This window comes from Podarcis muralis, chromosome 8 (genome assembly GCF_964188315.1).
Source record: "Podarcis muralis chromosome 8, rPodMur119.hap1.1, whole genome shotgun sequence".
NCBI classification, from domain to species: Eukaryota; Metazoa; Chordata; class Lepidosauria; order Squamata; family Lacertidae; genus Podarcis; species Podarcis muralis.
Window position 1 is genome coordinate 12,366,404 of NC_135662.1, and position 288,358 is coordinate 12,654,761.

The window sequence follows — 288,358 nt, forward strand, 5'->3', positions numbered from 1 at the left end:
TCCTATTGTATTGATCTAGAACTTCATCTCTGACCACAACTGTATGCCTCAGTTCCTCGGACTTTCTCCCTGATGCTCTGCATCGTCTGCTGTGAAGACAGATGTCAATAATTCATTCAGCAGGGCTCTTTTGCTGTCCCTATTCACTTATTACTGTAATTGCTTTAAAAAACAACAAGGAAGTTGAATTACCAGCTTTTGGCAGCAGAAACATAATTTTGTTCCATCGTGTCTCTAGCCCCGAGCTTGATGGATGCTGCAAATCTGCAGGAGCACAGAAAAAGCTACAGGGTACATGTGGTGCTTGGTGCGAGTCCAGCTGCTTAAGAACCTCAGCTTTAAAAGCTAAGTTTCTAGCCCCTGTGGCTGAAAGCTGCAAAATCTCAGAAGCCAAACCGAATTTTCCATTTTCCAGGGGGTGCAGTGCCAATGCCCTGATTCACTGTTTCTCTATTTTGATGTCTCAGCTATGGAGAATAATTTATGCAGAGTAAGAAATCATGCACTGAGATGCCCTTAGCGGTTCTGCAAAAACGGAGCGTTGCATTTCCGTCACAATTATGTGATTAGACCAGAGAAGAACAGCAAGCAACCAACAGCCGGCTAAGAGGGTGGAACAAGTTTGTCTCATTTTTCAAAACTGTGGCAGCATTCTGTGGCTGAAAAAGAATCTATACAAACAGCATCACATGCAGAAGGCAAAGGCAAATAGTCCAACTTGAAGAGGGCAATTGTTCATGGACGAGAGAGCTATCAATGGCTACTAAGCCATGATGGCTATCCTCTGCTTCTACATTTGAAGGCAACAAACCTTCCATATAGCAGTTCCTGTCAATCCCAAGAAGGGAGAGTGCTCTTGCATCCAATCTGCCACTGTGAGAACAGGATGTGGGAACATTTGGGCTGTGGGTCTAGGGAAACCTGCTCCTGGCCTTGCACGCTTTCCTCCACCTGACCTGTGAAGCTGCAGCCCCAACTCCCTCCATCTGCAGAAGCTGCTACACAAACTCTTGGGCTGGAGGGTTTGTTGTGGGATGAGGGTGCTGTTGATTTTCTGTATCTTTAGATCTTGCTGTGATTTGTGTGGCAATACTTGTGCACTTTTTAATGTTCTTTGTTGTTTCTTGTGGTGTTGTGGGTTAAACCACAGAGCCTAGGGCTTGCTGATCGGAAGGTCCGCGGTTCGAATCCCCGCGACAGGGTGAGCTCCCGTTGCTTGGTCCCTGCTCCTGCCAACCTAGCAGTTCAAAAGCACACCAGTGCAAGTAGATAAATAGGTACCGCTCTGGCAGGAAGGTAAACGGTGTTTCCGTGCACTGATCTGGTTCGCCAGAAGCAGCTTAGCCCTGCTGGCCACATGACCCAGAAGCTGTACGCCAGCTCCCTCGGCCAATAAAGCGAGATGAGCGCCGCAACCCCAGAGGCAGCCACGACTGGACCTTTACCTTAACTTTACCTTTAGTCAATGCATTTTTTTCATGTTGTAAACTGCCTTGGGTATGGTTTGAACTGTGCATGGGTGGCGTGCAAATAAAATTAGGTCTGTATATAACAAGTGGGCCTTTGGCCTGATCCAGCAGGCTCTCTTTGTGTATTTATTTAATTTATACTTACCTTAACACAGGTACACAAGAAAACTAGACGCTTGCAGGCGAGGGAGAAAGGGCATGCAAGCTAAACCTTGCTTCTTTATCTGCACTGTCCTCTTCAAAAACCCACCGGCAAATACATGAAAAGTAAAACTTAGAAGCTGGAGATGTCCTCTGATCCACTTTCAAAGGATGAGGGATCGAGCATAATTTTCTTCCCTGTGGTGAGCAAAATCACCCTGGTTAGGGACAGAGGTAGTAACAGCTCCCAGCTGTAATGAATGTTATCTTAATGTTCTGAACCTCCCAGCACCGATGTTCTGCCATTCCTCCACCACTAATCCGATTTCCCCAACCGTGGTCCGGCTTCCTAGACGAGGCGCAGACAGCCCTGCCTTTGTGACTGGCAGGCCTCCACCCCACATGCTCCCCTGAGTTGAGAGCCAGCCGGCGATACTTTATAGCGCGGTCTGAAAGAAGGTGAAGGATGCTTTGTGTCTGGGCAAGCAGCTCACCCGAGTGTGCAATTACCTGAGCGGCACCGAGTTACAATATGTTAATTCACGGGGCCCATCTGAAACGACGGATCATGCAGCCCCGTGGGAAGAAAAGGGGGAAAGGGAAAGCTGTGTAAGGAGCATCAGAGAAGCTCTTGTGCAAGGCTGGTCCTCAGAGCCAAAATAAGGACAAGCCATTTGCAAAGACATCGTGGGTTTTAGAACATAATTAACACCCAGCTCCCTCTAGTTTCCTTCCTTTGGGTGTAGACTGGGCAACACAAGTGTTTAGACCAGGGGTAGGCAACCTAAGGCCCACGGGCTGGATGCGGCCCCATCGCCTTCTCAATCCGGCCCGCCGACGACCCAGGAATCAGCGTGTTTTTACATGAGTAGAACGTGTCCTTTTATTTAAAATGCACCTCTGGGTTATTTGTGGGGCCTGCCTGGTGTTTTTGCATGAGTAGAATGTGTGCTTTTATTTAAATTGCATCTCTGGGTTATTTGTGGGGCATAGGAATTCGTTCATTCCCCCCCCCCCAAACAACAACAACAACAACACCACACAATATAGTCCGGCCCACCACATGGTCCGAGGGATGGTGGACCAGCCCACGGCTGAAAAAGGTTGCTGACCCCTGGTTTAGATGCAAGGGAGGCTATTCAAGGAGCTAAGATGTGAAGGTTTTCATTGAGCCTCAGTTACAGTAGCACATATACCCAGTTACTGCAATAGATGTTATAACTCACACAATACAGAGGGAACCTAACTTTGTATTTATTTGGGTTTTTTAAAAAATGTTTTGTGTTTTGCACACAATGCAAGGATATGACGTCACCTGTATTCCGACAAAGGGATATAGTTGCTCTCTCTAACAGCAAATTCAGGTGGCAAGCGCTGGCAGGATCGTAACCAAACTGGGTCTACTAACAAAAAAGTGTGAGGTCTTAGTATGCTTGGGTGAATCTTGAGGTTTGCGGGTTTTGTTTGTTTACTTATTACCTAGCTGCTGCCAAACATATTACTCTGCTTTCCTTTGGGTAAGGACTATATTAAATTATATTACATATTAATATGATTGTTATTATTCACTATTATTTAGGAAACTCACCCTGTCCCTTCCATTGCTACACCCATTGCTCTCCATGAGTCAGGAGTGTGTCTACTATTTCTATCCCATCTGATTGTTATAAGAACTGGTACCTGAGCTTGCTTTTTTCCTCCTCCCTCCCCATTCCCTTTTCCTTTTGTGTCATGTTGCTTAGATCGTGAGCCTGAGGGCAGCGACTGCCTTGTTTCCTTTTGACCTGCAAGCTTCCAAGAGAGCTTTTTCCTTTGTGGAGAAGGATAGGAATACACCTTAAATAATAATAAAAAATACCTAGCACTATGAGAAACGGTGTGTGCAGTTTGCACTGAGGCAAAGGCACAGATAGGTAAAGGCTGGGTGTATGCCATGATTTCACATCGTCACAGAAAATGGAAGGAATGCGGTATCAGACCCACAAACCACCTTCTGGAGAATCTGTTCCCGAGTTCCCAGCTTTATGAGCTATATGAAGTTATGCTTGGAATGTGTGTGGGATGAAGTTTCAAGAAGACAGAGCGGTGGCTCATGATTCTGAGTGGCTTCATAGCTCCTTGGCCCTCCCCATTAAAAAACAGAAATCAGGATCAACCAGGGAAGGCCTGTAACTCAGTGGTTGTGCAATGCTCTGCGCATAACACCCTCAAAATTCAATCCTTAGCATCTCCAGCTATGGTGAGGCTGAGAAAGAGACATTGTCAGTCAGTGTAGACCAGCGGTTCTCAACCTGTGGGTCCTCAGATGTTGTTGGACTACAACTCCCATCATCCCTGAGCTCTGGCCTTGCTAGCTAGCGATGATGGGAGTTGTAGTTCAACAACATCTGGGGACCCACAGATTGAGAACCGCTGGTGTAGACTATGGGTAGGCAAACTAAGGCCCAGGGAGGGGGCTGGATCTGGCCCAATCGCCTTCTAAAACCGGCCCACGGACGGTCCAGGAATCAGCATGTTTTTACATGAGTAGAATGTGTGCTTTTATTTATTCTGGGTTATTTCGTTGTCCCCGAGAGGGGGCAATGACAATAAAGATATTATTATTATTATTATTATTATTATTATTATTATTATTATTATTATTTGTGGGGCATGGGAATTCATTCTTTCTTTCTTTTTTCAAAATATAGTGCAGCCCTGCACAAGGTTTGAGGGACAGTGGGCCGGCACCCTGCTGAAAAAGTTTGCTGACCCCTGGTGTAGACCGACAGTCTTCTTCTGATCCAAGACGTACCTTTAACCCCGACACACACTGGGGGACCCATTTCTTAACCCTTTATTTGTATGAGGGTGCAGCTGCTGTTGCAGGCCCTAACTCAGGCCCTAACTCAGTGGAGAGTCCCAGCCCAGCAGCTGAAGTCCCACAACCCAGACAATCCTGAGGTAGATGGAGAGCAATGGTCTGGCTCTACATAGGCAGCTTCTGATGCTCCAGTGCAAAATCTGCTTGATTTATAGAGTTTTCAGCCTTTTTAGAATATGGATCACTTGAGCACCTTGTTTTACCTTATTTTCAAGTTTTTATTAATTTTCTGTTACGTGAACAAACGTATAGACCAAACCCTCCAACATTTCTCCAATAAAAATAGGGACATCTTATTCAATAATCATAATACCCCACCAATCGGACTGGGTTGCCCCAACTACTCTGGGCAGCTTCCAACATATAATAACAATAACAATAAAACAATAAGAATAACTATTATTATTATTATTAATACCCCGCCCATCTGGGAAGCATTCACCACCACACAGAGCCCATCACCCAGCCCTTTCCGGTTCGCTTTTATGAGCCAGGATGGGCAAGGATCAAGGAGACAGGTGGTCGGTTTTACTCGTCTAAGCACATATATAAAAGCATAAGAAAACATTAAACATTAAAAGAAACCTTCCCTGTACAGTGGTACCTTGGGTTAAGAACTTAATTCGTTCTGGAGGTCCATTATTAACCTGAAACTGTTTTTAACGTGAGGTACCACTTTAGCTAATGGGGCCTCCCACTGCCACCATGCCGCCGGAGCACGATTTCTGTTCTCATCCTGAGGTAAAGTTCTTAACCCGAGGTACTATTTCTGGGTTAGCGGAGTCTGTAACTGGTAACTCGAGGTACCACTGTACAGGGCTGCCTTCAGATGTCATCTAAAGGTTGTATAGTTACTTATCTCCTTGGCTTGGGGATCGCATAACTCTGTACCCTCCAACATTTCTCCGATGAAAATAGGGGCGTCCTAAGGAAAAGCGGGACGTTCTGGGATCAAATCAGAAACCGGGACAGCTTCTGTGAGTCAGGAACTGTCCCTGGAAAAGAGGGAGACTTGAAGGGTCTGACAGACACTGAATAAAGCAGGCAAGTAGCAAAGTAAAAGAAAGAAAAAGTAATGTGTATTTGCAGCAAACCAGTATGACACTTCGCTGAATATCAAGTGGTATGTATATCACCTTGCCAACAAAGGTCCGTATAGTTAAAGCTATGGTTTTCCCAGTAGTGATGTATGTGGAAGTGAGAGCTGGACCATAAAGAAGGCTGATCGCCGAAGAATTGATGCTTTTGAACTATGGTGCTGGAGGAGACTCTTGAGAGTCCCATGGACTGCAAGAAGATCAAACCTATCCATTCTGAAGGAAATCAGCCCTGAGTGCTCACTGGAAGGACAGATCGTGAAGCTGAGGCTCCAATACTGTGGCCACCTCATGAGAAGAGAAGACTGCCTGGAAAAGACCCTGATGTTGGGAAAGATGGAGGGCACAAGGAGAAGGGGATGGCAGAGGACGAGATGGTTGGACAGTGTTCTCGAAGCTACCAGCATGAGTTTGACCAAACTGCGGGAGGTAGTGGAAGACAGGAGTGCCTGGCGTGCTCTGGTCCATGGGGTCACGAAGAGTTGGGCACGACTAAACAACTAAACAACAACAATCTAAATAACCCAGTCATAACGAAGGATGAAAAGCCAGAGGAGTATGGGAATACCTCTCCTGGTTGACATGTTCACAGAAGGTAAGCCAATCGGCACCGAAATTTTCAGATTTTGCCTCCCCCCAAACCACCCTCCTGTCAAGCACTCCCTCTGCAGAGGCCCATATGGAAACAGAGCATTCTCATAGAAACTGGCCTCTCACGCCTCAGGGCTTTTGGAGAGTCCTGGGCATGCATACAACCTCTCTTCTTTGGCTCTGGGGATCTTGTAGGCCAGTGGTGTCTTTTTAACTTCCAAGGAATCCTTTTGATAAAGGCTTGCCTATCACAGAACTCCTGCATATTCTGGGAATCGTTCCAGGACACACACAGAGTTCCATGGATGAGCCGGGAGTGCGACCTCAGAGCACACTCGCAGCCGCTAACTGCGCACAAGCTGTCTTTTGGAGAGGGAAAGCTTGCCTGCGATTACTCATCTTCTCCATGAGGAATCCCTGATAAGCTTCCCAGGCTTCTCTGAAACACAAAAAAGTGTATACAGTGGTACCACGGGTTACATACGCTTCAGGTTACATACGCTTCAGGTTACATACACTTCAGGTTACATATGCTTCAGGTTACGGACACCGCTAACTCAGAAATAGTACCTTGGTACTTTGCTTCAGGATGAGAACAGAAATCGTGCGGTGGCAGCGGGAGGCCCCATTAGCTAAAGTGGTGCTTCAGGTTAAGAACAGTTTCAGGTTAAGAACAGACCTCTGGAACAAATTAAGTTCTTAACCCGAGGTACCACTGTATGTCGGGGTCATATTAGCCATACAGTGGTACCTCGGATTAAGAACTTAATTCGTTCCGGAGGTCGTTCTTAACGTAAAACTGTTCTTAACCTGAGGTACCGCTTTAGCTAATGGGGCCTCCAGCTGCCACTGTGCCGCTGCCACGCGATTTCTGTTCTCATCCTGAAGCAAAGTTGTTAACCCGAGGTAATATTTCTGGGCTAGCGGAGTCTGTAACCTGAAGCGTCTGTAACCTGAAGCGTATGTAACCCGAGGTACCACTGTATATGGTGGGGCTCTCTCTCTGTCTGTCTCTCTCTCCCCACATATCTCATGAAATTAAAACTTTGGTAAAACTGGGTGGCAGTTGATTTAGGGCAGGTGGCACACCCTTAATCTGTGGAACTCGCTGGCACAGTTTACCCCTTAGTTTTTTCTTCTCCCGAAGATATCCTACAAGGCAGCAGAGTTTTCCGTCTCCTAGAGAGAGGCTACTTTTGCAGGCTGACGGGCCCCATCTGCCCCTCACCTCTGAGCCATGTGCATAAACAGCCTTCTTGACCGTTGGACCCACTACTGGTCTTTTCTGCTCCATCTGTTGGAGTGGGTCTTCACATGCAGGGGAAATCCCTAACTCACCAAGGGTCTGAGACTCATCGGCTACCCTCACCTGGTTTAGCTGGCCAGTACCTAGGGTGTGGCTGCTGTTACATGCTGACAGCATCTTTCTAGGAGCTGTAGTGAGAGCTGAGTGCAGGGTGAGGACCAAAGGTGGACAAACTACCCCGGAAGGAGCATGATGTGTCCCCCACCAGAGGTACTGTTGTTGTTGTTGTTTAGTCATTTAGTCGTGTCCGACTTTTCGTGACCCCATGGACCAGAGCTCGCCAGGCACGCCTGTCTTCTACTGCCTCCCACAGTTTGGTCAAACTCATGCTGGTAGCTTCGAGAACACTGTCCAACCATCTCGTCCTCTGCTGTCCCCTTCTCCTTGCGCCCTCCATCTTTCCCAGCATCAGTGTCTTCTCCAGGGAGTCTTCTCTTCTCATGAGGTGGCCAAAGTACTGGAGCCTCAGCTTCAGGATCTGTCCTTCCAGTGAGCACTCAGGGCTGATTTCCTTAAGAATGGATGCGTTTGATCTTCTTGCAGTCCATGGGACTCTCAAGAGTCTCCTCCAGCACCATAATTCAAAAACCAGAGGTACTACCCCTCCCCTAATACCCCATATACCTGATTATCATCTTCTAAAGCAGCGGTTCTCAACCTGTGGGTCCCCATATGTTGTTGGACTAAAACTCCCATCTTTCCTGAGCTCTGGCCTTGCTAGCTAGGGATGATGGGAGTTGTAGTCCAACAACATCTGGGGACCCACAGGTTGAGAACCGCTGTTCTAAAGCAACTACTCTATTCCGAACTTAAAAATGGAATGCATAATGCTGCTGGTCAACAAAAGAGGTTTAAAGACTGTCTCAAGGCAAATCTTTAAAAATGTAGCATAAACACTGACAACTGGGAAACACTGGCCTGTGAGCGCTCCAACTGGAGAACAGCCTTTACCAAAGGTGTCATGGGCTTTGAAGATGCTCAAACTCAGGATAAAAGGGAGAAACGCGCTAAGAGGAAGGCACGCTTCGCAAACCCTCACTGTGATCTACTCCCACCCGGAAACCTATGTCCCCACTGTGGAAGGACAAGTGGATCCAGAACTGGCCTCCACAGTCACTTACAGACTCACTGTTAAAACCGTTTTCATGGGAGACAATCTTACTCGGCTACGAGTGATCACCAATGACAGCGGTTCTCAACCTGTGGGTCCCCATATGTTGTTGGACTACAACTCCCATCATCCCTGAGCTCTGGCCTTGCTAGCTAGGGGTGATGGGAGTTGTAGTTCAACAACATCTGGGGACCCACAGGTTGAGAACCGCTGGTCAAAGAAGAATGAGATACTCCAGGGCTCTATGTATACCTGTAATGCTACCACAAGGTACAACTCGGGTCGGCCCTGGTTTAGGCATTTGCAACTATGCAGTTTCTGCGTCCCTTTGCGGCCAGAGAAATCCCGCTCAGAATCAACTCGGCTACCCTGCACGCAGAGAGCGCCTGAGCTCTCAATGCAACCCGCTGACTCGCCAAGGTGCTCTGTGCGTCCCCGCGCATGCGGGCAGCTCCACATGGGGGAACCTCGCTTGCATTTGATGATCAGAGGTGCGGATTTTCTGGTTTAGCCTCAGGCAGCGGGGGAGATTAAAAGCAGAGAAAGCTGCGTGTGCATGAGAGAGAGAGCCAGACAGACAGAGAAAAGAGGAGGAAGAGTCGGAGCTTAGTGTCTATCCAAGAAGAGCTTTAAAAGGCGATCCCTTCAGATTTGATGAAAGTAGGTCAATTTTTCTGCTTTGCTGGGTCTTTTGGCAGGTCAGCGCCCGCGCTCCACCGATGCTTGCGACTCCTAATTTGTGCGTCACGGCCGACGCGTCATTTGCAGAGGGGAGGTGGGGAGTTAATGAATTCAATGCAGCTAATTAAATCAGCCTTGGCAACCATTCAAAAGATGTCTCGCGCCTCGCCCCACCCTGCCTTCGCTCTCTTCCCAACTGCCACCTCTGCTGCACGGGCAAGAACTGGGAGGGGGTTTCAGAAAGAGACAGACAGCAAAGACAGACAGAAAGAAAGAAAAACCGCCTAGAGTTTCCCTCAACAACTGCCCCCCCCCCTTGCGCCAACCCCTAGCTTTCATCTTTCTTTCTTTCTGTCAGATTTTTGCCCCGGCAGACACTCTCTCCTTTCATGAAGGAATGTGACAGGGCCCGTGCGGTCACACTGTTTATGAGCCTGCCTTGCCCCCCCACAACCGGCGGCCTTCAGGAAAACGACCTTTTGTGCCCTCCAAGGACTTGGTAAACAGAGTTAAATGCCAGTCAACGGGCCTTTGAATTCTTGCCTTGACGCTTTTCACGAGAAGAGGGGTTGCAGAGAAGCCTCTAGGGGGAAAAGCAGACATGCCATGCACAAGCGCCGCTAACAGCACCCTCCCTTCCTTTTGCGCAGCGTATTCACGCAACTGGTCCTTGGCTGCTGTTGCCGTCCCATGTGGCAGCATGGATGGGGGGGCGAGGTCACAGGCAGCCGGAGGGGCATATGTCATGCCTTGCTGCCCTGGTAGCATGTCAGACTCTGGAATGAGTCGGCTTTCTGGTCTCCAGAGCTGTGCTGCGTGCCCAGGGCAGAGAGCTTGTGCAGCAGGGGTCAGCAAGCTTTTTCAGCCATGGGCTGGTCCACCATCCCTCAGACAAAGTGGGAGGCTGGACTATAAGACACACTTTTCCCCTCCTAAAAAGTAAGGGGGAATGTGTGTGCGTCTTATGGAGCAAATGCAGGCTGCGCAGCTTTCGCTGAAGCCAGGAGAGCAAGAGGGATCGGTGCGCACCGATCCCTCTTGCTCTGCAGGCTTCAGGGATAGCCACGCAAAGCCTCTTGAGTGCAGCCGGAGCGCTCCTGCCTCTTCGCTCAAGAGGCTTTGCGTTGTTTTCTTGTTTCTTGTTTCCCTCCTCTAAAAACCAGGTGCGTCTTATGGAGCGAAAAAATATGGTGCTAAACTACTACTACTACTGTTGTTGGGACACGGGTGGCACTGTGGGTTAAACCACAGGGCCTAGGACTTGCCGATCAGAAGGTCAGCAGTTCAAATCCCCACGACGGGGTGAGCTCCCGTCGCTCGGTCCCTGCTCCTGCCAACCTAGCAGTTCAAAAGCACACCAAAGTGCAAGTAGATAAATAGGAACCACTCCGGTGGGAAGGAAAACAGCATTTCCGTGCGCTGCTCTGGTTCGCCAGAAGCGGCTTAGTCATGCTGGCCACATGACCCGGAAGCTGTACACCGGCATCCTCGGACAATAAAGCGAGATGAGCGCCGCAACCCCAGAGTCAGCCACGACTGGACCTAAAGGTCAGGGGTCCCTTTACCTTTACTACTGTTGTTGTTGACTGGGGGTTGCTGGAAGCTAAGTTTCCTCAGGTAATGCATGTGAAGATTTTTGAACAGTATAAAACACTTCATAGAGTTGGAAGAGAACCATGAGGAACATCTAATCTAATCTCCAGCAATGCAGGAATAGGCAGCTGTCCCATAGAGGGATCGAACCTGCAACCTTCGCATTATCAGCACCACGCAATAACCAACTGAGCTATCCAGTGCTAATATTATTTGTCAGGGTAGGATTTCGTTACATCCTTCCCGTGGGCCCAGAAATTAAGTTATCCAATGCCCTGGGTCCCTCAGGACATGCAGACTCCCATTGTCATAACTTTATATTTACAAGACCATCAATATTTCCCCTACAGAGCAATGCCACAAAGCCCTGACGGCTTGGTTGTGTGGGGAATAAATTTAGCACAGCCTCCCCCCCCCCCCCCCCGCTTTGATCCACAGGCCAAGATTTGCTTGGGGTTTTTCTTTAACTTATATAAAAACGTTTCGCTGTCTTCGCCCGCCAGCTCATGCTGGGATTTGCATCTCGCAGGGCCACCGTTTTACCACAAGGACTTCCAGCCTGGCAGACCCAACTTGGCTTCCTGGCAAGCGTTCCAGAATCCAGTGGCTTTTTTCTTCATAAAGAGCCAACGGCGAAATATGGGATGGAAACGGAGAGGCGTTTTACGCCGCTTTTAATCGAACAAACTTGCAGTGCACAACCGCAACCCAGGCGTATTGAAATTCTAGGGCACACCCCCTCCACTGCGTTCAGGGGAATGATGCCAGAATACTGACCTTCAAATACGTTGGATTAAATGAGGCATGGAGCTGGCTTTTAATAAGCAGACATTATGGACCTCACTGTGGACTGCGCATGCAATGAGGCAATGGGCTTCTGTTGTAGGCCGCTAGGTAGGTGGAAGAAACTACTTGTTTCTCCCTTTCCTGCAATTCCATGACGTTACTCTGTTAACAGAAGCAGCCAATGTGGTTTCCTCCAGCTACAGTTGTCCGCCTACAACTCCCATCAGCCCCAGCAAGCATGGACAATGGCCAGGGGTGGTGGGAATTGTAGTGGACAACGTCTGTAGGGTGCCATATTGGTTTGTGCTCCTCTATGATCCAGCTCCCCAAATGATAGGGAAAATGGCAGCAAATTTGAATACACACCCAATGGACATCAATCGATCTCAGAATGTCCTTGGAGGAGCCTATGTTTCAAAATAAATAAAATAAAATAATATTGTTATTACTACATTGTTGTTGTTATTATTTCTTACCTGCCTTTCATTATAGTAGTAGTAGTAGTAGTAGTAGTAGTAGTAGTAATATATTATAATTATTTATACCCCGCCCATCTGGGTGGCACCCAACAAAATATTAAAAACACGATAAAACCATCATATATACTTCTGGTATTGAACACTATTATAAATCTTATAGAGAAGAAATTTAAAACTGACTTCCAATTAATGAATATGATGATAATTATATTAATCTTATATCTTATAGTGTAAAAAGGGATGCGGGTGGCACTGTGGGTTAAACCACAGAGCCTAGGACTTGCTGATCAGAAGGTCGGCGGTTCGAATCCCCGCAACGGGGTGAGCTCCCGTTGTTCGGTCCCTGCTCCTGCCAACCTAGCAGTTCGAAAGCACGTCAAAGTGCAAGTAGATAAATAGGTACCGCTCTGGCGGGAAGGTAAACGGCGTTTCCGTGCGCTGCTCTGGTTCGCCAGAAGCGGCTTAGTCATGCTGGCCACATGACCCGGAAGCTGTACGCCGGCTCCCTCGGGCAATAAAGCGAGATGAGCACCGCAACCCCAAAGTCGGTCACAACTGGACCTATTGGTCAGGGGTCCCTTTACCTTTATCTTATAGTGTGGTGGTTTGTTTGATTCTTCTGTTATTTGTTCGTTTGATTGTATGTTTGCTTACTTGTATGTACATCTGTTTTTTTTCATAAATGTATTTATTTTAAATTAATATATATTAAAAAATAAAACAGGAGGGCAAAAAGAAAGGAGAAATGGCAATACATGGTGTTGGACGCCTAAAGGAAGGAGGAGGCAGTCAAAAACGCCTCAGAAAACAACACGCCTCGTTGGGAGGAAGGCAAATTCCAAAGCAGAGCGGCTAACTGTTAAAAGCTGTGCTTTTGGCATGTTATTTTTACATTCCCCATGGTGGTCTGTCAGAATTGCACCAAGCCAGGAATATCAATCAGGGAGGAGGAAAGCAGCTGGAGGCTGTGTCTGAGGATTCCCTCAAAAATCCAGGAAGCCCGAGCTGTCGAAATGGTGGAAGAGGGGGAAACAGCAGCTAGGGGACGCGGGTGGTGCTGTGGGTTAAACCACAGAGCCTAGGACTTGCCGATCAGAAGGTCGGTGGTTTGAATCCCCGCGACGGGGTGAGCTCCCGTTGCTTGGTCCCTGCTCCTGCCAACCTAGCTGTTCGAAAGCACATCAAAGTGCAAGTAGATAAATAGGTACCGCTCTGGCAGGAAGGTAAACAGAATTTTCGTGTGCTTTTCTGGTTCACCAGAAGCGGCTTAGTCATGCTGGCCACATGACCCGGAAGCTGTATGCTGGCTCCCTTGGCCAATAAAGCGAGATGAGCGCTGCAACCCCAGAGTTATCCACAACTGGACCTAATGGTCAGGGGTCCCTTTACCTTTACCAGTGCCCCGGTACATCCCCAAAGCATGTTGCCACCTTTGGGATCAGAGCAATGCTAGCAGCAGCTCCCCACAGGTGTAGGGCCCATTTCTGGGTGGAAACAGGCGGTGTTCAAAGGGTAAGGGAGGCTGGAAGGAAGAGAGGGGGGGGGAATGAGGAAATGGAGCACTTGGGCAGCTGGCGTGTGAGGGAATTCATGCCGTTTCCAGAATTCGCCCTTGCACCCAGCTGCTAAAACGGCATGCAAGGCCTTTTGCACAACTAACAGCGCCAGTCGTTAGAAGTGTGTGCTTCTCAGCTGCTTTTTCTCGAGGGAGTCTGCACTCTGCAATCGAAAAAGTGCAGGAATTGGAACGGAGCTCAAAAATTGAAAGGATTTCGCATTCGTTTTTCTCCCCTAAATGGGGGGCAGCAAGCTTCTAGTATAAAGATGGGTGGGGAGGCCAAATGAACCATCAGAAGTGTGTCAAAGGAGGGGCAAACCTTCAACGCAAAGCAATCCGCCCCTCTCCTTTTTGCAATTTGCAACAATAATAAAAAAGGGCACAGATAAATGTTCTTTGATTGCATAATTTATGCAGGTCTCAGAATTCGCACCTTGTGCAGAATTTAGGGGGAAGCAACTGCGGCTCAGTCCGTGCGCTGCATGCAAAACCTGCCATATTCGATTTGCGGCGTTTTCATGCGGGGCTCGGAAATACCTCTGCCCCTAGAGAGCTGCTGCCTGCCTGTGTAAACAGTACTGTGCTGGATGGACCAATGATTTGACTCGTCTCAGGCAGCTCCCTGTGTCCCTTGCATATTTTATTTATTTTTAGGTCGTATATCGCCTTATGATTATTTTTATACAGAAACGCGGTTTACAAGTATTCCAAATAAATAAATAAATACTCTTTTCCTTTCTTTCTTTCTTTCTTTCTTTCTTTCTTTCTTTCTTTCTTTCTTTCTTTCTTTCTTTCTTTTTTAAAAAACCTTAAGCCCACTTACTAGGGAGTAAGCCTCAGCTTTGAAAACTGGGCGATTAGTCCTGAGCAAGCATGCACCAGACAGTGCTGTCAGCGAACGGTTTGCTTGATTCCACCATTCCAACCAAACCGCCGCAAACCGCAGACCGCAAAGTGCTTTGAGAATCGAGACAATGCACCGCAACCCCCAAACTCTCCTTTAAACCCCTTTAAAGAGCATCGTGGAAAAGGGGCGAGGGCGAGAGACTTTCTTTCTTTGCTCTCTAAGAGGTCCAAGCCAAAGAACATTTGATCACCTGAGCGATTTTTCATTATTTATTTTTTTTAAATGTCTTTTGTTTTCAACCACGCTTGGGGAAGTTTGCTACGCTTCTCAGAAACCAACCTGTCAAGGATGCCTCTCTTTTCTGCCCCCCGCCCTTCTCTTACAACCAAGGTTGCTAAGCCACGAGGTATCTATTTAAATGGTGGCTTACTAAGATCAGCCCACGGGGCTGGAAACTCCCTTTAAAGGGAGCCCGCAAATTTGCAACAGGGTGAGAAACCCTGCTGGCAGATTTGAATATCTGAACCTCCTGAGAGTGCAGAGGGGGAAGTACCTGTCAATGGGCTTTGCCATGCCCCTGAGAAGGGTGGAAAAGGCCAGAAGTGGACTTTCCTTTCCACTGTTCAGACCGAAGACCAAATGACTAAGAGGCTCCCACGCATCATATCTGCATCATTACTACGACTATGACAACTGATAACACTCTCATGTCAACTGTGTTAACTGTGGACGGGGAGCGGGAGGCCACAGGTCTCTCGTGGTAGAGCACCTCTTTTGCATGCAAAAAAGCACCGGTTTCAATTCTGAGCATCGTCAGGTTAGGAGCTGAGAAGCCGCCCTCTGTGAAACCCTGGAGGAACGTTGCCAGCCAGTGCAAAGTGCTGGGTGGCTCAATATTCTGACTCACCACTTTTCTCTCTAAACGAAAAAGACTCAAATACTGCGGGTTTTCTTCGTAAGGGAGCTACCCTTCATCATCTTGGTGATCTGAACCTTTTCCAACTCTGCATTATCCTTTTGGAGCCGAGGTCACCAGAACTGCAAACATCATCATCATCACTTTGAATTTGTATACCGTCTTTCTATCTTGCAATATCCAAGGCGGTTTACAAACTGAAGAAACAAAGAATGAGAAGAGGCAGGAAAGAAGATATTGGAGATACACTTCAGAGGTCCAGACTATGGGGAGGCCCCCCCCCCAATATAATTAATAATTTGGACTGTAATTTGGTCGTTGTTTTTTTTTTTTTTAGTTTATTGTTTTTAACTGGATTATGATATGGATATGTTAATTGGCTGTTTGTATTGGAAAATCAATAAAAATGATTTAAAAAAGAAAAGAAACAAAGAACGTACACCTTATAACAATCTAATGCAATACGAAAATGTGATGATAAAACGTAACTTTGAAATAAGCAACCTACATCAAATAAAGTAACATTCAACAATCATTAGAACAGTATAGAATAGAATCATAGAATCATAGAGTTGGAAGGGACCACAAGGGCCATCGAGTCCAACCCCCTGCCAAGCAGGAAACACCATCAGAGCACTCCTGACATATGGTTGTCAAGCCTCTGCTTAAAGACCTCCAAAGAAGGAGACTCCACCACACTCCTTGGCAGCAAATTCCACTGTCGAACAGCTCTTACTGTCAGGAAGTTCTTCCTAATGTTTAGGTGGAATCTTCTTTCTTGTAGTTTGGATCCATTGCTCTGTGTCCGCTTCTCTGGAGCAGCAGAAAACAACCTTTCTCCCTCCTCTATGTGACATCCTTTTATATATTTGAACATGGCTATCATATCACCCCTTAACCTCCTCTTCTCCAGGCTAAACATGCCCAGCTCCCTTAGCCGTTCCTCATAAGGCATCGTTTCCAGGCCTTTGACCATTTTGGTTGCCCTCCTCTGGACACGTTCCAGTTTGTCAGTGTCCTTCCTGAACTGTGGTGCCCAGAACTGGACACAGTACTCCAGGTGAGGTCTGACCAGAGCAGAATACAGTGGCACTATTACTTCCCTTGATCTAGATGCTATACTCCTATTGATGCAGCCCATAATTGCATTGGCTTTTTTAGCTGCCGCGTCACACTGTTGGCTCATGTCAAGTTTGTGGTCAACCAAGACTCCTAGATCCTTTTCACATGTACTGCTCTCAAGCCAGGTGTCCCCCATCTTGTATTTGTGCCTCTCATTTTTTTTGCCCAAGTGCAATACCTTACATTTCTCCCTGTTAAAGTTCATCTTGTTTGTTTTGGCCCAGTTCTCTAATCTGTCAAGGTCGTTTTGAAGTGTGATCCTGTCCTCTGGGGTGTTAGCCACCCCTCCCAGTTTGGTGTTATCTGCAAATTTGATCAGGATGCCCTTGAGTCCATCATCCAAGTCGTTGATAAAGATGTTGAATAATATCAGCAGATGGAAATTAAACAGAAATCCACACTTAACAATTACAATAAATAATTTCTAAACTACAATCAACAAAACAATGGCAAGGAAATAAACAACTATCTGACAAGGAAATAAGCAACTGTCTGGCAGCTCCCAATCGAGTGTTAAAAACAATACAGCATTAAATATTAAAAACTTCCCTAAACAGGGCTGCCTTCAGATGTCCTTTAAAGATAAGATAGCTGCTTATTTCCTTCACATCTGATGGGAGGGCGTTCCACAGGGCAGGCGCCACTACCGAGAAGGCCCTCTGTCTGGTTCTCTGTAACCTCACTTCTCGCAATGAGGGAATCGCCAGAAGGCCCTCGGCGCTGGATCTCAGTGTCCGGGCGGAACGATGGGGGTGGAGATGCTCTTTCAGGTATAGAGGACCGAGGCCGTTTATATACCTTCTGCATATCCAAATTCCTTTAATTTGCTCATTTAATTATCTACTTTAAATATATACTCTTATGAAACTGCAGGTTGTTACAATAATCCTGACAATGTTTTTATCTGTTTGCAATTTATCTGTATATATTCAATAAACCATTTCCATTCTTTTATAAAAAGTTTGTTATCTTGATTTCTTATTCTTACATTTCACCATTTCTGCATATTCCATAAGTTGTTTTGGTTTTTTTAAAAAAAATCTATTCTTCCTTTGCTGGGACTTCTGCTTCTTCCCACTTTGGGGCAAATAGCATTCTTGCTGCTGTAGTAGCATACATGAATAAGTTTCTATGCAATTTAGGTAGTTCTATCCCTATAATTAGGGACGCGGGTGGCGCTGTGGGTAAAAGCTCAGCGCCTAGGACTTGCCGATCGCATGGTCGGCAGTTCGAATCCCCGCGGCGGGGTGCGCTCCCGTCGTTCGGTCCCAGCGCCTGCCAACCTAGCAGTTCGAAAGCACCCTCGGGTGCAAGTAGATAAATAGGGACCGCTTACCAGCGGGAAGGTAAACGGCGTTCCGTGTGCTGCGCTGGCTCACCAGATGCAGCTTGTCACACTGACCACGTGACCCAAGAGTGTCTGCGGACAGCACTGGCTCCCGGCCTATAGAGTGAGATGAGCGCACAACCCTAGAGTCTGGCAAGACTGGCCCGTACGGGCAGGGGTACCTTTACCTTTTATCCCTATAATTCCCCAAAGAAAAGCTTTTGTGTTTTTTTTTTTTACAAGAGTTATTTTGAAACATCATTTTCAATTCATTGTATATCATTTCCCAGTAAGCCTAATAGGGCTGGGAAACATCTTCTTTTCAACATTGAGATATATCACCAGTTAAATACCGATATAGCACAATGTCCAAAATATGGATGGAGCTACGAATGTAGAGGCTAGCTTCACGGTTTCCCCTGCATTGTCATTTTCGCAAAACACAAACACAATTCACAAAATTATGAAGCTGATATCACAATATGGACTTCAAACCGGTTTGCGATGGTATATTGATAGATCACCCAGCCCTACGGCCTAACCCACTTCGCAGGGTTGTTGTGAGGATTAAACTAACAATTGAGGCTCTTTTACAGTAAAGGTAAAGGGACCCCTGACCATTAGGTCCAGTCGTGGCTGCCTCTGGGGTTGCGGCGCTCATCTTGCTTTATTGGCTGAGGGAGCCAGTGTACAGCTTCCGGGTCATGTGGCCAGCATGACTAAGCCGCTTCTGGTGAACCAGAGCAGCGCATGGAAATGCCGTTTACCTTCCCGCCGGAGCGGTACCTATTTATCTACTTGCACTTTGACGTGCTTTCGAACTGCTAGGTTGGCAGGAGCAGGGACCGAGCAACGGGAGCTCACCCCGTCGCGGGGATTCGAACCGCCGACCTTCTGATCGGCAAGCCCTAGGCTCTGTGGTTTAACCCACAGCGCCACCCGCGTCCCCCTCTTTTACAGTAGTCAACTGGAAAAGTTTTGGCATGGGGTTATTGCTGCCTTCTGCATCAAAGGCTGGGCAGGTGTGTGCTGGAAAGACAGCTGCTCTGTTGCTTCGCTCAAGAATCGAAAGATCACATCAATAAGCATTTTTTCCAAACAGTTTGAAAACCTTAAGCGTTAAGCTAATTGCAGCATTCGTTTTTCTTGGGTCTTGGTTACTTTTTCTGCGCTCGCTGCTTCAAGAAGACGGATCGAGGTTCTGTAAGAGCTGGGAAACGCTTTCAAGCAGGCGTGACATGGAAACATTTGAAGCACCTTCTTCTCTGACCATGGGGACCTGCCATCTGAGCTGTGAATCCACTGTGGGAAAATGCTGAAAGCAAAAAAAAATCCTCTACTATCAGCAGAAGGCCGCCATGAGATCTGTGAATGGCACTAGGAATTGCACCAGCTGCCAACTGAGCTAAGTTGAAAGTGCCGATACTAGTGTCCAAAGCTCTATAAAGCTAGGGGTTGTTTTTAACATATGAAAACAGTGCAAAAAGAAATTATCAGGGAATCGCTTTGGGAAATTTAACGGGTAGCGATTAGTAGAAAGAGAAAGGGGTGATGTTTGGATGGAAGAGGGACGTGTCTGGGTGGGAAGGTGCGCATTTCGGCGTTGTGCCTCGCTTGTGGCCTGCTGTTCCACAGGCCCAAGGATTTTTAGGAACCGCTTTTCAGATTGCTATCAAGCTCAGCTCAGAAACCTCAGCTGATTAATCATGCTGCATTTTCGTTAGACGGTTCCGTTAAATTTGCATACATCTGGATATGAGTCAAACAACGGTTCTGAAGCAAAAGAAGCAGAAGCCTACTTTGTGTGGCTGTGTGCGCATGCACACACACATATCCATATCGCACTGCATTTAAACCTCACCTGTTTCTCCAAGGAGCTCCAAGTGGTGAATGGGATTAGGGAGAAGAGTTGGTGGAAGAAGATTGGAAGAAATTTAAAGACTATTTGCAGAAATACTGTAAAATTAATGAATGTTAAAATGATGTTGGATTGAAAATAAGTGGTATTGGTAATAAGATTAACAAGAATATGCAAATACGGATTGATAATGGATGAAAATACATAGTTACATTAGGTTAAGATATAGAGTAAAGATAAATGAAAGAGGGTAAGGAATTGCTGAAATGATTTTCTATACGGGAATACAAAAAGGGGAGGTGTGAGGAGGTCAAGGAAATAAGGAAACGAGCCTAAAGATATTGAAAAATAGATTTATTTTTTTAAAAAATTCTATTTAGCTATTAGTTTTTTCTTTGCATTTTGTATCTTTTTTCTTCCTCTTTCCTATGTGTGTTTTTTTAGTTTGCTAATTTTTGTTTTAACTTTCTTTATTCTGTAATCCTATGTTTTTTGTAAAACCTCAATAAATATTTCTTTTAAAAAAAAACAAGCGGTGAATGGGATTCTCCTTTCCCCCGTTTAATCCTCTTAACAACCCTGTGAGGTAGGTTAGGCAAAGAGGCAGTGACTGACTCCAAGGTCAACCAGCACGCTTCAATGTCTGAGTGGAGATTTGAAGCCTGGTCTCCCACGTCCCAGTCCGACACTCTTAACCACTAAGCCACACTGCCTCTCATAAATGTGTGGATTGAAGCACCCCATTGCTGTAGGACAGGGTGGGGAACTTGTGGCTCCTCCAGGTGTTGTGGGACACAGGCTCCCATCAGCCCCAGACAGTGTGGCCAATGGTTAGCGACTCTGGGAGTGGTTGCCCAGCAACATAAAGAGGGGTCACAGGGCCCTCATCCCTCTTGTGTGAGAACTACGAGGCAACAACAACAACAACAATAATACTACAGTGGTACCTCGGGTTAAGAACTTAATTCGTTCCGGAGGTCCGTTCTTAACCTGAAACTGTTCTTAAACTGAAGCACCACTTTAGCTAAGGGGCCTCCTGCTGCCGCCGCGCCGCCGGAGCACGATTTCTGTTCTCATCCTGAAGCAAAGTTCTTAACCCGAGGTACTATTTCTGGGTTAGCGGAGTCTGTAACCTGAAGCGTATGTAACCCGAGGTACCATTGTAATAATAAATAATAATACCCTGTCCATCTGGCTGGGTTGCCCATGCCACTCTGGGCGGCTTCCAACACATAATGAAACATTTAAAAAACCCAAACACCTTCCTAAAATAATAATGATGATGATGATGGTTCAGTAATTCAATAACACTGAAGAGGGTGCCCACAATCCAGGTTTTACTGATTTATTTACCACATTTGTATCCTGCAATGCCTTAAAAAAGCTCGGTGAGATGTAGATGATTCCTCCCTGGTCTATTTTATCCTCACAACAATCTATGAGATAAGCCTAGTCTTCAAGATTGTGACTGGACTGAAGTCACCCAGACAACTTAGTGGGTGAGTAAGAATTTGAACTTAGGTTTTCCTAGTCTTAAGTTTGCCACTTCAACCAGTATACTGCACTGGGTTTAAGAATATATCATCTATCATCTATCTATCTATCTATCTATCTATCTATCTATCTATCTATCTATCATCTATCTATCTATCTATCTATCTATCTATCTATCTATCATCTATCTATCTATTTATCTATCATCTATCTATCTATCATCTATCTATCTATATATCTATCTATCTATATCTATATCTATCTATCTATCTATCATCTATCTATCTATCTATCTATCTATCTATCTATCTATCTATCATCTATCATCTATCTAATCTATCTATCATCTATCTTCTGCCTGGTTAACCAGGGCACATTCGCAGTAGGTCATCTTTATTTTTTTATTGATGACTCCGACCCAGAAGTAGCCAACATCTGGTGGCCTCTAGTAGTTGTTGAGCTACAATTCTAGCCAAGCTGCCATGGACTTCTGGGAGTTGGAGTGACACCTGGATGGCACTAGGTCGACTCACCTTGATTTAACCGATTAATTGGATAAAGCATTGTATTTCTGCTGCCAACCACCTCGAATCTCCTCAAATCGAACTTCAGCAGAAGAAGTTGGTAGCCCGCTACTGGAAAACAAAGAAAAATAGAGGAAAGCCACTAACTGCATAGATAAGAAGCACTCACAGCATTCTTCTTTGAAACCCAGAAGTTGGAAATAAAACGGAAATAAAACCATTTTATACCCGCCTGAATCACCCCAGAGTAAGCGGCTTGTAATACTTATCTAATAGGTGCCGTTCCGTCACCCAGTTCTGTTCCTCTCAGAGATCTGTTAAAAGCAAAAAAGGGGGATTTTATTGTAAAAGCATCAACAGGCAGCCTGAGCTCAAGGCTGTTGCTTAGCAGTTATTCCTTTCTCTTCAGATCAGCACTCCCAACCTTTCCCCACTAAACTCCTCTTTAAGGTCACAGCCTCCTTTCCTCTCGGGCCGAAGGCAGGCGAGAGAACTGAACCTGTAACTGCTTGGAAAAGGTGAGTCCCACGAAAACCAGGGCACAAACAGACACAGATAAAAGGGAACCTTCCACCACTGACATTCCCTCAGTATCTCTGAATATCTTTGTGGCCATCAATGTTTCTTGGGTTTCCCCTCTTTTTAACGCAAGGCTGCAGGTCCAAACAATAGAATATCTACAGATGGCCATGATGACAGGGAGAATTAGAGGGTATCCAAAACAGAAAGTACAGAAAGAACGGAAAATCTTTAAAGAGTATTTGGAAAAGTATTGCAATAACAAATATCTCCTGGCAGAAATAGAATGATCCTTGTAAAACAACAAATATAATGTTTTTTGATATCTGACGAGAACAAAGAATACAATACAATACAAAGAATACAAAATACAATAACTTGGAACTGTGTGGAAAAAACTGTAGAAATAATAATACAATGAGTCTAATCGGTTATGGTAAGAAAACGATAAAGAGATAAAAGTGTAATATGAAAACCTCAGTAAGTTAAAAGTGATGTTGTGTGATTTCTTTATTAGTATTTATATATTGTTTAAATTGGTTAATTGTAATGATTTGATGTAGCAACTACTGTGGTTTTTTTCCTTTGTTATTGTGTAACTCTAAATAAAGTTTTATTCTGTTTTGGTTTTTTTAAAGTTACCTGTTAAATACCATGAGCATTGCATAATGTAAACATACTCTATATTGATTGTGTGCTCAAATTAAAGTGTCTACTTTGTGGCAATAAAGTACAGTTAGGTAAAGGTAAAGGTACCCCTGCCCGTACGGGCCAGTCGTGTCCGACTCTAGGGTTGTGCGCCCATCTCACTTAAGAGGCTGGGGGCCAGCGCTGTCCAGAGACAGTTCCAGGTCACGTGGCCAGCGTGACGAAGCTGCTCTGGCGAGCCAGCACCAGCGCAGCACACGGAAACGCCGTTTACCTTCCCGCCAGAGCGGTACCTATTTATCTACTTGCACTTTGATGTGCTTTCGAACTGCTAGGTGGGCAGGAGCTGGGACCGAAGGACGGGAGCTCACCCCGCCGCGGGGATTCGAACTGCCGACCATACGATCGGCAAGTCCTAGGCACTGAGGTTTTACCCACAGCGCCACCTGCGTCCCTAAAGTACAGTTATGTGCCCTTAAAAAAGAAAGATAAGGAAAGACTGGAGAACTTCAGACCTGGCAGTCGAATGATGCCCTCCAAGCCCCTCTATCTGGCCCTCAGGACTCCCCCAAACCACACCCTTTCCCCAGGCCACACCCCTTTCCCCAGGCCACACCCTCACTATCTCTGCTATGCACACTCTGGTGTCGCTTCCTGCCTGGGTAGAAAAGGCTTTGCAAGCGTGCAAACAGATCAGCTGGCTTGTTTTTCGATGGCATCCATCTGTCTCGAAAAACAGTGGAGTGCGCCTCTGGGGTGAGGTCAAACCACTGCATTAGCAGTGCTCAAGTGACCTCTCCGGGGTGCAAGCCTGAGCAGTGTGTACGGAGGTCCTGGGCTGCCCAGACAACAAGACCACTCCTCTTGGCCTGGCTGATGGGGTCCAAAGGAAAGCAGAGCAATATGATTGGCAGCAGCTTGGCTGCAGAAGTTGCCGGACGGAGGCACACAAGACGCCACCCAACCGCCTTAGGGACTCCACTCCGTATTTGTTTGGGGTTTTCTCCTTAACTTTTCTTCTCCTGTAGCTATTCCGCAAGTCCGAGGAGGTTTAGGATGGGAGATGTCCTTCTCGTGGATGGGCTCCCATCCCAAGTTGATGTGCCCCATCTGCCCCTCACTTCCCTCTATGTGGCATGTGTTGAAACCACATTCTTGACCTTTGGACTCAGACATCACCTTGCCAACAAAGGTCCGTAGAGTTAAAGCTATGGTTTTTCCAGTAGTGATGTATGGAAGTGAGAGCTGGACCATGAAGAACGCTGATCACCAAAGAATTGATGCTTTTGAATTATGGTGCTGGAGGAGACTCTTGAGAGTCCCATGGACTGCAAGAAGATCAGACCTATCCATTCTGAAGGAAATCAGCCCTGAGTGCTCACTGGAAGGACAGATCCTGAAGCTGAGTCTCCAATACTTTGGCCACCTCATGAGAAGAGAAGAGTCCCTGGAAAAGACCCTGATGGGGGGAAAGATGGAGGGCACAAGGAGAAGGGGACGACAGAGGACAAGATGGTTGGACAGTGTTCTTGAAGCTACCAGCATGAGTTTGACCAAACTGCGGGAGGCAGTGGAAGACAGGAGTGCCTGGCGTGCTCTGGTCCAGGGGGTCACGAAGAGTCGGACACGACTAAACGACTAAACAACAACAACATTGATAGAACACCCAGCCCTATGGCCTAACCCACTTTGCAGGGTTGTTGTGAGGATTAAACTAACAATTGAGGCTCTTTTTCAGTAGTCAACTGGAAAAGTTTTGGCATGGGGTTATTGCTGCCCTCTGCATCAAAGGCTGGGCAGGACACGACTAAACAACAACAACAACAACATGGTTCTCGTACGCTCCAACTGCCAAAGCCCTTCTTTGCATGCAGGTGGAGGTTGTGAGACCCCTATGTCACTGAATGCCAATCATATTAAGAGAGGCTTTGGGCCTCTCCTAGCAAACATACGTTGCCCACAAACGCAGCATTGTGCTGACGGCCAGAGGGTCTGTTACTTAGCTGGCTGAAGCGGCACCTGTAACAAAAGAACAGGCCTGGCTTCTCCTTTCCTGGCAGGGAAACTGCTTGGCCCAGTTCCTTTGATTAACGAGCTATTGTTCTTCAGGAAACCGGGCGCAAGCGGCCGCTCAGGTAGCTCTCGGCACTGTGTGAGTGTCTGGAGGCGGTTGGAGGATGGATGGCGGCTAACAGATTGAGGTTGAATCCTGACAAGACAGAAGTACTATTTTGGGGGGACAGGTGGCGGGCAGGTGTGGGGGACTCCCTGGTCCTGAATGGAGTAACTGTGCCCCTGAAGGACCAGGTGCGCAGCCTGGGAGTCATTCTGGACTCAAAGCAGTCCATGGAGGCAAAGGTCAATTCTGTGTCCAGGACAGCTGTTTACCAGCTCCACCTGGTACGCAGGCTGAGACCCTACCTGCTCGTGGACTGTCTCGCCAGAGTGGTGCATGCTCTAGTTATCTCCTGCTTGGACTACTGCCATGTGCTCTATGTGGGGCTACCTTTGAAGGTGAGCCGGAAACTACAAGTAATCCAGAAAGCTCCAGCTAGACTGGGAGTGGCCACCGAGACCACATAACACCTGTTTTTAAAGACCTACTTTGGCTCCCAATACGTTTCCGAGCACAATTCAAAGTGTTGGTAATGACCTTTAAAGCCCTAAACGGCCTTCGGCCCAGTATACCTGAAGGACTGTCTCCACCCCCATCACAGCCCAGACACTGAGGTCCAGCTCCAAGGGCCTTCTGGCGGTTCCCTCCCTGCGAGAAGCGAGGTTACAGGGAACCAGGCAGAGGGCCTTCTCGGTAGTGGCGCCCGCCCTGTGGAACGCCCTCCCATCAGATGTCAAGGAAATCAACAACTATCTGACTTCTAGAAGACATCTGAAGGCAGAACTGTTTAGGGAAGTTTTCAATGTTTGAAGTTGTACTGTACTTTTAATATTCTGTTGGGAGCTGCCCAGAGTGGCTTGGGAAACCTAATCAGATGGGTAGGGTATAAATAATAAATTATTGTAATATTATTATTATAAAGGCAGCAAACGGCCGTGCGGTGTTTTGGCGCGCTGTGGCGCACTGCTCGACTGCTACAGAGAGAGGTGCCAGAACGCAAGTGTGCACTTCGGCGACATTTACACTATGCATCTAAAGCACTCTGGGTGCTACTTTAGGAATTGGCTCCTTGGGAACTGTAGTTTGCTAATGGTGCTGCTTTAAATGCAGCTGGGCCTTCCAAGCCATCTTAAAATATGCAAGGGGTTTTTAGCTGATTTTTTTAGGAGGGCGGTGAATCCCCTTATTAATATAATATTCTTCAAGCTCACACCCCCAGGAAGGTGAAACTTTTCAGTTCACTGGTCTTCTGCAACTTCCAATAAACCGTGGGTGGGTTTGGGCACGTGTGGGTTTTTAAAAAGCATGACCTCTGGAAAAAAAGAAAACCTCGCCTCAGGTGTTATCTACGAGATGAGGGCATCCCCAAGGAGTTCCCCAGAGGAGCGAGTTCACACGATGCTGGCCTCCCCCTCTTAAGTTCTCACAGAAGAAGAGCATTGCTCACATTTCCACCTCTGTCTTCACCTCCACCCCAGGAACGGCAAGATCAAAAGGCAATCCACTACACTTCTGAAAGTCCGGGGGAGGGGGAATGCTTTTTTACAATAAATAAAAAAAAACCCACCAAAAGCTACATAGCAATCGTATCGGCTGGATTTTCCTGTACTACTACTCTGTTTGCCCTTAATTTTTTTTTTTAAAAAAAGCTTTCACTGAGAGTTTACTGAACCATTTCTTGAAAGCTAAATCAAAAGCGCAGAACCGCCCCCACAATAACCTTAACGGGCTGAAGGCATACGAGGTAGATTTCTATGCAGTCGTTGCGTTTTCCTCCCCTGAAAGACTGCTGCATCCATTATTTCTCTCCCCAGAGGAAGCCATGCATGTTGAGGAATCGATGTGTCTAATACTACCACACAGACACACACAGAGAGAGACACACACATTGAGGGGGGTGAAGTAATAATTTTTGTGTCGGGGCTGTTTGCCACAGTGATACAATTACAGAAATCTGTGTCAGGTTCAGAAATTTGACACCCAGGGAAAGACGATTTTTGATTTTATTTTAAAAAGAACAGGTTTCTGGTCCTCAAGGGACTGGAAATTAATTGAATGCCTGGTGAACAGCTGAGGGGGGAAAGGGGAAGGAGGTACAAGCAACATTTCAGGGAGTGGGGCTCCAGCATAACTTTGTAGCTCTACCCATAACCAGCATAATTTACCATAACTCATATATATAAATGTTACCATATATAAACGTACACTGAACATGTGTTTTTGGGGGGCGGGGGACAGCAGGACACATGGCCACAAACTCTGCCCCAACCTACCCACGAACCTTACTTAAATTGCAAGCATAACGTCTGTATAAGGCTGACATTTGATTAAATTGAATGAATATTCTTTGAAATGTTGTGAGCTGCTTTGGGTAGAAAAGCAGCACGTAAATAAATAGATGATGAGTCGCTATGGCTTTTACATTCCCTGTGCTTATTTCCACAATCTCTGTGCATTGTACACCTTTTGTATGATTCCCCAAGACCATGCGTGCAAATAATTTTAAGCTGTTTTTAATATGGCGCCTCTAAATTTCAATTACTTCCCTAGGTTCGTATTGTAAAGGGCAGGCCAAAATAATAATAATAATAATCAATTAAGTAAACAAATGATGGTGTTGGTGATAAAACCACATGGATTTATCAGATATGCAGATGACACAACATTGATGGCAGAAAGTGAGGAGGAATTAAAGAACCTTTTAATGAGGGTGAAAGAGGAGAGCGCAAAATATGGTCTGAAGCTCAACATCAAAAAAACGAAGATCATGGCCACTGGTCCCATCACCTCCTGGCAAATAGAAGGGGAAGAAGTGGAGGCAGTGAGAGATTTTACTTTCTTGGGCTCCATGATCACTGCAGATGGTGACAGCAGCCACGAAATTAAAAGACGCCTGCTTCTTGGGAGAAAAGCAATGACAAACCTAGACAGCATCTTAAAAAGCAGAGACATCACCTTGCCAACAAAGGTCTGTATAGTTAAAGCTATGGTTTTCCCAGTAGTGATGTATGGAAGTGAGAGCTGGACTATAAAGAAGGCTCATCGCCGAAGAATTGATGCTTTTGAATTATGGTGCTGGAGGAGACTCTTGAGAGTCCCATGGACTGCAAGAAGATCAAACGTGTCCATTCAGAAGGAAATCAGCCCTGAGTGCTCCCTGGAAGGACAGATCCTGAAGCTGAGGCTCCAATACTTGGGCTACATGAGAAGAGAAGACTCCCTGGAAAAGACCCTGATGTTGGGAAAGATGGAGGGCACAAGGAGAAGGGGACGACGGAGGACGAGATGGTTGGACAGTGTTCTCGAAGATACCAGCATGAGTTTGACCAAACTGTGGGAGGCAGTGGAAGACAGGAGTGCCTGGCGTGCTCTGGTCCATGGGGTCACGAAGAGTCGGACACGACTAAACGACTAAACAACAACAACAATCCTGCCTACCATTACAATGAGGACCATTTGAAAAGTGCTATGTTCTCTATAGCTGGGATGAGGAACTCCAGGTTTTGTTGGACTTCAGTTCCCATTAGCCTGGCCACTGGCCAGGATCATGGCGGTTGCAGTCCAAAACATTGAGGCCACCATGTTTGGGATGCCGAATTTATGGTCTGCCATACTTTGGTTTACACTTTATCCACTGTAAACAACGGGATTTCCTTTGCTGGTAATTAGGATGGTTCTTTATGACTCTGAAAAGTCAAGTTCCGTATCTGAAACCGTATCGACCACCATTCGTTTATGCACATTTAAAATATCTGTGAAACCGGAGTCTCTCAAATTTGGGTCTCCAGCTGTTTTTGGACTACAACTCCCATCATCCCTAGCTAGCAAGACCAGTGGTCAGAGATGATGGGAATTGTAATCCAAAAACAGCTGGAGATTCAAGTTTGGGAAACCCTGTGTTAAACAGTAAAACAGGCTCCAATGAGAAGTGGTGAACTCTCCTTCCTTGGAGGTTTTTAAGCAGAGACTGGATGACCATCTGTTATTTATGATCTAGTTGAGATTCTTGCATTGCAGGGGGTTGGACTTAGAAGATGCTTGGGATCCCTTCCAACTTACAATTCTATGTTGTTGTTGTTGTTTAGTCGTTTAGTTGTGTCCGACTCTTCGTGACCCCATGGACCAGAATATGCCAGGCGCTTCTGTCCTCCACTGCCTCCCGCAGTCTGGTCAAACTCATGCTGGTAGCTTCCAGAACACTGTCCAACCATCTCGTCCTCTGTCGTCCCCTTCTCCTTGTGCCCTCCATCTTTCCCCCCATCAGGGTCTTTTCCAGGGAGTCTTCTCTTCTCATGAGGTGGCCAAAGTATTGGAGCCTCAGCTTCAGGATCTGTCCTTTCAGTGAGCACTCAGGGCTGATTTCCTTCAGAATGGATAGGTTTGATCTTCTTGCAGTCCCCTTCTCCTTGTGCCCTCCATCTTTCCCAACATCAGGGTCTCTTCCAGGGAGTCTTCTCTTCTCATGAGGTGGCCAAAACAGCAAAATTAACTGGGAAGCTCAGAAATCAAGAAGACAAGAGCTTTAAAAAAAATAAAATGGGAAAAGTTTGTAATTTATATACGAGATCACTGTAAGCAGGTTAAAACATTGGCAGGATTTTAACCACACTTGTAAAGTAACAGAATGTATGGATAATTTAGAAAGAGAAAAATTGGAGAAGTATTGATATGCAGTTGAAAATATTATCAATAGCACCCATGGAATGGATGGGGGGGGGGGGAGTCAGGAGATTCAGAGTAATCTCAATGTTTGGATTCTGAATTGGTTTTTGTTGTATGTTTATATTTTTGAAAATCAAATAAAAATTTACAAAAAAAGAGAATAAAACTGATGTTGGAAATGTAAAAAGCTAAATAACTTGTTAACCTGTTAACAGTCATCAACAGGTTTACGATAACCCATTGTGTCAATCACCCATCTCCTACTACCCTTCTGAGAAAAACCCCACCCCACCCTCCCATTGTATATAAGGGTCTGGTGACTTCTGTTTCAGTGTATCTGAAGAAGTGTGCATGCACACACGAAAGCTTATACCCAGAATAAACTTAGTTGGTCTCTAAGGTGCTACTGGACAATTTTTAAATTTTTAAAAATTTATCTCAACTGCGTCAGACCAACACGGCTACCTACTTGAAGCTAAATAACCATTAAGCATACACAGAAATAGATGCACTGTATGAGTCAGCGCACCAAAATTCAGCAGAACTCCAATTCTTGTACCCTGAGCTGCTTATGCAACTCGAGAATGTTCAGGCACCCATGCTTAAACGGACATAAAAACCCCAGCCACAGAATTTGAGTCTTCAGGGCTACAGTTTGTGCCTGCACTCTGTCGGTCTCTGGTTGCTTTTCCCCTTGCAAACATCAGAGTTGTGAAGTAGTTTCTAAACCTGCTGCGCTGACAGTGTAAATATAGCTCTCACCCAGAAGTTTGCAGCCATTTATTAATTTCCGCCTTTGGTTAATGAGAGATGCTTATCTCCCAGTCAGCAGCCTTGATTCAGCAAAGGCGCAACGTGCCTGTCGCTCATTTTCTTCGAAGGTCGGCAAAGGAGCGTCCCGGAAAACCTTCCATGTTTGGAGAGTCTAGCGTGCATAACCGAAGCGCTGAAGCACTGAGCAGCTTGTTCACGAGAGAGAGAGAGAGTTTTGTGAAGGCAGGAGCCGAAATGTACAGAAATTCAGACAGATTAGATATTTGCCAGACAGCTCCTGAAACCTGGGCTACAGGTGCCACAAGAGAATATCTAGTCTCAAGATGTCCCCCATTCCCCACCCCCCAAATAAATTCGGTCGCATTTTCTATTTGTTTTTTCAAAACATATGAACTAACGCAAAATTCACATCAGTGACACATGGCTAAAGTCATGTTTTAAGTAGCAGTTCTTAACTGGAAACCACAGACATAAACGGGGCTCGGCCCCTGCAATAGTGGCCAAATCCATACGTCATTTGAATAATTATTACTTACAAATGCAGTGGACGCTCGGGTTGCGAACGTGATCCGTGCAGGATGCACGTTCGCAACCCGCAGCATTCGTAACCCGCGTCTGTGCACACGCAGGTTGTGATTCAGCGCTTCTGCGCATGCGCAAAGTGCAATTTAGTGTTTCTGCTTATGCGCGACTCCCGAAACCCAGAAGTAACCCGTGCCAGTACTTCCGGGTTTCGGCTGACAGCAACCTGAAGCGGACGCAACATGAAGTATGACTGTACCAGCATGTATGTAGAGAGATCAAGATCGAGACAGATAAGCACATGGGAGGTCAGCAGCCAGAAATCTCATTTTGGGGGCGCTTGGGGGTGCAGTCCTCCTCCTGGGGGAAAGCAACACTTGGCAACAGACATCTCACTTTGGGGTCAGGGGGGAGAGGCGTTTTCATCTCGAGTCTCCGTCGCCATACACGAATTGCCTCTCGAATTGCTTGCAATGGTAACACCCCTGTTGCAAAATGCAACTGATAACTGGTGGGTTTTGAATGCTAGTACAGTGGTACCTCGCAAGACGAAAAACTCGCAAGACGAAAGAGTTTTTGGTTTTTTGAGTTGCTTCGCAAGACGAATTTCCCTATGGGCTTGCTTCGCAAGACGAAAACGTCTTGCAAGTTTGTTTCCTTTTTCTTAAAACCGTTAATACCCAGGGTGCATTGCTTGAAGAGGTGCAGTTGCGACTTGACTTCGAGGAGCAACTCATAGCACGCGGTGTGGTGCTATGAGTTGCTCCTCCTATGGGAAACTGTGCTTCGCAAGACGAAAAATTCGCAAGATGAAAAAACTCGCAGAACGAATTAATTTCGTCTTGCGAGGCACCACTGTAGGTTGTAAGTCACTAGCTGGAATCGGGGCGAACCACCTGTGGTCCTCTAGATACTGTTGCACTCCAACACCCATCAGCCCCAGTCTGAATGGATGACGGTCAGGGGTGATGGGAGTTGTAATCCACCTGGAGGTCAATTGGCTATTTTGGACCACAACTCCCAGCTGGTAAAAGCTGCAGTCCAACACATCTGGAGGGCACCAGGTTGGGGAATTCTGGGCTAGAAGGACCAAGGCTCTCACTCTGCGTAAGGCAGCGTCGCATGACTGGAGGAAATTCTAAACTCAGCTTCCATCCGTATTAAGTTTTCCACACACACACACACACACTTGTACGCAACATGCCGCCCACAGTCAGAATCAGCAAATAGAAACCGGCAGGAGCTCGCGGTTTGAAAGGCGCAGAGTGTTTTTGTCCTGCGCTTCTTGCGGAAATGATAAAAAATGTACTTGTGCAACCGCCAGCCCAGCCCGGTTAAGTTAGATGAATTATGCAAAGGTGTGAGGGCAGAATAATACTTTCATTTTATGCAGGGTGGTGTAACGCCCAACCCGAGTAGCGAACTGAGTCATGTTTTTGTCAGATGAATTGCCGTGCAACTTTCACGGCTGCTGGGGCAGGTCCCGGCTAAAAAAAGCATAAAGAAGAGCAGCCTAAGAGCCAATAGCCTAAGTCAGTGGCTTTCAACCAGTGTGCTGTGGCACCCTGGGGTGCCTTGAAGGATGGTTGGAGTGGCGCTGGCAACACTTTCCTTCCCGCCCTCCTCACATCTCTGCCTCCCAAAGGCTTGCACAGCTGTTCGTTGCCGCAGCCCCGGCTACAAGCTCCCCAGGCGAATGGGGCCTCTTGAAGGCACCCCTTTTAGGGACAGAGGGGGGCAGCTCAGAGACCAGAGATGGCGGCAGCAGCTGCCTGGAGGACTCCCAAGGGGAGAGGAGAGGAGGAAGAGGGGACACTTCCCAAGAGAGGGTGTTCAAAAGAGGGTGAGGCTGTAATCTCTGCAGGCAACGGGTGACACAACTTGAGCCCCACAGGGGTGCCACAGAAAGAAAAGCTGTGGACTTAAAAAGGTTGAAAACCTCTAGCCTAAGATGCAAAAAAGCAGTCCTGTTCTTCCGTCCTGGCCTCTTCTGTCTTCTCATTATATAACCTTGACTCTGGAATACAGGGATAGCAATTCTAGACGATGACACAGCAAGTGAAGGCAATGCAAGCGAATAAGTGAACAACTTTGCAAGGAGTTTGTGTCGAGGAGAGACCCGCTCTTAAACAGCAGCCGTTCAGCACTGACAGAAAAGTTTACAAAAGACAGGGGGTTGGATGGACTGGACTCAGCTGGATAGCTCAGTTGGTTAGCGCATGGTGCTGATAACACTACAGTTGCAGGTTCGATCCCCGTATGGGACAGCTGCATATTCCTGCATTGCAAAGGGTTGGACCAGATGATCCACAGGATCTCCCTTCCGACTCTAGAATTCTATACTCTCTACAAACGAACTGCCTACCTTCTGGCACAGAGCCAATGCTCAAGGGTGTCTTTCGTAAGGTGCCCAACCAGTTATAACTCTCAAATGGAGCAAGGGATAAGCACAGGATCATAGAACTGTACAGCTGGAAGGGACCACAGGGGTCATCGAGTCTCAAGCCCCTGCAATGCAGGAATCTTTTGCCCAAGGCAGGGCTCGAACCCACGACCCTGACATTAAGAGTCTCATGCTCTACCGAATGAGCTTGCGAAGTCTCAAAGTGAGCAGTCGGTGCAGAAATCCCATCAAGTGCTTCGTGTACACATAAGAAAGAGAGACAGACAGACAGACTGCACATTCTGGTCATGTCTCCCAGCAACACAGGGAGGGACTGCTGCTGGCCACACCCCCACGGCCACCATATGCTTTCCGCATAAATGGGGAAGGAGCAAGCTGTTGTTAGGATATAGATGTTCCGTTCCACCTAAACAGATATGTGTGGAGCTGTTGTATGTCACATGCCTGTTTACATTCCAGCACAGCTTGCTGGGAACTTCCGTTTGTGTATTGCTTTTGCTTTGTGCTTCCTGCTGCTTGGACACGAAGGGGAGCAGACATGTTCTTCCTTTGCCCTGATGCTGAATAAAATGCTTGTAAATACACTTTACATATGCCACTTCTGTTGCGTGAGATTCACTCTGCTGCTTATGGCGTGCTCAAGTTTCTGAAGGCTTCTGAAACTGTGTGCTGCTGTTTTGATGCTCTTCCAAGGGAGACCGGAGTTCGCCTGGCTGCCGGCCGGTGGGCTGGAGCCAGCTGGGGGCCTGCGTGATGCCCCCGTTCCCTTGGACACATCCCAACAGCTGTACATGCTGAGCTTAGCTGGCCAGTGGGGTGAGGGCACAGGCAGCGGGCACAGAGGCAGTGAAGTGCGTGAGCAGGGGGTATGACCTTGTTCTCCCCTTGTGCGCATGAGGGGCTTCATCTGTGAAAGACCCTGTGGGCTCCATCATCAGAATCCTCCATCCCTCCCAAAGGGCGGCCAATGAGCAAAACGACGTCCTCCCTAATTAACACTCCACAGCCTTTTAAATATGTTTATGGGGGTGTTTACTGTTCGGTTGTTTTTTGCTTAAACTATTTGTGTTTTTATCTTGGGGACCGCCCAGAGATCTTTTGATGAAGGGCGGTATATAAAACAAAAAAACCAATAATTTAAAAACATTTTCCAGGAGTGCTGTCAAACAAGGAACAGCAAACCCCTTCCAGCCTGCAAAATAAAGGGTGCAACTGCACTTCTCTGTGCTTGTTTATTGTGCTATAGGGGGAGCCTGCCTCCTTTGGGCCCCCCGATTCTCGCCTCTGACGCTCATTTGTTTTCACCTTTCCATGCAAGGTCAACAGGAAAGTCAGAAAATTAAGGTTTCTCCCCCCCCCCCCAACCCGATCTGCTTGCCCTTTTGCCTAGGCCCACGCTTGCTGGATCCTTCATTCGGAAGCGGAGAGCACTCCCCGTCGTGGAAAACCCTGACCCCAACTTCTCAACACCTCAGTCGCTTGCTGCAGATCGTACAAGGGGAAGAACGCACTCAGAGAAAGGAAGCGTGCCTCACTCGCTCCTCTGATACTTTATCATTTCTATTAAAAAAAAGAAAGAAAGCACAAAGCCTTGTGGTTTCTATCTTCTCGATCCAGTTCATAAATGCATGTTTGTTTCAAATGCTTCTATGCACGCCTCTTACAGATGCTCAAAGATCTCTGCGCATCTCTGGAGAAGAGAACTGTGAGTTGCACTGATCCTGAGAATGAACAATGCAGTCAGCCGGCACTTTTCCGGATCCGTCATGTAGGGTAAGCTGCCAGGGCTCCTTCACACACACCAGCAATGTTGTGGTTTGTGGATGAATGCCACTAGCAGCTGAGCAGGGCTGACCTGTGGCCTTGCAGAAGCACCTCAGATAATAGTAATTATTATTATTATTAATATTATTATTATTATTATTATTATTATTATTATTTATACCCCGCCCTCCCCAACCAAGACTGGGTTCAGGACGGCTAACAACCAATAATAAAAACAAGTTGATTGAAATACAACTTTAAAAACAAAATTAAAACACAACATTAAAACATTAAAATGCAACCTCATCACAGGAGGAGAAAGGAAAAAAGAAAGAAAGAGGGGGAGGGAGCCAAACTGGTTCTAAGCCAAAGGCCAGGCAGAACAACTCTGTCTTACAGGCCCAGCGGAAAGAAATCAGATCCTGCAGGGCCCTGGTCTCATGAGGCAGAGCGTTCCACCAGGCTGGAGCCAGTGCTGAAAAGGCCCTGGCTCTGGTTGAGGCTAATCTGACTCCCTTAGGGCCCGGGACCTCTAGGGTGTTGCTATTTATGGACCTTGAGGCTCTCCGTGGGGCATACCGGAAGATCCCTGCAGGATCAGGCCAGTGGCCCATCTACTCCAGCATCCTGCTCACACAGTGGCCAACAAATGCCTTTCGGAAGCCCGGAAGCAGGACCTGAGTGCAACAGAACTTTTGTGGTTTCCAGCAATTGGCATAACAGGTGCACACTCCCTCCAACATTGACCCGCTCCCTGTAGCACAACTACCAAGACTGAACTGTGATTTTTAAAATCCATTGCCGCAGTGCCTCAGGATAAGAGCAAGAGGCTCTTAATCTCAGGGCCGTTGGTCCCCCACGTCAGACAAAAGATTCCCAGCGAACAGCCCTCATCTGTCGGGCATCTCAGCCTCCCTGCGGAGATCCGCAGTGATCTGGATCTGCTAAGGCTGTGAGCTCAGGGACAACTGTGACCGACTGTAAATAACAAACAGAACAGTGTCCACTCGTTGCTTTTAGCAGAATGCAAGCAGAGGGTTGCAAACCTCCACCCAATTTGGAATGAGAAGGTGAAATATCACACGCAAAAACGTTTTCTAATTTTGCCCCGTATTGTGTCATATATATTCCTTTCTGGGTGACTCCAAAAGCCAACTTTTGATACCCAAGTTAGGGAAGATTCCACCACTATTTCCTATTAATTGGGAATCAGTAACTCAGGAATTAATGGCTCAGCGGTGGAGCCCTTGTAGAAGGTCCCAGATTCAAATCCCCAGCATCTCCAGGTAAGGCTGGGGGCGTCACCTGCCGGCAGCCCTGGAGAGCCACTACCAGCCAGAGCAGGCACTATTGAGTGAGATGCAGCAACAGCCTGACTCAGCTTAAGGCAGCTTTCCAATGTTTGCCCGCCCAGTTTTAATTGAGGGCTACGGTTTTAACATTGTAGGTAAATGGCTTTATTGGCCCTTTATGGATGGGAAAGGGCTCTGCTTCAGATGGTCATAAATGCAAGGATTCACATCCATGCAGCCCTTAAAAATTTAAGAGGAAAGCCCCATGCGTGGCTTAGTGGCAGAGAATCTGCTTTGCATGCATGCCCTGGAGAGTCATTGCCACTCAGTGCGAATAGCAATACTGAGCTGGATGGTCGGATTCTGCATAAGGCAGTTTCCCAAGTTACCGGCAAAACGACTTTTCTCTTTGGCGATCACTCGTAGCTGAGTAAGATTGTCTCCCATGAACAAGGTCTAAACAGTGTGCCATTCTCCCACAAAAGAGTCCACATTGGGTTCTCGAAATTTTGCTGTTAGCTTTGCCAATTCCGCAATTCTTCTTCGGTGGGAACTTCTTCCTTCCTTCCTTCTTTGTGCACAGAGAATCCTAGCTGCTGTCAGAACGTATCCTCTTGTTTGCATTTTGTGGCTATGACCAGGCATGTTTTCCCAATGAACTCTTGGATCGGAAGCTCTGCCGCTCTGAAAGGGCAAGGTTCTCTTGGCAGCACAACTTCCTGGAAATGGGCACCAGATTCCAACACACACACACACACACACACACACAGCCCTACACCACTTCTGTCTGATTCAGCAAAGGCCTTGATAAGAAATGTCATCCTTCACTGGGTAATTTTAGCCCTGGAAGATAAGCATCTCTATCAGGCTCAAACATATGGCAGGCTGCAGGAGAACTCCCAGCAAATGAGCAAGGTAATTCATTCGCTGAAGCTAAGCGTACCTGGGGAACAGGGCAGGGAGGAGGGTGATGGAGAGGGAAAGGTGATGGGGTGTGCGCGTGCGCACCCCCCCCCCCCCAATTTGATGCAATAGCAAGTGCCACACTATCCGTCATGGGGAGGAGAGGCACAAACTGAAAACTCAAACAGGGTTCGAGCCAAACTGTTTCACCAAGGTTTTGACACCACAAGATTCCACAGCCTTGAAATCCTAGCTAGTCCAACCTCATGCAATGCAGGAATCTTTGGCCCGACGTGGGGTTAGAACCCGCAACTCTGGGATTAAGAGTCCCATGCTCTACTGACTGAACTATCCAGCCTCACATAAATAAGCAGGGTTTAAAAGTGAATTCATCATTGCTGCATGCAGGCGGTACAAATTTGGGGCCTTGTGGGCAAAAAAGCTCAACTTAACTTTTTGCATCTACCTTTGCTTTGCATGATTTATTCCAGGTTTTGCTCGTGACGACAAACTAAATCAAAGTCAAAGAGCACACAGAGAGTAACAGAGCAATGGATTTAATAAATGATACCAGGTTCTGTGCAAGAGGTGAAAAACCCCCGAACACTGAAAGTTTGCACAGAACCACGGTGACATTCCCCAGTTGTATCTTGTTAGAAGTTTCCCTGTATTTGATTATTACAAGCGCTCTTGAGGGCTATTTGTCACACTCCAAATTACTTCTTTTTTTTAACTGCACATTACTTTTAAAACTTGGGTGGCGCTGTGGTCTAAACCACAGAGCCTAGGGCTTGCCGATCAGAAGGTCGGCGGTTCAAATCCCCACGGCGGGGTGAGCCCCTGTTTCTCTGCCCCAGTTCCTGCCAACCTAGCAGTTCGAAAGCATGTCAAAATGCAAGTAGATAAAGAGGTACCACTCCAGCAGGAAAGCTAAATGCCGTTTCCATGCGCTGCTCTGGTTTCGCCAGAAGCAGCTTAGTCATTCTAGCCACACGACCCAGAAAAACTGTCTGTGGACAAACGTCAGCTCCTTCGGCCAGTAAAGCGAGATGAGCGCCGCAACCCCAGAGTCGTTCGCAACTGGACTTAACTGTCAGGGGTCCTCTACCTTTACCTTTAACATTTAAAACACTCTGTTTTTTAAGGGCTCAACCTTGTAGCATTAAAATTAGCAAACAATAGACTCAACAAATGCATTTGATTTAAGACAATCAATAATGGTCTACTCCATCATTATCTCCCATCCTATGAAACTTCCAAACTGTTGTATTTTCATTATATTCATGTAGGACGGACAGAGTCTAATTGTCAGGGAACTGCCATCGGCTCAGGGGCGAGAGGGGAAAAGCTGGATGGATTACAGAGAGCCCCCAAAGATCGTGGGAAGCAGCACCTCCTCAGCGGAGTAGAGTAGCCACGCCTCCAGTGGAGAGGAGCTTCAGGGCTCCGAGGAGGCGAGGTGGTGCCAGGACACCTTGCCTGGGCAAAGCGGGGAGGAGAGAGGTCCTCCGTTACCCACGCCTTCCTTGCGCAGTAAGCTTTCGCGCTGAGAGAGGAGGTGCAGACTGGGCGTCAAGAAATTACTTTGCTGGGGAAGGTTTAAGGACCGCCCACTCACGGATTCTGCCAGTGAATGAGCCAGCCATGGGAGAGTGGCGCTCTGGACAGATTATTTTGGCATCAAAGGCAAGGCTTCACAGCCGAGCAGGGAGGCATTTGCCTGCTTCCTCTTGAGCAACCCCTTGGAACCCTAAAACTAATCTTTCCTTCAAAAGCAGGCTATGGCATCCAGGGTCAATGGAAGGCTTGCATTCCAGCAGTGATTCCCCATCCAAACCCAACAACAACCTTTGTTCTGTATCCTAATTAGAATCACTGGAGGCGGCAGGATGTGTGTGAGAATTTTGGGAGCCTCACCTCAATTAACTTGAAGAGCCCATTTGTTTCCTCCTGAAACTCTATTAGCTGAATGTGTTTATAACTTCCCGCCTCCCAGAATTTGCACAAGCAACCCATTCTCACGTCATCAAGTCGGTTTTATCTAAGGAAAACATAGGCCACCACCAGTGCCGGATTTACGTATCAGCTAAACAAGCTATAGCTTAGGACCCCACTCTCTTGGGGCTCCCGACAAAATATACTTCTTAATTGCATTTCACTATTAATATACAGTGGCAACTCAGGTTAAGAACTTAATTCATTCTGGAGGTCTGTTCTTAACCTGAAACTGTTCTTAACCTGAGGTACCACTTTAGCGAATGGGGCCTTCCGCTGCCACCAGGCGATTTCTGTTCTCATCCTGAAGCAAAGTTTTTAACCCGAGGTACTATTTCTGGGTTAGTGGAGTCTGTAACCTGAAGCGTCTGTAACCCGAGGTACCACTGTACTGAAATTGCATTTCAGTTCAACAATTACTTTGATAAAATACATATTTTGTTATGTGCAAATGGCTTTAGATACCCATTAGGTCCATAAATTACCATATAGCATAGATTCAACAGAAAACAACAGCGACATTTTGTTGTTGACAGAGGACAGCTGGACATATAAAGGGCCCCATTACCTTCAGTAGCTTAGGGCCTCATTAAACCTAAATCTGGCCCCGGCCACCACACACACACACACACACACACACACACACACATCACCTACCCATAATTTCCCAGCAGGTCAAAGACAAAGAAATGCAGGGGATATATACAAAAATACAGAGTCACATCACTGGATCCATCTAAGCTTGTCCACAATGACTTGCAGCAGGTCGCCAGGGTTTCAGGCAAGCAGCTTTCATGCTCATAACAACCTTCTGAGGTAGGTTGGGCTGAGAGGTGGTGACTGGCCCAAGATTTCCCCCAATGAAATTTATGGCTGAGTGGGGATTTGAACCCTGGCCTCCCAGGTCCTAAGTCCAACACTCTAACCACTACGCCACACTGGCCAGAGACTGAACGTGGGACCTTCTGCCTTGAAAACAGGTCCTCTACAACTGAGCCACAGCCCTTGACTGCGGAGGAACGGTCAAAAGCCAGAAGTGATTAGGATGCAAAGTTTCAAAGAAATTCTGCCTCAGGACGGATATTAATGATGCCAGCGTAATTAAACTTTCAGTTATTTCTGCCATTCTCTAAGTCCTTTTAATATTGTGTTTCAATTGTTGTAACACGCCCTGGGACCTTAGGGGGAAGGGAGAAAATATAATAATAATAATAATAATAATAATAATAATAATAATAATAATAATAATAATAATAGTCTACAGTTCAGAGTGTGGGGTCCTTAATGAAGAAATATTCCACAACTCGCATTTTCATTCTGCGTCCAACCTGTGGGGAAAAGGGAATGTACACACAGCCTTAAATTGATAGATCTGTGGGCGCAGGGGGGTCTCTGCCCTCTTCCTACCAAATCGGTACTTTCCCCCTGCCTGCTTCCTTTGGACTATCTGACCCAGTAAACCTTGCTCACGTCTCCAGCACATGCTTTCTGCATTCGCTGAAAGCTGCTAAGTTGCTCGCTGGCTTCATCGCAGAACAATCTGCTGCGATCAGCTGTGAAGGGTCGTTTGCTGGGCAGCAAGTGAACCAGTTAACCTCTGAGCTATATAAACTATCCTTTATAAACATCTGAGCTATATAAACTACCCTTGAAACGTCGCGGGGTCCCATCCCTCCAAACTTTCTTGCAAAAGGCTTCTGGAAAACACGGCAGGCTTAAAATTGCAAGCGGCAGCTGTGGAAAACTGCAGCTACACTGGTCAGCCCCAAACAGGAGACAAAGGGTGTGTTATCTATCGATGCTACTTTTCCGAAAGACCCCAGGCCCGTTCCAAATTTGCCTTACCAAGTGAGCGTTTTTGCAAACTCCAGGCGCCTTATTTATTTGTTTGGTTGTAAGAATATTTCCAAACCAGAATGGGAGAATGATCGCGGCTGTGTACATTAAGGTGAGGCGTTGATGGGGGCGGGGAGCTATTTATTTGCAAAACACAGAGAGGATAAAATGAGGGTGAAGGATATGTCTGATGCCTTAAGCATCTGGGCGAAAGGGGCAAATGAAAAACGTTAACAGAGGCAGCACCACAACCTGACAAAAGGTATGGCCTAGGACCCACGTACCTACGGGACCGCCTCTCCTGGTATGCCCCGTGGAGGACCTTAAGGTCCACAAATGACAACACTGTGGAGGTCCCTAGTCGGAAGGTGGTTAGACTGGTCTCAACTAGGGCTGGGGCCTTTTCAGTACTGGCCCCGACTTCGTGGAACGCTCTGTCACAAGAGACTAGGGCCCTGCGGGACTTGACCTCTTTCCGCAGGGCCTGCAAGACAGAGCTGTTCTGCCTGGCCTTTGGTTTGGACTCAGTCTGACCCTTATGTTTCCCTCCCCTTATGGTCTTGATCTATGGGCTACTCTTAAAATGAGGCTGCATTTTAAATTGCATTTTAACCTATATTTTAAATTGGTTTCCCCCATTATGTTTTTTACTGTGATTTTATTGATGAGCCCGGCTCTGGCCGGGGAGGGCGGGGTATAAATAAATTATTTATTATTATTATTATCTTCTTCTTCATCATCATCATCATCATCTAGCCCCAGGTGTGGGGCTAGAGATGCGCCGTATAAATTTGGGAGGAACAAGGAGTGGGGTTCAGATTCTGTTACCTGCAAGGATAATCTTCGCTCGCTGGTTTGGCGAGGGCCTCCAAATTCACACAGGTGCTTCTGAGTCCTCTGTCATTTCTGTCACACGCACTTTTCTGCTTTCCCTTTCACCGCCCTTGATAAGTTTTTCCGATTTCAGCTTTGGATGGGATTTCAAGAGTTCCCTTCTTTGCCTTCTTGACGCCTCCAACCAGCAGCTCACTGCGATGCCTTTGGGGGCCCACTTCTTTTATCAAATAATGACCATTAATAATATTTTTTCTTGTAGAAAACAACCACAACCACCAAACCCTGAAGATGCACACCCATGCAAAATTCTTCTCGTCTCCAAGAACAACCGATGAACATCTCCAAGGCTCCAGAAATACTTTCCTCAATGGAAGCCGCCGCTAGGTTCGTCTTGGCCACCACACCTGTGAAGAAGGGAGAGGACACACTTACTGAAGGGGAAACAAAACCAAAGGCTTGTACACTGGATTAAGTAGCTTCACGCAACCAGCCCTATTCAGCCATTACAGCAATCTGGAAGCAGGACAGAGGAGTGGGGCTGAGAACGCAGGATCCAACCAACATCCTGCCGCAGTCGAAGACAGATTTCTGAAGCAGACAGCTGGCTTCTACTTGCGCAAGCTTCCCACACGACGTAGACCACATCCACACCATAAACTTAAAGCGCTATCGTACCACTTTAAACAGCCCTGGCTTCTGCCCAAAGAATTCTGGGAATTGTAGTCTGTTAGGGTTCTTAGGAGACATCCATTCCCCGCCCTGAGCTACAATTCATGGAGGGAACCATCAATCCTTCTTCAAAAGGAATTCTGGAGTTGTAGTCCTGCGAGGGTAATGGGTATCTCCTAAGAAATCTTGTGTCCCCTCTACAAACTACAGCTCCCAGAATTCTTTGGGAGAAGAAGAAGAAGAAGAGTTTGGATTTGATATCCCGCCTTTCACTCCCTTTAAGGAGTCTCAAAGCAGCTAACATTCTCCTTTCCCTTCCTCCCCCACAACAAACACTCTGTGAGGTGAGTGGGGCTGAGAGACTTCAGAGAAGTGTGACTGGCCCAAGGTCACCCAGCAGCTGCATGTGGAGGAGCGGGGAAGCGAACCCGGTTACCCAGATTACGTGACTACCGCTCTTAACCACTACACCACACTGGCTCCACACTAGGTTAGGTTCCACTTTATTAAGTTCCCTCAAGGTGGAACTTAAATGCAATTAATAATAATTATAATAATAACAATAATTGTGCTAAGGGGCCTCCGCAGATATAGTCACACAGGGGCACTAACTGGCGAAATCTCAGAAGCCAGGCGGCAGCTAAACATGAGCTTCCCCATAGCCGCTATGAGGCTTCAGCGACATGCGTTATTTTTGCTCCGCTCCTCCCCGCAAGACGCATGGTAATTGATGCAAAACACGGCGGGGCGTGCCAATTAATCTGCATAATTTATGCACGCCGATGCACGTGCTGGATCTGCTGCTTGCAACGGGCATGTCTGCAGTTATGTGCAGCTACAAGCCCACAGCATGTGATAGCAGGGTTTGGAACCGCCACTCGCAGAAGCTACAGGCAAGGGTTGCAGTTTGCAGGCTGCTCAGTCAGAGCTCCTAATCCCAGAGTGTGGAACGTGCTCAGCATGTAGCATGCAGGCCACGGTTCGGGTTACCTCTGCCTGCCTGCCCGCCCGCCCTCCACACCCCCATCCGCGACCGCTCACGGCAAATGAGGAGCCCAAGGTCTCACGCTGGGTCTCCATATTTTTCTCATGTAAGGAAATCGCCACCCAGGCGCTTTCGATCAGAATAGGGAATCTTATCACCTGGATCAAATTTAAGAGCCTCAAGCCTCACGCAATACCCCTGGGAATGGTGACGGTGACGTTTCGGAGGAAGCGGGGGGGGGGGCAATTTATCCAGGCCATGTTACACGGGGAGCAGGAAAAAAACCACTGGATCTTACACAAAGAGACGTAAGAAGACATAACAGGAGGAGCTGCTTGCGAAATCCTTGAAATGATAGCATTATTTGGGGGCATAGCTTGGGGTGGGGCACCCATTCTGCATGCAGAAAGAGGAGGAGGAGGAGTTTGGATTTGATATCCCACTTTATCACTACCCTAAGGAGTCTCAAAGCAGCTAACATTCTCCTTTCCCTTCCTCCCCCACAACAAACACTCTGTGAGGTGAATGGGGCTGAGAGACTTCAGAGAAGTGTGACTGGCCCAAGGTCACTCAGCAGCTGCATGTGGAGGAGCGGAGATGCGAACCCGGTTCCCCAGATTACGAGTCCACCGCTCTTAACCACCACACCACACTGGCTCTCCAAGCCTTGGCTCCATCCCCAGAACCTTCAGGTTAAGGCTGGGAAAGAATCCCTGTTTGGAAAGCGCAGAGAGATGCTGCCGGACTGCTGCGGACGATGATGAACCAGGAGGGCCAATGGTCTGATTCAGTATAAGCCCCTGTTTCTGCCCAAGTTAAGCATCTCTGAAACTTGACTCACGGGTTGGAGCCAGACAGGAAAAAACTATCAAGTGGATTGAGAATCAGGGACAGGAGGATGTGGGGCCTGGGGAGATACTCAAGGGCCAGATGGAGAGGTTTGGAGGGTGACTTTCGGGCCACCGAGTCTGAGGTCCCCCACCCGACTAATAATAATAAAAAATTATTATTTATACCCTGCCCATCTGGCTGGGTTTCCCCAGCCACGCTGGGCGGCTTCCAACAGAACACTAAACTACAATAACCTCTTAAACATTAAAAGTTTCCCTAAACAGGGCTGCCTTCAGATGTCTTCTAAACGTCAGATAGTTGTTGATTTCCTTGATCTAGTGGGAGGGCGTTCCACAGGGCAGGTGCCACTACCGAGAAGGCCCTCTAACTGGTTCCCTGTAACTTGGCTTCTCGCAGCGAGGGAACCGCCAGAAAGCCCTCGGTGCTGGACTTCAGTGTCCGGGCAGAACGATGGTGGTGGAGACACTCCTTCAGGTATACTGGGCCGAGGCCCCAACAGTTGTTAAACTATGAATTGTGTCAGAATATGAAGCTACAGTTTGGTTGGTTTACAGAGCCATCGTTTCCTGGTTTGGATGTAACAGGAAACGAAGGTTAACTACGGCTTCCTGGTGTGGTCGGTCACCTGTTGGCTTACAGAGGCTGGTTTGTTTGGAAAGTATTCACGGTGGTTTCCTGGTTTGGATGTAGAAGGAAATGGTGGTTGGGGCAGCTTTATGGCATGGCTGATCACTTTTATGAAGGGGGAATTTGACTATGTGAAGGCAAGCGGTAAAAGGGGGCGCCGTATTTTCCAGAGACGCCCTTCTACACCTCTTGCACGAAGCCTCACCTTTTTCCATTTTGCAGATACAAGACTACGATGTGCTTTTGTCAAGATTCACTCCCCTCCCCCCGACTTTGCCCCTTCTCTCTGAATCACAGAACGGACGTAAACCCATTTAGCAGCTACCTGCATTCAGATAGGACGACGTCAGGATTAAAAGCTTTGGTGCCGAAAATAGAACCAGGGTTGTAAGCACAGAAAGATATAAATAGGGGGGGGGGGAATATATATCAAGGAAATGACTCAGGGATCGAAGGTTCAAATGAATAATGTATTTGTTTTTCCTGCCGCGGTGTTTTCCTCAGAGCTATCTCTGTGCAAATAGAAGCCGTTGAACACTCAAATTATTCCTGTGCTGGTTTTCTGAGAACTGCGACGTTATGAGGAGCGCAAGCTGGGTGAAGCGTACTGCGGAGCGAGGGAAAACACTTGCAAGTGTGATTTCCTACGAGCAGCAGAGTCTGTCAAGCGCATGAGTGCTCAAAACACCTTGCACATTTGCGTCACACGCTGGACAAATGCTTCCCTCCCCAAGCCTCTGCTCTTTGGCAGGGTGAGAAATTCAGATATATAAGCTAATCGCCAATTGGCACTTTAAACCTAGGCTGCAGTCATCTATAGACTGTAGTCTAGCCAAGGTTGGGGAAGATCCATAGCTCAGAGCCATAGTTGAAAGGGGTTGGGCTAGATGGCCTTTGGGGTCCCCCTTCCAACTCTACAATTCTGTGGTTCCGTGACTCTAATGGGGATGAGCCCATACGCATCTGAGACAAAGCCCCAGGGCAGAGGATGAGGCTGCTGGGCAGCTTCCAAGCTCTGACAGCTTTTACCCAAGAAACCAGAATACCTGGGAAGAGGAGGAACTCAGAGCTGATATGACACACCCGCAGAGGCAGTCAGGCCTAAGAGTTGCTTTTCGGTGAACTGAAAGTTCCCTGATCAGAACTGCCTATCAAATCAAGACACACCCTTGCCCCAGGACGCCATCCACTGTAACAAGTTGTCTCTGGGTTACTGCAATACAGTGGTACCTCGGTTTACGAACTTAATCTGTTCCATGAGTCTGTTCTTAAACCGAAACCCTTCTTAAACCGGGGCGAGCTTTCTTTAATGAGGCCTCCCGTTGCCAGTGCCCTTCCACCGTTCGGATTCCGTTCTTAGACCGAGGTAAAGTTTGCAAACCGGGACACTACTTCCAGTTTTGCGGAGTTTGTAAACTGAATCGTTGGTAAACAGGACTGTTCTTAACTGAGGTAAAGGTAAAGGGACCCCTGACAATTAGGTCCAGTCGTGGCCGACTCTGGTGTTGCGGCGCTCATCTCGCTTTATTGGCCGAGGGAGCTGGCGTACAGCTTACTGGTCATGTGGCCAGCATGACTAAGCCGCTTCTGGTGAACCAGAGCAGTGCACGGAAATGCCATTTACCTTTCCGCCGGAGCGTTACCTATTTATCTACTTGCACTTTGACGTGCTTTCAAACTGCTAGGTTGGCAGGAGCAGGGACCGAGCAATGGGAGCACACCCCGTCGGAGGGATTCGAACCGCCGACCTTCTGATCGGCAAGTCCTAGGCTCTGTGGTTTAACCCACAGCGCCACCCGCGTCCCTATAACCGAGGTACCACTGTAATAATAATAAAAACCACACAAAATGATTAATTCTGGAAATGATCTGCATAAAACCAAGGGCGACAGTAGCCTTGTCAAGAAGGTATGTGCACATGCATTCAAACACAAACAAACACACACACACACACCTGTAATTCCTGGTGGTGAAGCTCAGTTATGCTGGGCGCAGCCTTGCAAAGAGGCAATTTCTCGCAGACAACTCAACTCACAGAAACTTGCTTTAATTAGAGTTCTGGGTCTGCAGGGCACCGGCCTCCGGGAAAATTCAAGGAGAAGGCGATGGTGCTTATAAAACTCCAGGCGGATCGGCGCACATATAAACCACATTACAGGCCGTAATCAAAAGAGGATCAGGTGGGTGGGGGAACCATCACAGAAAACTCTCCTCCGCTCTGCTACGGAGGATCAAAGAGCAGAAACAAGTTTTTGGGTCCTCCCAAAGACTCTGCCTTGGGTTAGGTGACGGGGTTGGGAAGGCTGCAGTTCAATTGCTTCCATTCCCCACTTTTCGAGCCAAAGGCCACACCCAACCCTCCTGTCTTCTCCTCCTCTGCTTGCAAAAGCACTTCCCCAGCAGAGAGAATTAGCAAAGCATGCGAATGACTTCATAGCTGCTCCTGCAATAGGAACCGGGGTGTGTGCCCCTGCGCAAGGCCTGGAACTGTTTTTTAAGGCAGCAGCCCCATTTGGGGCAGGGCGTACGGCCAGTCAGGACTATTTCCCAAACCCGCGGCGTTTTTGACGCTGCTCATCTCCAGTCGACGCCAGTCACCCAAGGACAGAAAACGGACAGAGGGATTATTGAGAATTACAACTCGGCTAATCGCACACACAAGTCCCGGGCAAGGAAGGTCACGGGAATCTAGGTCATGCACGCCAGAGTGTGACACTTCCAAGTCGGCGCTTGATGCTACCTAACCCATTTACTCTGAGTATGTAGGAACACAAAGCTATGGTTTTCCCAGCAGTGATGTATGGAAGTGAGAGCTGGACCATAAAGAAGGCTGATCGCCGAAGAATTGATACTTTTGAATTATGGTGCTGGAGGAGACTCTTGAGAGTCCCATGGACTGCAAGAAGATCCAACCTATCCATTCTTAAGGAAATCAGCCCTGAGTGCTCACTGGAAGGACAGATCCTGAAGCTTGAGGCTCCAATACTTTGGCCACCTCATGAGAAGAGAAGACTCCCTGGAAAAGACCCTGATGTGGGGAAAGATGGAGGGCACAAGGAGAAGGGGACGACAGAGGACGAGATGGTTGGACAGTGTTCTCGAAGCTACCAGCATGAGTTTGACCAAACTGCGGGAGGTAGTGGAAGACAGGAGTGCCTGGTGTGCTCTGGTCCATGGGGTCACGAAGAGTTGGACACAACTAAACTAAACGACTAAACAACGACAACAAAGGGTTCTTAAGAGACATCCATTCCCTGCCCTGAGCTACAATTCATCAGCTACAACCATCACGACTAAACAACTAAACAACAACAACAACAACATGTAGGAACACAAGAACCTAGGCTTGATTTGAGATTCTGGGCATTTGACTAGATGATGCTCAAGGGTCAACCCTTCCAATACTAGGGGGTTCTATTATTCTATGTTGAGACCACCCACCTCCTTTGCTCAGCAGTGTCTGACTGGCAGTGGCTCCCCAGAGTTCCACACGGTATGAAATTAAACACACACAGAAAAACGAAATCGCTGGACAGAACAGCAGTTAAGAAACCAACGAGTTTGCAGCCAAAACAAACAGATAAATCAATAAACTCAAAACAGCCAATGGCATTCAAAATAGATAAAGCTATTGTTGCCTAAATCACACACACACACACACACACACACTTCCAGGTTTGTGGCGTTCGGGAGCCGATTTGTTTGGGAGCTAAGCCATTCGAGAACCAAGGTACCACTGTGATTGTTCATTTACCCCACATGGCTGCCCTGCTCACAGCTGTGAAGAATATTCTTACATTATGTCACCACTAGGAAAAAGAGCATAGAACAGGCCAGTACAGTGGTACTTCGGGTTACAGACGCTTCAGGTTACAGACACCTCTGGTTACAGACTCCACTAACCCAGAAATAGTACCTCGGGTTAAAAACTTTGCTTCAGGATGAGAACAGAAATCACGCGGTGGTGGCGCGGTAGCAGCGGGAGGCCCCATTAGCTAAAGTGGTGCTTCAGGTTAAGAACAGTTTCAGGTTAAGAACGGACCTCCAGAACAAATTAAGTTCTTAACCCGAGGTACCACTGTATATAGGTGGACTGTCCCAGAATCAGCTGGCTTTTCTTCTTTTAAGTTCTCAAAGCTCTTAACGCAGATCAAGGTTGTCATCTGAAATAGCCAGATGTTTAACTGATGATCACGGTCAGTCCTTCGTTTATTTTTCAGCAAAGCCGCCTTGGCCAAAAATGGCAACTAGATCAGTGTTTCCCAACCGGTGTTCCGCGGCACACTAGTGTGCCGCCGGACGTTGCCTAGTGTGCCGTGGGAGTAGTGGCGTAGCGTGGGGGGTGCCAGGGGTGCCAGTCGCACCGGGCGCAACATCTGCGGGGGGCACGAGTCCAGAGGGAAGGGACAAGTTCCTTCCTCCGCCGGGCTCCCCGCCGCCACCGCCAGCCTTGCGCCCTAGCGCGCACCCCCCCCCGCCGCTGCGGCTGCGCTCCACTCACTGCTCGCAGGAGGAGCAGCCACTGCAGCAGCGCTGACACCGCCACCGACGCCTGGCCGGGCACGGGCAGCCTCCGCACCCCGACGCCGACGCCATCCCCTTCCCCCTTTTTTTCCAGAGCTGGGGGAGGGGGAGGTTTTAAAAGGGGGTCTTGCATTGGCGATCCTGCAGCACTTTGGGCCGCACGACGCGAGCGCGCAGCACGGATCAGCCACGACCCCACCCCGTGCATTTCCCGGGGAAAAGTGCTCCACATGGGAGGCGCGTTTCCCCTTCATTCCCTCTCGTGCAAATCCTCCTTGGGTTCCCTCCCCCGTCTTTCCTCTCCCTACCTCACAAAAGCCTCACCTCGTCGCCTCCTCGCTGCCTCTCGCCTCCGCAGGAGCGTTTCCCTCCGCGGAAGAAGGAGCAGGGCGCTTTTGCAACTTTGCCTTCCCCGCCCCACCACGGAGCACATTTTCCTCGCCCCCCCAACCCCCGCATGTAGAATAGAAGCCCTCCAGCCTCCACGGTGCACAAACTCTCCCCTCTGCAACGAAGCGCTTTGTTGCATATCTTTGGTGAGGTTTTTAGGCAGTCTTGGTGCACCTTAAATCAGCGCTAATTGCGCCTGGACGCAGTATTTACTTCTGAGTAGGCCCCCTTCTCCCCCCCCCCCCCCCCCGTAGCACCTGACGTTGCTATTCGTATCATCAGGTTTGTTTGTTGATAATTTAATTGTTTTAAAAGCATCATGCTAAAGAGCTCTCTCCCACCCTCAGACCCTTGGGCAAAACAGAAACACACACATACACAAACACAGAGATTGAGCCCTGCAGGTTTTATGAAATGAATGGATTCTGAATGCCTGTTTCAGTGGCTTGTCCGCCTTAGGCTGCTGGGCCAGACACCTGTTACACGGTGCAGTCCGTAAGCTGTGAGCGCTGCTACCTGCCGCCGAGACCACGTAACGACAGTCTTGAAAGACCTACATTGGCTCCCAGTACCTTTCCGAGCACAATTCAAAGTGTTGGTGCTGACCTTTAAAGCCCTAAGCGGTTTCGGTCCAGTATACCTGAAGTAGCGTCTCCGCCACCATCGTTCAGCCCAGACACTGAGATCCAGTGCCAAGGGCCTTCTGGCAATTCCCTCACTGTGAAAAGTGAGGTTACAGGGAACCAGGCAGAGGGCCTTCTCGGTAGTGGCGCCCGCCCTGTGGAATGCCCTCCCATCAGACATCAAAGAGATAACCATTACCTTCTATGCTGTTACTATTTTTTTATTTTTTTTTTACATAAGTAAAAAGTGACTTTTCCCCATCTGGCATGGTGGTGTGCCTCGAGATTTTTTTCATGAAACAAGTGTGCCTTTGCCCAAAAAAGGTTGGGAAACACTGAACTAGATGTTCGATTTGGTGACTGCAACCCTGGTTTAAGGAGCCATTTGGCGCCTGGCTTCTATATCTGAGTTCTTAACACTGGGCACACGTCTTGCGCACTTCACTGCTGTGATGTGCAGGAGACAGAGTGGCTGTGACTGGACCCCAAACAGCCAGTTGAGCCCGGGGGCAGAGTTAAGGACTTGAAGATATTCTCTCTCCCCCCCCTAAAGGCTCGGCGCAGATTCCACCACCATTAGGGAGGAGAGATTGGGTAATCCGTCAGCCCCATTGAAAGACAGCAAACTGGCAAATAAGGGCAGCAAAAGACCTGCCCATGGTTCCAAAGGATGCTCTCCTTTGAGAAGGCAGACACGCCTGAATCCATTAATGCTCTTTAATAGGCGAGCGAACGCCCTGCCAATAAAGCTGTCTGAGTTAACTAGCTGCCTACTCTGACAAGTAACTCCAGGTGAAAGGGCCAGGGGAAGGAGAGGACAGGAAGATGGGAGGCTGTCATTTGCTCCCGGGAGTTGCAAGACTGCTGATGATGGCTCAGGAGAAATTCCTAACTCAATGGCACGCCTCTTGGGTAGCAAAGCAAGCAGCATTTCCAAAACAGAAAAATAAAAAGAGTCCCCAGGCAACGCGGCCGATTTGATTGGCACAAGGCATGCAAGCTCCACCCCCCAGTTGTTCTTAGACTCCTTATTGGGTGAGCAACGCAGCCAAGCAACACAGTTGGAGCCTCCCTCCTCCCTGGCCGGCAGGGAGGGAGGGAGAGGAGCTGCTTCCTTTGAAACCCGGGAAATTTAAGGGACATCATCAATAAGGGACAGCAGCAGGACACGGTGCTGGGATAAGGGACTTTCCCGCCAAATAAGGGACAGTTGACAGCTATGTATATCAGTTTAACCATCCCTAAAAAATAAAAAAAAACACCCAAGGAAACCTGAGGTTGTTAGTTTTATGAGGGCACTCAGAATTTTCTCTTGAAAGTCCATATCCGCATCAGAAAACTACAGTTCCCAGAAATCCCTGTGAAGAGTGAAGCAGAGAGTTAAATATTCCAGGTTGAATTTTAATTGGGTTGCTCCGGAACGGATCCCGTTCGCATCCAGAGGTACCACTGTACAGACTCTTCTAACCCAGAAATAGTACATTGGGTTAAGAACTTTGCTTCCGGATGAGAACAGAAATCGTGCAGCGGCAGTGGGAGGCCCCATTAGCCAAAGTGGTGCTTCAGGTTAAGAACAGTTTCAGGTTAAGAACAGACCTCCAGAACGAGTTAAGTTCTTAACCCAAGGTACCACTGTATTGTTCCTTTTTAAAAAAAAGAAACAAGACATAGCATAATTTCCTTTTACCGCCAGTTGCTTTGGTCACCTGTGCTAGCATATGAGTAAGGCTGAGTGAACTCTCAGGGCCTTATACCCAGCTGCTCATTCCTCTTTTTTTGCCGCTAATCTGCCTTGCTATTGGCTGATGTTGTCTTTACACCCACAGTGTCCTTCGGTGTCGGCCTATTCCGTTTGATAACACCCCAGCCTTTACCTGCTCTGCACAGTTCCTTATCGCACACAAAGTGATGCCTTTCCTTTAGTTTGGGTCACTTCTCCTCCTGCTAAGTTCTGTGTTCTTTATTTCATTCCTCTGTGCCCCTGCGGCTTGATTGAGGCAGAAACTGTCTCTCATGCCTTGTTACGCTGCCGTTTCTACGGGGATATACGCTCGGTATTTATTACCCCTGCTATGCAAAAATCTCCAAATGAATCCAAACTTCAATGTCTAAAATCCCTGGTAGAGGACAAGGATCCTGAGATCACGTTAAGGGTAGCCAAATTCTGTGTGATTGCCATAAAACTTAGGGAACAAGCTCTGCTATCGTAATGATTAAGGTTTTAAATGATAATTTTAGGTTATATGTTAGTGACTAAGTTTTAATTTATATATTTTTAAACTGTTGCTATATCTTTATTGTGCCTGTTATACCTAATTGCAAACTCAAATCTATCCCTATTGTGTTTTATGACTTCCTTGATATTGTATGTGGGCTGGAACTGGTCTGTGACCAAAATAATAAAATTCATTCATTCATTCAGCATTCCTGTGTTTTCCAGAAACGGGTGAAATTTGTAGCCAGCATTGTCTACACGGACTGGCAGCAGCTGTCCAGGAATTCTGACAGGAGTCTCTCCCTAGCCTACCTAATATGTCAGGAATTAAACCAAGGCCCTCCTGTATTTTCTTTACTGGCATTTATGGATAGAATTGTAGAGTTGGAACGGGACACCAGTGGTCATCTAGTCCAGCCCCCCTTGCAATGCAGGAATTTCTGCTAAAGCACCCCTGACAGATGGCTGTTTGCTTAAAAACCTCCAAGGCAAGAGAGTCCACAACCTCCCGAAGGAGACCATTCCACAGTCGAACAGCTCTTACTTTCTTGTAGCTTGTAATGAGTCACCCGGAGTGGCCGAGTGAGGATTCGAACCCTTGTCTCCCAGGTCCTAGTCTGACATCTAACCACTGCGCCACCCCGGCGTACAGCTTCCGGGTCATGTGGCCAGCACGACTAAGCCGTTTCTGGCGAACCAGAGCAGCGCACAGAAATGCTGTTTACCTTCCCTCCGGAGCGGTACCTGTTTATCTACTTGCACTTTGACGTGCTTTCGAACTGCTAGGTTGGCAGGAGCAGGGACCGAGCAACGGGAGCTCACCCTGTCGCGGGGATTTGAACCGCCAACCTTCTGAACGGCAAGTCCTAGGCTCTGTGGTTTAACCCACAGCGCCACCCGCGTCCCTTACTTAGGCTTGCCATATTTTGAAGAGCAAAAAAGAGGACATTTGCCGACTCCTACTTTTATCTATGGATCGCTATGACGACTCTCATTTTAAATACCCCTAACTATATGTCGGCTATAGAAGCTGTGATACATTGCTAGTAGTTGTTCTTAACTTTCAACAAAATAATAATAATAATAATAATAATAATAATAATAATAATAATAGATATTGCTCCCTCACTTGCCACACGAATGTATTGAGGCTCATCTCCACATCTTTGTGAACATCAGTGTGCACAGAACAATTTAATTAAACTGTTTAAAATGTACATATGGACTCTCCTTAAGGGCAGGAGGGATGTTAACTCTCACCCTTCTGGACTCTTTCTCCAAAATCTTGTAGCTGAGCCAGCGTCCTTTGAGTTTCGCCACAAGAGAAGGGATTTATATGTGATGTAGCTAGCTTAAGATGCTGCTCTGTTGTGATTCTCTGCTTAGCTGGGTGCCTTACATCTGAGTATAATGCACTAGAATTTTTTTCTTGGGTTACTGTAAACAAATAAAAAACCCCCAGACAATTTGCCAAATTTTGAAAATATACCCGGACAGAAACTTTGATCCTGAAAAAGAGGACGTGTCCTGGAAAAGGAGGACTCATGGCAACCCTACATAAGCAGCCATAATTAGATGCCTGGTGTCTGGGACTTGCCAAATGACATGGCTATCTGTCTGTGGATCAGGCCAGGCCTGTCTCTCCCTGTCTTCATGCAAACCTCACAACCCTTTTCCAGACTCAAGGTATCCTGGTACCTAGGGAAAAGGGAGACCTGCCCAAAGTTTTGCCTTGCAAATCAGTGCTGGTGTGAAAAGAGCATTACACCTAATTAGCTGTGATGGTTAGCTGTGCTCTGCAGTTAAATCCTTTCATCTGAAGTGATACAAGATGAAGAGGCATCTTAAAAGGCCTCCGTAGATGCAATCAGCATCCCTCAGCTCCACTTTTCATGAAAGAAATAATTCTGATGTTATCTTCAGATATGTGCTTTGCAGACCACGCAAACATTTAGAGGATATTAAGAAAGTTTGCCTCATTGGAAAAAAAAAACCCAGATTCACCAAGGGCTTTGTTCTCACAAACAGTTACTCCAGCTTTCAAAGGACTTTCACTGTGGTTTGGACTCCTCAGAAGGAATTAAGGGAGGAAACAAACAGGAGTGTCGTGAGAGAGGAGAATGCACCCATTTCTAAAATGCTTGTAGCGAAACAAGGGAATTCTCAATGCATTCGGGGGGAGGAAACAGGGCTCACGATCCTATATAATAAAGGCATTTTATCCTACAAACTCGTACCAGTTTTATACCGGATTTGCCAGTGCTTCCCTCCAAATAAGGCTGAGAATTAGTCTGGTGAGGGTGATCTGAATTCTCTGTTAGAATTCCTTGTCGACTTCCACTCGGATTTCCTGTCAGAGGTGCATTCTGGGATAGCCACTTGCAGACTGGAGCCATCTGGAGCAAATTGTTCGGCTAAACTCTTTGCCCCTGCAGGTATCTCACTGGTGTGGGCTCGTGCTACTTGCTCCAGATCTCTGCCTATGTTGGAAACAGGATGCATTTAACTGTAAGGGGTTAACTTTCGGTATAGGGTACAATAAGGTAAAGGTAAAGGGACCCCTGAACATTAGGTCCAGTCGTGCCGACTCTGGGGTTGCGGCGCTCATCTCGCTTTATTGGCTGAGGGAGCCGGCATACAGCTTCCAGGTCATGTGGCCAGCATGAGTAAGCCGCTTCTGGGGAACCAGAGCAGCGCACAGAAACGCCGTTTACCTTCCCGCCAGAGCGGTACCTATTTATCTACTTGCACTTTGACATGCTTTCAAACTGCTAGGTGGGCAGGAGCAGGGACCGAGCAACGGGAGCTCACCCCGTTGCGGGGATTTGAACCACTGACCTTCTGATCAGCAAGTCCTAGGCTCTGTGGAGCACCACCCGCGTCTCATATAGGGTACAATATTTTCCCCCAAAACACACACACACTATGTCAACAGATTGCCCTTGCGTTCTCAAATAATATAACTTTGATCTGTGATCAATAATGCAACTTCCCTGCCAACCGCACTTATTTAGCAGACAAAATACAAGCCGTTCTGAACGGCATACAGGTGAAAACACAGGACCTCGGTGCGAATTCCGTGCATTGCTCTTAACGCAGAAACAGGTTCCCACAACTTTGCTGTGGGTTTGAAGTTCTGAATGTTTCACAGCACAGTCTGCTCAGAGGTAAATCTGACCGACTAGACTGCTGCTAGTTGGGTGTACTCAGGATTGCAATTTTAAGCGTGCGCCTTAGGAGTGTGCATTAACTACAGCATGCAAAGCGCAGGACATGTTAATGAGAAGGTGCTTTCCTGCATTGTCTGAGAACGTATTTTCTCTTCCTCCAAGCCGCCTCTGGGGAGTCATCTTTCCTTGGAGGAAGACGGCGCTGGAGATTATTGTAAATAATCTAATTGTTCATCCTGAGTTGAGCAGGGTTACAGAAGCAAGCACACAGGTGTCAGGCAAGTGCTAGCATTCACAGGGACCTCACTCGCTCTGACTCTGACAGGCAGCCACTTCTTGTTTTTAACCGGGCATACCAGGAACAGAAGGGAAGCGGGTGGTGCTGTGGGTTAAACCACAGAGCCTACGGCTTCCCGATCGGAAGGTCGGCGGTTCAAATCCCCAAGACTGGCTGAGCTCCCGTTGCTCTGTCCCAGCTCCTGCCAACCTAGCAGTTCGAAAGCACGTCAAAGTGCAAGTAGATAAATAGGTACCACTCCGGCAGGAAGGTAAACAGTGTTTCCCTGCGCTGCTCTGGTTTGCCAGAAGCGGCTTAGTCATGCTGGCCACATGACCCGGAAGCTGTACCCCGGCTCCCTCGGCCAATGAAGCGAGATGAGTGGCGCAAGCCCAGAGTCGGTCACGACTGGACCTAATGGAACAGAATCCGGGACGATTCTGCATCCGAGGAGCACCTCCTCAAGCACCAGAAATCCTGTAAGCGCAACCTGGTGCCCTGCTGATGTTGCTGGACTCCAGCTCCCATCAGCCCCAGCCAGCACCGTCAACAGCCAGGGATGATGGGAGTTGTAGTCCAACCAACTTCTGGTTGGCTGGGGAAGGCGGCACTAAGCATTTATGGAGTAAAGCTAAAGCCGCTGGTCTTTTATCTGTATGCTGCCTGCAAAACTTCAACTCCTCTGCAAGAAAAACAGGCAGAATTATGCTTTCCCACCCATGCTCTAAACTTTTGGCACACCTCTCCAAGTCCCAATATCCTACTGTAACTAAGCCAAAGTACATTTAATTGAAATTAATGATCTAGCCTTTCCCTGTTCGCCCTGCCTTTCTCTTCAGCCTCCCTCATGTCTATTTCTAGATTGCAACCCCCCTAAGGACCTACCCTCTCGCCCTTGGATACGTGTCATGGACAGGACTGGATCTGCATTAACGACAATGGAGGCCATGTGGGATAAAATGTCGGACATCATAGAAACGTTGAGTTGGAAGGGACCATGAGGGTCATCTAGCCCAACCCCTGCAAAGGAGAAATCTACCCAATGTGGGGTTCGAACCCACGACCCTGAAATTAAGAGCCTCGTGATCTACGAACTGAGCTATCTAACGTGAGAGATGCATAACAAGGAACACAGGAATTCACCTTATACTGAGTCAGACCACTGGACCATCTAGCTTGGTATGGTCTACACTGACTGGCAGCAGCTCTCCAGGGTTTGGGGCTGGTGACCACTCCCAGTCTTCCTGAAGATGCTGGTAATTCGAGCAAAGCAGCTGCTCCACCTCTAACTGATTGCAGGTAAATGTGCACTCACTGGGTCGCCATTGTCAAGTTGCCATCTTCCAGCTTAGCTTAGCTCAGAGAACTGATCACTCAGTGGCCAAGTCAAGGGAAGGGGTGCAAGCTCAGTGGGAAAGGACATCCATTACATGCAAAAGGTCAAAGGTTCAACCCATTGCATCTTCATTATCGATGAAGGGTTTGAGACAACTATGCCACTGAATGCCAGGATTTTGAGTCCAGTATTCCATGCCCAGGGATGCGGGGGGCGCTGTGGTCTAAACCAGAGAGCCTAGGGCTTGCCGATCAGAAGGTTGGCAGTTCGAATCCCCACGACGGGGTGAGCTCCCGTTGCTCGGTGCCTGCTCCTGCCCAACTAGCAGTTCAAAAGCATGTCAAGGGCAAATAGATAAATAGGTACCATTCCGGCGGGAAGGTAAACAGCATTTCCATGCGCTGCTCTGGTTCCCCAGAAGTGGCTTAGTCATGCTGGCCACATGGCCCGGAAGCTGTACGCCGGCTCCATAGGCCAGTAAAGCGAGATGAGCGCCGCAACCCCAGAGTTGTCCGCGACTGGACCTAATGGTCAGGGATCCATTCCATGCCCAGAGTGGCTGAACAGATGCCTAAGGGAAGGCAGAAGTTGGGCATGAATGAAATAGCTTATAAAATCCTGGCATTCAGTGGCATAGTTGTCTCAAACCCTTGGTGAGTCAGGGACTCTCCCTACATGCGAAGACAGGCTCTGGTGGATTGGGCAGAAGAGACTAATAGTGAGTCCAACGGTCAAGAAGGTGGCTTTCTAAGTCTCCCAACATTTGATTCCTGCATTACAAGGGGCTGGACTCACGAAATGACCCATGGGATCCCTTCCAACTCTACCATTCTCTGATTCCATTCAGCTTCATCAGATGACTGCTGGACCTAGTACGATGAGGAATGGAGGAAAAACCTCTTTCTGTTCAGGCTCCTCAGTAAAACTCTGCTGCCGACCCAACAGCCTGACTCTGAATTAGGCAGCATCCAGTCTTCTAAAGCACATGCAGATGGAGCCCTGATCCCTCGGCCTCCAGGGAGGGAGAGCTAAAGTGCTGCTTCTCACGCTCTTGTCCGTGTAGACGCCACCTCAATGCGGAGTGACTTCTGGCAGCAGATCAGGATTCTCCCAGCAGAGAAACCCGCCTCTACTGAGCAAGCGGGAAAGCTGTCATGTCACAGTGTCTGCGGCCAAAAGTCATTTCCGTGGAAAGGGAGAGGGAACCAGAAGGCAAGACTCCTCCTTTTTTCCCTGGAAGGATGCGTCTGGGAAGTTAAGAGCACACAGCTTCCGTCTGGCTTCTCAAAGCACCCCAAAGGCAGATAAAAGCCTGGGAACGTGGGTGTATCCCAAGCAAGCTCTTCTGTAACCTTAGCCAGACTACAGTCCCTTAACCTTAATCTACTCAAAGCCAGGTTAGCCAACACAGTGCCCACCAGCCCTTTTCTAAAACTAATCCAGAATGCGGCAGCTAGACTGGTGACTGGGAGCGGCCGCCGAGACCACATAACACCGGTCTTGAAAGACCTACATTGGCTCCCATCACGTTTCCGAGCACAATTCAAAGTGTTGGTGCTGACCTTTAAAGCCCTAAACGGCCTCGGTCCAGTATATCTGAAGGAGCGTCTCCACCCCCATCGTTCTGCCCGGACACTGAGGTCCAGCGCCGAGGGCCTTCTGGTGGTTCCCTCAGTGCGAGAAGCCAAGTTACAGGGAACCAGGCAGAGGGCCTTTTCGGTAGTGGCACCCGCCCTGTGTAATGCAAGATGTCAAAGAGAACAACAATTACCAGACTTTTAGAAGACATCTATCTGAAGGCAGCCCTGTTTAGGGAAGCTTTTAATGTTTAACAGACCACTGGATTTTAATACTTTGTTGGAAGCCGCCCAGAGTGGCTGGGGAGACCCAGCCAGATGGGCGGGGTATAAATAATATTTTTTTGTTGTTGTTGTTGTTGTTGTTGTTGTTATTCTAGACTATAACTTTCATCATCCCTGGCCACTGGTTGATAGAAGCCGTGATCCAACAAACGACTTCGCTACCCCTGACTTACAGGATTTTCCCTGTGGTAAAAAACCCGTAAAAGCTCTTTGTATGGGGGAAAGGACATCAACATGATACTAACAGCAGACTCATACTCAGAGTATAGATTTTAATATAGCAAAAGGTGCTGCCACCCACAGACTTGAGAGCGAGAAAGAGGTGCATGCCTGCCTGTGGGAACTCCAAGATTTGCAAATGCAATCATCATCATCTTCTTCATCATTTGGGGGGGGGGAGGGAAATGATGGGGAGTGTTTGAGGGTGCCGGGAAAGCTCAAAGTAAACTGAGCCTGCTCAGCGGGCAAGGAGTAGTGGCTGGGCCTTTGGGGGAGATGGGGGAATGGAACGAAGTTTCCCGCGAGACTGCACGGCTGTCTGCCAACCTGAGAAGAGTTCTCCCCGATCCCGAACACCCGCTGCCGTTACAAGTCCGCCTTCAATAACAAAATTCTGGTAGCCCTGTGGCAAGCAATTTAAGAAGTGGAATGGTACAAAGAGACATAACTTGGAGGACACCCCCTGCGCCCAAGATATGCAAAAAAAATTATGCTTTTAAAAACAATCTCCTTTTAAAAACAAAAGAACACCCTGCAGACAACATCTATATGTCTGGCAGATTCCTTTCATGGGAACGGACCATTAAAAGCGTGAGAGAATGGGTCCAAGGAACAGAAAGGAAGAGGAAGCCGCCTTAGATCGGATTTTAATATATGCCAGAAACTGATCCTTGCTTATCATCTCTTCCTTGGTTCTTTTTAATAAGGGATGGCAGGGATTGAAGTTGGGACCTTCTGCAGGAAAAGCATGTGTTTAACCTACTCGGCTCCGATCTACCTTCTGTTTCTTTGGCTCCCCCTACCTGTGGGGTGGTGCAAGAAGATCAAACCTATCCATTCTGAAGGAAATCAGCCCTGAGGCTGATCTGGAAGGACAGATCCTGAAGCTGAGGCTCCAATACTTTGGCCACCTCATGAGAAGAGAAGACTCCCTGGAAAAGACCCTGATGTTGGGAAAGATGGAGGGCACAAGGAGAAGGGGACGACAGAGGACGAGATGGTTGGACAGTGTTCTCAAAGCTACCAGCATGAGTTTGACCAAGCTGCAGGAGGCAGTGGAAGACAGGAGTGCCTGGTGTGCTCTGGTCCATGGGGTCACGAAGAGTCGGACATGACTGAACAACAGCTACACCTGTGGGGTGGGGGGAATGATGCTACTACTGTGGACAACCCAGGGAGGAGGAACCCAGGGAGGAGGTGGCACAATTCTTTCCATGCACTCAACTCTCAAACTTTGCCCCACAGGGTTCACAGCCTGCTGTACACCCAGCCATTAACTCTCTGATGCAGCACAGAGGTGAGGGGTTAATGCCCCCATCTTTCTGCAGAGCACCCACTAACCCACCACTCAGCTCCCTGTAGCACCCATTTGGTTTCTGGGCCACTGAGACAGGTGAGCACCTCAATCCACTTCCCCTACTCACTTTTGGCCACCCAAATCGCCGCCTTTCCCGCCCCTCCTTGAGACCCTCCCCGAGTCCTCACGCTCCACTAATTTCAAAAAGTCCCAAGATGAGCTTTTCTTTGAGGGCATGACTGATTCAGAAAGTTTAGAAGCGCGCCGGTAATAGCAGGGTGCAAGTTCAAAACTGTTCCCGCCTGTGACTAACGCCGGTGCTATGCATCTGTTCAAAGTGGTTCACACACTGTATCTTGGCAATCTGTAAGACTAACCCTCTTGTTCGGCAGGTCAGCATTATCCCCATACTGCAGACGGGGGAACCGAGGCCAAGAGATTATAATGACTTATCTAAGAAACCACCCTGGGAATTCACAGCTGAAAGATTCGAATCAGGGGATTTCCCACTGCGCAGCACACACACTCTCTTGGCTGAGACAGCCCTCCCCACAGCCTATTGCCCTCCAGGCCTTTTGGACTACAAATCCCATCAGCACAGCTGCATTAGCTGGGGCTGATGGGAGTTGTAGTCCAAGGCAACAAATCGGGGAAGAATGGACTGGACTGTGTCTTCTGCATCTTTAGGACACAGGGTGCCTTGCTTACAAGCTGGGGCAGGGCAGGTTACGCAGCAGCTCTTGAACTCGGTTCCAGCGAAAAGCACAGGCCTACAATCGCATCCCCGTTCCCTGGATCAGCCGCAGCTGCGGTCGTTCACAAACCGCAGACCCTGATCTTTCTGCACGACGCTTCCTCGCGTTATGCTTCTGCTACATGGGAGCTGTGCCGGCCAACCATTTCGCCCCGGTTATCAGAAAGCGCCAGATTAATTGTTATTAATGGATATTACCTACAAAGCGGCACCCACTTGCATAGCGCTTGGCAAACTCGCAGTAAAGGGACAAGTCTTGTTCCTAGTGAATTCGATCTGGGAGCAGGATACAGAGGGATGGGGAGGGAGGTGAAGGTGAGGATGATTTGCTGACTATGCCTTTAACCTATGCACATGTATACCTGAAGGAGCGTCTCCACCTTCATCGTTCAGCCCGGACACTGAGGTCCAGCTCCGAGGGCTTTCTGGCAGTTCCTTCACTGTGAGAAGTGAGGTTACAGGGAACCAGGCAGAGGGCCTTCTCGGTGGTGGCGCCTGCCCTGTGGAACACCCTCCCATCAGATGCCAAATAAATAAACAACTATCTGACTTTTAGAAGACATCTGAAGGCAGCCCTGTTTAGGGGAGTTTTTAATGTTCAATGCTTTATTGTGTTTTTCATATTCTGTTGGGAGCCGCCTAGAGTGGCTGGAGAAACCCAGCCAGATGGGCGGTGTATAAATAAATTATTATTATTATTATTATTATTATTATTATTATTATTATTATTATTATTATTAACTGAGAGCCTTTGGTAGAGCATTTCCCATCCCGTCGATTCATAAAGCCCAAAAGTATGTGTCTGCTTGTTTGTTTATGAATTCCCCTTCCTCTGAAATACAAAGCACATCAAGCACTGATGGGAAGCATGTACAAACTAAATATTAAACAACAAAATCATATATATATTTTTAAAAAATGATTCATGTGTTTCCCTTCTTTATTTAACCTGGGACAATTTCTTCTCTCCCTCTTCTAATGGCTTTTGCCATTCACCCTCTCTCCTGAAGACCAGTTAGCAAAGCACACCCGGAATCGAATTCGCTCCCCCAGGCAGGCAGGGACGCCCACCAACTCAGATGGCTTTAAAAGAAGATTAGAGAAATGATAGGAGTCAAAGCCTACCGATGGCTATTAGCCGTGATTGTCTATATGCAACTGGTTGGCCACTGTGAGAACAGAATGCTGGACGACGGGCCAGGGGCCTGACCCAGCCAGGGGTCTTCTAATGTTCTTAAGCAATCACATACATGAGCACACTGGCGCACAATGCCTCCTGCGCCTCAAAGAAACCTCAGTACTTAGTCAGCGCACTGCAACAAAGGAGAAGCTTTTGCAAATTCACAACAAGAAGCTGACACCTGAACAAGATTGCAGAAGAGCGGCAGCTGTTTGCCTGCCAAAGCCAGAAAGGTATGATGAAATGGACTCTTGTGTTTGGGAATTCATGCTGCGATAAATCTGCCTTTAATGTGCCTGAGTTCCCTCTGCCTTTTTCACGTCCAAAGATTAATTTAGACCAAAGAGGCGGGGGGGGGGGGGGGGAGAGAGAAACTTGCTTTTTCTTTCTACTCATTATGGCACGCTTGGGTTCCAAGACTGCTCCACCAATCTCTCCCTCCTTAAGAGATCATCAAGCACCTTCCCAGCTTCATGCAACCCAGTCACATGGGCGGGGTACAAATAATAAACTTGTTATTAAAATATTATGCAAATCAGGTGCTCTACCGCTGGTCTATAGCCCTCCCTTACCCTAATTTAGGGCAGGTTACACCTCCAGAGGGGGACGTGGGTGGCGCTGTGGGTTAAACCACAGAGCTTAGGACTTGCCGATCAGAAGGTCGGCGGTTCGAATCCCCGTGACGGGGTGAGCTCCCGTTGCTCGGTCCCTGCCCCTGCCAACCTAGCAGTTCGAAAGCACACCAGTGCAAGTAGATAAATAGGTACCGCTCCAGCAGGAAGGTAAATGGCGTTTCCGTGCGCTGCTCTGGTTTGCCAGAAGCAGCTAAGTCATGCTGGCCACATGACCCGGAAAAACGCTGGCTCCCTCGGCCAATAAAGCGAGATGAGCACCGCAACCCCACGGGCACGACTGGACCTAATGGTCAGGGGTCCCTTTTACCTTTACACCTCCAGATGTTGCTGAACTACAACTCCCATCATTCCTGACCACTTGCCACGCAGGCAAGGGCTGATGGGAAATGGAGTCCAACTTCTGGAGTGCCACAGGTCATTTGCCAATTGTGATCTCGAGTCTGCTCTCTAAAACAAGAGGTGCAAATAATTCTTTGCAATGCATGAATCTCAGTCGGATATACAATTCTGAGAAGGGGCAGGTGGGCAGTGGGTGGAAACAATAAGCAGTTCAAACTTTAATTTTCTGAAAAAATATAAGTTCCCAGCTTGGTTGCTGGGCTTCCAAAATCCAAAGTTTTAAAAATGTGAGCTGTAACAGATTTTGAAAACATGCCCTGGCCGTGCAAGAAAATGTCTGCTCTTGGATGTAGGAATTATTTTCACCTGCCATGCTTAAGAACGCAAATTGCTACAGCCGCACACCCAAACATAATCATCTCGGGAACAAACATTGCTGAATGTTATCAGTCCATCTCAGTGCGACTGGAGTTTGCTGCCTATTCAGCACCTGTGAGGAATGTTAGTATCAGACACAAAGTTCAGCATTATGAGGGTGTCAGCCGCCTAGATTGCTTGCTTTTCATAAACAGGTTTCTAGCCCTTATAACAATGGCATGGGGTATGCCTGAATAGCTATGGCAACATCCCAGAAACCAAGTTGTGCTTAAGGCCTCATAGTTCCCTGGGAAGAGGGGCTGATGGTTTAACCACTCTGGGAACTGTAGCTCTTTGAGGGGAGCAGGGGTCTCCTAACAGCTCGCAGCACCCTGAGCAATCTACAGTTCCCAGAATTCCTTGGGGGGGGGAACCATGGCATTTTGAAGTGGTACGATACTGTTTTAAAAGAATGGTGCAGACTGTGCCTAACAGGGACCAGAAATGATCACTCTTTGGCCTGAGGTGCTCTTTGTTCTTCAGCTATGGCTAACAGAACAAATCGTGCAAAATATGTGAATTTAACAAACTGAAACTTTTAGGTCGCATGCTTTTAAAAATAAATAAATAAAAGGATCAAAAATCAGATACTTCTAGAGACAGAATGTGCACAGGTAATTTTTCTCCATTTCTTCTGAAATAACATTGGAAGTACCGGTATATTTCATTCCTACACCTGAGTTTATTCTAGACTACGGAAGAGTAATCTCTCTTGTGTCTCCATGTGAGTTTGTGATTAGGAGGTCAGGGCGTTGACTCATAAAGAGAAGCAACAGGCAGCCTCCCCTGAAAGCTCTGTTGGGAATGCTTTAATACTGAAATTATAACCAGTGCAGAGGTGGGGATAGAATCACCTGCCTCCAGTGGGGACAGACTGAGTCACTGATTCAGCCTTCCTTCCTTCCAGGAAGTCATGCAGAGAGACCACAGGCAGCCTCTTCTGTGATTACGAACTTCCGCGGAATATTTGTGCTTATTTTAGGGCTGCCATATGTCTGGAATTTCCTGGACATATTTGGAATACAGCAGTGTCCGGGCGGAAATCAGCAAAAATGTACAGGAAAATCCGGGCATATGGCACCCCGGTTTTGCCCAAAAAATCAACAAGTTTGGGCAAAACAAAAACAAAACAAAACACCCAGCTCAACAACTGTTTGAAATATGCAAACCTAACTTTCCTCCTTGATTTCAAGGCATCATGCATTGCTCGCCCTCGCATCATTTCCCCTGCAAGGCTGAGGGATGGGGCCTCATGGCTGAGCCGAGATTTGAACCTGAGTTTCCACAATCCTAGCCTATAACCCAACCTGGTGCTCTCCAGATATTCTGGACTACATCTCCCATCATCCTCAGCTGCTCTAACCACTACACCATGCTGCCTCCTCCTTTGGGTCTGTTTCCCAGTGTTATGTACAGAGTTGAATAGGATCCAAAATGCAGCAGTCTGATTGGTCCTAGAACAATAGGATCCAAAATGCAGCAGTCTGATTGGTCCTAGAACAATAGGATTCAGAATGCAGCAGTCTGATTGGTCCTAGAACAATGCAGCAGTATGATTGGTCTGCAGGAGCCACCGAATCCAGCTCCAGATGGAATTGAATCTACAACCTGATTGGCCTACAGGAGAATCCCGGAATTAGCCAATCACGTGCAGCCCATTGTGTAAATAATGTATATAAAGCAGATACTGTGGGGGAACTTCCATTCCTCCTCACCACTATGAGCTGAATATACTATGGATATAGCTGAATATACTATGAGCTGAAATATACTCGACTCCAAGTACATTTCACCCAGGCACAACAGCAAACCTTCAGGAAGCGCTCAAATGTCCAGATCGCTGCAGGATTCCTCCCCTTATCCCTGACCTGGTCGGCTCGCGTTATCTGCAGAAGCGCTGAGCAGAGGTTTCAGTCAATAAACCCAGGGCCGTCACACCTGTGCCTATGGAGAGGCCCGGCCATTCATCTCTTTCTGTTACGTGCGCTCAACACCCGCAACGGCTTTTCTCCTGCATCTTCCTGGGCGACGGGCCCTGCCGTTTATCGCGGTGAGTCATGCAAGCCTCACGTAACCTTCCGCCGGCCTCTTTGATCCGAGGCTTTTCTGAAGGGCGAAAGGAAGGCGCCGTCCCCTATCAGGGCGATAAGAGAGGCTCCACTTCATTTAATAAACACAAACCTTTGCTTTCTGTGAAATGACTATATTGCTCTTGAAAAAAGAAACCGCGCGCACACCTATCTCGTGGAAGCGTGTGGTGTGCCGTGCTAATTTGCAGGCACTGGGAACAGAACAACCGAGGCAGATAAAAGCCCACTGACGAGATGACACCTTTGAGACGGAAATGGCACTCGATTAACGCAATGAGTCTGTTGGGCTTCTGCCAGCCATGGAAACCCAACTCTGCCTTCTCTGACTCAGTCCACCCTAGAAGCCCTTTGACAACCGTGATTGAGAAGTACAGAGAAAACAGGGTGGGTAAAAATCAATGGTTTTTAAAAAATAAAAATCGGATTTTTTTAAAAAAATTATATCGGATTTTCAAAAAAATAATAATCAGATTTTTAAAATAAAATGCTTTTGGAGGAAAAATCTTTCTAGAGATAGTTTTCTGTTTAAGTTACATTATAGTCCAAAGGCTATTCCATCAGGAAATAGATGTACAGTGGTGCCTCGCAAGACGAAATTAATTCGTTCCGCGAGTTTTGTCGTCTTGCGATTTTTTTCGTCTTGCGAAGCACGGTGTCGGGAAAGTTTTGGAAAAGCTTCAAAAATCACCAAAGTCTTCAAAAACCTCAAAAAAGGGCTACCACACCGCGTTCTATGAGTTGCTCCTCGAAGTCAAGTCGCAACTGTATTAACGGTGTTAAGAAAAAGGAAACAAACTTGCAAGACGTTTCCGTCTTGCGAAGCAAGCCCATAGGGAAAATCGTCTTGCGAAGCAGCTCAAAAAACAAAAAACCCTTTCGTCTAGCGAGTTTTTTGTCTTGCGAGGCATTTGTCTTGCGAGGTATCACTGTAACAGGGCTTAGTGCGCTGGGAGAGTCTGTGGCAGAGAGAAGTCCAGAATTAGAGGGAGAAGCTGAAGCAGGAGAGAAGGGAGACCAAGAGGCAGGGATGAGTCCGGCTGGTGAAGAGTCAAGGGTCTCTGCCCCTCCTGCTGTGACAAGCTCCCCTCCCCCTTGACTCCCAGAACCAAAAGAGGCATGAAAAGGGTGGAAGGGAAGCTGGCTGCATGCAGGCACAGTCTCAGATTTCTTGGGGGAAAGCTCTGGTAAGGAGGTTGGGGTTTTTCAGTCTCAGCAACTGATTGCCATGGAGGAAGACCATCGGAAATAGGCTGATCATTACACCTGACGCTCAACCAAGTCTGTGGAGGTTGTGTTCTTGCAAATACTCCGTCTCTGAACTGTGTGATTACTGACCGGCGCACTCCTGTAACACTGGCTGAGAATGGTTATAATGAAGGTGTCTGCTTGGTCAATCCTTTTTATCCACCTAGATCAACCCTATCTTTTCTGATTGACAGGGTTTCTCCAGGACCTCAAGAAGAGAACCTTCTACATTCTGCTCATTTTCTGAGTGGGACATACCGTATATGAAGCTGTTTCAGACAGAATTATAACCACTGGTCTATTTGTCCAATTACATTCCACTGACTGGAAATGTTGGGCACCAGAACTATTCAGGCCTCTGTGAGCAGGCACTGAGCAGGATTATTTTAAAAAAATACTAAATAAATCCAAAATATGAGCTCCAATCGTGCTATGCATCCCTCTCTCCCAGGAACGATCAATACCCAAGACTGGGGGCATCCATCATCATTGCGGCCATATGAGAACAAACGCCTCCCTGGTGCAAGAGATCGATTGCTCTGGGGAAAGGCAAGCAGAATGCGACCGCTTCCATTTCAAAAGCTGGATCCAACATCCTTTTGCTTACAAGAGGCCTTCCGGCGAAAGGAGGGGGGCCTAAGAAGGCGCAGTGAGGGTTTCGCAGTCCACGCAGAACCTCAGAAACAAGCCCAAAGATGCATAACAGCATGGACTCTGCTGAAGGGGCCAACCAGGAAGCTTTCAAGGAGATGCTGCACAAAACTGGCACCAGAGTTGGCATCGTAGGGCACTTGCCGAGGTCCAATCCCCAGCCAGGGTCCCTCTGTTGATGTCAGAAGAAAGTCAGCAATAAATCATATGTCATAAGTGAAGTTAAGTCTTTATTCAAGGAACCAAGATCTGCTCATAAGGCCAGGCCTAGTGAGCACAGCAACCTGTCCCAGTAGATCTTGCCCCTATGAGGGAGTTGTGAGGGTCTCCTCCTCCCTATGGTCCTTCCTAAGCAATCTGAGACTACACCGTCGTACCTGTCTTTGCTCCTCCCTCTTCATACCTCTTCTGGTTCTGGTCACAGCAGGAGGGGGAGACACCCTGGCTTCTTCAGCAGCCTGCATCCTCTCTACCTCTTGATCTCACTTCTCTCCAGCTTCTGCTTCACCTACTTCTGGACTGCCCTCTGCCACAGACTCTTCCTGCTCACTAAACCTGGTTACCTTTTCAGCTTCCGACACCCCCTCCCACTCCCAGTCTTCTCCCTCTTTTCCCTCAGGCCACTCCCCGTTGTCCCACCACCACTCCCCAGGTTCTGAGCCCTCTTCTCCTGGGGGTTCCCTTGGGGGTTCCCCAGCTAGTACCTCCCACCGCTCCCCAGCATCCAGCCAGTCCATGACATCTGATTCCCCAGACCCCTTCTGGCCCTCCTCCCTGTTCTTGCTGCCTCCCCCCCACACACATGCCCTATTCTGGCCTAGGACTCACGTACCTATGGGACCACCTCTCCTGCGGAGGACCTGAAGGTCCACAAATGACAACATTTTGGAGGTCCCAAGTCGCAAGGTGGTTAGGTTGGTCTCAATTACGGCCAGGGCCTTTTCAGTACTGGCCCCGTCTTGGTGGAACGCTCTGTCACAAGAGACTAGGGCCTTGCGGGACTTGACATCTTTCCGCAGGGCCTGCAAGACAGAGCTGTTCCGCCTAGCCTTTGGTTTGGACTCAGTCTGACCCTTATGTTTCCCTCCCCTTATGGTTTTGATCTATGGGCTACTCTTAAAATGAGGCTGCATTTTAAATTGCATTTTAACCTGAATTTTAAATTAGTTTTTTTTCCCTATTATGTTTTTACTGTCGTTTTACTGGTGTTAGCCACCCTGAGCCCAACTCTGGCTGGGGAGGGTGGGGTATAAATAAAGTTTATTATTATTATTATTTATTATTCCATCCCATGAAAAGGCGGACAGCAGCAAGGAGCAACACTCACCACTGGACGATCGCCCCGAGGGAAATGCAGCCCCCCCCCCCGACTGGAAAAAGACCCCCTCCCCAATTTGCAGAACTGTATTCCAGATGTAGCATTTGTGGAATATGGCAATGGGTGGAGGACATCTTTGCAGCAGAAAAACAGACATAGGATAAAAGTGGAAGACCCACAGCCAATGGGCACGAAAAGGGGTGCTGCATGTGTTTATGGATGGTTGCTTATAGTGCTCCTGAGCATACACAGAGGTCTTATTTGTGAACATCAGTATGCGCATAGAGCCCCTTCTCCCATGCGCCAAACAGCATGGCGATGGAGCAAGCCTGAAACCCTCCTCTCACATTATTTTAATGCATGGAGGAATCTGTGCACCCCTGCAATGAGAGGTGTGATTTTCTCACCACGAAGGAGGGACTTTCTGTAGCCATGATCACAGAGCTCCTTCCATCAAATAACAGAGATGCCTAAAGGGTGGGGAGACAACAGAGGCGTTTCACAGGAACTGGCACAGGTAAAAACTGCGGGAAGCTGCGATAAAGAATCTTCTGCATTCTTTTTATTTTTATTTTTCAAAGTGCATGATACAAAACCAACGCCGTTCCCTCCTGCCACGGAATTTGCATGGAGCCCACATCAAAAGGCGACAGGGAAAGGGCTTCAAAAGCTCAACAATGCGCCCCACTCTGAACAAAGCAGCAGCAGCTACACCCCTGGCTCCTGTCCCCGCAGCCAGGAGGAGCTCGCTTCAAGCCGGGCTGCCTCGTTAACGCCACAGAGCAAACGGAGGAGAACTTTTGAACTCCAGAAAAAGAAAGAACCGCAAGCTGCGTTGCAAGGTGTTCCCATTCTCCGGGTTCTGACAAATCGAGCCTGGGGCTTGCCTTGAAACCCAAGAGAACATCCTTAGCAGATGGGACAGAAGGATAAAACGACTGCCGTGGATTAAGAACTGACAGTTCGCAAGGCACATCTTTCTTGGAAGAGGAAAAGCCAAGGCAGGGGCGAGCTTCAACCCCAGACTCTGACCTAGCTGTCACTAGGGACTAGTGTCTTGCAAACTTGTACAAACCTTGGATCTCGAACGACTTGTGAGTCAATCGTTTTGGGTCCTGAACGCTGCAGCCCTGGAAGTGATTGTTCTGGTTTGAGAATGTTCTTTGGAACCCGAATGTCCATCGCAACTTCCGATTGGCTGCAGGAGCTTCCTGCAGCCAATCGGAAGCTGCCTTGGTTTCCGAACTGTTTTGGAAGTCAAACAGACTTCCGGAATGGATTCCGTTCGACTTCCAAGGTACGGCTGTATCAGGGGTTGTATGCTCCTCCATACAACACCCCTGCCCCTTCTTACAGAGTGGAGAACTGGCCCCCTAGTTGTTATCAATCTATAATCTATCTATCTTATTTCATTTATTTTTATTTAGAGTAGGATTTCCCACACTTGGGTCTCCAGCTGTTTTTGGACTACAGTTCCCATCATCCTTGACCACTGGTCCTGCTAGCTAGGGATGATGGGAGTTGTAGTCCAAACATAGATGGAGACTGGGAAACCCTGATTGAGGTCACTGTTTCCCAAAGGAAACTCGGGGGGGGGGGGGATTACCTGGGACAGGACACTGGAGGTATAAATCACTATAGGACTTTGAAAAGCTGGTGTCACAAGACTAAGTTCGTCAATTCCGCTGAACTGATTAGTTTTGATTGAATTTTGAATGTATGTGTCCCTCATTGTTACTGACCACTGTGAGAACAAGATGCTGGACTGCCCGCGAGACTGACCTGAATCAGCAGCGTTCTCTTTGTGCTCCTAATAAAAGCAAGTCATCGGAATATTCATAAGAAAATGCTGATAAAATCAGCAGACGGTAGAAACAAGTAGGCACCAAATTCTTTTTAGCATGTCTGGGGACATGTCTAAACAAAAACGTTTTCAGCAGGCATCAGAAACAGAACAACAAAGGAGCCTGCCGATTATCAATAGAGGGCTAGTTCCAGAGGAAAGGTGTTGCCATGTTAGTACAGTGGTACCTCTGGTTAAAGAGACGTGGGTGGCGCTGTGGGTTAAACCACAGAGCCTAGGACAGGGGTCAGAAACCCACGGCTCCAGAGCCGCATGTTAGTACAGTGGTACCTCTGGTTAAAGCAGGGGTCTGCAACCTTTAAGACAAAAAGAGCCACTTGGACCCGTTTCCGAAGGGAAAAAAACTTGGAGCCGCAAAACTCGTCATTATAAAAATACATTTTTTGTCACTTTTTATTATTATTTCTTTGTTTGACCCCTCTGAATTACTCCTCCTCATAGAAATAAACGTTAAATTAACAAGTTACCTTTTTGTGTGTGTGTGTGTGTTCTACACTCCCCTTCAAAACAGTGACCAGCGTACATGCCCCCTTTCAATGCAGTGACCAGCCTACGTGCCCCTTACAATGTAGCGGGCGGGCGGGAAGGTGACGTCGGGACGGTGCATGACTAATGCACGCACCGCCCCCATGCGACGTCACAGCCAGTACAGCGCCCGCCACAGTGGGGAGTGTCGGGGCGCACAATGTGCCTCCTCCCCTCGATAGTATCCGCCCCGGAGCCGCGGCAAAGGTGTAAAAGAGCCACATGCGGCTCCGGAGCCGCGGGTTGCTGACCCCTGGGTTAAAGAGACGCGGGTGGCGCTGTGGGTTAAACCACAGAGCCTAGGACTTGCCAACCAGAAGGTCGGCGGTTCGAATCCCTGCGATGGGGTGAGCTCCCGTTGCTCAGTCCCTGCTCCTGCCAACCTAGCAGTTCGAAAGCACGTCAAAGTGCAAGTAGATAAATAGGTACCGCTCCAGCGGGAAGGTAAACGGCGTTTCCGTGCGCTGCTCTGGTTCACCAGAAGTAGCTTAGTCATGCTGGCCACATGACCCAGAAGCTGTACGCCAGCTCCCTCGGCCTATAGAGTGAGATGAACGCCGCAACCCCAGAGTCAGCCACGACTGGACCTAATGGTCAGGGGTCCCTTTACCTTTTACCTCGGGTTAAGAACTTAATTCGTTCTGGAGATCTGTTCTTAACCTGAAACTGTTCTTAACCTGAGGTACCACTTTAGCTAATGGGGCCTCCCGCTGCCACCGCACAATTTCTGTTCTCATCCTGAAGCAAAGTTCTTAACCCGAGGTACTATTTCTGGGTTAGTGGAGTCCGTAACCTGAAGCATCTGTAACCCAAGGTACCACTGTACCATCAATCGCCTACACTCCTGTTTAGAGGAAGAGGAAGGTATTAACATCTTGAAAGAAGGAAACTCTTGAGGACTAATTTGGAAGCAGCAGCCAATGTCCCAAAAGTGTGGTGCTACCTTTGACTGGCCAAACCCTTCATATTTCCCTTTGCATTCTTTCCCGAAGCTAACAGCACTTCATTTACCTACTTAATAGCTGCCCCACAGCAGAAGGACTCTAGGAAGCCAGTGTGGTGTAGTGGTTAAAGTGTCAGACCAGGACCTGGGAGATCTGGGTTCAAATTCCCCACTCAGTCATGAAACGCACTGGGTTTCACTGAAGTTGGTCACAGCATCTTCGCCTACCTCGCAGGAGGGAACCATGTACTCCCTGGAGGGAAAAGTGTGATATAGATGCAGCAGATAAGCTTACCTGCTTAAGAAAGAAAGTCAGGGGTCATCCCCAAAGGTGTTAATCCGGGAAGAAAAAGAAGTCCAAGCAAAATCTCCACATATGCACAGTCCGCCTTGGGCCTCATTTGGGAGGAAGGACGAGATAAAATTTTGATAACTGCAAATAAAAGAAGATTGCTGCAGGAACAACCATTGACTTTGCACGTGTAGCTCAGCCAACACAGATAGACCGTGTGTCACTTCAAACACAGTGCAATTATTTCAGAGTCATGAAGCAACAGGGGGTGTTTAAATGACACATTTGTAGGGAAGAACTAGGCCTACACTGATGCATCCAGAGATTTCGGGTTGCTCGGTTTCTCTGGATCCCATCAGACAAAACTCTCCAAGCAAAGCTTTGCAGATTTGCCCTAGCCACCAGCACAAGTGCAAATGATGGAGGTCTTTTAGGACTTCCGAAAGATGCAAAAACAAGTCTGAAAGGGAAGGAGCTCCACAGCCATCAAGAACACCTAGCAGCTCTCTCTGCAGAGGTAAAGGTAAAGGGACCCCTGACCATTAGGTACAGTCATGGCTGACTCTGGGGTTGCGGTGCTCATCTCGCTTGATTGTCCGAGGGAAGCCATCATACAGTTTCCGGGTCATGTGGCCAGCATGACTATGCCGCTTCTGGCGAACCAGAGCAGCGCACGGAAACGCCATTTACCTTCCTGCCAGAGTGGTACCTATTTATCTACTTCCACTGGTGTGCTTTTGAACTGCTAGGTTGGCAGGAGCAGGGACTGAACAACGGGAGCTCACCCCATCGCGGGGATTCGAACAGCTGACCTTCTGATCGGCAAGTCCTAGGCTCTGTCCACAGCGCCACCCGCGTCCCTCTGCAGAGGTACACAGAGCAAGTAGCACACCAAGAAAAGATGCTTTGCCGTTTGTTGTGCACCTGGAAGGGAAACCTCCCTCTGAGCAAGGAGCCGAGTGGCCGGCAGAGGAGCTCCATGCAAAGGCAGCTGTATCACTCCATCCTTTTCCCCTAGCTTGAAGGACAGGAAGAGGAGCAGGTGAGCTAGGGTCTCTTCGTGGAAGGGGCAGCGGCATGCATGCAAGCCCCATCCATCCCCAAAGACCCCCACACCCAGCCCCACCCACCAACTCCACTTCAGACCTTCCCATGCTGAAACTGGGGTGTAAGGAAGTCCTTGGGACCCTCCTCTCGACTGGGACCCCTGATAAGGTCCAGTTCCCAAGCATGGAGATTTCCAGTAAGTTCAGTGGGGTGACAGGCCTTGCATTCACTCCCCACATATCCTTTGGGGAAAATGCCTGAATCTGTTTAAAGTCTCAACATCCCTTGGCAAAACTGGGTGTTCCAGGAGACGGGCTGCTGCTGTTGACGATGGTTTCTTTGTGAACGTAATTAGCGATGCCATCTTACCGCTTTGGGGAAGGAAAAGAAAAAAGATGTTGTGACTTGTGTTATGTTATTTATTTTGCAAACTGCCTCGAGTGAGATTTCTATCGCGAGGGAAGCAGGGTGCAGACACCCAAATAAAACTAAAAACGAAGAATAAAGGCACATGATGCCATTGTTGCCTTTGTATCCTCGTGACTCGCCTCTTTGATTTATGCCTGCAAGAGTGAAGGACCTTAAAAGGAGATATGATAAAATCTTGCTGTTCGCCTCTATAAAATGAGGAGGAAAACCTTCAAAGTTAGAAATAAAGGGAGATGATGGACAGCAAACAAGCAATTTCCGATCGCCAAGCCCCTCTAAGGCCACCGGCCTCCTCCGAAAGCAAAGACTCCTCATTTTTTCCCAGGGCTGCATCCCACATTCCTGACTTCATTATTCTGCCCCTTCTCTTCTCCAGCATCTCAGGCACACAGCCAGACTTCCATCCTTCCCTTGACCCCAAGTCTATTTGAAATCTTTATTCATGTCTTAATCACTTCCTGTCTGGACTGCGATTTCTGCTTTTTTAAAATAAAAAAATAGAAAACACACAACCGGTATTTAAAAACATCAGGGGGTCCTGTACAAGAGACTTCCTTCCTCCAAGGAAAAGGGGGAAACGCAGCTTCCTGGTGACTGTATCACTTCAACAAACGGAAAGCTTAAAAAAGGGGGGGTTTACTCAGCTTCTCTTTCTCTCTCACAATCTTTATCCATTTAGACGATGCTGCCCTGGCCGCTGCTTTTGAGCTTTACATGGTTTGCGTACTGTTAAGTTGTGGGTGAACATATCAGACGACACAGCGATTCTTCAAACAGCTCTTGTTTATTCACAGGCCAGAACAGAACTGAACTGAAGGGTTCAGTCAGCCTGCTTATATAGAGCTCCACTACAACGCAACAGTAACCACTTTCTGTAACTATCCAATCACTGAACGTCACTTTCAATCCCCTATTTGCATATGTGGACCTGAGTGAAAACTATCTACAGTATCCGTCTGCTGGCCCAGGGTGAGAACTTCAGTACATAACATGCAAAATCCAGATGCCATGCTAACATGTCCTACATGTGAGACACCTCTAGGCCTGGGCGATACATTGCCCAGGACTGGTTTGAGGGCCAGAGTACAATGGTGCCTTCACCTGGCGATATATCTGGGGCTGGTAATGCAGTACCTTGGTTCTTGAACGCCTGGTGACTCAAACATTTTGGCTCCCGGATGCCGCAAACCTGGAAGTGAGTGTTCTAGTTTTCGAACGTTCTTTGGAATCCAAACGTCTTACGCGGCTTCCGATTGGCTGCAGGAAGCTCCTGCAGCCAATCAGAAGCTGCGCCTTGGTTTTCAAACGTTTTCGGAAGTCGAACGGACTTCTGGAACAGATTCCATTCGAGAACCAAGGTACGACTGTACATCACAATGTTGAGAAGCTGACATCGCCCAGCCCTGGAGACCTCCCTAGGGAGCTGGGTATTGCTTGCAAGTTGATGCCTTTCCAGGTGTGCCTGGAACAGCCAAAGAGCCGTACAGGTAAGGAAGGTGTCTTGTAGCTGCAGAAACAAGCGACAGCCAGACCAGTTCATTCTAAGACAGAAAAGAACCAACAGAGGAAGCAAAACCTCAAATTTATACTGATTTTCTTTTATTATTTAATGACCTCACTCCATTGGTTAATCGTCATGTACACCACCATGAGATCCTTGGAGGAAAAAGTGGGATATAAGAGACATATATTTTGAGGCTTGAAGGAGCTGAGATTCCTGCACTGCAGGGGGTTGGACTAGATGACCCACAGGGTCCCTTAAAACTCTACAATTCTAGGTCCTCGCCGCCCTTGCTACACGTGGACGTATTTCGTATGAACATTAGCCTTGTTTGAGCACCTCTTTGGAAATCTGGAAGGCTTATACAGACATAAATGTCCCTGAATCCTTCATGTGAGCTGATGGTTTTATTTGATTTCCCCCCTTTTCCGTTCCTTGTGCAATCAGATGTGTAAAAATTCAGCTTCTGATTTCAGTTTCTACTGAAATGAGGCTGCATTTTGATGTTGTATTTTAATCTTGTTTTTAAGTTGTATTTTAATCAATTGTTTTATACCTGGTGTTAGCCGCCCTGAGCCTGGTCTTGGCTGGGGTGGGCGGGGTATAAATAAAAATTATTATTATTATTATCATCATCATCATCATCATCATCATCATCATCATCATCATCATCATCAAATATATAGAAAGCCAGTCAGTCAGGGCAAGCATTTGGCAAGGAAAAGCGAAGGGGCCAAGCTAAAAATTTGCCCGAACTGGAGGCAGGAAGTCAGTCCATTGTCTGCAGCAGTTGAAATGTCTCTGTGTTCCCCATTCTGGGTACCGAACTGAAATCCGAAGGTTCTTCCTGGCCAAAGGCACCAAAAGCCAACCAATGGGCTTTTGAACTTGGCCTGGGAGGAAAGACATCCCATCCCCATCGCCTTGGGCAACCTGACTGCCCACATGGAGAGGCTCTTCTCTTCCTTCCCTACTTCAGATGAGCTTGCAGAACGAGGTGCTGGAGACAGCAGACGAGGAAGTGGAAAGAGTTCGTTCCCTCTCCAACTTCTCCATGCAGGGAGGCCCTTTGGGTGCACGCTGTTGACAATGCCTCAATTACGACAGCCAAACAAGGCGCCTCCTATTTGCATGAGAAGGCACCGCGTAAAACATGTACCAACAGGAGCTGCCCTGCCTATCTTGCAAGCGAACCTACAGAGACAAGGACATTCCCAGACCCAGGAAGATGCAAAGAAGGTGTATTCTGGAAGCTGCACATGGTTCGTACGAGGGGATAACTCTTGAGGGAGCCTGGACACTGAGGTCCAGCTCTGAGGGACTTCTTCTGGTGGTACACTCACAGCAAGAAGTGAGGTTACAGGGAACCAGGCAGAGGGCCTTCTCCTGCCATGTGGAATGCCCTCCCAGCAGATGTCAAGGAAATAAATACAGTGGTACCTCGGGTTAAGAACTTAATTTGTTCCGGAGGTCCGCTCTTAACCTGAAACTGTTCTTCACCTGAGGTACCACTTTAGCTAATGGGGCCTCCTGCTGCTGTTGCAATGCCACCATGCGATTTCTGTTCTCATCCTGAAGTTCGTAACCCGAGGTGCTATTTCTGGGTTAGCGGTGTCTGTAACCTGAAGTGTCTATAACCCAAGGTACCACTGTATCTGATTTTTAGAAGACATCTGGAGGCAGCCCTGTAATGTTTGATGTTTCACTGTGTTTTTATATCTGTTAGAAGCCGCCTGTTGCATGGTCGGGCAACAAAGAAGAAGAAGAAGAAGAAGAAGAAGAAGAAGAAGAAGAAGAAGAAGAAGAAGAAGAAGAATTCAGGACGAAGAGATAGTGGCATGTATTTAGGACCTTATACTGAGCCAGACCATTCGTCCATCCAGCTCAATGCTGTCTCCAGCAGCATAGCAGCATTCCGGGGTTTTAGAGATGCCTTAAAGGTAAAGGTAAAGGGACCCCTGACTGTTAGGTTCAGTCGCGAACGACTCTGGGGTTGCGGTGCTCACCTCGCTTTATTGGCTGAGGGAGCTGGCGTACAGTTTCCGGGTCATGTGGCCAGCATGACTAAGCTGCTTCTAGCGAACCAGAGAAGCGCACAGAAACGCCGTTTACCTTCCCACTGGAGTGGTACCTATTTATCTACTTGCACTTTGACGTGCTTTCAAACTGCTAGGTTGGCAGGAGCAGGGACCGAGCAACGGGAGCTCACCCCGTCGCGGGGATTCGAACTGCCAACCTTCTAATCAGCAAGCCCTAGGCTCTGTGGTTTAACCCACAGCGCCACCCACGTCCCTTCAGAGATGCCTTAACTGTTATTGGTGGGAAACGCAGTGAGGGGAGAGAATATGCAATGCCGAATTGGAACTCTTGTTGTGAGAGCATCTAGCAGTCTGGATAGCTCAGCTGATAATGCAAAGGTTGCATGTTCGATCCCTGTATGGAGCAGGTGCCTATTCCTGCATTGCAGGGGGTTGGACTAGATGATCCTCAGGGTCCCTTCCAGCTCTACCGTTCTATGGCCTTTAAAAATGGAAGGTGCAGCAAAGTCTTAACATCCTATGCACCTGAAATCTTTGATTTTCAGTTTCAAGAGTCCGGCTTCTATTTTCTTTGGAGAGCAGAAAACCTGAATGCAAGTCAAGAGGCGAGTTTAGCCTTTCGGAGAAAAAAATAAAGTATCAGGAGTCCTCTCTTACCTTATTACCAGTTTGTTTGGAAAACCAGTACAAGGAGCGATTTAGTTACACAAAAACACAATGCAACTAGGTGGCCTCACCTAACACAAATGCCTTAGTGGCAGCTTCAAACGGGGTTTTAGCCTTGGTTATTTTATCCTCTTCACTTTTTTTAAAAAAAAACTAACTTCTCCCAGAGATTTCAATTTCAGCCCAACTTTGAACGCTACTTTCAGGTTTCCTGGTGTAGCATCTGGAATAAAAATAAATTGCAGCAATATTACTAGTTTGGAAGTCCATCTGCTACCATGTCCTTGGCTGAATGGTTCAAACTTTCTAACTCTCGAAGAGGAGCTTTTCATCAAATGTACCAAATCAGGTTCTGCAAAGTGGGGCAATCTGCATGAGAAAAAATCCAGTTTGCATCAGAGATATTTCTGATGTGTGTTTATTTTACTCGCATTTAGTGAACAAAGTGAAACACTTCAAAACTGCCATATTTGATTAGCATTTTATTTGCAACTGACATCCATTCTTGCTTATTAATGAATTTATAAATTGAGGAAAATTCCCACCCAACCTCACTGGTGAAGTTTAGGTACAATACGATGCATGCATCTTTGAGACTAAAATCCTATTCACATTGACCTGGCAATGAACGACCTACCTGGCCACTTTTTTCCCTTTCTTTCTTCGTTTTATTTTCAAAATAAAACAAAACAAACTTTTACAGTCCCACAACTCACCTTCAACCCAAACACATGCAGAGATCCTTTATTCCTTTTAATTCCGCCACATCTACTTCTTTGGTAGCAGTCTTGCTGTCCTAACCTACCTAAGATCAGGCTACAGCTCAGTAGCTCAGATGTAGAGAACCTTTGGACCTCCAGATGTTGTGGGACAACAAATCCCATCAGCCCTAGTAAGCATGGCCAATGGGCAGAGATGATGGGAGTTGTAGTTCGGCAAACATCTGGAGAGTCACCAAGACCATATAAAACCGGTCTTGACAGACTTACATTGGCTCCCAGTACATTTTCAAGTACAATTCAAAATGTTAGTGCTGATCTTTAAAGCCCTAAACGGCCTTGGCCCAGTATACCTGAAGGAGCGTCTCCACCCCCATCGTTCAGCCCAGACACCGAGGTCCAGATCCGAGGGCCTTCTGGTGGTTCCCTCATTGCGAGAAGTGACCTTACAGGGAACCAAGCAGAGGGCCTTCTTGGTGGTGGCTCCCACCCTGTGGAACGCCCTCCCATCAAATGTCAAGGAAATAAAGAACCATCTGGCTTTTAGAAGACATCTGAAGGCAACCCTGTATAGGTTTTTAACGTTTGATGTTTTATTGTGCTTTTAATTCTGTTGGGAGCTGCCCAGAGTGGCTGGGGAAACCCAGCCAGATGGGCGGGGTAGAAATAATAATAATAATAATAATTATTATTATTATTATTATTATTATTATTATTTCCCTGCGTTGTGTAGCAGTGTATCATGACACATCATTTGAAGACCAATGGTCTACACCAAACTTCCTCAACCTTCAGTCCCCGGATGTCCTTGAACCACAACTCCCATAATCTCTAACCACCGGACTGCTGGCTAGGAATGATGGAAGTTGTAGTCCAGCAGCATCTAGGATCCAGAGGTTGAGAGGGGCTTTCTGGCATCAGCTGACAGCAGCTGTCTGGGATTTTCAGATGTGTCTTCCACAGCCTGACACCTGGAAATGCCAAAGATTGCATGCAGCTGGTTCCTTCTCCAACGCAGGTGATTTCTTGTAGTACACCATCCCATGTTTCCACCTGTTTCAGAAGTATAGCATAAAATCCCCAAACTTCCAAGTTGTCATTATGGCTTTTCCCCAAGCACAGGGAGAGAAATACATGTAAATAGGAACATTCACATTGCACAATCTCACGGCTGGCGCACTCGGCTGGAAAAGAAAACCACTGGCTTTTTGGAGCAGCTGCACCTCAATGTGTTTTCTTCCACCTCACAGTTCCTTCTAACCGCCCTTGCCTCGTGCAGAGAGGGGCATTGTCTCCCTTCCTCTTTGATATCCGATCGCTTTCTTTGCCAGCCTCTTTGAGCAAGAATCCTCGCCCGTGGGTCTCTTCCAAGCAAGCTGGGCCGGCTGCCTCCTTCTTCAGCTGGCACTGAACCTGCCCACCCCCACCACCCGGCCGATGATTACAAAAGGAGCCGGCAATTATTACGCAAGGTTATTAACAGCGCAAGGCTTATTCCCTCCAGGCCAGATCTCAGATCAAGCAAACTGCACACCTTCAGTGCATCAATGCAACAAAAGAAAGCAACCACTATTAGAATCCTGTTTTTCGTGAGAAGATAAAACACAGGAGTAAGGTGGACTTTTTGCCAGCACAGTCCTGGAACCAACCTGCCGTCAGATCAGAGCGACATGTGGTCTTCTGGATTCTGCTGGACTACAACTCCCATCATCCATGCAGGCTGCGCCTGATGGGAGTTGTAGTTCAAAACATCCAGAGGGCCACAGATATAAATTTTGAGGGCAAGGTGTGAAGGGAAGCTCAGATGCTCGAAGAACAGGTTAAGTGTTTGCAGCAACCACGGAGCAGGAACAAACTTCAATTCAGCGGTTCTCAACCTGTGGGTCCCCAGATGTTGTTGGACTACAACTCCCATCAGCCCTGAGCTCTGGCCTTGCTCGCTAGGGGTGATGGGAGTTGTAGTCCAACAACAACATCTGGGGACCCACAGGTTGAGAAGTGATGCTTTAATTGCTTTCACCAGATGAATGCTACAAACCCGTTGTCACTTGCCACAGAGACTGGACGTAGCTAGCATGCTATCTGGCGTGCTCATTCTGGAGCCTTACCGGTTAATTTGGCTGGAAATCATCTCCTCGTGGCTTTCCGTGCAAGCATCTTGCACGGTTCCCACATCACCCCCCCCTCCCCGCCCTGGAAATGATCAACAGGTGGTCCGGTGGATCGCAGCCAAAAGCATCGTTGGCAGCACATCGATATGAGAAAAGGATCGGCTGGAGGCTTGGGTCGGAAGAGGGGTCGCCAAAGACAGCAAGAACAGCCCAGGTGTACCTGAGAAAGAGAGGTAAGCCATTTTACAGCAGAAGTGGAAAACCTCAGGCCTGGGGATGTAGGACGTGTGGCCCTCCAAGTCTTGTTATGTGGCTTTCAGGACCCTCCAGAGGCCACACTCTCTCTTTCTCTACAAACCACAGCCCTCACCTCAAACATTTCCGCCTGCCCTTGAGCTCTTGTTTGCCAGCTTAGAGGGCAGAGAGGGCTGTGTGAGCCTGCACAGAAGCTCACAAAAAGTAAAAATGACAGACATTGCTTCGCCCCTAGCCCCATCCGCCATTGGCATGCGGCCCCCGGAAACCTGCGGGGACCGGAATGTGGCCTCTGGTCTGAAAGACATCCCTCCCAGGTTACAGAAAACTCAGAACCAAGGTTGGGATGAAATCGTGTGGATAACGCAGGCTGCCACTGACTGAACAGCGTTCTCATAGACAGTTTTCTCTCCCCTCTGGAACATCCTGAGTTTTCCTGCCTCGTCCCCGTCAGGAGAGAGAGAGAGATAAAACTTTATTCGCAACAGTTCGAAAGCACGTCAAAGTGCAAGTAGATAAATAGGTACCACTCCGGCGGTTTCTGTGCACTGCTCTGGTTCACCAGAGGTGGCTTAGTCATGCTGGCCACATGACCCGGAAGCTGTACACCGGCTCCCTCGGCCAATAAAGCGAGATGAGCGCCGCAACCCCAGAGTCGGCCACGACTGGACCTAATGGTCAGGGGTCCCTTTACCTTTTACCTTTACAGCAACAGTAAAACATTACAGTATACGCAGAAAAGGAAATTTGATATAAGAGCACAATTTAAAGTCCTGAATCAGCAGTCAGTTAGTGGCCCTTATTCTGATTGCCCCTGCTATGAACCTAGCAACCTTTGCTGTTATCTGCTCATTTTGATCTGATAGAAGAAAGGACATTGTGGCAGTGGTTGGGCGCCCTGGGATGGTTAGTACAAGTGGGGTGATGATCTCGTTCCTCAGGTCTTTGTAGAGAGTACAGGACAGGCGGACGTGTGCCGATGTTTTGGTGCTACCATCTCCACACGGGCAAAGACGTTTCTCAGGCGGGATCTTCTGGAATCAACCCTCAAGTACCGCAGATGGCAAAACATCCAGTCTTGAAAGTGTAAAAGCACGTCTGTATTTTGGGATGTTAAGTTGGTGCAGATATAGGGCCAGAGAATCAAAATGGAGAGGTGGAAAATGAACATACCAAGGGCAGAACTTCCTTATAGTGGCCAGGTTGTTCTGGTGCTCATATCTTTTAGACGTTGACCAATTAGACTGTTTACTTTAGTAGGGCCCATAGTGAGTAGGTGTTATGGGGAGTGAAGTTTTTGATAGACGGTTTCCCCCGGCAGGAGACATGGGCCGGGCAAGAGAGGTGGGGGACATCTAGACAAAGGGATGTTATTTTCCTCAGCCGTCCAAACACCTTCCATTTTGCGCAGAGGAGAGAGACCAAGAAGAGGAACAGTTGAAGGAGATGGGTGTGTTTTGCCTGGAAAAAGAGGAGATATGATAGCCATCTTCAAGTATCTCAAGGGCTGCCACCTAGAAGATGGCGCACGCTTGTTTTCCCTTGCTCTGGAGGGTAGCACTCGAACCCATGACTTCAAGTTACAAAAAAGGAGATTCCGACTAAACATCAGGGAGAACTTTCTGATGGTTAAGGGCTGTTCGACAGTGGAACAGTCTCCCACCAGAATCTCCTTCCTTGGAGGTTTTTAAGCAGAAGCTGGGTGGCCATCTGACATGGCTGCTTTAGCCTAGATTCCTGCATTGCAGCGGGTTGGACTGAATGACCCCTGGGTCCCTTCCAACTCTACAATTCTATGATTCTACGATCCACAATCCCAGGGAACAACAAGAAGAAAATAGAAACCCAAGTTTCTAGTCCTTAAGGGCAGCAATTCTGAAAATACTTCGGCGATTCCAGAGCGCACGCTCACTAAGCACTGCAGTGCTAAGGGGACAGGTACACCGAACATGTAGCCTCATTCCTTCTGCCATGACTTGGAAATAGAGGATGCACTACATAAAAAAGGGTGAGTATATGCCGAGGTTCTTGATATGATGAGGTTCTTCTTAGCAGAGGGTTTTGCAGCGAGTTTGGTGCAGGGCATATAGAGTCCTGGTGGCCTCTATGGGGTCTGGCACTCGGCACCTTTGTAAAACAAAACAAAACCGAATAACGACCCTAAAAGAAGACATGGAAAAGAAGAACCTTCTCATTTTCTACTCCGAGGAGAGAGAAAGAGAGGCAAGAAGGAGCCCCTATTCTCCCAACAGTTCAGAGAGTGCTGCCAAAATGAAATGCCCACTTGGAAAAAAGAAAGAAAGAAAGAAAGAAAGAAAGAAAGAAAGAAAGAAAGAAAGGGAATTCTGTTGTGTTTTCCCTACACACACACTTGGCATTCATCTCTGCATCTGCCGTTCGGCGTCTTTTATTTCACGGCGTCAGATCTGGTTCCAAACGCAGGCCGCCGGTTCTGCAAAAGCCCCCGTAAATTAAAAAAAACAATTCACACTTTAGAAACCCAGCAATCGCCCGTCACAAAAGGCGGCACAGGTGCACAAGAAGGCCATTATAGTGAAAGGGACCTAAGGCAGAGATTCGAGCAAGGAAGTTCAATGCACTCCAGACGTCAGTAGGTGATTTATTATCCAGAGACCTCCCTGGTCAGCCTTCTTAGCAGAGTCCCGGTTAGTTGCTCGGGAACAAGAGAGATGTCACTTTTGATTCCGTTTTACTCGTGGAGCAAAGCCCATTGCAAATACGTTTCCTGCAATGCTCCAGTTGTCTGGGGTCAGTCTAGCACAGGGGCAGGCAACCTAAGGCCTGTGGGCTGGATGCAGCCCAATCACCTTCTCAATTCGGCCCACGGATGGTCCAGGAATCAGCGTGTTTTTACATGAGTAGAATGTGTCCTTTTATTTAAAATGCATCTCTGGGTTATTTGTGGAGCATAGGAAATATTACCTTGGGTTAAGAACTTTGCTTCAGGATGAGAACAGAAATCGTGCAGCGGCGGCACTGCGGTAGCAAGAGGCCCCATTAGCTAAAGTGGTGCTTCAGGTTAAGAACAGTTTCAGGTTAAGAACAGACCTCCAGAACGAATTAAGTTCTTAACCCGAGGTACCACTGTACTCGAAGCAGGTTAAGGGGCAACAAAGGGTCTGGAAACCAAGCCTTATGAGGAACAGTTGAAGGAGCTGGGTACGTTTAGCCTGGAAAAGAAGAGACTGAGAGGAGATACGATAGCCTTCTTCAAATATCTCAAATGCTGTCACACGGAAGAGGGAACAAGCTAGTTTTCTCCTGATCTGGAGTTTCCCAGAACATTCTGAGTTGATTGTTTTTTTCCTGGAAAACAAAAATCAGTTTGTAGCATAGCGATTCAACTAAGCATGTTCATTATCTCTGTGCTTCAGAAGCCAGCAAAGAACTTAGAAACACCAAGAACCATATGCCAGGATACCACCCGAAATTTCATCGCATGAAATTACAACTTAAAACTCCCTACAAAATTTCCAAGTGATGATGCTGCAATTTAAGGAATGTATCAACAAGCTGGAACATGTGAATAGGAGGGTGACCAAGATGACCAAGGGTCTGGAAACCAAGCCTGATGAGGAATGGTTGAAGGAGCTGGGTATGTTTAGCCTGGAAAAGAGGAGACCAAAGGGAGACATGAAAGCCATCTTCAGATATCTCAAGGGCCATCCCATGGAAGAGGAAACAAGCTTCTTTTCTCCTGATCTGGAGGGTAAGACTCGAACCCATGGCTTCAAGTGACAAGAAAGGAGATTCTGACTAAACATCAGGAAGAACTTCTGGCAGTAAGACAGTTTGACAGTGGAATGGTCTCCCTTGGAAGGTTGTGGACTCTCCTTCCTTGGAGGTTTTCAAGCAGTGGTTGGATGGCCATCTGTCAGGCATGATCTAGTTGGGGTTCTTGCACTGCAGGGGGGTTGGACTAGATGACCCTCGGGGACCCTTCCAACTCTAATATCCCATGAGAGCTGCAGCGCAGCAATATCTAGAGGGCCAAAAAATGCTATGATGCAAGCACTAAGCTCACTGGAGGCAAGACATTTGCACAGGGTTCAGGCTGGATCCCATCAGAGCTCTGATGTTGCTTCAGCAGCAGCCAGCCTTAGAGTAAGCCTTGTTTGGAACTCCGCCTTCCTGAAGAGGTCCCTCTTCACTTAAAGCAGCGGTTCTCAACCTGTGGATCCCCAGGTGTTGTTGGACTACAACTCCCATCATCCCTAAGCTCTGGCCTTGCTAGCTAGGGGTGATGGGAGTTGTAGTTCAACAACATCTGGGGACCCACAGGTTGAGAAAGGCTGACTTAAAGTTTCTGCAGTCTTCACGGCTGAATGAGGATTCAAACCCTGGCCTCCCAGGTCCTAGTTCGGCACTTATGGGACACAGGTGGCGCTGTGGTCTAAACCACTGAGCCTCTTGGGCTTGCCGATCAGAAGGTTGGCGGTTCGAATCCCTGCAACAGAGTGAGCTCCTGTTGCTCGGTCCCAGCTCCTGCCAACCTATCAGTTTGAAAGCACACCAGTGTGAGTAGATAAATAGGTACCACTGCAGCGGAAAGGTAAACAGCATTTCCATGCTCTCTGGTTTCTGTCACTGTGTTCCATTGCACCAGAAGCGGTTTAGCTGGCCACATGACCCGGAAAGCTTTCTGTGGCCAACACCGGCTCCCTCGGCCTGAAAGCGAGATGAGTACTGCAACCCCATAGTCGCCTTTGAGTGGACTTGATCGTCCAGGTGTCCTTTACCTTTTTTACCTAGTTCGGCACTCCAACCACTATGCAACGCTGTCTCTCAATACCTGTAGACACCAGTTTGCCAACAGCAGATGTCAAGGAAGAGCTGTTTCGTTCCTTCTGCTGCTTGCCTGCATCCCAGTGGCAATTGGCTGGCCGCTGCTGGAACTGTTGGCCTGATCCGGTTCTTGCAAGCATGGCACAGCACCTACAAGGATCCAGATACAAGGGTTCTTGAAGCCGAAAGTCCCCAGATGCATGCTGGCATCGCAAGCGCTCCGAGGGAAGAAAGACAGGCAAGAGCCAAGCCTAATATCTTCCAAATATCACATGCCACCACACGACCCAATTACACAAAGTGATTTCTCAAGCATAGGCTGGGATAGCCCAGTGTGGAGCTGCCAGTGGAAATCCCCTGCTTAGATTAATTTATGTAATAATAGTAATTTATTATTAAATACCCTGCCCATCTGGCTGAGCCTCCCCAGCCACTCTGGGTGGCTCCCAATCGAGTGTTAAAAAGAATACAGCATTAAATACTAAAAACTTCCCTAAACAGGGCTGCCTTCAGGTGTCTTTTAAAAATAAGATAGCTGCTTATTTCCTTCACATCTGGTGGGAGGGCGTTCCACAGGGCGGGCGCCACTACTAAGAAGGCCCTCTGTCTGGTTCTCTGTAACCTCACTTCTCGCAATGAGGGAACCGCCAGAAGGCCCTCGGAACTGGACCTCACTGTCTGGGCTGAATGATGGGGGTGGAGATGCTCCTTCGGGTATACAGGACCGAGGCCATTTAGGGCTTTAAAGGTCAGCACCAACACTTTGAATTGTGCTTGGAAACGTACTGGGAGCCAATGCAGATCTCTCAGGACCGGTGTTATGTGGTCCCGCCGGCCACTCCCAGTCACTAGTCTATCTGCCGCATTCTGGATTAATTGCAGTTTCCTGGTCACCTTCAAAGGTAGCCCCACATAGAGCGCATTGCAGTAGTCCAAGCGGGAGATAACTAGAGCATGCACCACTCTGGCAAGATAGTCTACGGACAGGTAGGGTCTCAGCCTGTGTACCAGGTGGAGCTGGCAAACAGCTGCCCTGGACACAGAATTGACCTGCGCCTCCATGGACAGCTATGAGTCCAAAATGACTCCCAGGCTGCGCACCTGGTCCTTCAGGGGCACAGTTACCCCATTCAGGACCAGGGAATCCCCCACACCCGCCCCGTCCCCCAAAAACAGTACAGTGGTACCTCGGGTTACATACGCTTCAGGTTACATACACTTCAGGCTACAGACTCCGCTAACCTAGAATTATTACCTCAGGTTAAGAACTTTGCTTCAGGATGAGAACAGAAATCGTGCTTCGGCGGCGCGGCCACAGTAGGAGGCCCCTTTAGCTAAAGTGGTGCTTCAGGTTAAGAACAGACCTCCAGAACGAATTAAGTTCTTAACCCAAGGTACCACTGTACTTCTGTCTTGTCAGGATTCAACCTCAATCTGTTAACCGCCATCCATCCTCCAACCGCCTCCAGGCACTCACACAGGACCTTCACCGCCTTCACTGTTTAATTGTGCAGATGGCATCACGGGCCAATTCAGGGGGAGGATGGAAACACCTTTGCCAAGGCATGCCAACGCCAGCGACTGGCATAGCCTGCACAAATGGAATGGAGAACAGCGCCAGAGGCTGCCTCCCCATCGCTCATTGCCCGTGGTGTGTGCCTTGCTGCAGAGAACCACCCTAGCAGCAAACGCATTTGAATAAGCCCATCGCAGAGGAGGCAAACAAACAGCCCCGCTGCCGAGTCAAGCAACTAACAAGGTGCCCAGGGCCGCTGACCCATTTAGCTGAGCTGCCGAGCTGCCGGGGCTCCAACAGCCCAGCAGGCTCCTCGAAAAAGGCCGGCAGCATCAGCAAAACCAGCTTGAGAGCTGCCCAAAATAGCAGGCATATCGCTGCAACGACAGCCGACAGCTCTTTCAGCAGCACCTGTGTCGTTCTCATTGCTATCTAGGAAGAATGCATCCTTCTAGAGAGTCTAGGGATATTTGCAGGGTTAGAAACTCAGGTGTGCAAATTAGACGCCAAACGGCATCGTAAACCAAGGCTGCAGTTGCCACAACCAGTGTTAGAAACTCAGATTTATGAGCTAGGCTCCAAATGGCTCCTTAAACCAAGGTTGCAGTTACCAAAACAGAATACAGTGGTACCTCTGGATGCGAACGGGATCCGTTCCGGAGCCCCGTTCGAATACTTAAGCGAACACAACCTGCGTCTGCACGTGCCACAATTCGCCGTGTGTGCACATGCGTGTGACGTCATTTTTAGCGTCTGCGCATGTGCAAGCGGCGAAACCTGGAAGCAACGCGTTCCGTTACTTCCGGGTCGCCGCGGAGGTCAACTCGAAAATGCTTAACCCGAAGCTACTTTAACCCGAGATATGAACTGTACAGTGTAACCTCAGTTCTCGAACGGCTCCATTCCTGAAAGTTTCGGCTCCCGAACATCGAAGACCCGGACGTAAGTGTTCCAGTTTTCGAACATTCCTCGGAACCCAAACGTCCGACGCGACTTCCGATCTGCAGAAAGCCTAGCTGTCAGCCAATCGGAAGCCACGCCTCGGAATTCAAACATTTCCGAACTCGAATGTCCGTCCGGAACTGATTACTTTCAACTTCCGAGGTTCCACTGTATTTAGTTGCCATTTGGGGGCAAGATGGCTCTAGTCTCCTTTTTCAAATGGTGGCCTGACTGTAACTGATTCTCAGTTAACATCTGGCTAGTTCAGATGACAACACAGAGCTAGGTTAAGAACTTTGAGAACTTAAAAGAAGAAAAATCACTTTATCCAGAGACAGTCTGCATATATATTGGCATATATAGGATGTGTTGCTAGTGTGTGAAAACATTCGAGATCCAAGGAACTTCAGGCATGCACCTCCAGATAGTGGAGATGCCAGGTGCCATCTTGGGGCCTGGACATCCCCCCTTGGTCGCAAGTAGCTGAGAGACAGGTGCGAAATACGCCTGGCGGCTGGCTAATTTCAAACGCTGGTTGCAAGGGGCTGATAGCCAGCTGCACAATGGGCCTGGCGAATTTTCAAACGCTGACCATGACTCCCATAATCCCCGGCCAGATCAGTCAATCATCAGGGTTGATGGGAGTTGTAGTCCAAGCACATCTGGGAACCCCAGATGGAAGGCTGAAGGCTGACTTTGGCGGTCCAAAGCATCCACCCCTATCCCTGCTACAAGAAACACCCCATTTGGGGGCTTGGAGGTCAGGCAGAGGACCAGCCCATCAGCAGTAGTAATCCTTCAAGTCGGTGGCGGGCGTGGCAACTGTGCTGTATCATAACACAGAGAAACGCACCAGCTTTCAGCATCTGCGTGTGTGTTATGACTGTAGCCTCAGCCTCATGTTTTTAAGTAAACATTGGTCTTTAATGCAAGTTACTACTGCTGAAAAGCGAGAGAATTAAACCTCCCAGGATTTATGAGCAGTCGGCAAGTCTGATTCCATTTTAAAAACAAAGCAATTGCTGAATGGTTGTGCTGGTTTTCCTTGCTGGTTAAACATGGGGCTCTAGAGCTGAATAGAAGTTCTTGCAAGAGGTAACTTGTTAAATCGAATAGGTTTAGAATTTACCGCTGCAGTGGATGGAAGTTTGCTCCGCAACATGATAAACTTTGGTTGTCGGAATCAGAAGCTCAGGGTTTTCAATCGCCCCTCTCATTAAAGACTGACATTCCGATGCCCACATTCCATCACAATATCTTCAGGTCTGCAACTACCTGTGAGTGAGCCTTGGTGAAGTGGTGAAGACGCAATTTAAAGAGGAAACCAAGTGAGGACTGGACTGCATCCCCAGCAAATGTGTGGAAGCCAGAATCATTCTACAAGGTCACAAACAGTTCAAAATCACCACTGGAGGTGAAAGCCTTCCTATTCGGACCTCTGTTTGCACAATAAAAAGTCAATTTTTTAAAACAAAAACAAAAAAAATTAAAATGCATGCAAGCTGGATTTATTTTCACAGCTTGCAGAATTCCCTTCGACTGGTCAGAGGCTCTCTTGCAGGACGAGAAAAATCTGGGGGGGCTTCCCCCATGGGTAGTTTCCAGCCACAGGGGCTGCCCAGCTTCAAGAAAAAGAGTCAAATGTCTCATTATAGAGGAGGGCCTGAAATGCTGACAGACTCATCATGCAAATAAGATGGAGAGAGAAATGAAATTGTGGCAGATGCAGGTCTGACCTACCAGAAGGATGGAAAATGTGGTTGTTTGTTTAAAACACACACACACACACACACACACACACACACACACACACACAATGCCAGCAGCATATCAAGAGTCTTTTAAGTCAAGGCAACCATCAATTCCTGGAAGGCGTAAAGAGAGATTTGCCGCCAACCATCTAATATACTCCAAGCTGGTCCCAGCTTTGTGGGAAACTGGGGACTTTCAAAGCACGAAATCCAAGCTGTCCTGCTGTCGTTTCACCCCAGAACAGCTGCAAATGAAAAGACATGGAGGCCCAATGGGATCCCAACAATTCTTTGAGACGTGTGAAACAAACTCAAGCCGGTACCCTCCAGTGATTGAGCCTACACATCTTTTGCCACACCAAAACATCATCCATTTCTTACTTCTGTGGCTGCTTCCCAGACCCTAGGTGGGTACAGCACAGTTGTGCAAGCACATACTGCACAAGTCCCTAGCCCTGCATGAGAACCTAGGAAGATGATGCGTTATGCAGAGCTGGAGCACTGGGTCCATCAGAGCTGTCTGCACTGACTGGCAGCAGCCCTCCAGGGTTCTGGGCAGGGGTTTTTCCCAGCCCTACCTTGAATTGCCGGGGATCGAACCTGCCGGCCTTCGACATACAAGGTAGACGCTCTGAGCTATGGTCTCTCTCTCTCTGGGCAAATAGGCTAGTAACCCATTCGCCAGGCCAATATTTGGTACAGATGCCAATTTACTGCATTCATTCCAATGACAAAATGTGGAAAAGGGGAGATCTCTCCCCACTTAAGGGAACAACTGGAATTAATTCTGGGGTAGCCCAGTGGGTAGAGTGTGAGACTCTATAACCGCAGGGTCGTGGGTTTGAACCCCACGTTGGGCAGGGGGTTAGACTAGATCGCGGTCCTTTCCAACTCGACAATTCTATGATAATTGAGGCGATGCTTCTGCAGTGTATTACAGTCAAAGAGATGTAACACACTTACTCCCTCGTGGGGAGTTTTTTTCCAGGTACAGCCTTGACAGAAATGACTGGGACTGCACGTTTATCTGGAAATGCAAGCAGCTGAATCAGATGCTGTGTACTGTCAATAAAGGGTCTAGATGCAGGATTCCACCCTGCCCCCTTCTCCTTCTAAAGAATATTTGGCAAATATCTATTTTAAGGCTCGCCATGAGGCTCACTGACCCCTTATATTAACAATAGCTCACGTTCTATTTCTGGCCAGAGTCTGAGATATAACAGGGAGAGGACATATCCTTTCTGGATGGCTGCCGAATTGCAAGAGGCTTCTATATGCTTCCAGGGCTGAGACAGCTAGCAGTGCAAGAGGCAGGTGATCAACTGACCCTTTTAAAATCGCTTAATTAATTAACTCAATTAACTAATTTCTTAATTAAACAATTAATCTAAATTAAAGGTGGGTAACCAGCCTACCTTTGCCATCTCAGGGGCAAGTAACTTGAGACGAGAGGTGTTATTTATTCTTTATTTAAGGGCTTGGGGTTTTTAGAAAAAGTTTCATGCTAGCCTGGATACTGGACAGAGAAGGGTGATGTGCAAGTACGTGTGCAAACTAACCTATTGTGCCAAGGTAAAATGTGCAGGTGTTGCCTCCCTCCCACTTCTGTCACTGGCCCCACCCATCCATGTGGCCCTCAGATGGCTGATCAGAAGCAGAACCGGCCCCTGCAGCAGTGTTAGAAATTAGCCAGGAGCCAGGCGCGTTTGCTACTAGAGTGGGTCCAATTGCAACCACGTGGAGATTTCGGGGGCGCCAAGGTTGGCGACCACTGTTTGAAAACCTCCGCCTTAGTCCATAGTTATCACCATTTCCATTTCCCCTGTGTATGTTCCATTTCCTTCTTGCATACTGGGGCCAGAGAATTGTTGCAAGAGCAAGCGACAGTCAAGCAATGTGGCTGAGATCATAGAATCCTGGTATTTCAGTGGCTGGAAGGAACACTGAGGTAGTGCTTTAAATTAGCCAGCGGCATTTTGCAACTGGTGCAGGTGCAACTGCAACCATGTGGAAATCTCTGGGTACCAGGTTGGCAACTGAGGAAAGCAAAACGTCACTTAGAGAAGGATCTGAAATATTTTCCGTGAAGCTAGAATTAGTTTTTCTCTGGGTTGTTTTATTTGTTTTAATGTTTTGTAAACTGCTTTGAGATTTGTTCTTTAAAATATAAAACGGTAGAGAAATTTTATTTTATTTTATTTATTTTACAGTGGTACCTCGGGTTACAAACGCTTCAGGTTACAGACTCCGCTAACCCGGAAATAGTGCTTCAGGTTATTAACTTTGCTTCAGGATGAGAACAGAAATCGTGCTCCGGCGGCACGGCAGAAGCAGGAGGCCCCATTAGCTAAAGTAGTGCTTCAGGTTAAGAACAGTTTCAGGTTAAGTACGGACCTCCGGAACGAATTAAGTACTTAACCCGAGGTACCACTGTATTTTATTCCCTGCCCATTGGGCTGCGTTTCCCCAGTAACTCTGGGCGGCTTATAGCAGATATAAAAACATAATAAAGCCTTAAACCTCCTGATACAGGGTTTTCTAAAGGTCAGATAGTTGTTCATTTCCTTGACATCTGATGGGAGGGCATTCCACAGGACGGGTGCCACCACCAAGAAGGCCCTCTGCCCAGTTCCCTGTAACCTCACTTCTTACAGGGAGGGAACCGCCAGAAGGCCCTCGGAGCTGGACCTCAGTGTCCGGGCTGAATGATGGAGGTGGAGATGCTCCTTCGGGTATACTGGACCAAGGCCATTTAGGGCTTTAAAGGTCAGCACCAACACTTTGAATTGTGCTCGGAAAATATACTGGGAGCCAGTGAAGATCCTTTAGGACCGGTATTATGTGGTCTTGGCGACCGCTCCCAGTCACCAGTCTAGCTGCCTCATTCTGGATTAGTTGCAGTTTCTGCGTCACCTTCAAAGGTAGCCCCCATCCAGAGCGCATTGCAGGAGTCCAACCGGGAGATATCTAGAGCATGCACCACTTTGGCAAGACAGTCTGCGGGCAAGTAAGGTCTCAGTCAGTGTACCAGATCGATTTAATAATTCCACTGTGGTAACCGCAGTCCAGGTTTAAGGTGCCATTTGACGATTGGATTATATACCTGAGTTTCTAACACTTACCTGAGGGTCGTCTTGTCCAAACCCCTGGAGAAAAGACATTCTGTTGTGGCGACTATAGACTAGATTTAAGGAGCCACTTGGCACCTAGGTTATACATCTGAGCTTCCCAGTATGTTTCTAAGCACAATTCAAAGTGTTGGTGCTGACCTTTAAAGCCCTAAACGGCATCGGTCCTGTATACCTGAAGGAGCGTCTCCACCCCCATTGTTCTGCCCGGACGCTGAGGTCCAGCGCCGAGGGCCTTCTGGAGGTCCCCTCACTGCGAGAAGTGAAGCTACAGGGAACCAGGCAGAGGGCCTTCTCGGTGGTGGCACCCGCCCTGTGGAACGCCCTCCCATCAGATGTCAAGGAAATAAAGAACTACCTGACTTTTAGAAGACATCTGAAGGCAGCCCTGTATCAGAAGGTTTTTAATGTTTAAGGCTTTGTTATGTTTTTATATATGCTGTAAGCTGTTCAGAGTGGCTGGGGAAACCCAGACAGATGGGCGGATTAATAATAATAATAATAATAATAATAATAATAATAATAATAATAATAATAATATATTATTATTATTATCACTGCCCTGCGGCACACCCTTTTCTGGACTACAACTCCCCTTCATCAGATCACATCGCAGTGTTTTTCCTCTTCGCCGAGAAGGCTGGAAGCATGAAAGGCAGGATTACATAAGAGCAATCTCTTGCTATTCGCACTAAGACAGCACACTGCATTTCCTTGAGGGACCACATTTCCCAAACGGCGTGGCGAAAGGGGAAGAAATCCGAGTGACGCAGCAGCAACAGCAACAGCCGGTTTGCCAGTTCCCCATGGGCGGAAAAAAAAGAGAGAGAGTTTGGAGCTTTGGAAGGGATTCAGGATGATGAGATTTTTTTACCGTAAGTGCTTAGTAACTCTAGAAGCAGAACAGCCCCTCTCCCGTCTCTCTAGGGGCATGACACATGCTAACTTTCAGCCGTGTTTCGTTGCAATTTTAAAAAGCAAGTTGCTGTATTATTGCTTCGTGGTTACACAGAGAGAGGGGAGAGAGAGCCATAGCAAGATTTTTCTCTGCTTTGCTGATTCACCCAACTCGGGGAGGTATCAAAACAATGAGGTTATTTCTCTCCACGAACCACAGCCCTGAAATGAGCGAGGGAGATGAGCCCAGCACAAAACGAATGGAAACGTCTGAGGGAGAGTCATTTAAAAAGAGGACCTGAATTCCGATGTGGTTACAGTTCTTCCCGGCTACTCAGAAGTACAAAGCAATCACACTTTGGTACATATCTGGCATTCTTTTTTCACATTTGCACCCCAACTTTCCTCTTCCAAGGAGCTCGATGTGCTTTCCACAATTCTCTGCCCCCCCCCCCAAATTATCCTCAAAACAACCCTACAGGGTAGGTTCGGCTGAGAGTAAATGACTGGTCCAGGGTCAAATCAAGTGGCCGAGTGGTGATTTGAACCCAGGTCCTAGGCCATGGGTAGGCAACCTAAGGCCCAGGGGCCAGATCTGGCCCAATCGCCTTCTAAATCCAGCCTGTCGACGGTCCGGGAATCAGCGTGTTTTTACATGAGTAGAATGTGTCCTTTTATTTAAAATGCACCTCTGGGTTATTGGTGGGGCATAGGAATTCGTTCATTCCCCCCAAAAAATATATAGTCTGCCCCCCACAAGGTCTGAGGGACAGTGGACTGGCCCCCTGCTGAAAAAGTTTGCTGACCCCTGGCCTAGGCCGACACTCTAACCACTAGGCCACACAGTGGTGACTTCAACAGCCTCCGCCCCACTAATAAAAGCAGAAAAATATGACAACCAAGGATCTGAAACTCAGAGCATGGAGTTTACTGCACAAGGGAGAACATTCCCAAGCAACATGTGAGGCAGAATGGTCTGTCTGTCTGTCTATCTATCTCTCTCTCTCTCTCTATCTATCTATCTATCTATCTATCATCTATCTATCTATCTATATCTATCTATCTATCTAGTTATCTATCTATCATCTTTTTATTTCGCATTCCGCCTCCCCCCACCCCCAAGGAGCTGAAGGTGGCAGACAAGGGTCTCCCACTCCCCATTTTCTCCCCATGAAGTAGGATAGGCTAGGAGGCAGCAATTGGCTCAAGGACACCCAGTGAGATTCCTACATTGCGGGGGTTGGACTAGATGACCCCGGTAGTCCCTTCCAAATCTACAATTCTATGGCTTACCGGGAGATTTGAACCCCAGACCTCTAAGTCCTAGCCCACCACCATAACCATCACACGGCACGGGCTCCTTTGCAAGCAGGAAGTGAGCTACAACAGGCCCTTCTAAGAACAGAGACAGCTGCTTTATGCCAAGTCTATCTAGTCCAGAAATGTCCATACTGACTGACAGAGCATCTCTCCAGGGCTTCAGGCAGGTTGTCCCCATCCCTACCTGCGGAGATGCGCAGGGCAGCACCTGTGTCCTTCTGGATGCAAAGCAGGTGCTCTAACCCTGAGCTCATCCAGGTGAAAGGATGGAGAGACCCTTTCACCTGGAGAACGTAGGGAAGCCTTTTAACGTGTTAATGTTTTATTATGTCTTAATAATAGTAATAATAATTTGTTATTTATACGCCGCCCTTCCCGGTTCAGAAAACCGGGCTCAGGGTGGCTAATTAACAAATTTAAAACACTTAACTGATGCAACAAAACAGCATAAAATACCGTATAAAATGTGAATAACAATAAATTCAGAATTCAAAAATCAATTTAGGGGGGAAATCCATCCAATAAACATTAGATGATCACCAGGGCTAGCTGGCTAAATAAGTCCTATTTGGGCCAGCGAGGAGACCAGGGGAGAATTAGCTGTGGGATCCCAGAGCGGGTAATCTTCATAAAAAGGGGAGGGGGAGGGAAGGAAGGGGAATAAAAGATCAGGTTAGGTTCAAATCGAAAGCCAGGAGGAATAGCTCTGTCTTACAGGCCCAGCAGAAGGAAGTTAAATCCTGCAAGGCCCTGGTCTCATGGGACAGAGCATTCCACCAGGTCGGAGCCATCACTGAGAAGGCCCTGGCCCTGGTGGAGGATAATCTGACTTCCTTAGGGCCCGGGACCTCTAAACTATGATTATTCATGGACCTTAAGGTCCTCTGCGGGGATTACCAGGAGAGGCGGTTCCGTAAATTTATATATGTTGGAAGCTTCCCAGAGTGGCTGGAGCAACCCAGTCAAGTGGGCTACGGTCCCACATGGAATGGCATGGAGCCTCCAGTTTTTTAGGGGTCTTGGAGGAACACAACATAGCACATAGGAAGCTCCCTTTTACTGAGTCAGACTGCTGGTACCCATCAAGCTTAAGCACTGCCTACACTGACCGGCAGCAGCTGTCCGGATTTTCCAGACAAAAGTCGCAGAGGAGTGTGCTAACTTCCCGTAATCGCCGAGCAAAGAGAAATAATAAATCCATTTGAATTTCTCCTCCCACCATAGTGCAGACAGAACTCAGCTTTATGGTTTAAAAGTCTCGCGTTGCCCTTTCCAGTCTGTGTGTGTGTGTGCCTAGCTCTCAGCTCTGGGACGTCAGCCAAAGTCGATTACAGGCGACTTAAAGGGATGGAGAAAGGGGAGGAAAGCAGGGGAAAGACTCAAGAGTGGGCGGGAATCAATTCGCAGCTGTAGCGAGACCGGCAAGGTCTCAGCAGCCAAAAAACATGAGGCTAAATTTACAGGTCCGGGGGAAGGCAGGAGTAGCAAACTGATCTTGAACTGGGAGAAAACAGACAACAGCTCTCTCTCCCCTCGCACACAAATACTGACAGAGCCAGGTCATCTTGCTTGTTATTGAGAAACCGGGGCAGAGAGCACGAGGGCTGACGCACAAAGGCTTGTCAAGTGTTTACTGGCAAAGGTACTTTGCCACTTTCCCTGCTGCTGCAAACGCACCACCGGCGCTGTGTAATTTCTCACGCCGCACAGATAAGCAGGTGGAGGAAAATGGAACAGAAGTAGCCAGGGGCGAGGCGCTAAGCTCCTCCGGCGCATCCACCTGTCACCGTGGGTGCTCGGTTTGGGGAGGAGGTGATGCCCTATGACTCAGCTACCTTTGCGTCAAGCAAAGCTAATCCCTTTTCTCTGATCTCCTGCCGCTCCCGAACGTTCAGCTTCAACCTGACGGCTAGACATTTGCTTCCCAAACTTTCGATTGCCGGAACAGGGATTTCTTCCTCTCCCCATTGAAGCGGGAGATACAATTCGTGCCACGCTGGTTGTCATGCCTAGCCATGGTTTAGGGTTGCGAGAGCAAGGCTCTGGCTGCAAGGAGGGAATCAGACTTCCGCTTCAGGTTAACCACAGTTTAGTGGGTCGGCAGAAACCTAAGCTATGACCCATCTCAATTCTGGATAGCTGAAAGAAGGCAGCTCCATGAACCAGAGGCGAAAGATAGGTTTGTTTGTCTTCTCAATAGACCATAGTTATTGAGGTTGAATCCTGACAAGACAGAAGTACTGTTTAGGGGGGACAGGAGGCGGGCAGGTGTGGAGGACCCCTTGGTCCTGAATGGGGTAACTGTGCCCCTGAAGGACCAGGTATGCAGCCTGGGAGTCATTTTGGACTCACTTTATAGGCACAGGTCAATTCTGTGTCCATGGCAGCTGTTTACCAGCTCCATCTGGTACGCAGGCTGAGACCCTATCTCCCCACAGACTGTCTCGCCAGAGTGGTGCATGCTCCAGTTATCTCCCGCTTGGACTACTGCAATGCGCTCTACGTGGGGCTACCTTTGAAGGTGACTCGGAAACTGCAAATAATCCAGAATGTGGCAGCTAGACTGGTGACTGGGAGCAGCCGCCAAGACCACATAACACCGGTCTTGAAAGACCTACATTGGCTCCCAGTACGTTTCCAAGCACAATTCAAAGTGTTGGTGCTGACCTTTGAAGCCCTAAACAGCCTTCAGCCCAGTATACCTGAAGGAGTGTCTCCACCCCCATCATTCTACCCGGACACTGAGGTCCAGCACCGAGGGCCTTCTGGCAGTTCCCTCCCTGCGAGAAGCCAAGTTACAGGGAACCAGGCAGAGGGCCTTCTTGGAAGTGGCACCCATCCTGTGGAATGCCCTCCCACCAGATGTCAAAGAGAACAACAACTACCAGACTTTTAGAAGATATCTGAAGGCACCCCTTTTTAGGGAAGCTTTTAATGTTTGCTGTATTACGGTATTTTAATATTTTGTTGGAAGCCGCCCAGAGTGGCTGGGGAAGCCCAGCCAGATGGGCAGGGTATAAATAATAAACTATTATAATATTATTATTATAGGTAGGATTAACCACAATTTGGAAGGATTTGATGACACAGCAACTTCTGTAAAGCAACCATGGCCAACTGTCATGGATGTTTTAGCTGAGATTCCTGCATGGAAGGGGTTAGACTAGATGACTCTTGGGGTCCCTTCCAATTCTACAATTCTATGTTCTATTATAGATGTACAATTTCACAAAAATATTGACCAATACTTGTATAATATAAGAAGTCATTGCTATGCAAGTGATTTAAGTATTGTGCAAAAAAAAGGGAAGGGAGAGAGAGAGAAGCAAGATGTTCTGGCCTCAGTTTTTTCAACACACTGGCTTTTCCCTGCAGGCATCCTGTTGCTACAAAAGGCCAGATAAACAGGGCCGTTTTATTGCCGAATTAAAAAAGGAAAACAGCCCGCAACAATAGCAACATCGGGGAAAAGGAACAGCGGACTTAAATCATCAAGTTGTCCAAGCCAGAAATTTCTTAGAGCCACAGCAATGCTGCCACTCAGCAGAGCAAAAGGATTATGGGATATTCTGAGAACAATTAGATGGTGGGCGTGGTCATTTGGAGATGGATGAGCCCCTCCTGTTCAATTTCAATGCAACACCACCTGAGGATCCAGAATGTGGAGGAACTTGGGACTTCACCCAGCAAAACTACACAATATCTGAAGACTCAACAAAAGTCCAGAATTTAATTGCCACCACGGTGGAAGTCAACGAAGGCACACCCTCATAGAGGCTGGGAAGAGTGTGCAATGGGTTTTGAAATGGATGTAGGAATCCACCTTCCGATGAACCAGACCACTAGTTCATCCAGATCAGTACTGTCTAAAGCAGGGGTCGGCAACCTGCGGCTCCGGAGCCGCATGCGGCTCTTTAACGCCTTTGCCGCGGCTCCGGGGCGGAGGCGAGGGGAGGAGGCGCATTTTCCGCAAAGCCATTTCCTAGCTAGAGAGGAGAGGGGGTTGCGGTCTAACCCCTCCCACACTCCACTCGTGGGGGCTGGCCTTTTGCCCCCGCGAGAACAGGGGAATCCCCGGGCGTGCCTGCAACCCTGCCCGCCAATCGGCGGGGCCGGGGAGGCGTGGCCTAGCCCATTTAAGGCCAGGCACGACCGGGGACCGCCCTCTTTGCCCCGTTCCAGCTCGCACCCTCTCCCTTCCTTCCCCTTGCAGTGTGTGGGATTCCACTCCCGGCAGTCCTTCTCTGCCGTCCTCGCTGCTTTCCTCCCCCCCCCCCCCCCGCTTTTCTCCCTCTCTAGCCTCCTCTAGGCGTGGGTTGAAGCTGCGGCGGCCATTCCTTTAAAGGGCATCGATAAGGGAAAATCGTCGGCGCCATCTTTGTGGGTGCACGTGGGAGTCGCGGGAGTGGCCATTTTGGTTGAGGGCTGTAAGCAGGCTGCATTGGAAGGGGGCATGTAAGCTGGTCACTGTTTTGAAGGGGAGTGAAGAACACACACTCAAAAAAAGGTAACTTGTTAATTTAACGTTTATTTCTATGAGGAGGAGTAATTCTGAGGGGTCAAACAAAAAAATAATTAAAAAGTGTCAAAAAAGTTATTTTTATAATGACGAGGATGACATTGGGCCCTCATTATTAATTATTATTTACATCAGGCACTGATTATGATTTATGGTACACTGGGGCCCTGATTAATTTTCTATGGCATTTTGGGGCATTGATTATTGGGCAGAGCAAATTTTGCTATGGGGCCCTCTGATTTCTAATTACGTCCCTCTTTTGGACCCCCGGTAGGCCAGCCATGGATAAAGGCAAGAAAAGAAAAATTTCTGAAGAAAACAGAATGTTTAATGATACATGGACAGAATCATTTGCCTTCTCTACTGACAAGACTGGTTTACCAGTATGCTTAATATGTGGTGAGAAATTTGCAAACAACAAAAAGTCAAATATTGCAAGACATTTCCAGAATAAACACACAGCCTTTGCTGAAAAATATCCAGATGGAGATGAGAGACGAAAAGCCATTGCAGAACTTATGAGGAAGGTTGATAGGAGCAAAAATAATTTCAAGAATTGGGTGAACTCTGCAAATTCCACAACATATGCTAGTTTGGTAGCCACTCAGGAAATAGTCAAGCACGGTAAGCCGTTCACAGTGTTATATTTGTTTTAAATGTCGCAATGGTTTTGCGGCTCCCAGTTGTTGTTTTTTCTTCGGAAATGGGTCCAAGTGGCTCTTTTTGTCTTAAAGGTTGCAGACCCCTGGTCTAAAGTGACCAGCACCAGGGTTTTCAGACATTCCCAGCCCTACCTGGGACCTTCTGCATAATAACAAAAATGGATAATTTTATTATTTATATCCCACCCATCTGCAAAGGAAGGACTCTCTGCCAGCGTGTTCCTCAACCTACACAGCAAACACATGTGGGCACTGTGCCGATAGTCTGGGGGTGGGTATCCACAGCACCCCAGGGAGTCAGCACAAATTGTGCCACATTAACTTAAGACAGCATCCAGGAGTACCCCAAATTCTTGGGTGGATGCACTTTGCAGGAGAAGACAGACGAACAGCGTTTCATGGAAGCTTGCTCGCGGCGACTGACCATCTCGAGGAGGAACTGCAGAGCTCCCACAGAAGACAGCTTTCAAGACCACTGTCGTCATGGTTCGCACTCAGTTCCCCCACCGCTTCCTGCGGCTGCAAGCGGAACTTCTGATCACCCCTAAAGGATGCAGAACAGAGGAGTGGCTTAAATGGTCCGTCCAATATTGTTGGACTGCAACTCCCATGATGCTCAACCGTTGCCCATGCTGGCTGCAGCTGAGGAGAGTTGTAGTCCAACGTGATGCGGCTAGGATATCTCAGTTGGCAGGGCATGAGTCATGAGTTCGAGTCCCATGTTATGCAAAAGATTCGTGCATTGCAAAGGTTAGATTAGGTGTCTCTCATGGTCCCTTCCAACTCCACAATTCTGGGATTATGAGACCTGTTGGTAGAGTTGGTAGAGCACAAGACTCTTGTTAATCATGGGTCACGGGTTCGAGTCCCACACTGGGCCAAAGATTTCTGTACGGCAGGGGGTTGGACTAAATCAGGCTTCCTCAGACTTGGCCCTCCAGATGTTTCTGGCCCACAACTCCCATGATCCCTAGCTAGCAGGACCAGTGGTCAGGGATGATGGGAATTGTAGTCTCAAAACATCTGGAGGGCCGAGTTTGAGGAAGCCTGGACTAGATGACCCTCAGAGGACCTTAAGGTCCATGAATAATCATAGTTTAGAGGTCCTGGGCCCTAAGGAAGTCAGACTATCCTCCACCAGGGCCAGGGCCTTTTCAGTGATGGCTCCGACCTGGTGGAATGCTCTGTCCCATGACACCAGGGCCCTTCAGGATTTAACCTCCTTCCGTCAGGCCTGTAAGACAGAGCTATTCTGCCTGGCCTTTAATTTGAATTCAGCCTGATCTTTTATTTCCCTTCTCTTCCCTCCCCCTCCCCTTTTATGAAGATCACCGGCTCTGAGACCCCACAGCTAATTCTCCCCTGGCCTCCTCGCTGGCCCAAGTAGGACCAATTCAGCCAGCTAGCCCTGGGGGTTATCTAATGCTTATTTCCCCTAAATTGATTTTTGAATTTTATTGTTATTCATGTTTTCATACTGTATTTTATGCTGGTTTTATAATTAAGTGTTTTAAATTTGTTGTTAGCCACCCTGAGCCCGGTTCTTGAACCGGGAAGGGCGAGGTATAAAAAAAGAATTATTATTATGATTATGATGATGATGATGATGATGGTGGTGGTGGTGGTGGTCCCTTCAAACTCAACAATTCTACGATTCGGAGGGCACAATATTGGCTATCCCTGCTGAGCAAAGTCTACCCACACCCTATTATTCCTAGAAACTCAGGTGGGAAAATGTCTCTTTCCTTTGGAAAGGTTCTTTGAGTACATCTGAATGATGTGATTTAAAAAAACAAAAACAAAACCATGTTGGTATTAAGGAGCATATGCAAAGGAAGAAAAGGAAAAGGGCTGCTGCTTTCAGCTGCAAAAGGTTCCTTTCATGGCCCATGGCAATGAAGTCTGGCCTCTTTGCAGAGAATCCTATCAGGGAATGACAGAATGGGGGAAAAACGTGATTCTCTGGGGCTTCTGATAAGGAAAGAAGGACACTGATATTCCTCCACGGGGAGGAGTCAATCCAGTTTTTTTAGAAGGGAGAAAGTTCAATCAACATGCCAGGGATGCCTCAGGTTGACACAACTCTCTCTCTGATGTTCCAGCTACAGCCATGAGTCACCTAATCAAACATTTCTTGACATCAGATAGCTGCAAGTCCTATGTAACTGCAGAAAGTAGGGGGGGGGGCACTGAAAACAGCTACCATGACATAAGGGTAGCCACTGATACAAGCCTGAGCTGAGAATGGCTTAAGGATAGGAGATCTCCAGCAACTCCCCTACACGAAAAGAGCGATTCAAACAAATAAAGGAGGCATGATTTAGGCAAGAATCATAATAACAAAAAAATAAATAAGGAAGCAGGGAGAGAAACTCAGAGCAGCACCACTTCTCCAAAACTTTTAGAGACACTTTCCAGAGGAAATGAGTAACCCTCTTGTTATTAAGTGATAAATCGCAGCCAAGAGGAAGTGCCATTGTCTCCTATTTATTTTTAATCTCCAAACACCCATGTAGCTGGCACCGTGTTGCAAACGCACGCCGATAAGCCGGGGCTGTTTGAAGGAGACGGAGGCTCCTGGGATGGAAGAATGAGATTCCAGTTTTAGGCCCGGTTTTGGCACTCAGTCAGGAACCGGGGGAAAGCGCAGAGGAGGCTGGAGAGGCGTCTCTGCCAGAGAGCAAAATGGGCCCGTTTGCTCCGCTATTGGGTTTTATTATTCCCAAGGGGCAACAATGCATCTGTAATTGATGAGGTCTGGCATGCTGGGTTTCGGGGGAAGATGGGACTGTTCCTCGCCGGGAGAGAGCGGCCAAAATGGAAAGCGAGTTATGTAACTCCTCAAGAGGAGGCCGCTGTCCTCAGATTACACCCAACACACCCTCCATCCCTCAACAAATTATCCCGAGACATTTTGCTGATCGCCATCAGCTCGCTCTGGTCTCTGTGTTTCATTATGGAACCGGGAAAATCATCCTTGCTGTTGTTGTTAAAGATTTTCTTGTTTTACAGAAGTGTAATGTCTCTCATATTTTTTCCATGTAACATTTCTACAAATCCATTTCATTTATTGAGACATTAAGGGGAGGGGGGGAGAAGGGGTGGAGGGAGGGAAGATGGGTGGGGGTGGGATCGGGTGGCGATGTTTCTGTTATGCTTAATGTACCGTACTTTTCGCCCTATAGGCCGCACTTTTTCACCTCCAAAAATGAAGGGGAAATGTGTGTGCGTCCTATGGGGCGAATGCAGGCTTTCGCTGAAGCCTGGAGAGCGAGAGGCGTCGGTGCGCACTGACCCCTCTCGCTCTCCAGGCTTCAGGAAGCTATCCGCAAGCCTTGCGCGCCCAGCGGGAGTTCCCGCGGGCTCGCAAGGCTTGCGGGCGGCAGCCTGCAGCGCGGAGCACGGGGCGCCCTCCGGAGGATGCCCCGTGCTTCGTGCAGGTGTCCGCAAACCTTGCGAGCCCGGCGGGAGTTGCCGCCAGGCTTGCAAGGCTTGCGGATAGCAGCCTGTTCTGGGGGCTGGGGTCGGGGGAAGCTTGGGCTTCCCCAGCCCCACGGCTGGGGGGGGGGGAATATTTTTTTTTAATTCATTTCCCCCCCAAAAAATGAGGTGCGTCCTATGGGCCGGTGCGTCCTATAGGGCGAAAAATACGGTATGTAGGGTTTGGTGTCAGCGTTGCTTGTGCTGTTCACTTGTGTTCCTTTGGTGGTGAGAGAGGTTGGGGTTGGCCTAGGGTGTGGTTGTTCATTTGTGGTGGTCTTTGTTTTCATGTGTGAGTGGGGTGGGTGGGTGTTTTGGATCAGGTTAGCCATATTGATTTGTATGCTGTTGGTGGATTATTGTCATTGTCTTGTTGGGCTGTGTACTTGATAAAGGGGAACCATCCCGGGGTGAAGGCATCTTCTTCTGTTTGTCCTCATGTCAGTTTCAGTTTATTGGTTAATTTTTCTAGTAGGGCTGTTTCCCATACTATTTGGCACCAGTGGTCCGTGCTTACTCCTGACAGGTCTCTCCAGTGTCTGGTTATGGTGTTTCTGGCTGCTGAAAGTAGGTGGGTTATGAGTTCTTTGTGGTGTAAGTGGGCATTGTTGTCTTGGAAGATGTTTAGTAGGGCCAGTTCTGGGGTGATGTCTAATACTTGCTTAGTTATTTTACATATTTCTCGTATGGCTGTTGTCCATAATAGTTGGATTTTGGGGCACTCCCACCACATGTGGAGGTATGTGCCTGTGGAGGTGCACTCTCTCCAGCATTTTGGTGGGGTTCCTGGGCGTATTAGCGCTAGTTTTAGGATAGGAAGTCCCCGGTACTGTTTGCAAATTATTTACCGCAGAGAAAGAGAGACAGCTAGGGAGCCAGGAATGACATTTTTGCTAGGCCAATTATGCAATCCATGCGAATGCAGAAGCTGGACTCGGCCAACCCAAGTTCAGTATTACTTCCGCTCCACGTTCTCGGGTGGGTGGGGGCAAATTGCTCTCTCCCAGCCTCAGTTCCCCATCGGCAACCCTTGAATGCACGAATTCAAGAGTGACCGGCCTCACAAGGTTATTCTGATTGCAAAACAGAAAGCATGCAATGTGAAGCATTTCATTTTCAAAGGATGGAATGGCAAAGTGAGGCTCTGCGTGGAACAAAGTCTTTCCCAACCAGATGCCCTGCAGATGTTTCGGACTATAAGAATCTGCCCCCAGCCAGCACAGCTGTACGGAAAGGGGGAGTTTGCAGGGTCTCCGTCTAAATAATAATAATAATTTATTATTTATACACCACCCATCTGGCTGGGCTTCCCCAGGCACTCTGGGCGGCTTCCAGCAGAATATTAAAATACAATGATTCATCAAATATTAAAAGCTTCCCGAAATAATAATAATGAAGCACATGTGGTCTATATCTGACAGGCAAGAGTTGCCAAAGGGGGGTGGGGCAGGGCGTAGAGACCACAATTGATGGTGCCTAGTTGTGGATGTACGGGACGACTCTGGGGTTGCGGCGCTGCTCAGGTTTTGCCAGAAGCGGCTTAGTCATGCTGGCCACATGACCCAGAAGCTGTATGCCGGCTCCCTTGGCCAGTAAAGCGAGATGAGCGCCGCAACCCCAGAGTCGGCCGCGACTGGACCTAATGGTCAGGGGACCCTTTACCTTTATGAGCATCCTACCAGAATAGGGAACAGAGGAATCTGCCTTATACAGAGCTGGACCATTGGTCCAGTCAGTGTTTAATACACTGACTGGAAGGAGCGGTCCAGGATTCCCAGTCCAGGACCTTCCCAGCCCTACCTGGAGATGTCATTGGGGATTAAACCTTCTGCATGCAGCGCAGATGTCCTACCGGTGGGAAAAGGCCTCTTCCTCTAAGAACCCTTTGACAGTGATCTGATAGGTAGAACTGCGCAAATCTAGAGGAGAACAAGCCAGCAAAGGGGGGGGGGGGAGGGCAAGATCTCGTCATTCAGGGTCAACATTCCTGAAAGGGACAGACATTTGGGAGATAATCTCTGCATTCTGAAGCGTGTTGCAACCAAGTGAACTGCAATCCGGGGCTGGGGGGTTCAGATTGCCCGTGATGCAAACTCAAGAGGAACAAGTGAAGTTTGGGTTTCTCCTAGCAGCTTGTGCAACACCCAACCTTGGGATGGAGAGGCAACCTCTGTCAACTCTGAGGTCACCTGATACAACCCACCTAAAGGACTGGGAAGAGGATTCTTCCATCACAGGTCAAGCTAATCCAGTCTAAGGGAACTTCACTGGGAGAGCCCTTTGATATGCATCTCACGACTGCAAATCCAATCCGGCCACTTTGACTTGTAGATACCATAGGCAGAAGAAGTCTCTGACGGCAAGTCAACCCACCCCTTATGCAAGTTAAGGAGATGTTTTTTCGCGCTAAAAAGGAGATAAGAAACTGTCTTATTCCACCCAGTCAGACTGCTTGCCTTGTAGCTTTATAAATCTATGCACAGGCTACTTTTTCTATCAAGGCATTCCAGGAGGCGTAGCTGGGATGAGGTGGGAGTTTGTGACTGTCCCAAAATCACCCAGTGAGCTTGCATCTCACCTGCCAGTTTCTGGCCCAGGGCCTCTGACACTGTTAGTAACTCAGATTTATAATCCAGGCTCCAAATGGCTCCTTAAACCAAGGTTGCAGTCACCAAAACAGAATGCCTAGTTGCCATTTTGGGGGCAAAGTCTTGTTTTTCAAATGACTGCGATTGATTCTGGGTTAAACATCTAGCTAGATCAGATGACAACTTTGATATATACAGTGGTACCTCGGGTTACATATGCTTCAGCTTACAGACGCTTCAGGTTACAGACTCCGCTAACCCAGATATAGTACCTTGGGTTAATAACTTTGCTTCAGTATGAGAACAGAAATTGTGCGCAGCAGCAGCAGGAGGCCCCATTAGTTAAAGTGGTGCTTCAGGTTAAGAACAGTTTCAGGTTAAAAATGGACACACACACACACACAGAGTCATACCTCTTGTTGCGTTCGCTCAATGTTGCAGATTTTTGGGTTGTGAATGCAGCAAACCTGGAGTGTATACTTCCGGGTTTCGTCCCGCGCACATGCGCAGAAGCATTCTGCACGCTTCGTGCATGCACAGAAGTGATTTATTGCGCTCTGCGCTTGCGCAGAATCACCGCTCTAGTTGCAGACTTTTCGGGGTGCAAACGGCACCCCGGAACGGATCACTAGAGGTACCACTGTATGTATGTGTGTGTGTGGTTTTGGGTGTGTGTGTGTGTATGTGTGTATCTTTTTTCTTAATGGTGACTGCTACTGCTCAAAAAAAGCATTTTGGTTCCTGAAATTCATTCCGACGGTGCAGATAAAATAGAACTGAAAGAATTCTACATGTTGTGGAATTAAGTGTGTGAAAACAGCCCAGGTCCAAGGTTCTCCAGGCATGCATCTTCCAGATGGTGGAGAAGTCAAACGACATCCTGGAGTCCAGGCATCCTCACTTGGGCACAAGTGGCCGATAGCATGGCTAATTTCAAACGCTGCCTCTGCCACCTGCACCAGCCCAAACTCAGCTTTTGTCAGAATACTGGGGACAAGGCGCTGCTGTCCCTATCGGACCAGAGCAGATTGAACATCCTTGATGTACGCTACTTACTTCAATGCCACCAATGAGGGGATTGGGTTCCTTCTGCATTGCAGACCAGATGCTCAGCCCCAGAACGATGGTCCTTCTCAAGCTGCTGCAAAGCAGTCTGGGGATGGGAGGAGGGGGTCAGAGATTATGCTGATCTGTCCAGCCTGAGACCCACTGAGGGGGTGGAACATACAGAGGGGCCTTCATCATAGAGAGCACTTCATATATAAGTGGTTCATAAGGTAAAGGGACCCCTGACCATTAGGTCCAGTCGTGGCCAACTCTGGGGTTGCGGCGCTCATCTCGCTTTATTGGCTGAGGGAGCCGGCGTACAGCTTCTGGGTCATGTGGCCAGCATCACTAAGCCGCTTCTGGCGAACCAGAGCAGCGCACGGAAATGCCGTTTACCTTCCTGCCAGAGTGTACCTATTTATCTACTTGCACTTTGACGTGCTTTCAAACTGCTAGGTTGGCAGGAGCTGGGACCAAGCAACAGGAGCTCACCCCGTCGCAGGGATTCAAACCGCCGACCTTCTGATCACCAAGTCCTAGGCTCTGTGGTTTAAGGCGCCACCCGCGTCCCATAAGTGGTTCATAGCAGGCATTTTTTTAAAAAAACAACAACAAGAAAAAGAAGCAATGATTGGCCCAAGTGAGACCTTTGGCTCATAAAGTACAAGATAACGACAGCAACTGCTCGGACAAGGCGTTGCGTCTCACTTTCAAGCTCCTTGTTATTTTGCAATTCAGCTCCTCGGCTTTGCTTTCACGGGACTGAGGTCAACAGACTGGAGTCATCCTGCTGCTCAGCCCAGTCTGGCAGCATTCCCACAGTCAAGAGGATGACGGAGAAGTCCTGTGCAAAGCTAGAGGCATGCATCTTCAAAATAATATGTATATTATCTTTATTTTACACGTACATGTGTGCGCGCACACACAGCTGCGTTCAACTAAGGTGTATTCTGAGAGCAGAGCCACTAAAATCAATTGACATGAATTAATCACATCCATTATTTTCAATAGGTCAACTCTGACTAAGATTTAAAAAATCCCAGCCCAAACGCTTGGGGGTTGTTGTTGCTGTTCTTTTTCTTTACAATCGGAAAAAGCTTGTGCACATGTGCACGGGCCTCCTCCGACCCGGATGTGCACCGGAAATAACGCTTGCACATGCGCGCAAGCTATTTCCGGTGCTCCTCCGACCCGGAAGTGGGCAGCCATGCAGCGCCGGCAAGAGCGGGCGGTGGCAGCGAGCGGTGAGGGTCGCCGCGGGCCGGATAAATGAGTCCCTCGGGCCTTAGTTTGGGGACCTGTGCACTACACCACCCTGGCTTCCTAGAGTATTTATGCTATGGGGCAGCTCTATAAATTAAGTAGTTAGATACATATGAGGAAAGCAAAGCGTCCCTTAGAGAAGGACCTGAAATATTTTCCTTGAAGCTAAAAAATTGTCTTATTCTGGATTGTTTTATTTGATGTTTTAATGTGCCGTAAACCTCTTTGAGACCTTTCCTTTAAAATATAAAGCAGTATACAGTGGTGCCTCGCAAGACGAAAATAATCCGTTCCGCGAGTCTCTTCGTCTAGCGGTTTTTTCGTCTTGCGAAGCAACCCTATTAGCGGCTTAGCGGATTAGCGCTATTAGCGGTTTAGCAGCTATTAAAGGCTTAGCGGCTAAAAGGCTATTAGCGGCTTAGCGGCTTAGAAAAAGGGGGGGAGCGGAAAAAAATCGCAAGACTCGCAAGACGTTTTCGTCTTGCGAAGCAAGCCAATAGGGAAAATCGTCTTGCGAAGCAACTCAAAAATGGAAAAGCCTTTCGTCTAGCGGGTTTTTCATCTTGCGAGGCATTCGTCTTGCGGGGCACCACTGTACAGTCATACCTCATGTTACGTTTGCTTCAGGTTACGTTCTTTCAGGTTACGACCCGCGGCGACCCAGAAGTACTGGAAAGGGTTACTTCCGGGTTTCGCCACTCTCGCATAAGCACAAAATGACGTCACGTGCATGCGCAGAAGCGCAACCCGTGTGTGTGCAGACGCGCCGCTGCAGGTTGCACTCTTTTCATGTTGCAAATGGGCCTCCGGAACGGATCCTGTTCGCAACCAGAGGTACCATTGTACAAATGAAATGGATAATAATAGTAATCAAAAATAAGATTCACTGGCGCTGTTGTGGTGACCATAACCTAGGATTAAGGTGCCATTTGGCGATTCACTTATATATCTGAGTTTCTAACACTGTTAAGTCGGTCCTTAGCTAAACCTCCTGTCAGAGACACCCACCTCCATCACTTCTGGGTCTTTGGGAACTGAGGTTCGATAAGGATGCACAGAAATCTCTGGAGGAGATCTACTCCACCACCTTCCAGTCACTGAATAGAAGCAAGGACGAGTAAAACCAGTTTAAAATTCATAGTGTGGATGCAGAGACTTAAGTGACCATCGGGTGAGGCTTCGATAGCTGAATTCTTGATTTTTATGATGAGGAATTAGCATGACAAATGCAAGAGTCCCCTGTCCCAAGCGGAACAAATTGTGCAGAACAAAATGTATTCTTAATCACCATTTGTTGAGATGATCAATCAGTCCATCTCCTTTATTGGCATGAAATTATTGAGATGATATAGGAAGTGGTGGCGATGACTCAGGGAGTGGCCTGGGCTGAGTCAGTGAAAAGAGTTGCTCACCAGCTGGGATAAGGCGCTGCGTTGCTTTTTCTAACAACTGGCAAGGGTGCCATGCAACCCAGAGACTGGGCAGCTGCAAAATTGCATTGTGAGCGCACACAAGTCGACATTCCAGCCCATTTCCATTCTGCGCAAACCACACGCAACCCTAAATGCCATTTACAGTCACTGAGCAGAAAGCAAGAGAGCGCCTTCTGCTCAAAAAGGACAAAACCACAACTCAGCCTTCCAAAAAAAGAAAAGGAAATACCAGATCCTCTTTAGCACTCTTGATTTCCAAAAACCCTCATTGTTTCAGAGAGGGTTTGCAAAAATGCTTCAGATTCCTTAATTGTTAGAAAGCAGCATATGAATAAAGGATTGCTAATGGGGATTTTTATTATTATCAAGAGAAAGTTCTCCAAGGCTTTCAACATAGAAACCGCTTGGTTAAAATAAACAGCTTCCTGCAGTTAGTGCAGAATTTCATAGCTCGCAGCAGACTCCACCCCAGAACCAGAGAATTTTAGAGTTGGAAGGGACCGGCAAGAGTCATCTAGCTCAACCTGCTGCGATGCGGGAATAAAGGTGAGGCGCTGTGGGTTAAACCACAGAGCCTAGGACTTGCTAATCAGAAGGTCGGCGGTTTGAATCCCCGCAACGGGGTGAGCTGCCGTTGCATGGTCCTGCCAACCTAGCAGTTCAAAAGCACGCCAAAGTGCAAGTAGATAAATAGGTACCGCTCTGGCGGGAAGGTAAACGGCGTTTCTGTGCGCTGCTCTGGTTCGCCAGAAGCAGTTTAGTCATGCTGGCCGCATGACCCGGAAGCTGTACGCCGGCTCCCTCAGCCAATAAAGCGAGATGAGCGCCGCAACCCCGGAGTCAGCCACGACTGGACCTAATGGTCAGGGGTCCCTTTACCTTTACTTTTCCCCACCAAAGAAGTTCAGAGCAAATCCTGGACTGAAGGAGAACAAGGGCCAGTCGAAGAAGCCAACACAGCGCTGCCCTGTATTGATCAAAGTGCAGCACTAAGCCACACAGATGCACTTGCCTTTGAGGTTCAACTCAACCTCTAGACCAGGGGTGGCCAACTCCCAAGAGACTGCCATCTACTCACAGAGTTAAAGTCTGGCAGTGATCTACCCCCTTTTTGAGGGTTCAGGTCAAAGTTGTTGAGAGCTTCTTTTAGGGAGGAGGGAAAGCTCATTTGGGGGGGGGGGTGAAGGGCCAAAATGTTGAGTTTCTTTTAGGGGAGCCAAAGTTGTTCAGCTTCTTTGGGGGGAGCCACTGATCTACCAGTGATCTACCCCAGATGTCCAGTGATCTATCAGTAGATCACAATCTACCTGTTGGAAGCAAGATCCATGTGCAGCGCTAAAGCACGGTGCAAGCCTGGATAGCTCAACTGGCTAGAGCGTGGGGCTGATAATGCCAAGGTTGCAGGTTCGATTCCTGTATGGGACAGCTGCATATTCCTGCCTTGGACTAGATGGTTCTCAGGGTCCTTTCCAACTCTGTGTTGGTGTGTGTGTGTGTGTGTGTGTGTGTGTGTGTGTGAGAGAGAGAGAGAGAGAGAGAGAGAGAGAGAGAGAGAATCTGAATCTGGAGCTCTGGCATGCACAACTTCCATACACCCCAGGTGAGCATTTAAGGGTCTAATTGCAAAGCTGAAAGGGAGGAAGCTATTAATGTTGCAAATCATGCAACCCAGGAATCTCAAGGGGGGGGGGTGCTGATATGTGGAAGTCCCTGGATCACAATGGGGGGATAGAATTTGCATAGGTAAAGGTAAAGGACCCCTGGACAATTAAGTCCAGTCAAAGGCAACTATGGGGTTGCGCCGCTCATCTCGCTTTCAGGCCGAAGGAGCTGGTGTTTGTCCACAGACAGCTTTCTGGGTCATGCAGCCAGCATGACTAAACCGCTTCTAGCGCAACAGAACACCACGACGGAAACCAGAGCACACAGAAATGCTGTTTACCTTCCCGCCGGAGTGGTACCTATTTCTCTACTTGCACTGGTGTGCTTTCGAACTGCTAGGTTGGCAGGAGCTGAGACAGAGCAATGGGACCTCACCCTGTCGCAGGGATTCAAACAGCCGACCTTCCGACTGGCAAGCCCAAGAGGCTCACTGGTTTAGACCACAGCGCCACCCGCATCCCTTGAATTTGCATAATTGTACCCAGAAGTCATATTTAACACCAGTCCTCCTTCCATTAGTAAAAATGCTCTGCGGTCTTCAGCTACAGGGCAACGAGGAGGAGAAGATAAAACTCTGCAAATCTCCAATCAGAAACTTTTTTTTGCAGAGGCAAGCATGCAAGGAATTCTGAACTACGTAATTTTTATCTCCCTCCCACCCTCTCTCTCTCCCCAGCTCTTAACACCTGGGTTTTTTACGCAAGCAAACAATTCTCGCATTCTTTAGCGCATGTAAATGCGGGGAAACAGGAGGCGAGATGGTCAGAATGACCTTTTCTAAAATTGCAAGCTCTCAGCAAAGCCTAAAAAAAAAAAGTTACAATCAATCCTTTCATAGCTTGAATATTTGACAAGGCGAGTGGTGAGTGTCACGACCTTCAGGGGAAACTGCAAAGAGCCTGGGGGTTCAAGGAAGAACTTATTTACCATCATTGCACAACACGTCAGATAATCAAAGTTCCTGGCGATAAAGATGCCATTAAGACTCTGAAGATGAGAATTCTAACCCAGGGAACCAGGCAATTGTGCTGGACCGGGAGATATTATCTAAAACGGCAAAAACCTTTTCTTCTTCTTCTTTCTCTTAAAATGGAAGAGAGAAAGGGGAAAGGTTACATTTCTACCTTTTATTGCAGGTGTGGGGTAGGGTTCAAAAAACAACTCCTGAAGCAGGAATGGGAAAACCAGTGGTTCTCCAGATATTTGTCGGACTACAACTCCCACCAGCCTCTGCTAGGCATGTCCAATGGGTGTCTGACTAGACCACAGGTTCCCCAGCCCTGGCACAAGAACAAGGTCCCATTCAATTCAATGGAGCTTGCATGGGGTAAACGTCCCACTGGACTGTCTCCAAAATGAAGAGCGAGTCCCCTTCTTTGCTGCTGCCAGAGAGTATTTCAAGCAGTGCATCGTCTTATTCTCAATTTTCATCCTACTCTTTTGATTTTCTTTTCTATATATAGGTAAAGGTAAAGGTACCCCTGCCCGTACGGGCCAGTCTTGACAGACTCTAGGGTTGTGCGCCCATCTCACTCAAGAGGCCGGGGGCCAGCGCTGTCCGGAGACACTTCCGGGTCACGTGGCCAGCGTGACATCGCTGCTCTGGCGAGCCAGAGCCGCACACGGAAACGCCGTTTACCTTCCCACTAGTAAGCGGTCCCTATTTATCTACTTGCACCCGGGGGTGCTTTCGAACTGCTAGGTTGGCAGGCGCTGGGACCGAGCAACGGGAGCGCACCCCGCCACAGGGATTCGAACCGCCGACCTCTCGATCGGCAAGCCCTAGGTGCTGAGGCTTTTACCCACAGCGCCACCCGCGTCCCGTTTTCTATATATAATTTTTATCAAATTTCCCATTTTACAATTTAAAGTACTCATTTTTACATCCTTAAGATATCAGTGACTTCCGTTCTTCACTTTCCATAGTTCATTTTACATATCACAAATCCCTGCATATTTTACAAAAACTATACCATTCAGTATTCCATTATTCCATACCTCAAAACTTGTTTACGCTGTTGAATTTATCTTAATGCTAGCAGCGTTTTCGGCTGTGCAATTATTTCCCATATATTCAATAAACGTTTTCCAATCTTCTCCAAACGTATGTTCTTGTTCTCTTATTCTAGATGTTAAGTCTTCAAGTTGTGCATATTCTGTCAACTTAAGTTGCCATTCTTCTTTGGTTGGGACGTCGCTCGTTTTCCATTTTGGGGCTAAGAAAACACAGGCTGCAGTAGTAGCATACATAAATAACCTTTTTTGACACCTGGGAATTTTAGTCTGAATTATCCCCAATAGGAAGGATTCTGGGTTTTTTTTTTGGGGGGGGGGGAGTACTTTTAAACAATTTTTTCAATTCATTACAGATCATTTACCATTTCTTTTCTTTTCGGACTGTTGCACTTATCCCTTGAGGTGAAGGCTGCTATGATTGGTTATATTTGCATAGCTCAGTTGGTAGAGCATGAGATTCTTAATCTCAGGGTTGTGGGTTCAAGTCCCACTTGGGCAAGATTCCTGCCTTGCAGGGGGTGGGACTAGATGTGGTCCCTTGCAACTCTAAAATTTTACAATTCTATTCAATCTTCTCATCCAGAAGCTCAGAGGCATACTGTAGACTCACAATAACCCTACGAGGTAGGGAAAGGTCTCAGTCTCAGACTGAGCAGAGATTTGAATCCCGTTTATCCTGAAACAATCGCCAACATTTGGCCAATGAGTCACACAGTGACTTCTGGTTAACACAGAGCACCTAAACAAATGTCACTAAGATTCCCAGATCTAGAAGACTTATCACAAGCGTTGCCTTATCTGAGTAAGCACTGGGTGTAAAACTACTGCTCTGTTTTTCATGCAAGATTGAAACTGGGACATCACTTCGTAATGGCCTGTGAGCTGGCCCAAATCAATTAGCTTTGATTATCTGGCAAAAATATTGCCTCATATTATTGACAACAAGGAATTCTATACAACCCATCAACGTGATTTATGAAACTGCTGTTGTCAATTTATGTTCATCATCTCTAAAGTCCCTTCTCAAATCTGAGTTTCCCAGAAAATTATGAGTTGATTGGTTTTTTCCTGGAAAACAAACATCAGTTTGTAGCATAGCGATCCAACTAAGCATGTTCATTTTATCTGTGCTTCATAAGCAAGCAAAGGGGTTAGAAACATCCAAGAACCATATGCCAGGATTTGTTGTTGTTGTTGTTTAGTCATTTAGTTGTGTCCGACTCTTTGTGACCCCATGGTCCAGAGTACGCCAGGCACTCCTGTCTCCCACTGCCTCCCACAGTTTGGTCAAACTCATGCTGGTAGCTTCGCGAACACTGTCCAACCATCTCGTCCTCTGTCGTCCCCTTCTCCTTGTGCCTTCCATCTTTCCCAACATCAGGGTCTTTTCCAGGGAGTCTTCTCTTCTCATGAGGTGGCCAAAGTATTGGAGCCTCAGCTTCACGATCTGTCCTTCCAGTGAGCACTCAGGGCTGATTTCCTTCAGAATGGAGAGGTTTGATCTTCTTGCAGTCCATGGGACTCTCAAGAGTCTCCTCTAGCTCCATAATTCAAAAGCATCAATTCTCTGGCGATCAGCCTTCTTTATGGTCCAGCTCTCACTTCCATACATCACAACTGGGAAAACCATAGCTTAAAGGGAGACATGATAGCCATCTTCAAATATCTCAAGGGCCATCACATGGAAGAAGGAACAAGCTTGTTTTCTTCTGCTCTGGAAGGCAAGACTTGAACCAAGGACTTCAAGTTACAAGAAAGGAGATTCCGACTAAACACGAAGAACTTTCTGACAGTAAGAGCTGTTTGACAGTGGAATGACTTCCCTTGGGAGGTGATGGACTCTCCTTCCTTGGTGGATTTTAAGCAGGGGTTGGATGGCCATCTGTCATGGATGCTTTAGCTGAGATTCCTGCATTACAGGGGCAGGACTAGATTCTATGATTCTAAGCACTAATCTTCCACGAGGTTTCCAGAAGTGGCTATTATACCGTGTGAAAGTTCACAAAAAAACCCCAGAAATGATTCGGCAAGGAAATGTCAGTAAAACAGAATAAGTCCCAAACCTGTCACAGCTAGCCTGTGATTCCGAGCCAAGCCAGAAGACAAGCCTGCCCAATCAGTCGTGAAATTTCACTTTGCTTTGTTCGCCGCATGCTTCTTAAAACAGTGGGTACCAAACATTTACAGGAGGGTGGCTCTGCCTGTTTAATTTCCTCTATGTCACCCTGCAAAGCTCAACAGGGAAGAGTCGTGAAATGACAAGCGATTATGGCACTCAGCAGGTGAGACACGGGAGATGACAGGCCCCTGCAGTTGCCAAAATTCTTCCAGCCGGGTCACTCCTTCTGCAACTTGCATTGTGTTACTTTTCCGTGATGCTTTCCTGCTAGGCAAATCTATTCGCAGATTTTTCATCTTCAAGCAGATGTGTTTCACCAAGTATAGCTGGGGCAGAGGCTCTCCTCACTGCCTTTCCCGCTTTTGGGAAAAGCTACGACGGGCTGGGGAAACTTTTTCAACCCAAGGGACGTGGAACCCAGTGTTAGAAACTCAGATATAGAAGCTAGGCACCAAAGGGCTACAGTCACTAAAACGTAATGTTAAGGGAAGCTTTTAATGTTAAGGGAAGCTTTTAATGTTTAATATGTTATTGCATTTTAATATTCTGTTGGAAGCTGTCCAGAGTGGCTGGGGAAACCCAGTCAAATGGGTGAGGTATAAATAAATTATTATTATTATTATTATTATTATTATTATTATTATTATTATTATTTCTAGTTGCTATTTTGGGGCACAAGACAGGTCTCTGAAGACTTATTTTCCAAGTGATGCACTGACTGCAATGCAGGCTTCTCAACTAAAGCATCCATGACAGATGGCCATCCAACCTCTGCTTAAAAACCTCCAAGGAAGTCCACCACCTCTCATGTGAGTCTGTTCCACTGCCGAACAACCCTTACTGTCAGATAGTTCTTCCTGATGTTTAGTCGGAATCTCCTTTCTTGCAACTTGAAGCCATTGGTTCGAGTCCTACCCTCCAGAGCAGGAGAAAACAAGCTTTTCCCCTCTTCCATGTGACAGCTCTTGAGATATTTGAAGATGGCTATCATATCTCCGTTCAGTCTCCTCTTTTCCAGGCTAAACATACCCAGCTCCTTCAACTGTTCTTCATCAGGCTTGGTTTCCACACCTCTGATTATCTTGGTTGCCCTCCTCTGCACACATTCCAGCTTGGAATTGGGCATTCCCAGAATTGGACACAGTATTCCAAGTGTGGTCTGACATAAGGCTGAATAGAATGGTACTATTACTTTCCTTGATCTGCACACTATACTTCTGTTGATGCAACCTAGAATAGCAGTAGCTTTTTTTGCTGCTGCATCACGCTGTTGACTCACATTCAGCTTGTGGTCCACCAAGACCCCTAGATACCTTTTCACGTATACTGCTAGTAAGCCAGGTGCCCCCCATCTTATATTTGTGCGTCTGGTTCTTCCTGCCTACGTGCAGAACCTGACATTTGTCCCTATTGAAATTAATTCTGTTAGCTGGGGCTCAGATCTCCAATTTATGTGGGCCTACCTTTGAAGGTGACCCAGAAACTACAACTAATTCAGAATGTGGCAGCTAGATTGGTGACTGGGAGCAGCCGCCGAGACCACATAACACCGGTCTTGAAAGACCTACACTGGCTCCCAGTACGTTTCCAAGCACAATTCAAAGTGTTGGTGCTGGCCTTTAAAGCCCTAAACGGCTTCGGTCCAGTATACCTGAAGGAGTGTCTCCACCTCCATCGTTCTGCCCGGACACCGAGGTCCAGCGCTGAGGGCCTTCTGGCGGTTCCCTCATTGCGAGAACTGAGGTTACAGGGAATCAGGCAGAGGGCCTTCTCGGTAGTGGCACCCGCCCTGTGGAACCCCCTCCCACCAGACGTCAAAGAGAACCACAACTACCAGACTTTTAGAAGACATCTGAAAGCAGCCCTGTTGAGGGAAGCTTTTAATGTTTGATGTATTACGGTATTTTAATATTTTGTTGGAAGCCGCCCGGAGTGGCTGGGGAAGCCCAGCCAGATGGGCGGGGTATAAATAAATAAATAAATATATTATAATTATAGAAGGTCATTTTGAATTCTGATTCTGTCTTCTGCAGCGTAAGCTACCCCTCCCATCTGCAAATTTGATGAGTATTTGAAAAGTCGTTTGTAAAGACATTGAAAAACAGAACCCTGCAGCTTCTCTAGGGCAGAAGAACCACGGTGGATGTCCAGGCAGTCTGCAGGTCAATTGGGCGTGAGATGGCCAGGTTTCCTGAGCACAGGTGTGAGCCCATTACCTTGACGGTGCCATGGGAGCCACATCCGTTCTGAGATGACTTGTGTTCCCAGGCACAGCTGGTCCGGGATCTGCCACGGAAGCAGCGGGATGAGTGGCAGGGATGTTTTCTAGCCAAGAAATCTCTCTGTTCAAGTAACTCTGCGAACGTGGATTCCGTATGTTGGCAGGAATGCTGACTGGGACAGAGTTAATACTGTACTGGTGGGTTAAGTGTTGGGAAGAGGTCAGCAGCGATTTCCTGGAGTTTAATTGGTCACCGGGCCGCAGCGCAGTCACACACTTCTGATTAAGGCTGTCTTTTGGCAGCCCTCCGTTCCAGACGGTGGCTGGTTTTCAAAGCCCAGCTGTCTGCTCCTGGGGCTCCGGCCAGGGCAGTCTTCATCCTGCTGCATTCTATTACTCAGCAGACTTTGGGCAGAGCATCACTGTGCTCAATTATGTCTTTGGGTTTTTGTGTATATAGGCCAAAGATACTCTTGTTTCCCAAAAAGAGTTCTTTTTTCCCCCCTTGCTTTTTAAAAATCCACCCACTTATCCCTAGAGAGCCGGAGAAATCAAACGTTTTGACTTCTACTATGTCTGTACGAGTCAGATTATGGTGTGTGTGTGTTTTTTGTGTGTGTTTTGTGGGATTGGGGAGGAACAGAAAGAGCATTCCTGCAATAAGTGGCTTTTGCTCTGCTGCAGATCAGAGGCCCTGTGTGTCGTGGGCAATCATGGTTTCACTGATGAAAGCGGCTGTCATGATTGCCAGCATCCGATGTGGTTTAGCATTCTCTTTAATCTCTTCCTAGCAGTACTGTTCGGCTTTGTGTGTGTGTGTTTGGGTGAAATTTGCATGCTAGCGTAGGTTTGTCCGTGCCAGATTTATGTATTAGCGAAGCAAGCTATAGCTTAGGGCCCCACTCTCTTGGGGGCTCCAAAAAAATTAAAAGGGAAAAACAACAACTGGGTGTACATTTCCAAAATATAAGATAAAAAAACAAATAAAATAAAACCTGCATACAGCAACAGTGTTTTGTGTTGTGTAGGCTCCTATGATGTAAGTCATGGGTCCTGCCTGCTAGTCTGCTCCCTAAGATATCACTGGTTTGCTCATTTCTATATATAGGGTGCCTACATTCTGCATGGACTGGTTGCATGGCAACATGGGCAAATGACTTGAGATACTTCTTAGGTCCATAAATTACCATACAGTGGTACCTCAGGTTACAGACACTTCAGGTTACATACGCTTCAGGTTACAGACTCTGCTAACCCAGAAATAGTGCTTCAGGTTAAGAACTTTGCTTCAGAATGAGAACAGAAATCGTGCTCCGGCGGCGCGGCAGCAGCAGGAGGCCCCATTAGCTAAAGTGGTGCTTCAGGTTTAGAAGAGTTTCAGGTTAAGTACAGACCTCCGGAACAAAGTAAGTAGTTAACCCCAGGTACCACTGTATAGCATATATTCAACACAAAAAAGTGACAATTTGTTGTTGACAAAGGACAACTGGACATATGAAAGACCCCACTACGTTCATCAAACCTAAATCCGGCCCTGGTCTGTGCATAGAATTATAGTCAAAAGGGACCACAAGGGACATCTAGTCCAACCCTCTGCAATGTAGGAATCTTTTGGCCAACGTGGGGCTCAAACCCACAACCCCGAGATTAAGAGTCTCACGTTCTACCAACTGAGCTAAGTGAGAAGCTCTTCTACATAGCTCTTGCATAGCTCTTCTACAATTGCACCCAGAAATCCTGCTTATGTGTGACTCTTTCCCTCCCGTCCACAGTTAGCCAAAAGTAGTTGGAGGTGAAGGGACGCGGGTGGCGCTGTGGGTTAAACCACAGAGCCTAGGACTTGCCAATCAGAAGGTCGGCGGTTCAAATCCCCACGACGGGGTGAGCTCCCGTTGCTCGGTCCCTGCTCCTGCCAACCTAGCAGTTCGAAAGCACCCCAGTGCAAGTAGATAAGTAGGTACCGCTCTGGCGGGAAGGTAAACGGTGTTTCCGTGCACTGCTCTGGTTCGCCAGAAGTGGCTTAGTCATGCTGGCCACATGACCCAGAAGCTGTACGCCGGCTCCCTCGGCCAGTAAAGCGAGATGAGCGCCGCAACCCCAGAGTCGGCCACGACTGGACCTAATGATCAGGGGTCCCTTTACCTTTACCTAGTTGGAAGTGATACCCAGGGTCAGGCAGGATATCAATAAAGCACACTAACAGAATGATCACCCCTGTGCATATTTACTCAGAAAAATTTCTCCCACTGAATTCCACAGAGATTACTCTCAGGTAGTCATACACAGGGCTGCAGCCATCTGCTTTGAGAGTTCAATTCCCAGCTTCTCCAGCTAGGGCTGCCCCCCTGCCTAAAACGGAGGAGAGCTGCTGCCAGTCCGTGTAAGCAATGCTGGGTTAGAAGGGCCACCAGTCTGACTCAGCGCAAAGCAGTTCCCGATTATTCCTGGTGCCCTTTAAAAACAGCTGCAAACAGCTCACCATGAGTCGGCAAAGGCAGAGCTGCATCAACAGTGAAAAATCTGAGGGCTTCCTCACCCAGAGAGCAAATTCCACAGGCTGCGGTCCCAGGGCTGAACAATGAGAGCTAAAATTCCAAAACAGAGGAAGTGATAAAGTTACAGCGATAAAAAAAGAGAAATTCCAGCGGATGTACAGTAGCATCCTAAGCAAAATGGAATTTCCTTGCCAGCCGTGTAATAACAGAGTCAGTCCGCCGACAGAGATTGCTCCAAATGACCGGTGGAGGGGGGGGTGAGTGGATGCCTCTCCCAAAGCTTTTAAACCAACATTTTCCTGATTTTTCGGTGGGGAAAGAAAGCAGAAAAAAACAAACAAAACCCCAATGTTTCATCCTGAGCACATTATCCACATCTCCCTACAGCACTGAAAAAGAACCTCACCAGGAAGGAATGGATGGATTTGCCCACAGAAAGATGTAGATGCGAAAGAGAAGAATCAAATGCTACCCTTAAGCTTTCAGACCGCGAATCACAGCGTCGTTTTTTATTTTAAATGCTTCTATTGCTAACGTTTCTCTCCTTCTGCCTTCTTTATTTCTCTCTCTCTTCCCTCTCTTTATCTCAATTTTGACTTTCTTTTCTTTTTCTTTGCTTTGCAACTTTGCCAGCTGTGATTTTTACGAAGGAGGTGACCGCGGGCATCCTCACAAAGCCCCTACCCAAAGAAGCGTTTTCTTCATGTCAAGCTGGGACTCTGGGTGGTTGAATAAAATCTATGCATATAAATGTTATGTTGTATTGCCTGAGAAGGGCTATGTGGGACGTGTTATCACTAGAGCAGTCAAGTACAACATTTTCCTGTTTCCTAGAATGGACACACAGGGGAACGTGGCACCAGACAGGGACGACTTCCTGCCATACCTGCTATGGAGCTTTCTCCCCCTGTGTGTGGCCAGGTAAATGGGCATGACCCTAGCTGACCAGATAAAAGGGCTGGCCATGAAACCATCTCTCTCTTGGACTCTCACTCTCCTGGCTCTTAGCCAGCGCATGGCTCAACCTTCACATAGGATGGAGACCCCAAGCAGAAAGTCAGAGCAACATCTCAGACTTCTTTTCACTGTAACCACAAGAGAAAGCCTGTCTTCAGATTACTGCTGCGAACCGAATATGAGTAAAACTTTATTCTTACTTTTGAAGACGGCTGTGTTGTGTTGTTGTTATTTTAAGAGGGAAATACAGTAATACCTCCACGAACGTCTGCCTTGTCTAGTGTACATTCCGGTGAACGTCCGCGGCAAACCCAGAAGTACCGGAACGGGTTACTTCCAGGTTTGCCAATCGCACTTTGTGCATGCACAGAAGCACAAACCACTCCGCGTGTGTGAATGTGCAGATGTGGCGCTTTGCCCTGCGTCCTTTTCGGACGGATCCTGGCCACAAAGCAAGGTACAATTGTAAAGGGGAAACTTCCCAGGAACAATCCAGACTAGATTGCTTAATTAAAGGATTCTAACGAATCATCAACTTGCTTCCAATAAGCTGCAAAGGGAATGCACTCTGATGTTTACTCACTAGTGTGAGCGGGGGAAAGATAATGTCAAAACAATATACCCTCTCCTACCTTCCTTAACATTCACACAGTTCAGGTGGGTGGTGAAAACCCGTCTTCTCATTTTTCCCCATCCCCCACTCCCACAAAATTAGCTCCAAAATATTAGGGGAGCCTCCAGGACAGATTTGGGGGGAATTCAGAGGGAGGTGTGGAAATGGAAATACTGCTTTGCCTGCAGAACTTTGCTTGTGGAGCACAGGATACAACCCAGAGTTTGTTATACCTTACTATATAGTGGTACCTCACGTTACAAACACCTCAGGTTACAAACACTTCAGGTTACAAACTCTGCTAACCCGGAAGAGTTACCTCGAGTTGAGAACTTTGCCCCAGGATGAGAATGGAAATCGCATGCGAATTAGCGAAAACACACCTCTAGTTAAGAACAATTTCAGGTTAAGAACGGACCTATGAAACGAATTAAGTTCATAACTAGAGGTACCACTGTATTAGCACATGCTTTCAAAAGGGCCGGTTCCATCCATTTGCTAACCACCACCAACCTAAGATTGTTTAGTCAGATCTGAGTCTCACAAAGGTCAACGGACTCCCCAGGAAGTCTGCATCAGATTGCAACCCTAAGGAGAATCTGGGAGCTTCCACGAAACTTGCAATTTTCGTGCTTGCCTGTGCTGGGTACTGGCAGAACTCCACCTTCGCTCCAAGCAAGCTATTGCTATTAATCACCACAACATTTCTGTCTCCTGCCAACATTCCCTCCTCCCCGTGCAATGGTGCGAGATACTGACCTCAGCATGCACCAAGCTTCCTATAGCACTCCCGTAATCCTAAAAAAAGCATCAATCATGCATCTTTGAAACCAGCAAAGACGGAAAGTGCTTAGAGTGCAATTCAGCCTCTGCCATCCGCAGCAAGGTGTCTTCATCACAGAGAACAGCAACAAGAAAACCAAATCTCTGGGAAACAAACTCTCAATCTCCAAGCACACACGAACCAGAAAGCATATGGTCCCTGGAAGTGTGATCACAGTATCCTAAGAGAATATGGCAGCCAGGCATCGTGAACAGCATGTTTTGCAGTACAGTGGAACCTTGGTTCTCGAACGGCTTAGTTGCTGAACAAATTAGCTCCCGAATGCCGGAAACCTAAGTGTTCCGGTTTTCAAACGTTTTCCGGAAGCCGAACATCCAACACGGCTTCTGCAGCCAATCGGAAGTCGCGCCGAATGGTTTCAGGAGTCAAACAGACGTCCAGAATGGATTAAGTTCGAGAACCAAGGTTTCACTGTATTAGAAGGAAAATATCTGCACATGACAACACATCAGCTTGGTTCACACTTCATTTTAGTTAAATTTAGCTTAAAAGTGAGAGTGCAGGGCTAAAACCGCAGGTGCTTTGCTTTTCCCTCACTCCTGCCACACTGCCAGGAGCTAAACTATGGTTGGCCTTAGCGGCACACCAAATCCAGGCTCATGGTTTGTTTCTTCCCAAACCACCCACACGCAGCAATCCGAGAACAAACGTTTACAAACACTCTTGGGTTTGTTTGGAGATAAACAGACTGAACCAGCGTCCTGGCGCAACGCTAAGCCCAGCCATGGTTTAGCTATGATTAGCGTGGCGGCGGCAGGAGAAAGCATGTTTTCTCATGTTCAACTCCTTTCACTGTGCTTAAAAGGTCAGGAGTGATATGTCCATGTTGGGGGGGGGGGGTACATAGAAAGAAAGAGAATGAATTCACTGCAAACTTTGAGAAACTTAAAACTGATCTGTGTATCAGGTAATCACAGACGTACCTGGGTAGCACACTTGTCCCAATGGGAAACAGTAGGGCAGGGAGTCTCATGTTCAGACTACTGGCGGTGCTTTTCCCCCAGCATCCTCACACATAAAAAAAAATTAACCACAAAAAATGCATATTCCATTGATAGCGGGGGAAATAATCCATCTTCGGCAATGTTATCTTGGTATGAACATCCAGAATGAGGGGAGGGGGGACAGCCAAAATCTTTCGTCCCTCCCCACGCACATATTTCATCCGCAGCTGGCATTCTCCGGAGTCTTTGGGCAGCTCAAAAAAGTCCCACGGCCTTGGGCGTCCTTGGACGAAAGGAACAAGATGTTGGAGGGGCTGCTGCGTCTATTGGATCGCTCCAGAAATCAAGACGGAGACCTTGGGAAGAGGGAACAAAACAAGGAGAAACTGTTACATGGAGCAGACAGGGCATGAGACAGGGAGCTGGGGGTGGGAGAGTAGATTGGAAATTGTTCCACTTGCATGATAAATCTAAACTTTCCCTTTTCCTTGCAAATGGCTGTCAGAAAGGTGTGGGGGAAAGAGAGAGAAAGGAAGCCTGATCTCTCAGTAAGCAGTCAACAAATTTTCAGCATCTTGGTCTGCAGAGGATGGAGGGCAAGGTGACTTCAAGGACAAAGGGCCTCCCTTGTCTGAGACAGCCATCAAAAATTAGGTGGGGAGAGAGACAAAGAGAGGAAGAAGAATTAAAGGCTGTGAGTGAGAAATTTAGCAAACACTGTTGACCTTCTTTCATTCGATTCAAAGGAAGCATACAGGTCTCCCCCCCCCCCAAACCAATAAACGTGGGTCAGATTTAAACCGGAAAGCCGGGCAAGTGCAAAGTTTAAACGGGGTCTCTTTGCTGGTGTTTAGAGCACCAGCACAACAGAGGAAGCAATGGCCCAACTCAGAGAGGCATCCAAGCAGAGGAGACACCCCTAAGGTTTGGGAATCCCGGTCCCAACTGGAGGGCTTTGCTGACATGTCTCAGAGAAAGGATCCAATCTTGTCTCCACCCCACACAAGGTGACTTTAAACTGAGCTCCTCCTGAGCCTTAGCCCTGTAAAACAGGGCAATGCTGTCCAACTTACAGGTGATGCCACAATTTAAGACCTCCAAAAAGTCCACAAAAACTTTTAGGTCCAGAACAAGCAACAGGAAGAACCTCTTCACGAAACTCCAAAATAAACTTGTGGAACTCACAGCTACTTGATGTGGAGGGGACCCGCCAGCCTGCACGGTCTGTTGGCTTAAGGATCAGACCAATCCACAGGCAATGGGTTCTATCGATGCCACCAAACAGAACCTCCAGGTTCAAAGACAGAAGATCTCCAAATGCCTTGCCCTATTCTGCCAGGGCTCTTTTTTTATATCCTTTAAAATTATTATTATTCAACCTGGAAACCGTAATCAAAAGATACCCGTTATGGATGCAGGCTGTTCAGACTACGGGCTGAAACCAATGCACAAGCCGTTTCCTAATTGGGGAGGATGTGTGAGGTGGATGTGGCAAACATGAAGCATTCCATAGTGAATATGGTTTATCGTTGGAGGCTGTCCAAGCACTGCGTGTGTTTGTGTGTGCGGTTAAGGCGGCTGTGTTTGTACAAGCAAGTCAAGGGAGGGAAGGGAAAGTGATTTATTTCGCGGTACCCAAGCGCTGTTGTCACTCCCCAAAGCAACGCCGCATTTTGTTTTTTTGCTCAACGCACGCGTCATCCTCGGCAATTCATCAGAATGTGCCAGCTGCGTGGGAAAAAAAGAGGAGCTCCCACTCTTGCGAGAGATGCTTAAAATGCAATTTTTAATCTTAGGCACCTGCACTGCAATGGCACCAGGGCCAGATTTAGGTTTGATGAGGCCCTAAGCTACTGAAGGCAATGGGGCCTTTATATGTCCAGCTGTCCTTTGCCAATAACAAATTCTCCATTTGACCATTAGGTCCAGTGTGGCCATTAGGTCCAGTGTGGCCGACTCTGGGGTTGCGGCGCTCATCTCGCTCTATAGGCCGAGGGAGCTGGCGTACAGCATGCCTAAGCCGCTTCTGGCGAACCAGAACAGCGCACGGAAACGCCATTTACCTTCCCACCAGAGCGGTACCTATTTGTCTACTTGCACTTTGACGTGCTTTCGAACTGCTAGGTTGGCAGGAGCAGGGACCGAGCAATGGGAGCTCACCCCGCTGCGGGGATTCGAACCGCCGACCTTCTGATCGGCAAGCCCCAGGCTCTGTGGTTTAACCCACAGCACCAACCCAGGTCCCATATGTGTAAACCAAAACGTTGCTTCAATTGTTTTAAGCTCCGCTCTTGCCTTGCTTGTCCTTTGTTGCCGTTATCTACCACCCCCTTTCCAAAATGCAAACATTAAAGGTGGTCTCTCGCCTGACCCAAATGAAAAGAAATGACAGGGAGATTATGCCTGTGTCTCCTATCTCAGGCCATAATCACGGTGATGCAATTCTGCCAAGAACCATTCAAGTGGGTGGGGTGGGGTGGGCTTGAAGGGGGCTTTGTTTGCTTTTGTGGGTTAAGTGGCTTATCTTAGGGAGATAAGTTCTCTCTTCCTTTCCCCCTCTTCTGCTTCCTCCAACACTGAGCATTTAGAGTCATAAGAAGTAAGTTGCAGCAACTCTTAAAAGGTAAAGGTAAAGGGACCCCTGACCATCAGGTCCAGTCATGACCAACTCTGGGGTTGCGCGCTCATCTCGCTCAAGAGGCCGAGAGCCGGCACTTGTCCGCAGACAGCTTCCGGGTCATGTGGCCAGCATGACTAAGCCGCTTCTGGCGAACCAGCGCAGCACACGGAAACAACGTTTACCTTCCTGCTGGAGTGGTACCTATTTATCTACTTGCACTTTGACGTGCTTTCGAACTGCTAGGTTGGCAGGAGCAGGGACCGAGCAACAGGAGCTCACCCTGTCGTGGGGATTCGAACCGCCGACCTTCTGATCAGCAAGTCCTAGGCTCTGTGGTTTAACCCACAGCACCACCCGCATCTCTTATATCTACTTAAAACAATATTCCCCACAGTTACCTTCTTCTGGCTCCAAAACTACCCATGCATCAATCGGACATGCACAATAGGCTCCCCCATAGCTCCTCGCTTTGCGCCAAACTGAACCACTGCAATCACCGCTGGCCCAGCAAAGCCGGCCCTAACCAAACTCAGATGTTTATTTGCACCCGGAAGTTCCAGCACAGCTTGCTTCCACATAAAAGGGGAGCCTGGTTGGCTTTCCACCCCCCCAAAAAAACATTTGCATTTCAAACCCCTGAAAAACTGCCTTGCCAATCCCAAGCCCTAAATGCATAGACAGAGACACACACCTGAGAGTTGGCTAACTTTAAGTCAAACTATTTGCTCACAAACAAAGCCAAATTGGCTGCTAATTGCTTTTTTGGTTTTTTTTTAATAAATGTATTTTTATTAAAGATTTTCTCTGCTATTCACTTGTGTTCCTTTGGTGGCGAGAGAGAATTGGCTGCTAGACTGCTCTGCTATAAAGACACTCGTCTCTGCCTTGCTTATGTGTCCCCTCCCATGGGCTAATGGTCTTTCAATGGGGGGGGGGGAGAGACACTCAAAGAGATTAGGAAAAGATGAGCATCTCTTAAGCCTCTTGGTATTATGTCCTGGCTAAGTGCTGCATCCATCACAAGCCAAAGGTTCGCCCCCACATCCCAAGATTCCAGCAAGGCAAAAATATATTCCCCAAGGGTGGATCTGCCCACTGGTATATAGAGGTGGTGGTGGTGGTTTTGCTACTTGCTTACAGGGCTTAATTACATTTAAAAAGGAGAAAAGGAGCCAGTGAATGAGAGCAAACTCAATTTACGAGCCTGATGCAGACAGAGCCAACTGAATTTAGAAGCAATTTGACAACTGGAGGTCAGCAGTAGATTGCCCCGCTCAAAAGCCAGATGGACAGCAAGCCAATTCCCACGCTGCTGGCTTTAATTAACGGAAAGGAGCTTACAAACCAAGATCTAAGAATGTAAGGAGAGAGGCCCGGCCGGACCCGGGACCATCAACGCCAGCGTCCAGTTTAGCACAATGACCAACTACTTGGGAAGAAGCTGTTGTTTGGCAGTGGAATAAACTCCCATGAGAGGTGATGGACTCTCCTTCTTTCGAGGTTTTGAAAGCTGAGACTGGAAGACCATCTGTCTTTGATGCTTTAGCTCAAGATTCCTGCATTGCAGGGGGTTGGACCAGATCAGGCATAGGCAACCTCGGCCCTCCAGATGTTTTGGGACTACAACTCCCATCATCCCTAGCTAACAGGGCCAGTGGTCAGGGATGATGGGAGTTGTAGTCCCAAAACATCTGGAGGGCCAAGTCTGCCTATGCCTGGACTAGATCAGTTTCCCAAACTGGGGTCTCCAGCTGTTTTTGGAATACTACTCCCATCGTCCTTAGCTGGCAAGATAATGGGAATTGTAGTCCAGTTTGGGACTGGTTGATAAAGGAACGACACAACTTTTAGAAGACATCTGAAGGCAGCCCTGTAGTGGGAAGTTTTTGATGCTTGATGCTTTGTTTTTATATATGCTGTAAATATGTTTTATATATGCTGTATAAATAATAAAAAATATTATTATTATTATTATTATTATTATTATTATTATTATTATTATTATTATCATCCTCAGGGTCCCACAAGCAGAATGCGGGCACAATCGTCCTCTCCAGCTGTTGTCAACTGCCTACCAGGAAACCTTGCAGCACTTGGGGATTTTTATCTTAGAGAAAATGCAATTAAGAGGTGACATAAGAGAAGTTCATAACAGAGGAAATGGATTGAGAAAAGAGAGGACAACGTGTTATTCTTAGAAGGAGAACCACCTGAAAATGATTCACAGATGGTATTTAACTCTGAGGAGGCTTGCTAAGATGTATAAGGCTGAATCAGATAAGTGCTGGAGAGGCAAAGACATGATGGGAACCTTCTTTCATAGGTGGTGGACTTAAAAAAGGGGTAAGAGTATTCGGAAATGATTCATAATGAATTGGGGGGGGGGGGAAATGTTTAAAAGTACTTTCAAAAAACAAAACAGAGTCCTTTCTGTTGGGGATAATTCCGACTGAAATTCCCAGGTGTCAAAGAAGGTTATTTATGTATGCCATTACTGTGGCCCATGTTTTGTTAGCCCACAAATAGAGGTCCCAACCAAAGAATGGCAACTTAAGTTGACAGAATATGCACAAGTGGCAGACTTAACATACAGAATAAGAGAACAAGAAGAACATACGTTTAAAACGTTTATTGAATACAGTGGTACCTTGGTTTACAACCATAATCCATTCCAGAGGTCCGTTTGTAAACCAAATCAGATTGTAACCCAAGGCGCACTTTCGCCAATGGGGCCTCCAAACAAATTTTGTTCATAATCCAAAAACACATGGGTTGTAATCCAAAAAAAGGTTGCAAACCGGGACATGCACTTCCGGGTTTGATGTGTTTGTAATCCAAAACATATGCAAACCAAGACGTATGCAAACCAAGGTACCACTGTATATGGGAAATAACTGTGTACAGCTGAAAACTCTGGCAGCATTAAGACGAATTGAACAGCGTAAACAAGTTTTGAGGGATGCAATATGGAATACTGATTGGTACAGTTTCTGTAAAATATGCAGGGATTTAAGATGGGTAAAATGAACCATGGAAAGAAAAGAAGGGAAGTCACTGGTATCTTAAGGATGTAAAGTGAGTGTTTTAAATTGTGTAGCAGAAAAATTAATAAAATGAGGACAGGAGGTTGCCCTTGATGGGTCTGATTCAGAAACATCCCCCAGCACTTAGTATTCAGAGGCAAGATGCCGGAGGTTTATCCTCCCTGAATTGCAGGATTTAAGTGTCAGCTTAAACTCCCCCAACCACCCAGGACCACCCCGCCCTGCTCCCAAGCCTCAATTTGCAAACTATTTATAAACATCCCTAGTTTTAAGCAATGCAAATCACTGCCTCTTGAAAGCAAATTAAGAGCTATCAGAGCCTTTCACGCCAGGGGTCCATTGATGCAGATCAGATAAGGGCAAGGGGACACAGGGCTGCCTTCTCTTTTGTTTCATCACCAAGCCCTGGTCTGAGCCACCCAGCACAAGAGGATTGCATATCTCTTGCGCATACAAAGCTCAAGGTGCAAAAAGAGTCTTCCGCCTTTTAAACTTGCCACTAAATAAGGAGGATTGGCAATTAAAAGCGATACAATATGCAGAATTAGTAGGTCTAACGAAAGTAAAATAAAGGAGCAAGGAGATGGAGTATGCAAAGAGGAGGATTGGGGATATTTTGTGAGGTATTTGGAAAATAACTGGAAACGCTAGCGGGATTAAGGTAAATTCAACAGTATAATATATAATAAAGGAGAGAAAATAAGCAGAAGAAAGTGAACCAAATATAATAATATGCAGGAATGGTGGGAAAATCAAAGGAACCAGGGGAAGGAAAGAAGGGAAGTCATCAAATGTTTTATTATAAAGAAAAATACTAATGGTGCATATATAGATATAGATAGATAGATAGATAGATGGATATTTGAATGTGATTTTGGAAATGGTAATAATGGAAATTATATTTTTAAAAATTAATGCAAGAAAATAAATAAATAAACCTGCCACTATAAGGATTCTCCGAGTTAAGCCAAAGAATAGTCTAACAGGGTTGCACTTGAGAGTTGCGGCACGTTTCACAACTTTGGGCTCATCCACACTAATTTTCCTTCCCACTTTTCCAGTCCATGTCTGAGCACCTTTATTTTTTGGCCGCGCTACTGTCTCCACAAAACCCCACTTTTTAACGCTCTGGGAAAGAGTGTGTTCCCAATTTCCAATATTGTTATCACTGGCCATACTGGAGTCAATGGTGTAATGCAGCAGCAAAAAAAGAGGCTAACACTATACTAGGCTGAATCAACAGAATACTGTGTCCAATTCTGGGCGCCACAATTTAAGAAGGATGTTGACAAGCTGGAAGGTGTGCAGAGTAGAGTGACCAAGATGATCAAGGGTCTGGAAACTAAGCCTGATGAGGAGCGCTTGAAGGAGCTGGGTATGTTTAGCCTGGAGAAGAGGAGACAGAGAGGAGATAGGATAGCCATCTTCAAATATCCCAAGGGAACAAGCTTGTTTTCTTGTGCTCCAGAGGGTAGGACTCGAACCCGTGGCTTCAAGTTACAAGAAAGGCGATTCCGACTAAACATATGGAAAAACCTTCTGAGCTGTTTGACATTGGAACAGACTCCCATGAGAAGTGACGAACTCTCCTATCTTGGAAGTTTTTAAGCAGAAGTTATCATAGAATCATAGAGTTGGAATAGACCACAAGGGCCATCGAGTCCAACCCCCTGCCAAGCGGGAAACACCATCAGAGCACTCCTGACATATGGTTGTCAAGCCTCTGCTTAAAGACCTCCAAAGAAGGAGACTCCACCACACTCCTTGGCAGCAAATTCCACTGTCGAACAGCTCTTACTATCAGGAAGTTCTTCCTAATGTTTAGGTGAAATCTTCTTTCTTGTAGTTTGGATCCATTGCTCCGTGTCCGCTTCTCTGGAGCAGCAGAAAACAACCTTTCTCCCTCCTCTATGTGACATCCTTTCATATATTTGAACATGGCTATCATATCACCCCTTAACCTCCTCTTCTCCAGGCTAAACATGCCCAGCTCCCTTAGCCGTTCCTCATAAGGCATCGTTTCCAGGCCTTTGACCATTTTGGTTGCCCTCCTCTGGACACGTTCCAGTTTGTCAGTGTCCTTCCTGAACTGTGGTGCCCAGAACTGGACACAGTACTCCAGGTGAGGTCTGACCAGAGCAGAATACAGTGGCACTATTACTTCCCTTGATCTAGATGCTATACTCCTATTGATGCAGCCCAGAATTGCATTGGCTTTTTTAGCTGCCGCGTCACACTGTTGGCTCATGTCAAGTTTGTGGTCAACCAAGACTCCTAGATCCTTTTCACATGTACTGCTCTCAAGCCAGGTGTCTCAAGCAAGTTGGATGGCCATCTGTCATGGATGCTTTAACTGAGATTCCTGCATTGCAGGGGGTTGGACTAGATGACCCTTGCTTGCCCCTTCCAACTCTAAGATTCTGTGATTAAGGGTGATGGGAGCTGCAGTCCCCAGAAGTATCTGAAGGACACAGCATTGATGACGCTTGGATCGTATCCTACAGGTGAGACACACCTTCATGTACAAATCATTCATTTCTGCAATTTGCTGCCGCTCAACCCAAAGCCTTCTCTGCAAGCCATCTCAGAAAACATGACTCGCCTCACTCCCTCCCCCGCCCCCAAGAATATGGCAAGCCTCATTTGAATAACGAAGCGCTACTTCAAAGGGCAAGCTTCCCAGACAAGGTGTGCTTTTATGTTTGGAGCAGAGGTCTGGCTGCTAGGCTTGGGAGATGCAATGCTACGCAGTCCAAGTCTGTGATCATAGCTAAATGGGGAGCTGGGAATCATAAAAGCATTGCAAGGGTGGATAGCTTGGGCGGATAGGTTTCACGCAGCTCTTTATAAAGCGGCCTTGTAAATAACTGAGCTGGGAGAGGTGGCTTCCCCAGAGCAAGAGAGTGGGTGCTGCCACACTAAAAGATTGACTTCTCACAAATGTCAGTACGGTGCTACCTTGGTTCTCAAATGTCTTGGTTCTCAAACAACTTGGAACACAAACACTGCAAACCAGGAAGGAAGTGTTCCCGTTTGCAAACTTCTTTTGGAAGCCGAACATGCTCCGTAATAATAATAATAATAATAATAATAATAATAATAATAATAATAATAATATTTATACCCTGCCCTCCCTGGCCAGAGCCAGTAAAATTACAGTAAAAACATAATGGGGGGGGGACCAATTTAAAATACAGGTTAAAATGCAGCCTCATTTTAAAAGTAGCCCATAAATCAAAACCATAAGGGGAGGGAAACATAAGGGTCAGTCTGAGTCCAAACCAAGGGCCAGGCGGAACAGCTCTGTCTTGCAGGCCCTGCGGAAAGATGTCAAGTCCTGCAGCGCCCTAGTCTCTTGTGACAGAGCGTTCCAAATATCTGGAGGCGGGCCACCTCTGGTTTTATTTTTTTAAGAGCTTTGCAGAATCAGAGGCTTACTTCACTCTGGAATGACCAGCCAAAACTCCCTCTGCCATGCAGTTTTTATTCACATTGCAACCCTATCCCTCCTTTGAACCTGAGCAGCCTTATATTATGTTCAAGCCGTTATTACGGAATCTATGCGTAGCCACAGGTGAAAACCCTGAACCTCACACCATTCGGGGGAAGAGATGTCTCTTCCCATGGCAGCCCCAGCTGTCAGCACTTCACTGCTGCAAGACTCCCAAGCCTGTCTAAGCGACTCCCATTTGAGCCTGAGAAAAGCACCCAGATAAGAGTGTTTGCGCTTGGCACACAGTTTGTTGCTGCCCCTCCTTCTCTGAAGGATGTTATCAGCCACAGGTGCTTCTGATCTGCACACAGCTGCTGCATCAAAAGAGGCTTATGGCTCTCACCCTCCCCTCCAGAGATACTTAAATGATTAGCTCCACGGCAGCAATTGATGTTGCATCTCGCAGGCACCACCCAAGCATCTGAAAACCAAAAGAAAAAAGGGGGGAAGGAGGCTGATTCAGCATGCAGGAGAGTCTGCTTGGGAATAGCAGCGCTGACCCACTTTTTTGAAGTGTTTGCCATAGTTGAAACTATGGAACTCCCTGCCACAAGGGAGTGCAATGGCCACGAGATGGTTTTAAAAGAGGATTAGACAAATTTGTGGAGGGAAAGCTACTGAGGCTGCAATGCTTGTGAATACCTGTTGCTGGAAGCCACAGGAGAGAGGGAGTAGCTCTGGCGCTCAATTCCTGTTTGCAGGTTTCCCACAATGTTTTCCCACAACTTAGAGAATTTCCCACAGCTTAGAGAAGGATCTGAAACATTTTCCCTGAAGCTTGGAATTTGTGTTATTTAATTCTTGAATTTTTCTTGAGTTTATTGAATTCTTAAATTAAGAAACCAATCATTCTCTTGAATTCTTGGGTTTTTTTTAATGTTTTCACGTGTTGGAAAGCACTTTGAGATTCCCCCCCCCTTTAAAATATAAAACAGTATAGAAATCATCATCACCATCATCATCCAACCAGAAAAAATGGTGCTTAGAGATTCCGCTGGGGCAACTTTAACCTAGGCTTAAGGTACCAATTGGCGATTAGCTTTTACAATCAAACCTCTTCTTACGTCCCGTGCAGCGTGGCACGGGGACTCTCTTCCGCAGCTGCAGAAATCGCTTCTGCGCATGCCCAGACGCCGGAAATCGCGTCTGCGCATGCCCAGAAGCAATTTCTGGCATTGTGCTGTGCCGGTCCGGCCCACGGAGGATCTCTGGGGGCAGTGATCTGGCCCATGCCCAGTAAGCCTTGCCGACCCCTATCCTAGTCCAACACTCTAGCCACTGCCCCACACTGGCTCTTTTTAAGATGCTGTCTAGGTTTGTCATTGCTTTTCTCCCGGCTCCCCACTCTACACCACTATAAATCTCCTCCTCTCTTTGCAGGGAGTGGAGCATTTCAGGAAGCAAATGAACACGCAGTCAGGAGCCAGGCTCGTCGTGCTCCAAAGCAACATCTCTCTGGAACCTTGTGCAATACAGGTGCTTTACCAGATAGCTGCATCCTTAATCTGTGGATGTGTTTGAAGCCAGTCAAGAAGAGGACATGGTGAGAGCATCAACAGGGGACAGATTTGAAAGGAGGGATTTCCTCCATTGTTTTTCTAATTGGAGATGCCGGGAATCTCATTGGAGCCTTCCTTGATGCAAAGCAAGTGATCTCCCACAGTGTTGCCCTTCCTTCCCCTCAGGCAATTGAATCATTATCCAGTGTCTGATCTGATGGCAACAAAGAAAGGGCAACATCAGCTGCGCTGCATCACCTTGAACAAACCTCCCAGATACAATTGGTCCTGGTGGTAACAACTGTTTGGGCCTAGGAACTTAGGAAGCTGCCTTGTACTGAGCCAAACCACTGGTCTCCATACTGTCAACCTTGACTGGCAGCAGCTCTTTCTAGCCTTTCAGGCAAAGGTACCTGACAGCATCTTTAAAAGCAGAGACATCACCTTGCCAACAAAGGTCCATATAGTTAAAGCTATGGTTTTCCCAGTAGTGATGTATGGAAGTGAGAGCTGGGCCATAAAGAAGGCTGATCACCGAAGAATTGATGCTTTTGAATTATAGTGCTGGAGGAGACTCTTCAGAGTCCCATGGACTGCAAGAAGATCAAACCGATCCATTCTGAAGGAATCAGCCCTGAGTGCTCACTGGAAGGACAGATCCTGAAGCTGAGACTCCAATACTTTGGCTACCTCATGAGAAGAGAAGACACCCTGGAAAAGACCCTGATGTTGGGAAAGATGGAGGGCACAAGGAGAAGGGGACGACAGAGGATGAGATGGTTGGATAGTGTTCTCGAAGCTACCAGCATGAGTTTGACCAAACTGCGGGAGGCAGTGGAAGACAGGAGTGCCTGGCGTGCTCTGGTCCATGGGGTCACGAAGAGTCGGACACGACTAAACGACTAAACAACAACAACACCTGGAGATGCCAAGACTGAACATGGGAGCCTGCAGCCCTGTGCTATGGCCCTTGCTCCAGCTTAAAACTGTCAACTGAAGGCAACTAAAAATTGTCTTGGGTCGCTAGGGAGCTGGCTCATTTGTCCAGGATACCTCAAGAAATGGGGTTGGGATGGAATGGGCATCCACTGCAGGGGTGCAAATGCTTCCATATCTAAAACGTCAAGAGGCCAGGGTGGATAAAAATCAATGGTGTTTTTTTAAAAAAATGATATTTTTTTATTTAAATCATTTTTTTATCTAAATCATATTTTTAAAATAAAATGCTTTGGGGGGGAATCTTTCTAAAGATAGTTTTCGATTTAAGTTACATTATAGTCAAAAGGCTATTCATCAGGAAATAAGGATTTGTTTTAAGTTTTTCATGTTTTTAAAAACTCAGTCTGTTTTTAAAACAAAAACAAAAAACAACAACTTTTAGCCACACCGGTTAACGAAAATTGGATACATATGCTATCACGTTATTGCTTCAGTTAAATAAATTGTTTAAATTGTTATTAAGGAAATGATTATTTTTCTCCTTCCAATAAAGTACAGCAGAAAAGTTGTCCAAATATAAACAGTTTATTTATTAAACCTCACAGTAATTTCATAACTATCTATGTATTTCTAATAGTATAACCAAATCAGTAATTTCTGATACAACTGTAAAAACTACTCTGAAAATTTATGATTCCAAAAATGAAACCTTCATCTGGTTGTAAATATTAAGATTATACCAGCAAGAATGAGTCTTTCTGTAAAAAAATGATTTGAATCAAGTCTTACTGACTAGTGATTTAAATCGTGATTTAAATCAATTTGATTTAAATCGAATCCACCCTGCGGGAGGCAAAGACAAAGAGGAAGATCTTGATAATTCAGAGATTCTATTAGCCAGGAGGAAAACTAAGAATGATTGTTTTATTATATTTCTCTGCCACTTTTCATTCAAATGAATCCCAAAGCAGCTTACAAACAATAAATAACAATAAGGTGACAGAACATAATAGAACACCACAAATGCAACATTAGTCACACAGAAGTATTAACAATTCATCGGCAAAACAGTTGCAATCTATAAAGCACTGCTAGCAAAGCAGCAACTAAATGATAAGCTAAATATCACCATTAAAGCAAATGTCATATTCTATGATGAACAGATCAATGCAGCATTCATACTCTATAAAGCAATATTGACAGCATTTAACGAAACAGCAACTGAAAGATGAACTAAGCACTGCTGAGTTCATGCGCACTCCGACTCCTAATATTTTGCTCTGTTCAGCTCATTAAAACACACATGTACACCTAATGGGAACGAACGCCAAAATGGAAGGCAAGCTAGCAAGCAGGGAATCAGGGCTGGGTTATTGCAGAAGAGAAAAGAAGAGGAGGAGGGAACAGGAAAGCAAAGAAGGCAGGATGCTGGAGATAAGGCAGGCCTCACAGCTGCAGGTGCCCCACACAGTCATCAAACCATCAGACTGTTTCATCTCTGCTTTCTCAGGACAATGTAAGACTCAGGGATGGTTCAGATGTCAACACACCAAGCCCTGCGCGTTACACTGCAAAGTAATTTCCTACCTACGTCTCCCAGGTGGAGGCAAACCATAATTTAACCTTTCATCTGTGCACGAGGCTGCGCACTTGCACTCCAAATTGCTATGATTTTGGGGGTGGGGTTGCACACATAGCAAATTATGCTTTTCTTCTTTTTTTTAAAAAAAGAGATCTTCCGCATAGCTGTCAACGTTCCCTTTTTTTGCGGGAAATTCCCTTATTCCAGTGCCGTTTCCTGCTGCTTCCCGCTGCTATCCCGGATTGTTAGATATCCCGTAGACTGTCCCCGGGACAGGTGAGGCTGCTGATCCCTTATTTTTGAGGCTGCTAATCCCTTAATTTCAAATCTGAAAGTTGACGGCTATGATCTTCCGCCTTGAAAACCTAGGTCCTTGTCACCTACGACAAGGCATGCATGAGCAAGGCGACCCGTACTCCGTGCCAGAGAGAACTCGCCTCCTCAGCCGAGGAAAAATCAGCCGTGTGCTCAGAGGGTTCCTTTTAAACAAGATTAGATCCCCGAGGTAGCAAGGAGAAAGAACAGGCCGCCTTGTTCCGAACTGCCTTCGTTCCAAAATCCTTCTGCTCTTCCTGCAGAGACGCTTTCAGTCCCCCATGCATTTTGCTGTTTCTTGCAGGCAAATTGCCAGCTGTGTCAACAGCTTTCTCCAGAACACTTGCATCAGGGCTGTCCGAACTTAAGGAGAGGCCATTTCCCCACCCCCTAAAAATGTTGTTATGAAAGATATTGCCTGTCTGCCTGTCACATAGAAAGCTTGTCCATTTTGGGGGCTGAATCCGGCCTGCCAGTCAGTTTAATCTGGCCCCTGTGGCAGTTTATTTCCTGGGGTAAAATCAAAATCAATCAACCCTAAAAATCAATCAACAATTTTGGCTGGCTCTTTAGTCGGCCCTCACGGCCCTTCACTTCATCAAATCTGGACCTCATTGGAAAAAAGTTAGGACACCACTGGCATAGAGGAATGACTCTGTGAGGCTCCAAGACGTGCATTTAAAAAGGCTTAATCCAGCCTAGTCCCCAAACCGCTAATTAGCACAGCACACCCAGTTATATTTTATCAGATTTTCAAAAGTTTAACATGCGCATTCCATGTGGTGCCCAGAACTGGACACAGTACTCCAGGTGAGGTCTGACCAGAGCAGAATACAGTGGCACTATTACTTCCCTTGATCTAGGGAATCTTGAACATTTTTTTTCAGCCAAGGAAAGCGCATGGTGCTCATCTTGCATGAGTAAGCAGGGAACAGAGAGTGCAAGGAACAACTGTGCATTTCAGGATTATGACTCAGAGATTTCTCTTCCATACACAAAGCACGCCTTTCCCTCGCTGTGATTCACTTTGGAGAATTGGATTAGGGTTCCTCTCCGCCCCAGCAGCCATGGCCCGGATCCATCAGGATGCAGCCTGTATAATCTTTTCAAGTTTCCTCCAGAAACGGAAGGCCGTTTCACAGAGTTGCCCTCCAATGGAGACGGGAGCCTGCCAGGGATTAACTTATACAAACACAGCTTTCTCATTCTCTCCCTCTCTCTCTCTCTCTGGTCAGCCATCCACAAACAAACCGTCATGAGGCTGCCCATCCTCAGTCCACAAAAATAGCAGGAAAACCCCGTGAGATCCATGTGACTGACCTTTGGGGCAGCAGCAAAAAAGGCAAACACATGCTCCCCCCCCCCCTTTAAAAAAAGAAAAGGCAGAAACGCCAACATCTCCAGCGAGTGAGATCATGCTCACAGGAATAGAAGACTATTAATAGCGTAGGGGAGGCGAGCAATTATTTCATGCAAAATCAGGCGCTGAGAGAAAGTGATTACAAGCCAGGCATGGGTGCTGATTTGTCAGAAATGAGAGAAATACTTCCTGGCCAAGCTGAATGGGATCTTTTTTTTTCCCCACCAGGGAATAGCAGAGGCTGACAGGCAAGCTGGCTGTCTTCCTCATCTTGCAACGTCCACTGAACCTGCAATCATCTGCTCTGTACACAGGCTGGGAAGCAGGTACCTGCCTGGTCGCCTGCAGGGGAGCAAAAATCGCCTCCAGGCGACCAGGGACACAGCTGGGCCAAGAGCTCTCTCTGTGCCAGAGAGGTCCAGCGCCGCCGAGGGCCTTCTGGCGATTCCCTCACTGCGAGAAGTGAAGCTATAGGGAACCAGGCAGAGGGCCTTTTCAGTAGTGGCACCCTCCCATCAGATGTCAAGGAAATAAACAACTATCTGGCTTTTAGAAGACATCTGAAGGCAACCCTGTTTAGGGAAGTTTTTAATGTTTGATGTTTTATCGCTTTTTTACTATTATTATTAATATTCTGTTGGGAGCTGCCCAGAGAGGCTGGGGAAACCCAGCCAGATGAGTGGGGTATAAATAATAATTTTTTTATTATTATTATAACTCCAACTCCTATCATCTCTGATCACCAGCATTTCAGCAACATGAGGACCACAGGTTCCACACAGAGGACAAAACTGGGGTTCAAGATGGTCTTAACAGATTGGAGAACCGGGCCCCAAACTTACAGAAGGAATTTCAACAGGGACGCACAAAGATGAGGGGGGCACCTGGATTGCCAGAATCTCACCAGGGTCCTCCTTACTCTTCTTCAAACAGCGGTTTTGCCTTATTGCTTTTGCACAGACACCACACACAAACACACCCTATGGCCATGGAGTGGAGAAAGGGAGGGAAATAATATATTTGCCAAAGAAGCTCCTCAGTCCTACTCGCAACATTCCCCAAGAAATCCCTTATCAAGAAGCAATTGGCTTAACTGTTTAGTTCCCAAGGCAGCATACCACAAGGATACTGACAAGCCTAAAGGCTCTGGCCAGCTATGCTTCAGGCAACTTGCCGTTATCACAGAAATCTGAAAAGATATGATCCCCAAAACCAATTGCTGGAAACCAGGGGAAAGAAAAGTGTTGCTGTTTCATGTTCTTCACCCTGGTCTGCCAATGGGATATTAGGATACTGGCCTAGATGGGCCCCTGGCCTGATCCTGCAAGCACTTCTTGTTTAGTCGTGTCTGACTCTTCGTGACCCCATGGACCAGAGCATACCAGGCACTCCTGTTTTCCACTGCCTCCCGCAGTTTGGTCAAACTCATGCTGGTAGCTTCGAGAACACTGTCCAACCATCTCGTCCTCTGTTGTCCCCTTCTCCTTGTGCCCTCCATCTTTCCCAACATCAGGGTCTTTTCCAGGGAGTCTTCTCTTCTCATGAGGTGGCCAAAGTATTGGAGCCTCAGCTTCAGGATCTGTCCTTCCAGTGAGCACTCAGGGCTGATTTCCTTCAGAATGGAGAGGTTTGATCTTCTTGCAGTCCATGGGACTCTCAAGAGTCTCCTCCAGCAAGCACTTCTTATGTTCCCAATATTACTCAGAAGAACAAAATCGCCGCCCGTGCCAAAGCGTTGTTGGGATCTGGAGAGGGCCGGGACAAAAGCTTTTCGCCACTGAGATCATTGTTTGCAGGGCTTCCGTGTTTTGTCCCTCCCTTTGGGAAGTTCTCTGTGGCATCACGGTGCTATTTTAAGCTGCGCCGCCTAATTCATTTATTTTTTAAGAGACGAGGCAGGAATGCACGCCGGTTTACTGGAACCTCCGCTACCATGGAAGACTTCTCTACTTGAGCAAAGATTAAAAAACCGAGCACGCAAAACTGCTTTTATGAGGGGAGGAGTGTTCATTATCAGGAGGACCAGAAATATCCTCCCCAAAGACATGTGTGCTTTGTTTTCCGGCTCTATAGGAAAGACAGGACAAGATTTCCAGTTCAATAAGCTGCATGAGAGCAGGCTTCGCCTCCCAAGTCCGGCAAGGCGGCTGTTTACTGTAAGAATAATGAACTGGCAGCCAAGGCAATCCGCCTGCTGATAGTAATTAGGGGTTGGTGCATTTGGAACTGCATTTACACAGTTTTTCCGCAGCTCCAAGAAACATGCAATATGAGAATTTGGCAATTATTAGAAATACATAAATAGCAAAAAATAAAAACAAGTGAGGCTGGGCAGAGGCAGCAGGAGCCAAATTCAAGCCAAATCACTGCCAAGAAAAAAAATAAAAAATTTGAGATTCCTGCATTTCCGGGGGTTGGTCTAGATCAGGGGTCTGCAACCTGCGGCTCCGGAGCCGCATGTGGCTCTTTTACACCTTTGCCGCGGCTCCGGGACGGATACTAGCGAGGGGAGGAGGCGCATTGTGCGCCCCAACACTCCCCACTGTGGCGGGCGCTGTACTGGCTGTGACGTTGCATGGGGGCGGTGCGTGCGTTAGTCACGCACTGTCCCGATGTCACCTTCCCGCCCGCTGTCAGATCGGAGGGCAGCGGCATGCATGCTTTAAATGTTGCAATGGTTTTGCGGCTCCCAGGTGTTTTTTTCTTCGGAAACGGGTCCAAGTGGCTCTTTTTGTCTTAAAGGTTGCAGACCCCTGGTCTAGATGATCCCTTGGGATCCCTTTCCAACTCCACAATTCTGTGATTCTAGGATCCGAGGCTTGTATGGGGAAGAAGCAGCTTCAGTCTAATCTTAAAACATTATCAGAGGCTCCAGAGATTTGAGTGAAGGAAGAACAACTTAGCTACTGTGGGCACATCTGCAGACCACCAATTTAAAACCGCTTTTAACAGCCTTCCCCCACTGTAATTCCCAGAGTGGTTTAACGATCGATCCCTCTTCCCAGGGAACTCTGGGAATTGTAGATCTGCGAAGGGAATTGGGGCTTCCTAGCAACTCTCAGTATACTGCATTGCTCGGGATTCTTTAGGGGGGAGACCATGACTGTTAAAAGCAGTACAACAGGGCTTTAAATATACCGTGTGGATGTGGCCTGTAATCGGAAATGTAAGATCTAGGTTAGATTACTGCAATGCATCATACGTGGGGCTGCCTCTGGAGACAGTTCGGAAACTTCAGCTGGTGCAGAATTGAGCAGCCAGCTGGCTCCCTAGGGGAAGACGGTTTGAGCATATAGCACCAATCCTGGCCCAACTGCGCTGCCTGCCAATTAGCTTCCGGGCCCAGTTCAAAGTGCTGGTTTTGACTTATAAAGCCTTAAACGGCTCAGGACCGCAATACCTCAAGGACCGCCCTCTTTCCATATGAACCTACCCGGACCCTGAGATCATCTTCTGAGACCCTTCTTCGTTTGCCTCCTCGAGAGAGAGATCCAGAGGGTGGCAACATTAGACAGGGCCTTTTCCGCGGTGGCTCCCCGATTGCGGAATGCTCTCCCCAGGGAGCCGCGCCTGGCTCCTTCATTGCATACCTTTAGGCGCCAGGTGAAAACACTTCTCTATAGCCAGGCCTTGGGCTGATTGAACATTATACGGCTTTTTCAATGTGTTTATGGACTTTGTGGATATTTAAGTTATAATTAGAAAAATCTTAATAATTATTCATAAAGGAAACAGTTTATAAGAAGTAAATAAGGAGGCCAGATACAGGAAGTCTTTTATTTGGTTGTTTGTGTTGTACGTTATGCTCACTGTATGTTCACATTTAATGAGGGTGGATTTGTGTATTGAGGGGTGGGGGGGTTATGTTGTAAATAAAATTCCAATAATATATTTTTTAAATGTGTTTATGGGATACAGTTTATTGGTTTGTTTTTGTTCTTGCTTTATTAGTTATTTCTCAGTTTGGATTTTTATGTCGTGAACCATGCTGGGATCTTCGGATGAAGAGCGAAAAGAAATTTTAAATAATAATAATAATACAGTGGTACCTCGCAAGATGAAAGGGTTTTTGGTTTTTTGAGTTGCTTCGCAAGACGGAAACGTCTTGCAAGTTTGTTTCCTTTTTCTTAAAACCGTTAATACAGTTGCGACTTGACTTCGAGGAGCAACTCATAGCACGCAGTGTGGTAGCCTTTTTTGACGTTTTTGAAGACTTTGGTGATTTTTGAAGCTTTTCCAAAACTTTTCCGAAACCGTGCTTCGCAAGACAAAAAAATCGCAAGACGAAAAAACTCGCGGAACGAATTAATTTCGTCTTGCGAGGCACCACTGTAATACATATGAAGGTAGCCCTATATAGGTAAGTTTTTAAATGCTTCAAGTTTACTGTGTTTAATGCTTTTGTTTGCTGGAAGCCGTCCAGAATGGCTGGGGCAACCCAGTGAGATGGGTGGCATATTATCATCATTGGTGTTTTTGGATTGGCCAGGTTTTGTATATATATATATAAATACTGGTTGGTGCTTTGAGTCGCTGCTTACCATCTCGTTGGCTGCCGTGCAGAGATTACTGCAAAACCCAAGAGAAACCCTTAGAAGCAAAAGCCGCTCTTCCAAAACCAAAGCCAAATATAGATATTGGTTTTTTCTCCCCCCCCCCCCCCAGGAGGGAGCTGGGCAGGGACGAAGGGGCGCAGGATAAAATCTGCCAACTTCTGGCCCTGGAATTGAGCGCTTCTTGTTGCTAGGCCAAAGGGGACGGCGCGGCAACCCAAACTAACCGCAGCTGGATCTGCACACTCTGCAATAATTATTCAGCTAAATCACAAGGCCCTCTTCTGTGCTTCGCAACCCAACATTTGGCTGCCTCGTCTTTTCCACGCACACTCGCTGCCAGGCAAGAGAGATAGAAGACAAGCCCACCCCCACCCCCCGCCAGCCCAGAAATTGGGGGGGGGGGGAGAGGAAAGCTGCTACAGAAGCCAAGAGAATGGCAGCCTAGCATGTAATTACTCTGAACAGGAAAAATAACCTCCCTCTCAGTAGGCTTTCCAGTTTAAGAACAAAATCACCATGAAAGGGGGGGGGAGGGGGCAAAACCACAAAATTCCCTGGGTCCTCTTTTTACTTCAGTAGTCTATAATGTTTAAAAGCAGCAGAGGGCTTTAAAAAATCAAATCAACAGTGCTAACAGCGTTCGTTTTGTCCTCAAGTTTTTGCAGGAAATAGCAGCCCTCTCAGCCCCTGTCACAATACAAGCCCAGGGAGCTGCAAGTTACCAGTTTGGATGATTGATCCATATAGCTTAGTACTGTCTGCACTGATTGGCAGCAGCGCTCCACGCAGGGCTCTCTCCCCCTGCAACCTGGGCCTGTCGGGGGATTGAGCCCAAGGGTTTCTGCATTCAAAGCTAGACCCTTCCTCAGACACTCAAGAACTGCCGTAAGGGCAGTAGCTAAAATACAAGGACGAAGCGCAACCCCTGGTTTCCTGGAGGACGGACCCAGAAAGTTGTCTTAGATTCCTGTTGCGAAAAAAAGAGACTCTGTCCAGTCTCTTTCAACGCAACAAGCAGTTGAAAGGCTACTGACTTACTTTACACCACTACTGGGAGGAGCATTAAAAGGTAAAGGGAACCCTGACCATTAGGTCCAGTCGTGGCCGACACTGGGGTTGCGGCGCTCATCTCGCTTTATTGGCCGAGGGAGCCGGCATACAGCTTCCGGGACATGTGGCCAGCATGACTAAGCCGCTTCTGGCGAACCAGAGCAGCGCACGGAAACGCCGTTTACCTGCCCGCTGGAGCGGTACCTATTTATCTACTTGCACTGGGGTGCTTTCGAACTGCTAGGTTGGCAGGAGCAGGGACCGAGCAACGGGAGCTCACCCCGTCGCGGGGATTTGAACCGCCGACCTTCTGATCAGCAAGTGCTAGGCTCTGTGGTTTAACCCACAGCGCCAGCCGCGTCCCTGGGAGGAGCATTAGTAAAGGTAAAGGTACCCCTGCCCGTATGGGCCAGTCGTGTCCGACTCTGGGGTTGTGCGCCCATCTCGCTTAAGAGGCCGGGGGCCAGCGCTGTCCGAAGACACTTCCAGGTCACGTGGCCAGCGTGACAAGCTGCATCTGCCGAGCCAGCGCAGCACACGGAAACCTTCCTGCTAGTAAGCGGTCCCTATTTATCTACTTGCACCCGGCATTAAGCCATGCCTAATCTGTTATGGCAACCTCTTCCAAGTGGTAGAGCATGAGATTAATAACACCAGGGTCATGGGTTCGAATCCTACCCTCGGCAAAATATTCTTGCACTGCAAGGGAGTTGGACTAGACAGCCCCGGGAATGATTCTATGATTCAAAGCATGCTTAAAAACATAAGAAGTTGTTTTATGCAGAGTCAGACCATTGGTCCACAATAAAGTTGACACTGATTGGCAGGCAGCAGCTGTTCAGCTTTTCAAGCAGGGGACATTCCCAGCCCTACCTGGGACGCTGGGGGTTAAACCTAGGAATTATCAAATTTTAGAGTCAGAAGGGACCCCGAGGGTCATCTAGTCCAACCCCCTGCAATGCAGGAATCTCAGCTAAAGCATCTATGACAGATGGACACCCAACCTCTGCTTCAAAACCTCCAAAGGAGGAAAGTCCACCACTTCCCGAGGGAGTTCCTTGATCTCAAATCAGTTTATTTCAAACATTTCTCTTTTGCCTCTCAATCACAAGGTTGTCTGAGCTGGCTAATGATGGTGATGAAATTTTGCCAAATCTCTAGCTTTTTAGGTTTCAGCATTTATTGCTCCCACACTCTCAAGTCACAACCGTATTGTCTCGAACAGGCACAGGCAAACTCGGCCCGCCAGATGTTTTGGGACTACAACTCCCATCATCCCTAGCTAACAGGACCAGTGGACAGGGATGATGGGAGTTGTAGTCCCAAAACATCTGGAGGGCTGAGTTTGCCTATGCCTGGTCTAGAAACTTGAGGCACTAAAAATAAAAAGTGATTTCCGAATGCTGTGTCCCTGAGCTGCAGCCCTTCCTTTTAGCACCTGAGCTAGCAATTCAGCCTAACTCAAATGCCGAACTTGGACACTGCCCCTGAGAAGTACTAGCAGCCGCAGGAGTCAAAAAAGCATTTCAAGCAACCGGCAAGCAAGTGAAGGACCGGCTGATGCACAGCCTAAAGTTGCCAGATAACCCCTAATTTTAAGGCGACATCCCCATTATTCACATGGGTGACAGAAGCTGTGCATAACAGAACAGACCTTTCATTTCAGAACATCCCAGCCCCGTAGCAATCAAGGGAAAAGGCACAAGCAGCGCCAGTGTGTCCCTTCTCCTGGAACCTCTGGCTCAGAAATCCCATTTACTGGCTTTTAAACATGACGATAAACGGTCTTGGCACCTGAAATGCCAGGTGGGGAGGATACATCCAGTCCATCGTTTTAAGAACAGAGGCTTCGAGCAACTGCGAGAGAAATGGTTCTATTTGCACTTAATATAAGCAGGGGAAAGAATAGTTTCCCTTTTCTCTTTAGGAAGAAGATCTGGGTGGTTGTTGTTTTCTCATGCCCACCACCCTTTAAACAGCAAAGAAGCAAAACCTTCAGAAGGGCCAAAGCCATTTAAAAAAGCAAAAAGCGAAGCATGCAATTTATTCGGTGTTCAACTTAGATGACCTGGAAGATTCATGGTCTGAGGGAGGCAGCAGCAGAGCTCATTTCGCGCCAAACATCGGTGGACGCAGCTGCCAGCGCCGTGAACTTGGAATAAGCACTCTTCCCCGACATGGAAATAGCCTCAGTGGGCACCAGTTTCCTGGAAAAATGCTGTTTGGCTGAAGCGAGCCAAGAGTTTAGCTCGCTCGCTCGCTCTCTCCCTCTCTCTCTCTCCATCCTGCAAAGCTCGCAGAGAAAGCCGCTGCCTGCTACATAACAAACACTGGAGAATCCATCTTCAGGTTTGCACCCTAAAAATGCCTCCTACGATCTTCAGTGCCACTAGGAAGCAGCCACGTTTGTGCAAAACGAATAAGCCCCGTCGCCTGCAGATCCCTGCAGAAGCTATCAGGCCTTCTGCAAGGTCTATATAAAGAGCCTGGCCCAAGGTGACTTCAGAGACCGTCTCCATTTCAAGCAGGGAGCCAAGACACGGGAAGGCGTTTGGACCATCGTCCCATCGCTAAGATCCTCTACCTCCCCAAAGATGCACCAGGGCTGCTATTAAACACCCTTGCAAGATGAGAGCAGCAACATGGCTGAAAATGGGGCGCTTTGCCCCAATTTCCTTGAACTCACTGGCACCTCTAATGAGGACCCCTCCATTGATAGCTCAGGCAGCAGAGAATTAGATTCTTAATCTCAATATTGTGGGTTCGAGCCCCACTTTGGGTGAAAGACAATAATAATAATAATAATAATAATAATAATAATAATAATAATAATAATAATAATTGGGCTCAGGGCAGCTAACACCAAATATAAAAACAATTGATTGAAATACAGCTTTAAAAAACAAGATTAAAATACAACATTAAAACATTAAAATGCAGCCTCATTTCAGGGGAAACGCAATCAAAAAAAATTGGGGGATGAAAATGTCAAGTCTTCACTAAGGCTAACTATCCAGACTGGTCCTACATGGGCCAGAAAAAAGCCAGGGAAGTCCCCAAATAGGAGTTCCAACACAGAAGGAGGAAGGAGTTGTCCTCTTGGTCCCTTCCAACTCAACAAGTCTGAGATTCCGATGTTGTGTTTTCCCCCCGCTGTAACCCCATCCCTGTGGCCACCATTATGACAACAAGGAGATACTCAAGGTCACTGTAATATCAACAGCTTTCATTGTATTCAATCCCTGCCTTTATACCATTATGAAACTCAAACTGGTCTACAGAAGGGTCTCGGGTAATCATGAATGGATGGGCCATTATTCATCCGTGGCAGAGTAAACGCCTAGCTACTTTTCTTAGGTCTGTGGTGAGGGTGAGTATCTGCAACACCCAGCCAGCCACAGAAACCACATCACAGTGTCTCTACAGAAGAGACAAGGGGGTCTTCTCCAACAGGCAAAAATGTGGGGCTCATTTAGTCACAGCTGTTAGGTAGTAGCTCTTCCTGAAAAGTGAGCAAAGCAATTTGAGATGGGCTGGTAGTGAGGCTCGCAAGCAGGGCTGCGAGTGGTACCTCGGGTTACATACGCTTCAGGTTACATATGCTTCAGGTTACAGACTTCGCTATCCCAGAAATTGTGCTTCAGGTTAAGAACTTTGCTTCAGGATGAGAACAGAAATCGCGCTCTGGCGGCGCGGCAGCAGCAGGAGGCCCCATTAGCTAAAGTGGTGCTTCAGGTTAAGAACAGTTTCCGGTTAAGTACGGACCTCCGGGACAAATTAAGTACTTAACCCAAGGTACCAGGGTCGCTGCATTAATAGCTGAATCGCCCCTTCGGCCCAAATTCAAAGTGCTCCCTGGGCAATGCATATGAAGGTCCTGTCCTGCCCAGATGACAAGACTCGCTGATGTGGTCCAAAGGAAAGCAGAGCAATATGTTTGGCACCAGCTTGGCGCATAGCTGTCAACCTTCCCTTTTTTTGCGGGAAATTCCCTTATTCCTGCGCCGTTTCCCACTGCTTCCCGGTGCTATCCCGGATTGTTAGATATCCCGTAGACTGTCCCCGGGACAGGTGAGGCTGCTGATCCCTTATTTTCAAATCTGAAAGTTGACAGCTATGGCTTGGCTGCAGGAGTTGCTGGGAGGAGGCATACAAGGCTCCATCCGAGCACCTTAGCGACTTCGCTGTGTAAGGTTTACTCCTGAGCCTTTTCTTCCCTCAAAGATGTCCCTCAAGGCATAAGAGGTTTAAGATAGCCCACATCTTACTGTTCTCTCACCCCGCTTACACAGTAAATCTGTGCCAGCCCAGTGTTGTTAGGTTTCAGCTTAATTCTAAACCAGCTTGGGACCACTTTACAGTAAGGCGAGACACAAATACAGTGGTGCCTTGGGTTGCAGACGCTTCAGGTTACAGACGCTTCAGGTTACAGACTCCGCTAACCCAGAAATAGTACCTCAGGTTAAGAACTTTGCTTCAGGATGAGAACAGAAATCGTGCGGCGGCAGCGGGAGGCCCCATTAGCTAAAGTAGTACCTCAGGTTAAGAACAGTTTCAGGTTAAGAATGGACCTCCGGAACGAATTAAGTTCTTAACCCGAGGTACCACTGTATACCACAAAGGAAACAAACAAGAATTGCCCCAAAAGGAAAGCAAACAAATACCGGTATGCGTGGCATTGAGAGGTAAAGAGATCGAAATCCCTCCCTGCCCAGAGTGACAGAATTGAGGGGCGTCACTCTGGTACATGTCAACCTTTCCTCCCCACCCTCAGTGGCCTGAAGCAGAGTGTTCTTCAAGCCCGGGGAAAAAGTTATGGCCTGCAATTACATTAATGGCACAATTACTTACAATTACACACCAGAAAGAACACACTAATTATCTATATCGCCTTCGTGGCTCATGCTGTACTCCCAACTCTCGCTCTCTGCAAAGGACGAGAGGTTCACAGCTCCCAAAAAGAGAATGGCCTCATTAGAGACCCAAAGGACTCCTCTTGGCTGGAGTGGCTCATTTCTTTAACATCGGAAATGTTGATCTGGCTCTTAAGCTAGCAGTAGCAGGCAGGAGAGGCAGATATCTCTGGCTTCTCTTTGTCCAAGGACCTAAGAGACATGGATGCTGATTTCTAAAGCAGGACTGGGCAGCACTGCAAAATAGCCTCCCAAAAGCCATATACCAGAGGCAAAGCGCATGGAACAACATCATAGCTGTCAACCGTCCCTTATTTGGCGGGAAAGTCCCTTATCCCAGCGCCGTGTCCCGCTGCTGTCCCTTACTGAAGATGTCCCTTAAATTTCCCGGGTTTCAAAGGAAGCAGCTCCTCTCCCTCCCTCCCAGCCGGCCAGGGAGGAGGGAGGCTCCAACTGGGTTGCTTGGCTGCGTTGCTCACCCAATAAGGAGTCTAAGAACGACTGGGGGGGGTGGAGCTTGCATGCCTTGTGCCGATCAAATCGGCCGTGTTGCCTGGAGACTCGCCTTTGCTCAGCGCTTCCCAGCGGAAAGGTGACGGTGGTTTTCCTTGCTGCATCCCCTTTGCAGGGTTGCTGCGCTGTGGGAACCACCACTTGAGGCTTTGTTTGGCTGCTGGCTGGGCTTTCTGCCTTTGGCTCGGAGGGACTCAGAAGTTGAACATACCTGTGCTTGGAAAATCCCTTATTTTGGCTGCTGATCCCTTATTTTCGAGGCTGCTGGTCCCTTATTTTCAAATCTGTAAATTGACAGCTATGACAAACATCTATTTTTTACCTCAGTACAGCAGGCTAGCTTCTGCACAGACTTATGCAACCTTCTCCATTCCCCACTCAGAGAAGCAAGACACAGTGTTCGGAATTTGTCAGGCGCATTTTGCACCTGGCTATCGGCCACTTGCGACCAGGTGAAGATGCGCTAGGATGGCGCCTGACGTCACCACCATCTTGAGGTGCATGTCTGGGGAATCATGGGATAGTTTTCACACACAAACAACTCATCCCATAGCAATCCATCTGGGATATTTTATCTGCACAATCAGAACGAACCAGATAGGTGGACTGTCCCTGGATCGAATGACATTTCTTCTTTCAGTTCTCAAAGTTCTTAACTCTAGCTCAAGGTTGTCGTCTGAACGAGCCAGACGTTTAACTGAGAATCAGTCACAGTCTGCCCGTCATTTGAAAAATAAGACTTTTTGAGCTGTCTAATGGCGACTAATAGGCATTCTCTTTTGGCAACTGTCATCCCCTGGTTTAAGGAGCCATTTGGCACCTAGCTTATACAGTCGTACCTTAGATCCCAAACAATTGTTTCAGAACCCGAATGTCCGACGGGGCTTCCGCAGTTTCTGATTGGCTGCAGGAGCTTCCCGCAGCCAATCAGAAGCCGCGGTTTGGTTTTCGAACGTTTTGGAAGTCGAGCGGACTTCCGGAACGGATTCCGTTCTACTTCCAAGGTGCAATTGTATACCTGAGTTTCTAGCACTGAGCAAGAGGCATATTGCTAATTGTTTCCCTCAGTTTCTAATAATAAAAAGAGCAGGACTGCAACCACTGTGACATATTTCTTGCGGGGTGGGTCCTTATTTAATCTTCCAGCAGAGAGAGAGATTGAGTGAGAGTTGTGTTTAAATGCAAGACAACTCTGGGCAAAGGTGAAGGAGGCTCTGTGACTGAGGTCCTGCTATGACTCCTCAGCAGCATGTTACACAAACATCTCCCTCTCCTTGCCAAGCCAGATTTCAACACAAGTCAGAGCTTCACATGCTTCTTTCCATCAGGGGAATGGGCCAACACAGCCTTGGCTGCCGTCTTCTGTGTCCTCATTCACCTTCCTCACGCTGCCCAGGCGAGAGGGAGGGAATTCTGCACAGAAAAATGGGGGGGAAATAAAAATCCCTTTAATATCCAACCATCTACCCTTGTGGTCCATTCCATCAAACAGCTGGGTGTCTGTGAACATTCTGCGGATGCATTTCGACAAGCCACTATTCTGGCAAGCGGACGGGAGCTCCGCTGCGGATCTGAAAGTCATGGCTCTTCCACAAGCCAGCCCTGTGTCGCTGCTGTAAATAAAGCACACAGCATGGAACAGAGAGACGCAGCGGGCCAACTGGGCGAGGCAAAAGAGGAGAGCTGGCCAGCCTTTGGCGTCTTGCGCCAGTCAAGGACTGACAACCTGTGGGCATGTTTACAAAGAAGACCAGTGTTAGAAATTCCCCAGGGGCCAGGCGCATTTTGTGACTGAGGCAAGTCCAAATGCAACCACATGGAGATCTCTGGAATGCCAGGATGGTGACTCACATCTCCATCTGGCTGGCCTCTCCAGCTTTCTTCAGCAGATAAGCCTATTTACTGCATTTATATCCACCTTTTCCTGCAAGGAGTACAGTGGTACCTCGGGTTAAGAACTTAATTCGTTCTGGAGGTCTGTTCTTAACCTGAAACTGTTCTTAACCTGAGGTACCTCTTTGGCTAATGGGGCCTCCTGCTGCTGCCACACGATTTCTGTTCTCATACTGAAGCAAAGTTCTTAACCTGAGGTAATATTTCTGGGTTAGCAGAGTCTGTAACCTGAAGTGTATGTAACCCGAGAGTATCACTGTACATGATTCACCCATCTCCTCAGTTAATCCCTACAACAACCTTGTGAGGTACGTTAAGAAACTTGTGATTGACTCCAAGGTCACCCAATGAACTTCATGACCGAGTGGGGATTTGAACCCGGATCTCCCAGATCCTAGTCCGACACTCTAACCACTACAGTGGTACCTCGGGTTAAGAACTTAATTCGTTCCGGAGGTCTGTTCTTAACCTGAAACTGTTCTTAACCTGAGGTACCACTTTAGCTAATGGGGCCTCCTGCTGCTGCCGCCACTGCGCGATTTCTCTTTCATCCTGAAGCAAAGTTCTTAACCCAAGGTACTATTTCTGGGTTAGTGGAGTCTGTAACTTGAAGCGTCTGTAACCTGAAGCGTCTGTAACCCGAGGTACCACTGTACACCCCCCTGGCTTCTTAGAGTATTTCTGCTATGGGGCAACACTATAAATTAAGTAGGTAAACAAATATGGGGAGAAAGCAAAATTCCACTTAGAGAAGGATCTGAAATATTTTCCTGGAAGCCTGAATTTGTTTAATTCGGGATTGTTTGATGTGATGTTTTAGCATGCTGTAAACCGCACTCAGAGTCCCTTGAGAGTCCCATGGACTACAAGAAGATCAAACCTATCCATTCTGAAGGAAATCAACCCTGAGTGCTCACTGGAAGGACGGATCCTGAAGCTGAGGTTCCAATACTTTGGCCACCTCATGAGAAGAGAAGACTCTCTGGAAAAGACCCTGATGTTGGGAAAGATGGAGGGCACAAGGAGAAGGGGGCGACAGAGGACGGGATGGTGGGAAAGTGTTCTCGAAGCTACCAGCATGAGTTTGACCAAGCTGCGGGAGGCAGTGGAAGACAGGAGTGCCTGGCGTGTTCTGGTCCATGGGGTCACGAAGAGTCAGACACGACTAAACAACTAAACAACAACAACAACAACAACAAACCACACTGAGATGTTTTCTTTAAAGTATAAAGCAGTATAGCAGTGATATGGAAAAAATCATAACAATAATAAATCTCATGGGGGGAATGATGCCTAGATATTTTGTTGCGATGCCATTTGGCGATTTGTTTATTTGCCTGAGTTTCTGACATTGAACGCATTTCACAATCAAAACAATGCCAGAGCAACTTCCACATAACATCCGAAGACAACAACAACACAATAGCAAACTGCAAAAGGCAACATTTCAGCTCTATAAATGTAACATGGTTACATCATACCTTCTGGCAACAGGAAAAATAACAAGGCAGGCTAATCGTTTTAGCTTTAACACCTCTCCCAAGCTATTGCTCACAGTCCCTTTCCTCCAGCACTTTCTTATAAGGCTTCCAAACCTTTTTTCAAAGAGGGCCAGATTTGATGAAGTGAGCATGTGTGAGGGCCGACCAAAGTTGTTGGTGTTTTTTTGTGTTTTTTTAGGATTTAACCCCAGAGTTGTTGAGCTATTTTTTAGGATTGAAGTTGCTGAGATTTTTTTTTAGGATTTTGCCCCAGGACATATACTGCCACGGGGACCAGTTTGAATCAACCGGAGGGCCATATTAGCCCCCTGAAACGGACTTTGGACATGCCTGGTATGACACATCTAAAGCCCCATTCTCACACTCGCAACCCCAATGCATGGAGAGCATGGACAGAATCTCACTTGCCATGCATGCATTCACAGAATCGTAAGAGCTAGAAGGGACCCGAGGGTCATCTAGTCCAAGTGCAGTTGGAGGATGGATGACCTCTAATAGAATGAATCCTGACAAGACAGAAGTACTGTTTTTGGGGGACAGGGGGCGGGCGGGTGTGGAGGATTCCCTGGTCCTGAATGGGGTAACTGTGCCCCTGAAGGACCAGGTGCGCAGCCTGGGAGTCTTTTTGGACTCACACCTGTCCATGGAGGTGCAGGTCAATTCTGTGTCCAGGACAGCTGTTTACCAGCTCCATCTGGTATGCAGGCTGAGACCCTATCTGCCTGTGGACTGTCTCGCCAGAGTGGTGCATGCTCTGGTTATCTCTCACTTGGACTACTGCAATGCACTCTACGTGGGGCTACCCTTGAAGGTGACCCGGAAACTACAACTAATCCAGAATGCGGCAGCTAGACTGGTGACTGGGAGTGGCCACCGAGACCATATAACACATGACTTGAAAGACCGACATTGGCTCCCAGTACATTTCCAAGCACAATTCAAAGTGTTGGTGTTGACCTTTAAAGCCCTAAACAGCCTCAGCCCAGTATACCTAAAGGAGCGACTCCACCACCTTTGTTCTGCCTGGACACTGAGGTCCAGCGCCGAGGGCCTTCTGGCGGTACCCTCCCTGCAAGAAGTGAGGTTACAGGGAACCAGGCAGAGGGCCTTCTCGGTAGTGGCACCCGCCCTGTGGAATGCTCTCCCACCAGATGTCAAAGAGATAAACAACGACCTGACATTCAGAAGACATCTGAAGGCAGCCCTGTTCAGGGAAGTTTTTAATGTGTGACATTTTAATGTATTTTAAATCTTTGTTGGAAGTCGCCCAGAGTGGCTGGGAAGACCCAGCCAGATGGGTGGGGTACAAATAATAAATTATTATTATTATTATTATTATTATTATTATTATTATTATTATTATTATTATTATAACATGACAGGCTGTAGGTAACTATATAAATTCTTTTATAAATACAATTCAACATACCATATCAAAATATGTGGTTCTGTAGACCGACATCTCAGCTAAAGCATCCATGACAGATGGCCATCTTGCCATAGGATCACCGTCATAGGCCTAACAAGCATTTGGGGGGAAACCCCAACAGAATGGTTTCAGAAAGAGAGCACTTTGGATTTGGGCTGAAGGATAGATGCGACCATTTTTCATGCAGCGGCTCTGGCCTTTAAATAAAGTTGGTGGTTTGAGCCCAACCAGAGATGGGTGTGGGCAGGATTCCTACATCTTTGGGGTCATTTCCAACTCTACAATTCTATGTTTCTATTATTCTGCTAGGTTTGCATAGTCTACCTTTTGCCCAATCCAAACAAATTATTATCAGAGGCTGTGGCCAATTTCTCTTTCTGGCTGCAAAACTACGCAAGGAAATATCCCCCAGGTTAAACTTATCCTGTCTGGCCGCCGTTCTTATACATCACAATTTTAATCTGTTTACGTCATTTATGTTTTTCAACTCACTCTTCACAGCCACATTTTAAGGTTTCATGTTGTACAACTTATTTCAGATACCCCTGGTAATTTTGTATCGTTTATGTATTACAACCAAATTTAGCGGATCTTTTATGTTGTGATTTTACTTATACAGTTTCATTTTGTCTATGACTACATAGCAAACCATCTGTAATCTGTACTAGGCTTATAAATAACCCACTCACACATGAAGAGCAGGAATGGTCTCCAGGCATGCTGGACTTTAAACTGGGTCAAAATGGGTCATTGCTTTTATTTCAATCCATTGTTGTGACTTCTCTGGAAGGCTGATAAATCTGCCAGGTGTCATCAACATTTGACCGTTATGTAGTCAGAGACAGGGCCTTCTCAGTGATGGCACCTGGACTCTGGAATTCTCTCTGCTGGGAAGTGAACCACTTCTGGAGAGTGAAAACTGCCTTGTTTCTTCTGCTAGCCTTTCAACACTGAATTGTATTATTTCCTTTCATCTATCCTTTCTGGTGGTTGTCTTATATATTCCTTGTTTTGGTTTTTGGTTTTTTTTAAAGGAGGGGCTGTACATATTTGCCTTGGAGGAGTTTTTAACCAAAACCTACCACATACAATAGGGACGCGGGTGGCGCTGTGGGTAAAAGCCTCAGCGCCTAGGGCTTGCCGATCGAAAGGTCGGCAGTTTGAATCCCCGCGGCGGGGTGCGCTCCCGCTGCTCGGTCCCAGCGCCTGCCAACCTAGCAGTTCGAAAGCACCCCCGGGTGCAAGTAGATAAATAGGGACCGCTTACTAGCGGGAAGGTAAACGGTGTTTCCGTGTGCAGCTCTGGCTCGCCAGAGCAGCGATGTCACGCTGGCCATGTGACCCGGAAGTGTCTCCGGACAGCGCTGGCCCCCGGCCTATAGAGTGAGATGGGCGCACAACCCTAGAGTCTATCAAGACTGGCCCGTACGGGCAGGGGTACCTTTACCTTTACCTTACCACATACAATATTAAGAAATGAAGCAAAAGAAAAAAAAAAGACAACCTATCAATCAGTAGAGGCCACCAAATCCTGACTGGCCTCAGTACACAGCCCAAACTGGTTCTCACCATGACCCTAGATTCAATGCTGAATCTAGGTATGCTCTGCATGGGGGTTTTGGGGAGGAGGGAAGAGGGGTACAAGCAAAGACCCTTAGACAGTCCCCTCTTCCACCTCTTCAAAGCCCTGCTGCCAACTTGCTTGCCTTCTCCCCCTGTGCTCAAACCGGCAGTGAGGTGTAGTGGTTAAAGGTGCCAGACTAGTTCCTGCGAAACACCGGAGCTCAAACCTTACTCAGTCAAAATGATCACTGGAGCCACTCACTGTCTCTTAGACTACCTCACAGGGTTGTTGTGAGGAGAAAACGGAGAGGCTGAGAAGCAGGCAAAGCTTGAGCTCCTTGGGAGAAAAGATGGAATATAAATGTAATAATTAACAGCAAAAAATGCCCAGGGGGGGATTGTGCATAGCGGTCTACACCCCCATCATTCTGCCCAGACACTGAAGTCCAGTGCCGAGGGCCTTCTGGCGGTTCCCTCACTGCGAGAAGCCAAGTTACAGGGAACCAGGCAGAGGGCCTTCTCGGTAGTGGCACCCGCCCTGTGGAACACCCTCCCACCAGATGTCAAGGAGAACAACTACCAGACTTTTAGAAGACATCTGAAGGCAGCCCTGTTTAGGGAAGCTTTTAATGTTTAAGAGACTATTGTATTTTAATACAGTGGTTCATCTGGTTGCGAACGGAATCCGTTCCGGAGTCCCGTTCGCATCCTGAAGCGAATGCAACCCGCACCCGCGCATTGCAATTCACTGCTTCCGCGCATGACGGCATTTTGAACGTCTGCGCATGCGCGAGCAGCAAAACCCAGAAGTAACGCGCTCCGTTATTTCCAGGTCACCGCAGAGCGCAACCTGAAAATACTCATCCTGAAGCTACTTCAACCCGAGGTATGACTGTATTCTGTTGGAAGCCACCCAGAGGGGCTGGGGAAACCCAGCCAGATGAGCGGGGTATAAATAATAAATTATTGTATTATTATTATTATTATTATTATTATCCATGGGAAGCAACACCAACAAGAAGGACCATGATGAGTGTGGCAGTGGGCTCCCTTGCAGAGGTGTGGGCCTCAGCAGTTGCCCAAATATTCCTGCCCCCCTTATGGAACTCTCCATAATAATCAGGAACGGCCCAGTCTGCTTTTGCTCCAAAGCCATCCTGCAGGATTCACAGAACAGGCATCTTATGGTTGCTAGGAAACCAGAGGATGCAATTTCCAACCACCTTTAGACTGTGCTCCATTCCCCAGGATGGTCAACATTACACAGCCAGGCCTGGAGGTACCAGCAGCACCTGTGACAAATGGACAGGTAAGAGAATGGACAGGGCAGGAGGGGCTGCTATAAGATATGGTTTGCATTAAAGGTAAAGGGATCCCTGACCATTAGGTCCAGTCATGACCGACTCTGGGGTTGCGGCAGTCATCTCGCTTTACTGGCTGAGGGAGCCGACATACAGCTTCCGGGTCATGTGGCCAGCATGACTAAGCCACTTCTGGCGAACCAGAGCAGCGCACAGAAACACCGTTTATCTTCCCACCAGAGCGGTACCTATTTATCTACTTGCACTTGAAAGACGTGCTTTCAAACTGCTAGGTTGGCAGGAGACGATTTGCATTACAACCCTGCAAAATCCTTACAGTACAGTGGTACCTTGGGATGTGAACGGGATCCGTTCCGCAGCCCCGTTCGCATCCTGAACAGAACGCAAGACGCGATGGCGCGTCTCGCCGCTACTGCGCATGACGTCATTTTGAGTGTCTGCGCATGAGCAAGCAGCGAAACCCGGAAGTAACACGCTCCGTTACTTCTGGATTGCCTCGGAGCGCAACTCGAACGCGCTCAACCCGAAGCGCATTCAACTCGAGGTATGACTGTAGTAGAAGGAAGAGAGCCTCAGGAGCACTCACAAATTAGGGGAGGAATAGACTGAAGACAAGGAAACAAACATGAATTTGGCATTTTGATTCACGGAGACGCCACCTTTGCAGGAGGACATCAAATCATGGTTCCGTATCACAACCAGGAAGAGAAACCAACACAATTTGGAAATTAAAATTGCCAGTCAGAATGGGCAAGGAAGGAGGCGCTGGATTAAGCTGGCCTTGTTTACACACTCAATTCACATCAGGCCAGAAAAAGCGTTTTCGACACAAACGAGGTAGGATTATTTGCCACTGGAATAGGGTTAAATGACAGCTAGTGACACAGCCCAGCACTCAGGTCTACACAAACTCAAAACCGAGGTTTTACTGGTGGAAACTGAACGTTAGAAAGACCAAGATTCAAATCTCTGTGAAATTATGAAGCTCCATGGGAGGCAAATTACAATTCGACCTCACAAGGCTGCTGCAAGCATAAAATACATATACAGGCATCCTGGACTTTCAGGGGGAAAGGTGGGATCATACCATTGCTATACAAGAGAAGATGAGAGCAAGAAGGAAAACAAATCGGAAAAGAAAGCTTTGCATGAGACCGGAGGAAAATACTCAGGACGTCTGTTGCCATTTTGGTCACAGAGCAGAGTTTGGTGTGAGGAGGATGGGGCAAATCTTCCATTTTGTGTTACGACAATCAGAGAACATAATCAACAAAACCACAAGACTTTGACATCCGATTTCAGAGGGATGTAGGAATTCAAAACGTTCATATTTTAAAAGATTGCACACACACACACCCCACTCCTCAAAGTGTCACAGAGCACTAGAACTACTTTGAAATCCTTCCCTCCAAATATAGAGACAACTTCTACGGAAATATGGCAACTTTAAAAAAATGCAGATCCTGCACCTTTATATATATATTGTGTGGTTGCATTCTGCAGAGAGCTCATAAAGGTGCAAAAGCTGCATTTTAAAAAGTATTATATATATATATATATATATATATATATATATATATATATATATATATAATGCATATTTTTATGCAAAAAAAAATTATTGCAAAGCGATTTGCTGCTTCCTTCCAATTCACGCCGGTTGCGATTAGAAGTTTAAAGCAGAGATTTCACGTAAAAGACGCATATTTTTACAGCGCAACCCTACTCCCTGAAGGATAGATGCGACCAAGGGGGCTTACTCCCAAGCTAAGTTATATTTGCAGTAAATAAAATTAGTGCTTAAAAAATAAGTGCATACAGGATGGCAGCCGTAAAATGATTACAAAAAAAGGAAATGCTTCTGTCACAGGAATTGCTGAATGACTAATTCTGTGGCTAATAAATATGGGCCGGCATAAACATGTCCCAACTTGTCAATTTGAAGTCGTTTTTAAGAGGTGTCACTGCAGACAAAATCATCACAATCCTTTCCCTACCTTAATTATCAAGGGTTTCCCTCCGATGCCATTTTGAGTTCAATCTTCAACTATGCTTTTGTCTTTTAATGTTTGGTTTAAAAACAACAACACAGAAATGTCAAAATAAAAATTGAAAATGTGACCTATTATTTGCACAGGCAAGATTTTCCTTTTCTTATTTTACTTCTGGTTCTTAAGGATGGAAGACTACCCATGGTACAATCCTATACATGCCTACCAATGTCTGCCTAACCAGACTGGATCCAGAAGTCATTGATTTTAGCAGGAGTGGAGTTAGCCACGACTAATTTCTTGGATTGCTTTCAACGGGACCTGAAGTGTAGCAAACTTAGCCTGGATCCAAACCATAGCGTTCAATGGAGTTTGGTCCGAAGAAATCAGGCATAGGATTGCAGCCTAAAGAAAACAAAAAAATTAACTGTTCGCTTTATTCTCGAGTGATTTCGGGTCAAACAAAATGCCCAGGCATTTTAAAAAATGGTTATTTACGGCCTCTCGAATTCTGCCTGATATAGCTGCTGCGTTATTTGGTATGGACATGTGTAATTTTTAATACGTATTTATATACAGTAAGACTCTGTTCCTGGAAAGTGTACAGGCGAAGGAGGCTTGCAGATATTTTAATTAAATAAAAATAATAAATACGCAAACCTCCTTGCAGTAATGATGCAGTTCGTTGCACGAGGAGGGGGTGAGCTAGATGACTTTAAGGCCTATGTCAGAAGGAGAAAATCCTTGTATTGTGTCTTTGGGGTTCTATTTTTTTGGGGAGGGGTCTCGATTCAAGGGGTTGGAGGCAGAGAGAGAAGAGGAGGGAAAACATCACAGCCAACAAACGTAGCTGCACGATGGAAGCCCTAGAAACATCTCCAAGATTGCATCCGACACTGTACTTTGGACCAAGGCAGAAGTGTTTGTTCCTATGGACGTGCGCGCGTGCACATCGGGAAAAAAGATGACGGCCCCAATCCTGCTGGAAGCAAAAACCCGTCCGAGTTTCCCCTGCGGTGAAGGGTGGGCTACAGACAGAGGGAGAAAGAGAGAGGAGAAGGAGATCCAAGTACACAATAAAGTTGCCCGATTCCAAAAGTAAAACACAACAGAAAAACGAGTTTTCCGGGCATCTCGCTAGCGCATATATATATATATATATATATATATATATATATATATGGAAAAGGGGGAGAATAGTCATTATGTGCATAAGGCCAGGAGCCGGAGATCTATATGTGGGGGGTGGGGGTGGGAGGAAATGGAGGGGAGGATGGGCAAAGAAAGCAAGACGTGCCATTTCCCCATCCCTCCTCGAGGGTCCCCGATTTCTTTATTGATTTCGCCAGCACGGCTCTTTTCTTTGCGCGCTTCCAGCCATCGTGGCCGCGGGTCTCTCTCTCTCCGCATCCCTCTCCCTTTCTTCTAAACATGCCATTTAAAACACACACACATATATATAGTTAGCTAAAGAGCTTTGGAGGAGGGAAGGGGGCGCGTGGGGTGGGGGCCAAATACGGGAGAGAGATATAAATATAGCACGGAGCAAGCCCTCTCTCTCTCCCCCCCCCCCTCGCTTCTTGCACGCACAAAAAAAGCACGCGGAGCGATTGCCAGACGCGGCCACCTGCAAACTTCTCGCTCGGTTTGTTTAGAAAGCAAAGCCCCATTAAATGACAAGGAAAAAGAACGCGGGGGAGGGGAGGGGAGGTTTTCACTCTCTCTTTCTCCCCCCCCCCACCCCGCATGCATCTGCAGCAACCTCCCCTCCCCCACCGCAAGCTTGACTTACCACGCATCTTTTTCCCCCCCAGGCCACGCAAGTCTCCTTTTCTCCCCAAACAAATCCTCGAAGCGTTTTGCAAAGTTGCTGGCCGTTTCCGGCCGCGGCTGCCCCTTTCCTTAGATGTGCATGTGTGTTTCCAAAAAAATAGAATATAAATCCGATGCACATATAAAATGCAAAAAAATCAAGAGCCGGCCGGGGGGGGGGAGCAGCAGCGCAGGCCGCTGCCGCTGCGAGCTCGGCGGCTTGCTTGCCCATGTGCTCGACGGAGCACGCGCTCCGCGCTCGCCTGAATGGAACGTTGTGCAGGCAGGAGGACCTGTGACGTCACGGCCCCCAGCAGCTGATCCAGCCCCGTTGACTGCGCTGCTGCTGCTGCTGCGCTTCGCCAGGCGCTCTGCAAGGGAGCTTGGGTTGCTTTTAGCGCTAGCAGAGCTTTGCATTCGCCTATATACATTGCGTAATGGAAATCGGAGAGAGAGAGAGAGAGAGACGAGCACGCGCGCAAACGTCTGCAGTTGCTGACTTTTATTTATTTATTTGTTGACTGGCTGACTTCTTTTCCGTTACCCACTCCTAACCAGGGCCGGATTTAGGTTGGATGAGGCCCTGAGCTCCTGAAGGTAATGGGGCCCTTTATATGTCCAGCCGTCCTTTGTCAACAACAAATGGTCACTGTTTTTTTGTTGAATATATGCTGTATGGTAATTTATGGACCTAATAGGTATCTAAAGCCATTTGCACATGTTGCCATGCAACCATTCCATGCAGAATGTAGGCACCCTATACAGTGGTACCTCTGGATGTGAATGTAAGATGCGTCTGCGCATGCGCGGGTCACGTTTCGCTGCTTCCACGCATGCGTGTTACGTAATTTTGAGCGTCTGCACGAGCGGCGAAACCCGAAAGTAATGCGCTCTGTTACTTCCGTGTCGCACAGAGCGCGACCTGAAAATATTTAAGCTGAAGCGTATTCATCCCGAGATATGACTGTATATAGAAATGAGCAAACCAGTGATATTTTAGGGAGCAGGCTAGCAGGCGGGACCCATTACTTACACCATAGGAGCCTACACAACACAAAACACTGCTCCTAACCCTTGCTCCTCCTGTGCCTTTCAACACACACAGAGAGAGAGTGTGCAGCTTGGCCTATGCCTTGCTTTCAGCTTAGCGTTACGGCTGCAACCTGCTGATTTCTCAGATTCTCAACTGCAAAAGAAGAACAGAATGCATTTGGGTCTTTTTCAATGCTGTGAAGCGCCCTATGATGAGGGGCGGTATACAAATTAAATAAATATTATCAGTTCAGTCAGTTGGCAACCTTTGCTGCTAAGAAGAAGAAGAGTTTGGATTTGATATCCCGCTTTATCACTACCCGAAGGAGTCTCAAAGCAGCTAACAATCTCCTTTCCCCTCCTCCCCTACAACAAACACTCTGTGAGGTGAGTGAGGCTGAGAGACTTCAAAGAAGTGTGACTAGCCCAAGGTCACCCAGCAGCTGCATGTGGAGGAGCGGGGAAGCGAACCCAGTTCACCAGATTACGAGTCTGCCACTCTTAACCACTACACCACACTGGCTCTCACCACACTCTCTCGCTGGCTAACTTTCAGGGAGGTGCTGCCTCGACGCGCAGGCGTTTTACCTCCGTGGTGTCAAAAAGCTCTCCCAGTAGCAGTCATGGGAGGGGGAGGGAATTAAAGGCAGGGGGCACAGAAGAGCAAAGTGCATCTCTGATAGGGTCAATGCTTGCCCACTTTTCTTCCATCGTGTACCTTCCAGGGGCATTCATGGAGTTCCCAGGCAGTCTCCTAGCCAGGCACAACCAGACTTGCACATGTGATATTGGAGCATGCCCAAGGATGTGCTTGCAGGGAGCTGGCTTTAGGCAGAGAGCCTGTTGGCAAAACTGCTCTGTCTGCAAAGATGTCTGCAAACATGACATGAAGACTGGCAGCAACAGCCCCGCCATGTGGGAACCCCTTGCAGACAACCACAGCCAGCCAGGTCGTGCATCCACAGGAGGAAGACCAGAGGAGGAAGGACCGTTGGGACAAACACAAAGAGAAGCAGCAGCGTGCACATCCAAACACCTTCATCTGCCCCAGCTGCAACAAAACATGCCTCTCCTGCATCGGCTTGACTTCACCCCCAAAGGCTCACTCCTCCATCCTCTCCTGAGACAGACGGATGCCAGCCTGATGACCCACCACTGCACCAACCATGCTGTCTCGAAGGGTGCAAGAGCAGGCTGCTGTATTTGGTCTGGCCACTTGGCTCCAAGCTTTCCTATTTTATTCCCTGGGCCTGCCTCGATTTTCTGGTGATTGACCCTGGAAAGCAACTGTCTCCAGGGAGAAGAAGGGACATCAGGCCCAGGAGCCTACTGCAAGTCCTCCAGATCCTCTTATCTTTCCCCAGTGCAAAATCCTCTTATCTTTCTCACTAGTGCTGTTTCGCACCCTAAATATCTTCCCCTGGCTAGGCTTTGCCCTTCAACTCTGATCATGCCTTCTGCTTGCTTGCTTGCTTGCTTACTTACTTGCTTGCTTGGATGGGAGACAGAGAGGCATGTGTGAGTCTGCATAGAAGCAAATCTACTGTACAAAGGTTATTTGCATATGTTGCTGCACCTTCTTTATCGTCTAAGGGACGCGGGTGGTGCTGTGGTCTAAACCACTGAGCCTCTTGGGCTTGCCAGACAGAAGGTCGGCAGTTCGAATCCCCGCAACGGGGTGAGCTCGGTCCCTGCTCCTTCCATCCTAGCAGTTCGAAAGCACACCAGTGCAAATAGATAAATAGGTACCACTGCAGCTGGAAGGTAAACAGCATTTCTGTGCGCTCTGGCTTCTGTCACAGTGTTCCGTTGTGCCAGAAGCGGTTTAGTCCTGCTGGCCACATGACCCAGAAAGCTGTCTGTGGACGAACGCCGGCTCCCTCAGCCTGAAAGCAAGATGAGTGCCACAACCCCATAGCCGCCTTTGACTGGACTTAAAACCGTCCAGGGGTCCTTTACCTTTTACCTTTATCCTCTGACTCCGCCCACTACTGACATGTGGCCCTCAGACTGAAAATGTTTTCCTGTCCCTGCACTATCTCTGTACATGTCTTTGCTCTTTGCAGAAATTTTGAGGAAGGGTGGCCTTTCATTGTTTTGAAAAAGTAAAAGCAGGTTTCTAACATTTTCAGAACTCAAGAAACTACTAGGCAATACATTCAAGCACTATTCTCCCTTGCTTCTGTGAGAATCTAGCCTACTTCCTCCTCTTTTTGAGGTTTGTAGCCAGCAGTGCAGCAATAAAACAGCCGCCATATTTGCAAAGCTAAGCAGGATCTGGTCTGGTTTCAGAATGGATGGGAGACTGAATGCTGAGATTCCGGCATTGCAAGGGGTTGGGCTAGATGACTCTCAGGACTCCCTTCCAACTTGACAGTGTTATGATTTCATGTTTTCACCCCATGGAAGACAGTCTGGAGGATCAGACTTAACACTTGAAGTCACAGCAAGGGCTAACCTTGAGGAAAGCAGGTCTAGCCAATTGGAACAGAAAAGAACAAAAAGGACTAGAGTGAAACTTCTGTTGTCTAGACTTCACGGTTTGTTTTTAAGTCCTTTTATGCTCAGCTTCCCTGATAGTGAAGTGATTACTGCTCATAGAAACCAATTCAGTTGGAGTCCTGTGCCAACTCAAACACAAAAGGCAAGGACCACAGTGTTTGTTATCTTTCTAAATCAGGGTTTGTTTGATTTTTAATAGGAAAGAAATTCCTCCCCCTACATTTTGTAAACATTTTTACAATATTATTATTATTATTATTACTACTCGCCCTTCACCCTAAAGTCCCAGGCAAGGTTGCAACAATAATTACTCTGCCAATGCAGGTAAAATCCATCATTATAATATCCGTAGTGCAGCAGGTAGGATTTGGGGCTGAGAGTGGGTGGGTTATACCAGCCCTGCAAGCCTTTTCTATCCCACGAAGGAGCTCAAGGTGGCATATATGGCTCTCTGTGAACGGCAGAAGAATATATTCCCATTTAAGTTATATGCAGTTGGGCTTGGGTAGACTAGAGCGAGGAACAGGGAGCCTGTGGCCCTCTAAATGTGATTGGACATCAGCTTCTATTGGACCCATCTAGCATAGCCAATAGCAAAGCATCATGGGAGCAAAGCATCAGGGACAAGGGTGGCACTGTGGGTTAAACCGCAGAGCCTAGGGCTTGCCAATCAGAAGGTCGGTGGTTCGAATCGCCAATGACAGAGTGAGCTCCCGTTGCTCGGTCCCTGCTCCTGCCAACCTAGCAGTTCAAAGGCACGTCAAAGTGCAAGTAGATGAATAGGCACCGCTCCGGCGGGAAGGTAAATGGCGTTTCCGTGCGCTGCTCTGGTTTGCCAGAAGTGGCTTAGTCATGCTGGCCACATGACCCGGAAGCTGTACCCCAGCTCCCTCGGCCAATAAAGCGAGATGAGCGCTGCAACCCCAGAGTTGTCTGCAACTGGACCTAATGCTCAGGGGTCCCTTTACCTTTATGGGAGCTGTAGTCCAGCAACATTTGGATGTTCGCAGGTGCCCCACTGACTTTAAGGATGGGCGCAAATACAGTGGTACCTCAGGTTAAGAATTTATTTCGTTCCAGAGGTCCGTTCTTGACCTGAAACTGTTCTTAACCTGAAGCACCACTTTAGCTAATGGGGCCTCCCGCTGCTGCTGCTGAATGATTTCTATTCTCATCCTGAAGCAAAGTTCTTAACCTGAGGAACTATTTCTGGGTTAGCAGAGTCTGTAACCTGAAGCGCCTGTAACCTGAAGCGCCTGTAACCCGAGGTACCACTGTACTGCAATAAAAATAGCATAAACAACGACTGCATAGTTTGTGCCAGTATTAGCTTCCCCAGCTGACTTCTGCGTGTCAGACTCTTGCTAAAGACACAAGAGCGGCTTGGAGCATTTTTCCTGGTTATTTGGCACCCTTACCTCCCTATAACATTTGACAACACCTGTGAGCCTTCTGAACAGAAGCTTAAACCCAAAAGCCAAACAGGTGACTATAATCCGCTAAAACTGCATCAAATGCACCCATCCGTGTTTGCCAAACAAAACAGGAATATTTTACTGGAAATCTGGAAAGATCTAAAAGCTGTATGGTAACTGTTCGCACCATGCATATGCTAGAGATTTTTACTTGGCTTTTAAATGAAGATCTCTCAAAAAGGTCTCTCAATGGATTGGGAAGGATGGAATAGAGTAGCACAATTATCCTTTATTAATGACAGGAGGTTTTTGTGGGTTTGCCCTAAGGCAGAGTGAGTAAGATGCTTCAGGCTGCTGATTTTGGGTGCCATGAAACAGCAAGTACTTGTTAGTTACTAAAGAATATAAGAAGAGCCTGCAGGATCCGGCCAGTCAGTGGCTCATCCCATTCAGCAGCCTGCTCTCACAGCAGTCAATCAGATTCTCATGAGAAGCACATATGCAGGAGCTGAGTGTTCCCCTGCAGCTGCTATTCAGAAGCTTACAGCCTTTGATAGTGGAGGTAGAGCATAGCCAATCCATTTTTTAAAAATTAAAGGTTTTATTTGGTTTCAAAATTACGTGCATTGTCTCTTTTTTCAGGTTGGAGAGCAGGCATAGGAAACTCGTTCCTCCAGATGTTTTGGGACTACAACTCCCATCATCTGTAGCTAACAGGATCAGTGGTCAGGGATGATGGGAGTTGTAGTCCCAAAACATCTGGAGGGCCGAGTTTGCCTATGCCTGTTGCAGAGTCTTTTCTCTGGGTGGCTATAAAAAAATTAATGAAACATTAAAAAAAAAAAACTTTCCTATGCAGGGCTTCCTTCAGATGCCTTCTAAAGGTTGTGTACTTAACTTATCTCCTTGGCTCAGGGGGTCCCATAACTCCACAACCCTTTGACATTTCTCCCATGAAAATAGGGATGTCCTAAGGAAAAGCAGGACGTCAATTCAGAATCCAGGACGACTTCTGTAAATCCGGGACTGTCCCTGGAAAATAGGGACACTTGGAGGGTCTACAGGACAGGAGACCCTTGACGGTTAGCAGGGGGCTGGTCCACCGTCCCTTAGTCCTTGTGTGGGGCCACACTATATTTTGGAAGGGAAAAAAATGAATGAATTCCTATGCCCCACAAATAACCCAGACATGCATTTTAAATAAAAGGACACATTCTACACATGTAAAAACACGCTGATTCCCGGACCGTCCGCGGGCCGGATTTAGAAGGTGATTGGGCCGGATCCAGCCCCCCGGGCCTTAGTTTGCCTACCCGTGCTTTCCAGCCTTCTTAAATCTACTGGGAACAATAAACGCGCTTTCTATGAACCCGACTTCTGACTCACTCTTTAATTGCGGTTTGCAAGGACAACACATCCTGCTAACATCGAAAAAACAAAACAAAAAACGGCGCTGAGCAAACATTGCCCCACAATAAACCAGGGTGGATTTTGTTTGTTTGCTCGCTTCCCTCCTGACTCTCCCCCCGCCACTCCTCCCCCCCCGCCCCCCCCCCCAGTGCCACTGTGAAGCGTGTCCCCCTGCCACGCCGCAGAATTGCGAAAGGAAGTGTCAGCTGGGCCTTGATGACAGGCTGCGGGTGCCTCGTTCTGTGATTAGATGCCTGCATGCATTAACGCCGTGTGTAATTCGCCTCAAATGAAAGAGGCTTCCAGGAGGAAATTAAAAGGAAAGCCAAAGACCCGGCGGTTTGCCTCCATTTAATTTTGCATGATCAAAGCATAACATGCTTCCCAGGCCCAGCCAGGTTTTGTCATTTATTTATTTCTTTCCCTGGTGCGCGAGGCTGAGGAGGCCCGTGCGCCATGCAAACTAATAAGAACGAAATGCAAATGCGAGGCGAGCCCTCTTCCCCATCGTGCTTCTGTATACAGTGGTACCTCGGATTAAGAACTTAATTCGTTCTGGAGCATAGCTGTCATCCTTCCCTTTTTTGGCGGGAAATTCCCTTATTTCAGCACCGTTTCCCGCTGCTATCCTGGATTGTTAGATATCCCCTAGACTGTCTCCAGGTCAGGTGAGGCTGCAGATCCCTTATTTTCAAATCCGAAAGTTGACAGCTATGCTGCTGACCCCTTATTTTCGAGGCTGCTATTCCCTTATTTTCAAATCTGAAAGTTGACAGCTATCTTCTGGAGGTCCGTTCTTAACCTGAAACTGTTCTTAACCTGAGGTACCACTTTAGCTAATTAATGGGGCCTCCCGCTGCCGCCGCGCGATTTCTGTTCTCATCCTGAAGCAAAGTTCTTAACCCGAGGTACTATTTCTGGGTTAGCGGAGTCTGTAACCTGAAGCGTCTGTAACCTGAGGTACCACTGTATTACGCCAGCGTAGCATCTGCAGGAACTTAGGAATCAGCAGTCAAACCTATGCTCCCATCTAGCTCAATATTGTCTGGGGACCTTCTGGTGGATTGATCAAGGCTCTGACGGACAGATTGATAACTGACTCACCACGGACACCTCCCTTGTTCTCTTAAAATGGCAGTAGCATCCACCAGAGAGGTGCCAGAACTAAGTTCCGCTGAGTTCCGGCTGAAAAAAAAAGCCCTGTTTATTTCCCTCCCAGGTGGCGTACCTGGTTCTTCCTCTACCCAGTTGATCCTCTCAACAACCCTGTGAGGTAGGTTAGGCTGAGAGACAGGACTGGCCCAAGCCCCTTACAAGCCTTATGGCTGAGTAGATGCTAGACGCAGGGGTCAGCAAACTTTTTCAGCAGGGGGCTGGTCCACTGTCCCTCAGACCTTGTGGGGGGCCGTACTATATTTTGAGGGGGGAAATGAACGAATTCCCATGCCCCACAAATAACCTAGAGATGCATTTTACATAAAAAGCACACATTCTACTCATGCAAAAACACCAGGCAGGCCCCACAAATAACCCAGAGATGCATTTTAAATAAAAGGGTACATTCTACTCATGTAAAAACACGCTGATTCCTGGACCGTCCGTGGGCCGGATTTAGAAGGCGATTGGGCAGGATCCTGCCCCCGGGCCTTAGTTTGCCTACCCATGTGCTAGAGCAGCGGTTCTCAACCTATGGGTCCCCAGATGTTGTTGGACTACAACTCCCATCATTCCTGAGCTCTGGCCTTGCTAGCTAGGGGTATGGGAGTTGTAGTTCCACAACATCTGGGGACCCACAGGTTGAGAAAGGCTGTGCTAGAGCCTTGGGTGCACTAGGTTTTTGTCCAACACTGTAACCACTACCCAACACTGCCCTTTCCTTACTAGACACCTGACATTATTCTACAGTTAAGGGTACGTATGACTTGTCTAAAGCTGTGCAGAGTACATTCCCGTAATGGTTCCCCCCCCCCCTTCCTGTGCTATTCCTGTCTTCCATACTCATGCGAATACGAAGGAAGTTAAAAGGGCTAATTAGCTGAGCAGGTTTACTTTCATCCCTTGAGACTCCTTAATAAAAGATCCAGACACAGCTAGTTTTCAACCGTCCGAAGACTAGGGTTTTTTTTAATCTCTTAATTCTCTGCATCTAAATATATTTTCCCTGCCCCACCTCTTCATTCTACAGGGTAATCAATATGGCACATCACTTGCAAAGAAAATTCCATGTGATCCTGGGGGAGAGTTGAGTGACACAAATACAAATAATGTCGTTTTAGGATTGCCAACCCATCTGGGGAAGTGGGGTGAAATCACTGGGCTGTGTTTTATTGATCCCCCAAGACCAGGCGTCGGCAACCTAAGGCCCATGGGCCACAAGCAGCCCATGGGGGTCGTTTAACCAGCCCACGAGCCACCCCCGAACCGAGCTGCCCGCTGTGCGAGTCCCTGCGCTAAACCGGTGCAGCGCAACGCGGGGACTCGCTTCCACGGTGCCGGAAATTGCGTCTGCGCAGATCCAGATGCCAAAAATCGTGTCTACGCAGACGCTGGAAATCGTGGGCGCATGCGCGATCCAGCCCACAGAGGGATCTCTGCTGGAGTGAGCCGGCCCAGGTGAGGTAAACCTTGACAACCCCTGCCCCAAACCCACCTTCTTAGGTTGGAAGATTTGGGACAGACAAAAGAATTTCTTCACACATTGCACAAACTAGTCACTCCCATAAGAGGCAGGGGCTGCCCAAGCTGGGTGGCTTTGAAAGAGGATTAGGCAAATTTATGGCGATTGCGATCTATGGCTAGTAGCCACAATGGCTAGTAACCACAATAGCTAGTAGCCACAACGGCTAGTAGCCACAACGGCTAGTAGCCACAATAGCTAGTAGCCACAATGACTATGTTCTACCTCCACTGTTGGAGCAGCAATGCTTCTGAATAGCAGTTGCTGAAGTGGAGAGCACCCTTGAATTTTGGCTAGATTGTTAAGGGTGGCAAGAGTTGTTTGGAAGCCCTCATTCTGTTTACAGAGGTGCATTCTCAAAGTAGTTTAGCAATACAGACCCTTCCAAGTGTCCCTATTTTCCAGGGACAGTCTTGGATTTACAGCCAGAAGCTATTCCTTAGGACACCTCTATTTCATCAGAAAAATGTTGGAGGGTATGGTAGGATGTCCCTATTTTCATTGGAGGGTCTGGAGTTCTGCGACCTACAAGCCAAGGAGATAAGTAACTATGCAACCTTAAGAAGACATCTGAAGACAGCCCTGTATTGGGAGGTGTGTTTTATTTTAATGTTTAATATTTTATTATGTTTCTATATATGCTGGAAGCCACCCAGAGTGGCTGGGGCAATCCATCAGATGAGCGAGGTATAAGTAATAAAATTGTTGTTGTTGAATAAAAGGTAAAGGGACCCCTGACCATTAGGTCCAGTCGTGGCCGACTCTGCGGTTGTGACGCTCATCTCGTTTTATTGGCTGAGGGAGCCGGCGTACAGCTTCCGGACCATGTGGCCAGCATGACTAAGCCGCTTCTGGCGAACCAGAGCAGTGCACGGAAACGCCGTTTACCTTCCTGCCGGAGCGGTACCTATTTATCTACTTGCACTTTGACGTGCTTTCGAACCGCTAGGTTGGCAGGAGCAGGGACCGAGCGACGGGAGCTCACCCCGTTGCGGGGATTTGAACCGCCGACCTTCTGATCGGCAGGTCCTAGGCTCTGTGGTTTAACCCACAGCGCCACCCGCGTTGTTGAATAGGACGTCCCTATTTTCATTGGAGAAATGTTGGAGGGTATGCAATCAATCCCTTTTTCCAATGAACTCTGGGAATTGTAGCTCTGGGAGGGGAATAGGGGTCTTCTAGCAATTCTCAGCACCTCTAAGAAATGACAGTTCAGGTCCTGTATATGTATGCAACGACAGCGGCTAGAATGATATATGCCCAGGGTTGGAAGGAAGAGAGAACCTCATCAAAAGAAGAATAGATATCGAAATTGATGGGCTATGCAGAAATGGCGAAATTGACTGGGAAGATTAGACTCCAAGAAGATAATTTTTTAAAAAAAACAAATGGGTTAATTTTATAGAATATACAAAAGAGCAATGCAAATATTTAAAAACGCTAGCAGGCTTAGATTAGCATTTGTAACATAATTGGCAAAGTGTATTGAAAAAGTGTTCTCGAAGCTACAAACATGAGTCTGACCATACTGCGGGAGGTAGTGGAAGACAGGAGTGCCTGGTGTGCTCTGGTCCATGGGGTCACGAAGAGTCGGACACGACTAAACGACTAAACAACAACAACAATTGAAAAAGGAGATTTAAAAGATTAGATAAAAGTATAAAGTCACAGAAAAGATGAGAGATAGTCGGCCAATCGGTGTTAAAGAAGGATAGAACTTTCTTTATGTACGCTACAACAGCAGCAAGAATACTTATTGCAAAGTATTGAAAGACACAAGACATACCCACTCTGGAAGAATGGCAGATGAAGGTGATGGACTACATGGAATTGGCGGAAATGACTGGCAGAATCCGAGACCAGGGAGAAGAGTCGGTGGAAGAAGACTGGAAGAAATTTAAAGACTACCTACAGAAATATTGCAAAATTAATGAATGTTAGAATGATGTTGGATTGAAATTAAGTGGTTTCTAGCTGTAATGGTATAAAAGAATATGAAAAAATGGTTTTTTATAAGTAAAAATTTAATGTCATAATAATTTAAGATTAAAGATCAGGATAAAATTAACAGGGAAAGAAACTGCTGAACTAATAAATTGAACTGGAATACAAAAAAGGGAGGTATGAGGAGGCCCGGGAAACAAGTAAATGAAAAATAAGTGATGAAAAGATTGATTTGTTTTTAACTATTTGTATTTTGTATTTTGTATTTTTTCTTTTTCATTTTATAATATTGTAAAAACCCTAATAAAAATTTATATAAAAAAAAGAGAGATAAAGGATAGAAACCAGGGAAGGGGTGGAGGGAAGTTGGGGGGTTGGAAGAACCCCTACATAAATGATGAAATTGTTGTGGATGAATGCAAGTAAAATTGTATGCAGAACTCTTTAAAATAAACTACTTTTTTAAAAAAGAAAAAACAGTTCCTGGGATTATTTGGGAGAACTCAAGACTGTTTAAAGTGCTGAAATGTTTAGTGCAGATGGGGACAAACTGAAGACAGAACCAAATCTTGGCTGACAGCTGGTGAGTGTGGTCTCCCTACTGAAAGCCCACTTTTATTTAGGTACAGTGGTACCTTGGTTCTCGAACAGCTTGGCTCCCGAACGAATCGGCTCCCGAACACCGCAAACCCGGAAGTAAGTGTTCCGGTTTGCGAACGTTTTTCGGAAGCCGAACATCCGAAGCGGCTTCCGATTGAGTGCAGGAAGCTCCTGAAGCCAATTGGAAACTGTGCCTTGGTTTTCCAACGGTTCCGGGAATCAAACGGACTCCTGGAATGGATTAAGTTCGAGACCCAAGGTACCACTGTATTGGCATCAAGTATTCTTATGTGCAAGGCCAGCGCTAACATAAAACCTGGAGTTTTATGCCATTTTATGCAGATGAGCTTTTGTTGCGTCTTATAATTTATGACTATGTTTCTCTTTTTTACTTTCATTTTTTCTCTGCAGGACATCTGTTTTTGAAGATTGGAGTTAGCAATATTTTGTTTGTTTTTTGGAGGGGTGCAAGTACTTAGTAAGGCAATTAGCTCCTACGGACAAAGATCCATATAGTTAAAGCTATGGTTTTCCCAGTAGTGATGTATGGAAGTGAGAGCTGGACCATCAAGAAGGTTGATCCCCGAAGAATTTATGCTTTTGAATTATGGTGCTGGAGGAGACTCTTGAGCGTCCCATGGACTGCAAGAAGATCAAACCGATCCATTCTGAAGGAAATTAGCCCTGAGTGCTCACTGGAAGGACAGATCGTGAAGCTGAGGCTCCAATACTTTGGCCACCTCATGAAAAGAGAAGACTCCCTGGAAAAGACCCTGATGTTGGGAAATATGGAGGGCACAAGGAGAAGGGGACGACAGAGGATGAGATGGTTGGACAGTCTTCTCGAAGCTACCAGCATGAGTTTGATCAAACTGTGGGAGGCAGTGGAAGATAGGAGTCCCTGGCGTGCTCTGGTCCATGGGGTCACGAAGAGTCAGACAGGACTAAACGACTAAACAACAAGTACTTAGCCTTGCCTAGGGCACAAAATGGCCTGCCACCCCTTATGTGATTCTCTCTGTGATGGGAACGATCTCTTCTTGAGGCTCTGAAGAGCAGCACCAAGCCCACCCTCCCCGATTAGCCCTCTTTATAGCAGCAGATGCTATTAAATTTATCATAACACACATCAAACTCTGTGCTGGCTATTATATACTATTATTAAATTAATAATATTCTATATTCAAAGCCCATGTGCTGTCACTAATCTGTGGTGCCCCTTCCCCATAATTTGTTACCTTCTTTCCCACCTTCTTTCCTTTACAAGTTTTTATGTGTTTGGGGGCGGGGGTGTCTTGGGGTCCTGTATCTGTGAGCGTAGAATGCTTGAGAGCAAGCTTGCCAAACCAGTCCCTTTGCCTAGGGCAGAGGTTTTCAACCTTTTTGGGTCCACGGCTCCCTTGACCAACTACATACCTGAAGGAGCGTCTCCAAAACCCACCGTTCAACCATCACCTGGGCCAAGAGCTCTCTGTGAGCTAGAGAGGTCCAGCTCCGAGGGCCTTCTGGTGGTTCCCTCCCTGCGAGAAGTGAGGTTACAGAGAACCAGGCAGAGGGCCTTCTCGGTAGTGGCCCCTGCTCTGTGGATCTCCCTCCCACCAGATCAAGGAAATCAACAACTATCTGACTTTTAGAAGACATCTGAAGGCAGTCCTGTTTAGGGAAGTTTTTAATGTTTGATGTTTTATCGCTTTTTATTATTATTACATGCAGCCACTGGGAGAGATCATCAGGAGGTTTGGGCTGGGTGTTCATCAGTATGCGGATGATACCCAGCTCTACCTCTCTTTTAAATCAGAACCAGTGAAGGCGGTGAAGGTCCTGTGTGAGTGTCTGGAAGCGGTTGGAGGATGGATGGTGGCTAACAGATTGAGGTTGAATCCTGACAAGAAGTACTGTTTTTGGGGGACAGGAGGCGAGCAGGTGTGGAGGATTCCCTGGTCCTGAATGGGGTAACTGTGCCCCTGAAGGACCAGGTGCGCAGCCTGGGAGTCATTTTGGACTCACAGCTGTCCATGGAGGCACAGGTCAATTCTGTGTCCAGGGCAGCTGTTTACCAGCTCCATCTGGTACGCAGGCTGAGACCCTATCTGCCCACAGACTGTCTCGCCAGAGTGGTGCATGCTCCAGTTATCTCCCGCTTGGACTACTGCAATGCGCTCTACGTGGGGCTACCTTTGAAGGTGACCCGGAAACTACAACTAATCCAGAATGCGGCAGCTAGACTGGTGACTGGGAGCGGCTGCCGAGACCATATAACACCGGTCTTGAAAGACCTACATTGGCTCCCAGTACGTTTCCGAGCACAATTCAAAGTGTTGGTGCTGACCTTTAAAGCCCTAAATGGCCTTGGTCCAGTATATCCGAAGGAGCGTCTCCTCCCCCATCGTTCTGCCCGGACACTGAGGTCCAGCTCCGAGGGCCTTCTGGCGGTTCCCTCCCTGCGAGAGGCCAAGTTACAGGGAACCAGGCAGAGGGCCTTCTCGGTAGTGGCACCCGCCCTGTGGAATGCCCTCCCATCAGATGTCAAAGAGATAAACAACTACCTGACATTCAGAAGACATCTGAAGGCAGCCCTGTTCAGGGAAGTTTTTAATATGTGACATTTTTGTGTATCTTTCATCTTTGTTGGAAGCCGCCCAGAGTGGCTGCGGAAACCCAGCCAGATGGGCGGGGTACAAATATTATTATTATTATTATTATTATTATTATTATTATTATTATTATTATTTTGTTGGGAGCCACCCAGGGTGGCTGAGGAAACCCAACCAGATGGGCGGGGTGTAATAATAATGGGGAATAATAATAATAATAATAATAATAATAATAATAATAATAGTAGTAGTAGTAGTAGTAGTAGTAATTTTGCATTCTTTCTGTGGTACCCCTGTGGGGCTCAAGAGCCCATTTATGTCACCCAGCAGCCGGCAGCCCCTCACCCTTTTTTGAACACCCCCCCTTGTGGAGTGTTCCCTCAGCCTCCTCTCATCTCCCCTCTTCTTGGGAGTCCTCTGGGCAGCCACTGCTGCTGCCCCAGGTCTCTGAGCTCCTTCTTTGTAACTTAAAGCCATGGGTTCAAGTCCTACCCTTCAGAGCAGGAGAAATTTAAAGCTCTCTCTCTCACACTCTCTCTCACTCTCTCTGTGTGTGTGAATGCACACATATATTTATAATTGCATCAGGCCCTAGATTTACTTTGACTACCTTTTTTCAACATCCCTTCCCTCTCCTGGAATCCTTGCTTATCTTTTCGCCCCTTCGCAACACCAACTTCTCCATTCTGCCTTGTGAATTGTTTTCCGGTTATCTTTGCAATTCTAGAAAAAAAGGAAGGACGTTTAGCCTGGAGCCTAAATTCCTCCCATTGTCAGGGAGTGACATCACATCAGCATCCCCATCTGGAAATTAAGGAATACCAGATCTAATATCTGTGCGTGGTATGTATACAATACCTTCCTGCACTTTCCCCAAGCCGAAGGCAACCTGAGTCCCACTTATTGTCTGTACATTTAGAAGTCAAGTCCCTTCTTCTTTGCATGCATGATTTTTCTTTATTTCCTGACTAATGCAGTGGTTAACTGCAGCAGTTGAAGCCTGCCCTTCTAGCATTCAGTTGCAAGAATTGCAAATCCCTGCACAATAATCTTCCTGGCGATTCAGTTCCCGGGGATGGATGTCTCTTGGCCAGGACTGCCCCAAGGGTGCACATATAATGAGTGTTTGGGAGGTAGGCAGCAGTCGCTAACTGTGAAGGGGCAACGGGACGGTTGGCGCAGTGCGATTGCACCAGCAGGAGCATAGGATTATCTCTGCCAGTGCATTTGCACTGTGCTGACCACCCCACAATTCCCGTCTCCTCGCCACAATGAGCAACAGCAGCCCACCTTCTGGGAAGCTAGCATAGCATCTCTGCCTAACCCTCTTCCCTTCTGTCCATCCTTTGCCATAGTCCTACTCAGTTTCCATTTAATCCTCACAACAACCCTGAGAGGTAGGCGAGACTGAGAGATTGTAACAGGCCCAGCGTTACCTACCAAGCTTTATGGCTGGCTGGTTGTATTTTTGAAATGAGATCTCCTACTGTCCTAATCCAATGTGCGGTGAGATCTACCGCATATTATTAGTGTTAATAACAACAACAATAATAATTTATTATTTATACCCCACCCATCTGGCTGGGTTTCCCCAGGCACTCAGGGCGGCTCCGAACAGAATTAAAAACATGATAAAACATCAAAGATTAAAAACTTCCGTAAACAGGGCTGCCTTCAGATGTCTTCTAAAAGTCAGATAGTTGTTTATTTCCTTGACATCTGATGAGAGGGCATTCCACAGGGCAGGCACCACCACCGAGAAGGCCCTCTGCCTGGTTCCCTGTAACCTCACTTATCGCAGGGAGGGAACCTCCAGAAGGCCCCCGGAGCTAGACCTCAGTGTCCAGGCAGAATGATGGGGGTGGAGACACTCCTTCAGGTATACTGGGCCAATGCCGTTTAGGGCATGGGTAGGCAAACTAAGGCCCGGGGGCCGGATCCGACCCAATCGCCTTCTAAATCCAGTCCGGCAATCAGCATGTTTTTACATGAGTAGAATGTGTGCTTTTATTTAAAATGCATCTCTGGGTTATTTGTGGGGCATAGGAATTTGTTCATATTTTTTTCATTCAAAATATAGTCTGGCCCCCCTACAAGGTCCGAGGGACAGTGGACTGGCCCCCTGCTTTAAAAAGTTTGCTGACCCCTGATCTTAACGCATGAAACAGGTTGAATCTTATCTGTGCTAAACATTTGAAGCAGCGCCATGCCGCTTTAAGCAGTTATGGCACCCCCAAAAAAATCCTGGGTAGTTTCTTAAGGGTGCTGGGAGTTGTTAGGGGAGCCCTAGTTCCCAGGGAGAGGAATTGACACTTAAACCCCTTTGAGAATTGTAACTAGTGTGTGTGTGTGTGTGTGGGGGTGTCTCCTAACCATTCTTAAGGTAAAGGTAAAGGGACTCCTGACCATTAGGTCCAGTCGTGGCCAACTCTGGGGTTGGGGCGCTCATCTTGCTTTATTGGCTGAGGGAGCCGGCGTACAGCTTCCGGGTCATGTGGCCAGCATGACTAAGCCACTTCTGGCGAACCAGAGCAGCGCACAGAAACGCCGTTGACCTTCCCGCCAGAGCAGTACTTATTTATCTACTTGCACTTTGACGAGCTTTCGAACTGCTAGGTTGGCAGGAGCTGGGACTGAGCAACGAGAGCTCACCCCGTCGCGGGGATTTGAACCGCCGACCTTCTGATCGGCAAGCCCTAGGCTCTGTGGTTTAACCCACAGTGCCACCCTCAAAAAACTGTAGTTCCTAGGATTATTTGGGGGAAGCCCTGAGTATTTGAAGCGGTATGATACTGCTTTAAATGTATAGTGCAGATGGGCCCCTTTTCTTTTTGCATTGTCGGTTCTGGTTTCTGGATTTTCTGGGTCCTTGGGACAGCAGTCAGATATTTGCTCCATCCAGCTCAATATTGCCTACACTTACCGGCAACTGCTCTCCAAGTTTTTAGACATTTCCAAGTTGGCAACAGCATTCTTCTGTCCATTCAATTGATTCGGTTGGTTTCACGACATTTTATCCAACTTCCCCTGGCCTGTTTATGTTTTAATACGCTCTTCACTGCTTTCAAGGCCTTTGGGCTGAAAAGCAGTATATATAAATAAACCATCTCCGCACCTCTAAGGTTGTTCCCACCTTTTCTGTGCGCATTTATCAGAACACACAGTTCCCCCTTGAAGCAGAGAACAAATGGAAAGGGAAAAAAGGTGCCTTTCTTTATATTAGCAAAGCTGGGGATCTGATTCAGGTGGGAGATTAGAATAAAGCAGCAAATAATGGCTATTAACCAGATGAATACATTCTGCTTCCATTGCTGCAGGTAGGAGCCTTCTCTATATGAGAGGCAGTGTGGCGTAATGGTTAGAGCAGGCTTCCTCAACCTCGGACCTCCAGATGTTTTTGGCCTACAACTCCCATGATCCCTAGCTAGCAGGACCAGTGGTCAGGGATGCTGGGAACTGTAGTCTCAAAACATCTGGAGGGCCAAGGAAGCCTGGGTTAAGTGTTGGACTGTGACCTGGGAGAGCAGGGTTCAAATCCCCACTCAGCCATGAAGCTCACTGGGTGACCCTGGAGTCAGTTATCTCTTAGCTTAACCTACCTCACAGGGCTGTTGTGAGGAATGTCCAAATATTTGCAAGGTGCCGATCTCTTAATGTGGTAGCAGTTGTGCTTTGGAACTCCCTGCCACTTGACGACAGGCCCCCTTTTATCTATATTGCTTTAGATGTATGATTTATTTATTTTAAAAATTTCAGTGAGCCTAGACATATTATCAACCCATATTCACTTTTAACAGCGAATATAGTTTAATAATAAAACTCATTTAGATAAGTCTTTTAGCTGTCTTGTCTACCATTTTACTTACACTTAGGGAGAGCTTTGCGACTAAGCAGTTTAGACATCTGAAGAAATAAACAAGCGTGCAAAACTCTGTAGAATGACTGCCATGGAAACAGTTCGTACTGTATATTTTTTACCCCACAGCATACATAGATGCAGTTCAATCGCCTAAAAAGAGCCAACAGCATTCTCTCATTTGAAGTACATGAGAATTAAATTGATTTACTGGGGTGACTCAGGGCACCTGAACCAGTTGAACAGGTTAGTCCTCCCAAACTGTTCATTTATTTGGGATTCCTAGTGTCCCTTCCTTCAGACGGGTAGAAACGGTATTATACCAAGAGAGATCCCTCTCTGCAGCAGATCAAAAAGGGTGAAATGAAGAAGGGACTTACTGGGAGAGTTTCAGCCCCATCCTAAGCACGCTTGCTGTAACATCTGACAGTAAGAGCTGTTCGACAGTGGAATTTGCTGCCAAGGAGTGTGGTGGAGTCTCCTTCTTTGGAGGTCTTTAAGCAGAGGCTTGACAACCATATGTCAGGAGTGCTCTGATGGCGTTTCCTGCTTGGCAGGGGGTTGGACTCGATGGCCCTTGTGGTCTATTCCAACTCTATGATTCTATCTACTGCATTTCGTGGGACTCCCTTCTGAGTATGCATGCCCAGTGCTGACTGCTTACTCCTAAATAAGTTGCTAGACTACAACTCCCATCATCCCTATTGGCAACATGGGCTGGGAGTTCAGCAAGAGCTGGATAGACACACATTCTACATCCATGTACACAATTTGAACCTGGGTCCCGGGCTTCATCATGCAGTGCATTTTCTCTGCCAGAGTTTAATGGTTTCTCCCATCACCTTTTAACTTGTTGGAAGCCACCCAGGGTGGCTGGGGGGTAACCCAGTCAGAGGGGGCGGCATATAAATATTATTATTATTCCTGGAATCAAAAGAACACACAGCAGCAACTGGCAATCGCTTTCTGTTGCAGTTTGCAGTTCAGAATCCTCCTCCTTTGTTTTAAAGTCCGTTTATTATTATTAAGAGAGTATATTATACATTTTTATGGGAACCACCATATAGCAAGATGCATGGTGATGATTAGGATCTGTGGCTGAGTGAGGAATTTCCTGCGCCAGCTTAAAACTCCCAGCATCCTCGGCTCAGCCAGAGATGCAACGGTCACATAGCACTTTCATAGTCTCAAGTCAGGTAAAAATCATGTCTTGCAAGTTCCCCTCTACAGGTGCCATTTTTCTAAGCTGGGTGTGTCTGTGTCGCGGTGTCGTTTAGCAGCCAACCCCTTTTCTCTGTGAACATTTGGCAGTTGGTGCCCTCCCCGCAAAAAAATACACCAGTCCACTAGGGCAAAAGAACACACATTGTATGCGAGAGGTTCTGGTTTGCATAACAGCAGACAGGATAATAACTTCCTGCTATAGATCTTTTTTAATTGGAAGTGTGCCGGAAATGGCATGCAAATGATGTGTAAATACAGGAACGCACACTGCCTGGCCTTGCAGAAACCATTGTTTACATCAGTGGTGCCCAAACTTTTTTCAAAGAGGGCCACATTTGATGAAGTGAAGGGCCATGAGGGCCGACCAAAGTTGTTGACTTTTTGGGGGGATTTTACTGACCAGAGGGCCAGATTAGGCCCCACAAAAGGACTTTGGACACGCCTGGTTTACGTAAAACTGGGAAGGGCTTATTTCCTGATGCTGCAAAGACACACAGGCAGTGGAACCGAGGGATGGGAAATCTAGACAGAGGATCCCAACTCCCACCAACCCAAGCCAATATGGCCGTTGGTCAGGGATGATGGGAGTTGTAGTTCAGAAAGATCTGGAGAAGGGGCCCACAAGGCTCTCCAACTTGTGAGCTGAGAACAGTGAGCTGGTTGGAGCCATGTTCTAAGGAAGCTATTACCACTGTTCAGCCATGCAATATTAGAGCACTGCTTTCAGCCACATGGAATCATAGAAATGTAGAGTTGAAAAGGACCCTGAGAATCACCTAGTTCAGCCCCTGCAATGCAGGAATCGAACCCGCAACCTTAGCATTATTCAGGTCCACACTGTAACCAACTGAGCTATCCAGGGTTAAATTAGGCGGATACTTCCATTGCTTAAACCAGAGTTTCTCAAACCTCGATCCCCAGCTGTTTTTGGACTACAACTCCCATCATCCTTAGCCGGCCAGGGATGTTGGGAACTGTAGTCCAAAAACAGCTGGAGCCCCAAGTTTGGGAAACCCTGGCTTAAAAAAACCACTCGTTGCAGCACTTCCTGGGAATTATACCTTTAGAAATCCAACGGCCAAGGAAAACGTGCAAGCCACAGATGCTTACAATTTAGGGCAAATATTTTATTTATCTAGAAACACAAAATAAAATCATTTTCTTTCTTTTTTTAAAAAAAATGACAAAAAGATACTTAAATAAAAACGACCAAAAGTTTCTGTGAAATGTTATGGCACGAAAAGGTTCAAGACAATTATAAATTCAGTTGCCACAACCGACTAAGCATTGCAGGTTTTTCTTTTAAATTTTTCTATAAAGATTTTTTTTTTAATAAAGATATGTACAGGTCATTAGGCTGCGTAAATATATTTACAGATGCGGTGACGAACTCTGCGTCACCTGTAAATCACCTTAAGAAAGGAAGGAGGGGGATGGGACGCTTTAAATACAAAAAGAAAAAGGTTAAGAGGAAATGTTCATCCCCCAGAAGCATGAAGAAGATTCCTGCCCAAAGTTTTATCAGTTCAGAGGCAGTTTTGAGGTTCCGGCCAGCCCCGCACCAAGGGCAGGCCAAGGTTGTGTAGTTGTCGAGCATGCAATTGCAACAATTCCGCTTATCACACATTGTTGAGTCCATCAGTACATAGTTTTTGTTTTTTAAAAAAGCACAAAAGTTCTTATACTTCCCCCCCCCAATCAATGTCCATCCCAATCTACACGATGTCTCCCCTTTTTTCCGTTTTTGTTTTCAAACACAAGAGTTCCTGAGCTGCTGGAGTTTGCTTTTCAACTGCTCCTGCCTCCTCCGCAGCTGTTCCTTTTCGGCTAACAGTCTGTGCTCGTCTGACTGGATGGATAAGACGTACTCCGTGGCCTTCTTGAGGATGACGACTTTCGGGGCCTTTTCGTTGTTGGCTACTTCGGGGATCTGGTCTCGCAAGGCAAAGAAGCTCAGCTTGAGCTCGTTCCGCCGCTGGCGCTCCAAGACGTTGTGCGTCCTCCTCTTGTCGTTCTCTTCGGAGTCCGAGGTGCGCGGACTCGAGCATTTGCGGTTGTTGCTGATCTGTTTGAGGACTCGGCCACTGTCCAACTTTAGCCGCTTGGCGGACGGGTATTCGACGCGGGTGGACGGAGGGGCAGCATAGTTGTGCTGGTGGATGGGGACGTGACACCGCTTGAGGACCAGGGGACTGTGGTGGGGCTTCCTGTGCATACCGGACTCTGATTTCCTCGACGCGGGCTGCCTTTTCTCTACTGTAACCACATCGATTTCTTCCTCCTCTTCCTCTTCTTGCTCCTCTTCCTCTTCTGGGGGAAAAGAGAAACACAAGAAAAAGCAAGGTAAGTTTTTTTAAAAATAACAACAGCCTATTTACAGTTATAAAAGTTAAACCAGGGTTTCCAGCTGTTTTTGGACTACAATTCCCATCATGCATGACCACTGGGTCCTGTTAGCTAGGGATGATGGGAATTGTAGTCCCAAAACAGCAGGGGATCCAAGTTTGGGAAACCCTGATTTAGGCAACAGAAGTATCTACTCAATATTGCATGGCTTATCCCCAGAACAGTGGTAACAACCTTGCTCCACCCAGCTCAATATTCCTGACTCACAGGTTGGAGAGTTCCTGAACTACAACTCCCATCATCCCTGGCCATATTGGCTTGGACTGATGGGAGTTCGTCTTAAACCAGGAGTCTCCCAGCTGATTTTGGACTACAATTCCCATCATCCATGACCACTGGTCCTGCTAGCTAGGGATGATGGGAGTTGTAGTCCAAAACCAGCTGGGAAAACCCTGCTTTAAACCAAGCCGGGGGGGGGGGGGGATATTGCTCTGCTTTCAGGAGCAAGTCTGCATTCTCCCCTTCTTGCTGGGAACTGTAATTTTGTTATGCAACGAAAGAAAGATGGTTGTTTAGATGGCATTGCACTCCTCAGAGGACTGTTAACTGTCTCCTGGCTTTCAGATCTCCCTATGTTGAAATTGCAGGATTGCACAACTCTGGAACAGCAGTTCACCAGAGACAGAAGGCGAGCGTTTGGTTCGGCATTTTGCCCACGGAAGGAAACCCCCTTAGCTTGCCCCCACAAACAGATCTTAAGAACAGGAGGATCCCCATTAGGGCAGGCAGGAATTCCTGGCAAAGCACCCCAAAACGGCTGCTGGCCATGCCCCCAACGGCCCCTGTTTACACATGACGTGTCAAGCCTGGTACCTACAGGAGGTCAGGACTGCTTGCGTTGGGAAAAGATGCACTGTGAGAATTGGGACAGGTTGATGCAAGCGCTCAAGGCAGGAGAGTGACAGCATTGAAGGTGATGCAGCCGCACCCTTCAAAGCTTACACAACACGCAGTTTGGGATTCTTCCGAGCACCTCGAAAACTTTCTCCTACTCCACCCCAGAAATTTCTCTGCACCTGTTGAACTGCGCTCCCTAACTCTCAGTTTACTCTCCACCACCGCGTGGGAAATACAAGTAGGAGATATATTTGATTACAGGGTAGCCCGTGGGTTTAAAATTCCCGCTCCAACGACCTGCCCTGACCCCATTATGAAATCTAAGCAGCACAGGCTGCCTCCTTTCCCTCATTCCTCCCTGGTCGACTTTCTCCAGGAAATTCAATTCCTGGGAAGCCCAGCCATGTGTGTTGCTAACGTGGCATTTTTTTTAAAAGGAAGGAGAAAAAGAGATGAGAACACACACATATGCTAGAAGGGGGAGGAACTTGAAATTATTATTTTTTTAAATTGGAAGGGGGGAGGGGAGAAGGAAAGACGAAGATATTCCTATCAGCCAGTGCGTGGCGTAAAAGAAATACAACGCATTCCATTAGGATTTAAGTTATCTCAAAGGTTAAACAGAAGTTCCAGTGTGAACAAACCCAGAAAAAAAAATGTGTTAGCTGTTCTCCCCAGCCCCCCCCCCCAAGTCCCCGATACCAAAACATTTGCAAAGCAGGTAAAGGAGAGAGTCAAGGCCTTTTATTCTCTGAACAGAGTTTTCCTTTTAAAATGTATGTCACTACTGAAGATCACAGCCAAACCTAACTTTACACAGCAAGAGTTTGTTCCTCTCTCCTCCACAGTTTATTAAGTCTGGATAGGATGCAGTTATGACTTAACAGTCGTATCTCTAGGTTTCAAATCCTTCCAAGTCTTAGGGCTTAAGCATAAATTCCCCCGCTCAGGATCAGTGTTCCCATCTGCACAATGGGAACATTCATTCACAAACACGCAACCCTCCAATAGGAGGGGCCAGGGATGGTGAATGGCTGGAATGAGGACTGCATTGCACCTTTTTTTTTCCTGCTAAAAGGCAGGTGACCACTTCATATGCCCTGGGTTGGCTGCAGAATTGGACTGTAGGAGGAGATAACCAACCCTACAGGTAACTTTTGGCCCGGACAGTGTATCAAATTCTTTCGCAGGGAGATTTGCAGTGCACAGTGCAGTGCAATGTGGCTTACTCCCAGGTAAGCAGGTAGGGGGGTGGGAACAGCCTGAGGGTGGAATGTAACTAGGTCCCTCCTCAAAGCAGACCCCATGAAATCAATGGAACCAAGTCAGCCACCTCCATTCATCTCAATGGGTCTACTCTGAGTAGGGCCAGCACTGGCTGCAACCTTCAGTCTGCATGAAAGGAAAGTGGCTTCACCCCCCCCTTTCCAATTCCCCTAACCGTTTGGAAACTGGCAAACACCCAATGTTTCATGCCTTTCTAATCCTAACCAAGTGTCTAGCCATGCTCTCCCCCCCCCCACCCCCAAATTGCTTAGCCCTCCTCTCCAACTCTGGACCCCCCACCTGCATATTTAGGGTCACTGCAGTCAATGCACTAACCTCTCCCCCCCCTCGAAAAAAAGAAAGGATGTCCAGAGGGGGCAGTATCGCTGCTACTCACCAGAGTCGCTGCTGCTGCTTGTGGTGGGCGGTGTGTCCTGAACCAGCAAGGGAGCCGGGCTAGGCTCCGGGGAGGCGGCCTCGACTTTGGGGGGCTTCTCGCTCAGCGGGTACGGAAAGACGACGGACGGGTCGATGCACTCGGCAGCCGTGGCGCCCAGGTCTTGCAGGTAGGCGCTGCTGGGAGACGCGGCGGCGGAAGAGGCAGCGGACGAGGAAGCCGAGGAGGAGGCGGCGGCGGCGGGCGCCGTCGGGGAAGGCTGCGGGAGGCTGCCGCTGCGCGCCGCGGCCGCGCCGTCCCTCCGGGCGGCCTGGTAGGAGGCGAGCTTCTCGGAGACGACCTGCTGGAGCTTGGCGGCGGTGGAGCCTCCGCTCCACATGCAGTCCTGGATGATGATGGACTTGACGAAGGCGTCGTCGCCCGGGTCGCAGATGAAGCTCTGGTTGACCACGTCGCTGCCCAGCAGCTCCGTCACCATCTCCAGCTGGTCGGCGCTGGACGGGAAGCAGCTCGAGCGGCGGCTGGGCGACAGAGGCGGCGTGGGAAGCAGCTCGAACTTCTTCCAGATGTCCTCCGACGGCGCGGGCGGCTGCAACTCGCAGCCGCGGTGGTGCCCCGTCAGGTAGAAGTTCTCCTCCTCGTCTTCGAAGTAGAAGTACGGCTGCACCGAGTCATAGTCGTAATCGTATGCCCGGCTGAAGCTGGGCACCGTCAGAGGCATGGTGGCTGGGGACAGTGCCTAAAAGGGGCGGGGAGAAGATGGGGAACCGGTTAGCTGCGGGCTGCTGCGGGGGCCCCGATCCCATGCATGCCCGTCTCCGAAGGACTCCGCAAAACCCTACTACACACGCACACAAAATAGCGGGGTAAAGTAACCCGGACTAACTACCCCGCGTCTGCATGCACAACCGTCGAGGCACATGAGAACGCCTGGAAATGGGGGGGCGGGGAGTACGAGTTACCTAAGAGACAAGTCAGGAAGGCAGCGCCCCCCAAAGTTAACGAGGGTCATCCCGGCTGGAAGAGCCGGGGCGCACGGCGACACCCTCGCCCGGTTTCCCCGCTCGGTTCAATGCAACGCGCCCTCCGCTTCCGACGCTGATAAGACGGCTTCACTGAGTTCCCTGCTACCAGTCGGCTAAACCGCCTTCGACGTAAGGAGGAGGAACGGGCTCGCTAGAGCCCGGGCTCCCGCCTCCTTTCCGAAGCAAAACGCCCACCCGCGGCCCCCACCGTCGGCGCGCACCGAAAATCGCAATGCGCGGGGAGATCCGTCCGGAACGCACAATGCATTGCGAGCCTATACCTCGGACACAGGGGGGGGGGGGGGAAGGATCCGGTATCTAGTGTCACCCACGCCAAGCGAGGCCCCGTCAGGTACCCCCCACCCCCGACGAGACACGCATAAATTTGCTCTGTGAATGAGTATCTCCGGCTCAACCCGAGAGTCCCCGGGATTCGAACCGGCGCCACCTTAAAAAAAAAAAAATCCACTTGGGATCCACTCCCATCTCCTGCCGCCCCCACGAGCCTGCGGCGCTCCGGCTCCCCGCCCCTTCGGAGTACAAGCGCCCCGAGGTACCGTCGTACCTCCCCCCCGCCTGCCCCACTGGAGTATATCCGGGGGTATTAACCCAGGCGGCGCCCTGGCGAAGGATCCTGCGTCCGCCAAGAGGAATGTTTCCTCTTAAGGTCTCCCTTTTCCTTCCTCCCAAAACGGGTTCGAAGCAAGCTTTCTGCAAGAGTCCTCTTAGGACCACGCAACACATGGACCTCCCCTCCTCTCCACCCCGGGGCAGGCGGGCGGGGGATTAAGAGAGACCCCCCAATTTTCCTGAAACTGGGTCCCCACCCCAACCTCTCCACGCGCGAACCGCAAGAGCAAATTACCAGCCGCTTGCAAATGCAATTTCAATGCAAAGCTTCAACAGGAGAGGAAGCGGTATATCTAGGCGCTTCCCCCAAGAAATCTAGGTCCACTACAGTCTTAACAATGCAAAATTAGCTCCTCATCAAAATCCCCCTTCTCAAAGCTCGCTGGGAGCCCGCCTCCTTTGAAAGAGGAATAAATAAAATGCGTGCCGGGCTGCTTCACTCGGACACGCTGGAGACAACCGATCACTTTCGCCTAAGCGAAATTCAGATATCCCGCCTCTCAAAAAAAAAAAAATCCACACACGCACCAAGAAAGAGCAAGCCAGAGAGATCCCGGCAGAATAATAAGAAAGGCCGGACTTACCGGTTCCTCCCAGGTCCCGGCTAAAAAAGACAGCGGGTCGATTATTTGGGACGTTGCGGATATATCTATGAGAAAAGGGGAGCCAACGAACGCAGGTTTAAAAAGAAAAAAAAGCCAAGTGGGGGACGGCAATCTGCTCGGCCCCCCCTTTCCTTGTAAATCCTCAAAAAGCAAAAAAAAAAAAAAAAAAAAAGGAAAAGCAGTCCGTCCAAAGATCTCGGTTGTAAATCCCAGGGAGCGATGCAGCAAGCCGGGTTCGAAGAGTTCTTGGTAGTGCGCGTCGGATTTCAAGAGTCCAAAAAAATAAGCCTTTAATTATATAAAAAAAAGGAGCAGCGCCTTGGGATGTAAGAGAAGGAATAGGTAAGGGGGGCGCGCCGAGGCGCGCGCAGCGGGGTGACGGCGGACAGGCGCGCGCCTTCGGTGGGGTATTTATTTATTTATTTCTTCCCCGCAAAGGCGGCGGCGGCAGCGGCGGCAACAGTAGTAAGATTGTAGTAGTAGCGGCGGCGGCGCCTTTCCCAAGCCGAGCCGGACCCTCCCCTCGGCTCTGCGAAAGCAAAGTAGTGATGACTCCGGCGCGCCAGGCCTTTTATAGGTTTGCAGGGCTAAGCGCTCCGCCTCCTTTTTCCCGCCAACTGTGGAGCCGAGCTTTGCATACGGGCTGCAACAAGGAGCTGGGAGGAGACGAGGAGGAGGAGGAAACGCGCGTCTTGGAGAGGGGAGGGGGGGTACCGCCTTCCCCGCTCGCTCCCTCCCTCCACCCGGGGGTGGCGGCGGGGAAAGGCTCGGAAGCCGGCGGCCAGAAGTGGGGGGTCGATTGGGGAAGGGGTCTCGGGCTGGCAAAAAGCAATGGGGAGAGAAGGAAGGGGGGTTTCTTTTGCAAGAGGCGCGCCCGCAGCCAGCGCTTGGAGAGCTCGCTCGCGCTCTGCACTGCGTTAAAGGCGCGGGGAGGAGGGGCGGTAACGGCAGCAGCTGACGCTGGGCCGGTTTAATTCAGCCCGGCCGCCTCTTTCTTTACGTTACGCGCGCCCGCTGCACGGGGCCGGCGGAAGTAAACATAGTAAAAGTCGGGAGGTGTAGTGGCGAGCGAGCTGCGCGCCCTGCAGAGCTGCTGGGTTGTGTATATGTGTATATTGCGCGCGCACCCCTGCACTTCCCCGGAGAAGAAGCGCTGGCTTGCTTTTCCGTGCGCCTTAGCCGGCGTCTGCAAGGCCGGTGCGCAAGCTTGCTACCCCTTTGGAATCAGTGGGGCTTACTTGCGAGTAAGGCGTGCAAGGGATCGGGGCCTCGCGGTGCCGTCTAGTCGGCGGCCGTTGGTTGATGTTTACACACACACACACACCTGCACACAAACTCTGTCTTCTTGGGGTGTGTGGGAGCGTTTTGTTCAGGATCCGCCCCGCTTTCTTCCGCACTGCAAAAAAAAAAAAAAAAAAAAAAAGCTATTTGGGGGATATAATCCGTCTAGAGAGCTCACTGCTGGCGGTTTGCCACTTGTGTGGATAATTTGACGAACATGCAATGCTTTCCATTGCACACTTCTTTACCTGGGAGTAAAGCCCCGTCGAGTTTTAACGGGGCTCACTTCCGACTAGGGAGTGCAAGCCAAAAGACTTCGCAGATCCGTTTCGGAAGCGACGCCTTCGCAGTGCAAACGCCGCCCCTCGCCCCAATTTGCTGCAAATTCTGGCGGGGCGTGTGCTTGGAAGAACGCTTTCCTGCAAGCCGTTTTGCACTTAAATCGGTTGGGTTCCCTGGAGAGATTTGGAAAGGATCCTAAACCTCCTTTGCATGTTTGCGAAGCAAGTGCGGTGGGGTTTTTTTACTCCCGAGTAAAAACGCCGGATTTGCAGCGCACAACCGCAGCCCGCTAGTTTAAGGAGGACTGAGGATCTCAGCGTGCATTTAAAAAGCACGAGAGTTTGCAGGGCCGGGAGGCAGTGAAGACAGAAGATGTCACGAGACTCGGGAATCTGGCGTCGCTACCGGGCGCTGACTTGGGGCGATGCGAGGAGTGGGAGGTGAAGGTTACTGAGTTCAGCAACGCTTACCTGTGTATGTAAGAGTTGGTAGGAGGGGAGCACGGCCCGTTTGTATCTAGACTCTGAAAAGTTGTTCGGATGCCCAAAGAATTCGGATTAAAAATTAGCTCGGGGGATTATTGCTCCACTATTTCATCAGGGGAAATAGCAAGCACACCTCTCAGCTCGCTACAAAGAAAGATCCACAAGCGTTTTGGCGGATGGGGGCGCAGGTTGCAGGTTCACAACATTCTTTTAAATCTCCGTTTACTGTTCACTCAGGAACGCTTTCAACTAACCCAACAGCCCAGGCTGCAACCATTCTTTTGTTAAACAGACATTTTAAATCGGTTTAAACTGCGCACTAACCTAGCAGCAACACCTCCTCTCCAAAAACTGGGCATTGTGGGGTTTACTTCCGAGTAAACATACGCAAGAGTCCAGTGTCATTTTAGTGGAGGACTGTGTATTAAACTCAATCGAGTCCCTTCATTGGCATGATTAAATTTGCTTGAGGCCCAGTAACCGATTTAAGTGCAAATAATCCGGTTTGGAAGATTTGTCTCATGCTAATGAAGGCGAGGCCCTGATCAGATTAGTTTTCCGGAGAGAGCCCCCAAGCGACGACTCGGGTTAGATTAAATCGGGTTTCAAGTGTAAACACGCCATTGTTAAATGACTCTGACTGCATCAAATGCTCCCTTAAAAAAGACTTGCAATTCTAATTCTGTTATCTCCTCAACCCTTTCAGCTGAATAGGGCTGTTAAAGGAAGCCGGACCACAACCCCTGGCCAAGCCCTTTCTGCTGGAGAAAATTCAGATTAGCAAAAGGGAGAGCTTTTGAGAAGTTGACAGCAGGGTTTAAGCATGCGGTGTTTAACTGGAAACAAGCCCCGTTGAAACTGGCGCGGCTTCCTTCCGAGTAAACGGGCATAGGGCAAGCGGGGCTGCAGAGGCAGCGATAATGCAGATCTAAAGGCCCGCCCTGTTCCAGAATCTTGCAAGAAAATTTCAGAAAAGATCCAGCCCTAATACAGTAAATGACTTGCATCCTCCGTTCCTTTGCAAAGCATAGGACATTCAGCCCAGAGGCTTTGCAGGCTGGCTGGCTGGCTGGGAAGAAATGCACATCCTTAAAAGGAGGCAGGAAGGAGCACTTGTTACATTGCACGCTCAAACGTGTTTGCACAAGTATTGTCAAACTTGGCTCTCTCTGCACAGCCGGCTATAAACCGTGCCAGCCCGCCGGCTAAAGTAAAGTAATCCCGCCCTCTAGTGGCGAAGAAGTCAAAGGCTGAAGGGAGGGGCGGGGCTCCTGGGGAAGTTCGTGACTCAGATTACTGTTATTAATATTATTTAAGTAATAAATAGCAGGTTCCTTATGAATGCTCTCACCCTCTCTTTTACTGCTTGCAACCGCACAAGGAGCTGTCTTGAGTCGCTTAAAAAAGTTTGTCTTGAGTCGCTTAAAAAGGGAGTTTCCTTGCATTTTGAGTTTCTTTTGCCTGCATTTTGCTGTCCCTGAAGAGAGTTGCCAACTGACCACGTATAAAAGAGGGCTGTCTTGCTCTTGTGCCTTAACAGCAGCTGTCGATCTTGAGGGATCAACAGCTGACAATCATTTTCCAGCAGATGACTAGGGACATTTCTCACAGGTGATCAGCCTTTCTGTTAAAGCCACAGGGGCTGCTCCAAACATTTTTTTCTTAGTGGTTTTGCTCCTGCGCCGCTAACTACAACTTGATGTGCAAAAAGTAGGTTTATTGCGCTACTTTCGTGTGTGCGCACTGCTTCCTGGCCTTAATTTCACTAGGACAAAATTATGTGTCTTTTTCAGGGATTAGGCAGAATTAAGGCAGGAATTAGTACAGAGAAATGTGCATTTCAAGGGACCCCACATGTTCCAAAGCAGTATACAGTGGTACCTCAGGTTACATACGCTTCAGGTTACAGACTCCGTTAACCCAGAAATATTACCTCGGGTTAAGAACTTTGCTTCAGGATGAGAACAGAAATTGTGGAGCAACTGCAGCGGGAGGCCCCATTAGCTAAAGTGGTGCTTCAGGTTAAGAACAGACCTCCAGAACGAATTAAGTTCTTAACCCGAAGTACCACTGTACCTCTGAACAGTGCCAGATTTATGTATAAGCTAAACAAGCTATAACTTTAGGCCCCACTAACCTGGATGTACATTTCCAAAATATAAGATGAAAAGCAAATAAAATAAAACCTACGTACAGGCAACAGTGTTTTGTGTTGTGGAGGCTCCTATGATGTAAGTAATGGGCCCCACCTGCTAGCCTGCTCCCTAAGATATCACTGGTTTGCTCATTTCTATATATGGGGTGCCTACATTCTGCATGTGCAAATGGCTTTAGATACCTGTTAGGTCCATAAATTACCATATAGCATATATTCAACACAAAAACTGACAATTTGTTATAATAATAATATAATAATAAATAATAAAAATTTATTATTTATACCCTTCCCATCTGGCTGGGTTTCCCCAGCCATTCTGGGCGGCTTCCAACCGAATACAGTGGTACCTCGGGTTACAGGACTCCGCTAACCCAGAAATATTACCTCGGGTTAAGAACTTTGCTTCAGGATGAGAACAGAAATTGTGCTCTGGCAGCGCGGCAGCAGCAGGAGGCCCCATTAGCTAAAGTGGTGCTTCAGGTTAAGAACAGTTTCAGATTAAGAACGGACCTCCGGAACGAATTAAGTACTTAACCCGAGGTACCACTGTATTAAAAACCATACAGCGTCAGACATTAAAAACTTCCCTAAAGAGGGCTGCCTTCAGTTGTCTTTTAAAAGTAAAATAGTTGTTTATTGCCCTGACATCTGCTGGGAGGGTGTTCCACAGGGCAGGCGCCACTACCGAGAAGGCCCTCTGCCTGGTTCCCTGTAACCTCACTTCTCGCAGGGAGGGAACCGCCAGAAGGCCCTTGGCGCTGGACCTCAGTGTCTGGGCAGAAAGATGGGGGTGGAGATGCTCCTTCAGATATACTGGGCCAAGACCGTTTGGGGCTTTAAAGGGCAGTACCAACACTTTGAATTGTGCTCGGAAATGTACTGGGATCCAATGAAGATCTTTCAGGCCCAGTGTTGTATGGTCTCGGCGACCACTCCCAGTCACCAGTCTAGCTTCCACATTCTGGATTAATTGCAGTTTCCGAGTCACGTTCAAAGGTAGCCCCATGTAGAGCGCATTGCAGTAGTCCATGCGGGAGATAACTAGAGCAAAACTTGTTGACAAAGGACCGCTGGACATATAAAGGGCCCCATTACCTTCACTAGCTTAGGGCCTCATCAAACCTAAATCTAGCCCTCCCCCTGAATATGATTTGCTTCATGACGAAGCACAGGAGATGGCTTTTGCTTCCGGGACGGGGGGGGGGGGGGTCTTATGACAACAGGTGCAGGGATGGACAGTTTAGGATGCAGCATGTCTGCTGCTCAGCAGAGGCTAAGTCCCCAACCCTTGATGTTGATGAAGCCCCCAACCCTTCATGTTGAGCGCGTTCGAGTTGCGCTCCGCGGCAACCCGGAAGTAACAGAGCGCATTACTTCCGGGTTTTTGTGCATGCGCAGATGCTCAAAATGACGTCATGCGCAGAAGCGGTGAAAAGCGACGCACGCGTGCGCAGACGTGCCGTTGCTAGTTACGTTTGCTTCTGGATGCGAACGGAGCTCCAGAACGGATCCCGTTCGCATCCCGAGGTGCCACTGTATTGGGTTGAAACAAAACAAAACAAATTAAATTAAATTTAAAATTCCTTCCAGTAGCACCTTGTAGTCTTTGTCCATGGAGTTTTCTTGGCAAGGATACTGGAGTGGCTTGCTGGTTCCTCCTCCAGGTGGATCATGTTTGGTCAAAACTCTCCACTATGACCTGTTCATCTTGTGTGCCCTGCTCGGCGTAGTTCATAGCTTCTCTGAGTTCTTCAAGCCCCTTTGCCACGGCAAGGCAGTGATCCATGAAGGGGATCAGAGAAGACACTGATGCTGGGAAAGATGGAGGGCACAAGGAGAAGGGGGCGACAGAGGACGAGATGGTTGGATAGTGTTTTTGAGGTTACCAGCATGAGTTTGACCAAACTGCGGGAGGTAGTGGAGGACAGAGGTGCCTGGCGTGCTCTGGTCCATGGGGTCACGAAGAGTCAGACACGACTAAATGACTAAACAACAACAACAACAACAACAAGTAGCACCTTAGAGATCAGCTAAGTTAGTTATTGGTATGAGCTCTCGTGTGCATGCACACTTCTTCAGATGTATTGTGCAGTAGCTGCCCCAGGCCCATTTGCCAGTCTAGCATACCTGCACATTAGACCACAGGTGTGGTCGGCTAGCTGATGTCCTTGAGATCTAACTTTCTGCCCTGGGAATGAACTCCGAGACTCGAATCTCTGCGACAAAGACAAACACAGTGCCACTGTGAAAACAGACCTCGCCCCGCCCCCCGGGATGTCAAAAGTAATTTCTCAGCTTTCTGCGATAAAAAAAGCTTTATATTCCTAGCAGTTCTTCATACATCCATTTCCCTTGCATTTTGTGTGTGTGTGTGTGTGTGTGACTTACAACGTAATTTAATCTGCGGGCAATTGGAACACGTTCAGAACCATTTAGCGGCAGTTCAATGGGACTTCTCCAAAGTCCATTGTCGCCTCTTGGCTAGGCCTGCTGTGTTCTGAAAAACAGGCATAATTGATTGGTGGGCATTTCCTGCCATGTTGGATTTGAGCACAAAAGGCAGCTGTGAGGAGCCACAATGAAATGACGCTGTCACCCTGATAATTCAATTTGTTCTTGGTTGAGCTTGGTTGCCTCTCATCAGAGCAGAGGTGTGTTCATCGGGCAGATATTGAGTACCAATACAGTATCTTCTGAGCGCCGGGCAAAGAGAAGCCCTCATATGAAATGGAAAATCTCAGCATGCATGTCTTCCATCTTTTAAGAAAAACTCTGAGGAACTCTAAAGTTTGCAAGCTCCAGCAGCCTGGGCAGATGGGACCACCAAGCTCAGTCCATCTCCACCTGCTGCACGGTTGTTGTTGTTGTTTAGTCGTGTCCGACTCTTCATGACCCCATGGACCAGAGCACGCCAGGCACTCCTGTCTTCCACTGCCTCCCGCAGTTTGGTCAAACTCATGCTGGTGGCTTCGAGAACACTGTACAACCATCTCGTCCTCTGTCGTCCCCTTCTCCTTGTGCCCTCCATCTTTCCCAACATCAGGGTCTTTTCCAGGGAGTCTTCTCTTCTCATGAGGTGGCCAAAGTATTGGAGCCTCAGCTTCAGGATCTGTCCTTCCAGTGAGCACTCAGGGCTGATTCCTTCAGAATGGAGGGGTTTGATCTTCTTGCAGTCCATGGGACTCTCAAGAGTCTCCTCCAGCACCATAATTCAAAAGCATCAATTCTTCGGCGATCAGCCTTTTTTATGGCCCAGCTCTCACTTCCATACATCACTACTGGGAAAACCAGTAGTGACAGCCACCCGGCACCGTCATTAACATCCTTTTGGCGCCTTGTGTTAACTTTTCCTAGGCGTTTGATGGGCCCGTGATGATTTTGCTGCCTCTTGGTGGTCTGTTTCCTCTGCCCTTTAATTGAGCCTCTTTTATTCTTATTTTTCTTTTTCTTGCTTATTCACCATGGCGATAATGGGGTAATGTTGCAGAACAAGCAATAAAGCAGAACGGTGTGTCGACGGTCCAGTATAAACTCACCAATAACACACCATTGTTTACTTATTTGTTTGTTATGCCGCACTGTTGTAGGAAACTGCAAAGCTGTTTACAAAAATAAAAACAAAACAGCAAGATTATTAGTATGAGTTGAAAGCAACTGAAATTAATATTGCGTCAATGTTGCGAAAAATACACCAGCCAAATCCCCCTCGGTCTGAAATGGTCCTAAGCTGTAGATTTGCCCTTATTTACAGAGATCATTTCATTGTATGGCTCGTTGGGGTTGCAAAATTGGCTCTGCGCCATTTTGCAACCTCCATTTCCCACTTGGCTTCCAGATCCTGCAAGCTTTAATTCTGCTCGCACCTGATGTGTGGGCAGCACTGGTGGACCAAAGCTACTTCATCTCCATGGAAGGAAATTCCTTGGCTCTGTTCCAGCATCTGTTTTCTTGGCAGAGAGAATGGGATCATTCCGTTCTTTTCTTCCCACATTCAGAGGGAGATGGTAGAATCACACTTGGAGCACATTCATTGAGGCAGTCCTGTTGCTCTCCTGGACCCTGGACTCGCATGCCTCAGCTGGTCTCTGATCAAAACACCACCCCTTCATTACGCTGGAGGTCAGAAGTGAGAGGCCTTTAATTGGTTTTGGATCCCAATGGTTTCCATTCTGGAAAATGCTTTGGCTAAAGCCTTTCAGTTTGCAAAATTGATCAAGTGGAGAATAATACTTGAAGCGGGGCAGGGAATACATGTGTACACACACACAACCCATCCTCTAAATGGAGCTAACTTTTAAGGTTACTCAGAAAGTACAGATAGGGTTGCAATATTTCAAGAAATAAAAATCCAGTTACAAAAGTTGTTGCAGTCTAAACTGCAACCAATCCAGAATGCGACTGGGAGTGGGTTTACATTGGCTCCCAGTATGGTTTCCGAGCACAATTCAAAGTGTTGGTGTTGACCTTTAAAGCCTTGGTCCTGTATATCGGAAGGAGCGTCTCCACCCCATCGTTCATCCCAGACACTTGGGTCTAGCTCCAAAGGTGTTCTGGCGGTTCCCTCTCTGCGAGAAGTGAGGTTATAGGGAACCAGGCACAGGGCCTTCTCAGTAGTGGCACCCGCCCTGTGGAACACCCTCCCATCAGATGTCAAGGAGATAGACAGCTATGCGATTTTTAAAAGACATCAGGGAAGTTTTTAGCATTTGATGTCGGTTTGTGTTTTTACTAATTTTTGTTGTGTGCCACCCAGAGTGGTTGGGGGGCAACCCAGCCAGATGAGTGGGTTATAAATAATAAAATTATTATTATCATCATCAGTGTCATCCTATAACACAATTCTGCATGCACATAGCTGAATTTTTCTGTCTCTTCTATATATTTTCCAAATGAAAAAAAGTCCTTTTTCTTTTTGGTCAAGTCACCATGTCGATATCTTTTGCTAGCTTCTCCAATCAGTACAACAGTCCCTGACGCACTTTTGTAAATGTTTGGAACTTTGTAGATAAGGTTCCCCAAGCATTCTGCCTGTTTTATCATTTCCTCATCCCCTGTCCAGTGATCCCTTCATTTTTTCCACAGCACTCTTATCTTTCCTGCTTGCATTTCAGGCCTCACGATAAGGTCCTGCATGGAAATTCTGCATTTGGACAAGGATACCTACAATCAGTTGTATCGTTGTCCTGCTCCCTCCAAGAGAAAATGCAAGGGAATCCTATTGGCTCAGAGCTTAGAAAGTATTTATTTATTTCATAAAAAGTATATACAGCTTGATTGTGAAACAACAACAGTGCAGCAGTTTACGGAAAAGACTAAAGCAATGAAAGTGATAGTAGAAACAAGCAGAACATTCAAAGAAAAGACTAAACCAGAAATAAACTAGAAACACTCTAGATGTTCTAGAGGAGATATGATAGCCATCTTCAAATATCTCAAGAGCTGACACATGAAGGATGAAGCTAGCTTTTTGTCTCCTGCTCTGAAGGGTAGGACTCGAACCAATGGCTTCAAGTTACAAGAAAGGAGATTCCGACTAAACATCAGGAAGAACTTTCTGACTGCAAGGGCTGTTCAATGGCATAATGGTTTCCCTCAGGAGGTTCTGGACTCTCCTTCCTTGGAGGTTTTTCAGCAGAGGTTGGATGGCCATCTGTCATGGATGCTTTAGTTGAGATTCCTGCATCTCAGGGGGTTGGACTAGATGACCTGTGGGGTCCCTTCCAACTCTACAATAGTCAGAAACAATTTTATTTCTTTGTAGGTGCCGAAAAGAGCACAGCGAAAGTTCCTGCCCTGATATCATCAGGCAAGGAGTTCCAAAGTGTGGGTGCCACCACATTAAAATACAATTTTCTGGATTTATGGATATACTATGGACAAATATGGAAAATGAAAAACAATATACAAAATGGATGAAAATAATGCGATAAAATTATATGTGATATAAAAAACCAGAAGAAGGAAGGAGGGAAGTTAGCGCTTAGGAGCAAGTATAAATGTAAAATGCAACACATTATGTGTATGTAACCGAAAAACTAATAAAGATTATTGGGGAGGGGGGGGGTGGGGGAGGAAAAAAAAAGATCAATATCTGATATCACTGGTAAAGAGCATTTTAGGTCGGGCTGGCAATGTGTCCCCCTGCCACTGCTTTCTGGGAGGGCTCCTGTGTCCAGTGTAGAAATTTGGGACAGATGTCCAAGCCCTGCTCAGGTGAGTGAGCTGAAGGGCCTTGGTGGCACCTTGCCTGGTGCCCATTGGCACTGGTAGGGCAGTAGACAGGCAGGTGGGCCCTTCCTGAGGGCAGGCTGAAGTTTGTGGCACAGTGTTCCCTTGTCCCTAACAGACCAGCCTGCGCTGATTATTAGTAGGGTGGGTTTATTTATTTAACCACTACAATAACTCTCATAAAATTATCCCTTGGCAAGCATCTCTCTGTACTGTACTGGGTTGTGACTGATCCAGAGATGCTGCCAAAACTAGCCAGCCTTAGAGGCGCTGCTCACCTGCTGCATCTCTGAGTGGGTCTTGGTGGGTATCTTGGAGGCAGAATACATTCTTACTCTTTGAGAGTCAAGTATGCAAGTGAAGAGGGTCTTCCATTATAATTCAGACCAAGTAACAGACCAGCCTGCACTGCACTGCAGCTGGGCTGGCTTGCTAAGTCTTGCGGTAAGGAAAGTCACACATATTTCCATCTAAACTGGTGGCAAGAAGACCATTAACGTTCTGAGACTAAGATTAGCTGAACGCTCTCCTTCCAGTGTGGTGTAGTGGTTAAGAGCGGTAGACTCGTAATCTGGTGAACCGGGTTCGGACTCCGCTCCTCCACATGCAGCTGCTGGGTGACCTTGGGCTAGTCACACTTCTCTGAAGTCTCTCAGCCCCACTCACCTCACAGAGTGTTTGTTGTGGGGGAGGAAGGGAAAGGAGATTGTTAGCTGCTTTGAGACTCCTTCGGGTAGTGATAAAGCGGGATATCAAATCCAAACTCCTCTTCTTCACCTTCTTCCTGTTTCTCAAACTGCAGAGCACCCCATCCCTGGCTGGATCTAGACGCATCAAAAAAGTGTTTGCAGGAAAACACATTGCAAGCTTCATACAGTGGTACCTCGAGTTACAAACACCTCAGGTTACAAACACTTCAGGTTACGGACTCTGCTAACTCGGAAGTAGTACCTCAGGTTAAGAACTTTGCTTCAGGATGAGAACAGAAATCGTGTGCCGGCGGCGCGAGGCCCCATTAGCTAAAGTGGTACCTCAGGTTAAGAACGGTTTCAGGTTAAGAACGGACTTCCAGAATGAGCCCTCTGGTGTCACAGAGTTATAACGCATATAAAGCACTTTTTCTTTACTAAGGTAGCTGAGTCCCCCGAATTTAGCAGATGAAGCATATCCAGGAAAGCCATTTTTACTCATTTACGCAGAACGAAAGACAGCACTGTGATGGCAGCAGCCGTGGCTGCAATGTGTCATGAATATGCAGATAACATGTTATTTCCCATCCCTCCCTTTTATGAAGGTTGCTGAGGCTTGTTAAGAGACCCCTGTTTCCCTCACAGAGCTACAACTCCCAAAGCCGTTGAACCACCAGCCCTTCTTCCCAGGGAACTCTAGCTCTGTGAGGATGACAGGGGGTCTCCTCACAACTTCAGCACCCTGGACATGCTACAGTTCCCAGAATTCTCTGGGGGAAGCCATGTCTGCTTAAAGCGGCCTAATGGCGCTTCGAATTAATGGTGCGGACATAGCCTCATTCCGTCTGACAGCGGGGGCCTCCCCTGCTCTTCCACTTACAACCTTTTGCTCCTTCCCTACCTTCCTATTAAAAAAACATTTAAAACCCAAAACGATCATTGCTACTAAGCAGAGAGGAAATAAACCCAATGAAGCTGACCCAGTGAGAAATCCTTTTTTTCTTTTCTTTTTTTCGGCCTAACTTTTGACGGTTAAACCCCAGTTCCACTCGGTAACCGAAATTGCCTCATTTCGTCCGGCCTCCCCGTTTCAGTCGTATAAAGAGCTGTAAAGAAAGGCAAGGGCGGAATAACCTCTAAATAAAAGATGAGGTAATTTTGGAGGCACTTTAGAGTTTTATGTCTATTATGGCTTCATGGTTCCTCCCTCCCTGCGCCCCCCCCCCATACACACACACGCTCACACACAGGCCCACGGAGGGCGGCCGTGTCTCCAATCTGGGAGCTGTCACCCGGCATTTTCCGCTTTATGGCAACTCTCATAAACTGCAAGTGTTTGAGATGCAAATGGCAAAGGAGGACGGCCATCCTGAACGCTGCAAGCTTGGGAAATGAGGTACCGAGAGAAGGAAAAGAGGAAGATTTGGGGGGGGGGGGAGAGGAGAAAAGAGGGTGAGGACAGGTTGTTTCTGGAGCAATCGTGCTCCTTACCACTGCAACATTTGGGGTGGGTGTTTTTTTTATCGCACTGAAAAAATGCACATTGAATAAAGATTTGCGGGCAGGGGTGGGGAGGGGGGAAATGATAATTAAAGAAGCGCTTGGCATCTTTTGCCTTAGGAAAGATGTGTCTATATGCCACTGCTGCATGGTGGCATGGTGGGAATGGTGGAAACTGTTGTGGTTAAAATCATCATCCTCATCTCTGGAGTTGGACAATAGAACATAAGACGAGTCCTGCTGGATCAAGCCAATGATCTATCAAGTCAATGGCCTGTCTAGTATCTAGCCCAGCATCTTGTTCTCACAGTAGCCAGGCATAAAACAGTTTCATTTTTGAGAGGGTCATAGAATCAAAGATTTGTAGAGTTGGAAGGGAATGTAAGGGACTCCTCGTCCTGCCCCCCTGCAATGCAGGGCCCTTTTGCCCAACAAGGGCAGGTTGTGGACTCTCCTTCCTTGGAGGTTTCGAAGCAGAGGCTGGATGGCCACCTGTCATGGATGCTTTAGCTGAGATTCCTGCATTGCAGGGGTGTTAGACTAGATGACCCTTGGGGACCCCTTCCCACTCTAAAATTCTATAATTGTATGGGGCTTGAATCCACATCCCTGCGATTAGGAGTCTCATACTGTACCAACTGAGCTTAGGCTTTTGTTTCAATATGTCAACACCTATTCTTTTCTGTGTATTTAATTGTTAGTAAATAAATACTAGCAGAAAAGCTTCTTTTCTGTGTATTTATTTGTTAGTAGGGTGGATTTATTTGTTTAATCGCCACAATAACTCTTGTAAGATTCTGCATTGGCAAGCATCTCTCTGTCCTGGGCTGTGAATGATTGATGCTGAGATGCAGCCCAAACTAGCCCGTCTTAGAGATGTTCCTCACCTGCTGCATCTCTGAGTGGGTCTAATAGGTGTGTACCTTGGAGCCTGAATGCATTCTTACTGTTGGATAGTCAAGTATTAAAACGAAGCAGGCAAACTAATATCAGTGTACTGGAAGAAGCAAAGATCACCAGTGTTGAAGCAATGATTCTTCAACATCAACTTCGTTGGACTGGTCATGTTGTGCGGATGCCTGATGATCGCCTTCCAAAGCAACTATTCTATTCCGAACTTAAAAATGGAAAACGTAATGCTGGTGGTCAACAAAAGAGGTTTAAAGACTCTCTTAAGGCAAATCTAAAAAATGTAGTATAAACACCGACAACTGGGAAACACTGGCCTGCGAGCACTCCAATTGGAGAACAGCCTTTGCCAAAGGTGTCATGGGCTTTGAAGACACTCGAACTCAGGACACAAGGGAGAAACATGCTAAGAGGAAGGCATGCTTGGCAAATCCACACCGTGATCAACTCCTGCCTAGAAACCAATGTCCCCACTGTGGAAAGATGTGTGGATCCAGAATTGGCCTCCACAGTCACTTACGGACTCATTGTTAAAACTGTGTTTATGGAAGACAATCTTACTCAGCTACGAGTGATCACCAAAGAAGAAGATGCAAATGAAGCAAGCCTTCCATTTGAATTCAGACCAAGTGAGCTTCCTTTATCAGATTGGAACTTACAGTAGATGTATTTAAAGAGACAAGTTCCATTGCACTGGGCATTCTGACACTTTACCCCCCCCCCCCCCAACTTGGCCAGCTGTTTTTTGTGTCCAAATTACTCACGGAAAAGCAGTGCAATTAATAATGGTAAATCTCATCAAGGGAGCAGGGCTGTTCATGTACTTAGCAACATGGTTCATTGATCTTATCACTGGGAGGCTGCATTTTGGGAGATAAGAGGACAAAAGGAACTGGTAAGCTGTGCTTATAAACATGCAAGCTGCATCAAGGCGTGCAACAATTAAGAGTGCTATTTGAAAAGGCAAAATCTATGTGACAATTAGTAGGACTCGTGAAATCTTCAGCATCAGAGAGGGTGCTTTGCTGGCAAACCTGACAGCTGAAGGTATTTATTCGTAAGGCAAAGTTTCTGATGCGGGAATAAAATCTGGGTGGGCCTATCCAGAGCGAAAGCAGGATTCCCACCCACGTAGGTCTGGGGAAGAAAGTAGCCATAACACAAGTCCATGTGACTGATAACGTAACTAGGAGGAAAGGAGCAGATTGCAGGAGTACAGAAGGCTTGCTATCGGGACTGTAAGCAGAGTGAAACAACAACACAAAAACTCTGCATTCGAATCCTGCAGAATGCTAACCACTTCATGGAAGATTGCAGGAGACTCTGGCAACAGCTGCTACGATGACACTTCAAACAGCCATGGCTTTCCCCAAATAATTATGGGAGTTTGTTAAGGGTGCTGTGAACAGTTAGAAGACCCCTATTCTCTCCCCAGAGTTGCAGATCCCGCTGTGGTTCAGCAATCAATCTCTCTTCACACGGGAAACCTGGGAATTGTAGCACTGGGAAGGGGGAATAGGGCCTAGCTAACAACTCTCGGCACTTTTATCAAACGACAGCTCCCAGATTTCTTGTGGGGGAAGCCTGGATGCCTTAACGTGGCATCATAGTGTTTTAAATACATGGCGTGACTCCGACTTCATTATTGAGTTGCAGGTGTTGCTGGGATGGGAGTGTGGGAACAACTGTGAGATAGCAGCAAGCAGTCTGTGCAGCCAATGCAAGCAGGTCATAAAGGTGGCCTGACCCCATGATGTCCAATGAGAACTGGTCAATTTTCATCCTCTCCTGACATTCTCACCCTTCAGCTGAACTCAGCTGCAAGCAAGACAGTGCAATTGCAGCAGGTTGCAATTTTCCCTCCTCTTTTCTCAGCCAGCCTTGATTGCAACAGCTGTCCTTTTTTTTTTTTTGGCTTGATCTTCCAGGGGTTTAGCTCCATGCTTAGTCTTTGTTGTTGTTTAGTCATTTAGTCGTGTCCGACTCTTCGTGACCCCATGGACCAGAGCACGCCAGGCACTCCTGTCTTCTACTGCCTCCCGCAGTTTGGTCAAACTCATGCTGGTAGCTTCGAGAACACTGTCCAACCATCTCGTCCTCTGTCGTCCCCTTCTCCTTATGCCCTCCATCTTTCCCAACATCAGGGTCTTCTCCAGGGAGTCTTCTCTTCTCATGAGGTGGCCAAAGTATTGGAGCCTCAGCTTCAGGATCTGTCCTTCCAGTGAGCACTCAGGGCTGATTTCCTTCAGAATGGAGAGGTTTGATCTTCTTACAGTCCATGGGACTCTCAAGAGTCTCCTCCAGCACCATAATTCAAAAGCATCAATTCTTTGGCGATCAGCCTTCTTTATGGTCCATCTCTCACTTCCATAGATCACTACTGGGAAAACCATAGCTTTAACTATATGGACCTTTGTCGGCAAGGTGATGTCTCTGCTTTTTAAGATGCTGTCTAGGTTAGTCTCAGGGGTCTCCAAACGCTTACGCACCCCCTCCCCACTTTATAGAGTGCCTGAGTACATATAGGAGCAGGGTTTGGTTTTAGGTCTTGTGTGTTGTTGTGCATGAGAATGCATGCCTGTTAACGTGGGTGAGAACGACATCGCCACTTGCCTGGCGCATCAACATCTTTCAAGGTAGATCTACCAAGTGAAATTATTGTCGGCTTGTTGCAGATGGTTCACAAGGAATAAATAAATCCTTTGCTCTCCTTTCTTGCTTCCCAGTTTGAATGAGGGGAGGGGAGAGCATTGGCTTGGTAGGCTTTTCATAGTTGCTAGGAGACCAGAGGAGCAGAAATGGAAACCCAAAATAAAGCCAACAGTGGAATACAGCGAGGTTGTCAGCTGTTGAAAGAATCTAGTTACTGTTGGGTGGGGGGCGGAGTGCAAACCACAAACCCCACATTTTTTTGTGATAAGTTTTAAAGGATAGCTGTAGTGCATTTGCATTATTAGCCGTTGATTGCATTATCTCCTTACAACAACCTTGCAAAGCAGGCCAGGTTTGTCACCAGCTTCTGTGAGTTGGGGCAGGGCAGGGGGAGGTTAAGCTTGTATGTCCGAGTCCCTTCCAATTCCTGGACCCAACAAGGAAACAATCGCTGGAATAGCCAGGTCAGCTTCCTGGTGAAGTAATGGCCTAAGTATGGGTCATTAAGAGAACAAAGGAAGTGGCTCTGTGCCAGAGGACAAATGAGTGAAACCCGCCCCCCCAATCTGCTGGCAGTTAGAAAGACAAAAGCCTGAGCTGAGGTGTGTGTGAATTAGAAAGCAGGCTGCAGGCTGGGCAGCAGAGAGGCAGAGCCATAGCAGATTTCCCTGGCCAAGAGGCTGAGATGTGAGTTGGGGAGATAACTGATTTCCTCTGTTGATATTATGACAAAAGGTGGGCACCGTTTTTGCTGAGCGGTAGCAAAATTCCAGGCAGTTCCATGTACTCACCCAGCGTCTGTGCTCCTTTGCAGATTTGAAGACGCGGCGGAGACTGTCGTAACTTTTAAGAAATATGATTTATTCACCTATTTACACCTTCAGTCCTCATGGAGGGACTCTAGATCTTACAGCACAGTCATCTCAAGCAGGGCCTGTCCCTCACAGCAGTGCAGCCCTAGAGTCCAAGGCATCTCCTTCAGCCAACCTGCCCAAGATGGACCCCAGTCTTTGCTCTCTCTCTCCCCCTTCTTCTTCCCAGCACACCTTGCTCTAGAAACTCTCTTTTCCTGACACCTCAAACACATACCCCATTGCCATGGCAAGCTCTGTCTGCCCAGGCCCTAGATTCCTCTTAGATGGGCCATCAGCCCCTTTTGTCATGCTAATGCCTTTATCCCAGGTGAGGCCCTGGCTTGGAAAGGAAGCTTAGCCTGTATTTTTCCACTGGCTTCCAATCTTCCCTTGATTATTCCAAATAATCGAAACCCTACAATATATTGATTTCTAGGGTTTAGGGCCCAGTCCCCCGCATTCTATAAAAGCATGGAATAACCAGCTTGGAAATAACTGACTCAATCCTGAGGACTGCTGTTCTTCAATCTGAAGTTTTCCTCAGATGCACAGCTGGCTTGGATTATGTGAGGAATGGGGTTTCATCGCCTGTCTTCACTTAGATATCGCAATGCTGGGTGTGCAAGAGAGCTTAAGCAGCTTCGATTGATGAGTATTAGGGACCTCTCACTAGAGAAGCATGCTCAAGAGCACGACACACCTCTCTCCGATGCACAGCAGCGAAAAGCCCTCTCCCCAAAGAGGGCGAGGGGGTGATGATGGAGTGGGTGCTCGACGTTACCCACAGTCAAATAAATCTCTCTATGGGAGCCAGATGTTTGCCCAGCCACTCGGGCAATCTCGAAGCAGATCTGGAATCTTGTCAGGCAACACATAGCTGGCGGTCTCCTCCCTGCCTTGATGAATTTACATCTCTCTCGTGTCAGGGAGTATGCGCCCCCAACATACTAAAAAGAACGGAGGGGCTTTCTGCAATGGAAAAATATTCATCTTCTAATTTTTTGGGGGGTGGGGAATTGATGACTTTTTGGACTCAGATACATAGGCATTGGAGAATCCACTCAGAACCACAGGCCCTAATCCATCCATCCTTATATATATTCTATGCAATAATAGCAAGAAAAGCAATGTATTCTAGCTGTTGTTCTTCCCTCTGACTCCAGCAGAGTCTCTGGGACTCCGATTCAGATTCCCACCCCCCAAAGACCACCCCAAAGTACCGTAATGTCCTCTCCCCAGTCTGTTTCAAAACAGAGCCACCTCAAACACCCACCCCTTTTCCAAGGGACGCTGTGGCGCTGTGGGTTAAACCACTGAGCCTTGGGCTTGCTGATCAGAAGGTTGGCAGTTCCCGCGTTGGGGTGAGCTGCCGTTGTTCGGTCCCTGCTCCTGCCAACCTATCAGTTCGAAAGCACGTCAAAGTGCAAGTATATAAATAGGTACCGCTCCGGCGGGAAGGTAAACGGCGTTTCCATGCACTGCTCTGGTTTGCCAGAAGCAGCTTAGTCATGCTGGCCACGTGACCTGGAAGCTGTACGCCGGCTCCCTCGGCCAGTAAAGCGAGATGAGCGCCGCAACCCCAGAGTCAGTCACGACTGGACCTAATGGCCAGGGGGCCCTTTACCTTTACCCCTTTTCCAACAAGTTCAGGGTTAATCACACTGTGAAACAAATGAGATGAAAAGGCGCCTCCTTTCATGTATGTCAGTAAATATAGGTGCAGTTAGGAAGTGAGTATGGCCTTACAAACAAAGTCGTCTCCCATTGATGATAACTTGGGTTCCTCCTCCTCCTCCCTTTTAATTTTCCAAAGGGTTATGTAGCTGGTGCCCCCCTGTTAATCTGTTATGTTTTAAATGTAACAACATACAAGTGAGGGGAGGCAATTAAAGCCTGGGGTAATGATCAACTCTGGTAAATGATTGACATGGATTAAAGAGAATTTAAAGAGTAATTGCTTCAAAACGAGCTGCACTGCCCTGAATGTTAAATGCAGGAAGGACCAGGGAATCTGTTTGAATATATACGCACACACACGTGCATGTAAACACACAATCATTTAAATATGGGCACATTTTCCTCAGGAAAAATAGTACCTTTCTCAACCAAGTTATGCTGTTTAGGATCATTTCAGTGTTCTCCGCCCCCCCCCCCTTTTCTTTTTGCAGTTTTTTTTTTAAAAAAAGCTTGCAGCCAACGTTTCGTTATCTTTCCATTGCTGGTAGCCATGGCAATAAAGAGCGGCATGCAATGTTCCGGCGACAAATCTGCTTCTTGCCGCCTTTAAGGGGTGTGTCGTGTAGACAGAGGAGGGAGAGGCTTCTCAGAAAACGTTCTGGCATTACTACGCCGAGATTTTGAAAACAAACAAAACACAGACCCAGCACAGTGTCCGCAACACAGCACTGAGCGTTCACTGAAGTCCGTTGCTTTCATTGGCTTGTGGTGAATGCATGCCAAAAAGGAAAAGGGAAAAGGAAAGAAACCGAAGTTCAGATTTGGGTTAGTTCAGGAGGCTGGCAGAACAGCAGACTTGGCACCTGCCCAGGTCTTCTTCCACCCAGCTGGGTCTCGTTCTTCCTTCATGCTGCGTGACTCTGTTGGGTGTTGCAAAAACCAACTCCATTATTTCTGTTGGTTAGCAGCACCCAGGGTTCGAAATTAGCAGGATGCCAGGCACGTTTTGCGCCTAAAGATTCTCTATTTGTGAGCACCTCAGAAAGTCTGGGTGCCATTATTTTTTGCGCCTGGCTAAGACTCAAGGATTACCGAAATGTACGTACTTTGAAGCCTAGAAGTATATGCTAAGGATAGACAATATGTTCAGGAGTTTCACAATAAAGAATAGAGTGTTTTGAAAACAGTACTACCGATATTTTTATTGTAAACACCAATTTAAACATGTATTAACAATTTCTGCTAAAAATGTGATATTAACAACGTGTCACGTGAATTGCGTATTAGTTCATGCTTATCAAAAAAATATATATATATAAAATGCTGCCAATACACACAACTAGACATTCTGTTTTGGCGCCCACAACCCAGGTTCCAGAAGCCATTTGGCTCCTAGCTTTTCTATGCCAGGTTCTAACACTGACCCAGGGCTTTTTTCTCTTCAGGGGGAACTCACAGGAACTCATTTCTGACCGCTCTCAGGTGGGCACCACTGCCATTTTAAGAGAACAAGGATGGTGTTCATGGTGAGTTCCAGAACCAAGGTACCACTGTAATAGTAATGAAATAGTGTTGCCCTATATATTTTGGATGTTAATTTGTTTAAAAGATTCTTGAAATGTAATAGAATTAATTGGCAAAAAAAAAAAGGAAAGGAAAAAAGAAAAAAAACAAGACAAGACAAGACAAGACAGAAGGAGATGGGTGATTTGCCAAAAGTCTTGTAGGTGATGATTGCACTCCCCTGGTTATCTCATTATCTGCTGCTACTGTTTTGTGCTTTTACAAACACTCACCCACCCCTTAGTTGGCAAGAAGGAATGCAAGCCAATTCGACCCCCTTCAGAACCCACAAGGAATATATATATATATATATATATATATATATATATATATATATGCTTTCGTAGATTTTCACGGGTACAGGAATGCAGGTTTTGGTGTCTTCGGGTGTCTTCCCGTGTAAAAGTTGGGGTGTCTAGGCGACGTTTCGACGAGGTCTCACTCGTCATCTTCAGGCTGGTGCTTTCGGCTTCTTGTTACTGGAACAGAGCAGGATCTCAGTGTTTGAGTTCCTATAAATACTGTTGAGGAGGTGTGGCCTCCAATGTTCTGGGCAGAGAGGAAGTTCCCAGGCTAGTGTGCCTTTTCTTCTCCAGAACATTGGAGGCCACACCTCCTCAACAGTATTTATAGGAACTCAAACACTGAGATCCTGCTCTGTTCCAGTAACAAGAAGCCGAAAGCACCAGCCTGAAGATGACGAGTGAGACCTCGTCGAAACGTCGCCTAGACACCCCAACTTTTACACGGGAAGACACCCGAAGACACCAAAACCTGCATATATATATATATATATATATATATATATATATATATATATGTAGCAGTATAATTTAGCTGAGCAACTGTTTAAGATGCTTCCTTTCAGTGATGATAACAGCAGAGGAATTAACTCTTCCTGGTGCTACTAGGAGATCTTCCTCCTCCTTTGCTTCAGCCTGTCTGTTTTACTATAGACATCTATTTATATAGCGGGCACAGGTGGCAGAGTTGCCCCGCTGTGCAGCGATTCTATTAATACATCTTCCTCTTCCACAGCATGGCATCGCATCCCTGTGATTCCATTCCGTGATCTTAGCTGTCTTTTTGTGTGTGTGTGTGAATAACATTTCCTGCTGCGTGCATTTTTTAAAAAAAGAAGAGAAGAACACATTGCTACAACGATTGCTCCAGGAATGCTGGAACAGTCTCTTCTCTCATTCGCAGCATAGTCTTATTCTTGACCTACACGATGGCTGGGCTGGGATAGGATCGCTCTCAAATTCCCCTGGCAGAGTCCGAAGATATGTCAGTATAAGGAATCTAATACTCATGGCTGCACACACCCAATTCAGGACACAAAAGTTGTCAAAAGAAATGGATGTACCGTGCTATATTAGAAGCAAAAAAACTTGTTTTGATGAATTGGAAGAGCTGCAGAAAGATTCCATTGAGCACGTGGATTGATAATATTGACAGATTAGCTACATACGAACGAGTTGCATGTCGACACAAATTAAGAATGGATAAATATGAAGAAATCTGGAAGGGATATTTAAGCGATAAGGCGGATAGTGGTGGGAGGAAGGGGGAGGAAAGAGTGGTAGGAAAATATTGTTAAAAAGGTGTAGTCATAGGTATATCAGTGTATTCAAATCTGAATTGTCAAATCGTGTTATTAGTGTTATTGTGGTTTTTGTTGTATGTGCCTTTTGGTTGTTGTTTGTATTGAAAAAATGATTAATTTTTTTTTAAAAAAAGTTATTGAGCTTTTTTTGGGAAATGAAACTCAAAGTTGGCCAAAATGTATAAATCTAAATCAAATACTGTAAGTGCTGGGAATGTAAAGATGTCAGGGAACTGCCATCGGAAGGACAGGAGGTGCAAAGGCTCCCTCAGGTTGAAAGAGACGGAGCAGCTGAAGAGGGAACCAGTAGGGGGCGAGCAGGAACTTCCAGGGAAAGTGAGTCGGAGGGGTGGCTCAGAGACGTTTCCAGCGAAAACAGTGGAGAGGTCTCAGGACCTCCTATAGGGACACCCACGCCTCGCCGGAAACTGTCACGCAGAGAGTCCAGAAGACGTGTTTCCGTGAAAGAGCTTTTATGTTGGAAACGTTTCCGAAAGCAACCACTTTCGGATTCTACTAGCGATTGACGCAGCCATGCCGGAGGGGCTCCGTCACAGGCAGAGGTTTGAAAACCTGATCAAACTCTGAGGGACTTGCATTTTACGCACAAGCAGCTCATCATCCCACCACAGCAATCCGAAAGTCACTGAAAGCCAGCTTGTGCAAGCAGCGGCATCATGAGCGACCCAGCCGGAACCGGAGGAGCAGGAGCAGCTGGAGGAGGTCCAAGCCTGGAAGAAAGGTACAGGGCGTTGGAGATCCAGCTGGCCATGCAAACGGCGAGGCTTGAGGAGAGGAGGGCTCAGGATGCAGAAAAGGGAAAGGAGAAAACCACCTCGATAGCCAGAAAGGTGCCAGGATTGGTGCAGAAATTCGGGGGAGATCCCAGAAACTATCATGCCTTTAGAACTGAGATGCAATACGCTCTCAACCTGCAGTATGATGACTTCCCCGACGAGGAATCGCGAGTGGCTTTTGTAATTGGCCATCTCGAAGGGGGGGCGAAGGATTGGGTTCGACCCCTGATGGCAGTGAATAATGAGATACTAAAGGACACGAGGAAGTTTTTTCGTGCCATGGACCTGATGTTTTCCAGTGACATTGAGCAGGGGGTGGTACGAAGGCAGTTAATGGCTTGCAAACAGGGGAGCCGATCTGTCCGTGAGTACTGGACTGAGTTTACTATGCTGATTCATAAATTGGGGTGGGACCTATCAGCGGAACCCATCCAAATGCTTTTTGAAGAGGGGCTTTCTTCGGCCGTTAAAGATGAACTTTCCCGGGGGCCAAGGGCGGAGTCTATGGACCAGCTGACCAAATCCGCGCTGGCCATAGGAGCGCGCCAGGAAGCGAGAGCTTTGGAAAGGCGGGAAGGGAAAGGAGAACGTTGGAGGGAACTGCGCATTCCGGACATTCCAGAGCCACCTTTCCCGCCGGCAGAGCCGATGGAAGTTGGAACAGCGCGGGCGCGCGCAGTTTCAAATCCCAGTGAAGGGCGGAAGAAGGAGGGAAAGAGCGCCAAGAAATGTTATCTCTGCCAACAGCCAGGGCACTTTGCCAGAGTCTGCCCACAAAGAAAGGAATGGCAAGGGATGGCAGGAGCTGTGGGGGAAAGGGAGGAGGAAAACAAGGAGCAAGTAAAAGCCAACGCCTGGCTGCCACCGTCGGGGCACAGCAGCCAGGCCAAAGAGCAGTGAAAGTGCCCACGCCAGAACCACCCAGACCTGCTTTAGTGATAGAAGTGTCACTAGAGCTGCCAAATGGACACCCCCTACAGGTCAAGGCGCTTTTGGATTCAGGCAGCTCCTGTAATTTTATGAGTAAGGAGTTTGCAGCTGAGCACCAGATACAGACCATCCCTTTAAGTAATCCCTTGCAGGTGACCACGATTGATGGCAGAGAGCTGTTGGGAGGAGAAGTTAGCCAACAGACTGTCCCGATGATAATGAGGGTGGCAAGGCACACCGAACGGATAGCGTTTAATGTGGCCACCTTGGGAGGAGCTCCCATCATCTTGGGGATGAGCTGGCTGGCGCTACACGATCCGCTAGTGGGCTGGCATCAGAGGGTGGTCTCCTTTGGGTCAGCGCATTGCCTAGAACACTGCAAGCAGGGGAAGGTTCAGGGCGGAGACAGAGTCACCCTAGCCGGGATGGAAGTAATGGGCAGAGGGAAGGTGCCCCCGCAATACGCAGATCTGAGCAACGTATTCAGCGAAAGGGAAGCAGACAAACTGCCGCCGCATAGACCCTTTGACTGTCAAATCAACCTACTCCCTGGGGCCCAACTCCCAGTGGGCAAGCTGTACGCCATGTCCGACAGGGAGATGCAGGAGCTGAGGGAGTTCATTGACAAAAACCTGAAGCGAGGTTTCATCAGAGAGTCCCGAGCGGTGGGGGGCAGCCCAGTGTTTTTTGTGGACAAAAAAAACACAGATAAGCCGAGACTTGTGTGTGACTTCAGGGCCTTGAATGCAGTGTCGGAACCCCTGGCTTTCCCTATGCCCCGAATTGATGACATTTTGACCAGGGTAAGGAAGGGAAAGATTTTTACAAAGCTGGACCTGCGGGGGGCGTACAATCTGATACGCATAAGGAAGGGAGATGAATGGAAGACCACCATGTTCACCCCTTTGGGAGCCTTTGAATACCTCGTTATGCCCTTCGGTCTACAAGGAGGCTCCGCGTGCTTTCAAGCGTTTATTAACCACGTTCTGGGGCCTTTGCTCTACAAGAACTGTGTGGCCTTTTTAGACGACGTGTTGGTGTATTCGGAGGATGAGGAGCAGCATGTGAGGGACGTTCGAGAAGTGTTGGGCAGGCTGCAAGCCAACCAGCTGTGGGTGAAACTGGAGAAGTGCCAGTTTCATACCAAGGAGGTGGAATTCCTGGGGTACCGCTTGTCAGACAAGGGATTGGCCATGGATCCAGGCAAGGTCCAAGCGGTACTGGAATGGAAGACACCGAAGACCAAGAAGGATGTGCAAAGATTCTTGGGGTTTGGGAACTTTTATCGGAAGTTCATCAAGAACTTTGCCCACTTGACGGCGCCCATCACCGACTGCCTCAGCAGCAAGAAGAAATTTGTTTGGACGGCGGAGGCGGAGCGAGCATTTGAAGAACTGAAAAGGGCTTTCGCCTCGGAAGAACAACTTCTGCATGTGGATTTACAAAAACCCATGAGAGTGGAAACCGATGCGTCCGACCGGGCGGTAGGGGCGGTACTTCTTCAACCGGGGAGGAGTATGTCAGAGTGGAGACCGTGTGCCTTCTTCTCGCGGAAGCTGAATAAATCCGAGAGGAACTACACGGTGTATGACAGGGAACTACTTGCCATTCACGAAGCGTTCCGGAGGTGGAGACATTTATTAATTGGGGCGCAACACAAGGTGCAAGTGTGCACCGACCACAAGAATTTAGAGTATTGGAGAACAGCTCGAGTGCTCAACCAACGACAAGTGAGATGGGCACAGGAATTCTCTAAATTCAACTTTGAAATTTGTTATGTGCCAGGTCCAGAAAACGTCAGGGCGGACGCTCTCTCACGCAAACCAGAGTATTGGGAGGGGGAGGGGGCGATTGAAGAGAGACATGTCATCCCTGAGGACCGCTGGGTGTGTGGGGCGGCGCTGGTGGGGCAACGAGAACTGGTAGAGGAAACGGAAAATGATGAATATGCCCAGGATAAGCTCAGAGGACTCAGGGGGGAGGGCGAAAGCCCCGAAGGTTTTGAGGAAAGAAATGGGGCATTGTATTACAAAGGGGCACTGTATATACCCGAAGGTGAATTGAGGGGGAGAGTACTCAAGCAGTTGCACGATAGCCCCACGGCGGGACATTTTGGGCAACACAAGACCATGTGGTTGGTTACCAGGGAATTCTGGTGGCCCAAGGTGAGGGAAGATGTAAGGGAGTATGTAAGAGGGTGTGACCAATGTCAGCGAGCCAAAGGGGAAAGACGGGCGCCGGCAGGGTTATTAGAACCATTACCCACACCAGAACGGCCTTGGGAAGCGGTATCAATAGATTTTATGACGGATCTGCCGAAGTCCAAGGGGAAAACAGCCATCATGGTAGTAGTAGACCTGTTAACAAAGATGTGCCACTTTGTAGCATGCTCACATGCAGTCACAGCGGAAGAAACAGCGAAGTTGTTTGTAGAACACATCTTTAGGTTGCACGGGGCTCCCTTGAGGGTGATCTCGGACCGCGGCAAACAATTTACTTCCAGGTTCTGGAGGAAGCTCATGAGCTTGCTGCACGTGGAAGTCAATTTTTCAACGGCCCGGCACCCTGAAACCAACGGGCAGGCGGAAAGAGCAAATGGCATTCTTCAACAATATCTGAGGTGTTATGTCAATGACAGAGAGAACGATTGGGTCGAAAAGTTGGCGCTGGCAGAATTTGCCTACAATAATGCGGAGAATGTGTCCACAGGGATGAGCCCCTTTTTGGCTAATTACGGGTGTCACCCCAGGGCATTTCCAGGGGAGGGAGGGGAGAGATGGAGCGTTCCAGCGGCTGAACATTTTGTAGAAGAGATGGAAGCGATCCATCATCAGCTCCAGCTCAACTTAGAAAGGGCCAAGGCACAATATAAGAAGCAGGCAGACAAGAACAGAAGGGAAGGTGAAACCATAAGGGTGGGGGATCAAGTGTGGCTGTCAACCCAAGGGTTGCCGTTCAAAGGGGGTTGTAAGAAATTGAGGCCCAGAAGATTGGGACCCTTTGAGGTCATTCAGCAGGTCAACCCGGTGGCTTTCAAACTCCGGTTACCCAACCACATGAAATTGCACCCAGTGTTCCACAGGTCGTTACTGTCACCATACAGGGGGGGACGTGAAGGGGAGCACGTCAGGGGACCAGCCTTGGAAGAGAGGGAACGCAGCAACCATGTAGCGGAAATCCTCGATTCCAGGTGGAAGGGAAATCAGGTAGAGTATTTGGTGGCGTGGGAAGGGGAACCGGAGTCAGAAAACACCTGGGTGACTGCAGGGGAGGTCAATGACGAGGTTTTAACAGAAACGTTCCACCAAAGATTCCCTAGGAAACCACAGCCGGTAGAAAGGTTTAGGAGGGAGTACTTCGGCACCACCGACGAGGAACAGGAAATGGAAGGATTCACGGAGTCGGAGTTGGAAGAGGGAATAGACTCCGAAGACGAGGAGTATCGAGAGACGAGGGACAGTAGCAGGTGGAGGGAAGTGTTCGAAACTTCGGACGATGAGGAAGGTTCTTTCAGGGGTTTTACTTCCTCCCAGCCCGGAGGGGAGGAGACGGGAGGGGGTGAAGGGGGCCCTGGAGGGGAGGTGGATGTCAGGGAACTGCCATCGGAAGGACAGGAGGTGCAAAGGCTCCCTCAGGTTGAAAGAGACGGAGCAGCTGAAGAGGGAACCAGTAGGGGGCGAGCAGGAACTTCCAGGGAAAGTGAGTCGGAGGGGTGGCTCAGAGACGTTTCCAGCGAAAACAGTGGAGAGGTCTCAGGACCTCCTATAGGGACACCCACGCCTCGCCGGAAACTGTCACGCAGAGAGTCCAGAAGACGTGTTTCCGTGAAAGAGCTTTTATGTTGGAAACGTTTCCGAAAGCAACCACTTTCGGATTCTACTAGCGATTGACGCAGCCATGCCGGAGGGGCTCCGTCACAGGCAGAGGTTTGAAAACCTGATCAAACTCTGAGGGACTTGCATTTTACGCACAAGCAGCTCATCATCCCACCACAAAAGAGAAGGAAGGTTCTTTTTATCATATGTTAAAGCTTAGTGGAAAATGATATATAATGAATTGAAAAGGATGTTTAAAATAACATTGGTAAAAAAACAAACCCAAAAGATTTTCTTTTGGGAATTATAGGGACAGGACTACCTAAACTGTATAGAAACTTCTTCTTGTGTGTGACTACAGCGGCAGGGACACGGGTGGCGCTGTGGGTAAAAGCCTCAGTGCCTAGGGCTTGCCGATCGAAAGGTCGGCGGTTCGAATCCCCGCGGCAGGGTGCGCTCCCGTTGCTCGGTCCCAGCGCCTGCCAACCTAGCAGTTCAAAAGCACCTTCGGGTGCAAGTAGATAAATAGGGACCGCTTACCAGCGGGAAGGTAAATGGCATTTCTGTGTGCTGCGCTGGCTCGCCAGATGTAGCTTTGTCACGCTGGCCACGTGACCCGGAAGTGTCTCCGGACAGCGCTGGCCCCTGGCCTCTTGAGTGAGATGGGCGCACAACCCTAGAGTCTGTCAAGACTGGCCCGTACGGGCAGGGGTACCTTTACCTTTACCTTTACCTTTACAGCGGCAGGGATGTTACTCTCCCCAGCCCCCAAATGGAAGGAAGCAGAAGTCCCAGCAAAGGAAGAATGGATACAAAAACTTATGGAATATGTCGAAATGGCGAAACTTACTGGAAGAATAAGAAATCAAGATAACAAACTTTTTATAAAGGAATGGAAATGGTTTATTGAATGTTTACAGATACAGTGGTACCTCAGGTTAAGTACTTAATTTGTTCCAGAGGTCCATTCTTAACCTGAAACTGTTCTTAACCTGAAGCACCACTTTAGCTAATGGGGCCTCCTGCTGCTGCCGTGCCACTGGAGCACAATTTCTGTTCTCATCCTGAAGCAAATTTTTTAACCCGAGGCACTATTTCTGGGTTAGTGGAGTCTGTAACCTGAAGCGTATGTAAACCGAGGTACCACTGTAAATTGTAAACAGATAAAAACATTGGCAGGATTCCTGTAATAATCCTGCAGTTTTATAAGAGTATATATTCAAAGTAGATGAATAAATGAGCAAATTAAGTCAATTTGGATATGCTGAAGATATTAGAAATAAATTTAAGGAACCACAGAAAGTGGGGGAAGGAAGTCTAGGTTTGAAATGTTAAAATGATTGTAAAATTAGTGAAATGTATAAACCTGAAAAGCATTTATTTTTACACACACACACACACACACACACACACAGCAAAGTAGCTGTGCTTTTTAAAGGAGCTTTTTAAGGCAATCAGCCTTGCCTTAAAATCCTGGACATTTTGCTTGTCCCGCCACCCCTTCTACAGGGAGAGTGTCGTGTGTTGAGTACTCATTGCTAGAGAGCATCTCTCAATAGGCGAAACTGGCTGAGCAACTGTCCTTTATTTGATGGTCAGCTGTGTCTCTCCAGAGGCTATTGGACTCCAACTCCCATCAGCCCCAGCCAGCATGAAGAATGGTCGGGGAGAGGGATGGGAGCGGTTGTCCAACAACACTTGCATGGCCACAGGTTCCCCACTGGTGACTTGACAGCTTGTAGCAGCGTCTCCATAGGCCTATACTCCAGATGGGGCAACTGAGCATGAAAGACGATGGCTTGTCCACAGCCGCTTAACTAGAGCAGTGTTTCCCAACCTTTTTTGGGCAAAGGCACACTTGTTTCATGAAAAAAATCTCGAGGCACACCACCATGCCAGATGGGGAAAGGTCACTTTTTACTTATGTAAAAAAAAAAAAAAAAACTAGTAACAGCATAGAAGGTAATGGTTAGGCTAGCATCCCTCTTCCAAATATGCTAGGTTTTTATTTGCAGGGACTGTTCTACATGGGAAAGCATTCAGCACTGTCATTCTCCCATCTGCCATCTGAATTGGTACTATTCTGGGTCAACTTACTCTGCTGCATGTGTAGATGAAAATGGCACCAAGTGTGGGGGAGGGGGCAGAACAGGTTTCAGATACAGGATATTAAGCATACACGTACTTCAGATTGAACTGGTTGCTTGCTTTGCAAGTTTTCATTTCCCAAATGACTGCCTTGGCAAGCGCAATACCTACCAGGCTCAACGCCGGTCTCGCGCTGCCGCTTCCCGCGCTCTCAAGGACCCGGGAGGAGGAAGGCGTGAAGTGAATCCCGAAGGCGCGAAAACCTCGCGCATGCGCAGGCCTTCCGCCTGCGACAGCCCAGTAGGCCGGCCGAAGCGAGCGGCGATGGGATGTGGGAGGGAGCTCGCTCGCCGCCCCGCGTGTGCCTATGTGGGGCACGTTACAGCCCCGTGACGTCAGCGCCACGCAGGCAGCCAGGCAGGCAGACGGCGAGAGCCCCGCGCTGGGCGGCCTCTCCTCGCCGCCGCCGCCCCGCCTCTCGCCGCCCGACTCGCCCGCCTCCCTCCAGGCAACATCTCGCGGCACACCAGGCAACGTCTCGCGGCACACTAGTGTGCCGCGGAACACCGGTTGGGAAACACTGAACTAGAGATTTGCACCGGGGACTTTCTGGCACGTAGCTTGCTCTCTTAGCCACTGTCCTGCCCCACTTCAAGGGCCTTAGAATTAAATGTGCAGAGACAGGGCTGATTGACTCTCTGTTTTTATTGTGGTTTCCCTCCCCCATAACTTCTTCCCCCAGCCACGAAATATTTCATCTCTTTTAAGAAGGGCAACCGTGTGTGTGTGTGTGTGTGTGTGTGTGTGTTTTTCTATAGGCCCACTCCACTCCTGCCATGCTCTGCTTTCAGAGACCCAGATAGTAATTGGTTATTGATGGCCTATTTGTATGCTAATGTTGCTCAATAAAACAGCAAAAGTGTAATTAACACTCTTGCTACACCTAAATATAAGTAAAGCACCGAAAGGTCAGTGGTTTTCATACCATAAATTATTAAATAATGGGGGGAAACACAGCCTTCCAGAGAACATTTCTCTCTCTTATTTCCCCATTGCTTTGCTGTACATTTCGGTCTCTATATTTGGCCTTGACATTTCTGCATCCTCTGATTGCAGGCACCCATTACCTGGAGGTTTCAGTGATGCCATTTCCCCCTTGCCATAATGTAGTGTAACTTATAGAATTTCAGCTGTGGTTGGCTTAAAGGATTAGCATCGCTAGGCAGCAGCCGTTCGGAGTTTGGGCTGCTTAAAAATAGTGTCCTACTTTGCAGGGCGCAGTCCTCTGCTTAAAGGTACAATCTTTTGAAAGGCTACCTAGTCCAGTTTAAAAGTAAAGAACCCTAACGAGAGAGAGCAACAGGGGCTCGGAAGCTGCCTATCAAGGGTTAACACCAGGACCACAGACCATAGCTGTCAACTTACAGATTTGAAAATAAGGGATCAGCAGCCAAAATAAGGGATTTCCTTTCCCCCCAACATGTGTCACCACTCCAGACAGACCTTTTCCCTGGCAAGGGTGAGTGGGCCATCGATGACATATCCACCTGATTCCGAGCACAGGTATGTTCAACTTCTGAGCCCCTCCGAGCCAAAGGCAGAAAGCCCAGCCAGCAGCCAAACAAAGCCTCAAGTGGCGGTTCCCACAGCGCAGCAACCCGGCAAAGGGGATGCAGCAAGGAAAACCACCGTCACCTCTCCGCTGGGAAGCGCTGAGCAAAGGTGAGTCCCCAGGCAATGCGGCCGATTTGATTGGCACAAGGCATGCAAGCTCCACCCCCCAGTCGTTCTTAGACTCCTTATTGGGTGAGCAACGCAGCCAAGCAAGACAGTTGGAGCCTCCCTCCTCCCTGGCCGGCAGGGAGGAAGGGAGGGAGAGGGGCTGCTTCCTTTGAAACCTGCGAAATTTATGGGATATCATCAATCCAGGACAGCAGCGGGACACGGCGCTGGGATAAGGGAGTTGCCCGCCAAATAAGGGACGGTTGACAGCTATGCCACAGACTGAGACTCACCCCACTACGGTAAGATGTACTGCTGTCGCTGTCATCTGTCTCCCTCGAAAGGCAATGGAGTGTGCTCCCTTCCCCACTGGTCTCCCAGAACCAGAAGAGGCATGAAAAGGGCAGAGAGAGAGAGTTAGTTTCATGAAGGCAGCGTCTCAACTTGCTCGGAAAAACTTTGGGGAGGAAGCAACTTAGGGAGCTGTGAGCAGGGGCGGAGGAAGAGGGGGCGGTGGGGACGGCCCACCCTGGTTGTCATCCCTGAAGGGGGGCTGACATTTGGCATGCTGCCCGCCTGCAACTCCCAAGCCTATCCCAAGCCATTGGGGGAAAGGGGGAGCTGTGCTGCTTTGCCGGTGGCACTCCCCCTTTCCACCTTCATTTTAACAGCTGGGGGTGGCTTGGGATTCGCAGGTGCGTGGTGCGCCAAATGTCCGCCACCGGTGGCTCACTCTGCCCCCGGCTGCAGGGCGCACGCGCCACTCCATTCACCCTAGCTGCTATCCAGCCACTGCTTCCTAGGGTGTATGGGAAATGCATCCGGAAGACAAAAATGTATCGAGGAGTTAATGATCTGACACAGTTACCCTTCCTGTCTCTGTTCCTTCCCCCTCCCTCACTCTTGTTAAATTTTTGGATGGTGCGAGAACGGCCTTTAATGTCCTGAGAACTGTTGGGAGGAGGTGAAGACCCCACACAGCTGCCTTAATCAGCTGCAGAGGATAATGCTGACTTCTTTGATGTTGGACATTGTTTTGGGAAAGTGAGGCACTGGGAGGGGGTGGCTATTGGAGGATCTGCACGTAGCCAGTCTTGGAAGCCACACAGGCTATCTGTAAAAATCAGACGGTTTGGGCAGAGTCTCTTTGGAGCTCGTGCATGGACTGATTGGCTGCAGGGCCCTGCAAACTGAGGCTACTGGGGGAGTCGCTTCGCTGCTTCTTGAGGACTTCCAAGTGGCAGACTGAAGTGCTTGCTTGGTATGGACACATTGCTTGCTTATTTTAGAACAGAATATTTAATCTTCTCACTCACTTGTTATGTACTGAGTTGAATAGGATCCAAAATGCAGCAGTCTGATTGGTCCTAGAGCAGTAGGATTCAGAGTGCAGCAGTCTGATTGGTCCTAGAGCAATAGGATCCAGAATGCAGCAGTCTGATTATCAGTGTTTTTCATTCTGTAAAGCACTGAGCCAGTCTTTGCCAGCCTGGTGACCTCTGGATTTTTTTGGACTACAACTCCCATCATCCCCATCCAACATGTTGTATAGAGGACGACTTAGACTGCAACTCCAAATGTGCTTACTCAGGAGTCAAAGAGACCTGCTCACTGGAGTCTTCTGCACAAAGATACTTGGGATCACTCTGATCAGCAAGTATCTGGGAGGTAAAACCCAGGAGTTGGGCAAGCAATGTACCCATTTTACACACAGGAATACTGAGGCAGGTCATAACTGTTGCATTGAAAGCTCATGCAACATGCCCGGGTTGTGCCTTTTGGGGGAACGGCTGTTAAATTTGTCCAAGTCCAAGTTTTTTGTTTTAAATTCCCAGAATGCATGTGGTAGTGTACAAATATAATACATTCCTGGGCAAGTTGAAAACAAGCGAGGTCCTTGCAGAGGTAAATTCATCATGTGATCCACAGAATCACATTGGCTCTCACCTTGAGTTTAGCTGCGATGAGCAACACCATGGCAAACAGGAGGCAGGCTTCAATGAAAGAACGGGCTTTTCTGCAGTTTTATCTGTGCAGCCAAATACTGAAAAGGTGTCATTTATCTTGCTAAGCTGCTTGTTCATTTCTAGATTCTGCATGCTCATCAGCCATGCAGCCCATGTGCACGATACATGTTGATGAATATTTATTATACATGATGTCCTTTCGACAGTGTAATATACTCCACAATTATTTTTAATTCAAGATTCCATAGTGGGATGCCTGTTGCTTTGAGTGTTGGCTTCGGCAACCCCCAATTTTATAATTGCCATGTTCTCTTGGGTCAATTAGCATTACAGATATGGATCTGCTTTACACATCAAGCCATTAGTCCAAGTAACCCCGATGTCGCCCTTGTCTTACTGGTTGTAGATCTCCAAGCTTTATTCACTGTGGAGCCGCAACGGGGCATTTTCTGCATACAAAGAATGTAGTTTCTCATTCAGCCACGACCCTAGGAAAGAGATTATTGTTGAAATTGTCCAGCCCATTTGGCTGGCAAATACTGGACTCCTAAGGGAGCACCATGGTGTATTACCATTTGGTCCATGGTTGACATTGTTCAACCACTGGCTTCTTGACCAAGGTCTCCTCCAGACTTTTGCTTGTCCCATTGCTAGAAAGCATGGGTCCAAGCAGATTCCCAATCATCACACAGTTTCTAGGCATGGTCCAAGCGATTTTCTGCTTATCCCACAACTTTCCCCTAGGAAACCCACTCCGTAGCGATAAATCAGAGCAAATGTCAATCTGAAAGAACCCAATGAGCATTTGTTCCCGTTTAGCGGTGAATATCAGATCCTGAAGCTGAGGCTCCAATACTTTGGCCACCTCATGAGAACAGAAGACTCCTTGGAAAAGACCCTGATGTTGGTAAAGATGGAGGGCACAAGGAGAAGGGGACAACAGAGGACGAGATGGTTGGACAGTGTTCTCAAAGCTACCAGCATGAGTTTGACCAAACTGCGGGAGGCAGTGGAAGACAGGAGTGCCTGGCGTGCTCTGGTCCATGGGGTCACAAAGAGTTGGACATGACTAAATGACTAAACAACAACATGGAATATTGGGTTTCCCTGGGGAAAAGCAAGGGAAAGTCTGGATGAGCTTTTGTTGGGAAGACAGGTGAACTAATACCAGTGTACTGGAAGAAGCAAAGATCACAACTGTCGAAGCAATGGTTCTTCAACTTCAACTTCGTTGGGCTGGTCATCCTTGACCATTTGGACTGACTGACCATATAGAAGGCTGATTGCCAAAGAATGGATGCTTTTGAATTATGGTGCTGGAGGAGACTCTTGAGAGTCCCATGGACTGCAAGAAGATCAAACCTATCCATTCTGAAGGAAACCAGCCCTGAGTGCTCACTGGAAGGACAGCTCCTGAAGCTGAGGCTCTAATACTTTGGCCACCTCATGAGAAGAGAAGACTCCCTGGAAAAGACCCTGATGTTGGGAAAGATGGAGGGCACAAGGAGAAGGGGACGACAGAGGACGAGATGGTTGGACAGTGTACTCGGAGCTACCAACATGAGTTTGACCAAGCTTGACCATTTGGCCTGACTGATGGTACTTGAAGGTCAGTGACGCTTGGAGGGCAACACATTGGCTGCCTCAGGCCTACCCTGTCTGTATGGTGTTGGAACAGCCACAATTTAGCAGCAAATTAACCAAAGAAGACCTCTACCCCGACTTCACGTATAACTGAAAAGATGAACTAGCAAATGGAAATTGATTCATAGGTATAATCCGTAGCTTGTAAGAGGAGAGGGAAGAAGCTCCTGGCTTTTTGGCTTTTTCCTCCCCAAGATAATAAATTTAGCTGGAAGCTAATGAGGTTTATGTAGCTAATCAGTCAATCTCGTAAGGAATATTGCTGACCATTGTCTGTGTTAAGGCACTCTTCACTTGCTTCAGCTCCTGCCCTCTTCCTATTAGGCTGTCTCTAATTCGATAGCCAGAGGAGAGTGAACGGGTATACTAGACTTTCAAAGTCTTTCCATCCCAATTGCACTGGCACGGTCAATGTTAAACCTATTATTGCTATCATAATCATCATTATTACCACTAATATACTTATATCCCAACTTTCCTCCATATACAGTTCAGAGTGCTGAACATGGTTCTCCTCCTCTGCCCAATTTTCCCTCACAACAACCTTGCAGAGTAGGCAGTGACTGGCTCAAGGTCACCCAGTGAGCTTCACCACGCTCCAACCAACTGAACTATATTAGTGATGGAACTGTGCAGATCTGATCATATTCTTTTATATATAAATTTTTATTAATTTTCAACTTATCATTTTCAACAATAATTAAACACATTTTAACATCTTATACAATTTTTTTTTACTTCCATCAATCTTATCTGAAAATTTTCCAATTTAATCACTGAATATACATTTCCCACTTCCTCAAGAGCCAGCGTGGTGTAGTGGTTAAGTGCGGTAGACTTGTAATCTGGTGAACTGGGTTCGCTTCCCCGCTCCTCCACATGCAGCTGCTGGGTGACCTTGGGCCAGTCACACTTCTCTGAAGTCTCTCAGCCCCACTCACCTCACAGAGTATTTGTTGTGGGGGAGGAAGGGAAAGGAGAATGTTAGCTGCTTTGAGACTCCTTAGGGTAGTGATAAAGCAGGATATCAAATCCAAACTCTTCTTCTTCTTCTCCTCAATTACATTTAACTCATATCTAATATCACAATTCTTTCTCTAATTTGCAATGCTTCATACATTTCTCCTCACAAAGCTTCTTGTAGTCCTACTGGCGTAATTTGTTGATTACAGTTGCTCTTCAAATAATTTGTATATTTCTTCCAATCTTCTGTAAATCTCTGGTCCCGCAGGTTTCGAATCCTTCCTGTCATTTTATTTAATTCTGCACAGTCCATTAATTTTGTTGGCCATTCTTCTTTCATCAGATCTGATCAGATCCTAGTGTCCGGGTGAACATTTCCCTCCTAAAATAATGCCCTGTGCTCTCAAAATGCTTTTGAGAGGCGAGGGCAAAGTGGTTCTCCAATTGTTGTGGGACACCAGCTCCAGCTAGCAAGCCCAATCATCAGGGGCGATGCTAGGTGGATTCCAGCAACCCACCTCCTTGCGTCCAGCCTGCACACTTAAAGGATTTTCTGCTCGCAGAATTGACTCTTAATTTCCAACCATGAATACGACGGATATTCAAAGGGATACAAGTTATTTCCCTTTCTGTCTGTCCTGAGATCCAGTTGCATTGATTTCATTCCCTGCAAGGGAAGGAAATCTTGCTTTCGCAACAGGGCCATTGCTCATATGGCTGGAAGTTCTGTTGCTCCATTGGTCCCAGGGGATTGTGGTCTCTGAGCACATTGCTGTTATCCATGAGACTGAGACAGCAGATTTGCCTGATGTGTTGGGGGACTGCTTTCTGCTACCAGCCTTGAAAGTTTCACAAACTTCTACATGCAGAGCTGGAGAACGAGGATATGTTTGAAATTGGCAGCACAGCCTGTATATAGCCAGCTCCGGAGCAAGTGACTTGATGTAAGGATGCTAAAAGAACCTTCATAGGATTACAGATGTGCTTACCCTAGTATACAGGGATGCGGGTGGCGCTGTGGTCTAAACCACTAATTACTATCTACTGTATCTACTGTATTTATTTTGCCATTGCTGATTATCAAAGCCTAAAGAACTGCTCTGCGTGAGCCAAAACCTTGCTACAAATATTTTGAAGTCTGCTCTCCTCTTGTGTGTCCTTTCGGGGAGGGGGGGAATGACAACAAACCCAACCTAGTTGGAGAGCATCTCTTGCCTACACAATAAGTGACCCGAATGAAAAGAAACGAAAGGGAAATTATGTTTACACCTGCTGCCTCAAACGGTAATAACAGTTATGCAATCCTGCCAAGAACATTTGAAAGAGGAGGGGAGTCAGCGGTAGTCTTTGTTTGCTGGGGGGGGGGCAGTTGGAATTTGCGGTGTATCTCAGGGAGATAAGGCCTTGGAAGGTGCAGCGAAGATAAAAGGCTCTCTTCCTTTCCCCTGCTCTCCTGCTTCCTCCATCGCCAACCATTCAGAGTTACAATCTGCGGCTCTTATCTCTTTAACACAAGCATGGGGGGGAACCATTTAATTGGTTTATGGCTTTCTGCAGCCTTCATGCCATCTTGGGCTGTGTCTCCACTTTTCCTTCCTCATTAGTTTAGCCCAAAGGGTGCCGAAACCTGGACTTGATTGAGAGATCTGGGAGGAAGTGGTGCAGCTGGGCCGTTTTAGCTGCTGGACCGAACAGCAACTTAGGAGGGGAGGTGTCAATGGCCGGCCCAAACACTAGCAGAGTGAGGCAACTGCCTCACGGGGTAGATGCTGGACGGGGAGGCATGGCAGCAACAGCCATAATAATAATAATAATAATAATAATAATAATAATAATAATAATAATAATAATAATTACAATGGTACCTCGAGTTAAGAACTTAATTCGTTCTGGAGGTCCATTCTTAACCTGAAACTGTTCTTAAATTGAGGTACCACTTTAGCCAATAGGGCCTCCCACTGCCACTGCGCCGCCGGAGCACGATTTCTGTTCTCATCCTGAAGCAAAGTTCTTAACCCGAGGTACTATTTCTGGGTTAGCGGAGTCTGTAACCTGAAGCGTATGTAACCTGAAGCTTATGTAACCCGAGGTACCACTGTATACATGAATAGCAAACTCACGATCTGGCTGCCAATACTCATCAGCCAAAATGTTATTATCCAGACCTTAAAGGGAGGTAAGGAACTGCACATTTTTTCAGAAATAGTTGCGAGGGAAAAAAAAAAGGTAATTAGGGGGAATAAACAAGGGGTGGAACATCCTCACCCATAAACAAAATAGTCCAATGAGGACCAAGCACTTTTCTTGGTCATGACTGGGGGAGGGGGAATAGAAAACCTGGGGTAGGGAAATAGAATGGAGTGTCCTGGGAATGGGTCTAGCTGGCTGGCTGGCACCCAAATCAGGATTGATTTGCACTGCTACATTATGTTGCAAGTCTAATTTATCATACAAAGCACCCCTCCAAAAATAAAGACTCATGGGAACTGTAGTTTGTTAAGGGTGCTGGGAATCTTTGCATTGTGAGAGGTAAACAGTTCCAGATTGTTTTCTTGGTGGTGGATGATGTGCTTCAAATGTGCTTCAAATTGCAGCCAGACTCCTCCTCCTTAATGCACTTGGATCTTGTAGAGGTCAGCATCCGTGCATTCCACATGCCTGGTAAGAAATACGGCAGAAGATCTTCAAGGCAGTTTTTAGGAAGCTGCCTTGACCCAAATCCCCTTTTGTTTTCTTTTGCAGACCTTCTGGCATGCACTCCAGACCTTTATGTTCTAGGAACCACACAGGCAGCTGCTCTCTTATCAAGAACAGCTATTGATCCTGTTTGCATTTTTAGTCCCTTTACGTTTTTGCTGTAAAGGGGATTAGAGCAAATGCCTTTGTCACAGCTCTTGCTTCAAGAGCTTTGCCAAAGCTAAGCGGAGATAAAACCCGAGAGCCAAATTGGCCAGCCGAAAGGGCAATTTTGTTTAACTTCCATCTTTTTCATTAGTTGCCCGCCCCCCTGCTTTTCATAGGCTTGGATCCTGAATTCCCATTCTGGTGTTCCACAGAGGGACTGTCCACACTTTTGCTTGTCCCATGGCTAAAAAGCATGGGCCCAAGTTTGGTTTCCCCTTATCTTGCTCCTTGCCCAGGGAAAACTTCCCTTTTAGTCCTAAACCAGGACGAAAAGCAAATCTGTAGTAAAGCCAATTTCTGTTTGCTCCGATTGAGTGGTTTTCCCTTGGGGAAAGCAATGGGGTGACAGGGAAGGTGGAGAAGCCCTCAGAGGACATTCCCACCAGCAGAAAGCCGTGAGGTGACTCTTGCTGGTTTCCCCTTCGACCTGAGCTCCTTGCAATCTTTCAAATATCTGCTCTGATGGCTTAAACATCTCCTGCTTGGGATGGGGAATGGGCTAGCATTGCCTCCTCATTTCAAGCAATGGGATCCTCCGTTGACTGGAGAGCCCATCTGGGAATGCGCGAGGTGCTTCCATTTGTGGAAGAGAACACAGGGTTTTATCCAATGTTGGTTCTACTCAGAGCAGAGCCATTGAAAGTATGACAAGCCTCAAGGACCACCTCTCTTCATATGAACTCCCCCTGGACCCTGCAATCATCATCTGAGTCCCTTATTTGTGTGCTTCCTCCATGAGAGGTCCAGAGGGTGGCAACACGAGAACCGGCCTTTTCTGTGGTGGTGGCTCCCCGTTTGTGTAATGCTCTCCCCAGGGAGGCTTGCCTGGTGCCTTCCTTGTACACCTTTAGGAGCAAGTTGAAAGTATTCTTCTTCAACCAGGCTTTGGCATTCCTATACAGTGGTACCTCAGGTTACAGACGCTTCAGGTTACAGACTCCGCTAACCCAGAAATAGCACCTCGGGTTAAGAACTTTGCTTCAGGATGAGAACAGAAATTGTGCTGCAGCGGCAGTGGGAGGCCCCATTAGCTAAAGTGGTACCTCAGGTTAATTACAGTTTCAGGTTAAGAACGGACCTCCAGAACTAATTAAGTTCTTAACCCGAGGTACCACTGTATCCTTTTAAATGTGGCTGTAGGTTGTGAGGTTATTGGTTTGTGAGGTTGTGAGGTTATTGGTTTGGTTTGTACTTGTTTCTGTTATGAATTTTGTGTTTTTATTTTGTATTTTTATGATGTGAACCGCCCTGAGATCTATGGGTGAAGGGTGATAGACAAACTTAATTAATAATAAGACAGTGGTACCTTGGGTTACAGATCCTTCAGGTTACAGACGCTTCAGGTTACAAACTCCTCTAACCCAGAAATAGTACCTTGGGTTAAGAACTTTGCACGCTGCTTTGTGCGGCGACTGTAGGAGGCCCCATTAGCTAACGTGGTACCTCAGGTTAAGAACAGTTTCAGGTTAAGAACGGACCTGCAGAACAAATTAAGTTCTTAACCCGAGGTACCACTGTACAGCAGAACCTTGGTTTTCGAATGTAATCCATTCCGGAAGACTGTTCGACTTCTAAAACGTTCAAAAACCGAAAGCGGAAGCCTCAATACAATAGGGAAACTCAAAATGGAAGCTGTGTTTCCTGTTCGACTTCTGAAAACCGTTTGAAAACCGAAGCAGTTACTTTCGGGTTTTCAGCGTCCGAAAGCCGAAATGTTCGTCAAGGGAGACGTTTGACAACTGAGGTTCCACTGTAATAGGTTCATTAATTTCAATGGGAGGTATTCAATGTTAACGCTATGACAGTCACCCAAACAGTGCAAACATTTTGGCTTGCTACACAGAACATTCCCCCCTCCTCCCCCTGTTCTCTTGACCCCCTCGGAGCCAATTTGGGTGACACAGGGAGCAAGGGGACAAGAGGGAAAACTCCATTGTACGGGATAACACTAGCGGGACTCTTTATCTTAATCTAGTCCAATGGGGCTACCCTATACAAAACTTAGTTGGCTATCAACCCTCGGGATCTACACCAGAATATTTATAGTTGCCTGTACTTCCTCAGCATTGTGAAGGATAATGATCTCATTTAATTATTTATTCATTTATTTGTATTTTTATCCCGTCATTTGTATATTTGGTCATCGGTTTTTGCAAAAATCTCAAAATGGCTTTCTTCCTCCATGGAAGCCGAGGTGCCTCTGTGGAGGAACCCCAAATTCTCCCTTTTTTGTGATGCACTTCCACAGCAACAAAAATATGTGTGCAAAAAGAATATACACCAGGGGAAAATGTTCACAAAAAGGTGTAAATGAGTGAAAATGGCACACGCAAATGCATTGTTTTAGTGTAAACCGCTTGCAAAAAAATAGTCATATTAGGAGAAATGTGCATCGATTTACATACAATTAAAAAAAATAAAAATAAAGTTCACAAACTGATACCGAAATGGGGCAAACTGAACTCAAGACTGCGGGGGGAGGGGGAGGAGATCGGAAATGGAGAGAAACTTAAATGGATGGATGGATGCCTCCATCCTCAGGCCAATTCTCCAAATGCATAATGTTCTGGTTGAAAGTTGACCCTCAAAATTTGACCTTCAGATTTTGAAATGAAGTTTGACCTCAACCTTGAAAGGTCGCTTGTTTTGATTGGCTGAATGAGTCAAGTTAATAGCACATTCACTCAGACCGGTTGTACATTGGCTGTCAGATATAGTCAACTGCTGACTGCTTCATGTCGAACATTGTCAGATGTTGACGTCTATTGCATTTCTGCTGTCAGACACTGACAAATATTGATTGCAGACAGATGACATGCTTTCAGATGTTTGCGAGATATTTGCATGACTGTGTGGAATATTCAGAGGATATTTGCCATCAGATCCTGGAAAGGAGAAGTTTTGAGATGATGGCAGGGACCAATTTGCTGCAGCTCTTTTTTAATATCTATCTAATATCCCTGCACATAGAAAACAGGTATGTCAAAGAGAAGGACTCTAGTCTGGCCTTGACATGATAGCTTTCTATGAGCAATAGCTAGCTAATGTGTCCTATTGATGCAAGAATTTATACTTGTGCAAGAAGGCTGATTGCCAAAGAATGGATGCTTTTGAATTATGGTGCTGGAGGAGACTCTTGAGAGTCCCATGGACTGCAAGAAGATCAAACCGATCCATTCTTAAGGAAATCTGCCCTGAGTGCTCACTGGAAGGACAGATCCTGAACCTGAGGCTCCAATACTTTGGCCACCTCATGAGAAGAGAAGACTCCTTGGAAAAGACCCTGATGTTGGGAAAGATTGAGGGCACAAGGAGAAGGGGACGACAGAGGATGAGATGGTTGGACAGTGTTCTCGAAGCCACCAGCATGAGTTTGACCAAACTGTGGGAGGCAGTGGAAGACAGGAGTGCCTGGTGTGCTCTGGTCCATGGGGTCACGAAGAGTCGGACACAACTAAACGATGAAACAACAACAACAAATGTAACTTTCCCTGCTCTCCTCTCTCTCTGTGCCTCCCCCAAATCTGCTCGGGAGAGTTGGGGGAACCCCCAGAACACAGTAGCATAGCATGGTTTGCCAGTGCCCGGGGCAAAGCAAATTTCATTGACACCACCTACTGAACTACCCAGTGATCTACCTGAGTGCCAGCAGTGGTGCCCTGTGGGTGTCGACCATGGCAGAGAGTGGAATGGGAGATTGCAGCGGTTATCTTTCTAAACCTTGTGCAGAGGGTGCTTTCAACAGGCTGCAGTGAGCTTAGCTTTGTTTGGGATTGCAGCCATCATCTGGCAATGATCTTAGCAGCAATTCTCATTGTCAAGCTGCAATGAAATTCCACACCATCACTTTCTGTGTTCTGTTGCTCCCGAGCTCCGATGGATGGTTTCCCCCCTCCCTTGGCGATTTGAGCCCAGACAGATTTCCTAATATGGCTCTGAAGCCCCCTCTCCATTGACACACATTTTTTGCTTCCCTTTTCACTGGAAAAGCTGATCCCTCTTAGAGCAAACCCATAAAGGCAATGTCTGGCTGAGATCTGCAAACAACGCCAGGCAAGAGGAGGAAAACCAGCCCTCTGGCTGTCCAGGGATTAAGATGAAACACACACACACACACACACACACACACACACACACACACACACCACCTCATTTTGAGATATGTGCAAGAAAAGGACATTTTCATCATGTCATAATTCTCAATAGCCCAATGGATATTAGTTAATAAGGGCAAATAGGGCTCTGTCCTACTAACCTTAGCTTCATCCTGATTTGCTTCTGGGGAGGTTAGGCGACATTGCAGATGTTTCCCGTTCATTTCCCCATTTTTCGGGGAAGCAGGTTTCTTGTACGAGACTGTAATGGTGCAACTCATATTTTATTGAATCCCATTAGAAAATATTGACTGTCTAGAAGCATCATAAGACAGTCTGGGAAGCTGAGATTAGGAACTGGGAGTATGTGTTCAGGCAGAAGGTTGAAAATGACTATGGAACAACTGTGGCTACTCTGTGCCCCCCCCAGATGTTGCAGGCCAGAAGAAGAAGAAGAATTTGGATTTGATATCCCGCTTTATCACTACCCGAAGGAGTCTCAAAGTGGCTAACATTCTTCTTTCCCTTCCTCCCCCACAACAAACACTCTGTGAGGTGAGTGGGGCTGAGAGACTTCAGAGAAGTGTGACTAGCCCAAGGTCACCCAGCAGCTGCATGTGGAGGAGCAGGGAAGCGAACCCGGTTCACCAGATTACGAATCTACCGCTCTTAACCACTACACCACACTGACTCTCTTTCCCCCCTAAAAAACATCTTTATGGGTAATCTCATTTTCCTACTCATATTGAAATACTGCCCCTCAATGAGACCAAACTTAGATTCACAAAATGTTTAGGAGTATGCGTACCTCTGCGTCCCCCCAGAAAAAAGCACTGCCTGAAACTATTACCATTTCTCATAATTGACCTTGCCTGCTTGAACTGATGGAAGGTGCAGTCCCTATTTTCCAGAGACAGTCCCAGATTTACAGAAGTTGTCCCTGTTTCTGATTTGATCCCGGAATGTTCCAGTTTTTCTTAGGACGTCCCTCTTTTCACTGGAGAAATGTCGGAGGGTATGGAGTTATGTGACCCCTGAACCAAGGAGATACGCAACTATACAACCTTTCCAAGACATCTGAAGGCAGCCCTGTATTAGGAGGTTTTTTAAAAAAATGTTTAGATGTTTTATTGTGTTTTTAAAGATGTTGGAAGAGTGAATAGGACACGCCTATTTTCATCAGAGAAATGTTGGAGGGTATGGAGGTGGAATCCTAAAAATTTTGGAAGAACACAGGTTCCTTACCACTACAGTAGATGCTCGGGTTGCGACCGTGATCCATGCGGGATGCACATTCGCAACCCGCAGTATTCACAACCCGCAGCGGCTTGTCTGTGTACATGCAGGTTGTGATTCAGCGCTTCTGTGCATGCACAAAGCATGATTTAGTGCTTCTGTGCATGTGTGACCACCGAAACCCGGAAGTAACCTGTTCCGGTACTTCTGGGTTTTGTCGATCCGTAACTCGAAAAAACGCAACCTGAAGCGTCTGTAACCTGAGGTATGACTGTCCTTGTTTCTTTCCTTCTCCATTCCCCTCCCCTCCCTGCTTCAGCAAATTCACTCCCTCTCCAGCTCTTGCAACCTGTGTCACTTTGCAAATGCAGCCCTGCAGTGGGTTATTAACTCCCAAGCCTCAAGAGACCCCTGCCGAACAGGGGAGTGGATGTGTTAATTAATCAGCCGAAATATGCATGCTTCCCTCTGACTCCAGATTGCATGGAGTGACATGAATGTTGATTTCGTTTAATCCCCCAAGGAGATGAGCCCGAGGTCTGCAGGCGTGTGAGAGTGTTGCAAGGCAGCTTAAGAGCTTCCACTCGGAGGGCAATGGAACTCGAACACTTAAGCTGGTATTAGATGCTTCGCAGAAAGATTGAGAAATCACAACCACTACTGAACGATGTATATTTACTGCCAAAAAACATGAACAACAGATCACAAGAGCGAATAACTTGGCTGGATATTCCTTTTGCTTGGGACCTTTAGACAAACAGTAAAATCAATCACGGAACGGAGGAAACTGCCCAGGTTTTTGTTTTATTTTAGAAAAACATGTTTATGAGTTTTCTGCTTATCTATCAATAAATTTATAAATGGATTCTGGGTTCTGGCAGGGTCTCACAGGGCTCTTGTGAGATCTCATCGGAACCTGTAAGCTGCCGCAGATGTTTCTCATTTTTCCATTAGTGGCAGCAGCTGGAGGTACCTCTTAGATTCCACCGCCTTAGGTGGCTGCCTCGGTCTGCCTCATGGATGGGCCGGCCTTGTTGGCTGCCACTGGAGTGAGGGTGTTCATTGCACGGGTCATTGCTGTGCAGAACTGAAATGAACTCCGCACGCACCATCAAAGTCCAGCAATGTTGTTGGTACCATACCAAAAGTAGAAGAATGGCAGATGAAGATGTTGGACTTTTTGGAGTTAGCTGACCTGACTGAAAGAATCCGTGATCAGAAAGAAGAGGAGTATCAAGAAGATTGGAAGAAATTTAAAGACTATTTAGCCAAATATTGTAATATAATGTGAAATCACTTGAAAATATCAAATAGGCTTAGGAATAAAATAAGAATGATTTGTTAAGCATTATGGATTTTGAACATCAAGGAAAGACTTTGTTGTTGTTTAGTCGTTTAGTCGTGTCCGACTCTTCGTGACCCCATGGACCAGAGCACGCCAGGGACTCCTGTCTTCCACTGCCTCCCGCAGTTTGGTCAAACTCATGCTGGTAATCTCGAAAACACTATCCAACCATCTCGTCCTCTGTCGCCCCCTTCTCCTTGTGCCCTCCATCTTTCCCAGCATCAGTGTCTTCTCCAGGGAGTCTTCTTACTAGAAGATAGTAAATTGAAAAAGTTAATTTTATTTTTAGAAAGAGGAGGAGAGCTGTTACAAGGAGATACAATGAAATTAAGTTAGGGGGCATCTGAGGAAGTCAGTTAACAATGGAAATTAAAATGAACTTTAGAAGGAATATGTGTTTATATTTTTGTTTCTTTTTCCTTTTTCTTTTTTTGTATTGTAATGTGTTTTCTTTGGTATGTTTTATATGTTATATTTGTTAAAATCAATAAATTTTTTTGGAAAAAACAACAAGAAAGTCCAGCAATGTTTCGTTTCTCAATTTTTCCATAGGAACATAGAACTGAATCGGAACACTGGACCATCCATCCCACTATTGTCAACACTGGCTGGCAGCAGCTCCCCAAGGATTCAGGCAGGCCTCTCTCCCAGCCCCAACTGGAGATACCAGAGACTGAACCAGAGATCTTTGGCATGCAAAACAGATGCCCTCCTACTGAGCTATGGGTTTCTGAAAGTTGCATTTCTCCGCACTCCCCCATATTTTGCTTTTGAATCAAATGGGACTTATAAAAGTAGAATCATAGAGTTGGAAGGGACCCCACAGGTCATCTAGTCCAACCCCTTGCAAGGCAGGAATCTCAACTAAAGCATTCACGACAGGTGGCCATCCAACCTCTGCTTAAAAACTTCCAAGGAAGGAGAGTCCACAACCTCCCGAGGGAGACCGTTCCACTGCTGAACAGCCCTTACTGAAAGAAAGTAAAACTTCAAACTTCTGGGTGAAGGTTAAGGACATACTATTGAATTATGGTGCTGGAGGAGACTCTTGAGAGTCCCATGGACTACAAGAAGATCAAAGCTCTCCATTCTGAAGGAAATCAGCCCTGAGTGCTCACTGGAAGGACAGATCCTGAAGCTGAGGCTCCAATGCTTTGGCCACCTCATGAGAAGAGAAGACTCCCTGGAAAAGACCCTGATGTTGGGAAAGATGGAGGGTGCAAGGAGAAGGGGACGACAGAGGACGAGATGGTTGGATAGTGTTTGCGAAGCTACCAGCATGAGTTTGACCAAACTGCGGGAGGCAGTGGAAGACAGGAGTGCCTGGCGTGCTCTGGTCCATGGGGTCATGAAGAGTCAGACACGACTAAACGACTAAACAACAACAAAAATTGAAGATCAGCTCACCAAACTTAATACAGTGGTACCTCGGGTTAAGTACTTAATTCATTCTGGAGGTCCGTTCTTAACCTGAAACTGTTCTTAACCTGAAGCACCACCTTAGCTAACGGGGCCTCCTGCTGCTGCCGTGCCGCCGGAGCACGATTTCTGTTCTCATCCTGAAGCAAAGTTCTTAACCTGAAGCACTATTTCTGGGTTAGCGGAGTCTGTAACCTGAAGCGTATGTAACCCGAGGTACCACTGTATTTATTTATCTCCCCCTTCCCAAATCTTCCCCCCATTCCAGCAACACCTACCTATTATTGAGAAGATTAGAAAAGAAAGTCGAATTATGTGCTTATCAATTGAATTTATTGCACACCAATTTATCGCTTTCGTCGAGAACTCTCCTCCCAGGTGATTCTTTGCAACGCTCAGTGCCAAGAATTCAGAGAAGGAAGCAATGTATTCACTGCAATAGAGGCTGACCTGTTGGATGGTATCTTGAGTGCGTTGTAGAAATAACTGGCTTAAGATCACCTGCTATTACTCCTGATGCTGGTTCACCTATGCCTTAATCGCTGTGATTTTTGACCTCGTTTTAGTAGAGTGCAGATACAGTTTTGTTTACATCAGGGAAAAAGAGCCATATATTTCATATTCAACGCTCTGAGCAAGATAAGCTGCCTGACAAAGAAAGTCCCAAGCGAGGAGCCGCCTTGGCCAAATATTCCAAGCCTTGACAGGTGGATGTAGCGAGCCTTATCAATGCCCGCCGAACACCCCATCAGCCCGCCCCCACCCTGCCATTTCCTGTCGTAATGTTGTACAACAAAGGAAGTTTATATCTTTGACAAGTCTCGATGTTGCAAAATCGACGGCCGGTATCTTTAAAGCTACTTGTTTAATGCTTTGGCAAAGATACGGAGACAGAAAAAGAGGGAGAGAGAGAGAGAGAGAGAGAGAAGGGGAAAAAAAGGAGGTGGGTGGGAGGGAGAGAAAGAATTACTGCCGGCATTGTTAAAGCTTTGTGTGATTATCATAACTTGACTGCGCTGAACAAAACACAGCTCAGTTTTTGTTTCACATGAATAAAGAGTTCACAGTCAGGGGTAACGCTGTTCTTGCAATCTTATTTCAGAGGAGATGAAAGGGAACGTGCATCCCATGATAGGACTGGGAGCCTGGGATGCTTCTCAGCAATTACATAACCCATTGGCGGTTTGGATCGATTAAGAAACACAGTTAAACAATCTGCAAGCAAAGGTTTGCAGGGGCCCATTGGGGAAGGGAGGTGAGAAGGCAGGGAGAACAGCAGGATGTGGAGACAGGACCAGGGACAGGTAGACCCCCCCTACCCTGAATGCTTGTACATAAGAATGCAGGCAGATGGGGACAGGCTCAGGTTGGTGGGACAGTGCCCTGTTTGTCCCCATGGACTGCCCCAACGCTCTGCAGGAGATGGTAGAAAAACTGTGGGAGAAACACTCAAGGTTTGTTGAGTGTAGGGCTTGACAGTGCTCCATACACAGTGTCTGAGGTCAAACACCCTTCATTAAGCACCTCTCCAGACTGGTGGGTTGAGTTGGTGGCAGGTCCCCCCCCCCCATTGTATTTTGCAACGGCCTCAGTCCAGTATACCTGAAGGAGCGTCTCCACCCCCATCGTTCTGCCCTGACGCTGAGGTCCAGCGCCAAGGGCCTTCTGGCAGTTCCCTCACTGTGAGAAGCAAAGCTACAAGGAACCAGACAGAGGGCCTTCTCAGTAGTGGTGCCCGCCCTGTGGAACGCCCTCCCATCAGATGTCAAAGAGATAAACAACTACCTAACATTTAGAAGACATCTGAAGGTGGAACTGTTCAGGGAAGTTTTTAATGTGTGACATTTTAATGTATTTTTAATCTTTGTTGGAAGCCGCCCAGAGTGGCTGGGGAAACCCTAGTGGCGGGGTACAAATAATAAATTATTATTATTATTATTATTATTATTATTATTATTATTAGTCCTCGATACAATAATAGTGCATTAGTGATGGATTCATATTGGACTGTCGAGACATCCTCTTTATTAGTTGTTCTGTGGTGCCTCTCCATATTACAGCATCATTGCCCTCTGGAAGGGCACCCTTGCACTTTAGTGTAACCAAAATGAGATTACTACTACTACCACCACTACTACTACTGATTTAATTACTTATACCCTGCCCATCTGGCTGGGTTCCCCCAGTCCCTCTGGGTGGCTTACAGCACATTTAAAACCACAGAAAACACCAAACATTAAAAACTTCCCTATGCAGGGCTGCCTTCAGATGTCTTTTCTCTCTCTTTAATGTCTGATGGGAGGGTGTTCCGCAGGAAGGGTGCCACTACTGAGAAGGCCCTCTTCCTGGTTCCGTGTAACTGCACTTCTTGCAGTGAGGGAACCACCAGAAGACCTCAGTGTCCGGGCTGAACGATTTCACACCCCTGAACATTTACAGTATTAAATCCCAACATCTGAAGGGCCACAGGTTCATCGAGCCTAGCTTAAGAGTATAATAAACAATCTGGGGGAAATGGCATTGATTTGAATGGCATGTGGATTGTATCCCTTGATTTTGATGGAACTTCCTTGCAAGGGAGTGTGGGGAAGATTGGGGTACTGGCCTGTGTCAATGAAATGTCATTGTGTTCAGAACGGCTCAAGGCAGCTTGACCCTTCCTGAACGTAGCATGACTTTTGATACTTGGCTTAATTTGATCAGCCTGTCAAAAGGGGCAAGGGAACCCCCTAGACAGCAAACCCAAATCTGGATGAAAACATTCCTTCCAGGAAGTGCTGCCTGTGAAATGCAACCCCTTTAAAAATTGGGTGAGCTGACAATGTTGCCTTTATATTCTGGGAAATGCAAAGCACGGCTTAAGTAAAAGCATAGATCGGACACAGAGCCCGCTTTTGACTGCGTTATTTCCTCCAGAAGCTTTTCTTGGATGCTACATCAAGATGGTTTAATAATAGGACAATATTTCTTTACAGGATGCATAACTCAATTAAGCGCATTAACGAAGACAGTCGACTCTCAGGGTAAACATATTCATCAGACCGACTGTCAGAAAAAGAAAATGTTTAAATTTGTGGATGACATCTGATATGAATTAGCTCCGTGGTTGGCTGCCATTGCTTGCTAGTTCAAAACAAATGCAAGGAGTAGCTGGTGTTGAAGAACAAAGCCCTAATCCAGAAAACTCACCCAAGAGGAATAGGGGATTGTCATGTGGTCTCTTGATATTATTTTGCAATCCTCACTTTCCTACACAGTAAGAGCACTCAGAGGATGGCCTTTTATAACAGGGATGGGGAATCTGAGGCCCACCAAATGTTGTTGGACAACAACTCCCATCCCTGATTATTGGCCATGCTGCCTAGGACCAATAGGAGCTGGAATCCAACTACCTCTAAAGAACACATTGCTCATCCCAGTTTTACAGGAAGGGTCTGCTGGCACAGAGTGTGTGCTGGAATCTTATGAAGCTTTTAAAAGTAAGGGTGTAAGAAGGCATCATTTCCCATTCTGCCCCACACACAGCACTGCTTCTGTTCCACTGCAGCTCATCTTCCACCACAGAGCTACAGTGCTCGTTTCACTGTCTACTGTGGTGAACTTCTGTTATTCTTATGTACAGAAATTGGGTTTGTACTGAGATTGTACTGACACACTGCCCAGTGGTGTTCACAGCAAGGGGGAGGATGTTAGTTTCTGTTTGCCACTGAGCAGCTGCTTAGAGTCACAAGACTCTGTTTACATTCCAGAGACATTCCAGGCTGTTGGAAGTCTCACGGGAGACTGATGTGACGTTACTGGTTTCCTGTTCCTTTGTTTGTTCTCAGTTGCTCTCTGCCTTTCACAGAGAGAGGATGTGTTTTCTGTCTGCGTATTAAGAAATAAAGCATAGCGATGTAGCCATAAATCTCATCACTTCTGCGTGCTGCTTTGATTCTCTGCTGAATGGGGTGTGTGCCTGGAGCCTTATCAGAGGCTCAGGTCATTAATCACGTCGGAGGGTGATTCCAGAAGATGAGCTTTATGAGCTCGGTGGAACAGAGATTCCGACATTTTTACCCCACTTATTTCAGTGAAAGGGAAGCAATTCAAATGGAGGGGTCAGGGAGTGGGAAGTGTGGTTGGGAACAGCACTGCAGACCTTCCAAATGTTGCTTAAGCGATGGTGCACCTTGTCGTGGTTGCTGCCTGGGGTACAAGCTCATACAACTCATCTCCATGAGTGAATTGTAGCCTATGAATAACTTCCACGCCAATCAAGGGTGGAGGACGTGTTTTTGAACTCCCATCAGCCCCAGACGGCATGGGCAATGGCTGAAGACGATTGTCGTTGGAGTCCCACAATAACTGGAAGGCCACAGTTGGCGACAACTTGTAGGAGAAAGAACGGAAACGCTTCTAAATGTAAATTAATATCTAGAAAAAGACCGGCTTTTTGTCTCTCCTTCCCCTGCCAAGTAGAGACACTAGGGTTGCTGAGTAGCACACCACAACAAGCTCTCATTGGCCACTGCACTATCACCTGGTGAGACTTGAAGGCTCTCCTAGTCCTTTTGAAGGAGGTGGCGTCAGACTGTGAAGGAGGTGGAGGGGACAGTACGACTCTAGACTGCTGGTGTGTGAGATCATATTTCTTAATGACCAGTCAGATAAATATGCCTTCCTCCAGGAAGTTGAATGAGCATACTATGGAGAGGTCTGTTCTGAGCTTTGCTCCCTGGTATGCTGAGCATTTATATTTATTTTAAATGGAGAATTAAAAAGTAGGATTCCCCTTGCACCGCCAGCAGTCTGAAATGGTATGGCCCAGAATCCCAGGCGGTCCCATCCATCTCTGCCTCCCCATGTGAGAGGATCCTCTATATAGCATCGCATGTGATTCTATGCCATCCTCCCAGCATCCAAGTCCACCCCCCGAGTCCAGCCCAGAATGGTTTCACTCGAGGCATGTGTTGTGGACAACAGAAGGTCCTTGTTTAGTAATGAATAAAAGGACAGTACTATTGCTTTTCCACAGCCAGTTTTTTAAAGCCATAATTAGATCTTGTAATGCTGCCAAGATAGAGGCAGAGGGCCTCGAGAGGGAAGCCTGACTCCGCAAGTGAAGTGAAACTAAATATAGTTCTCAGACAGCTTTTGCCTTTTTTTCTTTTTTCTTTTTTAAAGAAAGAAAAACTCACGCACATCAAAGTGAGGTGCTGCTGCTCTCCATCCTTGTCTGTTGCGATGGAATCAGATAAGAATGCAGTTATGACAACCCGCAGTTTTCACTGCAAGGCTTACAGGCTGAGAGAGGAGCAGCTATTCTTATTATTTATTGCATTTATGGAAAAGGGGGGGGGGAGTCATATAGCGACTTGGCTGAGGTCCGATCTGCACTATATGTTTAAAGCTGTATCGTACCTCTTTATACAATCATGGCTTCCCCTAAAGAATCCTGGGAAATGTATTTCATTAAGTTGCTGAGAATTCTTAGAGGTAAAGGGACCCCTGACCGTTAGGTCCAGTCGCGGACGATAAAGCTCATCTCGCTTTATTGGCCGAGGGAGCCGGCGTACAGCTTCCGGGTCATGTGGCCAGCATGACTAAGCCGCTTCTGGTGAACCAGAGCAGCACACGGAAACGCCATTTACCTTCCCGCCGGAGCGGTACCTATTTATCTACTTGCACTTTGACGTGCTTTTGAACAGCTAGGATGGCAGGAACAGGGACTGAGCAACGGGAGCTCACCCCGTCGTGGGGATTTGAACCGCCAACCTTCTGATTGGCAAGCCCTAGGCTCTGTGGTTTAGACCACAGCACCACCCACATGAGAATTCTTAGGAGACCTCTATTCCCCCCAGAGAGCTCCAGTCCCCAGAGTTCCCTGGGAAGAGGGATGGATGGCAAAACCACAGCCACACTGCAACTACACTGACACACAGCGATTGTTCCAAATCTTGCTTATTGATACTGGGGATTGAATCTGGGGCCTTCTGCTTGCAAAGTGTGTTCTCTACCATTGAGTTGCAACTGAAGTTCAGTTGTGGACATTAGACTGTTGGAATGAGCAGCCTGAACGCCCAGTCAAATACCCAAGGCACCTCAGAGCTTTGTTGACCCACCTGAGATGCTGGAGGTGACTGAATGGTACCAATCCAGACTATTGGCCATTTAGAACCACCTTTTGCCAAGCGGTGGGGTTTGGGACCTGCAAATGAGCAGTGGGACTTGTTGGGGGCAAACTACCTGCTGCCACGGAGCTGTCCCTGGTCCTGATGATTTTGCTCAGATGATACCCTGCCTGAAGCCGGGTTCTGAAATTCACCTCCACACTTAGGGCTAAGGAGGAAGTTGGAGTCTATCCTTACCAGCCCTGCCCACATAAGTGGGTCCTGCATGCTCCTCCCACTCCACGTGTTCAGGTTGAGCATAGACATATGCTCTGTGCAACTGGGACCCCAGCACAAATACCTGGAGCTCAGTGCAAAGTTGAACTTCAAAACTTGCTCCCACAGGAGGCAGTGACGACCACCAACTTGGATGGTTTTAAGAAGGGATTGGGCAGATTCATGGAGAAGGTCCTCTCTTGCTACTGACCATGATGGCTATGCTCTGCCTCCACGGACAGAATCGGTAATGTTTCTGAATACCGATTGCTGGAAAGCTCAGGACAGGTGAGTGCTGTCCTGCTCAGGTCTTGCTTGCAGGCTTCTCATGGGTACCTGAGCTGTGAGAACAGGATCCTGGATTAGATGAGCCATTGGCCTGATCCAGCAGGATCTTCTTAAATAACAACAACAACAACAACAACAACAACAATTTTTTATTTATACCCCACCCTTCCAGGTTCAGAAAACCAGGCTCAGGGCGGTTAACAACAAATTTAAAACACTTAAATGATGCAACAAAAAACAGCATAAAATACAGTATAAAACGTGAATAACAATAAATTCAGAATTCAAAAATCAATTTAGGGGGGAAATCCATCCAATAAACATTAGATGATCACCAGGGCTAGCTGGCTAAGTTGGTCCTATTTGGGCCAGCGAGGAGAACAGGGGAGAATTAGCTTCTTATGTTCCATGTGCAAGAGGGTGCTTTTGTGTAGGCTTCCCCGTTCCAGATACAGTGGTACCTCGGGTTAAGTACTTAATTCGTTCTGGAGGTCCGTACTTAACCAGAAACTGTTCTTAACCTGAAGCACCACTTTAGCTAATGCGGCCTCCTTCTGCGCCGCCAGAGCACGATTTCTGTTCTCATCCTGTAGCAAAGTTCTTAACATGAAGCACTATTTCTGGCTTAGTGGAGTGTGTAACCTGAAGCGTATGTAACCTGAAGCGTATGTAACCCGAGGTACCACTGTATTTGAATGCCAGTGAGTGGGGCTGTCATGGAGCACGATGTCAGGGATGGGGACAGGAGGGACTTCCTGGCACCATCCTTGACATGCTTGCCTAGGAATGGTGGAGACTTGTGAAAAGGAGTTGAGCTTCTGCATCCTACTACATTGCCCCCAAATATTAATGTCAAGCCACCCATCCATCTGGCATTTATCCCTGACTTCCAATCGGGTCCAGCAGAGTTATTTCCTGCACAGACCATGAACTTCACTAGAACAGAACACAGGCTTTGGGGAGAAGGCATCTTGGTTTCTTAGCTGGATGCATCCCACTCTGGAACCTTCTTTTCTCAGTTTGGTTCTATCCAAGAGTTTGAATGCCATTTTTACAACTGAAGCAGCAACCTCTTTTTCAGCCACCGAAGAAGCATGCTATTGTTCAGTTGACATCTTAAATTTTACCCAGGTGATTACAGCACATAGTCTAAGAGGTGCATCTCAGGATCTCTTGCAAGGTGACAGAAGATGCATGCCAATTTATTCTACAATGATCTGGGAGAATATTGATTCGATTGCATGCTGCGCCACCGTGGTGTTTGATACTCTTAACAAAAAATACTGTTCCCCCTTCAAGCATCTACTTGGTTTGTGGAGCTAGGCTGACTCTGTGCCCTAATGACCCCAAATGCATGAAAAAAAAAGGTTAAGAAATCCACTGTAACTATTTTTGTTGGGTCCCTCTTCCCAACGAAAGAAGGCAAAGCTGGTTTAAAAACCAAGAGGACTCCTGGCAGACCGCCCCAGAGTTCCTTCCAGGCCTGCTGGATTGAGGATTGCTAAACAGGGAGATATTTGACAGGAAACAGCAGTGTGCCTCCGAAGGGAAGACAGACCAATATTGTCTGCCGTGTAAGATTATATCATCTCAGCCTGTCTCCCCATTGCTCAGCAATACTTTTAAAAAAGAAGAGGAAAGTAATTGCTCTTTTGAAAGCACGGCAATGCCTGCTCTGAGGCAGAATGTCTCATTTAACACTGAAACCGTAGCCAAGAGACAGTGTGGTCCCGGCTGAGATTTTGCAGGATTGCTTTGGGTGTGGTGAGCATTTGGTTAGTGACGAGCGGGAGCGAGATGCCATCTGCAAAGGCTGGGCTGGCGCTTGCAAAGGGCTGGGAGCTGCAAAAGTGGGATTCTGTCCCATGCAACCACAGAAGGAACAGAAGCCTGGTATTAATGTCTTCTGTGAGCAGCAAAAAACCCCAGCAACCACCCCAAAATGTGGACAGGAGTCTTGCTGCTGTACAACACAGCAAGCAGCAGCATTACCGAGTGCAGCATGTCACCCAAGGGCCACATGGGTAGGAGAAGGACCGTAGCTCAGAGGAAGGGCATCTGTTTTGCATACAGAAGGTCCCAGGTTCAGTTCTCCGAATCTCCAGGTAGAGCAGAGAAGGTCCCCTGCCCCAAACCCTTAGGAACTGCTGCCAGCCCTTGCAGTTCAGGGGTCGCTGTACTGCAAATCCCACCATCCCTATCAGCTAGGTCAACTGACGCTTCAGTTCAGTGGCAGAATGCAAGCTTCTTTCATGTATGAGGTCTCAGGTTCAGCCCCCAGGATTTACAGGTGGGGAAACCTCCTTTCTGAAACCTTGGAGAGCTACTGCCCACCAGTGGAGAACAAGGGTGAGGAACCCTCTTCCCATCTGGGCAATCTTCTGGTTGTCCTATGCCAGTGGTGGGAGGAGCCAGAGGTGAAAGTGGGCATGGCAATGCATGCAAATTTGTGTTTGTACGGTTTCAGTTTCTTCAGACACTCCATCCATTATCTAGGCAACCAAGAGCCATTACGGATGTTCAACACATTTCAGCCAGGCAGAAACACCCATGGAGGATGTGAAGCAGGGTTTGGTGAGGGGTGTGGTTTGGGGAGAGCTCCAAGGGCCAGACAGAAATGTATGGGGGGACGGACGTATTAGACTACTTGAGCAAGATGAACCAGTGCTCTGACTCAGTCTATTAAGCAACTGTTAGATGCTAAACCCATTGGGCAGGATGCATCCTTTTATGTTTGATGTGCCGCATACATTGCCTAGGTTTTCAGCCTCTCAGTTATTTTTAATGAGCTATTAATTATGCTTATTAGTAATAATTATTATGATTATCCCTGCACCAGTATTGTACAAGCCCGATGTGGGCAGAGAGACATAAGGAGAGGGAAGTGGCATGACTAACTGCGAGTTTTTCCCAAAGGCACCATTAAGGGAGAGCTGAGCTTTCAGGAATGGTCAGCACAAGCTGGCAAATGAAGTGGCAGCATGCTAGAACGGACTGTGCCACTTTCGACCACAGGGGTATATGTGTGGGCGTTGCATTTCCAAATGCTTCTCTCTGTTTAAAACCTCCCTGCAAGTAGAAAAACCAACACAAGCATGCAAAAAAGCCTGGGCTAACACATGGAAATGGGATGTGGGTGGCACTGTGGGTTAAACCACAGAGCCTAGGTCTTGCCAATCAGAAGGTCGGCGGTTCGAATCCCCGTGACGGGGTGAGCTCCCGTTGCTCAGTCCCTGCTCCTGCCAACCTAGCAGTTTGAAAGCACGTCAAAGTGCAAGTAGATAAATAGGTACCGCTCCGGCAGGAAGGTAAATGGCGTTTCCGTGTGCTGCTCTGGTTCGCCAGAAGCGGCTTAGTCATGCTGACCACATGTACGCCAGTTCCCTCGGCCAATAAAGCGAGATGAGCGCTGCAACCCCAGAGTCGGCCATGACTGGACCTAATGGTCAGGGGTCCCTTTACCTTTAACGCATCAAAAACAGTTACGCGTTACCACTCTCATTAGCCAGAGTGGGCACTGCGATTCTCCAGTGATTTGACTTCACCCTCGGAGGTGCACTCTATTGTCTTTCGAGGCAGATGGATGCCAGCAACATGCCCACAGGTGGACTTTATGTTGAAAATACACTGAAAAGGATATACCAAGAGCTCTGGCCATAAGTTTCAATATAAGGAATAATTCCTACTCAAGAGTTGAAAAGAAAAACGTGTGTATTCTGCTAAGAATAACAGTTAGAAACTAATAGTAAATTTAAACACAGCATGTAAGTGCGATAGTTTTAAGGTAATAGTAAATTTAGATACAACGTTTAAGTACAGAGATAATGTAGTTTCAAGTATGCAGAATATAGTATAAAGGTACATAAAATACCAGTACACAACAATTGTTTTATACAAGTCTCAATGACAATCAAAAAGAGTCCATATTGTATAAAATCAGAATAAAGAATGAAGAATCAAATAGGGCCAAAAAGGAGTATCCGGAGTGTGAATCAGATGTACGACTCAGTAGTGGTGACCAGGACAGGGCCCTGTTTCGGAGTAAACGCCTTCTTCAGCTCGGTTTTTTGAGGACTATAACTGTTGGAAGTCTATATCATTTAATTCTTTTATGAGAAACGCAAGAAAACTTGGATTCAATTATCTAAGACGCATGTCGAAAAAGAAACATAAAAGAATTAAATGATATAGACTTCCAACAGTTATAGAGCTCTTGGTATATCCTTCACAGGTGGACTTTGGCATGCTGCCCTCCCCTCTGAAGACTCTTTGCCTCCCCTTCATCAATGTTGCCTGTCCACAGGACCTGGAAGCAACCCACTTATATAGCAACACAAAATATGAGTACAAAGACGTAAGACCCACAGCTTACAAATACGTAGATCTCAAGATGCTGAGCGTGCCTTTCAGTGGCACATTTTTATTGCAAGGCTGAATAATGTTTGGGATTCCAGCAGGAGAGGAACAACCGCCCACAGACTGCCAACTGCAGCTGACCTCTTGGATTAGAAAATCTTGAGGGGCCTTCCCATGTGAGCTTTCTGCGTGTGCTACTTGGTATGCTCCAAGATAAGATTATGGGACAACTGCAGGATCAGTAGTGGAGGTGAACAAGTGCAGTCACTGTTGTTATGGCTGCTGAGGAACAGACGTAGGCTTAACTCACAACCTGTGGATTCAGACTTGGACTGCTGCTAACTTCAGGTTTGTTTGAATCTGCCCGTTCTGCTCTGACTAGCTGCAAAGATAGTGGCTGTTTCTAAGACAGGGATTTGTCTAGGAGGTTCAGAGGCAGGATCTCCCTTTCACTCCAGCGGCCTCAGTGAATTCCAGAATCAGGTAGTCATGTCTCACATGCAAAAGCAGAAATGGAAACAAACATGCCTGAGATCTTGCAGCAAGACCGAAGGGAAGACCAGCAAACCTGGAGGCTGGCATGGTGCTTTATGTCAGGTGTGCATGCAGGAGCCAGGCCCTGTGACCAATAGGACTCTGCAGGATTGGGGCCTTCCTAAGTTTGTTCTGAAGAGGCAAGGCAGGTGAGCCACACAGGTGAGGCTGATTGGTAACTCACAGCACCTGGTGGCCCATAGCCGGGAAGGGATATAAGGTCAGCATTTTCCCTTCAGCTCTTTGCCACAGCAACACGTTCCCTGCCTTACTGCATTTCACTCCTTGATCCTCGGACCCCTGACTTTGTGACTCCTTGCTTCTTGATCCTCGGACCCTTGACTTTGGGACTCCTTGCTTCCTGACCCTCAGACTCTTGGCTTCTTGACTCCCAGCTCTCTGACCCTTGGACTCTTGGCTTTCTGACTCCTGGCTTCTGGATTCCTGTTCCTGCTTCCACCCCGCCATCTTGCCCCCGAACCTGACGTCCCCAGCCAGGACTTTGATCGCCCGTGAACCGGACCGTGACACTTTATGCATGGCAGAAAGTGGGATGTCCAAAAATGAGCTGGTCCCTCACCAGTCAGGGAGGCAGGCGCAAGAGAGCAGGAAGGGCAAGACCTGCACTAGATTGTGTTGCCTGCGCAAAGCTTGTTAAGTATAGCAATGTTATTCACTGAAATGGCAAATGCTCGTATGCATTACTATGTGTTTACCTTTGATTCATTGGTAACTGAATTCTTGGTAGTTCTCATGTGATTGGCTAACGTTGGTCATGGAGGTATCTAGTGAAGGAGAGACTCCATTTTATGGGAAGCAAGATGACTGTGTTTTAGGATCCACTGTGAACACTGCTAAGTTGAATGGAGCGTTGGGAGTGCTTCTTCTCTGCTTGAAAGAGTGCAAAGCTGCAGGAGAAGGTAAAAGTGGAAATCTCTCACAGGAGCTGCAAGAATGCATGCACATTCAACTACCTAAAAGCATCCATGTCACCCAGGAGAAGGCAGCCGTAGAGATAAGAAGAGCCATTCCATTGCCTGGAGGGGTCACTTCCCAGTTCGCATGGAGAAGCTGTTTTTCATGGAGCCCAGCAATGGAAGCATGCCGCTGTATTGAGGCAGCACCAGGTGTTGAAATTTTGTGCCCCTAACCATTTTGCACCTGGGGCAACAACCCCTGTGCCCACTCTCCACAAAGTTGAGGTAGATGGACTCAGGGCATGGCAGCTTCCCAGGTTTCTGAAGATCCGAACCTGACAAGGAACAGCTAGGCCAGGCCAAAGAGAAGGACCAAGGGGAAATTTGTTTGTGTGTGTATGGAGCCATAGTCTGGAGAAGATTGTGATGTCTCTGTTGTCATGTGTTCTGAATGTCTTGCAATGATGCTACTTAGATGGTCTCTGGTACAAGGTTCTGCTGATCTTGATGTTAAAAGTGCTTGCATTTCTTATTAACATCTGGAGGAAGACTCAATATGAGTTTGGTTTTGCATCCTGCAATCAGTTGTTATCGAGATAACTGATTTCACCTTACATCACCTTTCACTCCACATCAGCTCTTACAAAACATTGTCCCGTTCATCATTCTATTCTGCAGAATTCTGAATGCCATATGGATCTAATGTTAGCGGGATCTTTCTGGGCCAATATTCCATATTTGGGGGGAGTGGGGTGGGGAGAAACATCCAATAGTTTCATCAGAAATTCCTACAGAGACTTGAGGTAATTGCAACATCGTTTTGAAAGCTCCACATCTGCCGGCTCAATTTGAGAACTTATACAAACTGTTTTGGCTGCTTAAACCCTTATTTCAAGTCAGTAGGATCTGAGAAGCTCGACTCTGTGCGGGATTGCAACTCTTGGCAGTGAAATGGACGGGCTTTAAACATTTCGAAAGGAACTTGTTCTATCTGCTCTATCCCTTAAGAAGTGGAAAGGGAAAAGGATTTCCAACTCTGACCCAGACATGTTGCGAATGTATTTATGAGGCTGAGATACTCAGTTGCTATGTTTAGGACAGTTATTCGATAAGCCATTTGAAATGTTTTTCATAAGAATTAAGACTGCAGTCTTATAATCCATTTAAGGAGTACTTTAATCAATTTAAACTGTGCTTGATTAAATGACGGAGCCCAATTTTAATTACTATGGGTGTAACTTTTAATTGTTGGGGCCCTGACACTTGTATATTGTCAGAGACTGTTTTGCTCCTGAAGTGCTGCAGACGGATGGAAAAGAAAATATTACCGATTGCCTCAGAGGAGTGCATTGCCTTTTTGAACCTTTGGATGCAACCACTACTTAGAGCGACGCACGTGTTTTTTCCCTCTTCCCATTTTACCCACACAACAATCTTGTGAGGTAAGCCAGGCTGAGAGACAGTGACTGGCCCAAGGTAAGCCAGTGAACTTCATGGCTGAGTGGATGAATGCTCATTATTGTATAACCACATATATATATCCCATTGAAGTTTAGAGTGTTTGAGGACCAGGACATTCGCAGGGAAACCAAAATGCTTGTTTACAAACCAACCTTACCACCAACCTTACTGTATGCTTGTGAAACATGGACCACTTACAAACGCCATCTCCAGCTTCTCGAAAGATTCCATCAACGGTGTCTCCGAAAAATCTTACACATCACTTGGGGAGACATAGAATCATAGAATCATAGAGTTGGAATAGACCACAAGGGCCATCGAGTCCAACCCCCTGCCAAGCAGGAAACACCATCAGAGCACTCCTGACATATGGTTGTCAAGCCTCTGCTTAAAGACCTCCAAAGAAGGAGACTCCACCACACTCCTTGGCAGCAAATTCCACTGTCGAACAGCTCTTACTGTCAGGAAGTTCTTCCTAATGTTTAGGTGGAATCTTCTTTCTTGTAGTTTGGATCCATTGCTCCGTGTCCGCTTCTCTGGAGCAGTAGAAAACAACCTTTCTCCCTCCTCTATGTGACTTCCTTTTATATATTTGAACATGGCTATCATATCACCCCTTAACCTCCTCTTCTCCAGGCTAAACATGCCCAGCTCCCCTAGCCATTCCTCATAAGGCATCGTTTCCAGGCCTTTGACCATTTTGGTTGCCCTCCTCTGGACACGTTCCAGTTTGTCAGTGTCCTTCTTGAACTGTTGTGCCCAGAACTGGACACAGTACTCCAGGTGAGGTCTGACCAGAGCAGAATACAGTGGCACTATTACTTCAGGCGAACTAATATCAGTGTACTAGATGAAGCAAAGATCACCAGTGTTGAAGCAATGATTCTTCAACATCCAGAGAAATGGCTACTCTGTGCATATTTCTTTCTCTAGAGTAGGAATTAGGATGTAAATCTGCACTTCACTGCTTTCAATGGGATGTGCAACCAGGTGTATATCAAGGTGCTGAATACACTGTGGTTCAGCTTGTTGTGTGCATTGCAAGCCCAGGATTGGTTCAATATTCTCTCTCTCTCTCTCTCTCTCTGGGTCTTCCTTTACACCAACATGCATTCGGTGGAGCGACAGGAACACTGAATAAAAACACTCTCTTCACACTGCAACAATTTTGTTGCAGGTTCCCACCCACCCCTTTCCTATATCTATCCCAACTCTCTTAATTGTCCCTGTTTAGGCTCCTGTATCAGTTTCTGCTGAAAAGCAAACCTTTGTTTTGCTGCTGAGTATCTCCACTGTGAAACTGGAAAAAATCCATTGGATTCAATAAGGGACATGACGCCTTCCCTTTCCCCCAAAGTGATTTTCTGATTGTGGTGCTGTTTGCCAAGGTTTTCAGTGGCGAGAGTGTTTTGTGATGGTTTGGAATAATTTCCCCGTCTGTGTAAACATCATTCTGCAGTTAAATCATTTCCCTATTTAACTGGGTATTTGCTTTAGGGCTGAGGCATGAAGGTTGCAGTCCTGCACACACTTTCCTGGGAGTATGCTCCATTGAACACAGCGGGACTTACTTCTGAGTAAACATGCACAGGAATGTGCTGTTGGGCAGCTAATCAGGTCAACTGATGAATGAACAACATTGCGTCACCTAAAAGGCGTCACCTTATTAATTGGGAAGCAGATCCCGCGCTCCCCCCTCAGTTCAAGGACATTTAAATTCATAAGTGGCAGGTGACATTTAATAGTGAACAGAAGAATAAGGAAAGGCTGTAGGATCAGGCCAAACACAGACTCCTGTTCTCACAGTGGTCAACCAGATGCTTATGGGAACATTTATCTGATGGAAATAGGAACTTCCTACCGTACCCTCCAACATTTCTCTGATGAAAATAGGGGCATCCTAGGGATGCAGGTGGCGCTGTGGGTTAAACCACAGAGCCTAGGACTTGCCGATCAGAAGGTCGGCGGTTCGAATCCCTGCGATGCGCTGAGCTCCCGTTGCTCAGTCCCTGCTCCTGCCAACCTAGCAGTTCAAAAGCACGTCAAAAGTGCAAGTAGATAAATAGGAAGGTAAACGGCATTTCCGTGTACTGCTCTGGTTCACCAGAAGCAGCTTAGTCATGCTGGCCATATGACCCGGAAGCTGTACGCCGGCTCCCTCAGCCAATAAAGCGAGATGAGCGCCGCAACCCCAGAGTCGGTCATGACTGGACCTAATGGTCAGGGGTCCCTTTACCTTTACCTAAGGAAAAGTGGGATATTCCAGGATCAAATCAGAAACTGGGGCAGCTTCTGTAAATCCAGGACAGTCCCTGGAAAATAGGGACACTGGATCTGGAAGGAGGCATTCTGGGGATATACCTAAACGATGACTTCACCCCTTAGGTATCCAGCTTATCCCTGCAGGATACTATCTCATCAGGAGGTCTGTTCCGTACCAAGTAGGAAATGCACCTCCCATTGCATATCAGGTGTGTCCTGCCTTTCAAGTGGACATCTTTAGCCCAGTCTGTATCCATGCACTCTTTGTCGAAGCGATGATTCTTCAACATCAACTTTGTCGGACTGGTCATGTTGTGCTGATGCCTGATGATCGCCTTCCAAAGCAGCTACTCTATTCCGAACATAAAAAATGGAAAGCGTAATGCTGGTGGTCAACAAAAGAGGTTTAAAGACACTCTCGAGGCAAATCTTAAAAAATGACGCATAAACACCGACAACTGGGAAACACTGGCCTGTGAGCACTCCAGTTGGAGAACAGCCTTTACCATAGGTGTCATGAGCTTTGAAATATATTTTTAAAAAATTAAAATTGTCCAGTAGCACCTTAGAGACCAACTAAGTTTGTTCTTGGTATAAGCTTTCGTGTGCATGCACACTTCTTTAGATATACTGAAACAGAAGTCACCAGACCCTTATATATAGTGGGAGGGGAGGGATTTCTCAGAAGGGTAGTAGGAGATGGGTGATTGACTCAATGGGTATGGTAAACATGTGGATGACTGTAAATGACTGTAATTCATCCTACAGGAAAAATAGTACTCCTACTATGGAGAGACGTGGTCTGAATAGAGATATTGGATTCCGGTCTCATTACATATGCTAATCATCTGCATACTATCCCTTGCTTTTTCCTGTAGGACTAATTGCAGCCGTTTACAGTTGTCCACAGGTTTACCCTACTCATTGAGTCAATCATCCATCTCCTACTTTCCTCCTGAGAAAAACCCCACCCCACCCTCCCACTATATATAAGGGTCTAGTGACTTCTGTTTCAGTGTACAGTGGTGCCCCGCAAGACGAATGCCTCACAAGACGAAAAACTCGCTAGACGAAAGGGTTTTCCGTTTTTTGAGTTGTTCCGCAAGACGAATTTCCTTATGGGCTTGCTTCGCAAGACGAAACGTCTTGCGAGTTCTTGTGAGTTTGTTTCCTTTTTCTTAAAGCCGCTAAGCCGTTAATAGCCGCTAAGCTGTTAATAGCCGCTAAGCCGCTAATAGCCGCTAAGCCGCTACTAGCCGTGCTTTGCAAGACGAAAAAACCGCAAGACGAAGAGACTCATGGAATGGATTAATTCCGTCTTGCGAGGCACCACTGTATCTGAAGAAGGGTGCATGCACACGAAAGCTTACACCCAGAAAAAACTTAGTTGGTTTCTAAGGTGCTACTGGACAATGTTTTACTTTTTATATATATATTTCGACTGCGTCAGACCAACATGGCTACCTACCTGAATCTAGAACCATGGGCTTTGAAGATGCTCAAACTCAGGACAAAAAGGAGAAACGTGCTAAGAGGAAGCCATGCTTGGCAAACCCTCACTGCGATCAATTCCCATCCGGAAACCTATGTCCCCACTGTGGAAGGACATGTGGATCCAGAATTGGCTTCCACAGCCACTTACGGACTCACTGTTATGACAGTGTTCATGGAAGACAATCTTACTCAGCTACAAGTGATCACCAAAGAAGAAGATCCATGCACTGCATCTGAAATTTGTGTGTGTGTGTGTGTGTGTGTGTGTGAGAGAGAGAGAGAGAGAGAGAGAAACTGCTTTTATTGTCCCCCTTGTTATAATTGTAATTTCACATAAAATTGTTTTGATGTTTCCATAGCGACATTGCTTCAAGATATTTTATGGAAAGTGATTTGTAAATTGAATTAGCTAATTGATTAAATAAATAAATACCTCTGGGTCCATGGCCTTCCCATTTCCCTCAACACGCCTTGGAACAGGGGGCAAACTTCACCAGCTCCTGATCTCTCATAGGACCCATTGGGTTTAGATACAGCCGTAAGTAAGGAAATCTTGGTTCCACACTGGCAAGGAGACAGTACCCTTCACTGCCCCTGAGGACAGCGGATTTGCTTTGGAGGTGCAGATCAGATGGCACATACAGCCATGTCTTAGTAGCCACAATGTCTCCCGACTCTCAGCATCTGCCGCATGAGGCAGCTGCCTCACTCTTTCTAACAGTAGGGACATCTCAAAATATCTCCCTCTAGTTTTTGCTCACACTTTCACCATGCTTTCTTTCTCAACGCAACTCTGTTAAATGCACACACACATTATTATTTCGCACCCTTCTGAGCTGTCTCCCATTCATTTGCCCATGTCTTTCCATAAAGACTGTGCAGCCGCCGCCAAAACTGAATCCAGCGCTCTGACTGAGGCTTTAAACCGGTGCCAAGCGAAGCAAAAGAATGACCTTTCTTGTTTAACCAATGACACGCTCCTTTATTTTATTTACATAATTGGGAATAGCCTCTCGGAAAGAGCCAAAGAGCTGCATTTGATGATGAGTTTGGCCTGAGGTCCATGACAATGGATTGAAAAGGTGCCAGAAAGTGCAATCTCCAAGGAGGCGGAATAATTGCTCCTCTGGATTCGGTGAAAGAAGGTTAACAGTGACTGCGTGAAATGGAAATGTCGGCCCACTTGCGGTAAAATGACTGTAAGGACTCAGACTGTGGAAATATGTATCTCTCGTGGAGCCCAAGATAATCTAGAAGTTATTTCTAGATTTAGCTCGGGGTGGGGAAACCTTTTCAGCATTCCCTTCTGGCCCCAACCTTCTGGGGGGGGGATATGCCAGTGGAGGGGAGGGCCAGAGCAAATAAGATAACTCTTACCTTTGTCCCATAGCCTAATTTCTATGCATGTTCACACAGGCCCTTTGTCCTTGGCCCAGGCAAACACTCCAGCCATGGAAAAACATTCAAGGGGGACATGAAACAAGGCTACTAAGGGGTGTGGCCTAAGGAAAGAAGGTGTGGCTGGGGAGTTGGGTGTGTCCAAGCGCCAAACCTAGACAGCATCTTAAAAAGCAGAGACATCACCTTGCCAACAAAGGTCTGCATAGTTAAAGCTATGGTTTTCCCAGTAGTGATGTATGGAAGTGAGAGCTGGACCATAAAAAAGGCTGATCGCCGAAGAATTGATGCTTTTGAATTCTGGTGCTGGAGGAGACTCTTGAGAGTCCCATGGACTGCAAGAAGATCAAACCTCTCCATTCTGAAGGAAATCAGCCCTGAGTGCTCACTGGAAGGACAGATCGTGAAGCTGAGGCTCCAATACTTTGGCCACCTCATGAGAAGAGAAGACTCCCTAGAAAAGACCCTGATGCTGGGAAAGATTGAGGGCACAAGGAGAAGGGGACGACAGAGGATGAGATGGTTGGACAGTGTTCTCGAAGCTACCAGCATGAGTTTGACCAAACTGCGGGAGGCAGTGGAAGACAGAAGTGCCTGGCGTGCTCTGGTCCATGTGGTCATGAAGAGTCAGACACGACTAAACGACTAAACAACAACAACAACAAGGGCCAGATAGAAAGACTCAGAGGGCCACATCTGGACCCTGAGCCTGAGGTTTTCCACTTGTCACAGGAGCAAGCCGGTCAGTTATCACACTGTTAACTCTTCAGTGGTAAATGATCTCCACAGACTTGGTTGAGTGTCAGGCCTAATGAGCAGAGCAGCTTATTCCTGGTGGTCTCCCTCCATGAAAACCAGCCAGAACTGAAAATCCCCACCTCCTCAGGGCTTTCCCCTAAGCAATTGGAGACTGTGCCTGTGTGCAGCTAACCTCTTCTCTACCCTTTTCATCCCTCTTCTGGTTCTGGGAGATCAGGGGGAGGGGAGCTCATTGCAGCAGGAGGGGGAGACACCCGTGCCTCTTCACAAGCCGAACTCACATCTGCCTCTTGGCCTCCCTCCTCTCCTACTTCAGGTTTGGCCTCTGATTCTGGACTTCTCTCTGCCAGAGACTCCCCCCACTCACTAAGCCCTGTTACCTCTTCAGCTTCTGACACCTCCTCCTCCCTGTCTTTTCCCTCTGACCACTCATCATTGTCCCACCACCACTCCCTGGGCTCTGAGCCATCTTCCCTTGTGGGTTCCTCAGCTTGTTCTTCACACCATTCCTCTGCATCCAACCAGTTCGTAACACCACCATCACTGTAGCTAGAGACCTCTTCAGGTGTTCTAATTTGAAAATTCCACACCTGGGGGAGTGGGGCCACAGTGATGCGTGTGCTATCTCTTCCATCCCAGAGAGAGCCTGCAGGGCAAGTCGAATGGCCCATCTAGTCTAGTGTCCTGTTCTCACAGGGTCTGTCAGGCTGGGGACTATGTCAGTCCTATGGGGAGATGCCACTGAAGATGCCACTTTTTTTAAAAAATGATAGAAAATCTTACAATGTAAACTGGGTCTTCTTTCTTCTCCTGCCCATCACTTTCCCCTGTGTGATGGCCTGGGACTTGGGCTCGGACTCGGAACCGGAGGAGTCTCAGTCCGCACCGAATCCTCTGCCTCAGGTGGCATTGGAACCAAGTTGGGGGCCTGATTCTGAAGAGCCCCAGTCTGCACAGGTTCCCCTGCAACAAGACCAGCTGGGCCGAGTTAGGGGCCTGAGCCTGCCCTGGCTCCAGATGTGGGAATTACCTCGTTGCCCTCTGCCGGGCAGTCACGTACAGCTGCTCCACTACCAGTTGGGTCAGGAGAAGCTGAGGTGGCCTCTGGATCTAGTAACCCACCGACATCTCCTGAGCTGCAGAGACTCGGGTCTGAGAGAAGGAGAGACCTGAGTACTCGCAGGAGGAGTGCTCGCCTTCGGGCGAGACATGGAGGTGAGTCACCAGGGGATCAGGACCGGTCGTTACCCCGACAGAGATAAAAGGCTGCCGGGCCCTGCCCCAGGTTGCGGGAGCAACATTGCTATATGCTAGATCCTGCCTGAGACCCTGTGCCTGACCTAGCCTGGTTTCCTGCCTTGGCCCTGTTGGACTGACTCCTCGCAGAATCCTTGGATTCAGGACTGGACCTGGACCGCATTGCTCGGGTTAACCCCTGGGCTCAGCACACCCTGAAACTCACCCCCCCATTCCTACTCCCACACAGATATTGCTTTCAGCTCACGTTCCAAAACTGTGCATTGCACAAACAGGGGTTTGGAATCTGACTGAATAATTGCAACTCAAGATGGAGGAATTTCAGGGGAAGGGTTAAGCCCTCCCTTCTCTGCTGCGCAGCCACTCCTTCCAAGACTGATTTGCAGCAGAGAAGGCTCTGTTAAACGCAGCTGCAGATTAGCACCCATCGGAGGAGCATCATCATTGTACGGCGCACCCAGCCATTCATTTGTCCGCCTGCCATATAAATTCAGAAGGATTGCATTATTGTGACAGGACTTGGCTCCGGCGCACAGCCAGGACCCGGGAGAGCGCAAGGGCCTTAAAAATAGCTGCGGCGACAGAATTGCAAAATTGTAACGCTGGGCGGTAGTCAGGCCTGACGCTGGGTATGAATTATTGTGATGTGTCAAGCGCCAATAGGGAGCACTTATAACACCAGACCGTAGCCTCCCACCAAGGCATCGCTGGCTTTCTTCCCGCAGATTTGACTTAAGGGAGAGAATCTGTGGTTCATGCACAGAACGTTGCTTATAATGGAAGAGCACAGTTTTCAGCTCTGGATCTTGGCATCAGGGATAGAATTTGCAACTCGCTTGGATCTCCATGGCAACTGCTCCTTTTTGCAGTGCTGGATTCAAAGGGATGGAGGCTGGAAAGACGATGGAGGCTGGACTTGCCTTTCCTGTTTTGTTTCATTCCTTCTCCCATTTACAGCATCCCCACCTTTCTGTTGGACTGCCAAAGATGGCTAATAATAATTTAAAGCTAACCGCACTGTAAAATAAAATAAAATAAATCAACAGCCAGATCAAAGAACAGAACAGCAGATCACAAAACCCAAAGGACCGGCAGCTGAAAAATTAAAAAGATGGCCGAGATGCAACAAAACACACTTGTAAAAAATTTAAATAATGACTTGCAGAGCAACTATAGCATAATACAGGCACAGACAACATGGCACCTTCCAGCTGTTGTTGGATATCAACTGCATTCAGCCCCAGCCAGTGAAAACAATGGACAGTGAGAGTTGTGTTTCTGCAACATCTAGAAGGCACCGATTTGGCTAACCTGCCCTGAGACTATCTGGAGGGAGGATGAATCAGATGTGCCAGGACGTGATGTTGTCATTATAATATATTTTTCTACCCCGCCTTTTTCCCTGATGGGACTCAAGGCAGCTTACAGAGAAAAAGAGGAACGACTTAAAACATAGAAAAAACAGCCATTAAAAAACAATTAAACACTGATAAATATTTATTTATTTATAGAGTTGGAAGGTGGACCAACTAGTTCAACCCCTTGCAATGCAGGAATATGCAACCGTCCCAGGCGGGGATCAAACCTGCAACCTTGGCATTATCAGCACCATGCTTTAACCAACTAAGCTATCCAGGCTGACCAGTCATTTCATTAAAAGCAATCAGTTCCCAAAAACTCTTTCTGCAAATCATAAGAACCTCTGAGAATCCTATGTAGCCAAAAGCCCATGTAGCACAGCATTCTGTTCTCAGCATTGCAACCCCAGAAGCTTGTGGGATCTCCTCTTGCAAGCACAAGAGTCCTCTCTTTACTTGTGAGTCCCTGCAGCTTATATTATTTTGAGACTTACAGAGATGCCTCTGACAGTGCAAGTGGAAGGTTGTCGGAGGCAGAGCAAGGCGGGCAATGCTTATATTGCATGTTCCAGTGATTTAGTCCCAGCCGAGCACGCATAAGACAAAGTTGGAGCACGGTTTGCTGGCACCTCCTGGACCACTGTGAGAACACGATGCTGGACAAGGTGGGACTTTGGCCTGAATCAGCAGAGCTCTCCTTTTATCCTTTTTTGTCTTCTTGGTTCCTGAGCTTCCCAGTTAATTTTGCCGTTTTGGCATAGTCCATCAACTTGATTTGCTATTCTTCTCTGGTCAGGGCTGTCTCCTCCTTCCACCTCTGGCTAGTAACATCCAAGCGTCCATTATAGCATACATGAACAGTTTCCTCTGATCTTTTGGAATCTCAGTACCTATAATTCCTAATCTCCTTTTATCCTTAAGCATCTAAGAGAGTATTTTATTTTTTATTTTTTTATTTTGTTTTAAATACCTTTATTGTACATCAGAATCTATAAACATACAATACATATATCAAACAATACAATACATACATACATATCTACAAAACATACATTACCTATATACATACCCAACGTGAACACACCCACAGTGAATTGACTTCCAACCATTCTCATTGTGCTAGTTTACATTTATTTAATCTGTACGCATTTCGTTTTGCATGTTCTATTTTTCCAAATATTTTCCAAGTTCGATATATTCTCTTTCTTTTCTAGATTCATTCACTGTCTGTCAGGAGATCTATCTTTTCCACATAGTTTTTAAGGTATTCTTTAAAGATACCCCATTCCTTATTAATTTTTTGTAAGGTGTTTGCTCTTACTCTCCCTATTGATTTAGCAATGTGTAAGTATTTGATCTAATGGGACGCTGGTGGCACTGTGGTCTAAACCACAGAGCCTAGGGTTTGCTGATCAGAAGGTTGGCGGTTCAAATCCACGCGATGGGGTGAGCTCCCGTTGCTCGGTCCCAGCTCCTGCCCACCTAGCAGTTCAAAAGCATGTCAAGTGCAAGTAGATAAATAGGTACCACTCCAGCGGGAAGGTAAACAGCATTTCCGTGCGCTGCTCTGGTTTGCCAGAAGCGGATTAGTCATGCTGGCCACATGACCCGGAAGCTGTCTGTGGACAAATGCTGGCTCCCTTGGCCTAAAGAGCAAGATGAGCGTGCAATCCTAGAGTCGTCCGTGACTGGACCTAATGGTCAGGGGTACCTTTACCTTTAAGTATTCAATCATTGAATGATTGAGAGTCTTCATCACTGATGATCTTTCACAAATATTGGGAATGGAAGTTCAAGGAGAGGGAGAGATGAAGGGAAGTTGGGAAGGATCATCCTGGCTGTGAGACCTAGAAGACCTGCTCCTTGCCTTTTCCCACTTGGCCTGGGATAGCAGGGCCGGACTGACTCCAGCTACAAATGTTGAGGCTGCTGAAGAGGCCAGAGACCTTACTGGCTGTCTCTTAGTGCAGATCCAGGTCATTGAGCCTGAGCTTCCATAGATACCACCCACCATGAACCACCACTGGCAGGAGTGGCAAGAACAGCAGCAGCAGATACGTTCCATGCTTATGACAATATTTTATTTTCTTGCTAATTATGCTGTTTTAAAAATGCATTTTACATCCTTCTTCTTCTCGTAGTGTTTTCTTTTGAAATGTTTAAGGTTTCTGTGTGTGCTAACTTTGCTGCGTTAAATGTGCATTCTTTAGCTGACCGTTTTAAAGGGTTGTTTTTTTTTTGAATTTTCTTTTTCTTTTTTATTTTTGAAGATATTTATTAAAGTTTTCAATTTTTATAGAAACAAAAAGAAAAAAGCAAAGAAAAAAAATATTAAAAACACATAAATTTCACAACTTATTTTTCAATGACATATTTCCCTGACCTCCTCATACCTCCCCTTCTTGTATCTCCAGTTCGAATTATTTGTTCAGCAAATCCTTATCTCAAAGCATTACAGCTTAGGGGGGAAAAAAACAAACACCTTATTTTCTATCCAACATCTTAGGTTATTATAACCTTAAATTTTTACTTATAAAAAACCATTTTTTCATATTCCTTTATACCATTACAGCTAGAAACCACTTAATTTCAATCCAACATCATTCAACATTCCTTAATTTTACAATATTTACAATTTTTTTTTGGAATTTTCAAGATAATATTTTAGTTTCCTATTTAGTTATCCAGCTTTGAATGTGTACTTTGCATTTGGCTATCTTCTGTTGTGTTTTGTTCTGGATTGTTTTCTGTGATGTTTTAAGGTAGGTTGTAAACCGCTTTGAGATTTCCCTTCCCTTAAAATTTTAAAGCAGTATAGCCTTGAAATGAATAACAACAATAATAATAAAAAGCAGAAGAGCAAGAGTGATGAAGGAAGAAGACTTAGGTTGAGGACAAGAAGATAAGGTGAGGATAAAGTGAGATAAGGAGATATGCCTTGGAAAAGAAAAATATTCATGAAATGTTTTAACCATGGTTTGCCATTACGTGCAAAATCAACACACCTTCCCTAAACCATGGTTTGCTGGTGCACCTCACCCCAGAGAAAGCCATGAGGCAAGATGACTAATTATAGGTGTAGAAATGATGTTTCGTTTCATTGTTCATGGGGCAACTCTGGGCTAGCTCCTGATGTGAACCTGGCTTTTGCTCGGGCCCTGGAAGCCTATACAGTGGTACCTCAGGTTACAGACGCTTCAGGTTACAGACGCTTCAGGTTACAGACTCCGCTAACCCAGAAATAGTACCTCAGGTTAAGAACTTTGCTTCAGGATGAGAACAGAAATTGTGCAGCAGCGGTGCGGCAGCAGCGGGAGGCCCCATTAGCTAAAGTGGTGCTTCAGGTTAAGAACAGTTTCAGTTTAAGAACGGACCTCCAGAATTAAATTCTTAACCCAAAGTACCACTGTACTAGGCTGGATAGATAAACTGTTGAACTTATGATGAAGCAATGTCCTCTGTTCCAGTTGGAAGCATACATTTCATCTGGGCACGAAAAACAGCTCACCCGTCTTGCCGCTCCTGAAAAAAAGAATAAAACTGAGTGCAGAGAAAATGAAACTGCTGCGCCGGGTGCTTCATTGGAAAAGAATTTTTCGGCAAGTTGCCTGGCAGGCACATGCCACACTATATTCTTAGAAAGCAATAGATCTATTCAGGGGATGGCTGCTGCTGGGAATTTATTGTACGAAATGTGTTTGGCAGGAGCTGCTCTTCGGTGATGTTGACTGAAATCTGGATGCTTTCGGAGACGAAACGATTAATCTTAACAGAACGTCATTAAGACCAGACCTGCTTCCCCTTTCTCATTCCCCGTTCCCAAACACATCTGAAATTTCAGGAGGTTCGTGTATGAATGTACAAAGATAGAAGGGCTGCAATGTTTAGTCAATTTGATTAATGGATTTTGATTTACAATAAATAAAATGAAAATGCCTACCTTCAACTGGTTTTTAAAATATACCTCTGCTTAGGAATAGAATCGTAGAACTGTAGAGTTGGAAGGGGTCCTGAGGGTCATCTAGTCCAACCCCCTGCAATGCAGGAATCTCAGCTGAAGCATCCATGACTGATGGTCACCCAACCTCTGCTTAAAAACTTCCAAGGAAGGAGAGTTCACCAACTTCCAAGGTACAGTGGTGCCTCAGGTTAAGAACTTAATTCGTTCTGGAGGTCTGTTCTTAACCTGAAACTGTTCTTAACCTGAAGCAACACTTTAGCTAATGGGGCCTCCCGCTGCCACCGCGCGATTTCTGCTCTCATCCTGAAGCAAAGTTCTTAACCCAAGGTACTATTTCTGGGTTAGCAGAGTCTGTAACCTGAAGCGTCTGTAACCTGAAGCGTCTGTAACCCCAGGTACCACTGTGCAATGTTCCACTATCTAGCTGCTCTTCTGTCAGAAAGTTCTTGCCAATGCTTAGTTCGACAATGCTTTAGTCCTTGCAATTTGAATTCATTGGTTCAGGTCCTGCCCTCTGGACTGGTAGAAAACAAGCATGTTCCCTTTTCCACATGGCAGCCCTTGGGAAATTTGAAGATGGCTGTCATATCACCTCTCAGTCATCCCTTCAGCAGGAAAGCTAAACATACCCAGCTCCTTCAACCGTTCCTCATGAAGCCTACTTTTCCAGGGCACCTTCACCAGCTAGATTAAGCAATTAATTTTGTTGCAATTTTGCACATTCCACTACTCTGTTTGTCTTGCCAGTGCACCATTTCTTGGTTTGGGCGTTTATTTCAATGGATGGAACAACTTTAAACTGGTTTCTTTTGCTTTCACTGCGAATCACTTTGAAACCTTTGCTGGTGGTTTAATTAGACACAACTCCCTAGTTCTCAGGCTGCCTACCTGTAACTCAGCCTGCAATCAATTACCTGTAATTACCTGTAACTGAAACCATTTCGTATCCTTTCATGCTCATTCCTTGAGTTTCCTCCTCTCCCTCTGTTTTCTCTGCTTCTAGTTTTAGACTGTAAGCTCCTAAGGACAGGGACCTATGCCTTGTATTAGGGCTGTGTACAACCCCCCTGACCCAACCCACAGAACAGCCCATTCAAGGGTGGGGCTAATCTTTTAATTAGGATTTAAAAATCTGAATCAAACATGCAGTCAGGAGGGGGCAGGGGGAAATGAGGTGCTTGTTCCTCTCCTCCAACATCACTGCAGGGAGCAGCAGGTTTCTGTCATGTCGGGTGCCATTTCACAAGTGCCTTCCCTGTGGGAAACATACTTGCAAATCAGCACCATGCAGCCAGCAGGATCGAGCCCTCTGCTCATCAGCTAATGAGTGCACAGTTCAATCCTGCTCAGTTTGACTGTGTGTTCTCCTGCTGGGTACAGGCACGTGCAGACAAAGTGCAGCGTGGGGCTGTTTGAAAGCCCTTTTGCAAAGAGCCCTGTGTTGCTCTTTGCAGAGGCTGCTGGCTTCGCCGCTTCCCACCCAATGCTCTGCACCCTGATAGCCCTGGATTGCTTCAGATGGCCTGATCTAACCTGGGTTGACATGGAGCTGTCTCTACCTGACTCAGTTGAAGCCTGGATCCTTCCCACTTTGGCCCAATTTGGTTCAGGCTTTGAACTTCCCGGAATCTGCTGCACGGCCCTACCTTGTAATTTGTAAAGTGCCATGCATAACCCCATCATCACTGCTGCTACTGTCACTACTATAGTAATACTGCTGCTACTACAGTACTACTATTACTAATATTACATTGATGCTGAAATCCAGCATCGCCTGAGCTCTGCGAGTGCAGCTTTCTCCCGATTGAAGTGCAGAGTGTTTGAGGACCGGGACATTCGCAGGGAAACCAAAATGCTTGTTTACAAAGCTGTTGTACTACCAACCTTACTGTATGCTTGTGAAACATGGACCACTTATAAACCAGTGTTGAAGCAATGATACTTCAACATCAACTTCGTTGGACTGGTCATGTTGTGCAGATGCCTGATAATCGTCTTCCAAAGCAACTACTCTATTCCGAACTTAAAAATGGAAAGCGTAATGCTGGTGGTCAACAAAAGAGGTTTAAAGACTGTCTCAAGGCAAATAAAAAATAAAAGTAGTATAAACACTGACAACTGGGAAACACTTCCCTGCAAGTGCTCCAATTGGAGAACAGCCTTTACCAAAGGTGTCATGGGCTTTGAAGACACTCAAAGTCAGGACAAAAGGGAAAAACGTGCTAAGAGGAAGGCACGCTTGGCAAATTCACACCGTGATCAACTCCCGCCCGGAAACCAATGTCCCCACTGTGGAAGAACTTGTGAATCCAGAATTGACCTCCACAGTCACTCACGGACTCATTGTTAAAACTGTGTTTATGGAAGACAATCTTACTCGGCTATGAGTGATCGCCAAAGAAGAAGAAGAAGACTATTAATATAACTACTAGCAGCAAATACTATTAGCATCACCACCAACACTACCAGTAGTAGCAATGAAAATGGAACCAAATTTGCTGCACCGTGGTATTTCACCTTGTCTGTTTCCTTGTGGAGGTGAATGGCTGTACAGATAAAAGCCATTGCATTTGTCTCCCTGCACCCCCAATGGCTTTGGGTGGGCTTCCTGCCCTCTCGCTACCTCCACTTACTCATCTATAAAAGAGGTTTATTAAAGGACGCTTATCGCTGCCACACAGGAGCGCTCTGCGAGACTTAATTATATTTGTACAGCTCTTTGAGATCTGCAGATGAAAGCCGCATTGCTGCTCAGCGCGAAGAGCATCACTATTATCACCTGAGGGAGGTAACAGGGGTTAATGAGATCTTGCTCGGGAATCCCTGCTTCTCAACCAGAATCAAAGATTTGTGCTCCGGGACCTGGCATAATGAGAGCCCAATCTGATGAGGTGTTGAGTGTCTGATGCCCCTCAGCTGCCACCAGGGGATCTTTGTAGGATTCTGGCTTTGGGAGAGGAATTTTACATTGGAAATTTAATCTCTCAAGGAATGTGTGTGCCAGGACAGAGGAGGGAGGGGGAACCACACAAAAAAACTTTGCTGGAGTATGCAGGAAACTTTTCAAAGGGGGACGGGGAGGGAATCCCCATTTCACATTGCTCTTTCACTCAGTTCCCTTTTAAAACAGGGGACACACACCCTGCAGATTCTCAAGCATGCAGACACTAACGTTGCAGCTGAAAAGCTCCGACTGGATGCTTTGTTTTTGCAATCTGGGCTGTTTCAGGTGAATATTGGGAGTCAGTGTAGTGGCTAGAGTATCTGTGTTTAGGGATGCGGAGTAAGCTTCCTTGATTCCACATCAAGCCTGCACATCTTCTGATCCACCAAACTGAATGAAGCTGTTGTTGTTTAGTCATGTCTGACTCTTCATGACCCCATGGACCAGAGCACGCCAGGCACTCCTATCTTTCACTGCCATTGATCAAACTCATGTTGGTAGCTTTGAGAACACTGTCCAACCATCTTGTCCTCTGTCGTCCCCTTCTCCTTGTGCCCTCAATCTTTCCCAACATCAGAGTCTTTTCCAGGGAGTCTTCTCTTCTCATGAGGTGGCCAAAGTATTGGAGCCTCAGCTTCAGGATCTGTCCTTCCAGTGAGCACTCAGGGCTGATTTCCTTTAAGAATGGATAGGTTTGATCTTCTTGCAGTCCATGGGACTCTCAAGAGTCTCCTCCAGCACCAATGAAGCTGACCTACTAGCAACCGACCCCCCATTTCTGTCCCATGAGACTAGGGCCCTGCAGGACTTAATCTCTTTCCGCAGGGCCTGTAAGACAGAGCTATTCTGCCTGGCCTTCAATTTGAATCAGCCTGATCATCTATTCCCTTTCCTCTTTCCTTTTCTATGAAGAAACCCTTCTGAGACCCCACATTTAAACTCTCCTTGCTGGCCCTAGTAGGTCCAACTTGGCCAGTTAGCCCTGGTGACCATTTGATGTTTACTGACTGGGGTCCCCCCTCCCAAAAAAATGACCCCTGAATTTTTGAATTTCATTGACATTGATGCTGCATTTATGTTGTATTTTATGCTGTTTTTAAGCCGCATTTTAATCAATGTTTTATATTTGCTGTTAGCCGCCCTGAGCCCAGTTTTTAAACCAGGAAGGGCGGGGTATAAATAAAAAAATAGTATTATTATTATTATTATTATTATTATTATTATTATTTCTCTGCGGGTCCAGACAGGGACTGCAGAAATAATCTGATTTGCGAAGTCCATAGTGGCCTGCTACACATAATGGCCTCTTAAAATTTAGTAAGCATATTGGAGGCAGGTAGGATTGTGTTTTGGGTGCCAGATCTAGTCACTTGGGAGCCATTCCTGTTGTGGATGACATTTTGGTGACACCACATAAACCAGACCCAATACAGTGAATGGAAATTGTACGGCGGTGGCGGATCACTCCATCGGCTTCTTTGCCTACATTCCTGTGGTGTGATCTGGCCGTTTGTGCAAAGTTGCACCTGCAGAATGTCCTGGGGACACTTCAGCAAATTCTTTCCACCGTCCTCAATTGTTCCATATCCCTCATTTTAGAAATAGTATTTAGAAAGTATTTCCCCGCTATTGAAACACGTTACCAAGAGGTTTGAAAGTGAAACCTCTTTTGGTGTATATCCATTTCAATAAAATAAAATGATGGGTTTTGCTGTAACATTTGGATGGAACTTTGAAATTAAAGAAAGAAAATTAAAGCCAGGCAAGAACTTTACTGCCTCTCTTAATACAGAAGTGAACAGATTCCTGACTTCAACTAAGTCTTGTGCTACCTAGTGACTAAATTGTATAATTATGCTATCTACACAGTGCTCCTGTCTTGTGCTAAATGGTCTCTGTTTAATTTCCTGGCATCTTCAGTTTTTCTAAAAAAAATAATAATTCCATGTACCTGAGCTAAGAAAGTTCCCAGTGTTTGGAGCCGTTCTGCATTTTACAAGGACTGAGGTGGTGGAATTCTTTATTGAACCACTTTATAGAGTGTACATGGGGGTCATAGTTTTGAATGCTTCCCGTATAAGAAAACAACTAGCACCAAAGAAAAAATACCTTGGCTTTATCCCTAATACTCTAGTTTACTGCATGAAAGGACAATGTGTGTGTGGGTTTGTGTATGAACATACAAAAATATGATTACCCCGCCCTCCTCCAGTTGCAAGAATTGGCCTTAGTGTTGACAGTGCTCTTTTATCCCACTAGTGACATGTTGTGCTCCTCAAATAGAATAACCATGTGGTGTAGATCTTGCTAGACTGCATTACCTCTGCCTCCAAAGGAAAAAGAAAAATTGCAACATGTTGTGGTGATTTGTGGTGATATGAATGCAGTGGTACCTTGGTTCTCAAACGCCTTGGTACTCAAACAACTTGGAACCCAAACACTGCAAACCCGGAAGTAAGTTTTCCTGTTTACGAACTTTTTTTGGAAGCCGAATGTGCTCCATTTTGAGTGTTACACTTCCATTTTGAGTGCCACACTTCCGTTTTGAGTGTTATGCTAAAGCCTGTCTTTGCTATTTATTTTGCATTTTTGTGGCTCTGGTTTTTGTGACTGTGTGGAACCCAGTTCAGCTACTGACTGATTGATTGTATGACTGCAGTCCATTCTTTATTGCTTTCATTTTGTGGATCAATGGTCTCGTTAGGTAGTAAAATTCATGTTAAATTGCTTCTTTAGGGCTTGTTTCTAAAAGTCTGGAACGGATTAACCTGTTTTGCATTCCTTTCTATGGGAAAGTGCGCCTTGGTTTTGGAACGCTTTGGTTTTGGAACGGACTTCCGGAACGGATTAAGTTTGAGAACCAAGGTACCACTGCATAGCTTGTTGGACTAATCCACCCATTCAAGTCATGACTTGATGCCACTGATGTCCTCTGGCCTCAGTCCCCTCTCTGGCTCAGAGGAAGACTCAGAGAAGGAAGAGGCATCATTGTCTCTCACTCTAGGACCTTCCAGGATAGAGGATGTGGCTTGACCTGACTCCACAGACATGGAGGGCACCTCCCCACCCCACCTCATAGGAGCTAGCAGCTGAGGAATCAGCCAACATCACCTTAAGAAACACAGACAGTTCCTCAGATGGGGTGGGTTTAACAGCAAGCTGAATTAAGACAGCGCAGAGGACCAAGGACAGGACATGCCTCTTTAGGCATGATGGAATTGTAAGCAAGGAGGAGGCATGGAGTTGTGTGTGGTGGCCTTGGTGTGCTGGCCACCGAGACCACATAACACCGGTCTTGAAAGACCTACATTGGCTCCCAGTATGTTTCTGAGCACAATTCAAAGTGTTGGTGCTGACCTTTAAAGCCCTAAACGGCTTCGGTCCAGTATATCTGAAGGAGCGTCTCCACCCCCATCGTTCAACCCGGACACTGAAGTCCAGTGCTGAGGGCCTTCTGGCGGTTCCCTCAGTGTGAGAAGCCAAGTTACAGGGAACCAGGCAGAGGGCCTTCTTGGTAGTGGCGCCCGCCCAGTGGAACACCCTCCCACCAGATGTCAAAGAGAAAAACAACTACCAGACTTTTAGAAGACACCTGAAGGCAGCCCTGTTTAGGGAAGCTTTTAATGTTTGATGCATTACTGTTTTTTAATATTTTGTTGGAGAGTGGCTGGGGAAGCCCAGCCAGGTGGGCGGGGTATAAATAATAAATTATTATTATTATTATTATTATTATTATTATTATTATTATTATTATTCCCTCTGCCTGTGCTCCTGGTTGGCTGAGCATCAAGGTGTGGCAGGAGACTGTCAAGTGTGTTTGCTTGAGTGCATTAACAAGCATCCCTGTGACTGAGAAGCCTTTAAGTGGAAGGGACAGTGCCCAGTGGCCCAGGCCTCCTACAGGCTTATAATTTAATCGTGCCTGAAGAGGGTTTGTGTGATGATTTCCCATAATGGAATGGGCCTGATGCCCATGTCCTGCTCTCTTCTGTTACAGAATGCAATGGGGTAAAATACCACTAGCACCAGTGTTTGAAACCTAATGCTCTTTTTCGTTTCTCTGCAATAGTCTTTTTCTTTTTGTATTGATTGCTGCTTTGCCATAGCAGTGATTAACTGACCAGGGAGAACGCCAGGAGTCACAGAGTGCCCTGAGCAGGAATAATTTCTGCATACACTCTTTCATTCTCTTTAAAAGAATTGTGAAGTCCTCATTGAAACAGGTAGTAAATTCACCCAGATCAATTCCACCCCCTTCTCTCTCTCTCTCTCTCTCTCTCTCTCTCTCTCTCTCTCTCTGACTCTTTCCCCCCCAGGCCAATCTCTGATGATGAACTTTGTGAAAAGGAGGGTGTATGTGAGAGATATCTAGAGCTTGATCTATAGTGGTACCTCTGGTTGTGAACAGGATCTGTTCTGGAGGCCCGTTCGCAACATGAAAAGAGCGCAACCTGCAGCGGCTCATCAATTCACCACTTCTGCGCATGCACATGACGCCATTTTGCGCATCTGCTCATGCGTGAGCGGCAAAACCCGGAAGTAACCCTTTCTAGTACTTCCGGGTCGCCGCAGGATGTAACCTGAAAGAACTTAACATGAAGCGGACGTAACATGAGGTATGACTGTATATGGCGTAATGGTTAGAAGAAGAAGAAGAAGAAGAGTTTGGATTTGATATCCCGCTTTATCACTACCTGAAGGAGTCTCAAAGCGGCTAACATTCTCCTTTCCCTTCCTCTCCCACAACAAACACTCTGTGAGATGAGTGGGGCTGAGAGACTTCAGCTGCATGTGGAGGAGCAGGGAAGCAAACCCGGTTCACCAGATTACGAGTCTACTGCTCTTAACCACTACACCACACTGGCTCTTAGAGTGTTGGGCTAGGACCAGGAGAGCAGGGTTTGAATCCCTGCTCATCTATGAAGCTCCCTGGATGACCTTGGGCCAGTCACCATCTCTTAGCCTAGCCTACCTCACAAGGCCGTTGTGAGAATGAAATGTGGAGGAGGAGAACCAAGTACACCACCTTGAGATCCTTGGAAGAAAAGGTGGCATTGAAATGTAATAAATAAATATATCTACAGTATATCTATATCTGACGCAACTCGTTTCTTTAATAACCCTCTTTTACTCCAAAAGCGACTTCGATGAGTCATGCATGCTCAGGACTTGGAGAAAGAAAACAGAACACATTGATTTCATATATTTGCACACTATCCTAGAATCGAGGCTCATGACCAAATGAAATTTGGGAGGCTCACCTGGTGCCATTTTTACATCTCTTTAGGCGCCAGGTGAAAACGTTTCTCTATAATCAGGCTTTTGGCTGATTAACATGTTATGGCCTTTTAAAATGTGTTTGTGGGAGGGGGGGCTATTGGTTCTGTCATTGAAATTCTACTCAATATTGATCCAGAGTAGATTCCAATTTATAGTTAGCAGGGTAACAACTTAAACACATTGCAGGATTCCCTAAAAATAGACCAGAGGCATTTCATCCAGCGGAGCTTTACTGCTACTGAAGGCAAATGAGTGTAATGATCACAAATCCAATACATTCAGGATTGGCACTGCCCATAAAAAATCCAGTTGCAGTAAACTTACACTTACAAAAACTTATAATAAGTCTAAACCTTAACACTAAGCATACTATGTACAGAACATCACACCAGAAGGAAGAGAGATAGAAAGAGAAAACCAGGCTCCTTCTGGCCTTACTTTTATACTCAGCATGACCTTGACAGAAAGAGATAAGAGAACCAGTTTAAGCCAGCTGTACTCAGCTTCTCTGAAGGAATACAGTGGTGCCTCGCAAGACGAAATTAATCCGTTCCGCGAGTCTCTTCGTCTTGCGGTTTTTTCGTCTTGCGAAGCACGGCTATTAGCGGCTTAGCGGCTTAGCGGCTATTAACGGCTTAGCGGCTTTAAGAAAAAGGAAACAAACTCGCAAGAACTTGCAAGACGTTTCGTCTTGCGAAGCAAGCCCATAGGGAAATTCGTCTTGCGGAACGACTCAAAAAACGGAAAACCCTTTCGTCTAGCGAGTTTTTCGTCTTGCGAGGCATTCGTCTTGCGGGGCACCACTGTAACCCAAATGCCATTAAGTTTCTTTCACGCAGAGAAGCTTCCAGAACCCTCTTGAATGAATTAGGAAAGATGTCTACACATCAGATCAATACTTTCTGTACTAAGAAATGCAAACTGACAGGTTCATGTTTGTTTTAATATGTATTTTGTGTTCTCATTTTGTACATTTATGTTGCAAGCCACCCTGGGGTCTACGACTGAATAAATTTAATAATGGCAATAAATAAAATTATCCCCTAGGTTTTACTAGCCAATACATTTGTATATAACTATTGGAGAGACACAGCCCCTCACTTTAATATTGAGATAATGGAAGTTGGTACACGTTCTTGGAGTAGTCACCAGCCATCAAAAGCCATTAAGGAAATACCTTCAATTATTAATTATAACTACACCCAAAGGATGGAAAGCAAAGGTGTAGTATCCCAGGGTTGTGTGTGTCAAAGACCTGCTATTATTTTAGAGGAGAGTCCCTATTTCCAGTGTCCTAGAGCCAGCCAATCAGCATGAAAGGGGAACTTTTCTTTCACTGAGAAGTCAACTCGCCCTTTGTGCTGACTGGAACCAATCAGAATGAACGGAGTTGAGTCAGCCACTGAGGATTGGCTCCTGGGGTCACTTTGGAGAAAGTGAGGAGTTGATGTTTCATACGCTTCAAAGCTAAGCCTTCAGGAACACTGAAACCACAAGGTGCTTCAGTGTCTGTAGAATGGTGTGTAAGTTCTGCTACGTGCAATGGAACGTCAAGGAGAAAATATAACTAAAGTCACTCTGAAAGAAGATGTTGGACCACTCCAAATCATTTGCCCATGTATGTGCACAGAAGATAGTAGATCTAGCTAAAAGGCAACACTTGCAGATCTGCACTGATTGATGCAATGCAAACCTCATTATTATTATTACAGTGGACACTCGGGTTGTGAACGTGATTTGTGCGGGATGCACGTTCACAACCTGCAGCGTCTGTAACCCGTAGTGGCGCATCTACGCAAGCGCAGGTTGCGATTCGGTGCTTCTGTGCATGCACAAAGCGCGATTTAGCCATTCCGGTACTTCCAGGTTTCGGCAGTCTGCAACCCGAAAAAACACAACCTGAAGCATCTGTAACCTGAGGTACGATTGTATTATTATTGAATAGTTATAAAATTATTGAATCATTTTAGAAGGTTGTGTGATCTTGCTTGGTCCTTGCTCCAGCCCACCTAGCAGTTTGAAAGCACGTCAAGTGCAAGTAGAAAAATAGGTACCACTCCGACGGGAAGGTAAACAGCATTTCTGTGTGCTGCTCTGGTTTGCCAAAAGTGGCTTAGTCATGCTGGTCACATGACCCGGAAGCTGTACGCCAGCTCCCTCGGCCAGTAAAGCGAGATGAGTGCAGCAACCCCAGAGTCATCCACGACTGGACCCAATTGTCAGGGGTCCCTTTACCTTTACCTCTTGTACAGCTCATTCCTTTCAACTGTGCTTGTGCAGGACTTCTACCTTGGTGGATTGTGCCCCAGATTAATTAGTGCAAAGGGGTGACATTTGCATTTTTCTGCACCAGGCCCCAAAAACGTATTGCTTTTGGATTCTCTTCATGGCGTTATTAGCAATTTCAGTCTCAGCAGATAATTTCCGCAGCATATGTTGAACGTTCAAAGGAGTTTCAGCCAAAATAAGAGTTGCAGCCCTGCCAAAAAAATTTCTCATGGCCCAAAGCCATGGGACACATACTGTAAGCGTTTGATTCTTTGCCATATGAAGATTTCAGTGTGCAGTTTGTACGGCCAGAATATTGGGCAACTCCATAAATTAGCTACGAAAGGAAAGAACTGGGATTGGCAGCAGATTCAGGACAGACAAATGGAAGTATCCCCCAAGTCACCATTAGAGAGCCAGGTCATATTCACACCACAGATTTAATGCACCCGGCTTCTCCCAAAGAATCCTGGGAACTACATTTTGTCAAGCGTGCTGGGAACTGCAGCAAGGTGGGAGATGCACTACAGTTCCCAGAAATCTTTAGGGTAATCCATGCCCTTTAACTGCTTTAAATATTTGGTGTGGCTGTGGAGAGCCAGTGTGGTGTAGTGGTTAAGAGCGGTGGACTCGTAATCAGGTGAGCCGGGTTCACTTCCCCGCTCCTCCACATGCAGCTGCTGGGTGATCTTGGGCTAGTCACGTTTCTTTGAAGTCTCTCAGCTCCACACATCTCACAGAGTGTTTGTTCTGGGGGAGGAAGAGAAAGGAGATTGTTAGCAGCTTTGGGGCTCCTTAAAAAGTAAAGGGATCCCTGACCATTAGGTCCAGTCGCAGACGACTCTGGGGTTGCGGCGCTCATCTCGCTTTAATGGCCAAGGGAGCCGGCATACAGCTTCCGGGTCATGTGGCCAGCATGACTAAGCCGCTTCTGGCGAACCAGAGCAGCGCACGGAAACGCCATTTACCTTCCCGCGGGAGCGGTACCTATTTATCTACTTGCACTTCGTGCTTTTGAAGGTGGGCAGGAGCAGGGACAGAGCAACGGGAGCTCGCTCCGTCGTGGGGTTTCGAACCGCCTACATTCTGATCGGCAAGTCCTAGGCTCTGTGGTTTAACCCACAGCGCCAAGACTCCTTAGGGTAGTGATAAAGCGGATATCAAATCGAAACTCTTCTTCTCCTCGCTGGATGATATTGAGTCAGCTCAGCTTAGCCTACCTCACAGGCTTGTTGTGAGAATAATATGGAGGGAAGGAGCTATGCATGTCGCCTTGATATCCTTGGAGGAGGGAAGAAGTTTATAAATGAAATAATAAATGAAATTCATCAATGGAATCTGTGTGGTGCCAGCACTTGCTTAATACTGCTTGCCCTCCCCCCCCCCCCGATTTACCGTATTTTTTGCTCCATAAGATGCACTTTCCCCCTCCTACAAAGTAAGGGGAAATGTGTGTGTGTCTTATGGAGCGAATGCAGGGGAGGAGGCAGGCAGGGAAAGAGCCGCACACAAGCTCCGTGTGGCACTTGTGGGCTTTTCCCCAGGAGGGAGAAGGGACTGACGCGGCCAGTCAGTCCCTTCTCCCTCCTTGTAGAAAAGCCCGCAGGAGCCGCGCGCTCCTCAAAGGGTGCGCGGCTCCTGTGGGCTTTTGTGGGAGGTGGGGGAATTGCCACAGCCACGTGCAGCCTCTCCAGCCAGGAGAGACTGCGCAAGGCTAAAGAAGCCAAGACAGCCAGCGGGGTCCATCCACTCGCTGTCTTGGCTCCTGCCATAGCCACGCGCAGCCTCTCCCGGCTGGAGGGGCTGCGCGTGGCTAAAGAGGAAGCCAAGACAGTGAGCGGGATGGATCGCGCTCGCTGTCTTGGCTTCAATGCTCTTTGGGGCTGGGGGAAATAATATTTTTCCCCCTCTAAAAACTAGGTGCGCCTTATGGTCCAGTGCGCCTTCTGGAGCGAAAAATACGGTAATTCTAAACTTATTTATTTGACTTCACTGGCTTGAATGTCATCTGCAACACTTCAGTGGAAGTGAGAAGCTTAACAGTGGGGGGCGATGATTTTCTTGTTTCTTTTGTTTGGGGTTGATGAACTTTTATGGAGCCTAACACGGCTGAGCGCAGGGTTAAACCTCTCTTTGAAAAGGCCCGGTAATTTGTAATAGATTAACCCCACGGGAATTTGATTAGTATTAACCTGTCATCAGCACAAGGCAGCTTTCAAAATTATTATTACATGCTCCTGTAGTAATTTTCTCTTGGCCAATATTTGAAAGGTTTTCTCCGTGATTCCCCTTCTCCCAGGAGACGAAAACTTGGGGTCAACCAGTGGAGCCAAGTGGGGTTAAGTTCAGGAGAGTCAACACAGGACAGCCACAAATAAATTGACACGGAAAAAGAGGAAGCACCACACACTGCACACAAATTTGCAAAAAAATGGCATATTGGAAAAATTGGATGGGTGAGGATCACTGTCTTGTTTTGTTCTTGTTTTTTAAATTATTATTATACTGTATTTTGTGTTTTTATTTTGTATTTCTATGCTGTGAACTGTCCTGAGATATACGGATGAAGGGCAGGGGACAAATTTAATAAATAACAACAACAACAATTTGTATAGATACACATTTATAAATAGTTACAATAATTTAAACTGAAATGAAATGGGCTCTATTCAGCTAAGTTTTAGAGCAGGGGTCAGCAAACTTTTTCAGCAGAGGGCTGGTCCACGGTCCCTCAAACCTTGTGGGGGGCCAGACTATATTTTGAAGAGAGAAAAAAAGAAGGAATTCCTATGCCCCTCAAATAACCCAGAGATGCATTTTAAATAAAAGCACACATTCTACTCATGTAAAAACACCAGGCAGGCCCCTCAAATAACCCAAAGATCCATTTTAAATAAAAGGCCACATTCTACTCATGTAAAAACACACTGATTCCCGGATCGTCTGAGGGCTGGATTTAGAAGGCAATTGGGCCGGATCCAGCCCCCAGACCTTAGTTTGCCTACCCATGTTTTAGACTCCCTGAAATTAATGGATCTAAATTCAGGTAGGTAGCCGTGTTGGTCTGACACAGTCGAAATAATTTTTTTTTAAAAAATTGTCCAGTAGCACCTTAGAGACCAACTAAGTTCTGGGTATATGCTTTCGTGTGCATGCACACTTTAGTCATGGCATTAATTCCAGTGTGTTTGCTCTGAGTGGGATTAGCACTGCACCCTCACCCAAGACATCTCAGCATAGTGGAAGAAGCAAAGATCACCAGTGTCAAAGCAATGATTCTTCAACATCAGCTTTGTTGGACTGGTCATGTTGTGGGGATGCCTGGTTATCGTCTTCCAAAGCAACTACTCTACTCTGAACTTAGAAAGCGTAATGCTGGTGGTTGACAAAATCCCCACTGTGGAAGGATGTGTGGATCCAGAATTGGCCTGCACAGTCACTTATGGACTCACGGTTAAAACCATGTTTATGGAAGACAGTCTTACTCAGCTATGAGTGATAGCAAACAAAGAAGAAGAAGAAGAGGAAGAAGACATCTCAACATAGTGGGAAAGACCCAGCTGACTGGTCTGCCATTTGGGTGCTAAATGTTGATGGCCAACTTCATGTCCCATCCTTCTACATTTTAGGATTATTTATCTTTAGGGCCTTTGGAGTGGATAGCCATTAGGCACGGGGGAAGATATCTGATTTAGTTTGCATTCAGAGCTGAATCCATCAGATCCACACTTTCTGAACCAATGACAACGGACACAGTCATCCTTCATAATCCATATTAATCTGAATTCTGCAATGTAATTCTCCAATTATTATTTTTTTGCAGATAATAGGTTAAAAGATGCATGAAAATGAAATATTAATGAAGACACATTATATTAGGAGAAATTGTTTGTGAAAATGTGCATATGAGTCAAAACTATGACTTTTTTTGAGCTGGAACTCACTGGAACGCAGTTCCGGCGCCTCTCTGGTGTGTGCCATTGCCACCATAATAGAACAATGGAGGCATTCATTGTGAATTCTGGCACTCTTTCCCTAGAAAAATAGCACTGGTCAAAACTGCATACAGAAATGTGTTTCTCAGGAGAAATTTGCCCTAAAATGCTGAAGAATTTCCATGCTGTTATTTGAAAAAATGAAATACTGCAGAAATGTGAACTATACCCAAGAATGGCAAAATGAGAAAGTGAGAGAGCATGAAGAGGCAATTCCTTCCATCCCTAACAGCAGGACACATGGTCTCCCTAAGTCTTAAAGAATTACTTTTTCCAACAACAAGTAATTAACTCCTGGAATTGAGTGCTGCAAGACCTGGTAGTGACCACTCTCTTTAAAAAAAGAATCAGATCAATGGATGAAGGATGGGTCTATCAATGGCTGTTAGCCATTACGGCTAAATGGAATCTCCACGTGTAGAGAGGCAGCAGTAGATCTCCGAGTACCCAAAATTGCAGGGGGCAGCTTCTCTGGGATCTACTTTGACTCTGCCTCCCCAGGATGGCCAATAAACATTCCTGGAGAGGAAGTCAAACAAAAGGGCTTCCTCTTCAAGCTGGTACTTCCTCAAGCAACAAGGTGTCTCTGTGATGAGCCACCTTCCTGTGTCCTTGTTATTATTATTTTTAAATTTCATCTTCAGATTTACTCCTCGGTTTGGCCTCCTGGTATGTCATATGGACTCTTTGGATCCAGGTTCTTGGCTCCTGGCTCACCTTGGACTGCTGCCCCCAGCCCAGATCTGACACCTTGCTTAAGGGTTCCTGAAATATACACGGAGTCGAGAGTGGATTTCATGCTCTTCATTCAGCTCATAGTGGTGAGGAGGAATGGAAGTTCCACCACAATATCTGCTTTATATACATTATTTACACAATGGGCTGCACGTGATTGGCTAATTCCGGGATTCTCCTGTAGGCCAATCAGGTTGTGGATTCACTTCCACCTGGAGCTGGATTGGGGGGCTCCTCTAGACCAATCATACTGCTGCATTGTTCTAGGACCAATCAGACTGCTGCATTTTGGATCCTATTGTTCTAGGACCAATCAGACTGCTGCATTTTGGACCCTATTGTTCTAGGACCAATCAGACTGCTGCATTTTGGACCCTATTGTTCTAGGACCAATCAGACTGCTGCATTTTGGATCCTATTCAACTCAGTACATAACAGTTCCCTAGGTTTCATCTGCCTGGTTGTTGCTGTTGCTCTTTGGTCTGGCCATTGGTCTTTGGCCTGATCTTTTTTTGCTTGTTGTTGTTTGTAACCACATTCCAGCTGCCTACCACTTTCATTCATAAAAGATGGCTAAACCCTAGGTGAGTGTGACAGTAAGCACTAAGGAAAAACCCACAACATTTCAGACTGTAACGGTGGTGCATTGGGATTGAGAAGCTCTCCGACTAATATGCACCTATGGCTAATTAATGGCTTCATCGCTCTAGCAGTTATTAAACACCGACGTTTAATGTATTACTTCCAAAGCCATCATTAAGTGGCAATTCAAATTCCTAGTTCTCTCGTGCACAAGTGATTAGGATTTGGCAACTAAGTAATGAAGAGATCTCTTTCAAAATGATTGATTTGCACAGAGATTGAATAATGACTATTTTTGTGTTTAATAGATTAACACCTTGATTAGCGATTAGTGTTTTATGGTGCCAGTTCAGACAACCCACTTCCAGAACCATCTTGTGGCTGCGTAATAAAATGTTTACTCACATGCCTTATTCCCACCCTGCTTTCTAATAAGAAAAAACTTTCTTTGCTTTATTACTCCATATGCAGGGCTACCGTTAGCACGTTTACTTGGAAATAAGTCCCTCTACATTTCCAGTAAATGTGCTTAGTATCGCAGTCTGGTCTATGGTCTTTATGCCAGCTGAGTCTTATAGTGCAAAACAATGGGTTTACTTATCACGGAGGGTGAAAAATAGATCTGCTAATACATTGAATTATAACACTTTTTTGTTTTAAAAAAGGCAACACAATATAGATAAAACCCTCCCCCGCCCCACACAGCAGCAAAATATTGCAGCACATCCCTTAACCAGAAATAGAATAAAAAATTGAGAGGGCAGATTAATAAATCCTCTGGTGCTAACATGTTTTGTGGCCATTCAAAACACAGATAAAGGCTATCGATACACATACCTTTAAAGAACATTATTCCCTCCCCAAAGAATCATGGGAATTGTAGTTTACCGCCAAACAGAAAGGTCTCAGTGAACTTCCCTGGGACTGCAGTTCTGTTTGCATTTTAATGAGAAACTACCTAATTGCACTTCTTGAACTGATATGCAAACTTTAACACTATTCTTCCACATTGACACTTCTCTGTATTCTGCTCTGGTCAGACCTCACCTGGAGTACTGTGTCCAGTTCCGGGCACCACAGTTCAAGAAGGACACTGACAAACTGGAATGTGTCCAGAGGAGGGCAACCAAAATGGTCAAAGGCCTGGAAATGATGCCTTATGAGGAACGGCTGAGGGAGCTGGGCATGTTTAGCCTGGAGAAGAGGAGGTTAAGGGGTGATATGATAGCCATGTTCAAATATATAAAAGGATGTCATATAGAGGAGGGAGAAAGGCTGTTTTCTGCTGCTCCAGAGAAGCGGACACGGAGCAATGGATCCAAACTACAAGAAAGAAGATTCCACCTAAACATTAGGAAGAACTTCCTGACAGTAAGAGCTGTTCGACAGTGGAATTTGCTACCAAGGAGTGTGGTGTAGTCTCCTTCTTTGGAGGTCTTTAAGCAGAGGCTTGACAACCATATGTCAGGAGTGCTCTGATGGTGTTTCCTGCTTGGCAGGGGGTTGGACTCGATGGCCCTTGTGGTCTATTCCAACTCTATGATTCTATGATTCTCCAGATTTTGCAATACAGTTCTCCAACCATGTGATGTGTATATGAATGTTCATAGTACAGGGAAATGTCCCAAAATGCGTATGTTAGTGAAAATAATGTACAAAAAATGCATTATGCTGGGAGGGGGGAATGCTTGCGAAAATGTGCACATTTGTCAAAACTGCAAAGAAATTTGCATTGAATTGCTGCTGAATTTTAATGCAAAATCTTCAGGTTTTAATTCTGCAAAATCTGCAGAAATGTGGAAGAAGGCTCAGAGACCAAGGATTGCTGGTTGGACGGCGATGAGTGGTCAGAGGGAGAAGACTGGGAGGAGGAGGGCTCTGAAGCGGAAGAGCATACCCTCCAACATTTCTCCCATGAAAATAGGGACATCCGATTCCATAATGATAATTTTACTATTTACACCCCACACATCTTACTAGGTTGCCTCAGCCACTCTGGGCAGCTTTCAACATATATAAAAACATAATAAAACATTAAGCATTAAAAAAAAAAATTCCCTATACAGGATTGCCTTCAGACGGCTCGGGGGTCGGAAAAGTCCATACCCTCCAATGTTTCTCCGTGAAAATAGGGACATCCTAAGGAAAAGTGGGACATTCTGGGATCAAAGCAGAAACCGGGACGGCTTCTCTAACCTGAAGTGTATGTAACCCGAGGTACCACTGTATATAGTTTTTATTCAGGTCCACATCAGTTACTTTAGGCGGGAAACCCTGGGTTGTTGTTGCTACAATGTTGACAGCCGGCTGCCAATAAAAGCAGGCTGGCTGAGCTGTTTGCTGTTCAGTTCTATTCCAGCTTAAAAATAAAGAGCTGCTTTGGAGAAATCGCTGCATCGTCTGCTGTGTCTACCCATTATTTAACACAGAGGCTGGAGGGGAGGGGGATTAGGAGACAGAGACAGAGATGAAGCCTGCTGCTGAAGAGTCCAGTGAGTCGTCCTGTTTCAACCAGCTTCTTCCCTCCTGGTCTCCCAGAACAGGCGGAGAGCTGAAAAGAGCAGAGGAGAGATTGGTTGCATACAGTTGCAGTCTCTGATTGCTTGGAAGAAACCCTGGAGAGGAAGGGACTTAGGCAGTTGTGGGAAGGTGGAGACCTTCAGTTCTTGCACGTATAATTATTATTATTATTATTATTATTATTATTATTATTATTATTATTAATTCACACCACACCCTTCTGGCTGGGTTTCCCCAGCCACTCTGGGTGGCTTCCAACAAAATATAAAAAATACATTAAAACATCAGAAGATTAAAAACTTCCCTGCCTTCAGATGTCTTCTAAAAGTTAGATAGTTGTTTATTTCCTTGACATCTGATGGGAGGGTGTAGTGCCAGATTTACGTATAAGCTAAACAAGCTATAGCTTAGGGCCCCACTGTCTTAGTCCCCCCCAAAAAATTTAAAGGGAACAAAACTGAATGTACATTTCCAAAATATAAGATAAAAAACTAATAAAATAAAAACCTACACACAGAAACAGTGTTTTGTGTTGTGTAGGCTCCTGTGATGTAAGTCATGGGCCCCGCATGCTAGCCTGCTCCCTAAAATATCACTGGTTTTCTCATTTCTATATATAGGGTGCCTACATTCTGCAGGGACTGGTTGCATGGGGACATGGGCAAATGGCTTGTGATACCTATTAGGTCCATAAATTACCACATAGCATATATTCAACACAAAAAACAGAGATAATTTGTTGATGACAAAGGACAGCTGGATATATAAAGGGCCCCCTTACCTGCAGTACAACTAATCCAGAATGCGGCAGCTAGACTGGTGACTGGGGGCGGCCGCTGAGACCATATAACACCGGGCTTGAAAGACCTACATTGGCTCCCAGTACGTTTCCGAGTGTTGAATAGTGGGTAGACATGGCAGACGACACGGCAATTTCTCCAAAGCAGCTCTTTATTTTGTAAGCTGGAACAGAAACTGAACAGCAAACAGCTCAGCCGGCCTGCTTTTATAGGCAGCCAGCTGTCAACATTGTAGCAACAACAACCCAGGGTTTCCTGCCTAAAATAACTGACGTGGACCTGAGTGAAAACTATCTACAGTATCCCCCTGCTGGCCCAGGGTGAGAACTTCAGTACATAACACCGAGCACAATTCAAAGTGTTGGTGCTGACCTTTAAAACCCTAAACGGCCTCGGCCCAGTATACCTGAAGGAGCGTCTCCACTCCCATCGTTCTGCCCGGACACTGAGGTCCAGCGCCGTGGGCCTTCTGGCGGTTCCCTCATTGCGAGAAGCAAAGCTACAGGGAACCAGGCAGAGGGCCTTTTTGGTAGTGGCGCCCGCCCTGTGGAACGCCCTCCCACGAGATGTCAAAGTGATAAACAACTACCTGACATTCAGAAGACATCTTAAGGCAGCCCTGTTCATGGAAGTTTTTAATGTGTGATATTTTAGTGTATTTTTGGTTTCTATGGAAGCCGCCCAGAGTGGCTGGGGAGGCCCAGCCAGATGGGCGGGGTATAAATAAATTATTATTATTATTATTATTATTATTATTATTATTATTATTATTCAGTAGCTTAGGGTAGAGGTCAGCAAACTTTTTCAGCAGGGGGCCGGTCCACTGTCCCTCAGACCTTGTGGGGGGCTGGACTATATTTTGAAAAAAAAAATATGAACAAATTCCTATGCCCCACAAATATCCCAGAGATGCATTTTAAATAAAAGCACACATTCTACTCATTTAAAAACACGCTGATTCCTGGAACGTCCTTGGGCCGGATTGAAAAGGCGATTGGACCAGATCCGGCCCCCGGGCCTTAGTTTGTCTACCCATGGCTTAGGGCCTCATCAAACCTAAATCCTGCCCTGCTCCTGACAGTCTGTTTCTTGGGTGTGGAAGTGCTGCTAGGAGACTGTGATGTAGCATCTGTGGATTCTGTGCTGATCCCAGGTTGGGATCACTGCTTGGGAGGGAACAGGTGACTTTGACAGGTGACTTTCCAAATTCTACCACCTCTCCATTAGCATCTCATTCTGCAAAAAAAAAAAAAATAAATAAAAAAAAAAATATGTAGAGTGTGCAAGGGCTCCTGGAATTTGCCACTTTCTAAATTCTTGATCCATGATGATAGGCAGTCGAGAGATGCAAGAGGGTTTTTCTTAAAATATAAAAAGGGCTATTGTAATACTTGACATCCTTCAATGCCACCTCCCCTCCCTTCTGAGCAAACAAAACATCTCTTCGAGGAGCACTTGACAGAAGAAAACAACTGTCTTCCCAGGGAGAGTGCCTTCCTTGACAGCTCTTTCAGCTGCTTGATGGCTTTAGCAGCTGTTACTTATTAGGAAAAATCAGGTGTTTGGAACTGCTGTGTAATCTCAAGAGGCTTTCTTAAGGAGAAAGATAAACACACACACACACACACACACACACACACACACACACACACACATTCACACTTAGATTTGATTGCCAAGAGTTTGAAAGAAACTTAGTCCTTCTTAGCTTGGCCTAACTCACAGGGTTGTTGTAAGGATTAAATGAGATGAGGACCTAATAATAATAATAATAATAATAATAATAATAATAATAATATAGTGCCCTTCGTCAAAAGATCTCAGGGCAGTTCACAAGATAAAAACATGAGATAAAAGGACAGATAGATACCGGTAGTTAAAAGAGAAACAGTGGAACAATAACACACACACACACACTCCCCACAAATGCATATAAAACACTGTAGAATATTAATCAGCCAAAGGCCTGGTTGAAGAGGAATGGTTTTGTCTTGCGCCTATAGATATGCAGTGGATGCTCAGGTTGCGAACGTGATCCGTGCGGGAAGCATGTCCGCAAGATGCAGCGCGCGTCTGCGCACACACGGGCCGCGATTTGGCGCTTCTGTGCATGTGCAAAGTGCGATTTAGCGCTTCTGCACATGCACAAGCGCTGAAACCCGGAAGTAACCCTTTCCGGTACTTCCAAGTTCGGCATGGTGCGCAACCTGAAATCGTGCAACCCGAGGCGTCTGTAACCCGAGGTATGACTGTATGATGAAGGCGCCAGAGAAACCTCCCTGGGGACAACATTCCACAAATGGGGAGCCACTGCAGAAAAGGCCTGTTCTCATATTGCCACCCTCCGGACCTCTCCTGCAGAAAGCACATGAAGAAGAGCCACACTTGTTGAACGCAGAGTCCAAGTCGGTTCCTGAGCCATTTAAGGTTTTCTGGGTCAAGACCAGCACTTTGAATTGGGCCCATGCACGCATCATACATTTGAAGCCCATTTCCCCATGCTGCAAAGACTCCTGGAAACTGTAATTTAAACTGTAGCTCTGTTGGGGGTAAACTACAGTTCCCATAATTCTTTGGAACATGAGGAAATGGGCTTCGAATGTGGAGTGTGCACAGTCTAGATCAGTGACGGCCTTCAACTGGGATGGCTTTTAAAGAGAATTAGATAGATTTATGGAGGACAAGGTTATGCACAGGTACCGGCTGAAATCTTTTGGTCCCTTAGTCACAGCATTATACCTGCTCTTTAGTCCTGCATCATAAGGAAAATATTTTTTTTTTCCATGGCACCATCAGTATACATTTTCTCAGGCCTATCTCTGCTGTCTCTTTTGTGTTGGGACTCCACCTTTGAGAAACTTCCCATCATCTCTATAGAGGAATTAATGCAACAGCTACTTCCAGAAACTCAAAGGTTTGCTTTATGAAGGTGATTGGGCTCAATTTGTTCTTTCAGGTAAGAGCCTCACAAGGCCAATTTTTAAATGGCACAGACAACTTTCCAGCCACAAGAATGCAAGTATAAGCAGATGAGGTTTGTGATGTTCCCATCTTCTAAAGCTTTTAAATAGCAGGTTGGATTAACATCTGTCAGGGATAGTTTGAAACATATATTTAATTCTGCTTCAGTGAAGACAAATGAACTATTATTAATTCTTTATACAGGACTTATGACTTCAGAGCATGCTACCCTTTTCATCTAATTTGTCTCTGCAACAATATGTGGGGGCAGATAATTAGTATTCCCATTTTACTTAAGGGAAACTGAGACTGAAAGAGTGACATCCTTACCCATGAGTTCATGAATTCACAGCTCCCCAAGACAGAGTAACACACCCATCCTTCCCTCCCTCCCTTGAATTGCCATATAACCCACATCAATAACTCAGGGAGGGAGATGATATGCTGATTATTCTACCTTCTTTCTCCCTACTCCTGGCCATCAAAACCCACTTTCAATCTTACACAACTTCTGGAAGATGCTCCTCCCCAGATCTGGCACCTCTCCAGGGGAAGAGTATTTTGAAGTCTAGGAGAAGCAACTGAGACAATCTCTCGAGGCACTCTTGCCATCCAGACCTGTTGCAGGCATGTATACTTAACAGAGTGTACCTGGTCAATTTTACTAGGTGTGGCGGAACACTGTGGAGGCTCAAGCAATGTAGTTAATGAAACCAGTAGCAGTACTTCAAACTGAGACCCAAGGGCCATAGAGAGTCTATGAAGTAAGCAGAGCATTGATGACTGATGAGTTCCTGGTGAACCGGCCCCATCCAAAGATGGACTTCAACATTTAGCATCTGCCACCCAGGGTAGCCCAACATAATAGACTTTACAGTAGTTTAGCTTCCAAGTGATGGAAGCATAACTAACAGCAGAGAGGTCTGCACCGACCAATTCAATGGCGTTGTAAAAATAGCCAGCGATGGCCAATGGTGGGCAGGGATTTAACAGAATATAATCCACATTATATAAAGGTCCAGTTGCGGACAACTCTGGGGTTGCGTGCTCATCTCGCTCTATAGGCCAAGGGAGCCGGCGTTTGTCCACAGACAGCTTCCGGGTCATGTGGCCAGCGTGACTAAGCTGCTTCTGGCGAACCAGAGCTGCACACGGAAGCGCCGTTTAGCTTCCCGCCGGAGTGGTACCTATTTATCTCCTTGCACTTTTTGACGTGCTTTCGAACTGCTAGGTGGGCAGGAGCAGGGACCGAGCAACGGGAGCTCACCCTGTTGAGGGGATTCGAACCGTCGACCTTCCAATCGGCAAGCCTTGGCTTTGTGGTTCACACCACAGCACCACCTGCGTCCCATAATCCACATTATGTTGTTACAAAATTTGGCTGCTTCCTTCTCTCTCCGCCGAGCAGTGGCAAGAGTCCACAGGGTTCCAGGTGTTCATCCAGGGTCTGTGGTCCTTTGGAAAATTGAAACAGTGAAGAGACTGTTGTAGCTTTAAGAAGTATGGTTTATTCACCTATTTACACATTCAGCCTGCATGGATCTTACAGCATGGTCATTTCAAGAGGGGCTTCTTCCCCACAGCAGTTCAGCCAGCCTGCAGCCAGCCTGCCCAAGATGGATCCCAGCCTTTTCTCTTCCTGATTCTTCCTACCAGAACACTTTGCTAAAAAACCTCTCTTCTCCTGTCACCTCACACCCAGTTACCCTGGCAACCTTCCAAGGGAACAACAGTTCTCTTGCATCGCCAGTGGCTCTCAATGGCCCTATATTGTTTCTTAATAGCCCTAGCTTGGCCAGGTCGTTTTGCATAGGCTAGCTCAGGAATTCCTCTGCAACTTGTGTTTCTTCCTTCACATCCCAAATAATCAGAATCCTATCATTTATTAATTTCTAGGGTTTAGGGGGCCCCATCAGCCTTCCAGAATTTATTTTACAGGGTGTATGTGTGCAGGCAATGCAAAAGTAGAGACATCACCTTGCCAACAAAGGTCCGTATAGTTAAAGCTATGGTTTTCCCAGTAGTGATGTATGGAAGTGAGAGCTGGACCATAAAGAAGGCTGATCGCCAAAGAATTGATGCTTTTGAATTATGGTGCTGGAGGAGACTCTGGAGAGTCCCATGGACTGCAAGAAGAGCAAACCTATCCATTCTGAAGGAAATCAGCCCTGAGTGCTCACTGGAAGGACAGATTGTGAAGCTGAGGCTCCAATACTTTGGCCACCTCATGAGAAGAGAAGACTCCCTGGAAAAGACCCTGATGTTGGGAAAGATGGAGGGCACAAGGAGAAGAGGACGACAGAGGATGAGATGGTTGGATGGTGTTCTTGAAGCTACCAGCATGAATTTGATCAAACTGCGGGAGGCAGTGGAAGACAGGAGTGCCTGGCATGCTCTGGTCCATGGGGTCACGAAGAGTCGGACACGACTAAACGACTAAACAACAACAACATGTGTGCAGGCAATGCAACTTGTCAGTTATTTTTATTTACTTACCTGATTTAGGGGGGCAGCTGCCCCATTGCACCCCCTGGCTATGCTTATGGGGGTCCCCCAAAAAAACTGTAACAATATCTAAAAGGGTAGGTAAGGTGATCTCTCAGGTAAATTGGTCCCAAGTTGTTAGGGCCTTTATAGTAGTAACACCTTGTACGTGATGGCAAATTGGCAACCAGTGCAGATCTCTGAGCTCAGGTGTTATATGCAGACAGAATCTTGCCTACGGTTGCCTCCTTGTTTCTAACCTTGTGAGGCTTCTGGGAGCGTTCCTGCTCTGAATGAGTGGATGGATGTGCCTTTCTCTGCCTAAACTGGAGACTGCCTGACCTCCTCAATGTCACCAGCCTTGCATCCTTGCGGGCTCATCCACCACAATCGGAAAACCAGCTTCTTCCTAAAATCAAAGACCAGGTATGGAGGGAGAATTCTTTGACGATCAAAGGCCCCATCCCTAGAAGATTCCAGGCTAGCTTCCGCTTGGCAAGAGAAAGGTGTTCTGCAATCGCTCACATTCCCTTCTGGGTAATGGGCTCAGAGGTGCCTCTCTGTGGGATGGATGGTGGCATTAAGAGCAGAGGAGTGAAAAGGGCAAACGAAAGAGGAGGCGAAGAAGCTGCCCTGGGGAATAGGTGCGGCGAACTCTCCAAAATCGCTTGCGCATGTCGCCTCTGACTCATGTTGTTGTTTACTCCTTTGATCTAATAACTCTGAGTTCGGGGGCGGGCTGTACGAGGCAAATTGGTTTGAAGAAGATCTTTCCTTCCCTTTACAGGAAGCTAATGTAGACGACGGTCGCTCTTTCATCTCAAAACATGTGGGCAAACTTCACATGTTTGCATTGTTATTATTCTTATTTTAATCTGAAGGCGACATCTAAGATGTTTTAAGCATGCACTTTAAAAAAAAAAGTGTCAAAGTGACAAATATGTAACTGCAATGTAATTGTCGTGCTGACATCCTTGCTGTTGGGATTGGCTCCCTGATAGGTTGTCACTGCGTTTTACATTTGACGAAGGGATGCTTCCAAAAACGGCATCTCCACAATACATAATCCTCTTATCCATTGGTATAATGGTACAGTGGTACCTCGGATTAAGAACTTAATTCATTCTGGAAGTCTGTTCTTAACCTGAAGCACCACTTTAGCTAATGGGGCCTCCCACTGCTGCTGAGCCGCTGCTGCACGATTTCTGTTCTCATCCTGAAGCAAAGTTCTTAACCCGAGGTACTATTTCTGGGTTAGCAGAGTCTGTAACCTGAAGCATATGTAACCTGAGGTACCACTGTACTATTAAGGGTATATTATTATTATTATTATTATTATTATTATTATTATTATTATTATTACATTTATATCCCACTTTTCCCTCCAATGAGCTCTAAGTGGCATACAGTGGTACCTTGGTTCTCAAA

At 47.1% G+C, this 288,358-nt stretch overlaps 1 protein-coding gene, 1 long non-coding RNA gene and 1 other non-coding gene across 4 annotated transcripts; 1 reads left to right on the forward strand and 2 right to left on the reverse strand.

Annotated features, from left to right (window-relative positions):
- Positions 1 to 18,242: 18,242 nt before the first annotated feature.
- On the reverse strand, positions 18,243 to 163,040 carry LOC114600249 (uncharacterized). Its single transcript, XR_003707502.2, has 5 exons — positions 162,701 to 163,040; positions 125,304 to 125,680; positions 42,027 to 42,439; positions 21,773 to 22,077; positions 18,243 to 19,202 (listed from the first exon to the last, which is right to left on the reverse strand). It is a non-coding gene; the product is annotated as an uncharacterized LOC114600249 (long non-coding RNA).
- TRNAK-CUU (transfer RNA lysine (anticodon CUU)) lies at positions 115,561 to 115,630 on the forward strand. The gene has a single exon. It is a non-coding gene; the product is annotated as a tRNA-Lys (tRNA).
- Positions 163,041 to 183,080: 20,040 nt separating the features above from the next.
- MYC (MYC proto-oncogene, bHLH transcription factor) lies at positions 183,081 to 189,433 on the reverse strand. 2 transcript variants are annotated; one of them, XM_028736154.2, is made up of 3 exons: positions 189,120 to 189,433; positions 186,881 to 187,619; positions 183,081 to 184,284 (listed from the first exon to the last, which is right to left on the reverse strand). In XM_028736154.2, exons 2-3 carry the CDS (start codon positions 187,599 to 187,601, stop codon positions 183,725 to 183,727), a joined length of 1,281 nt encoding a protein of 426 aa, XP_028591987.2. In that variant the 5' UTR covers positions 187,602 to 187,619; positions 189,120 to 189,433; the 3' UTR covers positions 183,081 to 183,724. The 2 variants fall into 2 exon arrangements, with proteins under 2 accessions (XP_028591987.2, XP_028591988.2); XM_028736155.2 differs by lacking the exon at positions 189,120 to 189,433 and adding an exon at positions 187,843 to 188,140.
- Between the last annotated feature and the right edge of the window lie 98,925 nt (positions 189,434 to 288,358).

What these genes read in the sequence shown, in the direction of transcription:
- MYC (XM_028736154.2), bottom strand. Translation starts at nt 187,601, where the DNA reads ATGCCTCTGACGGTGCCCAGCTTCAGCCGGGCATACGATTACGACTAT. An exon ending in AAGCAGCAGCAGCGACTCTG is followed by an intron (nt 184,285 to 186,880) that starts GTGAGTAGCAGC and finishes CTTTTCCCCCAG; the next exon opens with AAGAGGAAGAGGAGCAAGAA.